The sequence below is a fragment of the Nycticebus coucang genome, chromosome 5, assembly GCF_027406575.1.
Source record: "Nycticebus coucang isolate mNycCou1 chromosome 5, mNycCou1.pri, whole genome shotgun sequence".
NCBI lineage: Eukaryota > Metazoa > Chordata > Mammalia > Primates > Lorisidae > Nycticebus > Nycticebus coucang.
Genome location: NC_069784.1, coordinates 38632855 through 38884390, shown reverse-complemented (window position 1 = coordinate 38884390; position 251536 = coordinate 38632855). Strand labels below are relative to the sequence as shown.

The 251536-nt window shown below is 40.8% G+C and overlaps 5 protein-coding genes across 12 annotated transcripts; 2 read left to right on the top strand and 3 right to left on the bottom strand.

Moving 5' to 3' along the window:
* Positions 1–9993: 9993 nt before the first annotated feature.
* CLCC1 (chloride channel CLIC like 1) lies at positions 9994–48822 on the top strand. 3 transcript variants are annotated; one of them, XM_053592036.1, is made up of 12 exons: positions 9994–10139; positions 27842–27971; positions 28337–28438; positions 31637–31744; positions 35676–35897; positions 36126–36266; positions 37438–37528; positions 38448–38545; positions 38807–38953; positions 43048–43389; positions 46185–46462; positions 48136–48819. In XM_053592036.1, exons 2-11 carry the CDS (start codon positions 27843–27845, stop codon positions 46425–46427), a joined length of 1623 nt encoding a protein of 540 aa, XP_053448011.1. In that variant the 5' UTR covers positions 9994–10139; position 27842; the 3' UTR covers positions 46428–46462; positions 48136–48819. The 3 variants fall into 3 exon arrangements, with proteins under 3 accessions (XP_053448011.1, XP_053448010.1, XP_053448012.1); XM_053592035.1 differs by having other exon boundaries at positions 46185–48821; XM_053592037.1 differs by lacking the exon at positions 31637–31744 and having other exon boundaries at positions 46185–48822.
* A 644-nt stretch (positions 48823–49466) lies between these two features.
* Positions 49467–151803, bottom strand: GPSM2 (G protein signaling modulator 2). Of its 6 annotated transcripts, none has more exons than XM_053592028.1 (15): positions 151717–151780; positions 95850–96155; positions 82864–83085; positions 82379–82514; positions 81519–81658; positions 80885–81008; positions 80660–80775; positions 77223–77378; positions 75768–75876; positions 74751–74880; positions 67445–67515; positions 63360–63536; positions 60986–61145; positions 59480–59697; positions 49467–51164 (listed from the first exon to the last, which is right to left on the bottom strand). In XM_053592028.1, exons 2-15 carry the CDS (start codon positions 95903–95905, stop codon positions 50925–50927), a joined length of 2055 nt encoding a protein of 684 aa, XP_053448003.1. In that variant the 5' UTR covers positions 95906–96155; positions 151717–151780; the 3' UTR covers positions 49467–50924. The 6 variants fall into 6 exon arrangements, with proteins under 6 accessions (XP_053448003.1, XP_053448004.1, XP_053448001.1 ...); XM_053592029.1 differs by lacking the exon at positions 151717–151780 and adding an exon at positions 111755–111774; XM_053592026.1 differs by lacking the exon at positions 151717–151780 and adding an exon at positions 106108–106338.
* Positions 92003–92508, bottom strand: LOC128586324 (transcription and mRNA export factor ENY2-like). The gene has a single exon (XM_053592042.1). It carries the CDS (start codon positions 92473–92475, stop codon positions 92185–92187), a length of 291 nt encoding a protein of 96 aa, XP_053448017.1. The 5' UTR covers positions 92476–92508; the 3' UTR covers positions 92003–92184.
* Positions 130277–167344, top strand: AKNAD1 (AKNA domain containing 1). The gene is made up of 11 exons (XM_053592033.1): positions 130277–131263; positions 134293–134332; positions 135064–135212; positions 135306–135368; positions 141401–141534; positions 158733–158830; positions 161088–161207; positions 161311–161418; positions 163877–163955; positions 166356–166485; positions 167213–167344. The coding sequence occupies exons 1-11, from the start codon at positions 130277–130279 to the stop codon at positions 167342–167344; spliced, it is 2040 nt and encodes a 679-aa protein (XP_053448008.1).
* A 10150-nt stretch (positions 167345–177494) lies between these two features.
* Positions 177495–248552, bottom strand: STXBP3 (syntaxin binding protein 3). Its single transcript, XM_053592034.1, has 19 exons — positions 248425–248552; positions 235295–235344; positions 232941–233022; positions 231495–231571; positions 227282–227360; positions 225889–225989; positions 218961–219115; positions 215868–215958; positions 211940–212064; positions 204700–204795; positions 204392–204449; positions 195159–195224; positions 194301–194381; positions 187267–187405; positions 186314–186420; positions 185582–185674; positions 183723–183808; positions 179087–179235; positions 177495–178194 (listed from the first exon to the last, which is right to left on the bottom strand). Exons 1-19 carry the CDS (start codon positions 248471–248473, stop codon positions 178100–178102), a joined length of 1779 nt encoding a protein of 592 aa, XP_053448009.1. The 5' UTR covers positions 248474–248552; the 3' UTR covers positions 177495–178099.
* Between the last annotated feature and the right edge of the window lie 2984 nt (positions 248553–251536).

Here is a 251536-nt window from a genome sequence, read left to right as displayed (position 1 = left end):
ACGCCCAAGGCAATCCCTTACCTCAGAAGCAGGGAAACTTCCTACAGGGCCAGCCCCTGGCCCCCAAACGGGCACAAACCCCTGGGGCTATCAGGTTTGTTCCCCAAAACCTGCTCCCTCAAGTCCAAGCCTCCTCTCCCTCTCCCGAGCAACTGCCGGCAGCGCAGGACTGGACCTCTGTTCCTCCCCCAGCACAATACTAACACCTGAAATGCGCATCCAAATCCTCCCTACTGGGGTTTATGGTCCCTTGCCCCCCAACACTTTCGGACTTCTTCTTGGCCGTGCCAGTACCACCCTGCAAGGCCTCACTATTCCCCCCGGCATCATTGATAACAATTACGCCGGAGAAATTAAAATACTTGCTTCCGCCTCCCTCGGCCCTATAACCATTCACCCAGGCCAAAGAATAGCTCAGCTAATATTACTTCCCCTCTTACCCTCCAACCATCCTTATTCTCTAAAAACCCGGGGTACTCATAACCTCGGTTCCTCTGACGCTTATTGGGTCAGACAAATCACACAAGAAAAACCCCTCCTTAAACTACAATTAAACGGCAAAACTTTTGAAGGGTTACTTGACACTGGGGCAGACGCCACAGTAATTGCCAGTAAATACTGGCCCCCTTCCTGGCCCCTCACTACTTCCCTAACCCATCTCCGGGGTATTGGCCAAACCTCCAACCCCCAACAGAGTGCTGAAATCCTCAAATGGACAGACGAGGAAGGCAACACTGGTACTGTCCAACCTTATGTTGTGCCTGGCCTCCCAGTCAATCTCTGGGGCAGGGACATCCTTGCCCAACTAAGACTAATTATGTGCAGTCCAAACGAAACCATCACCCACCAAATGTTAAAACAAGGGTTTCGCGCTGGTCAGGGATTAGGGAAATATTCCCAAGGAATAAAAGAGCCCATTCAAATAACCTCAAATCTTAATCGCGCTGGACTAGGCATAGAAAATTTACCCTGACGGCTATTGACCTTCCTGTACCCCACGCTGATAAGATTACTTGGAAATCCAACGAACCGGTGTGGGTCGATCAATGGCCATTAACTACAGAAAAATTAACTGCAGCAGCAACGTTAGTACAGGAACAGCTTGCTGCTGGCCATATTGAACCTACTACTTCCCCTTAGAATACTCCTATTTTTGTCATAAAAAAGAAATCCGGCAAATGGAGACTACTGCAAGATTTAAGAGAAATAAATAAAACAATGCTTTCCATGGGAGCTTTACAACCAGGTCTGCCTACTCCCGTGGCTATCCCTGCTGGATTTTATAAGATTATAATTGACCTCAAAGATTGCTTCTTTACCATTCCCTTACATCCCGAAGACAAGGCACGCTTTGCATTTAGCTTACCAGTAACTAATTTCAAAGGACCCATGCCTCGCTTCCATTGGAAAGTTCTACCTCAAGGCATGGCTAACAGCCCAACACTGTGCCAAAAGTTTATAGCCCAAATTATTGACCCTTTTTGAACATTATGGCCTACTATCTATATAATTCACTACATGGATGACATTCTTTTAGCAGGAGCAGATGCTTCCCAAGTACTCCTATGTAGTCAGCAACTCTCACAGAGATTAATAGACCGAGGCCTCCAAATTGCCCAAGATAAATTCAATTAAAAGACCCCTATTTTTATTTAGGATTTGAGCTCCACCATCAGAAAATCACCACACAAAAACTCCAATTAAGAACCAGCCATTTAAAAACCTTAAATGATTTTCAAAAACTTTTAGGTGATATTAATTGGATTAGACCTTATCTCAAACTTACCACCGGAGACCTCAAGCCCCTCTTCGACATTCTTAAAGGTGATCCTAACCCTTCCTCCCCCCGCTCCTTAACCCCTGCAGCGATAACAGCCCTAAAAACTGTCGAGGTGGCCATCCAGAACCAAGGAGTCACTTTTATCTCTTATGACAAACCCTTCTCATTCATTATCTGTGCCACACCTCATACCCCTACTGGAGTATTTTGGCAACATGGTCCTCTCTTATGGACCCACCTTCCTGCTTCCCCTTCCAAAATTCTCGTCCCTTATGCTACCTTAGTTGCCAACTTCATCCGTTTAGGACGCGAACAAAGTCGTCAGTTCTTTGGCAAAGATCCTGACAGGTTAATATTACCCTATTCAAAAGACCAGCTAAACTGGCTCTTACAAACCACAGATGAGTGGCCAATTACCTGTTTATCTTTTCCTGGTGCAATTGACAATCATTATCCTGCCAACAAATTACTCCAATTCAGCAAAATTCACCCTTTTATTTTTCCAAGAATAACTTCCCCTCAACCACTTCCTGAGGCATGCCTTGTATTTACCGATGGCTCCTCTAATGGTCTTGCTGCCTACACCATAGACAGACAAACCACCACTGTCCAATCTCCTTTTAAATTAGCACAACTTGTAGAACTTTATGCAGTAATTCAAGTCTTCTTAACCTTAACTAATCATCCTTTTAATCTATATACTGATAGTGCTTACATTGCTCATTCAGTTCCTCTCCTTGAGACAATTCCCTATATTAAACCCTCCACCAATGCCACCCCCCTTTTTATCCACCTCCAAAAATTAATCAACTCCAGAAATTACCCCTTTTATCTTGAACACCTTCGCGCCCATTCTGATCTGCCCGGTCCTCTCACCAAAGGAAATGCTTGTGCTGATGTGGCCACACGCCTCACCTTCCCTATTTCTGTAGGCCCTATTGCAGAAGCCCAGCAATGCCATGCCCTACATCATTTAAACGCCCAAACCCTACGGCTAGCTTTTAAAATTACCCGGGAACAAGCACGACAAATTGTTAAACAATGCCCAGCCTGTGTCACCCTACTACCCTCCCCTCATATAGGTGTTAATCCCAGAGGTCTAATTCCTAATGATATATGGCAAATGGATATTACACACATCCCTGAATTCGGCAATCTCAAGTACTTGCATGTAACTATAGACACCTTCAGTGGATTTATATTTGCAACCCTCCATACTGGAGAAGCCTCCAAAAACGTTATCGCCTATGTCCTTAATTGTCTCTCAGTCATGGGCAAACCTAAAATCATCAAAACTGACAACGGCCCTGATACACCGGAAAAAACTTTCAGGAGTTTTGCCACCAAATGCAGATTAAACATATTACTGGCACACCTTATAATCCTCAGGGACAAGACATCGTTGAACGTGCTCATCAAACCCTTAAAAATACCTTTCACAAATTAAAAAAGGGAGAATTATATCCCACGAAAGGATCCCCAAGAAACATTCTTCATCATGCCCTATTTGTCCTTAATTTTTAAAATATGGATGCCCAGGGCAAGTCTGCCGCTGACCGCCTTTGGCACCCAGAAACAAATAACAATTATGCCACAGTCCTGTGGAAGGATCCACTTACCTCAAAATGGAACAGCCCAGACCCAGTTCTCATCTGGGGCCGAGGATCTGTATGCCTATTTGATATGAAAGAAAATGCAGCCAGATGGCTGCCTGAAAGATTAGTAAAACAAATTGATAACAATTCTAAAATCCAGGGAGAAAAACCTCCCTGAGATTATCTTTCTCCTTTCCCCTCCAGAACCACGGATTTCCATCCATGATGCTGCCTTATCTCCTGATCTTCTGCCTCCCGGCACTGGGCCAACCTGTTCCAGCGGTTACCAAGCCCTTCGCTTGGCGCTTTTATTTAACTGAAAACTCGACTGATGAAAACACAGATTGACAAACTTCATAAGCTTAGCTTACATTTACAAAAACAAAAATTTTCTTCTGAGGCAAACGAGTGGTGGAAATCCTCCATGTACTCCTTACCCATGCCCCTTGCAGGTCCCCTTATTAGCTTGCTATTAATAATCACCCTTGGACCCATTATTTTTAACAAAATCATGAATTTTATCAAATCACAGATTGACTCCCTGGCATCAAATCCCATTCAAGTCCATTATCATAGACTCGACCTTGCAGACCGGGGCCTCGCCGAACCTAACAACGAAGATATTCCTCCGGGAACCGCGTAAGCACTCAGAGCTATGCATGTTGACTCACCATCATATGTGAGTACAACCTGGGTACCTTTTTACGGGGTGCAATAAAGACACTGCAGAGGGAAGGCATAAACAGCCTCTCTGAGTCCCTTGGAAGCAAACCTGATTTGCATAGAGGTTAGCGTCGTAAAAATTTCTCCTCTCCTCCCCAAAAGACGCTCAAACTTATCATGCGGTCATTATGCCCGCGGGAGGAATCAGGTCAATACTTCCCCCCAAAAGGTTAATGTCCTCTCTTCTACGCCGACAACTGACAGACCCCAACAATTTAAAAAACTAAAAGGGAGGAGATGCCGGGAGCCAAAACATCTCACAAGAATGCCCCTTGCTATCTTGATTTTACAGGCAAACTGTTCTCAGGAATTCAACCGTAAACAGCAATGGTACTTTCCCCTTGCGTATCTCCTCAAAAATGTACCCCCTGCCTTAGGGTCCTTCTCCTAGTAATTTTCCAGAAACTAGCCCCCTCCCCGCCCTGTTAGGAATAGCCCTTAGTTACTTCCTCGTTTGTGTGCTTATAAGTCCAGCTGAAAAATAAACTCGACAGAGCTTGATCAGACTCTTGACTTGCTCTCATTCTTTCATGTCTCTTGTCCCCTCATTCGACTGACCCCTTTGTTTCCCAGGTCCCCGTTGAATTCCCCGCGGGCCGGGGCAGTGGTGGTTCAAACCGGGTCCCGGCCAAACTGCAACAAAAAATAGCTGGGTGTTGTGGCAGGCGCCTGTAGTCCTAGCTACTCGGAAGGCTGAGGCAGGAGGATCACCTAAGCCCAGGAGCTGGAGGTTGCTGTGAGCTGTGACACTACGGCACTGTATCGAGGGTGACAAAGTGAAACTCTTATCTCCAAAAAAAAAAAAAAAAAATTTCTTGAAACAGCTGGGCATAGTGCGGTGACTCAACACCTATAATCCCAGCACTTGGGAGGCTGAGACATGTGTATTGCCTGAGCTCACAGGTTTGAGACCAGCCTGAGCCAGAGCGAGACCTCATCTTTAAAAATAGCCGAGCATTGTGGTGGGCGCCTGTTGACCCAGCCATCTGGGAGGCTGAGGCAAGAGAATCACTTAAGCCCAGGAGTTTGACGTTGCTGTTAGCTATGACACCGCGGTACTCTATCAGGGGTAGCAAAGTGAGACTCTGTCTCAAAAAAAAAAAAAAGAAAAGATAGTCCATGCTCATGAATCTATATTATTGAAACATCCATATTACCCAAAGCAATCTACAGATTTAAAGCAATCCCCATCAAAATAACACTGATGTTCACGGAAATAGAAAAAAACCCTAAAATATGTAAGGAAAGACAAAACACCCAGAATAGCCAAAGCCATCCTTAACAAAAAGAACAAAACTGAAGGAATCACATTATCTGACTTCAAATTGTACTACAGAGGTGTAGTGACCAAAACTTTCATGGTACTAACATAAAAACAGACACATAGACTAATGGAACATAAGAGAGAATCCAGAAATAAATCCACACATCTTTAGTAAACTTATTTTTGACAAAGGTGCCAAGAACGTATAGTTGGGAAAAGACAGTATCTTCAATAAATGGTGCTGACTAAACTGGATATCTATATGCAGAAGAATGAAAATAGAACCCTATCTCTTGCCATACGCAAAAACTAAATCAAAATAGATTACATCTAAGACCTGAAACTATGAAATTACTAAGAGAAAACACTAGGGAAGCATTCCACAACATTGTTCTGGGCAAGATTTCTTGAGTAATACTTCAGAAGTATAGACAGCCAAAGGAAAATTGGACAAATGGGATCACATCAAGGTAAAAATCATCTGTACAGCATAGATGTACACAACCAACAAAGAGAAGAGACATTCCACAGAATGAGAGAAAATATTTGCCATGTACCCATCTGAAAAGGATCAATAACTAGAACATATAAGGAGTTCAGCATATTAGGGAAAAAATAAAATAATCTGATTAAAAAATGGGCGAAAGATCTGAATAAACGTTTCTTAAAAGAAGACACACCAATGGCCAAGAAGTATATGAAAAATTGATGGCCAGGGGCAGTGGCTCAAGCCTGTAATCCTAGCTCTCTGGGAGGCTAAGGTGGGTAGACTGCTTGAGCTCAGGAGTTTGAGACCAACCTGAGCAAGAGCAAGACCCTGTCTCTACAAACAGCTGGGTGTTGCAGCAGGACCTAGAGTTTTAGCTACTTGGGAGGCTAAGGCAAGAGGATCACTTTCAGCCCAAGAATTTGAGGTTGCTGTGAGCTATGACACTAGGGCATGCTACTCATGGCAACAAAGCCAGACTCTGTCTCAAAAAAAAAGAAAAAGAAAAAATGATTAACATTTTTAGTCATCAGAGAAATGAAAATCAAACCCCACAATGAGATATCTACCATCTCATGGTTTTTATCAAATACACAGGCAATGCTGGTAAGGTTGTGGAGAAAGGAGACCCCTCAGATAGTGATGGTGGGAAGGTAAATAGTATAACCACTATGGAGAATAGTATGGAACTTCCTCAAAAAACTAAAACTAGAACCACCATCTGACCTAGCAATCCTACTCCTAAGTTTATAACCAAAAGAAAGGAAATCAGTATATTGAAAAGATGTCTGCACGCCCATGTTTATTGTAGCACTATTTACAATAACCAATATTTAAAATCAACTTGAATGTCCATCAAAAGATGAATGGATAAAGAAATTGTGGTACGTACACATAATGGAGTATCATTCAGCCATAAAACAGAATGGAATCCTGTCATTGGTAAAAGTATGGACGGAAATGGAGGACATTATGTTAAGTGAAATAAGCCAAGCACAGAAAGACAAATCTCACATCTTCTCACTCATATGTGGGAGCTAAATACTACATCTTAAAATAATTGATCTCATGAAAACAGATAGTAGAATTACAGTTACCAGAGGCTGGGAAGAGTATCAGGGAGCGGGGATAAAGTGGGGATGGTTAATGGATGCAAAAATATAGTTAGATAGAATGAACAGTATTTGATAGCACAACAAAATGACTATAGTCGACAAGTTATAATATACTATGAAATAACTGAAAGGATGGAATCGGAATATTCCTAACACAAATGATAAATGCATAAGATGATGTATGTCCCAATCACCCTGCTTTGATGGTTACACAGTCTATGCCTGTATCAAAACATCGCATGGCCTCTATAAATATATATAACTATTATGTACTTGTACTAATTAAAATGTAAAAAAAAAAAGTAAAGCCCATTATAAAATGGGCAAAGGACCTGAATAGACATTTCTGCAAAGAATATATAAAAATGGCATAGTCAATAAGCATACGAGATGTTCAACATCACTAGTCATTAGGGAAATGCAAATCAGAACCACGAGATACTACCTCAGACTCATAAGGATGGCTACTATCAAAAAGCAGTCAATGCTGGTGAGGATGTGGGGAAATTGAACTCTCCTGTACTGTTCTTGGGCATATAAAATGGTGCAGCCATTATGAAAAACAGTATGGCAGTTCCCCCCAAAATTACAAATATAATAACCATATGATCCAGCAATTCCACTTCTGTGTATATACCGAAATGAATTGAAAGCAGGGAAAAGAAGAGATATTTGTACATGCATGTTCATAGCAGCATTATTTCACAGTAGCCGAAACTGTCCAAACAATCTATGACAGCTGACAGATGAATGAGTCAACAAATTGTGGTCTATATGTACGTGTATACAATGGAATACTACTTAGCCTTTAAAAGGAAATTCTGACACGGATTTACAACATGGATGAACCTTGAAGACATGATGCCAAGTGAAATACATCAGTCACACACAAATACGATATGATTCCATTTGCATTAAGTACGTAGAGACGGAAAGAATGGCAATTGCCAGGAAGGAGGGGAATGGGGCACTCTACCCAGGGCACAGAGTGAGACTGCCCTATTGTTTAATGGGTAAAGAATTTCAGTCCTGGGCGGCGCCTGTGGCTCAGTGAGTAGGGCGCCGGCCCCATATGCCGAGGGTGGCGGGTTCAAACCAGCCCCGGCCAAACTGCAACAAAAAAATAGCCGGGCGTTGTGGCTGGTGCCTGTAGTCCCAGCTGCTCGGGAGGCTGAGGCAAGAGAGTCGCGTAAGCCCAAGAGTTAGAGGTTGCTGTGAGCTGTGTGACGCCATGGCACTCCACCCGAGGGCGGTACAGTGAGACTCTGTCTCTACAAAAAAAGAAAAAAAAATTTCAGTCCTGCAAGATGAAAAGAGTTCTGTAGATGTGTTACCAGCTATTTTTTTTGGGGGGGGAGGGGTTCTGGCCTGATGATTCAAGAATGAAACCCCAGACCATACTAATAAGTGATAGGACAAAGTTTATTTTACAGAGAAGGACTTAGAAGGGTAACAAAGCCTCCAGCAGGAAAGGGGCGAATTCCCAAGTGGACAACCCCGTGGTCTTTTGTCTAGAGCAATGGTTCTCAACCTTCCTAATGCTGCGATCCTTTAATACAGTTCCTCATGAGTAGCAATGTAAATAATTTTATGGTTACCACAACATGAGAAACTGTATTAAAGGGTCAAAACATGAGGAAGTTTGAGAACCATTGCTCTAGAGATTCACATACTTCCTGCCAGCAGGTATCTTGGGAACCGTATGTCACACTTGGCTAGAAAATATCCTGCCTATGTTGATTAGTGATGGAATGTATTAACAAATGAATGTGGTTCTCACAGTTCCGTCCCAGAGAGCAGCAGGGTGTGTATTTTCCACTCCAAGGGGAGTCACCAAGATAGAATACTGGTTAAGCTGCTTTTCTCCTATCCTGCTTGTCCAGAGTGTGGTTTGGAAAAAAAAAAAATCTGTTTGCCCAGGTCTAGAAAACTGGGATCCCTGTCCAGCTCTGAACTGGGGAACCCTGTATCAGACGGTTGATGGTGACGATGGCATTAACAGTGTAGATGTAGTCAATGCCACTGAACTGTACCCCTAAAAAAATGGTTAAGACGGTAAATTTTATGTCACGTGTATTTTATTGTTTTTATTTACTTATTTATTGAGACAGTCTCACTTTGTCACCCTCTGTAGAGTGCTGTGCGAGTCTCTTGACTCTGCCTCCCGAGTAGCAGGGCCTACAGGCGCCGGCCACAACGCCCAGCTATTTTTTTTTGTTGTTGTTGTTGGTTTGTTTAGTAGACCTAGGCTGGGTTCGAACCCAGTCTGGTGTACGTGGCAGGCGCCCTAACCACTGAACTACAGGTATCGAGCCTTTATGCCCTGGGATCCCAGCTCACGGCAACCTCAGACTCGGGCTCAAGCAATCCCCTTGCCTTAGCCTCCCCAGTAACTGGAACTACAGGTACCAGCCACAAAGCCCAGTTAGCTTTTTCTATTTTTAGAGACAGGTTTCCCTTTTGTTCAGGTCTCCTGAGTTCCTGAGCTAGGCGATCCAGCTGCCTCAGCCTCCCAGAATCCTAGGATTAGAGATATGAGCCACCAGGTCTGGCCCTGTATTACCAAATTTTAACACACCTTTTAATTTGTTGCCAATTAACTTACGTTCGTGTAAGTCTCTAGAAAAACTCATTTCCTCTTTGGAAAGCTTCCTAATACTGCAAGTCTAGCAGTTAAAGACAAAGACAAAATAAAACTTACCATTTCCAACTACCCTCAACGCACCGAGTACGCAAACCTCTTCGTCCCGCCCCCAAGTAGGACTTCATTTATCATTATCCCCATTTTAAAACTTAGTCTGAAAATAGATTTCTACTTTTTTATTGCATATGTTCAAACTTATGAAATAAATCAATAAGAAGAATATAGGTTTCGTATCCATTTCATGTGTTTGGATTCCACGTAGGATTTCCTAGGCAGAGAGGGATCCGCAAAAGAAAGTAAAAGAAACCTCCCGGCGTAAAACTCGTCCGCAGGGTCAGCCCCGCCTCCGGGGCGGGGCCAATCAGCGGCGCGCGCGGGAGGGACGTCCAGCCACCTGCCCCGAGAGTCGACAAGGACGCGCGAGAGCCCCGGCGCGCGTTACAACGCTCGGCTGCTGTGGCAGGCGCTCGCCATCTTCTCCCGCCGGCCGGGGCGGGTGCCTTTCTGGAGAGACAGGCTGGCGACCGGGACGTGAGTCTGCGCGGTCGTGTGTGTTTGCGCGGAGGGCAGGGCTGCAGGTTCGGCCCGGCGGGTTCAGGGGCCGGGCGGTGCGGATGCTGGGAGGCCACAGGCGCTACCCCGGGCTGGGGCCGAGCTCGCGCCAGTGGGTGACTTCGCGGCTGTTGGCTTCCCAGGGGCCAAGCCCCGGTTCCTTAGCTCCTTCGCCTGCGGCGGCGGAATGCTGGATGTTACGTGGCTCCAGGAACGGCCTAGGGAAAAGGCACAGCTAATGCAAAGCGAGACCCCAAGGAACTCTGAATGTCGTTGGCTTCAAGGAATCTCTGAAAACGTTTAAGCATCTTTTGAACAAATACTGTCAGCAAAATAGCTTGGATTTAGTACTAATTTTTTTAAAAGTCCAAATCTATGAATTAGCACAGTTAAAATAACCCCAAATCTGAGTGTAAAAAGTTAGAGATGCCATAAGTCTGTATGTTTATAACTGGGAAACGGAAAAAAACTCAGGTTTTCTCCATGTGATTGTGTAAGTGTGGTTCCCAGGTTAGCTGCCTCGTCATCTGGGAACTTCTTAGAAATGCAAATTCTCAGTGCCCAGAAACTACACAAACACGCTACTTAAATTGCAAACGCCTGACTTTTTTTGCTGTGATACTTGTAGACTGTTAGTGAAATTGACTTTTCTATCCAAGTTAGTCTTGCCTTTCCGATTACACTTTGTAAATTTGTTGAAATCAAAAACGTTTCTTTTGTACTAATTTCCACTCAGTCTCCCTGAAGAACTGTATTTTCTGATAGCCCTCTGGTAGCTCCTGTAACAACTCATTCTACCTGTTTCCCGCTGTATGGAGATGTGGATCCAGTAGTCCTCTCCATCCAGAGACCCCCATCCTTTCCGAGAAGCCGCTAGCACTTTTGCCCTGGAGAGGCAATTTAGGTAGTCATTCTGAGTTCTCCCACTTACTAGCCTACTGTCTTGTTTTTCTAATCTATAAAATGAAGATAATAGTACAACTTCCATGATTTTTTTGAGGATTAAATAAATACATGTAACAGTACTTGACATAATAACAAAATATTAGCTATCATAATTATTACTAGTACCAAATCCTTAGGCAGATGAGAAGTAGTTAAAATTGTTAGAAAGTGGGAGAGAGAGTGGTACCCACTAACAAGTATTAGAATGACATAGGTGTCTTCATTAAATTAAACCAATATAGGATGGTCACATTGCCCCTTGAGTGTGGTGTGAGGGCATCTGGTCTGTGGCATCTCTAGGAGTTTGTTAGAAGTGCAAAATCTCAGACCCACCTTAATCAAAATCTGTTTGTTTTTTTTTTGCAGTTTTTGACCAGGGCTAGGTTTGAACCCACCACCTCTGGTATATGGGGCCAGTGCCCTACTCCTTTCCCCATCCCCCTCGTTCCCCTACCCCCTCCACCTGGAATTGATTAGTTTTTCTCTTATGTAGGTGTATATTAGATCATCTACTGGCTTCAGGTTTAATTTTTTTTTTTTTTTTGAGACAGTCTCACTTGCCCAGGCTAGGTGTCAGCCTAGCTCACAGCAACCTCACAGTCCTAGGTTCAAGTGATCCTCCTGCCTCAGCCTTTTGAGTATCTGGACTACTGGTACTGGTGCCCATGACACCTGGCTGATTTTTTTCTATTTTTAGTAGAGATGGAGTCTTGCTCTTGCTGGTGTAAAACTCCTGAGCTTAAGAGATCCTCCCACCTCTTGAGGTGGTAGGATTACAAGTGTTCGCTAGCAAGTAGGTATAGATGTAGCTTTGTTTGGAGCAAGTGTGAAATCAGTTGTAAGATTTCATAAGGAATTCCAATCTTAAGTCAGTGACCACAGGTATCTGGTAGGGAGGCTTGAATTTCCAGCTGATTCTACTGTTCTCTCACCCTCTGGTCTTTAATTTCTACTGGTTAATCTCCAGCTTTGGTTAGGTGTCTGATCATTATTGGAGAAAGGAACAAAGTTGCCAACAGTCTGACTTTGTGAGTGTCACAGGCTTCTCTTTCACTTCTCTTTGTATAATGCCCCCTGTAGTTCTTTTTTCTAAATCCCCATTCTGCCATCTCCATCTCCCCACATACAGTGACATTTCTTTTTTTTTTTTTTTGTAGAGACAGAGTTTCACTTTATTGCCCTCGGTAGAGTGCCGTGGCGTCACACAGCTCACAGCAACCTCCAACTTCTGGGCTTAGGCGATTCTCCTGCCTCAGCCTCCTGAGTACTGGGACTACAGGCGCCCGCCACAACGCCCGGCTATTTTTTTGTTGCGGTTTGGCCGGGGCTAGGTTTGAACCTGTCACCCTCGGTATATGGGGCCGGCACCCTGCTCACTGAGCCACAGGCGCCGCCCATATACAGTGACATTTCTAATGGAGTATTACTCTGTCCACTTGATATCGGAACATGAGTAATGTCAGTTTCTTTTACTTTACTTTCTTTTACTCATCCCTCATTCATTTCCATTAGGAAGAAGTGTATAATCTTGTTGCCTATGAAAAACCTTTCCTGTAGTCTTAATTTCATATACTCCCATCTATTTGGAGCCTCTTTTCAATTTATATATTCCCTTTGTCACCTACCTCCCCCCTGCTCCCCTAGGAAGACTTTAATAGAGGGGAAAAGGAGAATGGAGACTGATCAGGTGTCAGCTCACTTCCACACAGTTGCAAAGGGTTTTTATTAGCCTTATCAGTATAGCTCAGTGGTTCTCAATCTTCCTAATGCTGCGGCGCTTTAATACAGTTCCTGTGGGTCAGGACCCACAGTTTGAGAACTGCTGGTATAGCTGGAATTGTCACCTACTTTTTAACCACTTTGAATTAAGTTTTTCCTTTTCCCTGTTAATTCTGTGAAGGTCAGGTCATAAATGGCCAACTGATTAACCAGTCCAATGGCTTTTTTTTTTTTTTTTGACTTTATTCTTTTTAGCCTCTCTAAGGTATTTAATATGATTATTACCCTTTTTTGAAATTAAGCTCCTCCTTGGTTTCTACACATAGCATTTTTTTGGCTTGTCCTCTATTCTAATTAGTCTTCACTCTCTCCTCCCCTCTCCTACTGTTTTTTCTTTTTTTAAATACAGAAAGGCTCTAACTCTGTTGCCCAGGCTGGAGTGCAGTGGTGTGCTCATAGCTCATTGCAGCTCTGAACTCTTTGGCTTAAGAGATCCTCCTGCCTTAAGCTCCCTCCACCCCCCAGTAGCTAAGAATACAGGTGTGCACAACCACACCCAGCAGATTTTTACGTTTTTTGTAGAGATGGGGTGTCTTTATGTTGTCCAGGCTAGTCTCCAATTCCTGGCCTCTTGTCTCAGCCTCTCAAAGCCAATATTATAAGCATGAGTTACCATACCTGGCTTTTCCATGGTTTATTACTTAGCTGAACTCTAATTTTTCCCACTAGGGTGGCGCCTGTGGCTCAGTGAGTAGGGCACCGGCCCCATATGCCGAGGGTGGCGGGTTCAAACCCAGCCCCGGCCAAACTGCAACAAAAAAAAAAAAAAAAAAATTGGGGCGGCTCCTGTGGCTCAGTGAGTAGGGCGCCGGCCCCATATGCTGCGGGTGGCGGGTTCAAACCCAGCCCCGGCCAAACTGCAACAAAAATATAGCCGGGTGTTGTGGCGGGCGCCTGTAGTCCCAGCTGCTCGGGAGGCTGAGGCAAGAGAATCGCGTAAGCCTAGGAGTTAGAGGTTGCTGTGAGCCATGTGACGCCACGGCACTCTACCAAGGGCGGTACAGTGAGACTCTGTCTCTACAAAAAAAAAAAAAAAAAAAATTTTTTTTTTCCCACTAAAGTATAAAGTTATTGAGTATTTCGGAGTGTCTCCAGAGCATAGCAGGTATCTTAGTATTTTGGTTTTTACATTTTTATGCAAAAATGGGGGGTTGCTTTGTTTCTTACTATCATTAACTTTTTAAAATTTATCACTGTATTGGATTAATTCCAGTGTTCATCCTTTTTCTTCACACATTTCCTCATTGTGGTCATACTTAGCATACGAGGAGTATGGGTTTTAGACTTTAGGTCTGAAGAACTCTGTATTAGTTTGCTAGGGCTGCCATAAGGAAGAATGACAAAATGGATGGCTTAAACAACAAATTTACAGCTCTAGAGGATGGAGTTGCTTTCTTCTGCTTCCCTTGGCTTATAGGTGGCCTGTATCTTCGTGTTGTCTACTTCAGTGTCTAAATTCTCTTCATATAAGGAGACCAGTCATGTTGGATTGGATAGGCCCATCGTAAAGACTACATTTTAACTTAATTATCTTCTTAAAGACCCTGTCTCCAAATATAGTCACATTCTGAGGTACTGAAACTTAGGACTTCAACATGAATTTTAGGCCCCATAACAATATCTCAGTCTGATGCTCATTTAAAACAATCTTTTGTTAAATGTGAAAGATACATAAAGAAAGATTCATAAAACGTAAATGTTCACCTCAGTGGATTACTAAAAAGTGAACACCAATGTGATTACCATTCAGGTTAAGAACGAACGTTGCCAGTATCTTACAAGCTTTCCGATGCTCTTTCCCTTTTCTTATTTTTGATCGCAGAGAAGTTTTCAGTATTTACCACCAAGTATGGTACATGCTATAGTACTTTATATGATATAAAATTTTATTTCTGGTTTACTAAGAGTTTTGTGTTACTCATGAATGGGTTTATTTATTTTTTAATTTCAGATGAATATGAGGGCACAAACCACTAGGTTATATAATTTACACATGACAGGTAAAATTCAAAGTTGTAGTCGTGTCCTCCACCCAGGGAGTGTGCCGTATATCCATGAATTGTACCCATTGGATGGGAAGCTACTACACTCCCTCCCTTCCCCCTTCTTGAATTTAATTGAAATATTTTCTCATGTGGGTCTGTGAGTGTTAATCTCCTAGTTTCAGACTGATAATTGAGTACACGTGATGCTTGTTTTTTCAGAGGTCCTCAAACTTTTTAAACAGGGGGCCAGTTCACTGTCCCTCAGACCGTTGGAGGGCCGGACTATAGTTTAAAAAAAAAACTGAACAAATTCCTATGCACACTGCACATATCTTATTTGGAAGTAAAAAAACAAAACAGGAACAAATACAATCACACTGCTTCATGTGGCCTCCGGGCCGTAGTTTGAGGACCCTCATCCACCCAGGTTGTTACAAAGGATGCAAAATTTCCATCTTTTTTTAAGGGATGAATAGTATTCCATGCTACACATATGCCACAGTTTATTTTTATTTATTTATTTTAGACAGAATCTCACTCTGTCACCCTGGGTAGAGGGCTGTGGCATCATAGCTCAGAGCAACCTCAAACTCCAGGGCTCAAGTGATCCTTTTGCCTCAGCCTCCCAAGTATCTGGGACTACAGGTGCCCACCACAATGCTAGGCTAGTTTTTCTATTTTTATTTATTTTTTTGAGACAGAGTCTCAAGCTGTTGCTCTGGGTAGAGTGCTGTGGCATCACAGCTCACAGCAACCTCAAACTCTTGGGCTCAAGCAATTCTCTTGCCTCAGCCTCCCAAGTGGCTGGGACTACAGGCTCCTGCCACAATGCCGGGCTATATATATATTTTTTTTTTTGTGTTGGTTGTCATTGTTTGGCAGGCCCAGGCTGGATTCGAACCCTCCAGCTCCAGGGGTATATGTGGCTGGCACCCTAGCTGCCAAGCCTAGTTTTTCTATTTTTAGTAGAAACAGGGTCTTGGTCTTGGGTGTTGGTCTTGTTCTTGCTCTTGCTCAAGCTGGTCTGGAACTCCTTAGCTCAAGCAATCCACCTACCTCAGAATCCCAGAGTGTGCGGATTATAGGTATGAGCCTTGCCTTAGTTTATTAATCCATTCACTTGTTAATAGGCACTTGGATTTTTCCCACATCTTTGCAATTGTGAACTGAGTGGCTGTGAACATTATAGTGCAAATGTCCCTGGAGTAAAATATCTTTATTTTCCGTTTGTGTAAATGCCTAGCAGGGTCAAGTGGTAGGTCTACTTGTAGTTCTTTGAAGAATCTCCATACCTTTTTTCCAAAAACGCTGTGCTAGTTTGCGTTCTCACCGACAGTGTGTGAGTGTTCCCTTCCCTCTGCACCCATGCTCGCAACTGTTGTTTTGGGACCTTGTGATTTGGGTTATTCTCAGTGGGGTCAGGTACTATCTCAAAGTTGTTTTGATTTGCATTTCTCTGATAATTAGAGATGATGAACATTTTTTCATCTGATTGGCATTCTTCCATCCTCATAAGTAAACGTTTCTATTCATGTCCCTTGCCCAGTTTTTAATGAGGTTGTTTTTTCTTTACTGATAGGCTGGAATTCATTAGATTCTGGTTATTAGCCCTTTGTAGGATTTGTACCATACACATATCTTTTCCCATTCTGAAGGTTGTCTTTTTGCTTTGGGGATTACATCTTTAGTTGTGCAAAAACTTTTTTTTTTTTAGAGATAGTCTCACTTTATCGCCCTCGGTAGAGCGCTGTGGCGTTACAGCTCACAGCAACCTCTAACTCCTGGGTTTAGGTGATTCTCTTGCCTCAGCCTCCTGAGTAGCTGGGACTACAGGTGCCAGCCACAACATGTGGCTATTTTTTGTTGCAGTTTGGCTGGGGCCGAGTTTGAACCCGCCACCCTCAGTATATGGGGCTAGCACCCTACTCACTGAGCCACCGGTGCCATCCTGTGCAAAAACTTTTTGACTTGATGAGGTCCCATTTATTTTTTTGCTACTGCAATTGCTAGTGGGTCTTCTTCGTAAATTCTTTACCTAGGCTGATCAGAGTTTTTCCCACAGTATCTTCTAGGGTTTTTTATTTTGTGTCTTTTTTTTTTTTTTATTTTATTTGAGACAGTCTTACTATGTTGCCGTCGGTAGAGTGCTATAGCATCACAGCTCACAACAACCTCAAACTCTTGGGTTTAAGTGATACTCTTGCTTAGCCTCCTGAGTAGCTGGGACTACAGGCGCCCACCACAATGCCTGGGTATTTTTTAGTTGCAGTTGTCATTGTTGTTTAGCAGGCCCCGGCCAGTCTCAAACCTGCCAGCCTCTGTGTATTGTGGCCGGTGCCCTACTTGCTACTGGCTGCACTACTGGCGCTGAGCCTGTTTTGTGTCTTAGATTTAGATTGTTTATCCATTTGCTGTAATTTTTTTTTTTTTTTGGCTTTCGTTCATTCTGATTATTAACACATCACATGCTTCTTAAAAAGTATTCAAATAGTACAAAAAGAAAAAAGTCAGCCCCACGGTCAGTCCTACCATCACCCAGAAATAAACGCTGTTAACATTTCATTGTCCATTATTCCAGTTATTTTTCTGGAGTGCTCACAATTTCTTTTCACCATTTTAACCATGGTAAAGTGTACCATTCATTAGCATTTAGTGCATTGATGATATAGTTCAACTATCACCACTATCTAGTTCCAAAACATTTCCATCACCCCGGAAGGAAATTCCATAGCCACTAAGGAGTCACTCCCTGTGCCCGTCTCTCCCCAACCCCTGGCGACCACTGATCTCCTTTCTGTCTTCATGGATTTGCATACTCTGGATATTGCACATAAGTGCAGTCATACACCATGTGGCCTTTTGTGTCTCACTTCCTTCACTCAGCGTAATGTTTTTAAGGCTCGTCTAGGTTTCGGCATGGATCAGTACCGCATTCCTTTTTATATATGGAGATACCATGTTTTGTTTATCCTTTCATCAGCTGAGGGATATTTGAGTTATTTCCCCCTCTCAACTATTGTGAGATTTGCTGTAATTTTTGTAAGTGGTGAGTGTATGGGTTCAGTTTCATTCTTGTATGTGGCTTTCCAGTTCTCCCAGAACCATTTTATAGGGATTCTTTTCCCCAGTAAATGCTTTTGTTTGTTTTATCAAAGATTTGATGGCTATAGAAGACTAGTTTCATCTCTGAATTCTTTATTCTGTTCCAGAGATCTGTATTTCAATTTTTATGTCAATACCATGCTTTTTTTTGTTGTTGTTTGGTTTTTTTTTTGTGGGGGGTTTTTGAGCCAGAGTCTCAACTGTTGCTCTGGGTAGAATGCCGTGGTGTCACAGCTGACAGCAACCTCAAACTCTTGGGCTTAAGTGAATCTTCTACCTCATCTTCCCAAGTAGCTGGGACTACAGGTGCCTGCCACAATGCCTGGCTATTTTTTTGTTGCAGTTGTTGTTTAGCTGGCCTGGGCCGGGTTCAAGCTTGCCAGCCTTGGTGTATGTGGCTGGTGCCATAACCACTCTGCTACAGGCGCTGAGCCACCATGCTGCTTTGATCACTGGCAAGGTGACTGTCTCATGACTTATTCTTATTTCATAGAATTGCATTGCCTAATCGAGATTTTTTTTCCTGTTTCCATACAAAGTATAGAATTATTTTTTCAATTATCTTTTCAAGACATTGGTATTTTAGGCCAGGCACGGTGGCTCACGCCTATAATCCCAGCACTTTGGCAGGCTGAAGAGGGTGGATCGCCTGAGCTCACGAGTTTGAGATCATCCTGGTCTCTAAACATAGCCAGGCGTTGCGGCAGGTGACTGTAGTCCTAGATACTTGGGAGGCTGAGGCAAGAGGATCGCTTGAGCTCAAGAGGTTGCTATGAGCTATGATGCCAGAGCACTCTACTGGAGGCTACAAAGTGAGACTCTTGTCTCAAAAAAAGACATTGGTATTTTATTGGAGATTGATTTAAATCTGTAGTTTTTTTATTTTATTTTTATTATTTTTATTTATTTCTATTTTTTTTAAGAGACAGTCTCACTTTGTCGCCCTCAGTAGAGTGCCGTGGCATTACAGCTCACAGCAGCCTACAGCTCTTGGGCTTAGGCGATTCTCTTGCCTCGGCCTCCCAAGTAGCTGGGACTACAGTCATCTGCCATAACGCCCGGCTATAAATCTGTAGATTGTTTTGAGTAGTATAGGCATTTTAACAATTGTAATTCTTCCGAGCTATGAGCATGATAATGATATGCATTTCCATCTGTAACATCCTCTGCTATTTCTTTTCTCAGCGAATTCTAATTCTCTGTTGAGATTCTTCATATTCCTTGTTAGATTTATTCCAAGGTATTTCATTTTATTTGATGCTACTGTGAAGAGTATTGTGTTTTTTATTCGATGCTCAGCTTGATTATTATTGATGGATATGAAGGCTACTGATATGTGTACATTGATTTTGTAACCTGAAACATTGCCCTATTTTTTGAACACTTGGAGGAGTCTTACAGTTGAGTCTTTGGGGTTTTCTAAATATAGGATCATATCTGTGAAGAGCAGTAATTTGACCACCTCTGCTCCCCTTTGGATATACTTAATATCTTTGTATTGTCTGACTATATTGGCTAGAACTCCCAGAGCTATGTTGAAAAGCAGTGGTGATCATGGGTATCCTTGTTCTAGGGAATGTTTTCAACTTTTTTCTGCTCAGTATGATGGTGGCTGTGGGTTTATTGTAGGTGGCTTCTCTCAGTTTGAAAAATGTCCCATCTATGTCTATATTCTTTTTTGAGGTGGGGAGACAGAGTCTCGTTTTGTCACCCTCAGAGTGCGCTGGGATCATAACTCACAGCAAACTCAAACTCTTGGGCTCAAGCGATTCTCTTGCCTTAGCCTCCAGTGTAGCTGGGACTACAGGTGCAATGCCTGGCTATCTTTTAGAGACAGGGTCTTGCACTTGTGCAGGCTGGTCTCAAACTTGTGAGCTCAGGCAGTCCACCTGCCTCAGTCTCCCAGTGTGCTAGGATGATGCCTATATTTTTGAGTGTTCTCACCACAAAAGGGTGCTGAATTTTGTCAAAAGGTTTCTCTACATCAGCAGTTCTCAACCTGTGGGTCATGACCCCCAGGAACTGTATTAAAGGGCCATGGCATTAGGAAGTTGAGAACCAGTCCTGTACATCTATTGAGAGAATCATATGGTCTTTGTTTTTACTTTTATGTGGTGAATTACGTTTATAATTCACCAGCCTTTCATCCTTGGGACAAAACCCACTTGGTCACGGTGGATAATTTTTTTGATGTATAGCTGACTTCTGTTTGCTAAGATTTTATTGAGTATTTTTGTATTCATGATACTGGTCTGTAGATTTTGTTGTTGTTGTTGTTGTTGTTGTGCCCTTTCCTGGTTTTGGTATCCAATATTTTGGGTGATGTTTGCTTCATAGAAGGAGGTGGGGAGGGTACCTTCCTTCTCAGTGTTTTGGAATAGACTCTGCAGGGTAGGTGCCAGATCTTCTTTGAAGGTTTGGTACAATTCTGCTATGAAACTGTCTGGTTAGAGACTTTTTTTATTGTTTCGATTTTGCAGCTTGAAATTGGTCTATTCGCGAGTTTTATTTCTTGGTTGAATTTAGGGAAGTAGTGTGATTCTAGGGATTTGTCCATTTCCTCCACGTTTCCAAATTTCTGAGTGTAGAGATTTTTTGGTAGTATTCAGTGAAGATCTTTCGTATCTCTGTGGTATTGGTTGTTACTTCTCCTTTTTATTTCTGATTGAGTTTATTAAAGATCTTGCTTTTCTGTTTCTATTTAATCTGGCCAAATGTGTATCCGTTTTGTTCATCTTCTCAAAGAATCAACCTTTTGTTTCATTAATCTTCTGAATGATTCTTTTCTCAATTTCATTTAGCTCTGATCTGATTTTGGTTATTTCTTTTCTTTTCTGTCTTAGATTGCTCTTCCTTTTTTGGCTCCTTGAGATGAGTCATTAGATTGACTTGTGGTGCCTTTTTTTTTTTTTTTTTTTTGAGACAGTCTTGCTCTGTTGCCCTGGGTACAGTGCCTTGGCATTATCATAGCTCACAGCAACCTCAAACTTTTGGGTCTGAGCAGCCCTCTTGCCTCAGCCTCCTGAGTAGCTGGGGCTACAGGCATGCGCTACTACAACCAGCTACTTTTTCTGTTTTTAGTAGAGATGGAGTTTGGCTCTTGCTCAGGCTGGTCTTGAACTCCTGAGCTCAGGCGATCCTCCCACCTTGGCCTCCCAGAGTGCTATGTTTTACAGGCATGAGCCATCACACTCACCCTTTATTTAGTTTCTGCGTGGAGGATCTGTTCAGTTCTGTCAAGTGGGGTGCTGAAGTCTCCGGCTATTATAATATTGTAGGATATCATATTGTTCAGACTGGTTAGGGTTCATTTATATATCTGGGAGCATTTAAATGTAATTTTATTGTATTGTTTCCTTGGCCAATGAATAGTGACCATCTTTATCTTTACTTTTGTTGTTTTAAAGCCCATTGTATCTGTAACTGCAGAGGATCGTAACACCTGCTTTCTTTTGGTTTCCATTTGCCTGAAACAATCGTTTTCCAACCCTTTGCTCTGAGTCTTGATATGGCCCTGGGGGGTAGACATGTTTCCTGAAGATAGCAAATACTTAGTTTGTACTTTTTTTTTTCCTAGTTAGCCAGTCTGTGACTCTTCAGTGAGGAAGGCCATTTACATTTATTGAGAGAATTGATGAGTAGGGTAGAGTTCTGTTTGTCTTGTTATGTGAAGGACTTGCGCCATTATGGAAGTAAGGCTTTGTTCTTTAGTTTCCAGGTGTCTTTATTTTGCTGATGGTTCATTGTGTTGGTCTATGTACAGTACAGGTCTGAGTACTTCCTGTAAGCCTGCTCTTGTAGTGGCAGATTTCCTGAGTGTTTGCTTGTCTGTAAAATATTTGATTTCGCCAATGAAAATGAGACTTAGTTTTGCAGGGTACAGAATTCTAGGTTTGCAATTGTTTTGTTTGAGAGGATTGAAGATAGGAGGAGTCTACTCTCCTCTGGCTGGGACTTTGTTCTTCCCCTTTGGGGATACCTATAATTTGTATGTTGGTATGCTTCGTTTAGTCCCATAGTTCTCTAAGAGATTGCTCTGCTTTTACTCTCTTTTCATGACTGGGTTAACCCAAGAACCTTGTCTTCAAGCTTGAGATTCTTTCTTTTTGATAGTTTAATCTACTGCTACATTTTAAAATTCTCTGAATGACTCCTTCAGTCAGTCTTTTATTTGTTTTTATAGACAGAGTCTCATTTTGTCTCCCTGAGTAGATTGCCAAGGTGTCATAGCTCACAGCAACCTCAAACTCTTGAGCTCAAAATGATTCTCTTGCCTCAGCCTCTCAAGTAGCTTGGACTATAGGCACCTGCCACAAAGCTCAGCTATCTTCTTTTTTTCAGAGATGGGTCTTGCTTGCTCTTGCTTAGTCTGGTCTCGAACTCATGATCTCAAGCAATCCACCTGCCTCACCATCCCAGAGTGCTGGGATTACAGGTGTGAGCCACCAGGCCTGGCCAACTCTTTCAATTCTTTTTAGCTCCTTTATATCATTTCTAATGGTGTCTAAATCCTTGGAGATTTTGTCCTGTCTTTTGTTAAACTCGGGTCAATTTTTGGATTTTGTTTTGCTGGCTTTCCACTTTTCCTTCAATTCCTTTATTTTTATTTTTTGAGACAGTCTCACTCTGTCATCCTAGGTAGAGTGCCATAACATCATAGCTCACAGCAACCTCAAACTCTTGGGCTCAAGTGATCTTCTTACCTCAGCCTCCTGAGTAGCTGGGACTACAGGCACCCACCACAATACCTGGCTATTTTTAGAGACGAGTCTCTTTCTGGCTCAGGCTGGTCTTGAACTGCTGAGCTCAAGCAATCCACCTGCCTCAGCCTCCCAGAGTGCTGGGATTACAGGCGTGAGCCACTGGGCCTGGCCTCCTTCAATTCCCTTTTTTGTTTTTGCCATCCAATAATCTGAATTCCTTTCTGTCATTTCCATAATTTCTTTGTAGTCAGGATCTTCTAAGGTAGCTATTAATACATTGTCTTCCCTTGTAGGAGATGATCTGGTCTGATTCTTCATAATGGCAGTAATTTGTTGTTTTTATGTGTAATTTCTTCTTTGACTGTAGGTTATGTTGTTCTTATTGAATGTGTAAAATGTTTTTTCCTGAGACACTAGGGGGCACTCCAGTATTAAAAAAAAACACAAAAAACTAGCCATTTTTGAATGTGAAACTCCAAGGCTAGAAATTAAATTTCACAACGTGTCTTGTGGCAGGTTGTCAAGGAGATCAGAATTGGTTTTCCTATTCTGGGAATGAACACTGTGCGGGTGGTTAGGGTGCCCAGTCAGCAGTGCCCCGGGCCAGAGAGATACACCCTAAAATCAAGGGGACTGCACTCTAGCTTTGGGAAACTGTGACTCAATCAGTGATGTAGGAGATGTGACCCTGTGATCCAGATTGTGCATAGAGATTGAAAAGTCCATGATGGGGGCACAACCTACTTAATCCGTTTGGCAGAGCTCAGGCTGTACCCAAAGATTATTACCAGTATCTGGAAAGTAGAACCAAATTGGTTGTGCAGCTATCCCTGGAAAACCACATCACTCTGGACCCTCATGTTCTTCAGTGAATTTAGGGTGTCGGGCTAGCAGAGCCCCTCTCTCTAATATTTGATAAGCAGCTAGGTCACTTGCTCCCCAGACTCCGTTCCCAGACCCACCTGTTCTGTGGAAGGGAAGCTCCTAGCTGCAAGTTGGTGGTTCTTTCCCTAAAGAGATCACAGGCCAGACCCTCCTCCCTCCAGCCCTCGCTGTAGGGCTAGCATTTGAGTAGCCAACAATCCTGTGGGTGCCCAGCTCCCATACGTCTTCCTCTGCTCCCTCTGGGTAGGGGAGAGGCCCACCCAGGAATTGAACTGGACACTGGGTCCTGCCTGGTAGGGACAGTGTGGGGTGGTGGTAATCCGCTGGCAGCCCCCCAGCAGCTCCACGTGTAGGCTCTGTCCTGGGTCTCTGTGCTCTCCTGCTGCACCTGCTTTTCTTGCTGGCCTCCTCCAGCTTGTCCCTAGCTTTTAGCTTAGCTTTTTTCCACTACTGGTGTACCACCACTGTCACTCTTGCCTTCCCCAGCTTTTTTTCTGAGCAGGACGATCCAAAATGTGGCACCTGGTCCCTCTTCCCAACCTTCACAAGACAGCAGCTTAGTTGCTTTTAGAGGTGTTTTTTGGTTCTTGGCTTCTGGGGTTGACGCTGCTGCCTCTTGGCTGCCACTGCTGGATAATTCCCTCCTGTTTAATTCTTGATATTTGGTTTGCGGGGCCTTTTCTTTTTCTTCATTGTTCCTATTTACAGGCTTATCAATTCTGTTAGTCTTTACAAAGAACCACCTGTTGGCCTTAGCGTCTCTCTTTTTGTTTTCGTGTGTGTGTGTGTGTGTGTGTGTGTGTGTGTTTGGCCAGGGCTAGGTTTGAACCTGCCACCTCCGGCATATGGGACCGGCGCCCTACTCCTTGAGCCACAGGCGCCGACCTTGTTTTCTAATTTGTTAATTTTTAGTCTTTATTTTTGAATTTTATCTTTTACTGGTTCTTTATCAGGCATCGAGTGGTTTACTTATGTGCATGTACTGATCAGTAATCTTGTTGAATACTCAAGGGAACTGTTTGGACATCAGTTTTCTGACACAAACTAGGTGTCCTGCCATTCATTCAGGTGGACCCTGTCACTATCTGGAGTTAGTTCGTTCCCCAAATTGAGGTTATCCTCCTTCACAAGTTTGTCCCCACTTCAGATGCCAGCTGCAAATATTGGGGGCCACTCACACTTCTGAATGGCTATAAATTTGGAGGTTCCCACAATCCCCTTAGGTTTGATAATTCCCTAATACAGTTCACAGAACTCACTAAAGACACTATGCTTATATAACAAACAAGTTACGTTGTTTGCATTTGTTAGGCAAAGTCCAAGTTGTAATTGAGCCCTTCACCCAGGAAGTATGCCATATACCTCTACATTGTACCTGCTAGGTGGGAGTTTTTCAAATCCTTTCCTTCCTCCCCCTTATAGATTTATTATGGAAGATACAGGTTAGGAACGGCTAAATGGAGGGACACATAGGGCAAGACGTGGGGGGTAAGATACGGAGCTTCTGAATCCTCTCCTGAAGGGATCCAGGTGTGTCACCTTCCCAGTACATCAGTTGTTCATCAACCGGGAAGCAACCGGTAGGTGGGCATGACTGAGTCATTGGCCACATGATTGGACTCAGCCTCCAGCCCCTTTCCTGCCCTTCTCTCCCAGGAAATTGCTGCATCCTCTCTCTAATCACTTGCCTGGTCCTTCGATGACCAGCCCCCATTCTGAACCTGGGGGCCCACCTGGAGTCACACAATTAGCTTAACAACGGTATTCATATAACTCAGGAAATTCTAAGGTTTTTTGAAGGAACCAGATAGTCTTTATTATACTACTGGATGTCCCACCCTGTCACTCTCTGCCTGTCCCACTTTTTCTGAGTGGGATGATCCAAACTATGGCAGCTGGTCCCTCTTCCTCCCGACATTCACAAGAGAGCAGCAGCTCAGTTGCTTTAGAGATGTTCGAATCCCTCTGCAGATTTTCAGAACTGTCTCTGTGCAACTTGCTCCTCAGCTCTGTCTCAGTGCCTCTCGGCCTTCTAACTCTTACCTGAGTGCCCCTTTTCTGTATCCATGGTCTAGGAACTCTCTTTTTCTCTCTGGGTTTTTTTGTTTTTTGTTTGTTTGTTTTTTGTTTTTGAGACCGGATCTTGTTTTGTTGCCCTCAGTAGAGTACCATAGTGTCATAGCTCACAGCACCTCAAACTCTTGGGCTCAAGAGGTGCTCTTCCTTAAGCCTCCTGAATAGCTGGGACTACAAGCACCATCCTCAACACAGGCTATTTTTACAGATGGGGTCTTGCTCTTGGCTCAGGCTGGTCTCGAAGTCCTGAGCTCAAGCAATCCACTGCTTTGGCCTCCCAGAGTGCTAGGATTATGGAAACTCTCTTAAAGGCAGTAAACTGGGGCAATGGAAGAGCTGTCCCTGCTTGTTTACCATATTTTGGGATCGCTATCATTTGTTGCCTGACGTCCAGTGTCTTGAAAACTTGATGTATATACTTTGTGCAGAGTTTCTGGTTGTTTAGTCAAGAGGGTAAATCTGTTCCCTCTAACTCCCATCTTGGTTAGAAGTAGGAGGTAGGGAAGTTCTTTGTAGTTAGTAATCACCCCTTATCCTTGGGGGGTACGTTCTAAGACCCCCTTGGATAGTACTGAAACATATATATATATATATATATTTTTTGTTTTCTTATGTGTAATAGCAATGATAAAGTTTAACTTATCCACTACAAACAGTAAGCAGCGATAACAATAAAAAAATACCAATTATAGGGCGGCGCCTGTGGCTCAAGGAGTAGGGCGCCGGTCCCATATGCTGGAGGTGGCGGGTTCAAACCCAGCCCCGGCCAAAAAAAAAAAAAAAGACCAATTATAACAACATACAGAAATAAAAGTTGTGCCATGTGGCTGGAACTTCTGCAGTTTGAGGTGTGACAGCAAAACTAGCATGAACTTCTTTTTCTGTCTTTACAGTTTCACAGATTTATTCTTATCTTAACCAGCCACTGATCTACTTTCTATCTCTATAGATCTGCCTGTTCTGGACATTTCATGTAAATGGACTCATACAATATGTGCTTTTTTGAGACTGATTTCTTTCCTGTGGCATATTGTTTTCCAGATTCACCCATGTTGTAGCATAGTATTAGTACTTCCTTTTTGTGGCTGAATAATAGTCCATGGTGTCACTATACTGCATTTTATTTATCCATTCATTAATTGATGGAAATTCTGGTTATTTCTGCCTTTTGGGTATTATGAAAAATGTTGCTGTAAACATTCAGTTTTTGTGTAGACATATATTTTTCCTTTTTTTAAGCAAAGTCTCCATCACCCTGGATATAGTGCTGCGGTGTCATTGTAGTTCATTAGCGACCTCAAACTCTTGGGCTTGAGCGATCCTCTTGCCTCCGTCTACCAAGTAGCTAGGACTACAGGTGATTGCCACAATGCCTGGCTAGTTTTCTATTTTTAGTAGAGATGGGGTCTCACTCTTGCTCTGACTGGTCTTGAACTCAAGCAATCTATCTGCCTCGCCCTCCCAGAGGGTTAGGATTACAGGCGTGAGCCACCATGCCTGGCGGGTTTTCTTTTTCTTTCTCTGTCTCTGTCTCTCTCTCTTTCTCTTTCTTGACAGTCTTATTCTGTCACCCCAGGTAGAGTACAGTGGCCTCATTGTAGCTCACTGTAGCCTCAGTCTCTTGGGTCGAGGCTATCCTCCTTTGTCAGACTCCTGAGTAGCTGGGACTATAGGTATACACCATGACACCTAGCTGATTTTTTTCTGTGTTTAGTAGAGATGGGGTCTTGCTCTTGCTCTGGCTGATCTTAAACTACTGATCTCAGCCAATCCTCTCACAGCTGTAATCACAGCTAGGATTACAGGTAGGAGCCATGGTCCCAAGCTGTCGCCGTGGGTAGAATGCTTTTTATTATCATAGCTCACAGCAACCTCCAACTCTTGGGCTCAAGTGATCCTCTTGCCTCAGTTTTTCTATTTTTAGTAGAGATGGGGTCTCACTTTTGCTCATGCTGGTCTCCAGCTCATGAGCTCAAGCAATCCACCTGCCTCGGCCTCCCAGAGTGCTAGGGTTACAGGCATGAGCCACCACACCCAGCCTTGTATATCTATGTGTGTTTTAGTATGTGAATACCAATTTTTACTATTTTTTTAATATTTACTATTCAGATAATGTTTTCTTAACACTAAAAGGAACTAGGTATATTTTTATTACAGAAAAATGACATTTCATTATATGTATTAAACACTTTTTATCCTTATACAGGATGCTGTGTTCTTTGCTCCTTTGTGAATGTCTGTTGCTAGTAACTGGCTATGCTCATGATGATGACTGGATTGACCCCACAGACATGCTTAACTACGATGCTGCTTCAGGAACAATGAGAAAATCTCAGGTATTAAAAAAGGATGCATGTATGTATGTGACGACCTATCAGTCTTACAATGGAAATAGTCTACTTTTGTTGTTATTGACTTACACAGATCTATAAGAGTCTTGTATCCCTGATTAGCAGTTACGTGACACTCATAATCTAAGATTATTTGAAACCCATACTGAATTTGAATGTAAAGCCCATCAAATAGCAAAGTAATTTAAGTTCTTAGCATATATGTGTGTGAATTTCACTTTGTGGTTCACTACAATCAAAAACAATATAACATAACAAAGTCATAAAATGATGAATCGATCTAGTGTTTCATTAAAGGTTATTTTTACAACTGAACAATAAAGAAATAATTTCTCTCTACCTTGTCTTAGGTGAAATATGATACTACAGAGAAAAAAGATGTCAGTCCTGAGTTGTCATACGCTGATGAAATGTCCGAATGTTATCACAGACTTGATTCTTTAACTCATAAGGTTAGATTTTTTATTCATAAATTTTATATCATGTTAAATTGCTGTTTTCTTGTCTTTGTTAATATTGTGTTTCTAGTGTTTCTGTATACTACTGCATGATTTTTATATATAAAATTTTTCTTTAATTAGGTCTACCTTTGGCTTCTCTTTAGTTACTCTAGTCCTGGTTTTTCTAATAGTACCTTTTATTCTTATATTTTTCTATAATAACATTTATCTCACTATGTTATAATTATTTCTTTATCAAACTGTAAACTTCTTGGTGCAAGAAATACATTTTATTCATTTCAACTCTATTACCAATCACAGTACTGGGGCATAATAGAATCTCAACAAATGTAGCAAATCAAAAAATGGGGCTATTACTAGTTTATAAGCGTAAGAGTTACTCTTATAAAGGAATATTATGGCTAGGCACAGTGGCTCACATCTGTAATCCTAACAGTCTAGGAGGCTGAGACAGGTGGATTGCTTGAACTAGGAGTTCCAGACCAGCCTGAGCAGTAACGAACTAAAATAGAAAAATTGAGGCAAAAGTATCACTTCAGCCCAAGAACTTGAAGTTGCTGTGAGCTATAATGCCATGGCACTCTAGTCAGGGCACTGGAGTGAGACTCTGTCTCAAAAACAAAAAAAAAGATCATTAAAATTTAGTGTGTAATAATAGCTTTTCATTCCTTTATCCAATCCTATTTTTTTGGTGACAGTCTCATTCTCTTGCCCTGGTTAGAGTGCCGTGGCATCATAGCTCATAGCATCCTCAAACTTTGGGTCTCCAGTGATCCTCTTGTCTTAGCCTCCAAAGTAGCTGGGACTACCTTTTTTTTTTTTTTTGTAGAGACAGAGTCTCACTTTTATGCCCCTTGGTAGAGTGCCCGTGGCATCACACAGCTCACAGCAACCTCCAGCTCCTGGGCTTAAGCGATTCTCTTGCCTCAGCCTCCCGAGTAGCTGGGAGTAGGTGCCCGCCACAGCACCCGGCTATTTTTTTGTTGCAGTTTGGCCGGGGCTGGGTTTGAACCCGCCACCCTCGGTATATGGGGCTGGCGCCCTACTCACTGAGCCACAGGTGCCGCCCCCTTTTTTTTTTGTTTTTAACGTGGCCGAAGTAGGGTTTATATGAAAGGAAATAAGTCAAAGTTAAGGGATTTCAGTGTATTCATTATTTGCTGTGGGAACAGCCCTCTATTGATTAAGAAGGGTGAACTGGCAGCAGTGTGGAAGGGACCTGGAATGGAGAGTGGGGTGGCAGTGAGATCAATGCAGGTTACAGAAGTCCAGCAATGCTGAAGGCTCAAAATGAGGCAGTGACAGGGGTCGAAGTGTGAAACTCTTACAAGGTAGAATAGAGCAAAGTGGATGACTGAGGGAAGGCAGGGACAAGGGATAGGGAAGAGCTAGAGTGAATGAGTGAGATTCTTAGCTGGAGAGACGCAGAGTTTGTTAATTGAAATCCAGAAGAATCCCCATCAAGATCTATATATCACCACCTGTTCCTGGCTCTTATTAAATTGTTCATGTTGTTTCACCTGTCCAAAGAATTGCTTGGATAAAATTTGCTTCAATTTTAATTGTGTATTGTGATACAGTGAGCTAGTTTGGTTGCACAGTAAGAAATACAGAAATGCCTTTTTACAGGAATTTTTTATTTCATTGTTTTTGTCTTTAGTTTAAATAAACATAATTGGTAAAATGGAGTCTTGAGTTCTTACATTTTAAAAAAGTTGTTTCCAGCTTGGTGCCCATAGCACAGTGGTTACAGCACTGAGAGTGGTGGGTTCGAACCAGGCCCCGGCCAGCTAAACATTGACAACTGCAACAAAAAGTAGCCGGGAGTAGTGGCGGGCGCCTATAGTCTCAGCTGCTTGGGAGGCTGAGGCAAGAGAATCACTTAAGCCCAAGAGTTTGAGGTTGCTGTGAGTTGTGACGCCACGGCACTGTACAAAGGGCGATGTAGTGAGACTCTGTCTCGAAAAAAGAAAAGTTGTTTCCTTAAGGTTTAAAAAATAACTACAAACCTTTTGAGAGCAGAGGAAACTGCTTTGTGACTTTCTGTTTTTTTAATTGTTGGGGATACATCAAGGGTACAAAGAACCAGGTTACATTGATTGCATTTGTTAGGTAAAGTCTCTTATAATTGGGTCCCACCCCCAAAAGTTGTGTCACACACCGTGACCCCCCACTATCCCCGTCCTTCCCTCTCTCTGCTCGCCTCTTTCCCCACCCCCCCACCATGTACTAGGTCATTAATTGTCCTCATATCAGAATTGAGTACATAGGATTCTTGCATCTCCATTTTTGTGATGCTTTACTAAAAGCATGTTCCACTTCCATCCATGTTAATACAAAAGATGTAAAGTCTCTATCTTTGCTAATGGCCTATGTGACTTCTTGAATGTCCTATACGAAGTCTGTGTGCGCTGTTTAATTACTATTATGTTTATCAACTGAAGCTCATCTCAGTGCTCAGCTTAACTCATGGTCCATGCTCAGTTAAAATACAAGTCATTACAAAGTTATTTTAATTTTTGTAAAATATCTACTACCTTCAGTCAGCAACTTGACTGCTATGGTGGTGGTAGAGCTAACTAAGTTCAGAGCAAGTCTGCCTAACGGGTTATACACTGAAGGATTACCGTATGTAGGCTACTCTGGAGAAGTCAGGGTTCTTGCCTTCCTGAACATTCCATATAGTATGGGATGGTAATTGCAGATAAAAAATTAATAAAAGGCCAAAAGTAGTACGCACATTTCAGAAATCTTTGCTGTGTCCCTGGATTTATCCTAACTCTGTTTCTCCATTCGTCTCTCTGTGTATATTTATTCTTTTCTTTTTTTCCCTGTCCCACCCTTCTCCCCTTCCTTCTTTTTCTTATTTAATTGTTGGTTTGGAGTTAGAAAGCAGAAAATGGGTTCAGATGCTCTGTTTGTAATCTCTGCCTCCTTGCTTCACGATCTTAAGCTTTAAAATTGCTGCAGGTAAACAGAAAAACTGCCAGGTCAGGACTAATTACTGGACATTGGGTTCTTTCTTTCTTTCCTACTTGGCCTTTGCAAAGAGAACACACATGGGAAGCAGGCAATCAGTACGCTGCAATGTAGCTGATAAGTGCAAGCTTGGCAAAGGCATCACTAGGCTAGAAATCTAACCCTTTTCCTTTGATGCTAAGTAGTGTTGAATTTATTGTATCATTGCAGATTAATGAGTGTGAAAAGAAAAAGAAGGAAGACTATGAGAGTCAAAGCAATCCTGTTTTTAGGAGATACTTAAATAAGATTTTAATTGAAGCTGGAAAGCTGGGACTTGTGAGTATTCGATAGTGTGTCATTAATCCATATAGTAGGTACATCATTATTTATTTGAAATTATATGAGGCATCCATATGCTTTAACAGAGACTACCTGCCTCAGTTTCCCCCCACTGTCCAAGAGCTGTGCAGGTAGGACTAAAGGTACTGGCCTGTTTGGCAGGGGTTTGGTGGGAGGCCAGCAGTGCAGACTGCTCTTCTTTTTCTTACAGTTGGTGGGGATTTACTTGTTCAGCCCGGTGCACTGCTGTCCCATTTAATTGAGATGAGGAGGTAGAGTGATAATGCTGTCCTGACCCTACTTCTTGTTTCCTACCATTTCCGTACTTTCTTAGTCATATAATGTAAGATCATTGTACATTCGGGAAAAGAAAAATGTGTTGTATGTAGTTTTTCCTCCCTGCTGTTTACTGTGGCAAGTACTGCTTTATACAATTGTGCATCACATGTGTACTGATCATAACTGATGTTAAAATTTCCATTTTTTAGAGTTATTTTACTTTTGGGAATGAAATCTTCGAGGAAATTATAATTTATTAACTTATAACATTTATAAAGCTTATTTAAAAGCTCATAGATGGTTTTTTTTCCCTATTATGTACACTACCAGAATTGATCTAGAGCAGGGGTCCTCAGACTTTTTAAACAGAGGGCTAGTTCACTGTCCCTCGGACCGTTGGAGGGCTGGACTATAGTTTAAAAAAAAAAACCAACTATGAACAAATTCCTGTGCACACAGCACATACCTTATTTTGAAGTAAAAAAACAAAACGGGAACAAATATAATCACACCGCCTCATGTGGCCTGCGGGCCATAGTTTGAGGACCCCTGATCTAGAGAGTCAGAGGCTAGGCTTTTGTTTTGGTCTGGCCATTAGCCCAACCACCAGAAGCTGTCACAGTTAGATCCCTGAAAACGAAAGGCTCTTGCCTCAAAACAAGGCAGGTTGGCCAAACTTAGTAGACTACATCTTCCCAGTAGAGTAGGAAATGACCAAAAGGACAAGGAGTATTAGATGGGTAATTTATTAAACCAGTTTATTCTGTAAATATAAAAGTATATGTTCTCATACGTACATCCTCTGATTTCAGCCTTATAGCTGTGTGCAAGGTAGAAAATAACATAGATTAGGATACAGGTGGAGCCAAAAATACTTTTTTTTTTTTTAAAGATAGTAACTCTGTTGCTCAGGCTAGAGTGCTGTGACATCAGCCTAGCTCATAGCAACCTCAAACTCCTGGATTTAAGTGATCCTCCTGCCTCAGCCTCCTGAGTAACTAGGACTGTAGGCACGTGCCAAATGCCTGGCTAATTCATATATATATATATATATATATATTTTTTTTTTTTTTTTTTTTGAGTAGATACAGGGTCTCCCTTTTGCTCAGGCTGGTCTTGAACTCCTGAACTCAAGGATCCTTCTGCTTTGGACTCTCAGAGTGCTAGAATTACAGGCATTCGCTACTCTGACCAGCCAAGCCTAAAGTACCTGATGGAAATGTTTGAAAATACTAGGTTCCTGATTTTAAAAAGATGTCTATCGGTATTAATCAATGATGCTTACTGACATTGTGTGACATTTTTGTTTTTCTCATTTTATATTTTTTATATCTGTATCTGCTCTTGTAAAAGAAAAAGGAATTTTTTGTTTATATGAACCGATTAATGAATATAAAATGTTGTTTACAGTGATTTTGCTAGGTAAATTCAAATTCACTAATAAAGATACTTATAAGTATCATGTATTCATGGAAACCCATTTTTTTGTTACTTTTTGAAATCACTTTTATTTTTCTTTGTTTGAACTGCATATTGTAGGCTGTCTGAACTGGCAGCAAATAAAAGTCAAAAGCAAATCATAAAATAAAGATAGACAGTTGAGCCTCATTATTTGCAGATTCCAGATTTGTGAATTTATCTGCATATTAAAGTTTATTTGTAACCACACAGTCAAAATACTCAGGGTGTTTTCCTGGTCACTCTGGGACACGTGCCGAGTGTTAAAAATGTGAGTTACCTAGTACAGTAGCTGAGGGTGGAACAAAGCAACAGAAACTCTTGTTTCATCTTTCATACTGCAAAAAAGTGTCTTTTTTGTGGTCTATTTAGTAGTTTATTTTGGGCACTTTTGCAGGGGTGAGGTGTGGATGGTGACTGTTTAAATAGCCCCCAAGAGAAGTGCTGAACTTCCATCTAGTGTTTTTTTTTTTCTCCTCAAAGGACCTAGATTAATATGACACCTAGTGTTTCTAAATGTTAAGAAGGTTGTAATGTACCTTACAAAGAAAATATATTAAAAAATATATATTAATTATAATTAAATGAAAATATATACTTTATAGAGTATAAATATACATATATTTATAGTTACATATATTTATAAATATATATATTTATACTCTATAAAATATAGATCCTTCTCAGACAGAAGGATCACTTAAATGCAAGAGTTTGAGTTTGCTGTGAGTTATGATGCCACAGCACTCTACCCAAAGGAGGACTCTCTCTATATAAAGTCTGTAAGTCTTTAAAATATAAAGACTCTATAAAATATATATATTTTTATATATTTATATTTTATATATTTTATATTCTATATAGAGTCTTGCCTTCAAGACTATATAGAGTCTCAAAAAAAAAGTGTAGAGTGCTGTGCCATCATGGCTCACAGCAACCTTAAACTCTTGTGATCCTTCTGTCAGAGCCTCCCAAGTAATTGGGACTACAGGTGCTCACCACAATGCCCTGGCTAGTTTTTCTTTTCTTTTTTTACCTTTGAGACAGTCTCACTATGTCGCTCTTGGCTCACAGCAACTTCTAACTCTTGGGCTTAAGTGATTCTCTTGCTTCAGCCTCCCAAGTAGCTGGGAATATGGGCGCCTGCCACAATGCCTGGCTTTTTTTTTTGGTTGTAGTTGTCATTGTTGATTGAGAGGCCTGGACTGGGTTCGAACCCTCCAGCTCTGGTGTATATGGCTGGCACCCTAGCCACTGAGCTATAAGCGCAGAGCCCCCGGCTAGTTTTTCTATTTTAGATAGAGAGCAGGGATGGGAGAGGTGTCTGGCTCTTGCTCAGGCTGGTGTTCAACTCCTAATCTCAGGCAGTCTACCTGCCGTGACCTCCCATAGTGCTAGGATTATAGGTGTGAGCCATTGCACCTGGCCAAAAGAAAATATGTTTGTGTTAGATGGGCTTCATTCAGAGATGAGGTAGGGCTGTTGGCCGTGTGGTCATTATTATTGAATCAACAGTAAGGTGTCCTTAAACAGAAACATACAGAACATGCATAAACAAGGTGATGCACTGAGCAACTGAGGAAAGTCTTAGGACCACAGATTTGCAGGGACCAAACCCTGTATTGCCTGTAGGAGGAACAATTTAGTACTTGGTAATTAGTGTCCAAGTGACTTAATAGAATGTAACTACTGCAAATAACAAGAATCAACTATATTTTAGTAAAATTTATAGTCCTTTTTTTTGAGACAGAGTCTCAGTATGTCACCTTCGGTAGAGTGCTGTAGCGTCGCAGCTCACAGCAACCTCAAACTCCTGGGCTTAAGCGATTTTTCTTGCCTCAGCCTCCCAAGTAGCTAGGGCTACAGGCACCCACCACAATGCCTGTCTATTTTTTGGTTGTACTTGTCGTCGTTTGGTAGCCCCAGACTGGATTCGAACCCGCCACCTCTGGTGTATGTGGCGCCCTACCTGCTTGAGCTACAGGCACCGAGCCAATGTACAGCCATTTTTAAATGTTTTTCACATATATCATCTTTGGTTTTCATGTCGGCCAGGGAGACAGACAGGTGGGTATTATTCTTACATGTATGAAATATCGCAAACTAATTATATATTCCAAGTAGATTTTTGTCTTAATATGTTTTCCTGAGTAATCATAAAGTTCTCTTTGTTTGGTTTTGGTAAATTTAGCCTGATGAAGACAAAGGTGATATGCATTATGATGCTGAGATTATCCTTAAAAGACAAACCTTGTTAGAAATACAGAAGTTTCTCAGTGGAGAAGACTGGAAACCAGGTGCCTTGGATGATGTACTAAGTGATATTTTAATTAATTTTAAGTTTCATGATTTTGAAACATGGAAATGGCGATTTGAAGATTTCTTTGGAGTGGATCCATATGATGCGTTCATGGTAAGATGGAATGAGGGTGACATGGTTAAGTTTCCTTTTTAAAACACTTTCAGAACTTCACCATATTATGTTAAAAACCTGTACTAGGTCACTCATACTTTATTGATGAATAAACAGAGAAGTGCAAGTATTTTTGTATATTTGAGGCCAGCTCTTTGAGTGATCACTAGTGTTTTATGGTGAGAGGGCAGCTTGGAGTGACTGATTTCTGCTTTTCTTTTTTTGGAGGTACTTCTGTGTGTGCTCTGCATCGTGGTATTAGTAGCTACTGAGCTGTGGACATACGTACGTTGGTACACCCAGTTGAGACGTGTTTTAATCATCAGTTTTCTCATCAGTTTGGGATGGAATTGGATGTATTTATATAAGGTAGTAAATACATGGAGGGTTTTGACAAGTTAAAGCATTGATTATAATTAAAGAAGACTATAACCCATGTAGAACAATCTTTTTAGTAGACTTTTCCTTTCTCATAATTTCACAAAGAAGGCAATTGTAGTTCTTTTTTTTTTTGGTAGAGACAGAGTCTCACTGTCCGCCCTCGGGTAGAGTGCCATGACGTCACACGGCTCACAGCAACCTCTAACTCTTGGGCTTAGGTGATTTTCTTGCCTCAGCCTCCCAAGCAGCTGGGACTACAGGCGTGCGCCACAACGCCCGGCTATTTTTTTGTTGCAGTTTGGCCGGGGCTGGGTTTGAACCCGCCACCCTCAGCATATGGGGCCGGCGCCCCACTCACTGAACCACAGGCACCGCCCACAATTGTAGTTCTTGTACCTTGTTGCGTTAAGACTATACTTTTCCATGAGCTGAAAATAAATTCCTGGGCTTAAAGATCGTAGTCTTGGGCGGCACCTGTGGCTCAGTGAGTAGGGTGCCGACCCCATATACCGAGGGTGGTGGGTTCTAACCTGGCCCCGGCCAAACTGCAACAAAAAATAGCCGGGCGTTGTGGCGGGCACCTGTGGTCCCAGCTACTGGGGAAGCTGAGGCAAGAGAATCGCCTAAGCCTAGGAGCTGGAGGTTGCTGTGAGCTGTGATGGCACAGCACTCTACCAAGGGCAATAAAGTGAGACTCTGTCTCTACAAAAAAAGAAATTGTAGTCTTTCTCTATTAAAACTTTTTAAACAGGGCAGGGGTGGTGGCTAACGTCTGTAATCCTAGCACACTGGGAGGCCAAGGCACATGGATTGCCTCAGCTCATGGGTTTGAGACCAGACTGAGCCCAGAGCAAGACCTCATCTCAAACGCACTGGGCGTTGTGGTGGGTGCCTGTAGTTCCAGCTTCTTGGGAGGCTGATGCAAGAGAATCACTTAAGCCCAAGAGTTTGAGGTTGCTGTGAGCTGTGATGTCATCGCACTCTACCAAGGACCACAAAGTGAGACTCTATCTAAAAAAAAAAGACATTTAAAAGTAAATAAAAAATTTTAAACACTCTGCTTTAGATGAGTAGTAAAGACACACTGAACCAAGGTTTTGGATGTGTAGGCATAATTTTCATTAACACCCTTTCTTGGTTCCCTTTTGGTGTTTGTCAGCTAGCTTTTGCACAGCATCAGGCCGAAGTTGCCAAGATGGAGCCAAAAAACGTGTGTGCTGAAAAGATAAATTGGACTGGAAGTATTTGGGGTAAGGCGTTTATTTGCTTGGCCTTACTTTAATAGATTTTTTTTGTTTTTTTTTTAATGGAGACAGAATCTTACTTTGTCACCCTTGATAGAGCATAGCAACCTCAAACTCCTGGGCTTAAGTGATTCTCTTGCCTCCGCCTCCCAAGTAGCTGGGACTATAGGCGCCTGTCACAACACCTGGCTATTTTGAGATGCGGTCTTGCTCTGGCTGGTCTTGAACCTGTGAGCTCAGGCAATCCACTCGCCTTGTCTCCCAAGTGCCGGGATTATAGGCGTGAGCCACCACACTCAGCCCTGAATAGAATTTCTAAGAATGAGAGAACATAGTAGTGTTACATAGAACATAAGATGCCAGAAGAGGCTTTCGATGATGGAATCTTTAATATCAGAAGGACATGCAACAAGAGTTTTAATAGGTTTAAAGCCAGTGACTTTTTGTGTTCATGTAAAGTCACAGGGAAGGAATAGAAATTGTATATACGATGGCTCTCATATTATCTGTATTTCTCCCATTAGAAGGATCCTGTGCTCACTTTTGTTCTTCTAGTCCTTAGCCCAGTATCTAGCACATTCTAGGTCCTCAGCAGTGTTTATTAAAGAAGTGGATGAATGTATTAGATACACTATAACCTCTAAGTTGACCAACTAAGGGATGGTAATAAACTGGTCGGCATATGGAGATAGTCGCCATAAGAAACTAGGCCTACTATACTGATACTTAACATGTACGTGTCGCTCTGAGAATTAGGTCAACTTAAAGAGCTGGTCAGTGTAGGAAGGTGGTCAACTATGGAGAATTAATATCCATCTTAGATTAATCTTAAATTAAGGCCAAAACCAAAGCATTGTCTAATTTGGGAGTGAAATGCAACTTTAAAAAAAAAATAATTCAGTGTTCTATCTGTTTCTCTAAATAGAGTGGCTTAGAAGTTCATGGACCTATAAGGATGACCCATGCCAAAAATATTATGAGCTCTTATTAGTCAACCCTATTTGGTTGGTCCCACCAACAAAGGTATATAGCATTTTTTTTTAATTACTTATACAAAGTAAGTCAAAAATTCCTTGTATTTTAAAAAATTGTGCTTTTTAGAGTATAGAACCTTTGTTCTAGGAAAAATACTTCCATTACACAGTGATTCTCACATTCAAAGTGGCATATAACAGCATTTTAATTTGTAATATAATTTTGGCCTCAGCACCAGTAAATTTTAACTCATTTTGTATGCCTCAATCTTTAAGGAAAAAACTAAGTTGCTTTTATCTCTTACTATAGGCACTGGCAGTTACATTCACCAACTTTGTAACAGAGCCGTTGAAGCACATTGGAAAAGGAGCTGGTGAATTTATTAAAGAACTCATGAAGGAGATTCCACTGTTACTTCACATTCCTATGCTGATAATTATGGCATTAGCTGTCTTGGTTAGTATATTGGTACTGTCAATATTTAGCAGGATTTACAGAAAAAAGACGATTCTAAAATTAGGCTTTTTTTTTTTTTTTTTTTTTTTGAGACAGAATCTCATTTTGTCACCCTTGGTAAAGTGCCCTAGCGTCATAGCTCACAGCAACCTAAAACTTTTGGGCTCAAGCAATTCTCTTGCCTCAGCCTCTTGAGCAGCTGGGACTATAGGTGCCTGCCAGATGCCTGGCTATTTTTATTTATTTATTTATTTTTATTATTATTTTTTTTTTTGCCTGGCTATTTTTAGTGGTGGGTCTCACTCTTGCTCAGACTGGTCTTGAACTTGTGAGCTCAGGCAATCCACCCACCTCGGCCTCCCACAGTGCTAGGACTAGAGGCGTGAGCCACTGTGCCCCGCCCACTCTTAGGCTTCTTTGATGTTGGAAGTTAGGCTAAGTCTTGCTTACTAGAATGAGAAGTTTTGTTTTGAGACAGGATCTGTCACCTCAGCTGGAGTGTAGTGGCATGATCATAGATCACTGCAGCCTCAAATTCTTGGGCTCATGAAATCCTCCTGCCTCAGCCTTTCTGTGATTTTTTTTAAGGATACAGAATTTTTTTTTTTTTTTTTTTTTTTTTTTTAAGACAGAGTCTCACTCTATCGCTCTGGCTGGAGTACTCTGGTGTTACAGCTCACAGCAACCTCAAACTCCTGGATTTGAGTGATCCTTTTGCCTCAGCCTCTCAAGTAGCTGAGACTACAGGTGCCCACTGCAATGTCTGGCTAATTTTTCTTTTTCTTTTTTTTTTTTTAGTAGAGATGGGGGTCTCACTCTTGCTAAGGCTAGTCTTGAACTCCTGAGCTTAAGCGATCCACCTACTCCATCTCCCAGAGTGCTAGGAATACAGGTGTAAGCCATTGCACCCAGCCCAATACAGATTTTTTTTTATATACTTACGTGTATGTTATTAGTCTAATCAAGGAAGTGGTTCTCTTGTTTGTAGATGTCATAGTAATTTGGAATTATAACCTCTTTTTAAATTCATTTTTTAAACTTGGTGAATTAATACACAGGAAATAGGAAGTTGAGAAAAGGGGTCTTATTTCAGTGTGAGTTTTTGCAGCGAGAGAGGAAAAACATTGGGTTTAACACAGAATCAGAAAAGGATACGAGAGAAGGTGGATATACTGAGAAACAGTTTGGGGGATCCAATAGCAGACATTTATTAAGAAGAAATACTAGGCTGGGCCAGTGGCTCACACCTATAATCCTAGTACTAGGGAGGCCAAGGTGGGCGGATTGCCTGAGCTCTCGGGTTCAAGACCAGCCTGAGCCAGAGTGAGACCTCATCTCTAAAAATAGCTGGGCATTGTAGGAGGCACCTTTAGTCCCAGCTGCTCAGGAGGCTGAGGCAAGAGAATTGCTTGAGCCTGAGGTTGCTGTGAGCTATGACGCTACAGCACTCTACTGAGGGCAACAAAATGAGACTGTCTTAAAAAAAAAAAAGAAATATTACTTGTCATTTATCCATGGTCTTTTCAGTTTCTTTGTTGTAGATTTTTACCCAAATAAAGCAATTGTTGCCTAAGACAAAAAGAACTCAGATGTGCCATGGAAAATTCTTCTCCTTAAGAATACAGAGTTCAGGGCGGCGCCTGTGGCTCAGTGAGTAGGGCGCCGGCCCCATATGCCGAGGGTGGCGGGTTCAAACCCAGCCCCGGCCAAACTGCAACAAAAAAATAGCCAGGCGTTGTGGCGGGCACCTGTAGTCCCAGCTGCTCGGGAGGCTGAGGCAAGAGAATCGCGTAAGCCCAAGAGTTAGAGGTTGCTGTGAGCCGTGTGACGCCACGGCACTCTACCAAGGGCGGTACAGTGAGACTCCGTCTCTACAAAAAAAAAAAAAAAAAAAAAAAAAGAATACAGAGTTCACTGTGCTGTACTGACTTTGAAATTGTTTCATTTTGATTTTATTTTCTGGCTTGCGATTATAGGATTCAGTGGTTTAAAGGTATGATTTGTCAGGCAACATCAGTTCTATAATGTAGGTTAGTTTCTGAAACTGAAATTATAAACAAAAGCTCCTTTGTTTCTTTTTGTATCTGCCTCTTAAGAAAAGTTATGCTCTTTGACTTTTGCTGCTTCTGTTTTCAAGTAAGGGTATGTCTCTAAAACAGATTTTCAAACTTTTTGTCCTCAGGATCCCTTTGCATTCTTAAAAATTGACGACCATAAAGAGCTTTTGTTTTGGGGGATTGTATATATATACACACAGAGGGTGCCAAAAATGTGTACACATTTTAAAGCAGGAAAAAACTATTAAAATTGCAATATTCAAGTCACATTTGCAAATACTTCTGCAAATACAAGAGATATAAGATATAATATACAAGATAACAAACGGTTATTGTTATATATTGAGTATTACAATTTTAGTACAATTTTCCTTTCTTTTTTTTTTTATTAATTACTTTATTTTTTTTGGCTGGGGCTGGGTTTGAACCCGCCACCTCTGGCATATGGGACCGGCGCCCAACTCCTTGAGCCACAGGTGCCGCCCCAATTTTCCTTTCTTAAAATGTGTCTATGTATTTTTGGCACCCTTTGTGTGTATATATGTATACACACACAGAGGGGTGTGTGTGTATGTTGTTTCTTAATTATTTCTCCATTTGAGACAGTCTTACTCTGTCACCCTGGGCAGAATGCGGTGGTATCATCATAACTTACTGCAACCTCAGACTTCTGAGCTTAGGCAATCCTCCTGCCACAGTTTCCCCAAGGACCACAGGCATATACCATGATGTTTGGGCTAATTTTTCTATTTTTAGTAGAGGTAGGTCTCACTTTTGCTCAAGCTGGTCTCTAGCTCCTGAGTTTAAGCAATCTAGATGCCTCAGCCTCCTAGAGTGCTAGGATTATAGGTGTGAGCCACTATGCCCAGCGGGTTATATTAAGAGGTAGTCGAATGAGATAGGTTATGAATGAGATAGGTTCTGTAGGTTTGTTCTTAAGTTGAATTTGTATGTAAGTTGGAACAGATACATTTACCTGTAACAGCCTCTGTACATAAGTGAGAGTTGTGCCTAAGTTGGATGTTTGTAACTCAGGGACTGCCCATATTGATGTTTGTCCTATTAGGAATTAAAACTGAGAAATTGGCTTGGCGCCCGTAGCACAGTGGTTACAGCGTCAGCCATGTACACTGAAGGTGGCAGGTTCGAACTCAGCCCTGGCCAACTAAGCTGCAACAAAAAAATAGCTGGGCATTGTGGCTGGCGCCTGTAGTCCCTGCTATTTGGGAGGCTGAGGCAAGAGAATCGCTTAAGCCCAAGAGTTTGAGGTTCCTATGAGCTGTGATGCCACAGCACTCTACTGAGGGCAACATAGTGAGACTCTGTCTCAAAAATAAATAATAATAATAAAATAAAACTGAGAAAAAAGATACAGGCACTATATACAGCACACATCCCATGAATCCTTAGGACTGTAGCCTCTGGAGGACTCCACTGTACGCTAAAAGGAGAATGAAGAAGACAGTGTCTTTGTAGTATGAAAAGTCTTGATCTCACAGATCACCCGGCAGTCCTGGGAATCCTGCCCAGGGGGCCTGGGGCCACACTTTGAGAACTGCTGTCTACTTTTTCTCATGGAATAGAATCGAAACCTGTGAATTTTTAGTCGTAGCTTAATCCAACTTTGCATTTGTAAAAAATAAACCTATAGGAAGAATGTTTACATAATAATGTACAACTTTAAATAGTTTTTAGCATTTACCTTATATAATAGGTATGAAAATAGAAACATGAGCAATTATCAGACAACTAGAACCTTCTAATTTAAATTTCTAAGCTTCAGCCTGCCATTGTTATAATTCCATCAAAATGTATCTAGCTGACTAAAGTGTTTACTTAACACTGAATGGTTTGTTCAGTTTTATTGGCCATTCTGGCCCTGTATTAATCCAAAGAGGAGGTCTCTAAGTGAAAAAATTCAAATTAACGTGGACATTAGTTAAATGACACCATTTTGTTAGTACCCTGAAAAAGCACTTAACTTTTAATTATATCAGCCAGTAAGTTCTCAGGAAGGTGTATTTCTTTTCCTCACAGAGTTTCTGCTACGGTGCTGGAAAATCAGTTCATATGCTGAGACATTTAGGTGGTCCTGATAGAGAACCTTCCCAGGCACTTCAATCAGGTGACAGAAGACGGGAGAAGGAAATCGATTATAGACCCCATGGTGGAGCAGGTGATGCAGATTTCTATTATACGGGCCAACGCTGCCCCATTGAGCAAGACCCTTATTACAAAACGTATGAGGATAGAAGAGATGTTTTAAGAGAGAGAAATGTTGACTTGAGATTTCAGACTGGCAGCAAGAGCCCTGAAGTGCTCCGGGCATTTGATTTACCAGACACAGAAGCACAAGAGCATCCTGAGGTGGTCCCCAGTGTAAGTCAGCAACTGTTTATTTTGCTGTCTCTTCATACTAGGCCTAAATGCTTCCTAGAGCTTTTGATAAGTTTTTAATCTTTTACCCTTCACTGTTAATTAAATCGTGAAAATGTAATTAATTTCTCTCTCCACTTTTCTGGCTAAAGGTTAGTCCAGCTTTCTCATAAGAAAGAAGATATATAGGGGCGGCGCCTGTGGCTCAGTGAGCAGGGCGCCGGCCCCATATACCGAGGGTGGCGGGTTCAAACCCAGCCCCGGCCAAACTGCAACAAAAAAATAGCCGGGCATTGTGGCAGGCGCCTGTAGTCCCAGCTACTCTGGAAGCTGAGGCAGGAGAATCGCCTAAGCCCAGGAGTTGGAGGTTGCTGTGAGCTGTGTGATGCCACGGCACTCTACCAAGGTCGATAAAGTGAAACTCTGTCTCTACAAAAAAAAAAAAAAAGAAATAAGATATAATTTTTATGTAAAATACCATTTATGTTAGAACAAATGGTAATTCATGTGAGTTTCATAGGAAGCTGACAAAAGAGCATGACTTTTTTTGGGGGGGGGAGGCAGTGTATTACTTTGTCAGCCTAGGATTGAGTGCTGTGGCATCATCATAACTCACAGCAACATCAAACTCTTGGGCTCAAGCAATCCTCCTACTTCAGCCTCCTGAGTAGCTGAGACCATAGGCACCAACCACAACGTCTGACTAGTTTTTCTATTTTTAGTAGAAATGGGGTCTCATTCTTGCTCAGGGTGGTCTCAAACTCCTGAGCTCAGGCAGTCCATCTGCCTCAGCTTCCTCAAGTGCTAGGATTAAAGGCATGAGCCATTGTGCTCTGCGGACAAATTTCTTTGATGAGGTTGAAGAGAAGACAGATCTCACTGAAGGCCCAGAGCCAGAGGGAACTGGCAATAGAGCTCTAAAGGCTTAGCTGGATGGAAAAGAGGGCTTGGGAGGAATTAAAAACCTTTTCCAAATCTTCTATATCATTGGCTGTCTAGACTATACTTTTAATCTACAGAATGGTTCATTTTTTATCATTATTGGTCTTTTAAAAGGGCCTTTTTATTTCTGTTTGAGAGTGGACATTTGCAAAGTTCAAGTTGCAACTGTAAATCTCTTAGAAACGGTTATGAGCTTAATAGACTCTAATAAATTATAGAATTCCTTCCCATAGAGTTCCTTATAAAAACAAACATATCTACACGTATCTAGAAAATGTTAAGATGCTCCTTCCAGCTTTTATATCTAATAGTTACCAATCACTCATCCCAGAAGTCTTCCAGTGACTTCCTGTCCCACAGGGAAAGTCAGTTATCACAGTCGCTTAGGGGACTCCTTGCTCGGCCCTTTCCCACATACTGGTCATCTCCTGTTCTCCCTCCATGCTCACTCTGCTTCAGCCACAAGAGCTCCTTAAAGTTCCTGGATCCTAGAGCCTTTATATTTGCTGTTCATTCTATGTAGAATACTCTTCAGCCATGTATCATGGTTCCTTTCTTTCAGCCTTTAGTCATGTCACCTTTCAGACCAGCCTCATTTGAACTGCATTCCAACCTGACTGCCCACACCACTTCTAGCACTTCTCTTTTCTCTGCCTTTTCTGCATGGCCTTAGTTCAACAGAGGGCATCATACTTTCTTAATTTGTTTGTTGCCTGATTCTCTCCCGAACAAGGGTAAGTTCTAGTGAGAGCAGTATTTTTTTATTTCTGATGTATCCCTAGCACCCAAAACAGTGTTTTTCAAACTGTATCTGGTGGCACACTTGAACCTATAGTTAAACTTCCCCAGCACGTGTAAATTATGTTGATTAAAAAAAAAAAGTACAATATATATACTTTGTTTTGAACTTTTTTTTTTTTTTTTTTTTTTGAGAGTATCTCCCTTTGTTGCCCCCAGTAGAATGCCATGGCCTCATAGCTCACAGCAACCTCAAACTCTTGGGCTCAAGTGATCCTCTTGCCTCAGCCTCCCAAGTAGCTGGGACTATAGGTGCCTGCTACAACTCCAGGCTAGTTTTTCTATTTTTTTAGTAGACACAGGGGCCTCACTCTTGCTCAGGCTGATCTCGAATTTCTGAGCTTAAGCAGCCCACCTGCTTCAGCCTCCCAGACTGCTAGAATTATAGGTGTGAGCCCCTGTGCCCTGCCTAGTCTTTCTATTTTTAGTAAGAGACAGGGTCTTGCTTCTGCTCAGGCTGGTCTTGAACTTCTGAGCTCAAGCAATCCACTTGCCTCAGCCTCCCAGAGGGACAGGATTACAGGTGTGAGCTACTGAGCCTAGCCTGATCATCTTTTGAAAATAATTTAATTCAGTGGTTCTCAACCTGTGGGTTGTGACCCACAGGAACTGTATCAAGGGGGTGCGGCATTAGGAAGGTTGAGAACCACTGATCTAATCAGTCTTTGAAAATTTTCGTAGCATACCTAAGAGTCTCTCAGGACACCAGGTGGAAATTACTAAACTAGAACTTAGTATGCCATCAGTAAATATTTGTCAAGTGAATTATTTTCACCAATCAAGAGGAATTAGCAATACTGGTCACCAATCCCTTTAACCGCTTCCAAGCTGGGCCACTAAGACCACCTAGTATATCCTAAGTGTTCCCATTCTTCCAGCTATAGCTTTGTGAGGCTTAATAACATTCATGTATTTATAATTATAATCCAGCATTGGAACCAGGATTTCAAAGTTTGGAGCTAGCTACAACTGATTTGGATAGGATCTTGTTAGATATGTTTGATTACGAAAACTTCACATTATGTTAAATAGTTAAAATATAATTCTGTACCTTATAGCATAAATTACCTATTTTGGACACAAAGACTAAAGAAATTGGCGAAATCCCAGGAGAAAGCAGTACTGAAAGCAGCCAGTCGGCTAAGCTTGTCTCTTGCCAAGAAGTATCAGGGAATATGGAAGGGTCACCTGCAGTGGAAAAGGCCCAGCTCCAGACTGAAGCCAAAGGCGGCACATACAGCCCAGCAAGAACGGCTGCAGAGGCGTGTGGAAAGGATCCAGTCGGCAGCCCGTGTGGCTAGAGGAAAAGACAACAGCTCTGAAGTCTTTGGGTTTTGTAAAGTATTCTCTTAACAATTCTATTCACTCTTCTTTAAGAATATTCTGGTATTTACCTCAAAGGTGCCAGCTTAAACATTAACATTTTTACTGATAATCAGAATTAAATGCATGCATGTATATGAAAGCTTTTAATTCCATCTTTGATGTATACATTCTATAATGTTTTGAAGTATTAATTTTAGAACAAGGTCTCATAGTATTTATACTTTAAGATGAACAAGGCAAGCTTCACTGATTCTAGATCATTAAAGGAAGCTGTTTTGAATTAGGGACATTGAAAAGATTTATTGTTTGTAGGCATTTGTGGGAAAGTTTCTGGTGCCCAGTGGAACTAACACCTACTTTAGTTAACAGAATAATTTGTTAGTTCTGCATTGGATTCAAAGTGTTTCCAATGTGATAGGTACTCAAAAACTACTTATAAGAGGAATCTACTATAGTTAAGTTTATTTTCTTTGTGCACTCCAGCAGCTTAATGCAGCCATGGAGTATGCTTTACCAGCATCACTAGGACAGATACCTCTATTTATTTTTCTTTAGGCCCCCCACAGGTAAATGGGCCTTTCTAGTTTCATCTCTCCTGCAGCTATTACTGGGTCTGCTTCCTTATTGTCCCTTTTACTTTCTGTTTCGCTAAGATAGAACTAAAGAGTGCTAGAGGACTTTATACCTCGTAGCTTGTTATATCAGTAATCTCAATTTTACAGTCTGTAGACTTTGAGAATGTTTTTATTCTTTTTTCCACAAATGAAGTGCACAAGCTTTTATAAAACCTGTTTTTCTTGTTCATAATCCTAGTAGTTGAGACTATTAGATATTACCACATTTTATTTATATTATAGTAAACCATATTGTCTGGGCCATACGAAGTTCTAAATTTGAGAGAGCTATACATAAAAAAGAATACCACCACCATGGTAATGCAGACAAGTCATCAACATTTTTTAATCAGTCTTTCCAATTTTAAAAAGCATTGCTCACTTTAAACATTTTTAAAAAGGAATTTATAAATTTTGCACATGTCCCTGGCTATTCTCTACAGATTTCATGTATATCAGGGTTCCATATTCACACTTGAAGTCCTATTCAGCTGCTTACTAAAATGATACCAGTCAGGAATAAATCCTTAAAATTTTCATGCAAGCATTTATTTTGGAAAACAAAGCATTTGCTTTTTGATTTTTTTAAAAATGAAGTGTAGAATATCCATTTTTGGTTCACAGAAGTATTACTTAGATGCTTATAATTTGATTTTACATGTTAATATTCTAGTTTAATACTGCAAACATCTTGAGTATCTCATCAGAAAGGTAATCATTTTTTTCCAAGAAGGACATAAGGATTTTAAGATTTTTTAACACAGCAGGCATGCAACAAGTGAGTTATTGACATGATGTCTGCAATTTAGAATAGATTTGTGAACATGGATGCATATAAAGTAGTCCTCTCTTGGGACTAGAGCTGTTCACACTGATTTGTGAATATGCTCCAAGTGGGAATTGTTCTCTGAGCTGTGATCTGATTCTGAAGAGAAACACATGCCTCAGGTGAGACTGTACTGTGAGAGTAGAATTAATGCAGCTTACACTCCTGACTGCTTTTAATCCAAAAATGAATTATTTTTGGAAAATTTAAATAAAATTTCATCTTTGTATTCTTTCATTACAGATATCCATTTGGGGATGAAATCTACTTTGACAGCTAGCAAGGCAACATTCTGCTGCTGTTGAATGATGACAGCAATTCAGGGAAGACTTTATTAAAGAAAATTGAACATACCAAAGCCAGATTATTACCAGAAAAGAGATAAGGCTTGTTTATTGACTAGCCAGTCTTTGTCTGTAAAATTAAGGCTTATAGGGAGAAGCTTTTAGGAAAATGGGCAAATGATTAAAACAGGGATAGACAGCTGTTAAGAGCACTTTTTAAATGGAATAGATAATGTTGAATGTTTACAGGGAACCACTGTATACACCAAATAAACATTATTGTAATTTGGTATGCTGCCTTTGCTTATTGAATTTTCTTATTAAATACCATGAAACTTAATCTGCAGTTTTTTAAATCTGCTATTTGGGACATTATGCCATATATAAAAGCTTTTAATGCCATCTTTGCTTATATACATTCTGTAATGTTTTTGAAGTGTTAATTTTAGAACAAGGTCTCATAGTATTTATACTTTAAGATGAACATGGCAAGCTTCACTGATTCTAGATAGTTAAAGGAGGCTGGTTTGAGGAGGCTAGATAGTTAAAATGGCCAGTGTGAGACAGAAACAATCTAGAATTACTAAGGGCTCAGCAAAAAACCAAAAACATTATTCTTGGTTTTAAGATCAAAGCATTAAGTTAAAAAGTTAAGTATCAAAAACCTGGATTACATTATGTTTCATATATATGAAATATATATTATACATATATGTTATATAACATATATAATAAATTATATATATAATATATAACATAATATATATTATATGTATGAAACATAATGTAATCCAGATTTTTGATACTTTACTTTTTTTTTTGAGACAGAGCCTCAAGCTGTTGCCCTGGGTGCGGTACAGCTCACAGCAACCTCTAACTCCTGGGCTCAAGCGATTCTCCTGCCTCTGCCTCCCAAGTAGCTGGGACTACAGGCTCCTGCCACAACGCCTGGCTATTTTTTGGTTGCAGCCATCATTGTTGTTTGGCAGGCCCGGGCTGGATTCGAACCCGCCAGCTCAGGTGTATGTGGCTGGCGCCTTAGCAGCTTGAGCCACAGGCGCCAAGCTAATACATTACTTTTTAAGTTAATGCTTTGATCTTAATATCAAGAATAATGTTTTTCGGTTTTTGCTGAGCCCTTAGTAATTCTAGACTGTTTCTCTCTCACAGAGAGGCCATTTTGAGAAGTAGTTCTTACTAACCATCAAAATCACCCGAATGGCTTTTCTGAAGGACAGAGCCCAAGTCGCCTCCCAGCTGTGTTGAATTAGAAGCAACCAGACTTTTTTTTTTTTTTGAGACAGTCTCAGGCTGTCGCCCTGGGTAGAGTGCCATGGAATCATCATAGCTCACAGCAACCTCCAACTCTTGGGCTCAAGTGATCCTCTTGCCTCAGTTTTTCTATTAGAGACAGGGAGTCTTGCTGTGGCTCAGGCTGGTCTTGAACTCGTAGCTCAAGCAATCCATCTGCTTCAGCCTCCCAGAGGGCTAGATTACAGGTGTGAGCCACCGTACCCGGCCCACTGTGTGATACTTAATCGAGGCCTTGGGCTGTCCCACCCTTGTCTTTTGGTACTTTATCATCCTTTCCTGCCATCTCTTTGTAAACTGCCTTCAGTATTTGGAGTAAGGAACGCAAAGCTTAATTAAGACAGCTAAGGTCCTAACCAACATCTTTCATACTTAATTTTTGTGAGTTTTCATCTGTTTTCTATTTATGTGGCCTGGGTTCTTGATATAACCACATAGATTTTTTCTATGTGGAGTTACATTAGGTCGTACAAAATTTTGTTTTGTAATAGTATTGAACAACAGAAGAGACAATTCTAAACCATAATTTTTTTAAACAAATAGTCCAAAACATGCTGAAAGAAGTTTATTTCTTAAAAGTTTCTTTTATACTGGCTTTGGCCTAAAAATATATTGAAAATATATTTTCAGAGAAAAAAAATCTAAATGTTTAGTAAGACTAACGTTTTTACATTGGTCAAGTACATTATTTTTGCTAAACAGCATTAATTTCCCATTATATTCATTGTTAAGTATAAAAACAGCCATTGTCAATTAAGATTTTTAAAAAATACCTCAGCAAGAGGATTAAATCCTGCTTTAGGATTCATTTAATTTCCTACTTTACAAACACTAGGTAAAGGAATCTAGCAAGTTGCCAAAGAACACACCCCAAGCAGTAATCCCAGAAGACAATGAAGCACCTTACAGACACCTGGACCCCGAAACAAGTGAGTGTCCGGAGAAATGTTAAATTCTTTAATACTGTACTGCTGAAAGTTAAATATTTACAAGCTGTATTATAGTGCTATAAATTCTCCTTTTAAGGAAAAAAGTAATAGATTGAGTTTCCCTGCAGTTTCTGAAAGGAAATAAGGTCTTTTCTTAAAAATATCTAGAGTGGTTGGGATCAGTACCTCATGCCTATCATCCCAGCACTCAGGGAGGCTGAGGTGGGAGGAATGCTTGAGGCCAGGAGTTGGACACCAGCCTGGGCAACATAACAACACCCCATCTCTACAAAAAAAAAAAAAAAAAAAATTAACTGGGTGTGGTAGCATGCACTTACAGTCCTAGCTACTCAGAAAGCTGAGGCAGGAAGATCTCTTGAATCTAGGCGTCTGAGGCTGCAGTGAACTGTGACTATACCACTCTGTACCACTGTACTCTAGCCTGGGAGACAGAGCAAGATCTCATCTCCCCCCCGCCTCCCCCCCAAAAAAAATTATCTATAGTTAACTAGTGGTTTGCTGGGTTTTTTCCAGAATTTTTAAATTCCAGCAAAGCATTGCTTTGCAGAAAGTCCTTTAGCCCAAACTCAGTGTCTGTGTTTTGATCTCTTTGTAAAAGAACTCTCTGCTCATCCATTCTTTTCGCCTGAGAGCGTAAAATAAGACTAAAAAAGTCTTCATCCGGTACTGTTGGACCCTTTGTGGCAGCAGGTGGTGGAGCACATCTTTGATCATCTAATCTGGATCCCTAAAAAATTAAGAGAAAGAGATTAAAAATACAAATGCCACAGGGAAGGAAAGCACCAAGATCAGTTGTAACAAGAAAAAGATAAAATAATTCTTTTGCCTCTTCTCAGAAATTTACTTCATCTTTAGACCTTAAATCTAGTCTGATTTTTCTTTAAAAATGACTTAGCTATAATTTCAAGAGTTTAGTAAGTGTACTAATATTGTCATACTATTTTAATAATTGGTCACATGGAATAATCTGGAATATATTAAAATACAAAGTCACTATATCAGTTATGATAATTCAAGGTTATAATCTTACCACAACAGGCGTCACTAAATCTTATATTCAAAAACCCTGAAGCACGGGCGGTGCCGTGGCTCAAGGAGTGGGGTGCCCGTCCCATATGCCAGAGGTGGCAGGTTCAAAAACCCTGAAGCACTATGTTAAAAAATCCTGCCTTAACATTGTACCCCTGATTGCATTAATGTACACAGCTATGATTTAATTAAAAAAAAAAATCCTGTCTTAGGCCAGGGGACAACAAACTGTAACCCAATGGCTCCTTTTGTAAACGAAGTTTCATTTCAACATCGAAACATCTGTGTATGTACCATCTGTGTGGCTGCTTTCCTACTTCAATTGCAGAACTGAGCAGTTGCAACAGAGATGATATGGCCTGCATAAGCCTAAATGTTTTCCATTAGGCCCTTTACAGAAAAACTCCACCTACCTCTGTCTTAGGTGGTTAAATCTATTAAGGATAGAGCCTAAACTGAATTTTTCTTCCAAGTTCTAATATTAGAAGTGCATTAGAAATGTTATTAATCAAATAAAAAGTACAAAGACTTAGAAGTCTGTTTTCATATAGTAGAAACATGATGGCTGATACTTGAGTATACACTACATTGCTAGGGACAGTGCTAAGCATATATATACACCTTAACATTTAACTCCACAACCCTATGAGGGTGCAGCTGTTCACTGCCATATCTACCCTCCACACACACCTGGCTCACTCTTGTCATAATTGATAGGTTAATTGGAAGTCACTGAAATTAACACTTCAGTCTTTCAGTCCTAGGCTTCCTCTTGTTTAGTGTGCTCATCCTTCACTTCTGCCTTACCCATTTGGCTCCCCTGGTTATATGGGTCTCGTTGTCTTTTTTAGAGAAATGTCTGCTGTTATTCTTTGCCTGTTTTTTAAAATTAGATTGATTTTTGTTAAGTTTTAGTTCTCTATATAGTCTAAATATTTTTTATCAGATTATGTAATTTCCAAGTATTTTCTTTTTTACTATTGATAATGTCCTTTGATGCACAGTTTTTAATTTTGAAGAAGTCCAATTGTCTTTTTTTGTTTGTTTTCCTGCTCTTTTGGTTTCATAACCAAGAAATCATTGCCAAACTCAATGCTATGAAACTTTCCCTCTTCTGAGTTTTAGTTCTGATGCTTAGGTCTTTATCTACTTTGAATTAGTTTTATACAAAGTAAGGTATACATGGTAAGGATCCAATTTCATTTTTTTTTTTTTAAGATAAGGAATGTGCATTTAGCTTTAATGTCTGTTGAATAGGTTTCTGGGAAATATTGGTGTGGAAACCAGACTCCTGCAAAGTCAATCCTCTGTACTTAACCTGTGGCCTCATTCCCAGTCAGGAGAGTTCTCCTGGCACATGGGGCTGGGAAGTGTAGGATGGCAGCTGTTTCCTTTGGATTTGGGCTGCATGGAGCAGAAATTGCAACTTCACACTCTTCCTCCCCATGTTGTTGGTGCCCCACAGCTCAAGTCCTGTGTTCTCTCTGCCTGCTCTTGTGGGAAGCCTTTGCTTTTCTGTTGTGTCCCAGCCAGGTGGGTGTGAGGCTGCTGTCCTGCTCCCAGTGGCTCTTCATGCTCAGGACAGCTGGTCTGCAGGGATGTGCCAGGCAGCCCCCCTCAGTGGAGATCGAGCCTGCCTTCTCTTGGCAGATTGCCTCTGAAAAAGACCTCTGGCCTTTCCTGTCCTTAGTCGTCAGGCAATGAATGGTGTTACAGAACCAGTGGCAAGGGCAGCCCACAGCAGGCTGGGGGACAGGCCCTTGAAGAAGCTTAGGCTTCTTGCAGCATGTGCTTGGCACAATCCAGGAGGCTCCTGTAGCTCTACACCTGGCCAAAAGCAGGTCAGGCACAGGCGAAATTCCAACCTGCAGCTGTTTCTTGAAGAAATCCAGGAGATATGTAAAGGTCTTGCTAATGAGTCCAGCTCCACTGCCACAAAGGTTTTTGAAGTTACTGTTTTTCTATCCTCCTTCTGGCTTCAGCTTCAAGGAGCTATAGCGGAACTGGAGGCCAACATAGGGGAAGATGGCAATCGAGGTGGGACTCAAGACTTAATAGAAAACCAGGGTGCCTTCAGTCCTGAACATGGTCACCATGGCATTCCACAGAGTTTTATACACCCTGGGCTCACCCTGACCTGCAAAGTAGGTGTGCAGAACATCAACAGGGTGCATAGTGAGAGTGGCTGTGCCAGCAGACTGCCACATATAGAGTACACCAACAATTCATGGCTGTTGTACACATTGGCTCTGTAGACCACCTCCATCAGCGTTTCAAACAAAAACTGGATACTCCCATGGCCTATGGAGAGAATCTGGGCTGGGATGTGTGTCCTTTCCAGAATGCCCTCCTCTTACAAAGGAGCCCATGGTATTTTTCATTGGGGTCACTGCAAGACAGGTGCTCAACTGAAGCTGGAAACGGATTTTGATGACATCCAAGGGACTAATAAGTGCCCATGTGACACATCCAAAGATCCAGCCTCTGCCACCTCGAACTTGGAGTTATTCTTGCTATCTGCTTTGGGGGTCATAGCTAACCTTTCCTGCCTCTGGTCCTACAATATCTATCAGTATCAAGCTGAGGGTATGTGCTCTCCGGGACCTGCCCCAGAGGGCAAGGGTGCAGGTCCCCGAGAGGTCAGCAAGAAAGGCTGAGGTAGAGATCCCTCACCTGGCTTGGCTGGTGTGACCCAAATCCCAACTTCATTTTCGTATGTGGTTTTCTAGTTTTCCCAGGACCATTTATTGATAAAACTCTTCTTCCCCCAGAAAGGTCTTGATACCCTTGTTGAAAATCATTTGACCATATATGTGAGGATTTATTTCTGGGTTCTCTATTTTATCTACTTTGATTTCTATGCCAGTTGCACATGGTTTTGATCAGAGTAACTCTAATAACTTGAAATTGAGAAGTGTGAAGCCTAAAACTTTGTTCTCAATACTGTTTTAGATATCTGGGGTCCTTTGAGATTCCTTATGGATTTTAGGGTGGCTTTTCTATTTCTGTGGGGGGGGGGGAAGGCCTTTGGAATTTTTATAAGGATTGCATTGAATCTATATATCACTTTGGTTAACACTGAAATTTCAAGTCTTAAAATCCATGAACAGGGAATGAAATCTTTCCATTTCCACTCTTTCCACAATGTTTTGTGATTTTCACTGTACATGTCTTTTGCGTCCTGGGTTAATTCCTAAGTATTTTATTCTTTTTGATGCTATCTTAAATGGAATTTTCTGAATTTCCTTTTCCAATTTGTTAATTGTTAGTGTATAAAACAACGGATTTGTGTTTATTTTGTATCCTACTTTGATAAGCTGTAACAGCTTTTTGTAGAATCTTTAGAATTTTCTACAGGTAAGATTGGATCATTGCAGATATTTTCCAATTTGAATGCTTTTTTTCCCTTAATTGCTCTGGCTAGAACTTCCAGTACTATGTTGAATAGAAGAGGCAAAGTGTGCATTCTTTTCTTGTTCCTGATCTTGGAGAAAGACTGAAAGCTTTCCTCTATTTAATATGTCATCTGCTGTGAATTTTTCATATGTGGCTTTTATTATGTTGTGGTAGTTTCCTTTTTGTTCCTAATTGAACTGTTTCATTGTGAATGAGTAATGAATTTTGTCAGATTTTTTTCTGTAGCATGTGGGTTTTTTCCCTTTATTCGTTATATTGATTTTCATATGTTGAATGATGTGTGCATTCTAAGAATAAACTCCACTTAGTCAGGGTGTATGATCCTTCTAATGTGCTGCTGAATTTGGACTATAGTATTTGTTGATTGTTGCACCTATTCATAAGGAATACGTGTCTGTAGTTTTCTTGTATAGCCTCATAGAGGAAGTGTTCCCTTCTCTTCAATTTTTGGAAGAGTGTGAGAAGTATTTGTTAGCTGGTAAATTCTACCAAACATTTAAAGAACTATCAGGTCTTTTTTTTTATCAAGAAGTTTTTGATGTAGTCTGTTAGTTATAGGTGTATTTTCTATTTCTTGCATGATTTTCTATTTCTTGCATGTTTTTCTATTTCTGGTGATTTGAGCCTTCTCTCTTAGAGGAAATTAATGAAGCCAAAAGTCATTCTTCAGTTTTCCTGTTCCTTATTTTATCTCTGCTTTAATCATTTTTGTTTGTTCCTTCTGCTAGTCTTAGGCTTGGTTTTTCTTTTGAGACAGAGTCTCACTATGGTGCCCTGGGTAGAGTGCTGTGGCATCACAGCTCACAGCAACCTTAAACTCTTGGGCTCAAGTTGATCCTCTTGCCTCAGCCTCCCAAGTAGCTGGGACTACAGGTGCCTGCCACAATGCCCGGCTATTTTCTTGTTGCAGTTGTCATTGCTTTAGCTAGCCTGGGCTGGTTCGAACCCACCATCCTCGGTGTATGTGGCCAGCACCCTACCCACTGGATTACAGGTGCTGTCCTGGTTTTTCTTTTTCCTTGTAAAGTTAGATTGTTACTATTTTTTGTAAAGTAAGCATTTACAGTTATAAATTTTTCCTGACATTGCCTTCACTATGTCCTATCAGTTTTATTGTGTTTTATCTCTATTTTCTAATTTCCATTGTGATTTGACTGGTTGGTTGAGTCTACTGTTTAATTGCCACAATGTTATTGCTTCTAATTTCATTCCATGTGGTGAGAGAAGGTTTTTATATGGTATCTTTGTTTAAACCTATTGACTTAATTTGTGGCCTGACAAAGTCTTGTCTTGAAAAATGTTCCACGGGCACTTAAGAAGAATGGGCATGCTGTTGTTGGGGGGTGCTTTCTATGTGCCTATTAAATCTGGCTGGTTGGTTTTGTTCAAGTCCTCTATTTCCTTATCTTCTGTTTGGTTGTCCTATCCATTATTGAGTGTGAGATACTGAGTTCTCCCAACTATTATTGTCAACTGTTCATTTTCCCCTATTAATTTTTGCTTCTTATATTTTAGTGGTTTGTGTTATTAGGTATTATACCACTGGGAGCAGTGCTACTTTTTACCTTCAGACCTTTCATTTCCTTGGTTCCCCTCTTAGAGCCTAGATTCCAAAGGCCATTATCAAAATTGACTCCTGGCATATAGCCTACATCCCATCCTCCTGGCAAAATACCAGTCTTGATTTAAATTCCTCTCTCTGCCTCAAGCAGCTGGTTATGACAGGAGAAAACACAACTCCACTGACAGTCTTTCTTCCAGCGATCGTGAACTTCGAGTAGGTCTTTAACAAAGCTCATTTACCTTACTACTTTTCCCTGGTTGATTTAGTCTCAGTTTCTCAAAGTCATCTATTTCCCACTTCTTTTCAAGTTTATAATGCTTTTGACCCCTATCTTAGCTAATGACCCTACTTTTTACTTTGCTGAGGAGAGCATCCAGAAAGAATTCCTACTTGCTCTAATCTCCAAATCCGTACTCTGCTTTATAAGAACTGTTCTTCAGTCACTCTATACTCCTGCATCACTGGCTCCTCTCTCTACTTGACCATTTCCATCTTTAGATATGCTACATTATCACCCAAAATTAGACAAAAATCCCCTTTATCTTATAGCAGTGGTTCTCAACCTTCCTAATGCTGTGGCATAAGCCACCATACCTGGCCTTCTATCTTACCCAGTTTCTTAGCAACATTTGCAACAGTTGAACACTGCTTAAGACACTTTCTTCACATGACTTCTACAATACCACACTGAATTTTCATCCAACACTGGCTGTTTCTACTTTGGTGGCTTGGCTTCCTCTAACTAGTATACTTTGAGATTGCTGCTAAGAAGTTTGCCTGATGGGTTTTCTCTTTATAAGTTGTTGCTTTCATTTTGCAGCTTATAGAATTTTCTCCTTCATTGTGACTTCAACAGGTTGATTACTATGTATCCTGGAGATGTTCTGTTTGTTACGAATCTTGCTCTTCAGTGACCATCTTGTATTTGGATGTCTGAATCTCTCATGATACCAGGAGAGTTTTCCTCCATAATTCCCTTGAATACGTTCTCCATGCTTTTTCTTTTTTCTTCTCCCTCAAAGATACCTATAATTTGTATAGTAGTTTGTCATAGTCCCATATTTCTGTGATTGTTCAGTCATCTTTATTCTTGTCTGCATCTCTGAATGACTGGATTAGCTTGAGAGACTTCTCTTCAGGCTCTGAGGGTCTTCTGCTTGGTTTAGTATGTTGAAGCTTTCTGCTGTATTTTGAAATTCCATTAATGACTCTTTAATTTGTTCTATTTGCCATTTCTGTCATTGGGACAGTTTTCTTTTGGAGTCCCCTACTCTAGCTCCATTGTGAGCCCTTGGTGTTGAACTGTTGTGTTTTGTGTTACAGAATTCTATTGCTGATTTATTCTCACCTGAGCCCTCTTCTCCCTGCTCAGGGCTGATAAGTAGTAGTATTTCCAACAGAAGAGAACAGTGGTGCCTGCAAACTTCAGGGGAGATCCCTAGAAGATACTTTTATGTCCTACTGTGGAACACTGACCCAACAGGAGAGAGGTGGGCACAGTGAGCAGCTGTTCTGTTTTTCGGTGATAGTCACAGTTCAAGCTGATGCTGGATGATCTTTGGGTAGAGTGGTGAGTGGTTCTCTAGATTGTTGTTGGGGGATGGGTGAGACCTTCTCTATGGAGGTTGGCACTGTGGGGGTTTGTCTTGCTCAGGATCTCGGCAGTGGTTGTGGGTGTGCAGGCTATGGGTGTTTGCTTGAACCTGGTCCAGGTGTAATGGCAACTGGGATGGGGTCCCTGACAGAGCACTAGACCTCAGGGGCAGCATCACCTGCCTGCTGGGAGCCCCAGGGACAGAGCCACTGTTCCAATAGCAGGAAGATTGGATGCTGAGCTGTGCCAGTGGGTGCAGAGGCAGGCCAGGGCTGCTGGATGGCTGGGGTTCCCATTGAGGCAGTTACCTAAGGCTTCCCACATGGTGGTGCCTGTGCTTAGCTGCTACTCACAGGGCGTGGGGGAGTGTCTGCTCTGTTCCCTCCATGGCAGGGTGATATAAAGGCTACTGCTGCAAAGTGGAATCCCTGGCCTCTATCCTTCTGACCTTCCTCACATGTGTATGCTGCTCCACAGATCCCTTTGATCTTGCTGAATGAACTGTCCCATCACCTTCACTCTGAATGTTCCTGTGGCTTCTCTGAAGCTTTCCAGTGTTCTTTCCAAGGGAAGTAGGCATCTGCCTGCAACTTTAAGTCCTCTCCTTGCACAGCCTGCTCCTAGTCCACCATTTTCCCTCATTAACAGTTACCTTTGAGTAGCTTCTAAACTTGTATCATAGTTGACTTTGGCAAATTCTGATTCTACAACTTCTCAGGCAGAAGGGCAGTATCAGAAATCAGAAGCCATAAAGCACAGGTTCTGTCCCAGCACCAGCTGGAGCCTGCCTGTAGCTGTCAGAGTACCTAATTAATGAGTTTTGAAATGTACAGGGCTTAGTCTTAGACCTCTTTAGGGCTTTAATACCTACTTTGTTGATGGCTCCCAAATTTATTTCTCCTTTGGGCTACAGATTTTATATAAGATTGTCTATATAACATCACTACTTTAGGATAAATGGCGTGGCTCACACCTATAAACCCCCAGCACTTTGGGAGGAGACCAGCCCGGGCAACTGCCCGAGACCTCATTTCATTTTACCACTCACCCTCACACGGTGCCACTCCTTGAACCTGTTAAATCATCCAAGGAGACTTGCTCTGTCTCCCTGGAATGTTCTTTCCCTAGGTTCTTACAGAGCTGTTTTACTTCATTCAGGGCTCTGTTAAGTCTTTTCTAACCACCCGAACTAAAACATTCACTACCCTCTTTCATAGCAAGTATGATTACCTGATGCAAACATATATATCCTGTCTCCTACTAAAAGGATCCTTTAAAAAGCAAATGTAGCCTCAGTGCCTAGAATTATACCTGGAACCCACCCAGTGTTAATTTTTTATTGAATGATGGACAGTAACTCCCTAATCCAGAATGATAATACTGTCAATGTTCTCAGTGGAATCTGAGCTACATACAGAATGAAGAAATGCAGACATACTTGACATTTTACAAGGATGTCAAAGAAGTCTTCATCAGGCTCTTTGTTGTCATTAGTCATTAGGTGGCTAAGTACTGACTGACTGTTCTTTTGTGTTAGACGAAGCCCTGGCAAATTATTGAAACTGGCCCTCTGGTCATCCAGACGGCGGCTCTGGGAGCTGGCAAGAAGATCTAAAAACTCATCCGTGTTGGGGGAAACCACAGAAACAGATGGTGCTATGAATAGAAGAAAAAAAAAGTTAGGAAAATATTTAAGCATACTGGTTATATACAGAGTTCCTTTTTGGCTTGCAAGTCCCACCAACCACCCTGCCCTCCTGCTTCAGGCTGTCACTGATGGGTTTTGGTTAGATGGATTTTATTGATGGGGAGGCGATGAACCCCAGTGATCCACTAGGAGATGAGTGTATTTCCCTTTATCTAATGCTCACCCCAAATAACTATAAGATAGAGGGCTCGGTTTCATAAGTGAATAGGAGGAATGGGACAGTTTTGGTTTTTTTTGAGACAGTCTCACTCTGTCGCCCTCAGTTGAGTACCCTGGTGGCACAGCTCACAGCAACCTCCAACTCCTGGGCTTAAGCAATTCTCTTGCCTCAGCCTCCCAAGTAGCTGGGACTACAGGCGTCTGCCACAAGGCCCAGCTATTATTTTTGGTACGGTTGTCATTGTTGTTTAGTTGGCCCAGGTTGGGTTTGAACCCACCATCCTCGGTGTATGTGGCTGGCGCTATGTCGGGACAGTGTTTTTTATCCAGGGATAGAATCACTAGTACTGCTAGCAAGTCTTGGCCTCTGTATGAGAATCTTTTGGTAGCTTAAATAGAAATTTAAATCACCTACTTTAGACTTTTCTAATTCAGGTTTTAGCTTGAGTCTGTCTTTGCTTTTCTTTTTTAAGCCAGATAAAGTCCTGTTTATTTGTCTAGACCTGGGGACTCGCTGTTTTGCCCATGCTGGAGTGCAGTGACTATTCATTAGCACAATCGGAGCACCCTACAGCCTCACTCATAGCTGCAAGCAATCCTCTTGCCAAGCACACCCCCACATGTGCTTCAAAGTCAGATTTCTCCTATCATGCAGCCTCTGTAGTGGGGAAAAAAATCACACTGGACTAAAAATATAGACATACTTGAACTGTACAAACAGCAGCATTTCAGGTATACCTGGATTTGGGCTCATTTATCATATGTGCTATAATGGGAACGAAAAAGACTATCAAAAAGAACCAGAGGACTTTTTTTTTTTTTTTTTGGAGACAGTTCCACTCAGTTAGTTGCCCTCCATAGAGTGCTGTGGCATCACAGCTCACAGCAACCTCCAGCTCCTGGGCTTAGGCGATTCTCTTGCCTCAGCCTCCCAGCACCTGGGACTACTGGTGCCCACCACAACGCCTGGCTATTTTTTGTTGCAGTTTGGCTGGGGCTGGGTTTGAACCCACCACCCTCAGTTTATGGGGCTGGCGCTCTACTCGCTGAGCCACAGGTGCAGCCCCGAGGACTTACTTTTTAGCATCCTTTTGGGGGGAGTGGAGGAAGTTGCTGTTGAAGCTGTATGGCAGCTCTTTTCTTGTAAGTAACATCTCTGATCATCCATCCTATTGCTTTGAAATCGGCTTAACAGGTCAAAGAATCCTTCATCTCCAATAGTATCTGCACTGATTTTCTAAAATATTGAGAATTTTGTGCACTTAAATATTCAGATTATCCTTAGATCATTAATAAACATGAATAAAAATTGACCATTTATTCTCAATACAAGATGGCAATATCGATAAATTACTTTAATCCATCTAGCAAAAAACTAGAAATAGAAACTAAACTAAGGCTAAAGAAACGCACCTCAGACTTAAAGAGAACCACTACAGATACTGAATAAACTGCAAATATTGGCAATACAGGCATGTACTTCAGGCTCAAAGTTCAGTTCTAAGAGTCTATAACAGAATTTAATCTATTTTCCTAGCATAGTGATTTTGATGATCCTGAAAAAATATAAACTTCAAATAAATTACCATCTGTGGGGACAAAGGGATCCTTTAATACAAGTACTTTTTCATTAAGTATTATAATACAGGCACATATATAAAAATGTTTTGAGCCTGATTAAGATGGAGTAACTCTTAGGGGAAAGAGGGAAAATCTCACAGGATGTGTTGGTGTTACAATGAGTAGGCATTTGCAGGTTAGAGATGTTTCATATGGATTAATATGCAATCCCTCAGGTTTGTAGTATTCAGGAGATAATGAATTGAAGGGTAGGTGAAAAGGAAAGAAACCACCAAAATAACGGCCTTTATTAGAAACTGGTCCCTCCAGTCCACTGGAGGGATAAGAATGAAGGCAGGGAGATCAGTTTAGGTGCCTATTCCCAGAGTCTGGGCAAGAGAATAGTACTAGATTAAGACATGGTAGCAGAGATTTTGAAGGAGGTGCGAGCAAATATGAGGGACACAGAATGAACATGGTTAGTGAAAGAGGGAATCTAGAGTGACACGCAGATTTCCAGTTTGGGGCCAAAGTGCTCTTGGCATCCTTTTAACTGGGATAAGGGAAACAGGAGCACTTGAGAGAATAGTTTTCAAAGCTTTGAATTTGAGGGTTTAGGAAGCTATCGTCAAATATGTTAATCACTAACAAAAGACTTTATGAATTACAGGGGCAAAACAACCTGTAATTCAAAATTCTGAATGTCAAAACTAGTATGGCTCTAAAAACAGGGACATTTTCAGTTGAGCTAAGTAAGCTTAGTTACAAGACCCGAAACCTTAAACAAAGGTGTGCCTTTCTTGAATTCTAGTTCTGCCCTGGATCTATAAAAATATGTCTGAACCATTTATATATACCCCATAATTTTCCCCCATTAGTCATATAGCCCAGAAATGCTGTGAAAGAAATACTAATAAAAGTGGAGGCAAAAGATGCTTACAAGGGTTTAGATATAAGTAGAATGACACGAGAAATATATATTTTGAGACAGGGTCTTGCTCTATTGCCTGGGCTAGAGAGCACGGGGTGGTGTCAGTTTACTGCAACCTCCAACTTCTGGGCTCAAGTGATCCTCCTGCTTAGCCTCCCAAATAGTTGGGACTGCGGGTGCCACCACATGTGCCTAATTTTTCCATTTTTTATAGAGAAAATCTTGCCATGTTGCTGAGGCTGGTTAGAAATCCTAATTTAAAAAAATGCTATCAAGTTTTTTCAAAGGCTCTTCAATGCTTAAAAATAGATTTGATAATATAATGTACCTTTTATAACTTGATCCTTTTATCAAATTACTTTAGTAAAATCCATGGCATTTTTTATTTATAAATAAGTTAAATTTAATAACTGATTGCTGTGCTCGTTTTTCATAGTTTTTAATTGTTATAGAATAATAGTATGATTAACAGAAAGTAGATGTTATCACACACTTCATTTTTACTACTTAAATTCAGATGTTTAAGGATTTTTTTTTTTTTTTTTTGTAGAGACAGAGTCTCACTTTATGGCCCTCGGTAGAGTGCCATGGCATCACACAGCTCACAGCAACCTCCAACACCTAGGCTGAAGCGATTCTTTTGCCTCAGCCTCCTGAGTAGCTGGGACTACAGGCACCCACCACAACGCCCAGCTTGTTTAAGGATTTTTAATTTGTTCTGATTTCTAAGCTGAGTGGGAGGAGACATTGCAGGGAGATAATTGGTAGCATTTTTGAAAACAATAGTAACTCAAAACAATTACTGACCAACATAGGAAACAGTAATTGCTCCTTCATTCATAGTTTAAGAATGAAGAACAAAGATATTTTAAATATCTCAATTACCAAAAACTCAGTATGAATAAAAGAAAACTAAAATGTGCATCAACATACAATGCTCAATATTTATTTTAAACATACCCTCTGAGAATTTGGAATTCGGTGGTCAACAGAGTTACTGGCATCTTGGAGAACTTTAGTGGAAGAATTAGTTTTGTATTTTTTCCCCTTCAGTCTGTTGACAAAGAGTAGCTTTGCAGAAGGTTTGGCAATAAGAGGTTTTTGTTTAGCAAGAATTTCACTGTTCCAGTTCTGTACCTACAAAATTATGAATGGAAAAGCAGGTGAGGAAAAAAACCCAAACCCATCTCTCTTCTGGTTTCCCATAATATTAACCTAACATCGTCACTAATTTATTATTGAGAGAATTTTAGATCGCTTAATCTTTTTCAGTATATTGCACTGTTTAAGAGCTTGTACCAAATGCATACTGTGGATTTCTCATTATCAAAAATTAAGATGGTAGTTTTTTTTTTTATTAAATTATAGCTGTGTACATTGATATGATCATGGGGCATCATTCACTAGCTTCACAGACCGTTTACCAAGTTTCACATATACCCTTGTAAGATGCACCACTGGTGTAATCCCACCAATCCCCTTCCCTCCACCCACCTCCCCCCAAGATGGTAGTTTGGGGTGGCGCCTGTAGCTCAAGCGGCTAAGGTGCCAGCCACATACACCAGAGCTGGTGGGTTTGAATCTGGCCCAGGCCTGCCAAACAATGACAACTACAACCAAAAAATAGCTGGGCGTTGTGGTGAGCACCTGTAGTCCCAGCTACTTGGGAGGCTGAGGCAAGAGAATAGCTTGAGCTCAGGAATTAGAGGTTGCTGGGAGGTGTGGCGCCACAGCACTCTGTCTCAAAAAAAAAAAAAAAAAAAGAAAAAACAAAGTTTGCCAAAACTAAAATCTGAATGGTCAAGAGAAGGAGCCAAAGATATATTCTGGATATAAGTTACTTAAAAATCTGTTAACCAGGGCAGCACCTGTGGCTCAGTGAGTAGAGAACTGGCCCTATATACCAAGGGTGGCAGGTTTGAACCAGCCCCAGACAAACTGCAACAAAAAAAATAGTTGGGCATTGTGGCAGGCGCCTGTAGTCCCAGCTACTCAGGAGGCTGAGGCAAGGGAATCACCTAAGCCCAAGAGCTGGAGGTTGCTGTGACACCACAGCACTCTACCCAGGCAACAGAGTGAGACTATCTCAAAAAAAATCTGTTAACCCCCAAAATTACCATCTAAAACTTACATAGCACTAGTAATTTTTCTGTTGATAGAAACTGTACTATTTTCACTATTATATTAAATTCTCAATAGGCAAACAATTTATATAGGTCTCGAGCTGGTTTAAGTGTACGTGATAAGCTATAATTAATAGACTTAGGAACATTTATTGAATGCAAAGAAAAATACAATACCTCTAATGTTTGCAAATAAACAGCAATGCTATGTAATTAGTTTTGAAGTGCATTTCTTTCTGTAGGTAACAAGTGCAGATTTTAAGTACATAGTTGGAAGCCCTATAACTCCTACTTCAACTGATATAAAAAAACATTTTCATCAGCCCAGAAAAATCTCCCATGAGACACAAAGTGGAGTAACTCCAGCTCGCAAGCTAATGTACAGAGTGAGACATGTAGCTAGTAAGCAGAAGCAGCTATCCCTTTTCACAAATGAAATTATTTGCTAGAATGGATTTCATAGTATAATATGAAAACTTAAAATTGCACCTAAAACCCACGTAGAGGCTCAGCGCCCATAGTACAATCGTTACAGCGCCAGCCACATACACCAAGGTTGGTGGGTTCGAATCCAGCCCAGCTAAACAATGACAACTGCAATTTTAAAAATGGGTGTTGTGGCAGGCGCCTGTAGTTCCAGCTGCTTGGGAGACCTAAGCCTAAGAATTTGAGGCTGCAGTGCCACGGCACTCTACGGAGGGCAACATAGTAATAAGATTGTGTCTCAAAAAAAAAAAAAAAACCAAGTAGATATGAGAAAAATTTTTAATGTTTCCTATATGGTTATTTGAACTTAACAACACTGAAAACAAGACCCAGTGTTCAGCGGTGTCCTGAGAATTATGTTCAACCAACAATTCTATACAAAATTACAATCAAATGTGAGTAGGAAAAACATTTTCAGTCATCCATGTTCCCTCCCACTGATTCACTCCCAGGAAACATCTTAACCCACGAGTATCCTTTTTTCTATATGTATACTTCTTTACTTTGTTGAGAATAAGGAGGGAATCCTTTGGCAACCTTATTCTACGGAAAAGAAACTAACAAAACTATTATTTATAATGTTTGAATGGAAATTTTTTTTTTTTTTTTTGAATGGAAATTTTTATCACTTGGTTCTTGGAGAATTACAAAGTTGAATCTGGTGAGCTTCATCATAGAACTTACTGTTCGTACCACTACAAAGGTAGGCAGAAATAGCAAATTAAGCTTGCTACTCAGTAGTAGGTTCCTGTAAGAAGCAAGCAAGCAAATTGCTGTAAAAAACTTAAAAAATTGTGGATTTAACAGATAGATCTTGTGATGGGTCCCAAATATCAGAGGAGCTGCGTATTTGGGGAAAATCACAAAGTCCTTTAGAAGTCTGACAAAATCTTATGAGACCAAAACAGTTAGATGATCTTTTGAAGATTATTCACACAAAAAGTATCACTAAAAAATCACAGGGCAAAAGAACATGAGAATAAAATGAAATTATTTGCTAGAATGGATTTCATGAAGTGATGTGTTAAAACCAGTAGTAATATTTTAAAAGTTACTTTAACATTTTAACAGGTTGGGCATGGTGGCTCACCCCTGTAATCCTAAGCACTCTGGGAGGCGGGTGAATTGCCCTGAGCTCATAGGTTCAAGACCAGCCTGAGCCAGAGTGAGATTCCCATCTCTACAAAAAAAAAAAAAAAAAAGCTGGGTATTGTGACAAGTGCCTACAGTCGCAGCTACTAGGGAGGCTGAGGCAAGAGAGTAGCTTAAACCCAAGAGTTTGAGGGTGCTGTGAGCTATGATGCCATGGCACTCTACTGAAGGCCGCAAATGAGACTGTCTCAATAAAAGAATAAAAACATTTTAACAGTAGTATATCAATATATTTTTTTTTTTGCAGTTTTTGGCCAAGGCTGGGTTTGAACCTGCCACCTCCAGCATATGCGGCGGGCGCCCTACTCCTTTGAGCCACAGGCACTGCCCCCCTATCAATATATTCTTAATACTATATATTATAGTATCTATGCAGAAATACTGATTGCCAAAATACTGATTGTAATTATCAGGAGGTGGACTGATTGCCAAAATACTGATTGTAATTATCAGGAGGTGGGATTACTGATTAGAAAATTCCAGAAGGAAAATTAAAGTTGCTATAATGAACATATTTTATAAAAAATACTTTTTAAAAATATACCACAAAAGAATGAGAAGGATTTTAATAATCTAAAATTACGGTAAATGGAGGTGGAAGAAAGTAGCCTTGATTTGTTCTCGAGAAACCTTCCAATTATGAAGGCCCTTTCTTTACTGTCACCTCTCTAAAAAAGCATATGATGATGCATCTTGAATATGAAGTACTTTGTCAGTTAAAAAATGCTTTTTAATAATGCAGGTAGAAAAATTATTGCTTTTGATCATAAATTTCATTAATCTTGGCAAACATGTTGCTATATAGTTGGGAAAAAAAGTTCCTGACCCTTTTTTGATCTTCCTGATTTTTTTTTGAAGAAAAAAATATAGGGCAGCGCCTGTGGCTCAAAGGAGTAGGGCGCTGGACCCATATGCCAGAGGTGACGGATTCAAACCCAGCCCCGGCCAAAAACTTCAAAAAAGAAAAAAATATATTTACATGAGAAAATATTTGAACAGTTCAAACTGGCATATAAAGTATTTCTAGTCTACCCCAAACACCCAGGCCTTTTTCCAGAGGCAGTAACTTAGCAAGTTTCTTATTTATTCTTCTCAGAAATGGTTTATGAATCTACAAATAATATGTATCTTTCTTAAACAGATAGCAACATACCGTAAACATTCTTTTTCAGTGTACTTGTTCTGATTTTTAAATTATACCTATATACAAAAAGACTTACTTTTTTAAAAGTTTCTATAATATTTTAACAGTTCATAAAATTTAAAACATTAAAAACTGCCAACCTTTTCTGGTGTTAACTTCATAAGTTCCATATTTTCCATACTGTGTCGGCGTCCCAACTTAGAGCGTGCACCTTTGTAAATTAAAAAGTTCAGATAAGCCAGGGAGCCCTTAAGAATATGAATATTGTCTACATACAATAACTAAGAAAATGCCATGAAGGCTACGTTGAACAGTTTGATGAGAATATTTCAGATTGTATATGAAACCAGCACATTGTACCCCTTGATTGCACTAATGTACACAGCTATGATTTAATAATAAAAAGAAAAAAAAGAATATGAATTAATCATCACTACATTGTTCAATTCTAAAGCCTGGTACACAAACCCATGTGAACGGAGGAAACGTGTATCCTTTTAAGAAAACTAATTTTCTTGCCAGGTATGGTAGCTCATGCCTGCCTCTGGGAGGCCAAGGCAGGTGAATCGCTTAAGCCCAAGAGTTTGAGGTTGCTGCAATCTCAAACTACTCAAATGACACTACGGCACTCTGAGGGTGACAAAGTGAGATTCTGTTTCAAAAAAAAATTTTTTTTCTGTATCAGCTACATGAAAATTGAATATACTATGCCCTTTAGAATGCTTTCATGTAAAGAAATTACATTTTGTTTGGAAACTAACACTGGTTACTAACATCACCCCTTATTTAGAAAAGGCATTTTAAATTAACTGGTTTTATACTATCCAGTCTTAAAAACAACCAAACTGGACAGTGGTTTATATAAGTAAGAACATAAGGAAAAAGGCTTTAAAAATCAAAATAGCATCCCTAGTACTATATGGTTAGTTCTAAGTTACCTCCTTTCCATTTTAAGATGTCATTAGATGATTTACTACCAGTCACGAAACACAAAAAAGTAAATATTTTCAATAGTTATTAAATGTGGAGCATTTCCATATCCATTCATCTTTTAAAAAATTAAGTAGTATTTTTGGTCGGGAGCAGTGGCTTATGCCTGTACTCCTAGCACTTTGGGGGGCAGAGATGGAGGATTGCTTAAGCTCAGGAGTTTCAGACCAGCCTGAGCCACAGCAAGGCTCCGTCTCTACAAAAAAAAAAAAAAAATATATATATATATATATATATATTAGCCGGGCATGGTGGCAGGTACCTATTCTCCCAGCTACTAAGGAGGCTGAGGCAGGCGGATTGCTTGAGCCCAGGAGAAGTTTGAGGTTATAGTGAGCTGTGATGATGCCACGGCATGCTAGTCAGGGTGACAGAGGCTGTCTCAAAACCCCAATATTTTTTTTTGGCAATATACGTTTTTTTTTTTTCCCGTAGAGACAGAGTCTCACTTTATGGCACTCAGCTCACAGCAACCTCCAACTCCTGGGCCTAAGCGATTCTCCTGCCTCAGCCTCCTGAGTAGCTGGGACTACAGGCGCCCGCCACAACGCCCGGCTATTTTTTGGTTGCAGTTTGGCCGGGGCTGGGTTATGAACCCGCCACCCTCGGTATATGGGGCCGGCGCCTTACCGACTGAGCCACAGGCGCCGCCCAAAACCCCAATATTTTTAAAGGCATAATATTAGCAATACCCAGCTTAAAGCATAAAACTACCAACACATTAAATTCCCCTTGTGTAGCCCCTCTCCCATAACCTTTCTCTTCCTCCTGCACTGTTAATGGTACCATACTGTATGTATTCTGCAACTTTGCTTTGAGCAACCTTATCTTTGTGAGATTCACCCAGGTTGATATGCATACTTTATTTTCATTGCCATTTTAGGACTAGGAAATTATCTATTTTATTAGTGAACATATTTAGGTTGCTTCCAATTTTTTGTTATTATAAGCAATACTACAAAAATTCTTGGTAATGTCTCTTGGCAGACATGAGCAAGCATTTCTTCCAGTTTGGATATCAAGGTACATAACTGGGAGTAGAACTAATAATACAGTTGTCACATCTTCAGCTTCACTAGAAATGTAGCCAGGTGCTTCCTCAAAGTCTACCAATTTCTATACCATTAACACTCATAAGAGTTTCCACTGCTCCTTATCATTTCAATATTGGTATTATTGGACTATTTTTGTCTACCTCATAGTTTTTGTAACAGTACTTCACACTGGTTTTTTTGCTGATAAGGTTAAATGTCTTTTCATGTATTTATAGGCTGTTGAGTCTCACTTGGTCGCCCTTGGTAGAGTGCCGCAGCGTCACAGCTCACAGCACCCTCAGACTCTTGGGTTCGTGATGTTCCACAAAGTAATTTATCATTTATTTGGCAGTGCATTGAATTTACATCAGTTAGGGGAGAACTGTTTTTTGTGACAGGTCTCCTTTTAGCTCTGTTACCCAGGCTGGAGTGCAATGGCATGATCACAGCTTACTGGAGCCTCAAACTCTTGGCCTCAAGCTTTCAAGCCAGCCTCCCAAAGTGCTGGGATTATAGATATGAGACACCATACCCAGATAGAACTGACATCTTTTTTTTTTTTATTTTTTTTTTTTTATTTTTGGCCGGGGCTGGGCTTGAACCCGCCACCTCCGGCATATGGGACCGGCTCCCTACCCGTTGAGCCACAGGCGCCGCCCAAGAACTGACATCTTTTATAATATTTTGTCTTTCCACGCAAGCATGGTTTATCGTCTATCAATCACTAAGAGGGATATGTTCAAATTTCCTATTATGTGCTGGTTGCAGTGGCTCACACCTGTAATCCTAGCACTATGGGAGGCCGAGGTGGGTGGATTGCCTGAGCTCACAAGTTCAAGACCAGCCTGAGCCAGAGCATGACCCCGTCTCAAAAAATAGCTGGGCATTGTAGCAGGCTCCTGTATTCCCAGTTACTTGGGAGGCTGAGCAAGAGAATCGCATGAGCCCAAGAGTCTAAGGTTGCTGTGAGCTGTGACGCCAGCACACTCAACTGGGGGAGAGGGGGGAGTGGTGTGTGTGACAAAGTGAGACTGTGTCTCAAAAACAAAAATTTCCCATTATGATTATAATTGTGAATTTTCCCATGTCTTTGGTCATTTTGCTTTGAGGCTTTGTTATTAAGCCTCCTAAGTACCAATTGAACTGTTAATCATCGTGAAACACCACTGTGAAATGACCATCTTCGCTTGGTGCCCATAGTTCGGTGGTTAGGGCACCAGCCACATACACTGGGGCTGGCGAGTTCGAAAATGCCCTGGGCCTGCTAAACAACAATGACAACCACAACAAAAAATTAGCTGGGCATTTTGCCGGGCACCTGTAGCCCGAGCTACTTGGGAGGCTGAGGCAAGAGAATCGCTTAAGCCCAAGAGTTTGAGGTTGCTGTGAGCTATGATGCCACAGCTCTCTACCATGGGCAACATAGTGAGATTCTGTCTCAAAAAAAAAAAAAAAAAAAAAAAAAAGGACCATCTTCACTTTATCTGATATTAACACAGTTACAACAACTTTCTTTGGTTTCGTTTTCATATGGTGTTATCTTTTTTATCCTTTTACTTTTAGGTTTATGCTATCCTTATACCACATATTTCTCTTGAAAGTAGTGTGTAGTCCAGCCCCAGTCAAACTGCAACAACAACAAAAAATAGCCGGGCATTGTGGCGGGCGCCTGTAGTCCCAGCTACTCGGGAGGCTGAGGCAAGAGAATCGCCTAAGCGCAGGAGTTGGAGATTACTGTGAGCTGTGTGATGCTATGGCACTCTACCGAGGGCAATAAAGTGAGACTCTGTCTCAAAAAAAAAAAAAAAAAGCAAGCAGTATGCAGTGAGATTTTATTTTTTCCAGTCTGACACTGTATTTTTTTTTTTTTTTTGAAACAGATTTTGCTCTGTCCCCTAGGGTAGATTGTAGTAGTGTCCTCACCATAGCTCACTGCAACCTCAAATTCCTAGGTTTGAGAGATCTTCCTGCCTCAGCCTCCTAAGTAGGTAGGACTACAGGCCTGTAACCACCATGCCTGGCAACTTTTCATATCTTCCTGCCTTGGCCTCCGCAAAAGTGCTAGGATGACAGGTGTGAGCTGCTGTGCTGAGCCCAATACTGTCTTTTAAAGGATATACCTTCATAATTTTCATTTAATAGCATTACTATTTGGGCAACTTTACAGTTTCTGTTGGTGAATTACATTAATTTATTTTCTGATGTTGAATCTATTTTGTTTTTAATTCTTCTGCTCACTGACTTTTGTCCCCCTGTTTTTAAATACAGTGCTGGATTTAGTTTCCTAAAATTTTGTTTAGGATTTTTGCATCTATGTTCATGAATAAGGCTCACCTGTCGTTTTTTCTTAGCAAGGTTATATATACTATGTATACTTCTCAGACTGATATGGATAATTGAAAAAGTGGGAACACTTTAACATTTTAGGTAAGATGTTACAATCAGTTTTCTTGAATGGTTGGTACATCTCACTTTTTTTTTTTGCAGTTTTAAAACCATCTGAGCCAGGCTTTTTTCCTAGTTCAAAGATTTTAAATTACTGATCTGACTTCTTTATGGTTTAGGGTATTATTATACCATTCATTTAACATTCCACCACTGTATTTTTCTATTTTTATTCAGTTACAGAAAGTTTCCACTTCTTTTGATTTTCAAATATTTTGTCACAAAATTCAGAATCTCTTATCTTTTTACACTCAAGTTTAGTCAACAGGCCAATAAGCAATAGGACCTTCTGTCTTTTAATCTCTGCATCTGTAGTATTATGTCCCCTTCTCTCTTATTTTTGAACCGTTTTGCTGTAGATGTTAGTCTTTTTTTTTTTTTTTCTTTGGCTGGGGCTGGGTTTGAACCTGCCACTTCTGGTACATGGGGCTGACGCCCTACTCCTTGAGCCACAGGCACCACCCGATCTGTTAGTTTTTTTAAGTAATCAAATTTTGGCTTAAAAAAAATACTCTTTATTGAATCTTTGTTTTAATTTTATTAAATTCTCCTTTATTATTGCATGCCTTCTTTTAGCTTATTCCATTTTTGGGGGGGGATTGATTGGCTGTAGGAGAAATATTGCTGGGAAAAACCAAGTAAGCAAACATCTAAAAACTAATCGATGCATTTCGCAAAATGGAGGTCTTGTGGTAACCTTGAAATGTGGTTTCAATATTATGGATTAAGGAGAGAATAGAAGCTAAGAAGTAAAGACAAAAGAACATTGATATCTTTTGAAGTTCTGTTATAAAAGAGAACAAAGGAACAGGTCTATTGGCAAAGGGTTCCGGGAGGACAAGTGACAGTTTTTTTAAAAACATGAGAGCACTTACAGCACAACCTGTTTAAAATTCCAACCCAGGAAATGTTGGCCCATTATTTAATCGCAAAGTACACAGTCACAATTTATTATACAGCTGACAATTAAGAATTTTTCATTGGTCTGGTGCTCATAGCACAGTGGTTATGGCGCCAGCCACATACACCAAGGTTGGCAGGTTCGAACCCAGCCCAGGCCAGCTAAAACAACAGTGACAAATGCAACAAAAAATAGCTGGGCTGGCAGACGCCTGTATTCCCAGCGACTCGGGAGGCCGAGGCAAGAGAATTGCTTAAGCCCAAGAGTTTGAGGTAGCTGTGACATCATGGCACTCTATCGAGGGCAACAGAGTGAGACTGTCTCTAAAAAAAGAAAAAATAGCTGGGCATTGTGGAGGGAGCCTGTGGTCCCAGCTACTTGGGAAGCTGAGGCAAGAGAATTGTTTAGGCCCAAGAGTTTGAGATTGCTGTGAGCTGTGATGCCATAGCACTCTACCAAGGGTTGACATAGTGAGACTATCTCAAAAAAAAAAAAAAAAAGAATTTTCACTAATATTCTTTGACACAGTGGCTCATGCCTATAATTAGCATTCTGGGAGGCAGAGGTGCGTGGATTGCATGAGTTTGAGACCAGCCTGAGCAAGAGTGAGAACTAATCTCCAAAGGAGTAGGGCACCGGTCCCATATACCGAAGGTGGCAGGTTCAAACCCAGCCCTGGCCAAAAACTGCAAAAAAAAAGAAAAATAGCTGGAAATATAAAATTTCCTTTTATACCCAAATAATAACCCTGAACTCAAAACCAAATTGTGGCAGGTACCTATAGTTTCAGCTACTTGGGAGGCTGAGGCAAGAGGATTGTTTAAGCCCAAAAGTTTGAGGTTGCTTAAGCTGTGATGCCATGGCCCTCTGGCAAGGGCAACAAAATAAGACTCTGTATCAAAATAAATAAATGTTCTCTGAAAGTCATAATCAGAGGACTAGCCACTAATTTCTTTTCCTTTTTTTCATAAGGAAATTGGAAAGAGAAAAGCTAGACTGGTTGCTAACTTCAAATTCTAAATGTTTATCTGTCAGTAGTTTTTTTCAGACTGAGAATTTCTAAAGTTTAGGAAATAGGGATCTCACACAGTTACATACAGATGAAATTAAATAATGTGATTCTAATCTTGTCCCTTTTTATTTATTTTTTTGAGACAGAGTTTCAAGCTGTCGCTCTGGGTAGAGTGCCATGGCATTACAGCTCACAGCAACCTGAATCACAGCTTAAGCGAGTCTCTTGCCTCGACCTCCAACTCCTGGGCTTAAGCAATTCTCTTGCCTCAGCCTCCCAACTAACTGGGACTACAGGTGCCCACCACAATACCCAGCTATTTTTTGGTTGTAGTTGTCATTGTTGTTTGGCAGGCCTGGGCTGGATTGAAACCCTCCAGCTCTCATGTATGTGTCTGGTGCCTTAGCCCCTTGAGCTATAGGTGCCGAGCCCCTTTTTATTTCTTTAATCAAAAGTAGATTTTTTTCGCCACTTAGAAAGACATTATAGCATGTTTCTCCCTGCAGAAATGTCAAACCAGCACTAAAGAAATTTCCTAAAAATAGGTTTTGCCATGAAAAAAAGAATCTCCTAGGTTTTCTGAATTTAAAAAACAGAAAACAATCCTAAGAGATTTGAAATGGGGATAAAAAGAGCTAAACAGAAATAAAATAGTAAAACTCTTTAAAAACAGAAAGAATAGAACAGTAACATTTTTTTTTTTTTTTTTGCAGTTTTTGGCCAGGGCTGGGTTTGAACCCACCACCTCCTGCATGTGGGGCCGGCTCCCTACTCCTTTGAGCCACAGGTGCCGCCCAACAGTAACATTTTTTAAATTGTGGCATCTTAACATTTATAAATTTTTGAAAGTGCCTAGAGATAGAGAATTTACATATATTTTTACAAAAGAAAATAATTATACCTTCACCATTCCTAAATTTATGATAAAATATTGACAAAAGAACTGTGTAAAACAAAAAGATGTTGAATGTCCTGTATTATGTATCTTTTCTGGATATGGTAAACGTGTGATAAATGCAAATTTTGAAGATAAAGAAATTGGGTTTTAAAGACCCGTTACTTACCAGGCAAACTGTTGTCAATTTCAATATTTTCAGACATTATGGAATTATTTGTGCTGTAGCTTAGACCAAGAACCATTTGAAGATCTGAGAGATTAAGTCGTGCTGTTAGTTCACCACTCCTATCCCCAACCTACAACCACAAGCATTTATAGTTTAGAGTAGTACTTCAAAACAAAGAATGGCGAAGATTAGTTGAAAATGTGAACCTAAAACTGGAAGAAAATACAGAGAAATGAAAATAGTTATATAAAATTATGAAGACTGTAAATGGATGAAATGGGTTTTTTGATTGTGTTCAAAGAATGTAGAAAGAAAAGGGAAGTTTCTAAAATATCACAATATAGGACAGCTACTGATATTTTATTAATTTTTTAGCGCTCTAAACATAAGAATGCTCTTATACTCTAGGATCATATTAAGTAGTAATGTAGGTTACCCTGGGATGCCTTAACTCGGCATCACATGAATAAAATCTCCTTAAAGAGTTTATTTCGATACTACAATAATAGTTAACATTAAGCCAGCACCAGGCATTATTCTAGGCAGTTTTATAGATATTATCTCTAATTTTGATAACAATTAGCAAGGTAGCTATTATTCCTATTTTGCAAATGAGAGAAATAAGATGCAGTAAAGGTTTCTAAGCCCAAATAGGCAGCAAGTGGCAGAACTGTAATAGGAACCGGTCTTTGATTCTAAAAAACATGCTTTTCCCTCAACACCATATACTATTCCTCCTTGTCGAGATGGGGTAGAGTAGGGGTATATTTTAGTAATGTCTTTCCCTTCTCCCCCGCCCAGCCTTACCTTGTCTTCTGACCTACATCAAGGCCAACACAAAAATAACTGATCTCTATCTCAAACTGCTTTGTGGTGTTCTTATGCCAAGAGATATATAGTCAAATTTATTATTCAGTGATATGAACCATCTAGAGAAACAATAAGGTTCCTTCCCCACACCACTGATCTGTAAATTATAATAAGCACAGATAGCAATTTTTTTTTTAAGTTTCATACCTCTCTTGAAATTTCCAGATGCTTTTCAGCAAAATGCATTGCTTGGTCATGATTTCCCAGAGCTGTGTATGCATTTCCTAAGCTCCAACATGCTCTGCCTTCACCAATTCTAAAACATAATTCAAAGCTAAGATGCAGTTATCTGAAAAGTGGTCTGTGTACAGAATAAAAGTTATGTAGTAGTAATTAATAGTATAAACAATGCTTTGGATTTATTTGGGCTTTCATATGAAGAACATATTATCATGATATTAGAGATCTATTAGAATACCCAGATAAACTCAAAACTAAGTATTAAAACATGGAAAATATTCTTTCTAAAATATGCAATGAATTATAAAATAATAAAATCTCAGAGATAGGTCTTCTAGTCCGACTACCCCGTTTTATTTCCATAACAGCCCTATGACTACTATGAGGTGGTCATTGAGTGTGTGTTGAACAACAGGGAGGGAAAACTCACTACCCCTTAAGGTAGGATATTTCATTTTGAACAACTGTTAATGGAAAGTTCTTTCATAATGGGGTAAAAAAAAAATCTACCTTCTAAAGCAAACATTATGGACTAAAGGCTGGCAAAGATACTGCTATTTTTTCATACAGTAAAAAAAAAATTATTCAAGAGAAGCGGAAAGGACTGAGTTTTATAAACATAATGGACCCTCTTTCCTGCCTGGCAACAATTATCTGGAGTAGGGTAGCAGTTGCCCCCTTTACATTGGTTATTATCTCTTAAGTTTACCACAATTCCCATACTGAGGCATTGAAGTGGACTTCTGCAAAAGCAGTAGTATTTGTGACCTCATCACTGATCTTGGTTCAAGGGCATATGGACCCAGACTAATCCTTTATCACAGGTTAGTCCTTCAAAAAGTAACACACAGGCCGGGTGCAATGGCACACACCTGTAATCCTGGTACTCTGGGAGACCACGGTAGGCAGAATTCAGGAATTCGAGACCAGCCTGAGCTAGAGTGAGACCCCCATATCTAAATATAGCCAGGCATTGAGGTGGGCACCTGTAGTCCCAGCTACTGAGGATGCTGAGACAAGAAGATGGCCTGAGCTCAAGAGTTTGAGGTTGCTGTGAGCTATGATACCATAGCACTCTACCCCAGGGCGACGGAGAGAGACTGTCTCAAACAAAAATAATGTAACACACAGCGTGTCCCAAAAGTTGCCCCTAAAGTCACCATACATAGGGAAAATGGGAAATTATATCTAAATGTAACTTTATTTACAAAATATTCATTATAAAATTTTACGAATATTTACAGAGTATTCTCTACATGTTGGCCACCTCTTTGTAAAATACAACATGCTGTACAAAGGACATTACTGAAACAGGAAATTCTTTACAAAGAGATTAGAAAGAAAAAAGTAAACAAAAAAATTCTAAAGATCAGTAGCATACCCATATATACCTTAGCTATAGTAAAAGAAAGTATAACTTACCTATCATTTAGCTCTTGAGCAATTGCTAAGTGCTTCAGATGATAATCAATGGCCTTTTCATAGTCTTGAAGTAAAGTATATGTGTTTCCAAGACTGTAACAAGACTGTGCTTCTACAGCTCTGTCTTTAAGCTGTCGAGCCAATAGTAGTGTCTTCCTACAAGAAATTGTTACATAATTATTTTTAGTTTGGCCATAATAATCATGAAATAAAACTTCAAAATTTCATTTATTTACTAAACTTTTCCTCTCTGCCTTCTGCTCCCTTTAAATTTGTTTTAGAGTCTACTATCCCATATTTCTTTCATTACTTTTAGACAAAAAGCAGATTTATTTATTTATTTATTTTATTTTTTTTTTTTGAGACAGAATCTCAAGCTATTGTCCTGGGTAGAGTGCCATGGTGTCATAGCAACCTCCAACTTGGGCTCAAGTGATCCTCTTGCCTCAGTTTTTCTATTTTTAATAGAGACGGGGTCTTGCTTTTGCTCAGGCTGGTCTCGAATTCATGAGCTCAAGCAATCCACCCGCCTCGGCCTCCCAGAGTGCTAGGATTACAGGTGTGAGCCACCACACTTGGCCACAAAAAGCAGATTTAAACTTTTAGAATAAATTTGAGAGTCCTAACAATTAACCAAAGTAAAAGAGTACTAAAACATGAGACCAAGTGCTTCTAATGATTAACATTAAAATTTTAATATTTAAAAAACTTTTAAAGAGGGTTTTGTCCACAGAACATAGGTAAAATTCTTATGTATAGACCATTAGTCACCAATTCACGAAAAATACTGAATACTGCACTTACACACTACTCAGATTCTACCTAACACATGTTATTCTGAGGAGCTAGTACAGCAGTTAAGAGCCTGAATCCTGGAGCTAGACCATCTGGGTTCAAATCTCAACTTTGCCAATTATAAGCCATGTGATTTAGGGCAAACTCACCCTCTTTGTGCCTCCTCATATGTAAAATGGGAGAAATAACTCAAAGGATTTTTGTAAGTATTAAATGGATTACTATAAATATAAGGTGCTAATGCAATTTTGTTAATATTATCAGTGCTTAAACCCATAGATTTATTGGGATTTTAGATCCCAATAATTTAAATGACTCCCATAATTTTTGCCACATATTCTTCATGTCATTTATAACTAAATAAGAAATTACTACGAGGTAATGTGATAGTTTTAGCAAACAAATCTGAAGTTTTATCTTTAATGATGATACCACCAAAGGTATCACTTTGGCAGGCTACTGACTTATTTTATTCTAATGTTGCCTATCCTCCCAAACATTTTTTTAAAGAATTTTGGAATTGCCTTCAGATCCTGTGGTACAGCCCATTCTGGCACACCATTATTCTTTGATTTATAAGTGATCAGAAATCTTTCTGGAGCCAATTTCAATTACTAAAGTAGGATTACCAAAGTACTGCTTTGTATTTCAAAGGATATAGATATATGCTATTAGGTTACCCTTCACTGGCCCCGCAAAAAAATTCCAAAGGAAGAGTTCCAAAATATTTCTAACCAATAATTTGGAATATATGTAAAGCTCTGAATTCTAGCCTGCTTATTAGAAGGAAAAGTGGTTTCATTACTCTATATTAATGTTTCTATAGTCTGAGAGCCACCATCCACTTTACAATTGAACTTTTCAGTATTTAATGCAGGTGTATCATTTGATAATTAAGACTTTTCTATATCCTTTGGTTTTATTTAGTTACTTATTTTTTCCCAGCTGAGCAGGCTGGGGAGTTTTAAAATATAATTTTTAAATTTCAAATCAAAATATATACTCACATAGTGATACATTTAATTTGTGAGGATATTTCATATCTAACTTTATCAACTGACAAACATTAACACCTTTAGTCAATGTGTGAAGCAGAGGTTCCAACCTGTGGTCCACTGGCCACATGCTGATTTTGTGAGGATGTTTTGTGTTTATCCGTGGTGTCAGAGAGACACCACGAAAAGTATTTATGGATCTTTTTTTGTTAATCACTTTCGTTAGTATTTGTGTATTTAATGTATGGCCCAAGACAAGTTGGATTATCTAATATTAATAAAATACAAATTGATCACGGTCTTTGGTTCTGTCAAACTTGCTTCTGCCTGAGGACTATTAGGCCTTCGATCTCTACCAATTAGGGACAAGTCTGAACAATCTAGAAAGTAGTGACCAGGCAACTGACAGTAGTCTGAACTTTGCTATCATCTATGTTTCAAATCTACTGACAGGTTAGAAAGATCCTGCCACAGTAGAAGCTGGGTTTGCCAACTTCTCAAGTAAGTGAATAGGGTCTCAGCTTACAGTGATGATCAAAGTTGGGGAGAAAGACGGTGCGAGGAAAATTGCTCAGTAAAAGGGTGAATTGGTAGGGAAAAAATATTCAGTAATCACTGGGTAGAGACTATAAATATTTTTGTTATCGGGCTTTCTTTTGGCCTCTCTTCTAACTCATAATTGACTGAAATAACATACATACACATCACACATGCTAAACAGGTTTAAAACAATTTCATTTGGGCTGGGCGCAGTGGCTCACACCTGTAATCCAAGCACTGCGGAGGCCAAGATGGGTGGATTGCTTGAGCTCACAAGTTTGAGGCCAGCCTGAACAAGAGGGAGACCTTGTCTCTCACAACTAGCTGGGCATTGTGGCAGGTACCTATAATCCCAGCTACTTGGGAGGCTGAGGCAAGAGAATCACTTAACCCAAGAGTTTGAGGTTGCTGTGGGCTACCATGGCACTCCACCAGGGGCAACAAAGTGAGACTCTGTTTCAAACAAACAGTGGCACCCGTAGTTCAGTGGGTAGGGTGCTGGCCACATACACCGAAGCTGGCAGGTTCAAACCTGGTGCAGGCCAGCTAAAACAATGACAACTGCAACAACAACAATAACAAAATAGCCAGGTATTGTGGCAGGCGCCTGTACTCCCAGCTACTTGGGAGGCTGAAGCAAGAGAATCGCTTAAGCCCAGGAGTCCGAGATTGCTGTAAGTTGTGACGCCATGGCACTCTTCTCAGGGTGACAGCTTGAGACTGTCTTCAAAAAATAAACAAGTAAATAAAAACCATTTAAATTATGTTTAAATGAAATTATGTAAAAACAATTAGTTTTAAAGATAAAAACTAATAAAAATAGAAAGGGGTTATATTATTGCTACTAATTCTTAGATACAATAATATTTATTGAGCCCTGTGTGGTAGGTACTATACTAAGGACCTGATATATTCTTTCATTCAATCCTCACAATCATCCTAAAAAGCCAGGTGTTGATACCTTCAGTTACACATAAGGAAACCTGCTTAGAAGCCCAAGGTCCTGATGCTAGTATGATGCAACCAAATTTTAAACACAAAGCCTATTGTTTAAGAGGATTGCATAGCTACTCATTTTACATTTATCTACAAAAATATTAGACTGACTTGTAGTAATCAGAGGCAGTTTCAAATTCGCCAAGAAATATATATGCGTTCCCAAGGTTGCTATATGCTCTTCTTTCAGCTGCTTTATCTCCAAATTCTTTTGCAATAAGGAGACGCTGAAATAGAAAATTATAATTAGATGTAGCTAAAACTGAAGAATGACCGTAATCGATGTTCAGCACTTTGGTGGAGGAAATCATCTGACTCCAAGGCCTTCCACTGTACCTGCTCATGTGCTATCACTGCATCCCTGAAGTTTCCAAGGAGGTAATGTGTGTTTCCAAGATTTCCAAAGGCACGTCCTTGGGCTGCTCGGTCACCCAAAGCAGTCACTAATGATAGGTTTTCCCTAAGTGATAACAGAAAGTGATGGCAAAGTTAGTTTGGAAAAAATGGTTACTTATTTGATTGATAGATGTAATTCTTTTTATCAGAAACATAATTTTAATGAGCTTACAGCCATAATGTGCAACATTTTAAAGACACATCTGTGATGAAGGGCAATTACAGGAAATAGCAGGTAGGTTTCTGCCCAGAGTGAAGAACAAAGTTAACCTTGGAACCCCTATGGCTGAGAAGTTCTATGAAATTCTGTCTGCAAAGACTAATTTACTCTAACTTACAACTGGTTATTTCTTGATTTGGTCACTAAGTGGCACTGGTCTGCAGTTTACACGAAAGCTGCAGATTACTACTAATACACTACTGAAACATTTAAGCAACTGAATTACTGGTTTATTTTGCTGCTAGTCCATAATTTAAAAACCTTTTCCAAACTAAAAACTTACTACTGGATAAGGAACATATAGTAGATCCACGGCTTAGGTGGGCCTGCATGACTGCCTCACTCCCTACTCACTCGTAAAAGTCCACAGCTGCCTGCAGAGCAGTCCGCACTTCCTCTGGCAGTCCTCCATCCTGGGGCCCAGGGCAGCCAAAGCTCTTCCCTTTGGCATGATACACATTTCCAAGATTGTAAAGTGCTCTTGCTTCTCCCACCTAGATAAAGATATCAGCAAAGTTTACATTTTGAAATCAGATGCAAGGCAGTTATAATGCTTATCACATTTATCTGCAATATCCTTAACATTATGGTCAAGAGAAACATTTTTACACTGGCCATCCAGATAGAACAAAAAAAAATGATTACTTATGAAAGAAGGAGCTCTCATGATTTCCTTTTTTTTTTCCTCTGTTTTCTGTTTTACTTCTATTTGTCTATGAACATTTTCTTTTTTGGTATTAATGTTTAGAAAAATGTATAATTAAATAATATTAAAATATGAAGGCCAGGCACGGTGACTCACACTCCTGTAATCCTAGCACTCTGGGAGGTCCAGGAGGGCAGATTGCCTAAGCTCACAGGTTTCAGACCAGCCTAAGCAAGTGCTAGACCCCATCTCTAAAAACTAACCAGGCATTGTGGTGGGCACCTGTAGTCCCAGCTACTTGGGAGGCTGAGGCAAGAGAATCACTTGAGTTCAAGAGTTTGAGGTTGCTGTGAGTTACCACCAAGGCTAACAAAGTAGGACTCTGACTCAAAAATAAAATAAAATACTGGGCGGTGCTGGTGGCTCAGTGAGGAGGGCTCTGGCCCCATATACCAGAGGGGGCGGGTTCAAACACATCCCGGCCAAAAACTGCAAAAATAAAAATAAAATAAAATACAAAGCAAATTCAAGGAAGACATTTAGCAACCATCTATTGTTTCCATATTACCTTGTCATTAAGCTCTCTGGAAATATTTAAGTGTCTCTGGCAACAAACAATAGCTTCATCAAAATTCCCAAGAACTTTTAAGGTGTTTCCCAGATTACCACTAGCTTTGGCTTCCCCCAACTGGTCTCCAATAGTCCTGAGATGAAAAAAAAAGCAACTAGTGTTAAAAATTAAAGCAGAGTACAGTTTTCCTAGAGGACAAACTGACATGCTTAAAGAAAGACCCATTATCCTTGAAACCTACTTTAAATACAAATTTAAAACTTACATTTCTGTAATTAGTTTTCATCCATTTAATTAAACTCTAGTGTCGTTTCTCTTCTATTCAATTAAACTTTGTATTCAGCCTAAAGATTAGTTTTTAAAAGTGATGTTGTATTGACTAGAATTCATTAATGTATTAAGTTAGTTTTTAATTGAATAGAAATACTTTTTAAAGTAACAGGTAATTTAGGAAGGAAGAAATATTAAAAAGTTAAAATTACCTTGCAAGAGTTAAATCATGATGGTGGTATTCTAATGCTTTGGCATAATCATGCAAATAGAAATAAGCATTGCCCAGCTGGCTGTAAATAGCACTAAGTGTTTTTAGGTCTTCAGTTCCGACTTGAACTGCAGCTTCAAAGAATGACACACCAGCGCGGCAGTCTCCTGATTTACACAGACGTTCCCCTTCCAAGGCCAGCTCTAGGCAAGAAGCTTCCATTCTACAAAATTATATAGCACAGACATTTACAACATAACATTACAACTGCGTCACAGTGTTTTTAACTTATGTAATTTAAGTGAGCTATGTGGCTACTCTTGTTCAGAGAAGCTGCCTCTATAATTGAAGTATATATAGATAAAATAGTAAACAGTTATTTGTAGCTCAGATCTGTTATGTAGGACAGCTAAGTATCTTTAAATAGAGCTCATTTTAATTGGCCCATCCAGAGCAACTCACTTTAGTAGTTAAAGAACCTAAAATAGTATATCCCATACTATGCTGAGTTGTGGCAGACCTATGGTCTTTTTCAGAGGAATAAGGAATACTGGGGAAGTGAGATCCTATAATTAATACTGTTCCCTATCCAGGTATCCAGGCAATCTATTCAGCTGTCCATCAACCCCTCCCACCATCCTTCCATCCATCTCTCTCTCCCTTTCTCTGTTTCATACATACAACACACACACACAGTCTCCTTCCTCTTTCCACTACATAACCACCTATACCCTGGAACAGTGGTTCTCAACCTTCCTAATACCACAAACCTTTAATACAGTCCAAAGGGGTCGCGACCCACAGGTTGAGAACTGCTGCCCTAGAAAAATAGATCCTGATCTAGAGGGCACATTTTTTCTTTCTTTTTTTTTTTTTTTTTTTTTTTTTTTTGTAGAGACAGAGTCTCACTGTACTGCCCTGGGGTAGAGTGCCATGACATCACACAGTTCACAGCAACCTCCAACTCCTGGGCCTACGCGATTCTCTTGCCTCAGCCTCCCGAGCAGCTGGGACTACAGGCACCGGCCACAACGCCTGGCTATTTTTCCGCTGCAGTTTGGCCGGGGCCGGCGCCCTAGAGGGCACCTTTTCGAAAGGGGACTGTCAAGAAACTTTAAACAATGACTCAAAGATTTGCAAAAAGAATTCTCAGGGCAGCGCTTGTGGCTCAGTGAGTAGGGCGCCGGCCCCATATGCCAAGGGTGGCGGGTTCAAGCCCAGCCCCGGCCAAACTGCAACAACAAAAAAAATAGCCGGGCGTTGTGGCGGGCGCCTGTAGTCCCAGCTGCTCGGGAGGCTGAGGCAGGAGAATCGTGTAAGCCCAAGAGTTGGAGGTTGCTGTGAGCCGTGTGACGCCGCGGCACTCTACCTGAGGGCAGTACAGTGAGACTCTGTCTCTACAAAAATAAAAAAAATAAAAAAAAGAATTCTCAAAATCTGCCACTGAATTGAAAAAGCCAGAAGAATTAAGTCACTATAAATATATCTGGGAGCTAAGACACTGATACTTCAAGTTTAAATCCTAAACTTTCGGAGGTGCCCTTCCCCAAAGTTGCCATTATGTTTCTTCAGCATCTTCATGATTTCTGCATGTCTATGTATGTTTGCTTATTCATTTAACTTATTTCTATAATTAGGTGTATTTCCTTCAAATTGACACACTAACTTGTCACTAAGAAAAACATCTAGCTTTATCCAAATCAGTATGCATAAAACTGTAAATCTGATGATACTTATAATTTTCTAATACACACTAAACAAATATGTAATTGTCAAAATTTAAAAGTGAGTAAAATTACCTTATGTACCTCCAGTGGTACACATATCACCCTTTGAAAAATTCTGATTACACTCATCAAACATACTAATTTTTGGAATAGCACCAAATTACTCCGTAATAGAATTAGCCCAGGCTAAAGTGCCATGGCCTCAGCCTAGCTCACAGCAACCTCAAACTCTTAGGCTTAAGCAATCCTCCTGCCTCACCTGGCTAATATTTCTATTTTTGGTAGAGACAGAGTCTCACTCATGCTCAGGGTGGTCTTGAATGCCTGACCTCAAGCCATCCTCCTGTCTCAGCCTCCCAAAGTGGTAGGATTACAGGTGTGAGCCACCACACCCAGCCAGAGCAATGGTGCCTCACTAGCTTTATAGTGACAGAGGGTATATGGAGTACTTTTAAAACTCCACACTATGGAATACTATGTAGCCATAAAAAGATGGAGACTTCACATCTTTTATGTTTACCTGGATGCAGCTGGAATGTATTCTTCTTAGTAAAGTATCTCAAGAATGGGGGGGCAGGGGGAGGAAGTATCCAATGTACTCAATACTACTATGAAATCAATATATAACCACCTACACACTCATATGAATGGCAAAATATAACTATAATCTAGAAAGTATAAGGGAAGAGGGAGAGAGGGGAGGGGGAATATGGGAGGAAGGAGGGTATTTGGGGGGACCTCACCTAATGTGCATGATGCAATGGTACATTTCAAAACAATTAAAAAATGAGTATAATTGTGATGGATATATTACTTGGTTCAATGTAAGCATTTCACATTGTATATCAAAGCATAGACTGAACCCCATAAATGCATCAATGTACAAAGTTATGTTTTAAAACAAAGTGTACAGTTCAAAAAAAAAAACTAAAAACCCATAGATGAGTTCAAGTCCCCAAGTAATTTCAACATATAAACTGGGGTTGAGAATCATTGCTTTTATAGGATATGTGAATTAAACCACCACTCACCCTAATATCATTCAAATATGATTATGCTTTGTGTATCTAGTATCAGGTTAATTAATGTTTCCTCAGGTTGTCTCTTTTAGTCTATAAAATGTCAAGATTTCTTAGGGTCAAAAATTAAAATGGGATTGTAAAGTGGAAAATAAATATGATGAGCCTAAAAGAAACATCTGCACTAAGATTAACAGAGCTAACTATAAACAAAGGACAAGCAGACTTACATGGTTAATTCTAACAAGTCATTTTCAAGTTTTATTTCTAGGGTTTTTTTGTTGCTGTTTTTTTTTTTTTTTTTTTTTTTTTTCAGTACAAAGCAATATTTTAATGTTTTTTTTGTATAGGTATATAATTTTTTTTTTGTTTTGCTGTTGTTGTTTTGTAATTCAAGTGATTTAGCCAGTGGCAACTGCTTGTTCACAGTTAAAACTAGTGACTTTACCTTCCCTTTATGGATCTATACAAAATAATGCAAGTAAACCTCTATTTAACATTTTGCTTCAATACATAATATTAAAGCATGCCAAATGGATATAGGAGGGAAGATTATGAAAAAATAGATCAGTTAAATCAGAAACCTTAAATTGCTCTATTTCTTTTTTTTTTTTTTTTTTTTTGGCCGGGGCTGGGTTTGAACCTGCCACCTCCGGCATATGGGACCGGCGCCCTACCCGCTGAGCCACAGGCGCCGCCCAAATTGCTCTTTCTTTATATGTCATTTCACAGTTAAAAAAGCCTATTTTAGGCTCGGCACCTATAGCTCAGCAGTTAAGGGCACCAGTGACATACACCTGGGGTGGCAGACTGGAACCTGGCTCAGGCCTGCTAAACGACGATGACAAATGCAACAAAAAGAAATAGCTGGGCGTTGTGGCGGGCACCTGTAGTCCCAGCTACTTGGGAGGCTGAGGCAAGAGAATCGCATAAGCCCAAGAGCTGGAGGTTGCTGGGAGCTCTGATACCACAGCACTCTGCCACAGGCAACATAGTGAGACTGTCTCAAGGAAAGAAAAAAGCCTATTTTAGTCTTTCACAAGTGAAAACTGCCCTTTGGGTCTATATTTTTGAAAATGAGAGATTTCATAAAAGAAAAAAATTAAGACTTTCTGTTTAAGATATGAGGTTACAATCATAGTCTGTGTGTAAACTAGTCAGCAAAACGGCCAGGCACGGTGGCTAACATCTATAATCCTAGCATTCTGAGAGGCGGAGGTGAGTGGAATGCTTGGGCTCAGGAGTTTGAGATCACCCTGAGCAAGAGCAAGACCCCATCTCTTAAAAAAATATATATACATATATATTTTTTAAATATATTATTTAAAAATAATGTATTTTTTTTAAATACAAAACATAATTTATAAAAAAATATATATCCGGGTGTTGTGGTGGGTGCCTGTAGTCCCAGCTACTTGGAAGGCTGAGGCAAGAGAATCACTTGCACCCAAGAGTTTGAGGTTGCTTGAGCTATGATACCACGGCACTCTACACAGGGCAACAAAGTAAGGCTCTGTCTCAAAAAAGAAGAAGTCTGCATAAGATTGACATGTAAAATGTGGTTTTATTTTTTTAATTTTAAACAAAATTTTTGGTAGAGATGAGTGTCTTGCTGTCTTGTTCAGGCTGGTCTCAAATCCTGGCCTCAAGTGATCCTCCTGCCTTACCCTCCCAAAGTGCTAAGATTATAGGCCTGAGCCACTGTTCCTGGCCAAAATGTGATTTTTTTTTTTCAAGGGCTCTTTTGCTGGACGAGGTAACTAAACTAGTGTCTTTGTCTAAAAACTGAAACCATGGCTCACGCCTATAATCCTAGCACTCTGGGAGGCCGAGGCAGGTGGATTGCCTGACCTCAGGAGTTCAAGACCAGCCTGAACAAAAGCAAGACCCCTGTCTCTATTAAAAACAGAAAACCTGAAGCAAGAAGATCACTTGAGCCCAAGAGTTAGAAGTTGATGTGAGCTATGACACCATGGTACTCTACCCAGGGCTATAGCTTGAGACTCTGTCTCAAAAAAAATAAGATAAAAATAAAAACGAATGAATGAATGAATGAATGAATGAAAAATAAAAACGAATGAATCTAAGAATTGCCATAAAATTTTGTTGGAAAAGATATTTTTTATATATCAGATATATAAGACATTTCCTATTAAAAATTTTTAATTTGGCCAGATGCAGTGGCTCATACCTGTAACCCAACCACTCTGGGAGGCCAAGGCAAAAGGATTGCTTGAGGTCAGGAGTTTTAAAAATAGAAAAAATTAGCTGGGCATGATGGTGTGTACCTGTAGTCCCAGCTACTTGGGAGGCTTAGGCATAAGGATTACTTAGGCCCAGGAATTTGAGGTTGCAATGAGCTACTGATGACATCACCACACTTAGTCCAAGCAACAAAGCAAGACTCTGTGTCCAAAAAAAAAATAAAATAAAATTTAGTTTAAGCCTTATAATTATGTAAAAAATATCAAGCATTTCCACTACTAGGAATTGATCTTAAGGATATACTTAACACAAATTCAAGAAGCTATCTATAAAAGAAAATTCACAATGACAACACAACAAGAAAAAACAAAAAACAAATGTCTATCAACAGAGTACTGGTTAAAAAAATTCCATGTACCATACAATGGAATACTGATACTGGCATGATGTCACTGAAGGAGAGGTAAGGAATAGTCGCACACAGCAGCACGCCATCAGGATGGTCAGGGGTGTGGGCCAGGAAATTAGGGATAAGGCAGAACTGGCTACCCATGTGCATGACATTTAAAAATTGGAAGTTTCTAAGAGTATGCTTATATTTATATAAAGTAGAGAAGTGTTGTCTTCATATAAATATCTTCCCCACAAATATTTGATCTTCTGGATTTAAAATTAACAAAACAACACTTTACTGGGACCTTCAGTCCAAGTGACGTGGCATCCAACACAACTTGGCTATAGGCTGAATGGTGACGTAAATGTTATACGTTTTTAAAGAGGCAGTTTACTTGTCATTAGAAACAGTAATAAATAGCAATCTGGAACTCTGCTGGCTACATGGCAGTCCTCAAAGTCCAAAGAGTGATAGTACTAGGAAGATAGGAAAACGATCTTAGAAAAACTGTTTTATTAACTAATCCCTGAAATACCAAAGTCAAAAACTCTAGTTTATGATTAATTCTGAGATGAAACTCATTTTATAAGAAACAATATTTTGGCAAAATCTCCAACACCTCAATCAAATATATGTAATTGCAAAATAGGGCAGCTTGGTTTATAAATGTTCTATAAGATCATTAAATAGTAACAGAGAAAGTAATTTCATATCCTTTCTCTTGCTCAAAGGGCATACAATTACTTCATTTGTTTACCAGTTGGGTTGAAAACAAAGAATGTGCCCAAATGTTTAAGACAAACTAGGAGAGTATCTCTCCATTGAAATACATCCCGTGTACAAAGTTTGTTTTTATCATCCTAACAGCCTGCCTGTCTAGTTGCATAATCAAAGTGTATTTTTAATAACTGGAAGTAAATACAGTATCACAATCCTTTACTGAAATGTTTTCATTTTTGCTAACACAATAAACATTTTAACTCTAATTCTTTATTTTCTGCACAAAGTCATGCCATTTCAATTTCCTTTAAAAGTTTAAACTATTCTTCTACATTAGTTTTTGACTTTTATTTACTATTACTTTCTTAAGTTTGTGTTCATAGTACATCAGTGAATGCAAAAGATTAAAACCTTGATGCTACATCATTCTAAAAGATTTAATAACACCGATTAGTGTCCATATCTGACTCTCCCTTCAGAGCTTACACACTATTTTAGAATAAATGATGGGGTTTGGGACATAAGATCCAAAACAAGAATACTCTCCATCTTCTGTGGCTGTGCAATCTCCTTTCATAAACTTTCACAAGCCCTACCTCCATCTTCCATGTGCTCTAACTGATGGACCTTTTCCATCACCAGTCCTGGCCCTAACAAACAATTTTTATCCCTTCAGCTTACCACATATATCCAGCTATTCTAGTTTATTTTGTTAAAGAAAAGGCACAAAATTATCTTGATTTAAATTTTATATGGTGACTTGGTTTTAAAAGTGATTTTAAGATTTATCGAATTTAATTCTCAAAATAACCCTAAGATAGTTACTAATACAGAAAGGGAAACTGATGTCAGTTTAATTGACCTGCTTAAAGGTCACGCCTTTGTCTCCAAATCTAGTGCTCTTCTCACTACTCCCATGTTACCTCAAACTCCTCTTCAGGAGGGCACATTACTAACACCAAACTGTAATCCTTACAACTTAATGTAAGGACAATGTTAGACAACAGTCTAACTTTAATAATATTAAAGTATTGAAATTTTTATTACTCATCGAAACAAGTATGACAAAAACATCTCCCAAAGAAATATTCCATTTCAAAATTACAAACTACACGAGAAACCCCTCCAGGTATAAATGAAGACCTCAATAATGAAATAATCAGGTGGATAAAATGCTACATGCCAAGTATGTACTAGAGTAGAACAGTAACTTAGACCAGGCTATGACCTAACATAAAGGGTTCAAATCCTTACCCCCAATTATACAACAATCAATATATAGAATGCTGGTATTAGAGCACTGAAAAGCCAGGAATTTGTTTAGTGTACTCCTACTAAACGCAGTTACAGACTTTTTCAATTTCCCTTGGTGAAGTCCTACAGCAGTGTGTAACCAAGTTTAACCTATGCCGTATCATGGCAGACAGACAAGCCTCTTCTTAGTTTCATACGATGGTTATATACAGTGGAATTCAATGGCCATATATGTATGTGTCAGACAACATGCTAAGCACATGGGCTGCTCTGAGGGGGAGGCAAAGAGGAAGAGGCAGCTATGAATATAGATACACTGAATTTTAATACAGTTGGTGCTAAGAAAGAGATATGCACAGCATGTATTATGAGCACAGAGAAGGCACATGGCCAACACTATGGAGTTTAGAAATGGTTTTCAGAAGGAGATAATCTCTGATCAGCTAGTTCTCTGAGTAGAACTAGCTATACAAGAAAGTAGGAAGGGAACTGAAGTCAGGGTGTAGCATGAGCAAAGGCACTGAGACATGAAATAGCACGACGCGTGCAGGGAACCCAGAGCAAGGTGCAGGCGAAGGAGGACTGGAAGTCAGGTCTCAGGACAGGAAGAAGCCAGACACTGAAGATTATGAGATCATTCAGCTTGGTTCTGCCCTATAGGTAACTAGGAGCCACGGTAGACATTAAGCGGAGAGATTGCGCTAGGTCTTTAGACTGAGCCCTCCAACGGCAAATCAAAAAGATAGATTTCAAGAGGATAAGAATGAAGAATGGAGTCTGGAGGGAACATCCTGGGGATCTCAATTATGGCAGTGGAAAGGAGGATGCAGATGAATCTGAGAAACATTTAGGAGGTGAAACTGATAGTCCTCCATGCTGGAATGGAGAAAGGAAGAAAGTATATAAAAGAACTCTGCAGGCCAGGGGCAGTGGCTCATACCTGTAATCCCAGCACTCTGGGAGGCCCAGGTAGGTGGATTGCCTTAGCTCGCCCGTTGCAGACCAACCTGAGTCAGAGCAAGACCCTGTCTCAAAAAATAGCCGGGCATAGTGGTGGCTGCCTATAGTCCCAGCTACAAGGAAGGCTGAGGCTGTGTCTCTAAAAATATCCGGGTGTTGTGGCAGGTGCCTTAGTCCCAGCTACTTGGGAGGCTGAGAAAACAGGATCCTCGAGCCCAAGAGTTTGAGGTTGCTATGAGCTATGATGCCACAGCACTCTACTGAGGGGGACAAAGTGAGATGCACTCTCTCTCTCTCTCACTGTGTGTGTGTGTATATATACATATTAAACAAAAAATAAGAACTCTGAGGTTTCTGGAAATATGGTCTGGGATAGGGTGAGGGCATCTCATATATTAAAAGTTAATTTTAATTATGCTGAATGTGTTCCATTTTATTTGAAACTTCATTTTTAAAAGAAATGTCCTCATCTTAGCTCTATTAACCTCCTTGGTATGAACCTTCCTAACATGAACGTTCTATTCCAGAGCATGATCCATCTCCTATTTCCTAAATAAGTTAAGACAACTAAAATTTGGTAGAGATTCTGAATTCTATTCATTGCTATAAATTCAGACAAATTTATCTAGTAATTTGTAAAGTTTTGATAAACGTCTATTATTTAACTACCTTACTAAATAATAATATTTAAGTTTATTTCATGGTTTAGTGCAATGACCAGAACTTCCCAAATAAATATTCATAGTGCAATTTCCTGGGGGAAGAACTCATCTGCAACTTGGGCTTTACCTTATAAAATGCAAACAAAGTAACCTAATCATACGTGCCCTCATATTAATCCAAAAAAAAATTTTTTTTTTATTCATGAGATATTTATTAAAATAACACATTTAGGGAAAAAAAATCAATACAATGTATATCATTACTGAAAACTGTATACCATCATACAAAAAAGGATTTTTTTTCTGGGAAGCTGATGTCTAATTTATGGCAAGTTTCACTTTCAGAAATAAAATCACAGAATAACACAATCTAATTCAATCTTAAAGGCTGGCATGCTGAGCAAGGAATGTTCTTATTCTTTGTAGGAGCTCCTTCTTTACACTGTCAGGTACCAGGGCTCTGCCTTTTGGAGTGATTTCAGCCACCAAGTCATCAACAGTAACGTGTTCTAGTCCTTTTTCTTTAATTACCTCTTTACAGTGTGCCTTCAATTGATCCTTCCAGCCACATTCAATTAATTTAGCTCTCAGCAACTCTTTGAGGCGTTCCCTTTCTCCAGTTTCTATCAACTTTTGGTTAATTGCTGCTCTCATCTGCGCATCTTTGTTCATCTTGCTAACCACACTCTTCGGCTGCCCGGACTTACGACCCTCCAATCCAAAATTTTTATAAATATTATTTGATTTAATTGGAAACAGTCTGACTTTGTCACCCTCGGTAGAGTGCCACGGTGCCATAGCTCACAGCAACCTCAGACTATAGGGCTCAAGAGATCCTGTTTTCTCAGCCTCCAAGTAGCTGGGACTACAGGCACCCGCCACAACACCCAGCTATTTTTAGAGATGGGGTCTCACTCTTGCTCAGGCTGGTCTTGAACTCCTGAAGTCAAGCAATCCAGCTGCCTTGGCCTCCCAGAGTGCTAGAATTACAGGCGTGAGCCACCACGCCCAGCCTAAAAATATTTTTAAATACTCAAATGGTACAGATACCTTGCTTTGTTCCTAATTATGTTAGAAATAACATTAATATTTCATCATTAAACATTAAACTGGCTATCATGTTTGGAAAGTACTTTCCCAGCGGCCTAGGTAGTTGTCAGCCAGGGTATGACAGGAAGGTCTGTACTGCAGTACGGAAAGGGAGCCTAGCTTGCAACAGGCAGTGCCCAGGGGCAGCGGAGGCAATGGCAGGTAATGGCATTCTGGCAGTCTAGGCCATCCACGGAACAAAGGGTGAAGTCTGCCAGGTAAACAAAACTGTGAGGTTTAAGGAATAGGACATACATTGTGCAGATGGAGGTGGGCAAGGCCAGGGGATAGGGCTTTGTACTTGGTCTTCTAGGCCTCGAGGTGCAGGAGGGGTAAAGCCTAGGAGTTCCAGGGTAAGCATATTTACATCATAAAGAAAAGCTTTCTAAAAACATTAGGTTCTGCCTTCCCTACCTGGCCCGTGTGGCTTTTAAGGGAGTTGTCGCTAGCAATCTAAATCGGGATCCAGATCAGGCACCAACAGCAAGAAAGGAGCAGCTGGCCAGGAAGCTACAGGAACAGTTCAGCTCAAAGCAACTGTTCTGGGCAGAATGAAGGTTTAAGGGTTTTCCAGGAGAGCACAGAAAATCTTGGATCTTTATGATGAATCTCCAAATTCTGAAACCCTGGCCGGTACTGCATTTTTAAAAAAACTGTGGGTTGAATGGATCCCTTATTCTATGAAGGAGAAAAAGCTCCCCCCTTACACACACATATATAAAAGGTGTCAAATAAGGTGCTGCCCAAGGGAGTGTTGCACTTGTGAAAGATATTTGTGGATGGAGAACAAAACTGCAGATGCTGTTCCCACAATCTGCAGCCTTCCCTCTGGAATGCAGATAGTGCATTTGTGCGTCCAAGGCAACGATGTAAGTCTTCCAGGAGCCAGGCCATTTCACTAAGGCTATGCAAAGCCTGAGAGAGAGAGAGGGACTTGCTTCTCTTTGTCTGACTTGCTTTCAGGAGTGGACAAGGGATCACTAAACCACTGTTTGTGTGAGAATGTGACCTTATTTATTAAGTCCGCAAAACAACACAAAACATGTCATTAGGCACTAAAGCTTAAAAATGACATTTCTTTTGGATGATGCTCTTTTGAACAATCTTAGATTTATACTAATATGAATTAAGTAAATATTTAAAATAGTTATAACAGTCATGAGATAAAATTTCCTTTAAACATAAGAAAATAAAAAGCTGGTGCCATGGCATGCACTTTGTCCCAACTACCTGGGAGGGTGAGGCAGGAGGATCGCTTGAGTCCAGGAGTTCAAGACCAGCCTGGGTAACATACCAAGACCTTGTATGTCTAATATAACACAATTTCTTTTTCTTTCTTTCTTTCTTTTTTTTTTTTTTTTTTTTGAGACAGAGACTTACTTTGGGCCCCTCAGTAGAGTGTTGTGGTGTCACAGCTTACAGCAACCTCAAACTTTTGGGCTTAAGCAATTCTCTTGCCTCAGCCTCCCAAGTAGCTGGGACTACAGGCACTTGCCACAATGCCTGGCTATTTTTTTGTTTTATTTTGTTTGTTTAGCAGGCTGGGACCAGGTACGAACCCACCAGCTCCAGTGCATGTGGCCGGTGCCCTAACCACTGAGCTATGGGTGCCAAGCCATAATATAACACCATCTTTTAAAGATGAAAAAGAAAATTAAAAATACATGTGTATAGAAAAGGAAAGTGAGAAGGGAATCAAAACAACACACTAGGAAAAAACCCCAAAATTAAAAGTTCATTTATAAAAGATCACCATTTAAAAATTATATGCAGATTATAGGCAGTGGCTCATGCGTATAATCCTAGCACTCTGGGAGGCCAAGGCAGGTGAATTGCCAGAGCTCAGGGATATGAGACCAGCCTGAGCTAGAGCAAGACCCCATCTCTACTAAAAATAGAAAAATTAGCAGGCATTGTGGCAGGCACCTGTAGTCCCAGCTACTTGGGAGGCTGAAGCAAGAGAATCACTTGAGCCCAAGAGTTTGAGGTTGCTGTGAGCTGTGATGCCACGGCACTCTACTCAGGGCAATACCTTGAGACTCTGTCTCAAAATAAATAAATGATTAAAAATAAATAAAATTGGGTGGCGCCTGTGGCTCAGTGAGTAGGGCGTCGGCCCCATATGCCGAGGGTGGCGGGTTCAAACCCAGCCCCGGCCAAACTGCAACAAAAAAATAAATAAATAAATAAAATTATAATGAAAAAGTTAGGTCCATCAGCTGACCACATTTAAAAAGCCTATCTTTTACTCCCAAAGATTTTGAAAAACATATTCCATATATACGTGCATTACATGGCTTGGCCCCCATAGCACAGTGGTTACAGTTCTAGCCACATGCACCGGGGCTGGCAGGTTCGAGCCTGGCCCAGGCCAGCTAAACAACAATGACAACTGCAATAAGAAAATAGCTGGGCGTTGTGGCAGGCACCTGTAGTCCCAGCTACTCAGGAGGCTGAGGCAAGAGAATCACGTAAGCACAAGAGCTGGAGGTTGCTGAGAGCTGTGACACCAAAGCACTCTACCGAGGGCAGCATAGTGAGACTCTGTCTCAAAAAAAAAAATGTGCTGGGTGACCCTGTGGCTCAAAGAAGTAGAGTGCCAGCCCCATATGCCGGAGGTGGTGGGTTGAAACCCAGCCCTGACCAAAAACTGCAAAAAAAAAAAAAAAAAAAAAAGAAAAAAGTGCTACATAAAGTTATAAAATATAAAGTAACTATTCATAAACTCAGACTTTAATCAACTCACAATAATAATACATAATTGGTCTTTACTAACAATTTTTCTATAGAAAGAACATAAAACTTAGAACTATAGAACCATAACAAAAAGAAAACATTGTCTATAAGAAATACTAACTATGGCTGGTGTATTTTCAATTGAAATTTGACATGGTCAGAGTTAAATACATTTTAAAATAAGAATTAAAAGTCACTCACTAAGAAAGCAATAGCCTTACCTGTAACGAACATGAAAAGAATGGTCTTCCCTCATGTTTATCAAATTTTCCTCCATCCAGTCATACTATAAGCTGAGTAAAATATGAAATTATTTTATTTTGTCCCAATCCAGGTCTTTACAATGTTGAATTGTTTGCAGAACATTTTCCGGTTAGTATATTAATGAGTTCATGTTAATACATCCTAAGCTCCTGCTTCTTCTTTATTAATAATGAAAGGAGGTCAATGTCAGACAGCTTAAAGGTTCAAAATGTGTCCCAAATCCTTGCATCTCTGGCCCTTTCAGCAGCACTTCAGCAACATTTCTGCAAAAGGAATACAAGATGCTTTGCTTGAAGTCCTATTTTCAAAGAATAACCTACAGTAACCCTGACCTGCACATAATCACAAGCTAACTCCACAGACTGCTGTTACGTCAATCACTACAGAACACTGAGAGGACTTAACTCATCATAAAGCTTCTAAATAAGGATGAATACGTGAGATTTGAGAACTGCATTTAAGTTTATTTATTTATTTATATATATTTTTTGGAGACAGTCTCAATTGTCACCCTCGGTAGAGTGCACTGGTGTGATAGCTCACAGCAACCTCAAACTCTTGGGCTCAAGTGATTCTCTTATCTCAGCCTCCCAAATAGCTGAGACTATAGGTACCCACCACAAATCCTGGCTATTTTTTAGAGATACTCTGGCTCAGGCTGGTCTTGAACCTGTGAGCTCAGGCAATCTACCAGCCCCAACCTCCCAGAGTGCTAGGATTATTACTATTATTTTATTTATTTATTTATTTTTTGAGACAGAGCCTCAAGCTGTTGCCCTGGGTAGAGTGCTGTGGCAAAACAGCTCACAGCAACCTCCAACTCCTGGGCTCAAGCGATTCAATTCTCCTGCCTCTGCCTCCCGAGTAGCTGGGACTACAGGCAGCCGCCACATCACCCAGCTATTTTTAGAGATGCAGTCTTGCTCTGGCTCAGGCTGGTGTCGAACTCCTGAGCTCAGGCAATCCACCTGCCCTGGCCTTCCAGAGTGCTAGGATTACAGGTGTGAGCCGCCGCACCCAACTTTCAATAATTTCTTGAACGAGTCAATTCCAAACTCTGTAAATTTATTTCTCCAAAGAAGATGTAACACTGATATTTAAGGTATACTTATACATTCACTTGCTCCCAAAGTATACACTACTTAAACTCTTTAAAGTCTTTAAAATGTTTTTATTAATACTGAGATAGTACAAAAGAAATTTAGCAAATATGTGTATAGTAAAAAAAGAGACAAAATAAACATGTATATAATACCATCCAGTTTAAGGTAAATAACACTGCCATTACCTTTGAAGATTCCTGGATATCCCAACCTAACTTACCTCCTTCTTTTTCCCTCTAGGGTGATCTCTAAACTGAATTTTGTTCATTATTCTCTTGCTTGTCTTTACAATGTCACCACCAATGTCTGTGTAGTCCTAAATCATGTTAGTTTTGTAAGGTTTTGTTTAACATGTTTCTGAAATTCATGTCAGTTGTCACACATAGATCCAATTAGCCTGTTTTTGTTACTGTATCATAGCGCATGGTATACCAAATGTACTTTTCATTCTGCTGTTATGGACATTTAGATTGTAGCTTTTTGGATTTCTGTTATTAAATGTACTACTATGAACACTCATATTAACTCAATGTACTAGTTAAGCAGCATAGCAGATATAAAGAGAGAATGATGAACAGATAAAAAGACGATAAATATGGGGGCAAGACATGATTGCAAGAGGGACGTTGCCTAACAATTGCAATCAATGTAACCTGGTTTATTGTACCCTCAATGAATCCCCAACAATAAAAAAAAAAGAAGAAGAAAAAGAAAAAAAAAGACGATAAATATCAGCAGTTCAGAGAAAAAAAGGACAATATAAGAAGCTCTGAAATAAATCTAACAGGAGGACCAGAGCCAAAAACACGGGAGTAAAGGCAAAATCTTCAGTAATAAATACTGAGAATTTTTCAGAATTGCAGACATCAAAAAGCAAATTGAAGAAGCACGTTAAGTCTTAAACAGGATAAATACAAATGAATCCATGCTCGGATATATCACAGAGAAACCGCAGCACATCAGATATAAACTATAACCTCTGAAATGGCAGTCAAGAGAGGCAAGTGCAGATGCAGAAATACCAATCTTAGCGTTAAACAGTCCTACAGGTCAATCCAACATTTTACTACAGCATTCCCAGATAGGTTAGAAACCACCTAATCGTAATTTTGAACAGTCCTATTAGAAAGGTGTCCCATACTCTGAGCAATCCTCCCATTTCTATCCATTTGTCCTGCCTCTTCCTTCTGTTGCCATTTATACTAAACCCTAATTCCTTTTCTATATAATATCCTTTTAAGTATTTCAGCTATAATGCAAAACTAAACTCTAAATAATTAACACCCACTACAGTCAGAGGTTACTAGGGAACACAGCAGTTAAGGTGGGAGGAAAGTAGAAAGGACCAGCCTTGGGAATACTGAAAGTTTCCAAGAGGAAATGAAGTTTTCATATTAATAATCAGTTTGGCATGTAAGAATCACAGATGAATCCTCTTATCCTCTCCCTTGGCCAATAAAGGAAGCAGTATCTTGTTTTGTTTTTGTTATTTTGGGTTTTTTTTAGAGATGGGATCTCGCTACGTTGCCCAGGCTGGAGTCACGTTACTATTGTAGCTCATTGCAGCAAACTCGTGGCGTCCAACAATCCTGCCTCAGCCTCCCTACTACCCTGTTTCCCCGAAAATAGACATCCTCCGAAAATAAGACCTACTTACAGGAAAGATAAGACGTCCCCTGAAAATAAGACCTAGTGCATCTTTGGGAACACACCTTAAAATAAGACACTGTCTTATTTTCGGGGAAACAGGGTAAGTGGGAGAAGTGTGCCATCACATCTAGGTAGAAAGCAGTACCTTAAGAAAGAATGAAAAAGGTCAGCGCCTGTGGCTCAAAGGAGTAGGGTGCCGGCCCCATATACCAGAGGTGGCGGGTTCAAACCGGGCCCTAGCCAAAAACAGGAAAAAAATAAAGGAAAAAGAAAAAGATAGGTAGAAGCTATTAATATAGCAAATCTTTTTTTTTCTGTAAAAAGGAATTAGTATAGATATTCATAGCAATAGCCCCAAAGTGCATTTAGATTACACAGCAGCTTAAACTGGCAACCAAATTGTCTCCCATTATCCACTATGAGGTTTAGACTGTTATTTCTAAAATAGGACAGAAGAGGTATTAGAATTCATTTAACTTAGAATTAAATTACTGTAGGTCTTCTATATCTGTGGGTTCTGCATCCATGGATTCAACCAACAGTGGCTCAAAAATATTTGTGGGGAAAAAAGGATGGCTGAGTTGTACTGAACATGTACAGACTTTTTCCCTCTTGTCATTATTCCCATTACAACTATTTACTTTAACATTAACTATTCCCAGAACAACATTACTTTAGGTACTATAATCTAGAGGTGATTTAAAACATGTAGGCGGATATGCATAGACTATATTCCAGGACTATACCATGCTGTATAAGGGACTTGAGCATCTAGGGATTTGGGGGGGGGGGTTTCCTAGAAGGAATCCCCCAGAAATACAGAGGGATAATTAAATATTTAATTTAAATATTTTTCTCATCTATAACATGATAATGAAATTCCAAATTTTACCAATCACAGGCCAGACACAGTGGCTCACACCTGTAATCTTAACATTTGGGAGGCCGAGGAGAGTGGATTGCCTGAGCTCAAGGGTTCAAGACCAGCCTGAGCCAAAGTGAGACCTCATCTCGAAGCTGGGCGTTGTGACAGCACCTGTAGTCCCAGCTGCTGGAGAGGCTGAAGCAAGAGAATCATTTGAGTCCAAAAGTGAGGTTGCTGTAAACTATGACGCCACCTCTCTACTGGATGACAGAGTGAGACTTTGTCACCAAAAAAAAAAAGTTTCTTTTACCAATCACTTAAAAATGTTAATTCTCTTATTAAAATGTAAACATGTGGGCAGCGCCCATGGCTCAGCCCCATATACTGAGGGTGGCGGGTTCAATCCCAGCCCTGGCCAAACCACAATGACAAAAAAAATAGCCGGGCATCGTGGCGGGCACCTGTAGTCCCAGCTACTCGGGAGGCTGAGGCAAGAGAATCACCTAAGCCCAAGAGCTGGAGGTTGCTGTGAGCTGTGACACAACAGCACTCTACCAAGGGTGACAGAATGAGACTCTGTCTCTAAAAAAAAAAAAGAAAGAAATGTAAACATGTATTCATTTACATGTTCAACAAATTAACAAATAAATGAATAAAAATGAAGTTGTTCAGTGCTGCTTCCTGGTTGGTAAAAACGAATAAATTAATATATGAAGTTAAAAAATACCTTTCTTGGCTCGGTGCCCGTAGCACAGTGGTTATGGCATTGGCCACATAGACGAAGGCTGGTGGGTTTGAACCCAGCCAGGGCCAGCTAAGCAGCAATGACAACTGCAATGGAAAAATAGCCAGGTGTTGTGGCAGGTGCCTGTTTTCCCAGCTACTCAGGAGGCTGAGGCAAGAGAATAGCTTGAGCCCAAGAGTTTCAGGTTACTGTGAGCTGTGACACTATGGTTCCCTACTGAGGGCAACATAGTGAGACTCTGTCTCAAAAAAAAAAAAAAAGAAAGAAAAGAAAAAAATACTTTTCTTGATAGATTACAAAGGGAATCATTTTTTTTTTTTTTTTTTTTGTAGAGACAGAGTTTCATTTTATTGCCCTCAGTAGAGTGCCATGGCGTCACACAGCTCACAGCAACCTCCAACTCCTGGGCTTAGGCGATTCTCCTGCCTCAGCCTCCCTAGTAGCTGGGACTACAGGCGCCCGCCACAACGCCCGGCTATTTTTTTTTTGTTGTTGCAGTTTGGCTGGGGCTGGGTTTGAACCCGCCACCCTAGGTATATGGGGCCGGCGCCCTGCTCACTGAGCCACAGGCACCGCCCAAGGGAATCATTTTTAACATAATTAAACAAAAAGATAGAATGCTATGCATTATTTTACTATGGACAGTTTACAATATGGACTTACAATTCTCAAAATACTATCAGAAAGTTACTCTTACAATCTCTGTAACAATTAAGTAGCATTTCATATTTTAAAATTATTTACTGAACAAGCAATTATTGATTCATGTTGCAAGAACTTTGTTACCAATTTAGTAACAATGTGTTCACTTGTACCACATTATCTGGCCTTAACAAACCCACTTCATATTTCACACTATAAACAGTGTGTGTGCATAGTGTAAGACTAGTAAAATTTGTTCATTAGGATAAGAAAAGTTAATGATAGGACCAGGAACTAGAATGGAAATTTTTTTGAAAGAATATTGAGAAGTCATCAAGTTTTTTTGTTGTTGTTGTTGAGACAGGGTCCCACCCTATGCCCCTGAGCAGAGTGCAGTGGCGTGGTAGCTCACCACAACCTCAGACTCGGGCTGCGGGCACCCCGCCGCCTCAGCCTCCGGAAGCCGCTGGGATTACAGGCGCTCCCGCAGCTCCAGGCTGGGTTTTTCCTTTTTTTTTTCATGAGTTGGGGTCTCACAGTCGCTCAGGCGAGTCTCCAACTCCTGAGCTCAAGCGATTCTCCCTCCTCAGCCTCCCACAGTGCTGGGATTACTGGCGTGAGCCACCACGCCCAGGGAGAAGTCATCAAGTTTAACCTACAACGTCCATTAAGACCTAGGACTAGTAATTTGCAAGGAACAAATCCAACCCTTAATAGCATCTCCCAAACAATGCTCCAGAAACCTCACTATAAACAAATGTTAGGTCAGAGCATCTTTGGTCTGATCGTAAAGAAATAAAGATAAACCAATCACCTTTTCCATATTCCAGAAATTGATAGATCAACTTGTACACAGCATTTATTGCCTCATGCCCAGTTATCTGATTAGAAAGTCAAAATAGGCAGATTCTCTTTATACAGCTAAGTGGACTTCTAGACACTGTCCAAGGTATGCACTCAGAGTAGACAAGGCTGGCTCTTTATCAAAGAAATCCCGGCTCTCCTTTACTTCACTGGCAGTAAAAAGTTTGCAAATCTGGTGATGAAGGAAAATGGGTGGAAGACAGATGTCATGCTTCTTTAAACTATCAGCTCCTGATTGCCACTTAAATGCCAATAACTTTTGGTCTGTTTCTTTCATTCAAGAATCTACCTGCTCACATCTGTAATCAGGTGAGACCAAGGTGGGTGGATTGCCTGAGCTCACAGGTTCAAGACCAGCCAGAATCAGACCATGTTTCTAAAAATAGCTGGGCGTTGTGGCAGGCACCTGTATTCCCAGCTACTCAGGAGGCTGAGGCAAGAGAATAGCTTGAGCCCAAGAGTTTGAAGTTGCTGTGAACAATGACGCCACAGCACTTTACTGAGGGGGACAAAGTGAGACTATCTCTGAACAACAACCAAAAGAATCTACCTAAAGACTGGGCTCAGTGGTTCCCACCTGTAATCCTAACACTCTGGGAGGCCAAGGCGGGAGGATCACTTGAGCTCAGGCATTTGAGTTCAGCTTGAGCAAGAGTGAGACCCTATCTTGACTAAAAATTAAAAAAAAAAAAAAATTAGCTGAGTATCATGACAGGCCCCTATTGTCCCAGCTACTCAGGAAGCTGAGGAAAGAAGATCACTTGCATGGAGGATCACCAAGAGTTTGAAATTGCTGTGAACTAGGCTGATGCCACTGCACTCTAGCCTGGGCAACAGAGTGAGACTATCTCAAAGCAAAACAATCTACACAATTTTTCTTGCCTCCAGGTTAGATTCTCTAAATAACATATAAACTTTTTTGGTAAGCACAGCCATTTACTACCATTATTAGCCATCTGCTTCAATCAATTAATACTTATACATGTATTCAATGATTTAAAAACTCAACAGTGAAATAGAAAAGAAATGGTCCTTTCTACTAAGCATTGTTCTTGAGTTAGTAAATGACAAATCAGTTCTCTTAATAGGACTTTAAAAAGGCAAAATCAGTTTCAAACACTTTTTTTTTTTTTTGTAGAGACAGAGTCTCACTGTACCACCCTCGGGTAGAGTGCCGTGGCGTCACACGGCTCACAGCAACCTCTAACTCTTGGGCTTACGCAATTCTCTCGCCTCAGCCTCCTGAGCAATCGGGACTACAGGCACCCGCCACAACGCCCGGCTATTTTTTTGTTGCAGTTTGGCTGGGGCTGGGTTTGAACCTGCCACCCTCGGGATATGGGGCCAGCACCCCACTCACTAAGCCACAGGCGCCGCCCTCAAACACATTTTTTTTTTTAAGCAGAAATAAATTCCAACTATAAAAAAGATTATAAAAAGGGCTGCTAGAGATTTTAAGTTTAGAAGTTTTGTTTTGTTCTGAGACAGAACCTCAAGCTGTCACCCTGGGTAGAGTGCCATGGCATCACAGCTCACTGCAACCTCCAACTCCTGGGTTCAAGTGATTCTCCTGCCTCCGCCTCCCAAGTAGCTGGGACTACAGGTGCCTGCCACAATGCATGGCTGTTTTTTGGTTGCAGCCATCATTGTTGTTTGGCGGGCCCGGGCTAGATTCGAACCCGCCAGCTCAGGAGTATGTGGCTGGTGCCTTAGCCGCTTAAGCCACAGGCGCTGAGCCAAGTTTAGAAGTCTTTATAGGAAAATATATTAAACACGACTCTGTCCTTTCTTCCCAAAAGTTAATCACCATTCTGTGGGAAAATATATGTTTCTATTCAATTCAGTAATGTTATAAGATGGTATGGGAACAAGAATTCTAACTAAAAAAAAGAGCAGGGAAAGCTTTTTGGAAGTCGGGAAATCTGTACTGCACCTTGCAAAATGGGCAGATTGTATTAGGCAAGTGGGGGAAAGACCTTCCAGACAAGGGAAATGGCTCAAGAAAGAGCAAGGAGGTAGGAATGCACAGAGTGTGCTCCAGGATAAGCACATTGGGTTAGGAGCAGTGGAAGAGTCTGAGAAGGCAGAACAGTACCCAATTGTGAGGGACTCTAAATGCATATTTAGACTTGTGTTTACACAACAGGGAAGCTTGCAGTTTTTTTCAACAAAGGAAAAGTGGAATCTGTCCACAAGAGTATTTTTCTCTTCTGTGTTCCCATTCTGCTTTTTCTGTTACTGCTAAAACTCCAAAACCAACTCTTGAATAGGAAGCACTATCTTGTCATCTCACAACACCAAGGACATAGCTTTGCACATAACAGATGTCCAAGGAACTTTTTGATTTCTTGTCTGCAAGAAGAGAGAACTATGAAGCAGCAACGAATCCTGTCATAGTGAGAAAACTGGGCTTTAATACATTTCTGCTCCACAGTAAAGATTATATTCGTCTTCATGTAAATAACTCAGAAAAATTTTAATTTATAAATGTTTTTATAAAGATGATTAAAAGAATATCGAAAATGTTAATGTGATTTGCAAGGCAATGAAAGCAAAATAGTAGTTTTTAAAGGACTGAACAATTTCTGCTTAGTCATAACAAAACACAGCACCTACAGGCATATTTAAAGTAGAATTATGTCCCTACAAATGGAATCCAGAGACACAGCAGAGATTTAAAAAGACACACAAAAGCAATAACACAGCCTGTGCTTTGGGATCAGGCCATGGTTTGAATCCCAGCACAGAGCTCTTAAGCTAAACTCTCAGAACTGGTGTGAGCATAATGATACTTATCTAACAAGTGTTGTGAGGATTGGAGGCATGATTAACAAACACCTAACCCAGTACCTGGCTCTGGTACTAACAAAAGTACTCAATGGATAGCACGAGAGTACTAACAGTAGCTGCTGTTATTATTTCTATTAGAATAAGTTTAGGTCTTCAATTCTAAAATCCCAGAGAATTACAAAACTTACATTTCAGATAAATCTGAGAACTATTTTATGACTAAGATCATTTTTACAACTACTATATCCTATCAATGTTGTAATTAGCCTACTACCAAGTCTTAGATTTATATTAAAATACATTTATAATCCAATGTCTGATTTTAACAATGAAGAAAATACAACTAAAACTCTTATCTTGTCAAAGAGGAGTTGGAGGATATACCTGTGTAACAACTTTTTACTTTGTAACTGCTCCACTCCTTAAACAACAGACTGAGAAATCTCCTGTGGAAACCAGTCAGTGGTAAGGTGTAAAGCCCAGTACACATGAGGTTGCCCCCATTCCAGAGCATCTCCCCCTCCTCACCCACATCAACGACCGCGATCTTCCTCCTCTTTTTTGTTGTCTACTCATCTTCTAAACAATCAACCAAAGCTGGTTTTGAACAGTGAGAACCCAAGAAAAGCGGTATTTATCAGAAGTGATCACACTGGCTATTATCGAGCTGGAAATCCTTGGTACACCCTTCTAAAGTGGCTGTTTCAAAATTCAGCTCGGTTGGTCATGTTAACTCCCAATACACAGCACGAAGCGCTCCATACAAGCCCGACAGAAAGGAAAGCCAAGAACCTACTTCATTTCATTCTAAGGTGGGATTTAATTATGCATTAAGGCAAATAAAATTTCCATCCTTACTCCTTTTCTCAGAGTTCCACTGATACTCATTAAAATGATTTAATAGATCCATTTAAGACATAAGGAAATCTATTTTCTACTTTTAACCCAAGATACGCTATAGATTTCAGAAAAAGGTTTTCTTAACATTTTAAGAAATGTTGCTTAAACTTTTGCAAAAACTAACTTCTATGGTAAATCGACCTCTTAGTTCACGAATTTAAATGTGATTGATCAACGCAGGTATTTGACAAAAACTGCCCGGGTTTAGATAGCAAGCGCGCGAACACAGGTGACTGCAATCTGCCTGGGATTTAATTCCACCGGGATTCGGATTTTTAATCTACTATTTGTTATTCACACTCGGACCACTTAAGGAGTCACTGTATCCTAGTGCATTTACAAAAAAAATTATTAAATGAAACTCTTAAGCTTACTCTCATTTTAACATTTTCCGACGAGACAGCAACTCAGGGCTCTGCCCTGGCGAGCTGCTGCTGCTCAGTCCGAGTTTCTGGCTTCTGGAGCTGACCGCCCTGGACGCCGCGTCTCCACAGCGCCCACGGGCTGGCAAACCCCCTGCCGGGTCCTGCTCAGCCACCCAGACTCCTCCCGCAGCGAACAAAGGACACACTTAAACGCACACACCCCCCTCCACTCCCTGTCACCTCCCTCCGTGCCCCTCAAACGCCTCAGCCCCTGCGCCCCGGCGAACTCACCTCCCGTGGACCAGCTGCTCCGGGGTGCGCGGCAGACTCGGCCAAGCGGCGGCCTCGGGCGACAAGTGGGTGGTCACCTCCCCGCCGGCCGGCGCGCGGAACCAGGCAGGGGCACCAGGGAGGCCGGTGCGGACCCTCCGCCCCCGCCAGGTCACGTGGGCCACAGCTGTGCGCTCCCCTCACCTCCCCCGCAGCGTCCCTCCGCCACCTAGGGGTCCCACGGCCGCCAGCCCTCAACGCCTCCCTCATCTGCGCCTGCGCCCCAGCTGTGGGCGCTCTCATTCAAACCGACCACGCCCCGCGTCTTTCGGACCAGCCAATGAACGGTGGCGGGGCGGGGCGGGCGCTCGACCCTGGCTCCTTTCTACTCCCGCCCGGGACCTGCGTTGTCAGGTTGAGGGGGGCCTCGGGAGCCTTGGTCTAACCCCAGGACTTGTCCTCAAACACCAAACTGAAGTTTCTTTTCTGTCCTCTTGTTTCTTCTTCAGACACAGAAAGGTGGAGCAATAAATATCGTCCCGAGTTCAGATAGGGTCTGGCCTAGACCCCTCTAAAAAGATGGGATCCCCCAAACCAGTGCCTCTTTCCTACCAGGCTCCAAGCTGCCCTATGGGTAGTCCAAACGGCAGATGTAGGGTGTTTAAAAGAAAGAGGCCTCTGTGGAAAGAACAGGGGGACCGTGTGAAAGTCTGAACAAGGCAGCCTCAGTTCCTGAAGCTATATCACAATTCTGGCGTTTCCAGCAGTTGGAAAAGCGAACTTCTGTCGACAGCAGAATCACTGGTTCCCAGGAAAACCGGGTGGCGGTTTTACTTTTTTTTTTTCAGCAGCTACATTCCAAATAGCTGGGAAGAATAAGTTTTATTTCCGTTCACCTCCCCTTCGTACCAAGTTAACCCCCAAATAGGTCTCAAGTTTGTTCTATCACAAAATACCAGGACTGGAGGGAGTCTTTCTGGAGTAGAGAATCTGATGAATTTAGATTATTTCTCAAATATTTCTCCACTGCAATGAAATTTAAATGTTTCTACAGGGTTAAGGATATGTTAAAAATTCCAGTTTCCCTGTCCTTCTGAATGATGCCAGCATTTCTCATTAGGTGAGCGTCTTGGCAAATCGTTTAAAGAGACAGCTCTGGCATCAAACTACACCTGGGTTTGAGTTCCAACTCAGCCACTTACTGGCTGATTGATCTTGACTGAGTTACTTACGCCTTTGACCTTTATTCTTTCACCTGTATTTTATTATCTGTAAAACACATATAATGCATCCTCTTCTAACAAGGGTTGTTATGCTTCAGTGAGGTCAGGTTGTTAAGTGGCTGGCCCTGAGCTTGACACAGTAACTGCTTAATACTTAGCACTTCGTGTCACTATCAAGCACTTCTAATGTCAGGTTCTTATAAACAACTGAATAACTGGCTATATTATTTTAGAGGTAGGTATTATAATTCCTTCTTACTCATAAAAAGTCAAGTATTGATACTACAAAAAGCCACAAAGGAAGCAGAATATGTCAAAGTCAATAGGTCCAAAATGAATCATTATCCCCCCCACCCCGCAAGTCTTCTCTTACACATGACTTTCTACTTCTGATTATTAGCTCCATCTTGCTAATCACCCCAGTTGAATTATCTTTTAAATTACTATTTTTAGAGACAGAGTCTCTTTGTTGCCCTCAGTAGAGTGCCATGGCATCACAGCTCACAGCAACCTTCAGCTCTTGGGCTTAGGCAATTCTCTTGCCTTAGCCTCCTGAGCAGCTGGGACCACATGAGCCCGCCACAACAATAGCCCAGCTATTTTTTTTGTTGCAGTTTGGCCAGGAACAGGTTTGAACATGCCACCCTCTGTATATGGGGCTGGTGCCCTACTCACAACAATAGCCCAGCTATTCTTTTTGTTGCAGTTTGGCCAGGAACAGGTTTGAACATGCCACCCTCTGTATATGGGGCCGGTGCCCTACTCACTGAGCCACAGGCACCGCCCTAAATGATTTTTTAAAGACAAATTATGTCACTTTCCTACTTAAAAACCTTTAGTGACTTCCCATTTGATTTAAAACAAAATCCAAACTCCCTACCATGACCCACAAAGCCCTACTAGGTTTTTTCAACCTTTTTTTATCTCACTTGAACCTATAGTTAAACTTCCATGGCACACTTAAATTATGTTATTTTTTTAAAAAGCCAAAAAAGAAAAACATTTACTGTGCTTTGAATTTTTGAAAATAATTTAAATAATGATCTTTAAAATTTTTCAAGGCCCAGCACACCAGATGAAAATCACTGCCTTAAGCCAGCTTACTCCTGGCCTAATTCCTTCTCGTCCTGCCTCACTTTCCTGCAAATATGCAGTGCCTTCCACAGGTCCTAGAAGGGACCAAACCTCAGGTTTTTCTCAAGACCTCCTCCCTGGCAGTTCCCTCTGCTTAAGACTCAATGGTTCTCAACCTGTGGGTCGCAACCCCTTTGGGTGGTTGAACAACGCTTTCACAGGGGTCACTTAAGACCATCCTGCATATCAGATATTTACATTACGATTCATAACAGTAGCAAAATTACAGCTATGAAGTAGCAACGAAAATAATTTTATGGTTGGGGGTCACCACAACATGAGGAACTGTATTAAAGGGTCACAGTATTAGGAAGGTTGAGAACCACTGGCTTAGGTTTTTCCCCAAGCTCTTTAAATGGCTGCTTCTCTATCCCTCAGCTTTCAGTTTATTCATTACGGCATTCAGCAAGTATTTGAGTTTCTGCTGTGTGTCAGGAACTGTCGTGGGTACTAGAAACACAGTTGTGATCCTAACAGGACACACACAGCCTCTGCTCTCACGGAGCTTAATGAAAATAAATGACAAGAAAAAAAATATCAGTTTATGATAGATAACCATGCAGAGAGTTGAAAGAAGGGCGATGTGGGAGTGAATGACTAGTTTAGACTGTGGGTCAAGGTAAGGAAGGCCTCTCTGAGAAGACATTCAAACCAAGATTTCAATTACAGAAATGGAGCCAGCCTTCAAGCAAACTTCAGGGAAGGGGACATCAGGCAAAGGGAACAGCTAATGCTAAGTCCTCTTTTGTGGACTTGAGAGCGTGGAAGATGACCACAGTGGCTGAAGTGAGAGTGGGGAAAACATAGGAGGTCACTACTTTGTAAGCCAGAGTAGGGAGTTTGGACTTTATTTTTGAAATGTTACCAGAAGCCAGTGGAAAGTTTTAAATATGGGAGTAACTTTATCTCTTTTGTACTTTTAAAAAAGCATTCTGTAATAAATCCAGAATTTGAGACATTCTATAACTAAGCCCAGACTCTTCATAAAAGTCTATATCACGAAAAACAAATTTAAAGCATGTGAATCTTGATGGAGTCCTAGATCAGACAGCGACCTGTTCGATAACATACACTGTCATCTGTTCAATAAAATGCCTATTATGTGCCAAGCACTATGCTGGATGCTGGGAACACAGCACTAAGGTTTTCACTGCACCATTTCTATATGAAACTTCCCACTGCTAACAGTGGTGACAGGCTTCCTTGACTTTCTTCAATGCCTTGAAGTAGGGGGAGTACAGTGAGAATGTGCATAGTCTCATGACATATGGGGTTATTCAGATAGGCCAATCTTAGCTTTTTAAAGACAGAGCTGGGGTGGCTGGACTTCCCTGAGTTGTTAATGACCCCACTGCATCAAGGCAAGTTTGAATAACCAAGCAGATAACATACTGCTTCCCCCAACAAAGTCTATCAGAGAATAACAGGCTCCCTGACTGAAGACAGATGCACTAGGTGTGGAGATTCCTCAGCAAGAATGTGGACTTGCTTTTTAAATGAAAGAAGTATGGAGAGAAGGGAACACTCTCTGCACTGCTGGTGGGACTGCAAACCAGCACAGCCTTTATGGAAAGAAGTATAGAGAATATTCAAAAAACTAAAAGTAGACCTGCCATTGGATCCCGCAATCCGATTACTAGGCACTTACCCTATCATATGTGCTCAATACTAAATTGAAACTAGTAGATTAACAGCAATGAGCTCACTTGACAGAAAAACTCACAGAAAAACTCAGTAAATTCAGGAAGTGGGGGGTGGAGAGGGTTTGGCAAGTTCCCACCCAAAGCGAATGATGCATGGATATAGGGCACACTTCCTGGCCGAAGGAAACTACAACTTGGACTTTACCTTACACATGCCAACAATGTAACCTAATTGCATGTACCCCCATGTTAATTTGAAATTTTAAAAAAATTAAGGAAGGGTGGCGCCTGTGGCTCAAGGAGTAGGGCGCCGGTCCCATATGCCGGAGGTGGAGGGTTCAAACCCAGCCCCGGCCAAAAAAAAAAAAAATTAAGGAAAAGGGGGGGCTAGGGGTAGAAATTTTCCAAAGGAATAGCTAAGAAAGGGAGGATGGGAAGGAGACTTCGAAATGCAGGGACAACAGCCTATTGGGCTTGACCATTCTCCTGTGAAATTCAGAGTGAATCAGTGATAATAGCTACACAATATTGGTGCTGAATTGTGCCAGGCAGTATTCTAAGCATTTTTGTGTTTGAGGATTAGACCTAGATGCCGATGTAAGGACTAAATGAATTAACGTATATAAAGTGCATACAACATAGTGATTGCTAAATAACTTTTACTATTACTCTTATTTTAACTATTATTTCATCCCCACCACAACCCTATGAAGCAGGTTCTAATATCATCCCTTTTTACAGTATATTCCATTGGTTTCCCCAGAAACAGATCCCGAGATGGGAACTGAGATCCATATGATTTACTGAGGGAGCAAAACAGGACAAGGAACTGGTAAGATCCGAGGAAGACCCTAGCAGGAATGGATCTCAGGAAATCCTAGTCTGGTCCAATGTACCAAGGGCAGGCCCTGGAGTCTAGATGCAGAGGTGTCCAACCTTTTTTTCTTCTCTGGCAGATGTTGGAAGAAATGAGTTTTCTTAGGCCACACAGTAAATACACAAACTCCAAGGAAAGCTGATTAGCAAAAAAAAAAATGTCCATGCATACTTTTTGTGATATTTGACACCAAAGTTAAGATCAGCATTTGGGCCAGGGACCTGCAGATTGGACCCCTCCCTCCCCAGTCTAGAGCATAAGCCACCCTTCAAGGCAGCCTTCATTTTACCCAAGGGTGCTGGCTATTGTACCCTTCTATCAGGATGGAGTGGGGATGACTTCCCCAGTTGTGGCTGCTCTCCCTAGTACAGCTGTGAGCTCTAGCAGCCAACCTCACAGGAGCTGGGAGACGGGTGTGCTAAACAGAGTCTCCCACAGCTAGTAAATGGCAGAGCAGACTATGTCTTGGGGCATGCTTGTAACCTGTCTCCATACTGCTTCTTAAGAATTCATAAGGAACAAGAAAAGTGGAGACAAATGGGAATGACAAAGGGTTTGATAGGAAATAGTATTTAAAGAACTCGTACCATGCAACCACCAAAGAAAAAAGGCAGCAATCCAACAAAGGCAAAGGACAAGGGCCGGCACTTGACAAGGGAACTTTGAGTGACCACAGTGAGTCCACATATGAACCTCAGCTTCACTAGTACTTAAATAAATGTAAACTAAAAAAAAAAAAGGGTACTTTTTTTATATTTTTGCTTAGCAGATTACAGATTAAAAAGTCTTACCCACTGCTGGTGAAGATGTGATGAAACTGGCCCTCCCACATGCGGGTGGGGACTGTAACTCGGTATGACCATTTTGAAGGAGGGTTTTGTAATGTCTCAAAAGTCCAGGACCTCTTGACCAAACAATTTAATGTTTTAGGACTTTATCTACATAATCAGACAAGTGAGAAAAAATAAATGTACCCACAATCTTTTTTTTTCTTGAGACAGTCTCAAGCTATCGCCCTGGGTAGAGTGCCGTAGCATCACAGCTCGGAGCAACCTCCAACTCAGGCTCAAGCAATCCTCTTGACTCAGTTTTTCTATTTCCAGAGAGGGGGTCTTGCTTTTTGCTCAGGCTGGTCTCCAACTAGTGAGCTCAAGCAATCTACCACCTGGGCCTCCCAGAGTGCTAGGATTACAGGCATGAGCCACCACACCCTGCCATCCACACTCATTTTTAATACTGAAACATTAGAAATAATTTAGAGGTCCAAAGGATTAGTGAAAACAGTTCTTGGTCGTCTAACCAATAGAATATTGTGCAGTTAAATTTATTTGATAGCTAAGGTATATAATTGGTTCACATAGGTATTCACAATGTATCAGATTGAGTTCTTTCAGGGTTTTTGACACAGAGTCTCACTATGTCGCCCTCAGTAGAGTGCTGCAGCATCACAGCTCACAGCAACCTCAAACACTTTGGCTTAAGCAATCTCTTGCCGAAGCCTCCCAAAGTAGCTGGGACCACAGGCACCCGCCACAACACCCAGCTTTTTTTTTTTTTTTTTTTTTTTTTGCATTGTTGTTTGGCAGGCCTGGGCTGGATTCAAACCTGCCAGCTCCGGTGTATGTGGCTGGTGCCCTAGCTGCTGAGCTACGGGCACTGAGCCTTCTGTAAACATTTTATGGTTTATGATAAACATGCATTGCTTTTTATAATTAAAAAAAACAATCATATTGTAGATAATAGATAAATGAGCAATGGACAAAAATAATTCACAAAGAAATTAAAATAAGCAATAAACATTAAAAATGTCCAATCTTGTTATCAAAGTACTACAAATCAAAATAACATTGAAACACCTTGTTAATAAGGTTAGGAGGGTTGGTTTTTTGTTTTTGTTTTGTTTACTGTTTTGTTTTGGGAGGATTTTGGGGGGGCGAGACTGGGCCTTACTCCGTTGCCCAGGCTGGAGTACAGTGGCATAATTCAACACCCAGGCTCAAGCGATCCTCCTACCTCAGCCTTCCAAAGGGGTGAGATTTTTTTTTTCCTTCTTCTTTATTTCAGATTACTAGGAGAGTATAAACTATTAGGTTACATAATTCACATATGACAGATAAAATCAGAGCTGTAGTTGGGTCCTGCACCTAAGGAGTGCCAAAGGGGTGAGATTGCAAGTGTGAGCCACCACACCCAGTAACAAAGAATTTTTAAAATATTAGTATTCCATGTTGCAGAACATATATATCATTCCCACATTGCTGGTGAGAATATATGCTTATAAACAATTTTGTGTATGTATTAAGAGCACTGAAATCCTTACACTCTGTCCTAATACTTTCACATCTTAGAATCTATCCCAAGGAAATAATTTAAAATATAGGCAAGGATGTTCACACTTATGTTAGATTATATCTAAAAAGAGGCCAATAAGTAGTTTAGGACTTTAACCAGGAGATACCCCCTGCATTCTTTTGCAGCAGATCTAGAGGCTGCCTACTGTCAAAGAAGTCAGGTGATCTTAATTCACATTGTGTCAGGTGCAGAAGTCACAAGTAAGTTGTCCAATGAAACTTTACTACCCTTTGTTCACATACTCAGTGGGTGGACTGCTTAGAAAGGAAGTGAGACTCTTATGATGACTCCAGCAGTCTCCCGCGTGTCTAACTTCCAAGAGTCTGTTTGCCTTTAGGGCAGAATGCTTGCTCAGATGTTCTCTTCTGAAGATAATGCCACTGTTTTATGAGGCTATTATCAGTCCTTAATAATGGGTTCACAACTGTGCACGGTATCGGGCAAATCATACTAATCTGAATCGTCATCATTTAGAATTCTTTCTACTCTAGTGGCTGGATTCCACCTCAGATAGTTATCCCTGACCCTTCCCAAGGTCCCCCAGCAGTAGCACCTTGGTAGAGTCCTGGACTCAGAGACATAAAGAACTAATTAGCTTTCCAAAGCAGTCTCACTTCCAGCTAGGTCAAATTCCTCCAAGAAACCAGGTGTAGGCATCCTGCAGACACTTGCTAGCATGTTGGAGGGATTGTGCCGAAAAGGGTAGATCTTTCAAGAATATCCGGGCAGCACTACCATGTTGGTGTCTTAATTCTATCCATCACCTCCTCTCCAACCAATGGCAACTTCCCACCCAACCTTAGGCCTCTTTTAGACAGGGCCCTGTTCTCAGAGCTTTTCCAACCCATTTAGAAGGTCTGTGATGGGCGGCGCCCATAGCTTAGTGGGTAGGGTGCCGACCACATACACCCAGGCTGGTGGTTCGAACCTAGCCCGGGCCACTTAAACAACAATGACAATTACAACAACAACAGAAAAATAGCCCAGTGTTGTGGCGGGCACCTGTAGTCCCAGCTACTTGGGAGGCTGAGGCAAGAGAATTGCTTAAGCCCAAGAGTTGGAGGTTGCTGTGAGGCCACATAGTGACACTCTTGTCTCAAAAAAAAAAAAAAAAAAAAGTCTGTCTCAATGAATCCCCAACAATAAAAAGAAGAAAAAAAAAAAAATTCTGTAAATGCGCCCTTCTGTGTTTAGTTGGATATAAAGGCTTTTTCAGTCTGCCTTCTCAATTAGATTTCTACCCTTACTTACCTTTCTATTCAGGGAAGAGGAAGGAGAAGAGAAGAAAACTGAGCAAAGCACTTTATACACTCATTCAATCCCTTCAAACACCCTTTATCCCCATTCTGTGAATGAGGACACTGAAATTCAGATCACTTAGATAATTTGTCTAAGGTCCTCAATTAATAAGATGCAGAACTAAGGGCCAAACTCAGTTTTTAAATAGTTTGTGTTTCCACACTGTCCTCCAGCAGCCAGCTGGGCTGTCCTCCCCTCCTCCCTCCCGCCTTTCCCCTGCTCAGTCTCCCCTCTCTCCTCTGCCAATGTTTTATACTCGGGACAAATGCTATTGGAGCGCACAGAATGCTGGGAAGGCTTGTGTCAGGGGATCCTGACGTCCTGTAGGAGACAGGGAAGGTTCTGGAGCAAGTGACGTGCTCAGGGATGGGTAAGAAATAACCAGGTACAGAGCAGGTCGGGCCAGAGACCTCAGGCCCAGTGAACAGTTTAAGGGAAGACCCCAAGGAGGGCAGGACACTGGATTTGGGGGTTTGCAGAACAGGAGGTGGGCAGGGCCAGGGAGTGAGTGCTTCAGAGGGAAGTTCTGGTCCTCATCTCATCTCTGGCTGCTCCTCACGCTCTCCTGGAGTAATAAGGCAGAGGCCATCTGCCATCTTTTCAGAGAAAACACGTTTTAGCTTTAGAATGGTGTTTCTTAACGAGGGCCCTATTGGAACTTTGGATGAAATAGTTCTTTGGAGAGGACTGTTCTGCTCCTTACTTCCACCCCAGCTTCCAGGACCAATGTCAGCTGCATTCCCCCCTCCATTTCTAAAAGCCCCTGGAATGTCCTGCCCTCCTCCTGAGAACCACCTGCTCCAGTTCCAGCTGCGGGAGTGTCACTGCCATCAGCTCCTAGACCGTGCTTTATCCCTGCATCTGGCCACATCCAACTCCACTTTGTGGGATCTTCTTCCCTAACAGCTCTGATGTTTCTCATCATGGCACATGGAAGCATTTCCAGTTCCATGGAATATATGTTGAGCCCCTGTCATATACCTGGAGTCTGGACAGCCGAATGACAAAGATGGATATGAAACAATTAAGTACAAATCAGCGGGGAAAGTATAACTGCAGAAGCTCGTACAGGGGGCGGAGGTGGCGAAGGAGGAATTGATGGCCTCTCCTGGCCAAGGAGGTGGGAGGGGGCAAGGACATTGCAGGCAGAGAGGATAGCAGCATACCCCCAAAGGGACATAAAACAGCAGGTGAACTTGGGGACCTATAAATAGCCTGGCGTGTCAGAGCATGAATTTCAAGGCAGGGGGTGGCAGGAAGAGAGTTTGGAGAGGTGGGCGGCCATGGTTCACAGGCCATGCGTGTGAAGGGCTTAGAGAGTCTACAAAATAAACTCTCACGTGTTGCTCTGAAAATCTCCAATCATCCTGAAATGATAACATCTAAATGAGACATTTAAAAATTTTCTGAAGGGCTTTGTAGATAAGGTTATTGCCTCAAGTGACAGAACTATTGCAAAAAGAATAATAAAAAAAAGTTTACTGCAGTGTGGTACGTATTTCTCCCTGGCTCTGATTTCACTTCTGACATCCATGTGCACTTTGAAAGATGGTAAAGTTTCACAAACCATGTTTTAACAGATTTCTTGAGCTAAAACCAACATACAACAAACAGCACATATTTAAAGGCCATGGTTTTTAAGTTCTGATGACCATTCACCACAATCAACACCTCTAAAAATTTCCCCATGCTCCTTGGTACTCCCCCTTTCCCTTCCCAACCTTCTCGCAAACCCCAGGCAATCATTAGTCTTTCCGTCATGATATATCAGTTTGTATTTTCTAGAATTTTATATAAATGGAGCCATACAATATGTACGCTCTTTATCTAACTTCTTTCAAATAGTGTACTTACAGTCGCGTGCTGAATAACAATGCTTTGGTCAATGATGCAGACCACATACTGTATGTGTACTACAAGATTACAACACCATATACTTTTTTTTTTGTTTGTTTTTTTTTTTTGGCCGGGGCTGGGTTTGAACCCGCCACCTCTGGCATATGGGACTGGCGCCCTACTCCTTGAGCCACAGGCGCCGCCCACAACACCATATTTTTATTGTACCTTTTCTGTATTTAGGTATATTTAAGAATACGAATAATTGCCATTGTGTTACGATTGCCTGCAATATCCAGCATAGTAACGCACTGTACTGGTTTGTAGGCAGGGAGCAATAGACTGTACCACACAGCCGAGGTGTGTAGGCTATCCCGTCTGGGTTAAGTGCACTCCGTGATGTTCACACAGGATGAAATTGCTGAATAGTGCATTTCTCAGAATGTAGCTGTTGGTAAGCAACACATGACTGTATTTGGAGATTCATTCAGGTATAATAGTTGCATATATCTTTTTTCTTTTAAGACAGAGTCTCATTCTGCTGCCCTACGTAGAGTGCTGTAGCATCATCACAGCTCACAGTGACCTCAATCTCTTGGGCTCAAGAAATCCTCCTGACTTAGCCTCCCACATAGCTGGGACTATAAGCATCTACCACAACACCCAGCTAGTTTTTCTATTTTTAGTAGAGATGGGGTCTTGCTCTTGCTCGGGCTGGTCTCAAACTCCTGAGCTCAAGCAATTCTTCACCTACCTTGGCCTCCCAGAGTGTTAGGATTACAGGTGTTGAGCCACTGCACCTAAGTTATCATTTTTAATTTTTTAAACTTTCCACTTTTGAGGTGTGCCTTCCTACAATATTTACTGTATCTCAACAAATTACATTTGTTCCACGGGATGACGAAGCTCTACACTGAGACAGGCTTTACTTAGTAGGTACCCCCTGGAAATACAAGAGAGGCTGCTTGGGGGATGAACTGTTGAGGCCTAGATCCTAGTTTTCTAAGAATCCTCCAAAATATTAAAGAACACTGGGGTAAGCAAAGTAATGGGGCTCCAAAACTGTCCAACTACTAATTTCTGGAATCTGTAAATGGGTTACCCTATATATCAAAAAGGATTTTGCTGGAAGTGCCTGTGGCTCAAAGGAGTAGGGCACCAGCCCCCCATACCAGAGGTGGCGGGTTCAAACCCGGCCCCGGCCAAAAACTGCAAAAAAAAGAAAAAGAAAAGAAAAGGATTTTGCAGATGTGATTAAATTAAAGACCTTGAGAAGCTTATCCTCGACTGGGTGGGCCCCAGACACAATGTCATTGCGAGAGTGACAGGAGGAAGCAGGAGTATCAGAGTCGGGGAGAGTTGAAGATGTAATGTTGCCTTTGAGGACGGAGGATGGGGCCAAGGGCTAAGGAATGCAGATAGTGTCTAGAGAAAAAGCCAGATCCTCCCCTCAAGTCTCCAAAAGGAACACGGCCCTGCCCGCACCTTGATTTTAGTCCAGAAACCATTACAGACTCCAACCTCCAGAACTGAAAGATAATAGACTTGTATCACACCACTAAGCTTGAGGTGATTTTACTAAATAAAATTTGTGAAGGTCATTTTGGACTGAGCTCCTGTGGTAGGCCCCAACAGACCAGACCAAACCAGAAAGTCACAGCATGTGCTAGGTGCCACATAATCAACCAAACGTAGAAACTGGCCAGTTTTCCAAAAGGCAGGAGATTCACGGAAGCAATCCAATGGGGTCCGATTTGCCAGAGCTGGCTTGATGAGGTAGTCCCCTCTGCTTTAACCCTATGAGGAAAGTAACTTTCAAACAACCAATCTGGTTTTTGTTCCTTGTTTCTGTTTACCTGGCCTTTTCTGCCTGTAAAGCTCACCCACTATGCTCAGGGCATTAGAGAGCCTCTCTATTTTGTAGATGAGATGCTGCCCCATTCATGAATCACTAATACAAGCCAATCAAATCTTTATTTTTTTGAGACAATCTCACTTTGTCTCCCTCTGTAGAGTACTGTAGAGTCATAGCTCACAGCAACCTCAAACTCTTGGGCTTAAGCGATTCTCTTGCCTCAGCCTCCCAAGTAGCTGGGACTATAGGTGCCTGCCACAAGGCCATTTTTTTTTTTTTTTGTAGAGACAGAGTCTCACTGTACCGCCCTCGGGTAGAGTGCCGTGGCTTCACACATTTCACAGCAACCTCTAACTCTTGGGCTTACGCGATTCTCTTGCCTCAGCCTCCCGAGCAGCTGGGACTACAGGCACCCGCCACAACGCCCGGCTATTTTTTTGTTGCAGTTTTCCGGGGCCGGGTTTGAACCCACCACCCTCGGCATATGGGGCCGGCACCCTACTCACTGAGCCACAGGCACCGCCCAGGCCCATTTATTTTTAAGAGACAGGGGTCTCAGGGTCTTACACTTGCTCAGGTTGTTCTTGAACTCCTGAGCTCAAGCAATCCACCTGCCTTGGCCTTCCTGAGTACTGGGATTACAGGCATGAGCCACACCCCTAGGCCCCAATTAAATCTGTAAACACAATTTGTTAAAATGCTGTTCTTTAACCATTTATTATAGCAACAATGGGAAACCAACACAAAATCAGTCCTACACGTGATCCTAGCCAAAAGGCTGAGAAGTGATAAAATAACCAATCCTGTTCAAAAAATCAGAACACTGATGAGCCTGACTTCGTCTATTTCTTCTTCCTCTTTGTGACACGTTGTCTAACAGGAGTAAAAGCCAGTTGGCTTTTGCTCTTTCAAGTTCTTTTCTCATCTTAAAGAAGGAATTATATTTACCCTGGAGTAATGTTTTTCAACCTTTTTTATCTCACGCATACTTGAACCTATAATTAATTATATAATTATATAATTAATCAATAAAATTATATTATATTGAACTTAAATTGTATTGACCAAAAAAAAGTTAAAAAAGGATATATTTACTGTATCTTGAATTCTTACAAAAATAATTTAATTACAGCTTGGCACCTATAGCTCAGCAACTAGGGAGCCAGCCACATACACTGGAGCTGGCAGGTTTGAATCCAGCGTGGGCCTGCTAAACAATGGCAACTACAACCAAAAAATAGCTGGGCGTTGTGGTGGGAGCCTGTAGTCCCAGCTACTTGGGAGGCTGAGGCAAGAGAGCCGCTTAAGCCCAAGAGTTGGAGGTTGCCATGAGGCTGTGACTCCACAGCGCCTACCGAGGGCGACATGGTGAAACTCTGTCTCAAAAAAGTAAAAATAAATTAATAGCTATGCATAGTGGCCACATACCTATAGCTCCAGCTATTTGGGAGGCTGATACAGGAGGATTACTTGAGCCCAGAAGTTTGAGGCTGCAGTGCAGAGCTATGATGACCTGGGCAACAGAGCAAGACCTTGTCTCAAAAGCACAGCTGGGCAAGATGGCTCATGCCTGTAACCCTAGCACTCTGGGAGGCCAAGATGGGTGGATTGCCCGGCTCACAGTTTGAGACCAGCCTGAGCCAGAGAGAGACCCCTTCTCTAAAAATAGCTGGGCATTGTGGTAGGTACCTGTAATCCCAGCTACTTGGGAGGCTGAGGCAAGAGAATTGCTTGAGCCTCACTTTGCTGCCCTTGGTAGAGTGCTATGGCATCACAGCAACCTCAAACTCTTGGGCTCAAGCATGGCTATTTTTCTAATTTTTATTCCTTTTAGAGACAGGATCTTGCTTATGCTTCTCAGGCTAGTCTCAAACTCCTGGCCTTAAGTGATTCTCCTGCCTCACCCTCCCAAGGTGCTAGGAATGCAGGTATGAACCTCCATGCCTGGATGATTTGTGCTTTTTACAAGAAAAGAGTTAGAGAAGTATTGATAGCTATTATTTTTCTTCCATGGCATAATTTATAACAGACTTATATTTCCTATCCTTATCTCATTTAAAACCATACAAACTGACTAAAACTGCTAAAATTTTGAAACACTAAAAATTTTTGTGTAATAGTTAATTTATTATTTTATTTATTTTTTTTTTTGTAGAGACAGAGTCTCACTTTATGGCCCTCAGTAGAGTGCCATGGCCTCACACAGCTCACAGCAACCTCCAACTCCTGGGCTTAAGCGATTCTCTTGCCTCAGCCTCCCAAGTAGCTGGGACTACAGGCGCCCACCACAACGCCCGGCTATTTTTTGGTTGCAGTTTGGCCAGGGCCGGGTTTGAACCCACCACCCTCGGTATATGGGGCCGGCGCCTTACTGACTGAGCCACAGGTGCCGCCCATAGTTAATTTTTTAAAGCTACTGTCTATGAGACAGTATGTGCCTGGCACTGTTATAAACCTTATGAATGCATTAAAACTAAAGCGGCATAATGCAACTGTAACACGACATTTTTTGGAGAGCATTGCTATCTGTAGAAATGTTCAAATATATAATACTCATCAGGATTATTCAAACTAGGGTGAGATGAAGGAGGATTTCTACAATATAAAGACTTTGGTTTCATAGTAATGGCTGTCCTTTATTGGACATGACAGATACTGGGTTAAGTAAAAACATTATCTTATTTTACTCCTCTAGCAACTTTTTGAAGTAGGGATGTCATCACCCCTTTACAAAGTAGGAAAATAAGAGTCAGAGAAGTCAGGTAAGTTGCCCAAAGTTGAGAAGCTGGGAAGTGGCAGTCCCAGGATTCAAACTGTTGTCCTGCCATCCCTAGAGCCATGACACATGAGGACCCCCACCCCTTCCAGAAGGATGCTCTTCCTGGGGAAGCCATTCCTTTTTTTTTTTTTTTTTTTTTGTGGTTTTTTTTGGCAGAGGCTGGGTTTGAACCCACCACCTCCGGCATATGGGACCGGCGCCCTACTCCGTTGAGCCACAGGCGCCGCCCGCCATTCCCTTTCTCTACTTCTTAGAGATCACCCACATCAATGTCCTCGTTGATAAGAGTGTTCTAACGTCTTTTGCAATTCAATGGTTTATGAGCTTTTGATTCTCATTTCATTTTCTTTTTTCTATAAAATAAGATTATGTCTAAAAGAAACGTGACTTCCTTAGAAAGGTATTGTGATGAGATGAGCCAATAAGAATCAATCTCATAGGCCAGGTGTGGTGGCTCCCTCCTGTAATACCAGCACTCTGGGAGACCAAGGCGGGTGGATTGCTTGAGCTCAGAAGTTCGAGACCAGCCTGAGTAAGAGCCTGTCTCTAAATATAACTAGGTGTTTGTGGTGGACACCTGTAGTCCCACCTACTTGGGAGGCTAAGGCAAGAGGATGGCTTGAGCCCGAGTTCGAGGTTGCTGTGAGCTACGACACCACAGCACTCTACTAGAGACAACAAAGTAAGACTGTCTCAAAAAAAAAAAAAAAAATCAGTCTTATGTAAACCACCAGATGTGCATTAATGATGCAAAGAGATTGTCAAAGATCACTTTCTCTCTCCTGTGAGCAGGGGAACCCAGCCTTTGCAGCAGAATTGGGAGAAGTAGAAATATAGCCACTGTGCCTGAAGACCAGAAGAGTCCCCTTGTGAGGCTCCCCTGAGGGACACACGTGCACATACATGTGTCCACACCCACACATGCAGACCCCTCCTGAGGTGAGGCGAGAAGCAGGGCTGCACACCAGGCATTTACCGTGCCCAGGAAAGCTTTTCATTTACTAACACCACACGAAGGATTTTTTTCCTACGTAAATAGCACAAAACACTCATGAGAAGACTGAAATTTTGGCCACAGTGCATCTCAGACAAAAATGGTTGTCTTGGCACCCTAATGGAAGCTGTATCTTTATATCTGGTAGAGGAGCACAAATTCTACCCTCTCCTCATGTGATCTGAATGACTCTGTTCTCCTTACTGTTAATCTGGCTTTTCCCTAGATCCAGAGCAGGAGAAGGAACAAGTTCCCACCCACTGTGGTTCGTAAGCGCTCAGTCAAGGCCAGGCAACTGAGTATGTTTAAAACATACAACATCATGCTCTGACAAGAGTCATCAGCTTTTCATATAGTTAGATTGTATTTTCAGATTTTTAAGTACCATGCATATTTCCTTTTCTGCTAATTCATGTCCTTTGATCTTTAGGGTTTTTAAAATTGATTTCAGTGATGTTTATTCTAAAATAGAAAATGCAAGAAAATATGATCAAAGAGTCCTTATGAATTCCTCCTTCGCCCTCATAGGCAAGTTGCCAGGTTCTGATTTTTACTCCAAAATATGTCTTAGGTCTTGAACACATCCAATTTATTTAGTCTCTGCCACCACCATACTAGCTTGTCTCGGCTTCTCCAATGCACAAAGTTCTTTCCCAGCCTCAGGTCTTTGCACACATGTCCCCTCAAGCCCAGAAGGCTGTGCCCCAACCCTCTGGGTGCCTTCAGGCTCCAGCTTGAACTGTTCATCTTCAGAAAGCCCATCGCTGTCCCACCTACTTGGGAGGCAGAGGCAGGAGAATCCCTTGAGTCCAGGAGTTGGAGGTTGCTGTGAGTTGTGATGCTACAGCACTCTACCCAGGGCGACAGCTTAAGGCTCTGTCTCAGAAAAAAAAAAAAAAAAAAAAAATAGTGTTTAAAAAATGGAAGAACAGCTCCAATAAGAAAATAAAATTTAGAGTGGTGCCCGTGGCTCAAAGGAGTAGGGCGCCAGCCCCATTATGCCAGAGGTGGTGGGTTCAAACCCATCCCCCGCCAAAACTGCAAAAAAAAGAAAAAAATTAATATATAAATAAAAAATAAAAAAAACAAAATTTACCCTCAGTAATGCTACCACATAAAGACTTTTGGAATTCATTGTCTAGATTTTTTTCCTAATGCAAGGATAGACTGTTTCTCTTTTTAAAGAGACAGGATCTTGTCTTGCTCTGTTGCCTAGGCTGGAATACAGTGGTGGAATCATAGCTTACTATGGCCTTCAACTCCTGGCCTCAAGCTGTCCTTCCATCTCGGCCTCAAGAATACCTAGATCTACAGGCATGCACCACCATGCCTGGCTAATTTTTTAACATTTTTGTAAAGAGGAGGTCTTGCTATGTTGCCTAGGCTGGTCTCAAACCCTTGTCCTCCCACCTTGGCCTCCCAAAGTGCTGGCATTAAAGGTGTGAGCTGCTGTGCCTGGCCAGGATAGACTTTTTAATCAAAGTCATAACTTCTAGACTTCTTTGACTTTTTAATCAAAGTCATAACTTCTCATCATTTTGAGAAGCATATACAAGTATCAATGTATACATATATTTGAAATTTTATTCATTATTTTTTAAGTCAATGTTCTTCCATTAGGCAGGGGGTAGAAGGCAGAAGAGAAAAGAATAAATATTCAGATAAGAAAGGAAGGGTTTGTTCTTTTTTCTTTTTCTTTCTTTTTTTTTGAGACAGAATCTCACTATGTCACCCTTGGTAGAGTGCCATGGCATCATAGCTCACAGCAACCTCCAACTCTTGGGCTTAAGTGTTTCCCTTGCCTCAGCCTTCCAAGTAGCTGGGACTATAGGCACCCACCACAAAAACAAACAACAACAAAAACAAACAAACAAACAAAAAACCTGGCTATTTTTGTTGTTGTTGCAGTTGTCATTGTTGTTTAGTAGGCCTGGGCCAGGTTTGAACCTGCCACCCCAGGTATATGTGATTGGCGCCCTTAAACCACTCAGCTACAGGTGCCAAGCCAGAAGGGTTTTCCTAAAATAGTTGGGCCCTTCTTTTTTCTAGGTAGAAGATGCCAAACTTAAGCTGGAAAATTTAGAAAAGGGCAAAAGTTTGAGGGGTGAGGTGTTTTTTATTTAAAAGTATGCTGTTTAAAATCAGTATGTTTTGGGCACCGCCACATACACGTCAGGTGGCAGGTTCAAACCTGGCCCAGGCTTGCTAAACAACAATGACAACTGCAACAAAAAAGTAGCCAGGTGTTGTAGCAGGCTATCCCAGCTACTTGGGAGGCTGAGGCAAGAGAATTAATTAACCCCAAGAATTTGAGGTTGCTGTGAGTTGTGATGCCATGGCACTCCACCCAGGGCACTCCACCCAGTGAAGAAAAAAGAAAAAAAAAAAAGGCAGCACCTATGGCTCAAAGGAGTAGGGCGCCAGCCCCATATACCAGAGGTGGTGGGTTCAAACCCGGCCCTGGTCAAAAAAAAAAAATTAAAAATTAAGTAAAATCAGTAAAAAATTAAGTAAAAGACGTTATGTTTTAAAGTTTATCATTAGAATTATTTCAGAAAATCAATTGGCAAGAGTTTTCTAAATGTTTCCAATGCACAGCAAAAGTCCATGGTTTATAGAAGAGGTGAGACGGTCTGTATGATCACGTGGCTGTGTTGATGGGAAAACCAGATAAATGACAGCGCTGACCTCCCAAAGAGCAAGGAAAACCAGCGAGGGCCGCTGGCAAAACACAGAGAGGAAGTTTCTCCACATACTATTTGTTCATGGTTTTAAAGATTTTTTTCCCTTTTAAAATAATTTCAAATAGTTACAAATTTGTAACAGCTGGTCATCAAGTTCACACACACTCACAGGACTCTAGCTCTAAGACTGACTATAAATAATACATCTATCTGGCCCTCACTGGAGTATCAAATTGACTTGTTGCCCCATCAGATGGCTCCTTTCTGCCACTCCACCAGGACAGCATGAAGCCAGACTGCCACATCAAATGGATATGGTTACAAAAAGGGACACTGCCTTGTGGGCACCCCGCAAGTCTGAAATAACGTCAGCCGATAGGGTTACCAGAGCGTAATCGAATGCAGCCATTGTAGAGGAGGCCTGCATCACATTACGTTTGAAAATATTTAAATCTAGAAACACTATAACACTGAATACAAAAATCCACGAATACCTGACCCCTGGGCGTGGCCTAGGACATAGTATTCTGAGTCATCTCATATTTTTCTTTCATGGGTAAAAAGAAATCCTGAGCTAGAAATAGAGGCAGCGAATATGAAAATTAAAACAGAGTCAAACCAAGTGTTTTGAATGCTCTTAAAGAACACAAACAACAAAAGTTTAGATCACATTAGAAGTTCCCCCATGTGGTCTCCAAAGCTGATTTCTTGCAGTTAAGGAACCCACACGAAGCAGGCATGATTCTGAAGCTCCATTCTTGTTCTATTATTCAATCGCAGTCAACTTCCAACTATTGAAAAAAAGATGATTGAGACACAGTTAAAGGATTGCTCATCTGTGCTGCAAGGCCCTTCAACTTGTAGACTCTGCTATCCAGACATCCCAAGATGTTGGTGAGTTTCTACTGTCATTGCCATTGTTTTAGATTTTTACGTTGATTGTGTTGGCTGAAGACTTAGAGCAGCATCCTGCTTTGGGCAGTACAAAATATTGACGGATTGTGCTTTGAAAGCTTTTAACCGTAATCATCATTGCCTCCAAACTCTTACTGTCATTACAAAGTCAGTAGGACTGATCTTAGAAGTGTGGGGTGTTGGACTTGTGAATGTTTTTGGCTATGTTAACTGGTACTTCAGTGGAGGGAGAGAGGAAAGGATGAGTAGAAACCATCACTGCTTTCTCCTCTAAATCTCCATCCTGTACTTCCTCCCCAGTTTGCCTGGCTAGCAGAGATCTAGACACAGAAGATATTGGGGATGAAGTTGAGAGATTTTTGTAGGCACATGGCCCTACCATTGTCCTTTGATGGTGAAACCATCCTCTAACAGGAAAAATTGTATTATCACTGAACAGGCTTACTGAGTAGAAGAAATATCACCTACCAGCCAGAAACCATGATTTATTAACCACCTCTTGTCTCTCATCACTATGGAGTTTTGGTTTTCCCATCTATAGACATTCTTAATTGAGTCCATCGCATTGCCAGTCATCCCAGCCATGGTTATCTTCCTCTCTTAAATAAGCAGATCAGTGGCTCAGGGCAGCACTTCAGCACCAAATTTAGACTTCATGATAAAATAAACCACACAGGGAAGGGCTGTCAGCATGGTGATCACCTTGTTGTTCATCCCTGCTCAAGGCCGGGACTGGTGTATTTTCACTGGCTGGGTCCCTGTGATGTTCTGGACCAGGCTACTCAAAGTGTTCCTGCTCAGAGGGGCTTGTGAGCTGTTGCTGAGCACACAATGGTCAGTGCAGCTATGTGAGCAGTCGTGGGCCCAAATGGACTTGCCTGTTTTCAGTAAATCAAATTGAATTCTACAGAAAGGTTCTGTTGGGTTCCGACCGGAATCTCTTTGGATGCGCCTTTGAATTCCAAGATTGAGTGGGGCATTGATGTGGGAAGATGTTCCAGTTTCTTCCAGCTACCTGTAAGGGGCCCATCATAATGCTAAGGGTAGGGATGTCCTTTTCCAGAAAAACTTCTCTTGATATTTTGCATGCACTAAAAATAGGAACGACAACTAAAGCTGTTCTCCTATATGTAACGAGAGCATTCCTCAGGCTTCTGGCTTATCTGGGTGGTGTCTCATTTTCTTTTTCTTAAGAGTCACAGTAAAAATCAAATTTTATCAGTTTAAACAGAGTAATATTTTAGAAACTATGACCTAGCTGGCAAAGTGTCTTTTCTTGCTTTACAAAAAGGGCTTGGAGGTCAGCAATGAGCTCCTCAAAATACAAAATACAAAGACAACTTTAGGGCTGTAGCTTGGGTCATTAAAGATCCTGCCAAACTATGGCAGCACCCATAGCTCAGTGGGTAGGGCACCGGCCACATACACTGAGGCTGGCAAGTTTGAACCCGCCCCGGGCCAGCTAAACAACAATGACAACTGCAACAAAAAAATAGCCGGGCATTGTGGCGGGCGCCTGTAGTCCCAGCTACTTGGGAGGCTGAGGCAAGAGAATCATTTAAGCTCATGAGTTTGAGGTTGCTGTGAGCTGTGATGCCACTGCACTCTACCCAGGGCCACAGCTTAAGACTATCTAAAAAAAAAAAATCCTGTGAAACTAGAATTTGTCTTCTTTTTCCCTTTTCTATGTAGGCATTTAATGACATTTTCTCTCTTTCATTTTGTTCTCAAAAATTAGACACCACTTTGCTTAAAATTATTCAGCAATATTTTTCACCTTCAAACCATATATTCATTTATGGGTTGATTTTAAGAATAGTTTTAGGGTGGGGCACAGTGGCTCACACCTATAATCCTGGCACTCTGGGTGGTCGAGGCAGGTAGATTACTCAGTTGGAGACCAGCTTGAGCGAGAGTGAGACCCCATCCCTACTAAAAATAGAGGAAAAGATGGGAGGTGATTGGGGATTGTGGTGGGTGCCTATATTCCCACCTACACAGCTGGCTAAGGCAAGAGGATCACTTGAGCCCAAGAGATTGAGGTTGCTGTGAGCCACAATACCAGAGCAACAGAGTGAGACTCCATCTTTAAAAAAAAAAAAAGAAGAAGAAGAATAGTTTTAAGGCTCTTTAAAAGATTATATCTTATATATGCAATTCCTTCCTTGATGCTTTAAATAGGTACCTAGCCTTCTGGAGCTGGGCATTCTCCAGTACCCCAACATTGAGGTTCGTTTTGTTTTTTCATTTTCTCACACTGTGCCAAGCTCTATGCCAAGTGCTTTATATGCATTATATCAAGCATTTCTCTTCCTATTTTTCAGAAAAGGAAACAGAGACTCGGAAAAGTTAAATAACTTTCCACATGACATAAAACAAGTGGAGAAGCTAGAATTACAATCCTGTCCTTTCAACTCTTGCTTTCCCCACTGTGCTTTTTACTTTCTTGGGAAGCATTTTCCCTTGTTCTTCAACTTGGGTCAGAGTAGCCTCTAATTCTGTTCATGAAGACTGTGCCTCAAAAACCTTAGTAAAAACTGCCTTAGTAAAAAGTAATCCTACAGGGATCTCTCTCTTTTTCCCAACAGAGTATCTTTTTGATTTGGGTTTTCTAACATTAGCATGTATCTATAAATTAAGATTTTTGTACAATGTTTCACAGATGCCTTTACCACACTGAGTTAGTACTCCTGTGTTCTTCAAAGAACTTCGCTCGAAAAAATATTTTTGGTCAAACATATTATTTTAGCTTTTGAGGTTACCTAATAAATCCCAAGTTTATAGACTCATAAAATTTTGGTTGAGGAGAGAACCTCAGAGATCTGTTGACTCAACCCTGTAATCGCATGGGCAGAGAAGCCTGGCCAGCAGCTGTGGTTGCCTTGGGCTGGTAAACAGCAGAGCCTGGCCAGTGCCCCAGGCGAGATGGGAACACCAGTTACTCCACCTAAACAGTACTTCTGATGAGTTGTCCCATAAGGTCACAAATCAAGAAGAGATAAATATGTTTGAAATTGTGTTTAAAAAAAAAGAAAGGACTCATATACCCAGGTGGCAGTTGGTTTTGTGCTGACCACTTTCAGGAGTACCCCCAAACTCTCTGCTACCACCAGACGCTGTGTGGGCCCAGATTGCTTGGGAGAAGGTAGCCTTTCTAACTAGGTTCTGCCTGGGTTCTACTTGTAAGAGAGATGTTTAGCCAGAGAGTAACCTCCAGGTATTCAAAAGGCCCATCTGTCCCTTGGTTATATTTCTTTTCTTTTTTTGAGACAGAGCCTCAAGCTATCACCCTGGGTAGAGTGCCGTGGCATCACAGCTCATAGCAAGCTCCAACTCCTGGGCTCAAGCGATTCTCCTGCCTCCGCCTCCCAAGTAGCTGGGACTACAGGCGCCCGCCAAAACACCGGCTATTTTTTGGTTGCAGCTGTCATTGTCGTTTGGCAGGCCCGGGTTGGATTCAAACCCACCAGCTCAGGTGTATGTGGCTGGCGCTTTAGCCACTTGAGCCACAGGCACCGAGCCGCTTGGTCATATTTCTGTCAGTTCTTTTCTGCAAGGGGAAATCAAGGGGATCAGAATGTCTGGAGGGGTAGCTGAAAAAAGCACCAGAACAGGAAAGGTGGAAGTTTGAGCTGAGCCAGCCTCCGCTGCCACTTACAAGCTTGTTAATGACATGTAGATAAGGGACAGCCATGGTACTTTAAAAACAAAAAATTTCTTATACCCTCAATGAAACCCCAACAATAAAAACAAAACAAAACAAAAAACTTTGACTTACATCCCGAGATCCTATTTTTTTTTTTTTTTTTGAGACAGAGTCTCACTGTGTCACCCTGGGTAGAGTGCCGTGGCGTCACAGCTTACAGCAACATCAAAGTCTTGGGCTTAAGCGATTCTCTTTGCCTCAGGCTTCCAAGTAGCCGGGACTACAGGCACCCGCCACAATGCTCAGCTATTTTTTAATTGTTGTTTTTTTTGCAGTTTTGGCTAGGGCCAGACTTAAACCTGACGCCCTCGGTATATGGGGCTGGTGCCCTACTCCTTGAGCCCCAGGCGCCACCCCCAAGATCCTATTTTGAGATGACAAACTCCAAAGAGTGTTTCCTAAGGCAGGATGATAAATATTTGGTCATTAACCGTCCCTCAAATTGTTATAAATGAAAATTTTAACACTCTGTTTTTCCTATTCTTCGCCCCTCCTGATTAGGTTAGCATAGTATTTAGAATGGATTAGCTCTTGGGTGAGCTTTCTGCCTTTGTGTTGCAAACTGAATTTCTTTTTTCTTTTTGGTTTTTGGCCGGGGCTGGGTTTGAACCCGCCACCTCCGTCATATGGGACCGGCTCCCTACTCCTTGAGCCACAGGCGCCACCCACAAACTGAATTTCTTTAAATGAAACATCCATTTCATTCTGGCATAGACACCAGGCTGAGCAGAGTTTCACGCATTCCTCCAACACATTTACCAACGAGGCTGTTCTCATTTCACGCAGAACAGGATGCACAATAAAGACCATCCTCAAAAATCAGAAGATGTATGGTTACGATTAAGAGCGTGAGAGCAGGCAACAGAGGCCAGGAGAGGTCAGGCTGCTCCGGCATGGATGATGTTTCAGAAGATACAACTTACAAGCAACAGGAGGATTTGCCTTACGACGGGAGCCTCTCTCAAAGTAAGATATGCAGTGATGATGATTTTGCCTCAAAAATTGACATCCTTGATAGCTCAAGTCAAATCATTTTAACAGAAAATGACTCTCAAGAGAAGGTTACAGCTCGTGAGATCTGCAGAAATGCAGCAAAGGCCATGCCTCCGGGTAAAATTACTGAAAATCTTGTCAACAAAAAATATGATAAAGGGAAGCAGTTCCCTGGAACCCCCCATATTCCAGCTAACACAGGAGACACTCCAAAGTCAAACACGTCTGACATTTCACTCCAACATCTTTCCAAAGAGCAATTCTTAAAAAGTCAAAGCACTGACTATGAAACTCCCCCACAGATCTCAAATACTGACAGTTTTGAAGAAGCAGCTATTATTAACAATATTACTTCAGGTTATAAGACGAATGCTTGGCCAAAAGAACAAACCTCAGAACTCACTGACCAAGTGAACCCCCTAAAGGATGGTGAAAATAGCGAGCCCAGTTGTTCTCTAAACACAACGGAAGAAAATACCTCTGACACAAAAGCGCTAGCAGCTACTGAAGCTAGCAGTCCTCAAGAATATTCAAATTTTGTAACCGAAGTCAAGGGTCCAAGTGATAAACAAAAATGTTATCAAGGGCAGTGGCCCCAGAAACAGCACTCTGACAGAGCAAGTTCAAGCACCAGGTTCAAATGCGGCCGAGGTCCTGTTCATCACCAGCTCTCTGATTTCTCTAAGGCTGCTCCCAAAGTGAAAATTCCTAAAAATAATGTGATTAATAAGCCATTTACAACAGCTAAACAAGCCAACTTTTCTCCTAAATTGAGAAGTCAGTCAGCTATGGTGCAAAATATTTTAGAAAACACACCTAGGTCCAATTGTGTTGAAAAACATCATCAAGAGAAAGGGAAAATTACTGAAGCTGTGCAACAAATGCAGGTAAATGAACACAGTCTCCTGTAAATACATAAGCAGAGCCACTGCTCATCTATCTTGGTGCAGGGTTTTGGAGGACACATGAGCTTTGGTGCTAGTTCTGTGGTCTCATTCAGCCTCCTGGGTCCCCCTGGGCAAGTACGACTTGACCTCTGAGAAGCCAGGTGGATATTCTTATGAGCAGACTCAGGGGCTAGACTGAGAAAAGCACATGAAAGAATAAAATCCAAATTCTTCAAGCTGGAATTTGGGTCTCTCCATTTTTTTTTAACTCAGCTCCCCTCCCTTATGAGTCACCCTCCATTACCTGGGTGGTCCCGACCCTCCTCTCAGGCCCTAAACTCTCTGAGCTCCTGCCCTGTGGAGTACATCCCATCTCTACTTACTTATCACAGACCTGCTCGTTTTTGTGGCCTCCTTCAGGTCCCCCTTGGGCCACAACAGTTTTCAGATCCCCCAAGTTACAATCTTTTCCATCCTTGTTTAGTACTATCAATTTAACTAAGTCCCATTTATTTATATTTGTTGTTGCAGTTGCCACAAAAGTCATCATAAAATCTTTCCCCAGACCAATATCTTCAAGTGTTTTCCCCACACTTTCTTCAAGGATTTTTATTGTCTCGTGCCTTAGATTTAAATATTTTATCCACCTGGAATTGATTTTTGTAAGTAGTGAAAGGTACAAGTCCTGCTTCATTCTTTCCCATGTGGTTATCCAGCTCTCCTAGCACCATTTATTGAATAGGGATTCCTTTCTCCAGTATGTTTTTGTTTATCAAGGATCAGGTAGCTGGAAGATGTTAGTTTCATCTCATGGTTTTCTGTTCCATTCCGAACGTCTATGTCTCTATTTTTGTGCCAATACCATGCTGTTTTGATCACTATGGTCTTGTAGTACAGCCTGAAGTCTGGTAGGCTGATGCTCCTGACTTTGTTTTCGTTATTAGGAATTTCCTTGGCTTAGCCGGGTGTTGTGGTGGGCGCCTGTAGTCCCAGCTACTCGGGAGGCTGAGGCAAGAGAATCGCTTAAGCCCAGGAGTTGGAGGTTGCTGTAAGCTGTGTGATGCCACGGCACTCTACCTAGGGCCATAAAGTGAGACTCCGTCTCTACAAAAAAAAAAAAAAAAAAAAAAAAGAATTTCCTTGGCTATATGGGGTTTTTTCTTGTTCCATACAAAACGAAGAATTATTTTTTCCAAATCTTAAAAGTATGATGTTCGTATTTTAATGGGGATTGCATTGAGTCTATAGATTGCTTTGGAAAGTACAGACATTTTAACAATGTTGATCATTCCCAGGCATGAGCATGGTACCTTCTTCCATTAATATCTTCTGCTATTTCTCTTCTTAGGGCTTTGTAATTTTCTTTAGAGGTCTTTCACCTCTTTTGTTAGGTATATTCCTAGGTATTTCTTTCTTTTTTGAAACTACTGTGAAGGGAATTATTGGAACATTTATCTCAGCCAGAGTCGCTCCTCATAACTTGGAGATGTCTGCTTTTTTCCACTAGATTTGAAGCCTCTGGAGGACCCAACCTCCTCTTCACATTCCACTGCCTACCTTCCCCCAAGGCCTGGTCTTGTGTCTCCATATATTATGCTCTGGGTTATTGATGCGAAGTTAAGTTGAATTAAGATCTTTAATAACAGATTTCAAATGTGTTATGTTGGTACCATTTAGTCTAAAACTTTGCTGATAATTTATCCTATTCCCCCCTTTCCCTCATCCCATCTTCTCATCCTGCTCCCCAGCTTCCCAACATGCCAAGACTCAGGACCTCATTGATTATTGAGGTTCAGTGGCAAGGTAAATCCACATTGGTAATCAAAACAAACATTTTCATTCTTTGGTACTTTGCCAGGACTGTACACTCTTTCTTTTAAGCTTTATAGGAAGGGTGTCCTGGGCTTAACAATATGATCAAATACCTGCCTGTTTCCAGTTCCATCCCTCATGCTTCAACTCCCTTCTCTTTGAAAGAAATTCCCCTGGGGAGTTTGAGTAGAATCCTCCCCCCACCTCCAGCACACACATATATACACCAGGGGGGATGCTTCTGAGTCTTGGAGAAATCTATACCTCAGTGGCATTTGGAAGCCTTGGGGTTCCTTGTTCTGCCTGTAGGAGAACGTCCCCGTTGTGCCCAGTTGGTTAGAAGCAGCAATGTGGTTGTCAGGCTCATCTCTCTCTGGCAGGGGGACTTTGAGGTCAGGTATCCGACTTTTTCTAGTCCTATCAATTCAAGTTGGAGAACTAGAGTCTACAGGCTTCCTCTGTATCATATACTTGAGATGTGTACAACGATCACAGCCTATTTTTAACCTCTACCACTTAGCTCTCTGGCACTAGCGTGTTTCTGATCTTTATGTGTTATGGGGGAAAGGAAGGACCCCCAAGGTGAATCACTCTGGATTTAACCCTCTAATTAGCCTCTTGCAAGTAGAAAACAATCACTATCTTGACTCACATTTAAATCACTCTGGACTTTAACCCTCTAATTAGCCTCTTGCAAGTAGAAAACAATCACTATCTTGACTCACATTTTGGAACTTAATGCATATTATTCTCCAGGGTGCGACTCCCACATGTTCGGTACTGTGACAGCACCAGCGACCAGACCAGTAATGATTCCTGCCTTCATGAAGCTTATGGTCTAGTTTAAGAGAAACTATTAGGGCAGATATTTAACATTTACTCACCGTAACAACCTTATGAGGTAGGCCACTTACATCCCCATTTGTGTCAAGGCCGCAGCTCTTGACCACAGCACTGGGCTGCCTTTGTGACGACCAGAGCATGTAGGGTCATTCTGATTAATGTTATTGATCAATATCAATATTAATGTTTTCTTTTTTTTTTTTTTTTTTATTGTTGGGGATTCATTGAGGGTACAATAAGCCAGGTTACACTGATTGCAATTGTTAGGTAAAGTCCCTCTTGCAATCATGTCTTGCCCCCATAAAGTGTGACACACACCAAGGCCCCACCCCCCTCCCTCAACATTAATGTTTTCTAACTCTTTAATTGTGCAGAAGGAGCCTACAGAACATATCCACCAAGAACTGCTCACAGGTACTAACATTTTAAAACTTCTTTGATTTAGACATATATTTGAAAACTTAAAAAAAAAAAGCAGGTCGAGGGGTCACAGTGGTTCACGCCTATAATCCTAGCACTCTGGGAGGCCAAGGTGGGGTGGATCCCTTGAGCTCAGGAGGTCAAGACTAGCCTGAGCAAAAGCGAGACCCCCAATCTCTAAAAATAGCTAGGCGCTGTGGCAGGCACCTGTAGTCCCAGCTACTCAGGAGTCTGAGGCAAGAGGATTACTTGAGCCCAAGAGTTTGAGGTTTCTGTGATTTTAGGGCACCATGGCACTCTACCGAGGGCAACAAAGTAAGACTGTCTCTAAAAATAAATAAAATAAATAGCAAGTTGTAATAGGGGGAAGGGGGAAAGGGAGAGGAGGGAGGGGAGAGGTGGGTGGAGGGAAGGGGATTAGTGGGATTACACCTGCGGTGCATCTTCAAGGGTATATATGAAACTTGGTAAATGTGGAATGTAAGTGTCTTGGCACAGTAACTGAGAGAATGCCAGGAAGGCTATGTTAACCAGTGTGAGGAAAGTGTGTCAAACAGTCCGTGAAGCTAGTGTATGATGCCCCATGATCATATCAATGTACACAGCTATGATTTAATAAAAAAAAAAATAGCAAGTTGTAGTAGCTGTCCAGCCTTCTGTTTTCAGTACTTAATAAAACCGTGGTAAGCTGAAATGAATGACAACCAAAATATATTCTTATTTAGGAATAGAATCTGAGACAAGCCTCTCTATGGTGTCATCGACTTCCCAGAAAGACCCTTCCTCAAGCTCTCCTAATATATTTCAGAAGATATACCAAGGAAAACAGATGTGCCAGAAGTTAAATGAACAGACTGACCAACTGAAGACTAAAGTAAGACTTTTAAAGCTTCTTATAAAAGATAGAACTAAATTCAAACCTGAGACTCCATTCCATTAATGAAAGATTACATATTATTCACTGCAGGTACAAGAATTTTCACAAAGAATAAAAAAGGACTCTCTCTGTCATTTGCAAGACAAGAGGATGGTAATTAATTTTATCCTGTTTTTATAATCTGTATTAGGGAATTTGAACTGGGTAAATGTAAATGACTTTATAGCACCCTATTTTCTCTACAGTGATGGGAGTGGAAATGTTTTGCTGAAGATTAAACTATCTTTGTTCATGGGGGCTAACAAAGCTTGGGATGCTAGCTCTGTATGCACCTAGCCTTCTTTCCCTCTAAGTTCTTCCAACTGTTACTCTTCTCCAGTCACCTTATCATGTATCAGAGACCATGGTGTTTTTAAGAGAAGATCATGGAAGTCATTATGAAGGGTGGGCCTTCCATAGCTGATGGCCCTGATGGATTTAGATTACAAAGATTGCTAGCATTTGGCAATGACTCTGAAAACTTTTAAAATCTGTCTTGAAGCAGGACTTTTCAGACCAGAATTTTTCACTTTCACATCCTTGTTTGTTGCTGCATTTAGCCAAATCACTAATTGATGCTGTCACTGTAATAGCCTTGTTATCAGTGTGTGGGAAGCGGGCATGGAGCAACAGGGCAAAGGGCTGAGCCTGGGGGAACCAGGAATGTGCTGATGTGAGGCTGCAGCTAAGGCCACGGGGCCACTAACATGGTAGGTGGACTGGAGTCCCAGTGTAGGAACAAGCAAGGTTCAGCATAGACTATGCTCAGAAACCTAGAGTTATGGACCATACCAGCAGGACCCAAATGCTAAGACACAGTTGATCATTCTCAGCCATCATATTAATTAAATAATTTGGCAAACACTTATGAGGCATCGGTAACTATGTCCCAGACCCTTTACCAGACACTATAGATTTGGAGATGAAGAAACAATTTCTTTTTCAAATGGCTTATAGTCTCTTAGGAAGAGTAGAATGGTAAATAGACAATTAAAATGCAGATTAATTATTGCTACAGATGTATAGAAGAGGGTTACCTTTGCCAGTTAGGAAATACTTTGGAAGGCTTCCTGGAAGTAACTTCTGAGCTGGGTGTTGTGGGGGAGTAGAAGTGAGTTCAGCAGAATAGGGGCAAAGGAGCATTCTAGAAAAAGGAAACAGCAGGTACAGTGGCCCAGGAGACAGTGCTGCCAGTGGGAGGAGCTGCTGGGTGCTGTGATTGACAGGAGGGTGCTTGGGATGCGTGAAGTGGGAGAAGACCAGAGAGGTGGAAGAAGGCCATATCACCAAAGGCCTTAAGCCATGCTAAGGAGGTTAGATTCCGTCCTGAGGCAGAACTGAAGGATTTAAAGCTGATAAATGGGACGCGTCATGGGACGAAGACCGTAGGTACATGGGTTGGTCAGGAAGCCAGAATCCGAGTGACGAAGTACGAGGGCCTGAACCAGGCTGGCAAACCTCAGGATTTAAGGAAATGGTTAATAAAAAGGGGTGAATAAAGGACAGGAGGCGGCTTGGATGAGTTCCAGATTTCTGGCTTAGGTAACCAAGATCAGGAATAAAAGTAGAAGATCCAGTTCAGAATAGGAGTGGAAGGCAGGCAGGAGCCAAGATGTCAAATTTAGTTTGGGACTTTTTGAGTTTGAGGTCCTTATGGAACATTGAGAGGCCCAGTAGGCAGGAGAGCAATGGTCTGGCCCTCAGAGCTGTTTGGGCTGGAAATGCAGATTTGAGCATAGCTGTGGGTTGCAGCTATGGAGTAGATGAGATGGCCCGGGCTGACCATAGATGCATAGGGGACAGCAACCAGGGGGCAGACAAGGAGAGGAAAGACCCAAAAGGTCTGAGGCAGCCCTGGAGGAGCAGCGCCAGAGATGCCAAGAGAAAGGAGGCCCTTAAGAAGGGGAAAAGAGTGGGCCTCACCATCAAATGTTCAAGGATGGGGTCAGGTGCAGTGGCTCACTCCTAAAATCCCAGAATTTTGGGATGCTGAGGCAAGACTATTGCTGGAGGCCAAGAGTTTAAGACCAACATAGGCAATGTAGTAAGACCCCTCTATCTCTAAAAAAAAAAAAAAAAAAAAAAAAAAAAAAAAATTTTTTTTTTTTTTTTTTTTTTTTTTGAGACAGAGTCTCACTCTGTCTCCCTGGGTAGGGTGCCATGATGGCACAGCTCACAGCAACCACAAACTCTTGGGGTCAAATGATCCTCCTACCTCGGCCTCCTGAGTAGCTAGGACTACATGCTACCACCACAATGCCCAGCTAGTTTTTCTATTTTTAGTAGAGACAGAGTCTCTCTCTGGCTCAGGCTGGTCTTAAACTCTTGAGCTGGAGCATCCACCTGCCTCAGCCTCCCAGAGTTCTAGAATTATCAGTGTGAGCCACCACACTTAGCCCATTTTACAAAATAATTGTTAAAAATTAGCCTGTTGTAGTGGCAGGCACCTGTAGTCCCAGTTACTCAGGAGGCTGATGACACAGGAGTATCACTTGAGCCCATGAGTTCACAGCTGCAGTAAGCTATGATCACATCACTGCACTCCCGCCTGGATAACAGAGAAAAAAAAGTTCAAGACTGAAAGGAAAGTAAGAGTGCCTTGGATTTGGCCACAAGAGTCCTTGGCAAGCCTGATTGCAGAGAAGTGGTGGATGTGGAAGTGAGATTGCAGGGGTGGCAGAGGATAAAGATCTCCCCAAAGCAGGGATTTCAGAAACTGGCAGCACACAGAATTTTGAAGGCCTGAGCAAAGCAGAGAGAACTGACTTAAGGCACTAGTCTTCAGAGGCCTTGATTCAGGAAGTTTCTTCCTGACGTTAGTGGGTGAGTGGGGATCCCTGCCGGGACTGAGAGGAAAGAGGCTCCTGACAACATTGGCCTGTGGTCTGGGAGTCCCGGGCCCATTTGGCACAGGGCTGGAGGAAGGCCAGACAGGGCCACAAGGAGCCACCTCGGCCTGGGAACGCAGCTGGTTTGGAGTAGGCCTGCTATTTCTGCTCATTGATTTCACAACCTCAGACAGGCTGCAGCACGCACGTCTTCTATCTCAGGAGCTGTCGTGAGAATTAAACGAGGTACGTCTGTGCCTAGAAAACTGCCTTCTTGTATTCTGAGATAGAACACAATTTAAACTCCAAGATCCCGATTTTTTTTTGGGGGGGGGGGGACACTTACACAAATTATTTTTATTCTGTCTGGTCACCAAATGTAAACTATTGACAAGATAAGATAGCAGTTAGTGTAGAGTTTAGTTATTTGTGGCTAGTGAATATTTACCAATTTTAGACATTCCATTATACAATTTGAAGAATGGCTTCTTCTTGAACACACACACATATACATACATGTGTATGATACAAAGAAATCTTAGCATACGTTGTTTTAGTAAAAATTAACATATATAATGGAAAGTGAGCAAAACAATAATTTTCTAAATATTTGACTTCATTTACAAATTAATGATGAATTTTTCATTTGGGACAAGATCCTGATTCTTAATTAGCTTTCTTCTTATTTCTCTTTATCCTCTTTCCTTTGAGCATCTAATTCCCTCTCATGGCTTTAACTTCTTTCCTTCCTTCCTTCCTTCCTCACCATTCTGAGAATTTAACTGCCATTTTCATGCTGCCCATTCCAACATTACTCATCCTGACCTCTGCTGCCAGACATCCGTGTGGCTCTTCACCTGGGGGCCCCATGCTTGTTGCAAACTCAGCCTGTCAACATTGACATCTTCAAACTTGTTAGATTCCTTGCTTTAGTCAGGTCTGTCACATTCTTCTCATTCCCCAAGCTGGAAACGTGGGCATTGTCTATGGGACTGACAGTGTCAGTGTCAGATGACTCAAATGGGAAAGTGAGGACAGCTTTGTACACACATTATTTTACAGCAGCATGGGCAAGATTAAGGGAAACCGGTAAGGGATGGGAACAGGAAGAGGGGGGCGCTGCTTCAATTAGGCCTAAAGCAGACCAGGGCCTGGAGCCTGAAGAGGCAGCTGATGGTCGCCCCGGCTCTCAGCAGAGGGATGAGCCACCCAGGACGGCACGAGGAGGAAATCAAGGATAAAGGCCCCTTCTCCAACTCCTCTCTCTGCTGTTGCCTTCCATTGGCTGAAAACAACTGAAGCCAGGGCCCAAGGGAGCCCCTTACAGTCACTAAAGTCAGCTCTGAAGATGGAAATGGGTCTGGGGGGAAATGGGAAATACACGACACTTGGCATCTTTATACCCTATAGCCGGTACGTTCCCAGACTCCTATTTATTCATTTTTAATATTAATAAGAATAGCAGCAGCCACCATTGATTATGTACTATGCTCCTGGCACACAAGGCATTATCACATTTAATTTTTATAATATGAGGGCAGGGCTATTATCTTAATTTTATAGGTTGAGAAAATTGAGAAATTTAGAGAGCTCAAGTTGACTAAAATCATACCATGAGTAAATGACAGAGTCTGTACTTGAACCCTGTTGTGCTGGACCCTGTAACCTCACTGTGCTGTATTTCTGCGCTGGGTGCCATCTCTCCACATCGTCCTTCCTCTCCATTTCCATGGAACCTGCCTGGGCCAGGCCCTACCGGGCTTCAGCAAAGCCCGTGTCTCTTCACCTCTGCTGCTTCCTCCTCTCCTCGCTCTGTTTTTCATGCTCCAGCAGCATGGGTCTCCCTGCTGTTCAAAACTGGCCAGGCCTGCTCCCGCCTCTGAGCCTTTGAACTTGACATCCCTCTGCCTGCTATGCTGACCTTCTCTCAGACTTCCATCTGGCTCAGTCCCTCATATTCTCCAAGTCTCTGATCAAGTATCATCCACTTAGTGAAACCTTCCTGGTGTCGCTCCTGCCTGCCTTTTCCTGGAGAGGACATACTCACAGGGCTTTTTTCTTTTGAGACAGTCTATGTCACCCTCGGTAGAGTGCTGTGGTGTCATAGCTCATAAGCAACCTCCAACTCTAGGGCTTAAGCAACTCTCTTGCCTCAGCCTCCCAAGTAGCTGGGACTCTAGGTGCCTGCCACAACGCCTGGCTATTTATTTGTTGCAGTTGTCATTATTGTTTAGCAGGCCCGGGCCGGGTTTGAACTGGCCAGCCTGGGTGTATGTGGCTGGCACCCTACCCACTGAGCTATGGGCGCCATCCTCACAGCGCTTTCTTCAGTCTGACTTAAGTCTCACTCCTTCCAGAGTAGACCAGGGGTCCTCAAATTACGGCCCGCGGCCACATGAGGCGGCGTGATTGTATTTGTTCCCGTTTTGTTTTTTTTACTTCAAAATAAGATATGTGCAGTGTGCATAGGAATATGTTCATAGTTTTGTAAAACTATAGTCTGGCCCTTCAATTGTCTGAGGGACAGTGAATTGGCCTCCTGTTTAAAAAGTGTGAGGACCTCTGGAGTAGACTAATCCACAGTCTCTTTCCTCAGTGGTATAAAATTCCTAAGAGTGGGGACTGTACCTGATACAGATTTTTGTGTCTCACACTTCTGGCTCAGGGCCAGATGTAGGCAGTGCTCAGGGACTGGGGATGTGGGGCTGACGCCTCTGTACATTGTCACGACGTGACCCGTCTATATGTGCAGACTTCTACAAGACCCCTTCATAGCTCTGGCTAAATCTTCCTGCTGTTCCTTCCCCAGCTCACCTCCAACTCCCCGTGGACTTAGACCCAAGCCCCCTAACTTTAGTTCTTTAATATCTATGTGGCTTCAGACATACTTCTGGAAGCTCCAATTTCCTCCTCTGTAAAACTAGGATAATAAAATCTACTTCACAACATTTACAACATTCAGGTGTGGGTTAAATGAGGAATTAGGAAGTGCTTTATAAAACAATCATCTTGCAAATATTCAGGATTACAAACGTCCCACTTAGGGAATTCAAAGGCCTGAGTGGGAAAAGGCCAGAGAGAGAAGTCAGGACTGTGCCTTTCAGCTCCTGCTGTGAGGACACTGTGAACCCTGAGATGGCTCTTGGGTTGTCTGTATTTTAGATGTCAAGCTCTGAAACAAAACAACTGGTGCTGCCAGAAGAAGGCTGGTGGCTTCGTTTTGACACTGCTTTTGGGGGCACCTGTGTTGTATCTTGGGGGAGACGACTACACGCATAGGCTTGCATGTGAGTGATTCCCATGACTTCACCACTACAGGTCCTGGAGAACTTGCGGGGACATCTCGAACCGCTGGAGCAGAAGTTTCTGGCCACCAAGTACAAACACCAGACTTTGCAACAGCATACCCATAAGCACGAGTCTGCAACCATTGGGGACTATGATCCAGAAAGGTCAGGTTTAAATCGACTGTGTAATGGGAGGGGTCAAAGCTGCCCTACTCCAGGTAGGATTCTGAAGTGGCTCCTGGCTTCGTGCTTGGAAAGCTGCCAGTGAACAGTGTCACCTCATGCCACAGGTAGCATGGAGGCTCTGCAGTGTCTAAGGGCCTGTGCTGGGCACTGACCCAGGTGGAGCAGCCACAAGGAACAAGCGTCTCCTGGGGCAGAGGCATGGCGCTGCCATTTGCGTCTTGGTGGATGTCATTATGATTTGTTCTGGGCCCCAGAGAAGCAGAGGAAAGCCCTAGAAAGCGCACATGCCGACCACAGAGGGCCTTCTCTCCCCTCCTGCCTACTGTCCCTGCCCGGTTCTTTCTGTCCCTCTTTTCTCCCCCTTTCTTTCCCACCCCTGACAGTTCTGAGGGGAAGCGGGCAGGAGAGGATCATTGGAAGGTTGATTGGTCTTGGGGCGAGGGACCCACAACCTGACAAAGGGAAACGTTTAAATCTTAAACCTAAATAATTTCTGAGTTAATTCACATTAGAAACTTGGAAGCTGGGCGGTGCCTGTGGCTCAGTGGGTAGGGTACCAGCCCCATAGACCAAGGGTGGCGAGTTCGAACCCAGCCCCGGCCAAACTGCAACAACAACAAAATAGCCTGGTGTTGTGGCGGGGGCCTATAGTCGCAGCTACTCGGGAGGCTGAGGCAAGAGAACTGCTTAAGCCCAAAAGCTAGAGGTTGCAGTGAGCTGTGATGCCACGACACTCTACTGAGGGTGACACAGTGAGACTCTGTCCCAAAAAAAAAAAAAAAAAAAAAAAAGAAAGAAAGAAACTTAGAAGCACACTCCCAGTTTGAAGTTTCCAACTGGTAATTTTTAATGGCATCATACTCGTCTCTCCACCCCAGATATTTCTGACATGTATCCTAGGACTAAAGGATAGGATTGTTTCCATGTATTTTCCTAATGTGAATGAACAGAATCTATTTAGTGGGCTTAATATTTGTAAATTCAGCTCTTTCTATTCACAGCATTTTACCATGGAATCACTGTCGATGCCAAAATATTTTAATTGTTTGTATTTCAGCACTAGCACCCTGTGGCATTTTTTCCCCAGGTTTAATTTAACTTTTTCAAAATGAATGGAACCTCTGTCTACTTGTATTTCAATACTGAGTAATTAGACAGCAGGAGGAGGTTTTAATATTGATTTTTCCCAAAGGCTTATTTTTTTTTCCTGGAAAAAAAAAAAATCTCTACATGCTTCTGCTATTTGTTTTAAAACTAATAGAGGAAGGATATTTATTTTCCAAGGAATATCTTATTTTGGCAGTCATGTTAAAGACAGGCCTTACTACATATTAAGACCAAAGTTATGCAATGTCTTATTTATATCCTAGTTACAACCACACTGTGCCTGGCACGAATATAAATCAAAAGAGTTTGAACTGCAATTATATACCATATACGGGAGAAGTTTTCAACAGTGGGGCAAGGGAGGGACCTGACTTCTCCCAAAATCCAGTTAAAGCCACCTCAGGACAAGCAAAGGCTGATCAGCTCAAGCCTGGTTCTCTTCACTTGGGAGGCTCAGGTGGGTGGATTGCCTGAGCTCAGGAGTTTGAGATCAGCCTGAGCAAGAACAAGACCCCTGTCTCTATTAAAAATGGAAAAATTAGCTGGGTGTCCTGGTGAGTGTTTGTAGTCCCAGCTACTCGGGAGACTGGGGCAAGAGAATCACTTGAGCCCAAGAGTTGGAGGTTGCCGTAAACTATGAGGGCTACCACATTCTACCCAGAGCGACAGAGTGAGACTCTCAAAAAGAAAAAAAACAAAGATCTTGCTCTCAAATGTGCATAATGTAGTAACAAGCAGACTTACAAACTACAACCCCCCCCCACACCCCCACACAAACTTCAACTCTCAGACTCTTGACATGTTGACAACCTTCTAAGCGTTGATCCCAAAGCCAGGTGGATGACTTTCTGTAGGGGCAAGAATTCTGTAAATTCATTCCAGTGACTAGTCACTTGTTCATGTCACCTGTTGAGTTCTTATTCAAACTGCATTATTACCTTTCAAATGTAATTTGCAAAAATACTTCCTTGGGTTTTATACATCGAGTGCATCAGAATATAGTCCAGTAGTCAGTAGATGCCTCCACACCCACTGACAGATGAACCCAAGAAGTCAAGAAATGCGGTGCTACCTCAACCTATCCTTTCTATCCAAGTATTCTCAGCATACAATCTTCTCTCTTGCTTTGCAGAAAAGATCGTGCGTTTCCTCAAAAATGCCTTTTCTCTATCTCCAAATCTCTACATTCCTGCCTCCCTTTCCTTCCCTTGCTCTCCACCTCTTCAGACCTGGTCCTTTTTAATTTATTTATTCTATTTATTTATTTTTTGCAGTTTTGTTTTGGGCGGGGCTGAACCCGCTATCTCCAGTATATGGGGCCGGAGGCGCCCTACTCCTTGAGCCACATGCACCGTCCCCCTGGTCCTCGAGCCCCTCCCTTTTGGCCATTTTAGGTCTGGCTCCATGATTTCACTTCTTTCTCTTAAATTTTTGGTCTCTTCTTGTTCCCTGATTCACTTTCTTCTGCCTATTAGATCACAACGTCTTTTCCTATATTTCATTCGATTATCACTTTGGGTTTTCATACTTAAGTCTTTGCCCCACCAGGTAAGGACAGCCTTCTCCACTGTATGAAAAAGACTTTCTCAGCTACAAAACCTCCACATGTGTAAGGGACCGGCTTACCCTTCCATTCCATTCATCTGTATTTCTATTTCCACATTATCCACACAGCTTGAAACTATCATAGCTTAATCTATATTTTGAAAGATTTCTTCTCTCAAAGAAATTTTGGCTATTCTTGCACACGCCACTTACTAATAAGCTTTATAATCAGTTCACCAAGTTTCCTTAATAAAATTTCATGAGAATTTTCTTTAAGATGCAGGGAACTTACAGATATGATTGGGAAGAGTTAAAAATCTTTGCAGCGAGTATTCCCATCCAGGAGCATGTTTTTTCCACCTAAATCTTACACATTTTTTTGTTAAGTTTAATATAGCTATTTTATGGTTTTTCTGAGTATTAATAGATGTTTTCTCTGATATATAGGAAATAAAGAATTATATGTTTAACTTACATTGGGCTATTTTTGTGCCACTGTTTTCAGTGTTTTGATTTTCAGTGTTTGGCTTTGTTTTTACATCTGTCAGAGCATGTGAAAAAAAATATATATATATACTTTTGCAATTTTTGGCCGGGGCTGGGTTTGAACCCACCACCTCCAGCATATGGGGCTGGCGCCCTACTCCTTTGAGCCACAGGCACCACCCTGAATATTGATAGTTTTTCCCCATAAATGTTTATTCCTTATTTCTTTTCTTCCCTCCAATTCTTCTCTCAATTTAAGTGCTTTATTTGCTAGGTTTTACAGAACAACATAACATGGGATAATTAGTACTAGTGAAAGAGAGAATTCTTGTCGTTTTCTAACAGTAATGAAAATTCTCCCAAATGTGATTGCTGTAGGTTCAAGTAGATAAGCTTCATCTAGAGTTTCCTTTTATTCTTAGCTTTATAGAATGAAAGCTTTTGTCGTTTTATTTAGGAAAATGTTTAATGAAATGGGATTGAGAAACCTAGTTTTTCTTTAATCTATTAATGTAGTGAAATATATTAATAAATATCCTAATGTCAAACTATGGAATGAATTGGGAAATTCTCCCTTTTTAGATTTTGGAGAATCTATAAACAGGAATTGTTTATTAAGGTCTTGGTAGAACTCACCCATAATCTCACCTGGACTTGGTACATTTCGGGGAGAGATTTTTTTTTTTTTTTTTGGTAGCTTTTGGCCGGGCCTGGGTTTGAACCCACCACCTCCGGCATATGGGGCCGGTGCCATACTCCTTTGAGCCACAGGCGCCGCCTGAGGGAGAGATTTTTGACAATCTTTTTCATTTTTCTCTAGTTACTAGTTTTTTTTCATATTCCTTACTTCTTTTATTTTGTTTTGTTTTAAAGTAACTGGATACCATTCTCGGGCTTCTCTTCAGATTGTATAAATCTTTCGCCTTTTACTAAAGTAACTGGATACCTCTTAGGCAATCTTTTGAGCAAATTTTAAGTATATACTTTTGTTGTTGAAACAGAGTCTCACTTTGTGGCCCCCAGTAGAGTACCCTGGTGTCATAGCTCACAGCAACCTCAAACTCTTGAGCTCAAGTGATTCTCCTGCCTCAGCCTCCCAAGTAGCTGGGGTTACAGATGCCTGCCACAACGCTGGCTATATTTAGAGATGGAATCTCCCTCTAGCTCAGGCTGGTGGCGAACTCGTGAGCTCAAGTGATCAGACACCTCAGATCCAAAGTGCTGGGATCACAGGTGTGAGCCACTGTGCCCAGGCTAACAATTTATATTTTTCTAAATTGCCATGGCTTTCTGTAGGGGCAAGAATTCTGCAAATTTTAAACTGTGTCCATATGAAGTTTTTCTAATCCCTTTTGATTTTAAAATCTTCCTATTACTTTTACTTTCTTCTTCTTATTATTTTTTTTGGTAGACAGAGTTTCACTTTATCACCCTCGGTAGAGTGCTGTGGCGTCACACTGTTCACAGCAACCTCCAACTCCCGGGCTTAGGCAATTCCTGGGCTTAGGCAATTCCCTTGCCTCAGCTTCCCGAGTAGTTGGGACCACAGGCGCCCACCACAACGCCCAGCTACTTTTTTATTGCTGTTTGGCTGGGGCCAGGTTTGCACCCGCCACCCTCAGTATATGGGGCAGGCGCCCTACCCACTGAGCCACAGGTGCTGCCCTACTTCTCTTAATCTTATTAGCATTTCTTAGTGGAGCTTCCCAGTGGTTTATTTTATGTGAAGACATTTTATAAGAATATTTTTTATTTTTATCAAATTCCTTTAGATTTCATTTATTTCTGCTTTTGTGAATCACTTCCTTTTCCTGGGTTTATTTTATACTTTTTAAAATCTTCCTGTTTTGAATTCTTACTGATTTTTAAATAATGCTCTTAGGGCTTTAAATTTTCTTCAGAGGCCTGCTTTAATCTCATTACATTTTCACATGTTGCCCTCTCATTTATCATCCACTTGGAAATTATCCCTAATGTTCATTTCTCTTTCCTACTTAATCCAAAGTTATTTAGACGAGTGTTAACATTTCCAATTAAATAGGGTTTAGGGGTTACCCTTTTGTTGATTTCTAGTGATAAGAGAATGAAGGTGGTATATATATTTTTGGAGACAGTCTCACTCTATGCATTGGGTAGAGAGCTATGGTGTCATAGCTCACAGCAACCTCAAACTCTTAGGCTAAAGTGAACCCCTTGCCTCAGCCTCCCCAGTAGCTGGGACTGCAGGTGCCCACCACAATGCCCGGCTACTTTTTCTATCTTTTGAAGAGACCAGGTCTCGCTTTTGCTCAGGCTAGTCTCGAACTCCTAAGCTCAGGCAATCCACCCACCTCAGCCTCCCAGAGTGCTAGGATTATAGGTGTGAGCCACCACACCCAACTGAAGGTAAAATAATTTTTAATGTTTTAGAATTTGAGATTTTTCTTTGTGGACTACAAGGTAAGTTTTTGTAAATGTAGTGGATTTGAAGAAGATGAATTCTCCTTGTTGGTTAAATATACATTATATATACATGGACCTGTAGTAAATCTACTTTAAATCTAATTTAAACTTATTAAATTTCAGATATTTTATGTCCTTCCTTTTTTTACAATTGACATAACCATTTTTTCATAGAATCACTGTTCTCAGAATCCCTTGCAAAGAACCTCAAAAATCACCAAATTCAGCCAATGCAATTCTTCACAAAAACAAAAGCTGGAGGCATCACCCTAGTAGACTTCAGGTTATATTATAAATCCACAGTGACAAAACAGCAGGGTATTGGCACAAAAATAGAGGCAGACACATGGAACAGAATAGAAAACCAAGACATGAAACCAGTCTTTAGTTGTCATCTGATCTTTGATAAACATAAGCCTATGGCGGGGAAAAGAATCCCTATTCAACAAATGGTGCTGGGAGAACTGGATAACCACATGTAAAAGACTGAAACTGGACCCACATCTTTCACCACTCACAAAAAATTGACTCAAGATGGATAAAAGATTGAAATTTAAGACACAATAAAAATCTCAGGGGAAAATATGGGATAAACTCTCAATGATGTCAGACTGGGGAAATATTTTATGATAAAGACTGCAGTGGCCATCATAACAAAAATAAACAAATGGGACTTAATTAAGATGAAAAGCTTCTACATAGCTAAGGACAACAATTAAAGCAAATAGACAACTTTCAGAATGGAAAAAGATATCTGCATGGTATGAATCTGACAAAGCATTGATAACTAGAATCTGTAGAGAACTCTAATCAACAAAAAAAGAGTAAACAATCCCATCTACCACTGGGCAGGAAGTATGAACAAAACTTTCTCTGAGAAGGACAAATGAATAGCTAATATTTGAAAAAAATGCTCATTGTCCCTGAACATCAGAGAAATGTAAATCAAAACCAACCTATCACCTAACCCCAGTGAGAGCAGCCCACATCACAAAGTCTCAAAGCTGCAGATGCTGGTGTGGATGTGGAGAGAAGGGAACACTTTCTCACTGTTGGTGGGACTGCAAACTAGTACTACCTCTTTGGAAGAAGTATGGATAACCCTCCAGGAACTCAAATTACACCTCTCATTTGATCCTGCAATCCCACTACTAGGTATCTACCCAGAAGGAAAAAAATTCTTTTATCATAAGGACATTTGCACTAGATTATTTATCGCAGCTCAGTTTACAATTGCCAAAATGTGAAAACCAACTGCCCACCAACCCAGGAATGGATTAACAAACGGTGGTATATGTTTACCATGGGATACTATTCAGCCATTAAAAAAGGTAGAGACTTTATATCTTTTGTAAAGGAGTTGAAACACATTCTTCTTAGTAAAGTAACGCAAAGCAAGAATCCAATGTACTTAATTCTAACATGAAGCCAGTAGACAATCTAATACAAGCCCACATAGGAGAAAAACTCTAAAACACCACCATCAATTCAAGGTGGAGGGGCAGGAGAATGAGGGAACTGGAAGAGGGGAAGACGGGGGGATGGGTGTGCTCCCACTTAATGGGCACAATGTTAGGGTATATGGCACACCTCTTAGGGATGGGACACAGTTATAAGAGGGTCTCTACCTAACAAATACAAGCATTGAAACCTAATTCTTCGTACCTTCAAATTAACCTAAAACAATTAAAATGAATAAATAAAATCACCAAATCCAGATAAGGAAGGCATAGTATTTTTTTTTTTTTTTTTTGAGACACAGTCTCACTATGTTGCCCTTGGTACAGTGCTGTGGCGTCATAGCTTACAGCAACCTTAAACTCCTGGGCTTAAGCGATTCTCTTGCCTCAGTCTCACAAGTAGCTGGGACTACAGGTGCCCACCAGAACTCCTGGCTATTTTTTTGTTGCATGCCCGGGCTAGGTTCAAACCCACCAGCCTCAGTGTATGTGGCCAGCGCCCTACTCACTGAGCTATGGGCGCCACCCAGAAGGCATAGTATTTTATCCAACATTATAACTGAGACATCAGAGGCCCATAATGATTAAATGATTTACCCCCAGGCGTACACAGTTAATGGGCAGAAAATAAGAATTAGAGCCCAGGCCTTTCCAATGAAACTATAAACAGGATGCCAGTCAAGGTGAGTGTCCATCATCCTTCCTGTTGGAAGACAGGCCGTGTTAATAATATAGATCAATGCTATAATCAAGAACTGTTGTTACTACCTAGAATACTGACCACATAGTCCAGAACATGTCTGTTTATTTTTACTTAGAAAAGTGGAAGGTGAAATCTTCATGTTGGAGATGCTACTTGAAGGTATGAAGGAGAAAACTGATGAAAGCAAATATACTTCAGCTTGCTCTCTTCCTGCGAGTTCCCCAGGCATCCTGGATGACTTGGCATCCACACCCTCTTCACTCTCAAATGAAGTAACACAGAAATCTACAGCCTAATTTTGTGCCAGGAAAAAATGATGCTTATGCATGTGTAGACTCCTAATTCATGGATTCAACAAATTCTCTTTTAATAGCTTATGAAAACTTTCCAGAGTTCTATGAATCATATTATTTAGAATGGAACAAGCTTTTTCAAGTATTAGTATTTTTTATTTATTTGAGATAGGGTCTTACTCTGTCACTCAGACTGGAGGCAGTGGCATTATCTTAGCTAACCGTAGCCTCAAACTCCTGGGTTCAAAGGATCCTCCTGCCTAGGCCTCCTGTGTAGCTAGGACTACAGGCAAACACCACCATGCCTGGCTAGTGTTTTTTTTTTGAGACAGAGCCTCAAGCTGTCACCCTGGGTAGAGTGCCATGGCATAACAGCTCACAGCAACCTCCAACTCCTGGGCTCAAGAGATTCTCCTGCCTCCACCTCCCAAGTATCTGGGATTACAGGCACCCGCCACAACACTGGGTTATTTTTTGGTTGTAGTTGTTTGGTGGGCCTGGGTTGGATTCGAACTGGCCAGCTCAGGTGTATGTGGCTTGCGCCCTAGCTACTTGAGTCACAGGTGCTGAGCCGCCTGGCTATTTTTTAAACATGTTTTATAGAGTAGAAGTCTCATTATGGTACCCGGGCTGGTCTTGAACTCCTGGGCTCAAGCAATCCTCCTGTCTCAGCCTCTCGAAGTGCTAAGATTACAGCCATCAGTTAACTGCACTCAGCTTTTATTAATTTTTTTTTAACATTGTATTAGTTTAGGATGCAACAATGATGTTTAAACTGAGAAGCCACTATTTTTTCTGGGTGAACAGCAAAATTTTTGTGAATCATGCCTGAAAGAAATAATTCTCCATAGTTTAGTACTCCCTCTTCCAAATGACAAATAGCACACTCAGTTAAATATTTCCCATGAGTCGCCTCTGCATTTTCCTCAAGTTAAATTATTTTGGATTGTCTGCGGGTGCCAGATTAGGAATTCAAATCAGTCACCATCTTTTAACAGTTTTTGCTGTTGTAGCCTCAATGATCAGAACATTTCAGATTCTGAATGCTCAGAATTCTCAGAAATTAAAATTCTGAGAACTGAATGATCTACATAACTGCCTTAAATTGACTCTTTAGTTGTAGACAGTATTTGAAGACACATTTGGGACTGATGCTCAAAACTTGAACAAGGTTTTTGTAAATGCTAAGGACAAGATGATTATACAAATGTTAGCCCTTCCAAAGAGGTGTGTTTGCCCCTCAAAACACCTGCCTGGCAATCTCCCTCATTCAAGGCCTCAGAGTCAGGTGGTTTATGCACCGATCCCCCATCCCCCGCCTGGGGCAGCTGCTCTGCTCCGGTCGGCGTTCCCACAGCTCTGCACCTCGCGTCTTTGTGCCTTTGCACTCCTCTTTGTATCCTGAACTTGGACTGAATTCCTGTTACAAACAGAATGCTCAGTGTGGTAAGCCCTGAGCCACTGCAGCTGGAACGACCGGTCGCCACGGTTCACCACAGTCCCCCAAACTCCCAGCTTGTTACACGGCTGGTCCTGGACCCGAACTGGCTTTCAGGGAATGTTGAGGTGCCCTCGGGGATGCTGACCTGATTTCGAGGGGCCTGGGTGGGACCACAGCCATAAGGGAAAGCCCTTCTGTGCGGCTCCCCCCAGATTTCGAAGTTGCAGCCTGGCTGCCCGCCCCCCCCCCCCCCCCCGGGCCAGGACTTGCCTGGGAGTGAGGCGACAGGGACCATGGGGGAGCCCCGCGAGCTGGCCCCACACACCTGAGTCCTCGCCCCGCAGCGCCCCCAGGCAAAGGGCGCGTCGGGAAGGCCCGGGCCCCGCGGAGAAGCGAGTGGCCCCGCCGGGGACTGAGCCCGGGCAGTGACCCCAGGGCAGGGCCGCCGGGCTGGGGAGGAAGGAGGGCCACGCCGCGCCCCGCTGAGGTCGCTCGCTCCCACCGCACCAGGAGCGCTAAATTCCCGATGACTCTTCAACAGCTTGAAGAAAGCCAATGGTCCCCCAAAGTGAGACTCCCAGGTAGCTCAAGAAGAGATTCTAAAATCCAAACTGCCTTTAAAACAAAGAAACAAACAAAAACTAGCTATTCGTCAAAGCAGAGTGGCGGCTGCCCAGGACCAACCTGATCAGAGAGCTGCCTTGGACGGCCGGCCAGGCTCGGTTTGTTTCAGCCCATTCCCTCGCTGGCTAACTGTGTAAGCAGAGCCGCTGACTGGCGCGCTGACACTGGCAGAATTGAGATCACCTGGCTCTTTCCCGGCCTGGCACCCTGGATGTTAGTGCTGGTGACAGCTGCTGCTATTGCTCGAAGTTTCTCACTCTTTCAGCACTGGGGAGGAACCTGGGTGGGGGACCTGGACCTAGACCAGAGTTTCTCCTGCTTCTCTGTGCCCAGGAATCATCTGTGCTAAAATGCACTCTGATTCAGGGGGCAGGGCTGGGCCTGCAATTTTGCAGTTCTAACAAGCTCCCAGGTGACACCAATGGTGCTGTGCTGGTTCAGCTCTGGGGACTGCACTTTGAAGTTGCAAGGGTCTGGCAATTATTTCATTATGAATGAATTGGAAATACTGGGATTAAACCCCCCAGGTCAGGCTCAGCACCTGTAGCTCAGCAGTTAGGGTGCTGGCCACATACACGGGAGCTGGCTGGTTCCAATCCAGCCCAGGCCCGCCAAACAACAATGAGAACTACAACCAAAAAATAGCCGGGCATTGTGGCAGGTGCCTGTAGTCCCAGCTACTTGGGAGGCTAAGGCAAGAGAATCTCTTAAGCCCAAGAGTTTGAGGTTGCTGTGAGTTGTGACACTATAGCACTCCAGAATGACAGCTGAGACAATCTCAAAAAAAAAAAAAATAAATAAAACAAACCCAGGTCTAAAATTATAGCAACATTTTAATAAATGGTAAACAATAATTTTGTTGGTTCAGAACTTTATAGTTTGAAAGACTTTTAGCAGAGAAGTAGTTTAGAAAGGTGAGATCTACCCAGGGCAAAGAGCAAAAGATATTGAAGCCAAGTCTTTCAACTCCCTCCATTCTGCTAATATAAATCTGCCTTAAATGTCAAGGGCAGCGGTAACCCTGTAAGTTTAATAAGGATAAAAGAAAACACAGGGGAAAATGGAGGGAGAAACCCCTTTATTTTTTAAATTATAAAACCAATATATACTTAGTGCAAAAGAAGTCAGGAAATAGAAAAAAAAAGAAAATATCACTAAGGGAAAAAACATTGCTCATATTTTAGGATATATCTTTGTAGTCTTTTTCTTCCTGCATATACATTTTTGCGAAAGTGGGATCTTACTATATGTATCATTGTATGATATGGTTTTTCATTTAACGCTGTTTCGTCTCCACATAACTTAGATAGAATAAGCCTACGCCTTCATTTTTAAAGACTGGGCTATATTTCATTCTATGGACATACCCTGACTCATTTAAACAATCTCGTGTTGATGGACATTTAGTTTCCAGTTCTTTTTTTTTTTTTTTTTTTTTTTTTTGGTTTTTGGCCGGGGCTAGGTTTGAACCCGCCACCTCCAGCATATGGGACGGGCGCCCTACCCCTTGAGCCACAGGCACCGCCCTAGTTTCCAGTTCTTTGATATTATGAACTCTGCTTCATAATATCAGTAACATCATTTTACATGTAAACTTTTGTCCATTGTTGATTATTTCTTTAGGACAGCAGTTAATGGGTCAAATGGTACACACTGAAAATTCTGATAATCACACTTTAGAGGGCTGCGCCTGTGGCTCAGTGGGTAGGGTGCTGGCCACATATACCAAGGGTGGCGGGTTCAAAGCTGGCCACAGCCAAAACTGCAACAACAACAACAAAATAGCCGGCATTGTGGTGGGAGCCTGTAGTCCCAGCTACTCGAGAGGCTGAGGCAAGAGAATCGCCTAAGCCTAGGAGTCAGAGGTTGCTGTGACTTGTGATGCCATGGGACTCTACTAAGGGCAATAAAGTGAGACTCTGTCTCTACAAAAAAAAAAAAAAAAATCACACTTTAGAAAGGTGGGCCCCTGGTTTAGAGGCCGACAGTTGGGCCCGCCCGATATTTTTTCCAACCTTTGCTAAGTGATAAGTGATCATTGGTATTGCATGGTTTTAATCTGTGTTTGACTATTTATGAAATGCAGTGTGTTTTCATGTTTCTTGGCCATTTGCACCACCTTCTCTGTATCCACATTTAAATTCACATTTGCAAAACTGAAACCACCCTCAGTTTTTTTTTTGTTTTTTTTTTTTTTTTTAACAACAGACAAAGGCCAGGCCTGGTGGTTCACACCTATAATCCCAGCACTCTGGGAGGCCGAGGCAGGTGGATTGCTTGAGCTCAGGATTTGGAGACCAGCCAAGGCAGACATGATGGCGGGCACTTGGAGTCCCAGCTACGTTTGGGAGGCTGAGGCCAGAGGATTGCTTGAGTCCAGGAGTTAGAGGTTGCCGTGAGCTGTGATGCCATAGCACTCTAGCCTGGGGCAACAGAGTGAGACTCTGTCTCAAAAAATAAATAAATAGGCAGACACCTGGGAGAATATTGAGAGCAAATAATGTTTACTGTTGAGATCTTTATTACATAAAGTGCTCTGACAAATGCACAAAGGAGAATTGTGGTTAAAGACACAAGCATACATGTCAGGCAAATCCCAGCTGAGCCACTTACTCCTTACATGACCTTGCCAAGTTGCTTAAATTTTCTGAGCCTCAGATTATTCATCATTAAAATGCAGACAATGTGCCAGGATGGTGAGATGGAATGAGACTATAGAAGAAGCACCTGGCACATCGCGCACATGCAACAAATGGCTGTTTCATTAATCAGAAAATGCTGAAGCCCTCCAAAAAACTAATGGACAAAGGATATGAACTAAAAAGTCACAAGTAGGAAATACAATTAATAAATAAGCATATGAAAAAATGTTTTCTCCCTTAATCACAGAGGAAATACGAATCCACACAAGATGCCAATCTTTCCTTAAATTAACAAACACATTTTCGAGGGATAATTCCTGATGCTGAGGAAGGTGTGGTCAAACTGAGTCGTCCACATTGTTGGTGGCTGTGTAATCTGTGCAGCTGTTGTGGAAAGCACATTGGCAATGCATATCATCACACAAACATGTTCGCAACCTTTGGCCCAGTCATCCTCAGGAAGTAATTCAAAATGTGGAGAAAGCTCTGAGTACAATAATGCTTCTGTGGCGCTGTTTATAATGATGAAAAAAGCACATTTATTTTTCTGCTAACATAAAGGGCAAGACCATAAAAAAAAAAAAAATACGCAGTGGATGGTTTTCAGCCCTTTCAGATCAGTAGAGGAATTGTTTTGTGCTAAAAAGGGATCTATAACCAATCATTTAGGCCTCCAGTTAGTCCCCGACCTATTTTAATTCATAGCTGGACACATTTTTCTTTGAAAAAGCTTTTAGAACTCTAACCAGTGATCAGATTAATATATTTAAAAATTATCTTTCTAAATCTGTTCATCCTCTGGTGAAGCTTGGATTAATGTGAAACTAAAGAAAAGGGGAAAAAGGGAAAAGCATTCTCTCATCTGTACACCAGATTTTCAAGTCTGTTTAGAGCAGGAAAGAGGTAAGCCAGGGTGGAAGCTAACTGTTTTCAGCCCCAGGCCTTTAGGGGCACAGACCCTCCTGAGAGAGATGTGGCTCTTCTCTTACTCCTGTTCTGCTAGCTTCCCTTTCCCTGCCTGTAAGAGAGGCTTGGCGAGTTCAGGCGGGTCTGCGCTGCTTGCTGGGCCACCTGCGTGCAGCCAGGGGCATGAGTCACATCCTCTGTCACACCCACAGCTGTGTGTGCTGTGTAGTACAGGAGAGCCTCACTGGCACCTCGGGAAGCCAGGAACTTGGCAGAGACGATGGGATGGCACCCAGTCTGAGCGGTGCCTTCTGCTGCCCACTCCTAGAATGGAGAGGTGACATTCCCAGGGTGGGTGGGAGTCAGTCCTGGGATAATGCCTCCCGGAAGCATGGTTGGCAACCAACTGAAGGCACTGGCTGAGTTACAGAATCACAGATCTCGGGGCTCAGCCCCCAGCCCCGCCTCTCTGCCACCTTGCAATCCTCTAGCAGTGGTTCTCACCTGGGGAGAATGGCAAAATCACCAGGGGAGTATTAAAATAAGGCACAAGTCTCCACCCATCTACAGTATCAATACTGCCAAGGGTAGGAATACAGCTTTTAAATCTCCCCAGGTGGTTCTGATAAGTCCCTTTGCTTCAGAATCAATCACAGCACATGGAGGGTGGACCTGTAGGCTTTGTTTGAACATTGCCTAGATGGGGGATTATTATCCACCACTGTAAACCAGCTCCCACTGTCACTCCCCTCTCTTTCTGATGAGCAAGTCTCCCCTGTTGCCTCTGTGTCCCCTAGTCCCAGGAATAAGCCTCACTGCTCTTCCTTCTCAGGGCCAACTTCTTCCCATTCCTAAGCAAGAAATCTTCTAGAGCTAAAAAGTCATAAATCGTATAAAATCCGAAAGAGAAATCCTCGATGTTTTCAGAAAACTCATTGCATCAAGTGTTAGCCTGTGTGGATCCAGATAATTTATTTGAAGTGCCAAGCTCACTGTGGACTAGGGCCAAGCTTGGCTGATTTACCTTTGGAAGGTCAAGAGTCAAGGAGGGAGGTGCTGTTGAGCAACCACCAATAAACGCACATAATGCTTCTAATAGAAGCAGATGACAAGGGCTAAAGCTTCCTGTTAGCATTCCACACCAGGTGGGCGCTTAAGCATGCTATTGAGTTTCTGCCTCTAAAAAAAGAAACGGGGTGGAGTTTGTGCTAAAAATGACTTTGTGTCGTTTGATGTGGATCATTACTCTAAACCACCATGTCAGCCATCAGCTTTGAGCTGTCCTTAAAGTACTAATACGAGGGACACTAATGAAGCTTACCCAGTGAGTCATCCCAGGCCTACCATTTTTATTTATTGAATTACAGTCTAATTTTGGGTTCTTAAAGGTTTATAAAGTATAATAAAAATATTTTGACAATTGTAAAACATTCTGATTAGCATCAAGATACCAAATGCTTCTCTTCCAAACTCCTACTCTAAACCCTACAGATGTATATAAGAACGAAGACAGGGACCAAGATTCTAAACTGAATGCACTTTTTCTGATGGACAAGGTCGAAGGAAAAGCCCAACCACATGTACAATCAGATCTAGCAGTGACTCCGCTGCTGGGAGTGATGAGAAGATGTATATGACTCACGAGTCAGAATTAATCCTCGAGGAATTATTAATTTAAGGGAGGGCTATATACTTTTCCCTCTGTTAGAAGATTAAATCTTGGCCAGGTGAGATGGCTCACGCCTGTAATCCCAGCACTCTGGGAGGCCGAGGCGGGCGGATCGCCTGCACTCACAGAGCTTGAGACCAGCCTGAGCAGGAGTGAGACCCCGTCTCTAAAAAATAGCCGGGCATTGTGGTGGGTGCCCGTAATCTCAGCTACTCAGGAGGCTGAGGCAAGAGAATCACTTGAGCCCTGGAGTCTGAGGTTGCTGTGAGCTGTGACACTACAGTACTCTACAGAGAGAGACAAAGTGAGACTCTGTCTCAAAAAAAAACAAGATTAAATCTGTGTGATGGAATGTGTTCTTTATGAAGCTTGCTGATGTACATAACTGTTTCGTGATATTTGTAAAATTATACATTTGTATAATTATTTGTAAAATTATTACACATTTCTGGAGAAATTACACATATGTCAAATGCTTATCCCTTTATGTTATTTCAGATGCAAAACTCTGGATTTAAGAATGCCCTTTAGCTACTTTGTCTTATTGAAAAACTGTCTTCTCCAGTAGAATTACGCTTGGCCTGAAGATTGTAGCTCAGAAAGCAGTTTAAAAGCAGAAAAAGTCCTGTGTTGGACGGCAATCACTTGACTGAGAGCCCAGTTTTCCCACTTTGGAGAGCAGATGTTCAAATGCTCCAGAGGAGGAGGGTGGAGACAGAAAATGAGGTGTGAGAAAATATGTGACTCAGAGGGAGCACATGTTTTTCTAGGCAGAGGGAAGGGGCCTGGCTTCTCAGTTCCCACCCCAGGAATCCCCCACAGCAGGCCTAGGCACATCTGGACCAGCGCAGAGCCCGCATTTGCCTTCATAGGTTGTGTCATACCCAAGCCTACTGCTGCAAGGGTATTTTGGGCACAGGGACTTTGACACCAAGAATGATCAGCTTTCTCAAGGGGCTGTTACTGTATCTCAGGGGCTGAGCAAGAGCTATGTTAAGAACTGTTATTAATTAGGATTTCTGTGGAGGGAGACCCAACCTACAGGCAGGTCATGGAAGCCTCCTGGTAAAATGTCCATCTCCGATGCTGCTCACTGATGCCCCCTCGTGGCCGTAGGCAGCTAACTTGACCTGCACGTGCTTTTGTCGCCTTCAGCCCCACAGGCATCGTATTCCATTATATGGATACACCCTAACATTTAATCAGACAAAACTGGACAGACACGGGACAAAAGCCACCTTGCTGTACATTTTGGATACACTCAGCTTGAATTTATAGAGTCAAAGCGACGTGACTTAGTACTGTATAGAACAGCTTCTTCCCTTGAGAAGAACTGATTTCAAGACATAAATATGAGGAAAACTCCAGATTTTATAAATCCATACTTCACATTTCTGTTTTGTATATGTGTGTGATAATTAGATATCTTCTGAAGAACAAAGCATTTATTTTTCATTTCCTGTACATATTCTTATCTGGCCAAACTCAGAGACCTCTGTGCTGAGGAGAGCAGGCCTCTCTTACATCATTCCAGGCTCTGACATAAGAAATTTAATATTTCAGTTTTATTGATACTCTTTTTTTTTTTGTGAGACAGAGTCTTAAGCTGTTGCCCTGAGTAGAGTGCCGTGGCGTCACAGCTCACAACAACCTCAAACTCTTGGGCTTAAGCGATTCTTTTGCCTCAGCCTCCCAAGTAGCTGGGACTACAGGCACCTGCCACAACGCCTGGCTACTTTTTTGGTGCAGTTGTCATGTTGGTTAGCTGGCCTGGGCCGTGTTCGAACCCTCCAGCCTCCACTGTGCTACAGGCACCAAGCCAGCACCAGTTTATGGGATCTTAATGCACTTTTTTTTAGGAAGCAAAGGATGGATAAAAAAGGCCATGGAAGGATGGACCTTGGCGGGTTTTCAGCTGTCATTCCAGAAAAGGCAGTGTGCTCAGATCCAACTCTCAGTAAGTTGAGGGACCTGGGGCTGTGGGAGCTCCATCTTCAGGGTCTGCTCAGGGTAGGCACCAGCTTGCCATCTGCCACTCCAAGAGCATTGCCCTAGCCTAGGGTGTATTTTGGGGGCAAGATATAAAGAATTAATAATTGAATAGATCTCAATAAGATGCGTCAAGTAGGGTCAAATGCCAACACCCGTGTCTAGCTGAGACCGCAGGACTCCATGGACTTAGTCACAAGGGTCCTACAGCCTGTCTGTCCCTGTCCTTTCCACCTGACCCGGAGCTGTACTCGATAAGGCCCCCTGAAAGTTGCTGCCGACTTGGCCAGACGCATTTCATAGAGGCAGAGAAAGTGAGAGCCCGAGGAGCCCTAGAGAGTATCGGTGTATGGAATCAATGATTTCTTTTTAGCTGTAAGATTGCCAAAGATAGTTTTAAGCAGTTTCTCCAAAGATAGTTTAAGCAGAGAAACTGTCCTGGGTGAGGAAACAGTATGGCTGGGGGCGGGGGCTGCCTGCTCGGGCAGCTCCTGGGCTTGACAATCTCAGTTGAGACTGATCTACCCAGCTCAGGCACGGGGGGACTGGGGCCAGAGCTCACATTCACCCTCCTGCTGCCCTTGTCCTGTTCCAGCTCAGCATTTAGTTCTGTGCTCGCCTCTCTGTAGCTGATACATTTCCTAATAATAATAATAGGTTTCACTTTCACACTTACTACATCAGATGCTGTAATTTAGAGTAAGGGTTTTCAAAGTGTGGTCAGAGGGCCCCTGGGGTTCCCTGAAGCCCTTTCAGAAGGCTTTCCCAGCCATGTATCTGTGTAAGGATAACACTGCAACTGATCTGTGGGGATGCTGCCAGGGAATCAGCTGCCTCAAGTAACCAACCCAGATATTCAAGATATTTACCAAAACATAAAACAATGCCACCCTCCTAATAGTCTTCTTTTATTTTGGAAAGTACAGTTATTTTTCATTAAAAATGTTATTTTATTAACATGAAATTGATTATTGTTAAATGACATAATAAATACAAATGTTTTTAAATGTCTCAGTTTAAAATTCTAAAAAAGCCTCTGAGATGCCTTTTTAGTCTTGGAAAAATATGAGTGATTCCCCACAAGCAAAAATGACTGGAATTGGGGTGGCACCTGTGGTTCAGTGGGTAGGACGCCAGCCCCATATATCGAGGGTGGTAGGTTCAAACTCGGCCCCAGGCAAACTGCAACAACAAAAAAATAGGCAGGTGTTGTGGCAGGCACCTGTGATCACAGCTGCTCATGAGGCTGAGGCAAGAGAATCGCTTAAGCCCAGGAGTTGGAGGTTGCTGTGAGCTGTAATGTCATAGCACTCTACCCAGGGCGATATAGTGAGACTCTGTCTCTAAAAAAAAAAAAAAAAATGACTTGCAATTTACGTATCAGTCCCTCTCCACTAATCCATCTATAGATGACTGAATGTTCTATGCCAGCTCTTCTGTAATGCAGGGAGAGATTTCCACCTTAGACAGTATATATTGTGAAACATGGTAGATAAAATGGCGGGTGCCTGTAGTCCCAGCTACTCGGGAGGCTGAGGCAGGAGAATCACCTAAGCCCAGGAGTTGGAGGTTGCTGTGAGCTGTGTGACGCCACGGCACTCTACCGAGGGCAATAAAGTGAAACTCTGTCTCTACAAAAAAAACTCAAAAAAAAAAAAAAAAAAAAAAAAAAAAAACATGGTAGATAAAACCACATAAACAAAAGCTCTTTAGGATCCTCAATTTTAAGTGTCAAAAAGGGTTCGGAAATAAAAAGTTGGAAGACTGTTGACAATGTGTAATCATTTAACAATCATAACTTCTCTATAAGGTAGGAATTAATAGATTTTATAGATGAGGAAATGGAGGCTCAGGGACATTAGTGACTTCTCGGGATCAAAGAGCTAGCTATGGCTGTGTCACAGGTACCCAGAACTTACTGGCACAAAACAACCAGCATTTACCATCTCACAGTTTCTGTGGGTTAGGGATTTGGGAGTACCTTAGCTGGATGGATGGGTCAGGCTCAGCATCTCTCGTGAGGTACAGCCATCTGAAAGCTGGACTGGAGGGTCTGCTTCTAAGATGTTTCACTCGCATGACCGTTGGTGGGGGGGTCTCAGTTCCCTGCCATGCGGGCCTCTCCAGTAGGCTGCCTGAGTGTCACCTGAGCACTACTCTGCACATCACTTTTTGTGACTATAATCGAGACTTACACCTCCTTTGTGTTATTGGGGCTTTTTCAGGTTCCAATATAGGACACAGCTCCTGTTCTGCTCCTGGCATTGGATGGCAGAGTAGCAAATGTGAGGATTGCCGTGTTGAGATTCCCAACTCCAGAATCTGTAGTAAAGATCCGCTTAAAGGTGAGACCTGCTGAGGGTGGCAGGTAAGGTTCAGAAAAGTGGGTGGGGACCGCCACTCTTCCCAGGCACAGTGAAAATTATATTTTTCATCTTTTCTTTTTAGAATTTTGTTATAGATACAACACTCCAGGACAGAATTACTTTAATCACAACGAGAATGGTGCCTTTGTCCAGCCCCGCTCTTTACGTGAAAGTAAAACTTCTTCACTCTGTAAGTGTATCTCCTACAGGATCCCATCTGTCAGCAACCTAGCATTCCAGGCGTGGGAGCCCCCTGACAGTGGCCACTGCTTCTGGCGGGGGAGCCCTGGCCTCTCCAATCTGCTGCCCAGGTCTCCTGCACTCACCTGACATTTCCAAATACAGCCCTGGACTCGCCTGACATTTCCAAATACAACCTGGAAGCAAGAGGCTGAGCGGGGGCTGGGAAATATGAAGTCCCAGTGAGCAAGGACTTTGAAAGTTATTAAGTGCCATCCCAGTGCAAGCTGGTACCCACTTCTGTTTCCTGAAGAAATGACTGACTGGATAATCACCACTATCATTGACACTATTCAGGAGAGGCTAACGCTTTATAAATATATCCCCGCTAAAGTCAGCATGTAGAGAAATAGACTGTTTTTCACTCCTTAGACATCATGTTGCTAATTTCCAAAGCACAATTTTGCTGTCTTTGGAAAAAAATGAAAATCTCACAAATGTTTATTTATAAAGATGAATGACAAGGCTGTTCACACCAGAGAGTTTATAATTTGAGTGATAGGAACTCACACCCAAATAAAGAAAGTTCCAGGCAAAATTTGTAAGTGCTAAAAGCTAGATCATGGTATACTAAGGGAACAGAAAAGAGGAAAGAAAAGACTTCTTATCACAGAACGATAGTTACAAGGGGCTGACACTGCCACATCCTTGGCTTGACACCGCAGAGCTCTTCCTCCCCCTCTCTGGGTCAGGGCGCCAGAGCGTTTGCTCCCCCTCACAATCGCCAATCCCAAGACTAAAGACTTCAGCTGTGCCTCCTCTTCCAGCCCCCAGCTGCCAAATCCTCCTAACAATTACATCTTCCCAAAGTGACAGTCACAAAGACTGCAGAAGCCACGGGGCAGGTTTCTTTTTTTTTTTTGCAGTTTTTGGCCGGGGCTGGGTCTGAACCCGCCACCTCCGGCCTATGGGGCCAGCGCCCTACTCCTTTGAGCCACAGGCACCACCACGGGGCTGATTTCTTTACTCTCTCTTCGGTCTTTTGGTCTATAGCTGTGAGACCTGTCATTCTAATATGTGAATTAGAAGTGCAACTGAGTCATCTAAATGTGATTTTGAACTCCATTAGGAAACATATGCACTAGATCCTCTGTGAGTTGACCCCCCAAGGGACTGTGACAAACTAGGCCAACTGTACTGATACGTACATTAGGTCAACTTACGTAGGGAGCTGGCCAACTGTGGAGGTTCTACTGTAGTGGCTAAGAGGGTAGCGAATTTTAAGAAGGCAGCTTTCTCTCAGTGTTAAAGGAAGACCTTTCCAGCAGCTGGAGCTGAGGAAAATGGTGTGGGCTATTGCAGGAGACTGGGAACCCTGTCTGTGAGACGATGCACTTGTGTCAATGCTATCGACCTGTACATGGGACTAGATGTTGGCCAGATAACCCTGTGGTCCATTCTGACTCTGAGTTTCTGTGTTTACAATAAAACTCAAAATTATACTCGGAGACTACCAGAGAATTAAACCTGAGCTGCTTAGTGCCTCTGCTCATCATGACCAAGTCTGGGTGGTCAGCGTGACTAAATCAGTGGACTTTCTGGCCTCTGCCCTGCCTTCTATGTCCACAGGACAATGGCTCCCACTTTCCCTAGTCCAGTGGGACTCTCTGGAGGGTGAGTGAGACCTTGACATCAGTGAATGAGTCAGGAGACCTGGAGGAAGAAAGAGGGGAAGGAAGGAGAAGGGAGGGAAGGGAGAGGGAACGTGAAGGGAAGGGAGTCTTAGCACCAGGCAGGGCAGATTTTTGCAGATTTTTGGCCACCAATGTGTCTCTCTTTTCCCTGGATGCCTTTTTTTTAACTTTTTTGTCGTTGTTGTTGCAGTTGTCGTTGTTGTTTTAGCTGGCCAGGGCCGGCTTCACACCCGCCAGCCCTGGTGTATGTGGCCGTCACTCTACCCACTGAGCTACGGGCGCCACCACTGGCTGCCTTTTTGTTTTCCATGGTGACTTTCCCACAATTTCTTATTTTCTGTTTAGTCTATATTCTGGAATTGTCTTAGTAACACAATTGTTTGTTTCTGACTTACTCTTAAAGGTGGAAAGGATTTCAGGAGTACATTTGGTTTGACCTCTGGGAGCTATCAGGCCTCCATTTGTCAGGTTTCCAGTTGAGCCCGGAGAAGTTAGACATGATGGAAGTTAGCCCAGGCACACAGCAGCGTGCTGGGAAGCTAAACCCCTGCTCTCTTATCTGCTAGTAAAACCCCTTTTAAAAGTTGAATTTCTTTTCCTTAATTCAGAATATTTGACAGAAAGTTCTTTGTTTTCTATGTTACTTAGTTTTCTTATTTATTCAAATTGCATGAAATATTTCATGCAGACAAGTTCAGGAAATGATGCTCACATAGGCACCATCTGGGATCATTTTTTGATACTCTGAATTTAATCATAGCTAACATTTTCCAGCTCATTCAAAATCAAAATGGATCTATTCCCAAAGAATGAATTCAAAATCTCAAGGTGAACATGAGCCCACACCAGGAAAGTAAGTATTATTATATTAATATTATTACTAATAAAAATAAAAACATCTATCATTGGTTGGGTGCATATAATGAACTTACTAATTGCCTACCCAAGATCACCATAAGTAGTGGAGTCAGGACTCAAACCTAAGCCTAAGTAATACTTAGATCATTCCTTTGTTCGTTCAACAAGTGTTTGAGCATCAAAAGCAGGTCATTGTGCTAGGTGCCGCAGACCCAATGACACAGTCATTCACTGTCCCTGCTTTCATGGAGCTTACGTTTCTAGTAGAGGCGCCAGTCTTTATAAGTGCCAAGAAAACATTGTACAGAGTGCTAGTCAGCTAATCTAGGGTTCAGGGAAGCCAAGCTCCAAAGGGTAGGTATGAATGACCCAGCGAGGGGATATGGGCATAGGAAGAATATTCCAGTCTAAGAAAGCTTCCTGCTGTGGGAAGGCCCGTAGCATGTTCAGGAACAGTGTGGCTGGAGCCAAACATGGGAATGGCAGTGGAGCTAGATGAGGCTACAGAGGGAGGCCGGATGGGTGGGGAGGGCCGAGCTGGCACTGCTTGGCTTGTCAGCTCAAGGAAGGATTTCAGACTCTGGGAACAACGGGACCCCAGTGAAGTTCTTTAGTGTTTTAAAAGATCACTGTAGCTACTGAGGGAGAGGGATGAAATAGAAGAGTCCAGGTTGGATGCAGCACAAAGGCCAAGTAAGGCCAGGCACAGTGGCTCACACCTGTTATCCTAGCACTCTGGGAGGCTGAGGCAGGTGGATCACCTGAGCTCAGGAGTTCGAGACCAGCCTGAGCAAGAGCGAGACCCTGAATCTACTAAAAATCGAAAAACTAGCCAAGTGTTGTGGCAGGTGCCTGTAATCCTAGCTAGTCAGGAGGCTGAGGTAAGAGGATCACTTGAGCCCAAGGGTTTGAGGTTGCTGTGAGCTGTGATGACACCACGGCACTCTACCCAGGTGACAGGGTGAGGCTCTGTCTCAAAAAAAAACAAGAAAACTAAGTAGGATAGTGCAATAACCCAGATGAGATGAGGAGGCTTGGCCAAGGGTGGTGGAGATGGGGCAAGAAGAGCCTGGGTATTCAGGAGGCAGAACCAACAGCCTAGCAGAGTGGCTGGCAGTTCAGGCTGACGGTCAGACTGCTCAGTGTGATCCTACGACCTGCCCCTGTGTGGTGCTTAGGAGTGAGGCCTTTGGAGACATTGTGGGTTTTCATCTTTTGGGCAGGTTATTTAGCCTCTCTGTGCCTGTTTCCCCCACTGTACAGTGGGAATAATAGTGCCAAACTCACTGAGGGTTGAGTGCATACATATGTAGGACTTAGAATGCTAGCTGGCTCATCAGCAGTACTTGGCAAGTGATGGCTATTACTAATATAGTTGATGGCAAAGGCTGGTTGGACGTGGGGACAGAAGACACTGATGTCTGTGCCTTCCCCGCTGCACCACACTGCCATCCCCTGCCCAGAGGTCATCAGTAGGGGCTTGAGGTGCTGGATCACTTCTCAGCTGGAGGATAAACCCAATCTGTCAAACTGATCTGTGGTGGGGGTGGGGAGGCGGCGAGAGCTCTGAGGTCACAAGCGTTTGAAGTGAGACTTTCTGGAGATGGTATAGCTCACAAGTGTTGTATATACCAAAGAAGTAATGCTTAACAGAGGAAACTAGCTGGGGAAAGAGGTGAGGGTAGTTCCAGGACAGACCTGTGGATGGGCAGGTTCTTGTGCCATCCCTTAGGGCCACTGCTCATGGTGAAGAGGGTAACTCCAGGCAGCGCCCTTCAGACTGTATGGCTAATGCTCCTCCTCCCCAGAGTCATGCAGTGCACAGTCTGTGCAACACAGCAGCTCTGCACCTTCACTCAGTGGGGACTCAGGCATCCCTCACACAGAACTGTAATTACAGTGTATCAGTCCAGGAAGGGCCCTTGACTAATTATAGTCTAGCAGTCAAGGGCAGCCTGCTGCCTTAAAGAGGCACTGCTTTGTTTTTCCACTGCTTCTGCTTCCTTGGGGCCAAGGCTCACTGGTGCTGGGATGAACTCAACTCCCAAGGTGCCTGCAATTGGGAATTTAGTGTATTTGTTTTAGAAATATGTAAGGTAGAAAGGATGACCCTAACAGAATGAAAACTGAATAAAAAAATCTCTTTGGAGTCTTGCCTCTTTCTGTGCCCAAGGAAAAGGAGACAAATTCCAGGAGGAAAGACTCTCACAGTCTTAGCAAGCTCAGCTGTGATCAGCCACTTGCAACTATGACGGCTGTGAAAGGCAGGGGGTACCTGACCCCTCCCCCCCAAACCACACAGAGAGCCATCAGCAAACCACAGAGCTGACCCAAACAGGGGAGTGTGCTTGAAGGTGCTGCTTTACACAAGTATCAATGTGTTTTTGCCTTTCAGAAAAAATCTTCAGCCTTTGGTGACTCACAGCCCTGACTCTGCAACACCCTCAACCCATTTCCTCTCCTGCAGGATCTCTGGAAGCAAATCCTCATGTGACTTTGATAGCATCGAAGAAACAAAATCTCAGGTGAGGGCTTGGAAAAAACGCTCTGGAATCCTTTGGGCTTGTAAGTTCATTCTTAGGGACCGAAGAGCTGATGGCTTTTAAGTTACCGTAGTATGGGGTTTCAGAAAAAGCTCTGCTAGAAACAGTCATCTGCTCAGCACTGCCCTAAAAACCCACAGCCTTGACAGCCACATGGTTTGCATTATTCCTAAATTGCTTCCGAGGGAAACTTCCTGAAGAAAGTGTTCTGCGGGTGGTGCCTCTGCTACAGGATTCCCCTGGCTGGGGCTGGAAGGCCCTAGGGCCCAGTGCTCAAGGCTACTAGTAGTTTCCTATTTTCAAGTCAGTCTCTTTAGTTCCAGGCCACTTTCTAACGTTTCTACCTCATGCGCTGTGCCCGGTGCCGTCTCAGTGGTTATGGCCCCAAATCCCCTTTGGCAGCCCCTCTAAGAGCTTTTGCTTTCTTTCTCTGCAGCAGGGAAACAGCCCAGTGCACCACTGACCTCACGCTCTGGTTCATGCTCACCAGTCACACCTTGGCCTTGTGTCTGTCCCTTTCACTAACAAATATATTCCATCTCAGGCTCGTTTCCTAGGAAACCATCCCTCAAAAGCAGAAATAGACTGTGTGGAAAAGTTGACTCCACAAACCCCACCTTGTAATGTTTAATAATGGGAGAATCCCATGAGCAGAGACAATGGTAAGTGTATGTAATTAAAACAAAACGTGTGGACCTTTCCTCTGTAGGGTTTACACTCGGCTTTGGACCATGCCCTAAAGACAGCAACCATTTTGAAGGAAACTACTGATCAAATGATTAAAACCATTGCAGATGATCTTGCCAAAGCACAGAGATGGAAAAATCGACTGAAACACTAGTTCAACCCAAGGCAACCAAAGTTTAAAAGAAAAAAAAAAAGAGGAAAGAAAATTCGATCTTCTCCCAAAATGTTATTTTACTTATGACGCACATTAGGAAGATGACTTTCTAGAGAAAACACCAAGACCATAAGAAATGGGGAGCACACAGTACTTAAATGAAAAAAAAAAAAAGAAAAAAAACAATAAGCAAAAGGACCCCTGATTCTTAAAATCAAAAGCAAACGTATGAGTATTTATTTTAAAATGAATTTGTTCTTCCCAACACACAATAAATCAAAACAGAACACGAGAGTTCCTTTTACCTATTAGTCTGGAAAAAAAAAAGAAAAGTCTGAACAAGCCCCGTGCCAGTGAGGATGAAGAAAAACAAGCATTCTCATACACTGCTGGTAGAAGTAAGGCTATTGGATCATACCTATCAAAGCACTTCTTTTTTTTTTAACTTAGGGTTAACATTAGGGTGTATACACTTAGGTTACATTGTCTGCATTTGTGAGGTAAAGTCCCAGTTATAGTTGAGTCCTTCATCCATTAAGTGGGAATTTACTGAATCCCTTTGCCCCTCCTCCTTTTTTGAACTTAATTGTATTTTTGTCTCACATGGGCCTGAAGTTGTTCATCTACTAGTTTCGAATTAGTATTGAGTACATGAGATGCTGCTTTTCTATTCTTGAGATACTTTACTAAGTAGTTCTTCAACTCTGTCCAGGTAAATACAAAGATGTAAAGCCTCCATCTCTTTCTCTGGCTGAACGGTATTCCATGACATCCGTATACCACAGTTTGTGAATCCATCCATGGGTTGATGGGCACTTGGGTTGTTTCCCATGTTTGCAACTATGAATTGAGCTGCTATAAACATTCGAGTGCAAATGTCCTTATGGTAAAACGATTTTGTTCTTCTGGGTAGATACTTTGTAGTGGGATTGTGGGATCAAATAGGTCTACTTTTAGCTCTTTGAGGATTCTCCATACTTTTTCCAAAAAAAGGCTGTATGAGTTTGCAATCTCACCAACAGTGTGTAAGTGTTCCCTTCTCTCTGAACCCACACCAGCACCTGCGGCTACGGGGCTTTGTGATATGGGCTACTGTCACTGGGGTTAGGTGGTTTTGATTTGCATTTCTCTGATGATTAGGGATGATGAATATTTTTTCATGTGTTTGTTGGCTATTAGTTTGTCTTCTTATCTTTTGCAAGGCAGCTTGATGACTAGGAATTTATTTTTTGGCTAACTTACCATGACATACATACAAAGAGGGCCACTCGACCACTGAATGTTAACTTCTCCTCGTAGTAGCCCCAAATCCCCTCTGGTGGCCCCTCTAAGAGCTTTTGCTGAAAGATGGGAAAAAGCAAGATGGCTTACAACGTGTATAGTGTGACCATATTTGTGTACGTTTGTTTGTTTTTGAGACAGAGTCTCATATGTCACCCTTGGTAGAGTGCCGTGGTGTCACAGCCCACAGCAACCTCAAACTCGTGGGCTTAAGTGATTCTCTTGCCTCAGCTTCCCAAGTAGCTAGGACTACAGGCTCCTGCCACAATGCCTGGCTATTTTTTTGTTGTTGTAGTTGCCATTGTTGTTTGACAGGCCTGGGCTGGGTTTGAACCCACCAGCCCCCGTGTATGTGGCTGGCACCCTAGCCACTGAGCTATAGGCACCAAGCTTTGTGTATGTTTTTTAAAGGGCACACATTTTCTGGAAAGACACACAAAAATCTTAAAAAATAAAACTTGGAGGTTTTGGGGAAAGAATTTTTACTTCCTTTATTTTGTGTACTATATGAAAGTCTTAACAATATGCTTTATTACATATTAAAATTATTTCTTTAGCAATCTCTTGAAGTTAGAAACATGCAAAAATGATTATCCAGCCTTATATTCAGGCTAGAACAAGAAGAAAAAGTATGCAAAAATTATAGCCCTAGATTAATAAAATTTTGGAGAAAGACAATTCATTAAAACTGTACACCAGGGACTAATGTGTAACATTTCATGTACAATTCCAGAGCAAGCTTTTGATTTGGTTAAGATTGATTTATTACCTACCACTACGGGAGATTTCTTGAGCTCAGGAGTTTGAGAGCAGCCTGAGCAAGAGCAAGACCCCATCTCTACTAAAAATAGCCAGGAGTTGTGGCAGGCACCTATGGTTCCAGCTACTCAGGAGGCTGAGGTAAGAGGATCATGTGAGCCAAAGAGTTTGTGGTTGCTGTGAGCTATGATGCCAGGGCACTCTACCCAGGGTGACCACGTGAGACTTTGTCTCAAAAAAAATGGGGGGAGACAGTGGGGAGGCTGATGTGCTCCTACTTAAAGGCACAAGGTAAGTGTGTAGGTCACACCTTTTGGGTGCAGGAAACAACTACAAGAGGGACTCTACCTAACACATTCAAATATTGTGACCTGGTTGTTTGTACCCTGACAATAACCTGAAATTAAAAAAAAAGAGAGATTGCTATATCATCCTCTTGATGACAGAGCAGTAGATTATTAGCTCTTTTCTCCTTTGCCTAGAACTTCCATCTCCTCCATTGACTCCAAATTCAAGAAATCGTTTCCCAAACCTTAGAGTTTGGCTCAGTGGTGAGGAGGGAGTTGAATCTATTCCAATTTTAGATTTCTGTGCCAGCTGAGGCAGCTATTTGTCTAGCTGGCTGGAGACTGGGGTTTGGAAACTGGTTTAGGATACCCCAGAAGACGGAAAGCAGAGACAAGCCTGAAGATACCTCTGACTTTATGGCTAAATTAACTTTAAGCTATGACACTGTAAGGAAGATAGCAAAAACCCATCGCAGTATTCTAAGAGAAAAAAGGGAGCTTAAACTGTGTATGTTCCATTAAATAAAATCTGTGGGAGGCCATTTGTTTTGGACAGAGCTCCTTGCACTAAGCCCCAACAGAACAGACCAAGTGAGAATGGAGTCACTTATGTTGGGTGCCGTGTAATCAAACTGAACTTTAAAATGGAGCAGTTTTCCAAAATAACCAGAAGATTCACAGTAACCAGTGAGAAGGGACCCAGTCATCCAGAGCAGTCATAAGAAGTCTCCTCTGCTTTAACCCACACAAGTATACTAATTTTGAAACCAATTCACTTTCTGTCGCTTGCTTCTGCTTTCTTCAGCCTTTTTCGACCTACAAATTCCTGTGCTCAGCTTGGACAGAGCCTCTCTGTTTTATAGGTGGGATGTTACTTGGTTCATGAATTGCTAAAAAAAAAGTCAATTACATCATTAAACTCAATTTTTTTTTATTGTTAAATCATAGCTGTGTACATTAGTGCAATCAAGGGGTACAATGTGCTGGTTTCATATACAATCTGAAATATTCTCATCAAACTGTTCAACGTAGCCTTCATGGCATTTTCTTAGTTCTTGTATGTAGACATTTGTATTCTGCATGTAGTAAGTTTCACCTGTACCCATTCTAAGACGAACCGTAGGTGTGGCCCCACCCATTACCCTCTCTCCTCCCTCACCTCTCCATTAAACTCAATTTGTTAAAAAATTTTTGGACAGTTCTAAGAAGCTTCCAGCTTCATCAGATACCTAAATTTTACTGTAAGTGATAATCACAACTGAACCTGTTTTGTTTGCAAAGAATCATTTTCCCATCCCTACTTTTAAAATTAACATGCTTCCCTGGCTTGAAATATTCTTAAACAATCTTGGGGGGTTTATTTTTCTTTGAGAATCTGATGAAAGCTATGGAGTCTCCCTTCCCCCCCCCCCAAAAGATCCACACTTACACATAATTTTGCCATTTTTTAAAAAAGTTCACAGACGCCCTGAAACAAACACGTGGAACCCAGGTCAGAAACAACTACCGTTAATGAATATTTCTAACTCCTCAAATTAACCACTATAGAAACTTGTATTCAGTTTTGATTAAAAAATGTGGCCCGTCTCTGCTTTATTAAACCATATTCTGAGTGTAAGTCCACATTTCCTGGATGATTCGGGATCATTATCAACAATTGTTGCAACATGACTAACCCAAGAAACAGAGAAATAGGCAATGCCCTTAAGGAGTTCTGGCAAAGTGCTAGGCTCGCATTTACAAGGATAATTTTATACTTACTGATTTTGAAGCCTTGGCTATCTCCCTCCTGCAGTTCTTGTGTGTCAATTCTTACAGACTTTTCTCCTAATTGTGTTCCAGTCATAAACAAGAAAAACAAGCTTGTTAAGTAACTGGCAGACCAGCATTGCCTGATGGCAGTCAGGCTGCAAAGCACCAGGTGGGGAGTCTGCACAGTGCAGACGCCTCCGGGTGCTCACCCACCCTTAGGTGCTCTAGGCTGCTTGCCCTGCCAGGACTGTTTGCAGGCTTTTTCTTGGGGAAGTGGGAGAGGGAGAGGAGGGAAGGGGGAGGATGGGCGGAGGGAGGGTGATTGGTGGGATTACACCTGCGGTGCATCTTACAAGGGTACTTGTGAAACTTAGTAAATGTAGAATATAAATGTCTTACCACAATAACTAAGAAAATGCCAGGTAGGCTATGTTAACCAGTGTGATGAAAATGTGTCAAACCGTCTATAAAACCAGTGTATGGTGCCCCATGATCGCATTAATGTACACAGCTATGATTTAATAAAAGGAAAAAAAAAAAAGAAGGCTTTTTATCTTTGCTAGAGAAAGTTCTAGCCACCCACTTTAGTTAACTCTTAGGTTATACAAAAGAAAATTCATCTTTTCATTCTTTCTATTATAATCTGTTGTTAAATAATTATATAAAATAGATCTAATTCATACTAAATATATATTTAATATACAAAACATTTTGTTAGTAAAAGTTTTACTGTAAAAACAAGATATTTCTTGCTTCTTTGATTTTAGAAGTAATCTGCTTGTATCCTAGTAGGACTCACCAGGGTAGCAAATGCCTACAGCAGAAATGAGTTATGAAAAGGACATAAATGTCGTCCGTTTTTAAAACTTACAATTAATATGAGGGTACATACAATTAGGCTATATTGTTTGTACTCATAAAGTCTAAATACAACCGCACATTGTTCCTGCTTGGAAGGAACCCGCCAACCTCCCTCCTGCTTCTTCAATTGAATTTTTCTCTCATGTGAGCACACTGTTGTTAATCTACAGATTTCAAATTAGTATTGAGTACATGTGATAACTTTTTTTTCCATTCTCATGATGCTTTACTTACAAGCAAGTTCTCCAAATCCATCCAAATTACAACAAAGGATTCCAAATCTCCATCTTTTTAATGGCTGAATGGTATTCCATGATGTACATATAGCACAGTTTACTAATCCATTCATGTGTTGCAGGGCCCTTGGGTTGTTTCCATATCCTGCCATTTGTAAACTGGGCTGCTATAAATACTCAAGTGCAGGCTGCGCCTGTATCTCAGTGGGTAGGGCGCCAGCCACATACACCCGGGGTGGCGGGTTCAAACCCAGCCCGGGCCAGCTAAAAACAATGGCAACCTCAACAAAAAAATGGCCAGGAGTTGTGGCAGGTGTCTGTAGCCCCAGCTACTTGGGAGGCTGAGGCAAGAGAATCACTTAAGCCAAAGAATTGGAGGTTGCTGTGAGCTGTGATGCCATAGCAACCTCCAATTGCTATGGAGGGTGACACAGTGAAACTCTGTGAGGGTGACACAGTGAAACTGTCTCAAAAAAAAAACCTCAAGTGCAAATGTCCTTATGGTGAAATGACTTTTTCTTTTGGGTAGATACCTAGTAACAGGACTGCAGGATCAAATGGAAGGCCTACTTATAATTCTAAGAGGACTCTCCGTACTTGTTCCATGAAGGCTGTGCAGTGCAGGGGTGTTCCCATCTCTCCACACCTACACCAGCATGTTGCTTTGGGACCTTGTGATGTGGTTCCTTCTCAGAGAGGTTAGGTGATATTTCGAAGTGGTTTGGATTTGCATTTCTCTAATAACTAGAGACGGAGAGCATTTTTTCATAAGATTGTTGGCCATTTGTCTGTCTTCATGAGAATAAACTGCCAGGATTGGGGGCCCTCTGGGGCTCAAATCCAAGAATTTTGTCTTTGTGAACTGCTGCTGTGATCCTAGGACAGCAGAGGCCAAAAGTCTAGGAAAAGGACTAATAAAGATACTTTTTTTTTTATTTTTTGCTAATAGGTTGAACAATATGAATTCATTGTACTTTGGTACAATGTATGTTTCAAGTTCATTTCAGCAGAAATCAAAACTGCTGGTTTCAATTAGTTGCTAAATCAAAAAAGTCTTTTTTAGGGTTTTATTATTAGAACCTGTAGTTGCTAATTCTATGAGTAAAAATCAGCTTGTACTAGTAATTTAAATGAGATGACCTCTCGTATCTTCAAATTCAGTAAGGTATTTAGTAAACACAGGGTCTCTCCAATTCTAAGCTTAAAATACATGTAAAATATAGGATTCAAAGGGTCTGATATCAACCATGAATCAGTGCCTGACACATAGCACTAAGTAAGCATTTGCACATTATAACTTCACTATTTACTTAGTAAAACAGCAAGTTATGAACACATCAAAATACTTTTTTTCTATATAAAAATCTGTTTGAGGGCACCGGCCCCATATACTGAGGGTGGCGGGTTCAAACCCGGCCCTGGCTGAACTGTAACCAAAAAATAGCTGGGCGTTGTGGCGGGCGCCTGTAGTCCCAGCTACTCAGGAGGCTGAGGCAGGAGAATCGCTTAAGCCCAGGAATTGGAGGTTGCTGTGAGCTGTGTGAGGCCACGGCACTCTACCGAGGGCCATAAAGTGAAACTCTGTCTCTACAAAAAAAAAAAAAAAAAATCTATTTGAAAAGAAAAGATCCAATCCACAATGGAACCACAAAAAATACTCTGACAATATGCAGTACTTACACGAAGGCTATAAAGACTTAGATAGGAAAACCTCACTGCACGTAAGCCAGCCGGAGTGGTGGTGAGGGCAGTGGTAGGAGTGCCGCAGCACCAAGAGTGTGACCCAGAGACAGCACGGGGGGATACTGGCTGCAGAGACCCGGCGACAATGTGAGAAGCGCTAGGTTTTGACAAGTGTGCATCATGCTTGACTATAAGCTAGTTGTTCCCAGCTTAGGAGGCCTTGTAAGGTCTTCCCTGCCAGTACAAGTGTTTGGGGAATTTTTCTTGAAAAATGATCCTACCGTAGAAGACTCTTACAGAAAGCAAGTTGAAGAAGGTGTACAACAGTGTAGGCTTGAAATCTGGGATACTGCAGAAACAGGATAATTTACAGCAACGAGGGATCTGCGCAGACATGAAACACGAGTCAGAATTTGTATTAGGTTATTCCATCACATTTAATGACTACAAGACATGAGAGAACAGATTCTTCCGGTTAAACGCACTGATGGTCCAGTGCTTCGGGTCAGTACCAAATGTGACTTAGAAGATAAGAGTTACAGGAAAGGAATACAGTCAGTATCTCATGAGACAATGGAACAATTGTGCTTTCTTGGAGAATCTTTTATGACCTAATGTGGCAAACTAACAGAAAAACTCCAGTGCCTGGGAAGAAGGCTCACCAAGAGTCATCAGGTCGGCTGCCTTAATGTACTAAATGCATTGCAGCTCTGGGCCAGGTCTGAAGAACTATTGCCCAACTCAACAGCTGCCAAGCATTCCAACTTTGTGAAACCTACTAGCATCTTAAACGGACTTTGCTGTAGTAGCACCCTCTAGGAGGCAGATGAAATCTACTATATTAGTTTGTATATCCTGATCATCTTCCAGATTGCAAGAGAGATACGGATGTTTGACCCATGGCCGCAGGCTACATGCCGATAGTGGTGAGGACTTTTTTACATCTCTGTGGTGGCAGATATCATGAAAATTATACATGAACCTTTTCTTTTGCTCATCAGCTTTCATTAGTGTTTGTGTATTTAATGTGTGGCCCAAGACAATTTTTCTTCTTCCAGTGTAGTGCAGAGAATCCAAAAGGTTGGACATCCCTGTAAGAGTGTGCAGCTGGTTAGAACCAGAGGCTATTTCCGGTATTATTGCTAAGAGACATTCTTTATCCACCAATGTTGTACATGTATGAAAACAGTGTGTCCAGTATACTTCAACATGTCCCACACTTTGTATCAGTACAATAATGCAAATCCTAAGAGCACCACGATTTTAGCATAATAAAAGTCCAAAGAGCTCCTAAAAAAAGATTTAGATAGACAATCTACATTCCCAAATACCAAATTTCAATATTATAAAGATGTCACATTAACCTATAAACTCTATGAAAATACTAAAATGTCAATAACCTTTTTGGGAATTCAACAGTGATACTAAAGTTTATCTAGAAAAATCCAATAGGCAGAAAATTTCTGAAAAATAACAGTACTTTAGGTGCGTGGAGTAGGGTTACTTCCATTACATATTAAAACATACCATGAATTAGGAATTGAAATAGATAAGGAAAAAGAAATACAAACTATAGGTCAATAAAAGAGAGTCCAGAAATAGACCACAATGTAAATGGAAATTTAGTCTATGATAAAGGTGGTATTTCAGATTAGTTGGGGAAAAGATCCTAATCCAACCTGGTACAATACCTGACTACTCAGAAAGGCTACTTAAAGCTGGTGCACTGTTAAAACAGGGTTCTGTGGGCGGCGCCTGTGGCTCAGTTGGTAGGGCGCCAGCCCCATATACCGAGGGTGGCGGTTTTGAACCCAGCCCCGGCTGAACTGCAACCAAAAAATAGCTGGGCGTTGTGGCGGACGCCTGTAGTCCCAGCTACTTGGGAGGCTGAGGCAAGAGAATCGCTTAAGCCCAGGAGCTGGAGGTTGCTGTGAGCTGTGTGAGGCCATGGCACTCTACCGAGGGCCATAAAGTGAGACTGTCTCTACAAAAAAAAAAGACAAAAAAACAGGGTTCTGTTCAGGAAACAAACTTCTCCAGATGTTTCAAGCAGAAAGGGATTTGATACAAAGAATTAGATCCTTACAGTATCTGTTGAAAAAGCTGTAGGAGCAAAAAGTGGAGACTCATATCTGTGAAGCATGTGGTAAGACACTAAAATGTGGGAGTCTGGGTGCCAGTGATAACTCCTGTCTGTAGGAGCTTGTCTGTCCACAGGCACAGCCAGGAATAGATGGCACCTGCCTCCTTCCCACCTTCCAAATCTGAACCAAGTGCTCATCATTGGCAGACCCTACTTACCTGAGAGTTGGAAAAACATTTGGTTTTTTAGCCCCTCTTTTTGGGGTGAACAGGCATGGGACATAATGAAAAGTGCTAGGAGACAGTATCTAGCATGCACTCTAACACAAAAACTAATTTTAGATGAATGAAAGTGTCATTGTAAGGAATAAAATGAATCTACCAAAATGTTCTAGAAGAAATCATTAAGTCAATTTATAATCCTGGAATGTGAAGAATATTTTTAAGTAAAGCATGAAATTCAAAAGCCAAGAAGGAAAAGTAATGGGTTTTATCTACATGAAAATTAAAAATGATGTCTTCAGTATTTTAAATGCACAAATCCTTTGATCAGCTGTCTACTGCTAGAAATTTACATTATGAAAATATTCGTGTAAGTTTGCAAAGGTATGTAGCCAAACAATGCAGCATTATTCATAAAAGCAAAAGTCTGAACACAAGGGATATATAAAACCATAGTCCACTATGCAACAGAACACTATGTGGCCCAGCAAAAGGAGAGATTTGAAGACACTCCCTCTATATAACACAAGCACATCTGCAGACAAACGTTATATAATTATAAAATATTACATTATTTTTTAAAACGTCATTAGTTATCTCTGGACTATTACGATACTTTTTCTTCTTTGTAACTCTAATTTACAACTTTCATTTCATTTTATTTTTTGTAGAGACAGAGTCTCACTTTATTGCCCTCAGTAGAGTGCCGTGGTGTCACACTGCTCACAGCAACCTCCAACTCCTGGGCTCAGATGATTCTCTTGCTCCAGCCTCCGGGGTAGTCAGGACTACAGGCACCCACCACAACGCCTGGCTATTTTTTGTTGCAGTTTGGCCAGGGCCGGGTTTGAACCTGCCACCCTCGGTATATGGGGCTGGTGCCCTATCCACTGAGCCACAGGTGCCGCCCTAATTTACAACTTTTAAACCTCCCAAATCCCCCTCCACACCAGAAAAAACAAACTAGGTCAATTTTTGTAATGATATTATTTATTTTTTTCTTAGAATGGTGATGATTATTTTTGGTCTTCTAATTGAAACATAATTTCAAAATTACATAAAATTGTGTTCTTTGAATTATCTAGCAAGATAGTATACACTGTGAAATTACTCTATATTAACTTTATACATGAAATAAATTGTGAATTTCAGTTAAAAAAACTATAGGAAATAATTCTATCATACAATAAACATTTACAGTTTTTACTTTTACAATCTCTTCACTTAAAATCATTCTTTTCCAAAAAACCTATACTTTGTCATGAGACACACAGATACAAGTATCCAATGAATAATTAGTATGTACATATGTGGCTGTGAAAAATTACCCATAATTCTAATACATTCTGCTCCAAAGGTGAAAAAAATTTTTAGAAAGCATTTTAACATTTCTTTTCATCATCTACAAAGCAATAATATTTAAATTATCAAAAATGGCAAATCCAATGAACTCCAATAACTCATAATCAAACAGTCCCTTAAGAAATGTATTTGAAAAGCCATTGTTCCATAAAATATTTACATTGTTTAAATTACATGAAAGCAACATTTTCTTGTTCTATGGCTCTCCAAGCCCTTCAGAAAAAAAAAAGCTATTCATCCTTAATAAAGGAGACTTTATCCTTGGGTTTATTCAGCATCTTTATATCATCCAATAGCTTTTTAGGTGTTAAAATATGTGTAGAACCTGGTGGGAGAAAAGATAACTTTTCAGAGACCAACAGTTACATCAATTTTCCTTGACGTAATATATTGTGTTGTTCAAATAAGCAAGTTCAGTAGCCTAAGGCAATTTAACAATTTCGATGACATTCCCCCCAAATCTGCCTATTCTATAATATCCAATACTTCCTCACAACTGAGCATGCTCAGTAATTCAGAAACACTGCCTGTTTCCAAAGCTTTGTCTACTTTGTGCTATGCATTAGGAGACTGAGGAGCAAAACTGGGGATTACTATATGCTCAGAACTGCAGGAGCTGTCATTCAATGACAGAGACCCACTAAACAGTGCTTCAAACTGAGGCTTGACATACAGATCTAGCACCTTTCTGAGTCAGGAAAATTTATCTGCTAGTGACTTTGACTAAAATTCTAAAAACTCAATTCCAGTGTCGGGTCTACATCCACAAAAAATTCAAGGTGTATTTGAAGTAGAAATGTATTTATGCATCCAAAACTAGTGATGAGACCAAACAAAATCACAGAACATAATAATACAGTAGAAGCATCACAATTGACCACCTCCCCACACCACTTTAAGTTGACCCAATTTTCACAGACCACATGCACATATCAGTATATTAGTTCCTGAAGTTGACCACTTTGTTACAATCCCTTGGGCATCCAACTTACAGAGGTTTTGCTGTATTTTAAAAGAACAAGCTCATTTCCCCAAAGTCAGAATATTTAAAATTATCAAAAAGCCAATAGGAAAAGATTCTAGTATGTCAGATAAAATACTTACTGTGGTTAAAAATAATTTTTTTAGTCTTAAATGTATAACACAAAATAAAGTTTTATGTGCATATTTTTGTATTAGTTTGCTTTAAAAAAAGAAAAGAGAAAATCAAATCTTACCAATAACAACTTCACAGGATTTATATGCCTGAGAAACTTCATAAGCGCAACGCATTTCAGAGTAAGTAATTCCTCCAATTACAAAAACAATCAGCTTTGACCCATTTTTTCGGTCTTCTAAGTAATTAGCTCTGGGTTTCTGGCGAGCACTAAAAAGTAAAAAAAAAAGCAAACATGTTAAAAATATTTACGAAGCCATATGCTTGGAGACTTTTAAAAAAGCCTAACCTAACTCAACCAAACTCAAATTTAGTGTCAACTACATTCGTTTTAAGGAAATGACTTAACTAGACCACCAAGAGCGAGGCAGGAAAGCCCCTTTTCAAAGTGCTGGTATCAGTGCTTAGCTTCCCAAGGGGAGCACTATGGAGGTGACTGAGGGTGACCTTAGTGATATTCAGCAGTGAAGTATGCAGTACTTTTTCCAGGATGAGGATATGAACTTAATTGTCAGACCTTGTAGGTGTAAGACCTGAGATACAAAAATAATGATTAAATCCCTATATCCCGAAAACCTCTAAATAGTACCTAAGAGCACTGGTTAAAATAAGGGCAACCATATTTCTAAAGCACAGCTAAGAGTAAACAAGTCAGAGAAATCCCCAGAAGCCAGGGCTGGTAAACCGAGTTGAGGCTCTCAGTCTGCCTTGCCTTGTAGCATATTTTCAGATCTTAGCGAACAGGCAGGCTGAGCCCTGGGTACTGTGCAAGGGAGAGACTGGCAGCTAAGACCCTGCATGAGGTCAGGATACTGTCAAAAGCCAAGGGAGATACCAAAAAGCTTCTCTAATAACTACACCCACAGGCCTTCTGCATGACGGCTTTAGGTGCTATCACTCTACCTTCAAGGTCTGAAGAACTGCAAGTTGAAAATTAACAAATGTAAGAAAAAAACTCTAATCAGGCAGAAGTATAGGCAAAAACCTCTCCAAAGGGATCCACCTTCAGCTCAGAATTCACAATTACAAAAGAAACAATCATGAGTCTGCAGAAATAAAAGGCAGCAGAATTAGACATCAAAGGAATGTTAAGATATAGAAATTACTAAATACAGATACAAATTATGTTTAAAATTATAAAGGATAATAAAGTAGGTTAGAAAGTATGACAAAATAAGAAATAATTTAAAAATCCTAGTATATTTAAAAAACAAATTAAGTAGAACTTCTATGATGGAAAAATAAAGTCAACAGAAACTGCAAAGACAGCTTACACAGCAGATTAAGAGAGAACTAAAAACTAAATCTGAAGAAAAATTTCCAGAATGAAATACAAACAGCAGAAGAAATGAAAAACCTTGAGAGATTAGGAGACATGAAGACAGAACGATATGTTCCAACATCAGACAACAAAAGTGACAATATTTGAAGAATTTATGTAATAAGAGTCTTGAGATTCAGGAAACATAACTGAATCCCAAGGAAAGAAAGAAAAATAAATCCTCAGGTAGACAGACATACCATAGAGAATGTACAAAGTATCAAAGACAAAAAGCAGCTGGAGGAAAAAAGGCTGATTACCCACAAAGATATGACAAGACTAATAGAAAACATGCCCCCCTAACCTTCTGAAGAGCTAAAATAGAACGCTGGAAAGAGCAGATTATCTTAAAGTATTGAGTGAACATAACCCTGGACCTAGAAATTCATGCTGGCTAAAGCTGTCATGTAAGAACACAGAGTAGGGGGTGGTGCCTGCGGCTCAGTGAGTAGGGCGCCATCCCCATATACCAAGGGTGGTGGGTTCAAACCCAGCCCCGGCCAAACTGCAACAAAAAAATAGCTGGGCGTTGTGGCGGGCGCCTGTAGTCCCAGCTGCTCGGGAGGCTGAGGCAAGTGAATTGTCTAAACCCAGGAGTTGGAAGTTGCTGTGAGCTGCGATCCATAGTACTCTACCAAGGGTAATAAAGTAAGACTCTGTCTCTTAAAAAAAAAAAAAAGAACACAAAGTAAATAAAGCTCCATTGTCATATTTTAAAGATCTTGAAAAAATTATACTTCATTTTATATGGAATCAGAAAAAACCTCGAATAGCCAAAACATTACTCAGCAATAAAAACAAAGCAGGAGGAATCACGCTACTGGACCTCAGACTATACTATAAATCGACAGAGATCAAAACAGCATGGTACTGGCACAAAAGCAGAGAAGTAGATGTCTGGAACAGAATAGAGAACCAAGAGATGAACCCAGCTGCTTACCATTATTTGATCTTTGACAAGCCAATTAAAAACATTCAGTGGGGAAAAGATTCCCTATTTAACAAATGGTGCTGGGTAAACTGGCTGGCAACCTATAGAAGATTGAAACTGGACCCACACCTTTTACCATTAACTAAGATAGACTCTCACTGGATAAAAGATTTAAACTTAAGACATGAAACTATAAAAATACTTGAAGAAAGTGCAGGGAAAACTCTTGAAGGAATCAGCCTGGGTTAATATTTTATGAGGACTCCTCCTCAGGCAATTGAAGCAGTGTCAAAAATACACTACGGCGACCTGATCAAACTAAAAAGCTTCTGCATAGCCAAGAACATAGTAAGTAAAACAAGCAGACAGCCCTCAGAATGGGAGAAAATATTTGCAGGTTATACCTCCGATAAAGGTCTAATAACAAGAATCCACAGAGAACTCAAACGTATTAGCAAGAAAAGAACACACGTGACCCCATCTCAGGGTGGGCAAGGGACTTGAAGAGAAACTTCTCTAAAGAAGACTGACGCACAATCTACAAACACATGAAAAAAAGCTCATCATCCTTAATCATTAGAGAAATGCAAATCAAAACTACTTTGAGATATCACCTAACCCCAGTAAGAGTGGCCCACATAACAAAATCCCCAAACCAGAGATGTTGGCATGGATGTGGAGAAAAGGGAACACTTCTACACTGCTGGTGGGAAGGCACACTAATACATTCCTTCTGGAAGGGTGTTTGGAGAATACTTAGAGACCTAAAAATAGACCTGCCATTCGATCCTATAATTCCTTTACTAGGTTTATACCCAGAAGACTGAAAGTCACAATATAACAAAGACATCTGTACCAGAATGTTTATTGCAGCCCAATTCACAATTGCTAAGTCATGGAAGAAGCCCACGTGTCCATCGACCCACGAATGGACTAGCAAATTGTGGTACATGTATACCATGGAATATTATGCAGCCTTAAAGAAAGATGGAGACTTTACCTCTTTCATGTTTACATGGATGGAGCTGGAACATATTCTTCTTAGCAAAGTATCTCAGGAATGGAAGAAAAAGTATCCAATGTACTCAGCCCTACTATGAAGCTAAATTATAGCTTTCAGATGAAGGCTATAACCCAACTATAGCACAAGACTATGGGGAAAGGGCCAAGGAAGGGGAAGGGAGGGGGGAGGTTAGGGTGAAGGGAGGGTTATGGGTGGGGCCACATCTACAGTGCATCTTAGAATGGGTACAGGCAAAACTTACTAAATACAGAATACAAATGTCTACATACAGTAACTAAGAAAATGCCATGAAGGCTACGTTGAACAGTTTGATGAGAATATATTTCAGATTGTATATGAAACCCGCACATTGTAGCCCTTGATTGGGCTACAATGTACACAATTGTACTAATGTACACAGCTATGATTTAACAATAAAAATAAATTAATTAAAAAAAATAAAAGAATTAAAAAGAAAATGTGAATTATATGTGAATAATAACTAATATAGAACCTCCACAAAAAATGGAAACTAAAAGGAACCAAATGGAAATTCTGAATGTGAAAAGTAAAAAATTCTCTAGAGGTGCTCAAGAGCACATTTGAAATACCAGAAAAATCAGTGAACCTGGAGACAGACCAGTATGTATTACCACATCTGAAAAACATTGAAAAACAAGAAAGATGAAAGAAAAGAGAACCTCAGTGACCCACAGAACAACATCAAACCCCTCAATTTATGTGTAATAGGAGTTTGAGAAGAGGAGGAAGGAGGAAATGTGCAGAAAAAAATCTGAAGAAATAATGCCTGAAAACTTTCCAAATTTGATGAATTTACTTGCAGATCCAAGAAACCCACCACCCCCGGTAGAATAATCAGAAAGAGAACTACATCTACACACAACATAGTTAAACTGCTGAAAGGCACAAGACCACGAGGAAATCCTGCAAAACACGACTCAGAACATTGTTTGGGATACAAATGTGTGTAGAAAAACTATGAAGATATACAGGTGATAAACATCAAATTCAAAATAGAAAAGGGAGAGTGATAAAAATCCTGAATAATATATAGGAAGCTTGAATTGTATTTATAATGATAAGCTGGTTTCTGAGCATGTGTTTTAATATTCTTTGTATCTTTTTGAATGTTTCAAATATGCCATCACAAAAAAAAAATCAAAAAGGATTAAGGCCTTTGCTATGTGAAGAAGACAGACACTGGGGTGGGAGTGGGAGGATTCTTGTCTAGTTTAATGAAATAGTTTTATAATAAAGTACATCTTCGTATTGCTTATCTAGATTCATTTAAACAAGTTACAATTCAGGGAAAATTACGTGACTACATGCTTCAAAGAGAATTGCCAATGTAAGAGTACGTTTAATTATTAGTCTGCAATATCATAATGAAAATTCCATTAACTTTCACTAATAGGCTTTACCTTACAGCTCCTGAGCCATTCCATACTGCTGGGCACTGGGAACAATATGGCCATTCTTTTGAATCTAATCTATTATCGATGGCATCCTAGGGAAGAAAAGAATAGACACCATCAAGAAAATGTTATAAACTTCAGGACTTTTAAGGTTTGATTTGTTTTGATAAACTGCATGTCTTCCTTTCTTTGTCTGGAGGTCCACACACTGGCATGAGGATTCCAGGCACCTCACAAGGGCCTTTAGCTGTGTGCACTGCCGGGGATTTCTGAACATTACCCCGTCCTGATTAAAGCTTTGCTTTTCACAGCAGTGGCTTTAGAAGGGGACGTGCACACCTAGCTTAGGAACACTCAGGGTAATTCAATGGGATGTGAGAAGTTTTCCTTTTCATTTTATTTCTAAAAAATTTTTCATTTTTTCAGTGTTATATTTTATAACATACTTATGTGTATAAATAAACTACACATATATTTTAAATGTTTTATTAGCACAGTAATATATAATTTATAAATAAATAGGTGTATGTTCTTCCTACTTTTTTTTATGGTTGGGTGTGCATGACTCAAACCATTTGGAAACCACTGCTTTATAGCACAGTAGCACAATGGGGTATTAACAAAGGGACAAAAGAAATGAGCACAAAGTACTCAGTGGTCCAAGAATATTTCAGTAAGAATTCAAAAAGGGAAGAAAACCAAGTTTTGGGAGAAAATGTTATCAATCCAAGTGTGTATTTTTGTTTTTTTTTGACAGTCTCTTATACTGCCCCGGGATAGAGTGCAAGTGGTGCAATCACAGCTCACTGCAGCTCCACACTCCTGGGCTCAACCCAGCCTCCTGCCTCAGCCCTGAGAAGATGGGTGTGCCACCACCCTGGCTAATTTTTACATTGTTTTTTTAGAGATGGGGTCTTGCTATGTTACCTAGGCTGGTCTTAATTGCTGCAAGTGATCCTTCCATCTCAGCCTACCAGAGTGCTGAGATTATAGGCGTGAGCCACCACACCTGCCCCAAATGTGTATTTTTTGAATTTAACATGCAAATCCTCCTTAAAGGGTTTGAGAAAGTCAATGCTTACTTTAAAAATACAGGCTATTTAGTTCTATACATCATCATCATGAGAGAGAGAAAAAAACTTTATGTTGCAGAAAATGAAGCCTCAACTCTTCACGTTTTTCATGTACATTTAAACATGTGAATGACATAAAATTAGCCAAGCAAAACAGAAAAATTATAGTACTACATTGTGCCAAATCAGCTTCCAAAGGAAAGTAGAACTTGGGGCTCAAGTTGAAGGAAAACTGGCATAAATGGAATTATATGATTATGATTAAAGAATCAGTATCATGTTTTTATTGAGCTCATATAGCTTTTTTTAATTGTCATTTTGTAATTTCCTATAATTAAATATTATTTTCTAAATGCAAACAGTACTAAAGACATTATTCATCTGTTATAGCAAACTATAACGAGGTTTAGATTTTAATCACAAATACATTTCCGAGAATACTTTCCTATATATGGTACACATATATACAAATGTTATTTTGTTCAATTTTCATTCAATAAACTATAGTACATGTGCTACATATAGTTATTTAAAGCAATAGTAGCGACTGTCATAAAGCTATGTGTGCTTATTATTTATTTATTTTGTGTGTCTGAAGTCTTCAAGAAAATAATCTTCAAGAGATTCTTCTCCTTTGACCTCACATATGGCCTTCCTTTCTGAAGCTTCCAAAACTGTGGAAAATTCCTGCCCCATAGATACGTTGAGACTGACAGATAAACACACTAAGAGTAGAGAAGACTCTACAGATGGCAGAGCACTCTGATATAAGAAAAACAGAATAATTTTTACCTCCATAATATCTTTGATAAAAGGTGTCCATCTAGAGAGCTGAAAAGTTTCTTCTGCAGACCGATCCTTTCGTGTTGGTTTGCCTTGTTGAGACTAATATAATTAGAAGAAAAAATTAAAAACCAGGAATTTTATTCAGCAATACTTGCTTTCCTAACAAAAATGTTTAATTTACCAGCAAGCAAGCACTATATGGGACTTGACTAACACTAAAAGTGAAAATACCTGTTTAAAAAATCCAAATAGGTCTGGTCACATAATATCACAAGTATTCTATGCTTTAGTGTTAAAATTTATAGTTCTGTCAGAGAACAGTTTATTCAAAGAAAACTATCATAAAACTCAATAGGAAAGAGTGAGATTCTAAATAAAGTTCTTTCAAATTTGACTTAAGAAAGAGAATATATAATTATTTTCTATGCCATGTTATACTTAAAGATTAAATGTTTAACTGAAATACGACAATTGCTATAAATGAATCATAAAGAGAAAAGCGTTAAGTAGTAAATTACAACAGAAGCTATCAAATACTAATTCGCCAGAAAAGTGTATTTGCCTAAATTACTCACACATGGAAAAGTCAAGAAAACAAATTTTTTAAATTGCTTACTTAATCAAAATCTATAGAGTGAAGTTAAAAAGACTGTGTGGATTCACACATAAAAAAACATAGTTAAAGCAAACAACCACACATACCTATTTGTAAGTATTTCACAACATAAGATTTCTTACTTGGGGAACGATGGGAATGCCAAGATAACTCCAGTTACGAATCATGTCACTCTCATTTTCTATCTTTACGTTCTGGATCAACCTATCCAAATTTTCTTCTGTAGTTCCTTGGATAAGTAAAAATGAGTGCACAATTACGTAATTGCTATGTCAATAGTTTCTAGGTTTGGGTAGTACCCATGAATACAGATTTTAAATAAAAACTAAATAAAGTATATCCTTTTCAGCCTTCTATTTCATGTTTTTATTTATCTTAACCAACTTCAGCTACTACTTTTGAGTTTTCAAAGATTATCTTGTGATTGATAATAAGACACTTGTTAAAAAGTGATATTTATTTATTAGAGACAGAGACTTAGTTGCCCTGGGTAGAGTGCCATGGCGTTATAGCTCATAGCAACCTCAAACTCTCAGGCTTGATCTATCTTCTTGCCTCAGTCTCCCGAGTAGCTGGGACGATAGGCGCCAGCCACAACGACCAGCTATTTTTATTTATTTATTTGAGACAGTCTCCTTATGTCACCCTGGTAGAAGGTGATGGTGTCACCAGCTTACAGCAATCTCAAACCCTTGGGCTTAAGTGATTCTCTTGCCTCAGCCTCCCAAGAAGCTAGGACTACAGGTGCCCACCACAACGCCTGGCTACTTTTTGGCTGCAGTTGTCGCTGTTTGGCAGGCCCAGGCTGGGTTTGAATCTGCCAGTTTTGGTGTATGTGGCTGGTGCCCTAGCTGCTGAGCAATAGGCGTGGAGCCACGACCAGCTATTTTTAGAGACAAGGATCTTGCTCTTTATCAGGCTGATCTCAAACTCCTGAGCTCAAGCAATCTGCCTGCCTTGGCCTCCCGGAGTGCTACAATTACAGATGTGAGCTACTGCGCTCGGCCCGAAAAGTGATTTTTGGAGCTGAGAACTTTAATGTATTCATGAAGGTAAAAAAAAAAATCCCCCTTACCATTAATACTGAAGATGTAAAGTAGGATTGCTCTTATTTTATCACAATTGTCGTGATTTTTGTTGAGAAGAACTGGAAGGAGTACTCGCATAAAATCTTTCACCCTTTGTCCTTCTGCATCAGTTCCAAGTGCCAGGTCCTTAATGAAAATAACGTATCGTCAGTTGTCTATAATTCAAATTCATTTTTTTGGTTAGAAATATCTATTATTAAGATATTTTAATTTCAGATTTTAATGAAACACTGATGACATTTCAAAGGAAAATGAACACTACCTGTAACTACTGGTTATGTGTAATACAAAAGGTCAAAAAATAAGTTGTAGAAGATGAAAATAATTAATTTAGGCCCGGCACCCATAGCTCAGTGGGTAGGGTGCCAGCCACATACACGGAGGATGGCAAGGTTCGACCCTGACCTGGGCCCTGCTAACCAACAATGACAACTGCAACAAAAAACTATCTGGGTGGGCACTGTGGCAGGTGCCTGTAGTCCCAGCTACTGGGGAGGCTGAGGCAAGAGAATCACTTAAGCCCAAGAGTTTGAGTTTGCTGTGAGCTGTGACACCACAGAACTCTATTGAGGTAACATAGTGAGAGACTGTCTCCAAAAAAAAAAAAAAGAAAGAAAATCATTAATTTATAATAAGATAGTCACCAGCAACATATGGTTATTAAGCACCTGAAATGTGATCAGTCTGAATTAAGACATGCTGTAGGTATAAAATACCAGACTTTTTGAATATAAAAAGAATGTAAATCATCTAATTAATATTTTTTATATTGATTAGATTTTAAAATAATATTTTGAATATACCAGGTTAAGTCAAATTTTTTCTTTTCTAAAGAAACAGGGTCAAGTCTGGAGTGCCCATGGTGGACTTGCATTCCTGGGTTCAAGCAATCCTCTTACCTCAGCCTCTCAAGAAGCTGAGACTACAGGCACACACCACTATATTTCAGATTATTAAAATTAATTGCATATCTTTCTTTTTACCTTTGTAATGTGGCTACCAGAATATTTAAAATTAGATTCAGCTTCTATTTTATGTCTATTAGAAGGCAATGATCTAAACCAGGACTGTCCAACCTTTTGGCTTCCCTGGCCACACATTAAATACATAAAACACGAATGAAAGCTGATGAGCAAAAAAAAAAGAGAGGACTATGCATAATTTTTGTGATATACGCTACCACAGATAAGAAAAAAAATCCTTACATAACAATTCTAATTTGCAGTCTGTCCATTCAGACAGTCTTTTGTTTGTTTTTGAGACAGAGTCTCACTGTGTTACCCTTGGTAGAGTGCCGTGGTGTCACAGCTCACAGCAACCTCTAACTGTTGGGCTTAAGCGATTTTCTTGCCTCAGCCTCCCAAGTAGCTGGGAGGTGCCTGCCCCAACACCCGGCTATTTTTTTGCCGTCATTGCTGCTTAGCTGGCCCGGGTTAGGCTCAAACCCTCCAGCCTCAGTGCATGTGGTTGGTGCTGTAACCACTGTGCTACAGGTGCTAAGCCAGAGAGTCTTTTAAAATCATCAAGTAGGTCCCAAGTTTGCAATCACTAATATAGAACATGTACATACGTCAGTAATAAAACACCTTTGGGGTTTTTTTAATTTTTGTTTTTTATTATGAAAGTGAAAGAAAAGTGGCCAACATAAAACAAGTGGGATATTTGATGTGTATTTAAGAAACTAATGCATTAATATGTGGTTGATGGAAGTTGTTGAAATTCTCAGTGAGTTCTCAAGGTGTTCATCAAATATTTGGGTTCTAATTTCTCTTTATATAATTAAAACATTTGCTTGTAAACATAGGTGTTGCCAAAAAGTGATGACATGAATAAAGCGAATGTGAAGCAAGGGTTATTTGTCTCTGGGAAGATAGGACCTATAAAAATCCAGTAGAGACTTAATCAACTTTTTCTGTAAAGTGAATGTCAGGTTGTAGCACTATGCATTCCATCTGAAAACTGGCAGGTAACATATTTATGTCAACTGAAAAGGAAGTCACAAATGCACCAACATAGTATTTTCCCAGAAATCTTGAAATGTTTTTAAATTCTTCTATCAAATAAAAAAGCAAGGCTACATATTTTTTGCTGCTCACAGAACTGTGGTTAGCCGACATGTTGAAATGCATAAACTTATTTGCCTTAATTTGAGCTCACCATAATTTTAGGTTCATTTGGAATGCGTTGCGGTTTGAAACATTTTATTGATAAGTTGGTTTTCACTTTAAGTCATTTAAATGAGCAGTTAAATCCACTAAAAACACTAAATATGTAAGTCAGTTCTCATTGTCAAGTTCTGGTACAAAATTTGGTCTTTTATAACATGTCACAAATCATAAAATCTTTTCAATATTTGGCCTTAACTTAGCCATGTTACTTTGAAAAAGTAAATGATGTTACCATAATCAAAAATAATATGTTTGAGGAATTTCTGGAATTGTTAACAATTTAATACCTTGTCCCTTACCAAATTCACCATTTTGATGATTTGCATGGCACTATCCATCATTAAAGCTTTTGTGTGTCAATTTTTTTTTTTTTTTGCAGTTTTTGGCCGGGGCTGGGTTTGAACCTGCCACCTCCGGCATATGGGTCTGTAACCCTACTCCTTTCAGCCACAGGCGCTGCCCATGTATCGATTTTCTATGTAATGGTATGTCATGAAACATTGAGTTTGGGGTGGAAATTGCATCATCATCTATTAATTGTACAATGGTAATTGTACCTACCATTGCCACAGCACCGTTAGTATCTATGCCAGATAGGCTGACGATAGATAAAGAAAATCGCTTTAACATGTTTTTTATTACTTCGTATAAATTTGATTTAGTTGTGTCTTTTAATGACACTTCTTTAGTGTCATTCATTAAAGAAGCCATTTCTTTCTTTCTTTCTTTTTTTTTTTTTGTTGAGACACAGTCTCATTATGTCATCCTCGGTAGAGTGCTGTGGTGTCACAGCTCTCAGCAACCTCAAACTCTTGGACTTAAGTGATTCTCTTGCCTCAGCATCCCAAGTAGCTGGGACTACAGGTGTTCGCCACAACGCCCGGCTATTTTTTGTTGCAGTTGTCATTGTTGTTTAGCTGGCCTGGCCGGTTTCAAACCCATCAGCCTCAGTGTATGTGACTGGCACCGTAACCACTGTGCTACGAGTACCAAGTCAAGAAGCCATTTCTTCAATGATATTATATTCGTCATCAATATCTCTAATAAAAATGGCAAGTTGAGCCGGGCGCGGTGGCTCACGCCTGTAATCCCAGCACTGTGGGAGGCTGAGGAGGGAGAATCGCTTGAGCTCAGGAGTTCGAGACTCGCCTGAGCGACAGTGAGACCCCGACTCGTGAAAAAAATGCAAAAACCCAGCCGGGCGCCGCGGCGAGCACCTATAATCCCAGCGGCTTCCAGAGGCTGAGGCAGCGACGTGCCCGCAGCCCGAGTCTGAGGTTGTGGTGAGCTACCACGCCCACTGCACTCTGCTCAGGGGCATAGGGTGGGACCCTGTCTCAACAACAACAACAACAAAAGGCAAGTTGAGCCGTATTTGTAGCATCAGTGCTATCATCCATGACAAAGCATAAAATTTAAAATTAGCAGCTTTATTTTTCAAACTTTTTGTGTGTGTGTTTTTTTTTTTTTAAGAGACAGAGTCTCACTTTATCACCCTTGGTAGAGTGCCGTGCCGTCACAGCTCACAGCAACTTCCAACTCCTGGGTTTAGGCGATTCTCTTGCCTCAGCCTCCCGAGTAGCTGGGACTACAGGCACCTGCCACAACGCCCGGGTATTATTTTGTTGCAGTTTGGCCAGGGCTGGGTTTGAACCCGCCACCCTCAGTATTTGGGGCTGGTAACCTACTCACTGAGCCACATGTGCCGCCGAATTCTTCAAACTTTTGATAGATTTTCCGGTTTCTTCAATTTGGCTAAAGTCTAGTGAGACAAACTGACTTGAAATATTCTCCTTTTGAGGGACTTTACCTAACAATTGCAATCAGTGTAACCTGGCTTATTGTACCCTCAATGAATCCCCAACAATAAAAAAAAAAAAAAGAAATAGTCTCCTTTTGTCCAGGGCAAATTATATCTGCCAAGCATTCTATATATTGCTTAATAAACTCACCATCAGTAAATGGTTTTGATTTTTTTTTGCTACCCTGGTTCCCCGAAAATAAAACATTCTCCGAAAATAAGACCTACTTACAGGAAAGATAAGATGTCCCCCGAAAATAAGAACTAGCACATCTTTGGGAGCACACCTTAAAATAAGACACTGTCTTATTTTTGGGGAAACAGGGTATTAAATATGCTACCACATAATTTTTATAGTAGAAGCCATCTGAGTTATAAATTACAAAAAAAAATTTTGTTGAGGCTCAGCGCTTGTAGCTCAGTGGTCAGGGCGCCAGTCACACGCACTGAGGCTGGTGGGTTCGAACTTGGCCTGGGACTGCTAAACGACAACTGCAACAACAAAAAAGCTGGGTGTCGCAGGTTACAAAAATCAATACTCACCAATCTGTAGCCTTTATATATACCAACAATAATCAAGCTGAAAAAAAAGTCAAGGACTCTATTCCTTTTATATTAGTGCCAAAGAAGATGAAATATTTGGGAGTTTACCTAACAAAGGATGTGAAAGATCTCTATAGAAACTCTAAGAAAAGAAATAGCTGAAGATATAAACAAATGGAAAAACATACCATACTCACGGCTGGGAAGAATCAAAATTGTGAAAATGTCCATACTACCCAAAGCAATATACAATTTTAATGCAATCCCTATTAAAGCACCATTGTCATACTTTAAAGACCTCGAAAAAATAATACTTCATTTTATATGGAATCAGGAAAAAACCTTGATTAGCCAAGACATTACTCAGAAATAAAAACAAAGCATCACGCTACCAGACCTCAGACTATACTATAAATCGGTAGTGATCAAAACACCATGGTCTTGGCACAAAAACAGAGAGGTAGATGTATGGAACAGAATAGAGAACCAAGAAATGAACCCAGCTACTTACTGTCATTTGACCTTCGATAAGCCAATCAAAAACATTTCCGTGGGGGAAAGACTCCCTATTTAACAAATAGTGCTGGGTGAACTGGCTGGCAACCTGTAGAAGACTGAAAGTGGACTCACACCTTTCACCATTAACAAAGATAGACTCTCATTGGATAAAAGATTTAAACTTAAGACATGAAACTATAAAAATACTAGAAGAAAGTGCAGGGAAAACTCTTGAAGAAATTGGCCTGGGAGAATATTTTATGAGAAAGACCCTCCAGGGCAATTGACGCAATACCAAAAATACATTACTGGGATCTGATCAAACTTAAAAGCTTCTGCACAGCCAAGAACACAGTAAATAAAGCAAGCAGACAGCCCTCAGAATGTGAAAAGATATTTGCAGGTTATGTCTCTGACAAAGGTTTGATAACCAGAATCCACAGAGAACTCAAACGTATTAGCAAGAAAAAAACAAGTGATCCCATCTCAGGGTTGGCAAGGGACTTGAAGAGAAACTTCTCTGAAGAAGATAGGCACATGGCCTATAGACATATGAAAAAATGCTCATCATCCTTTTTTTTTTTTTTTTTGTAGAGACAGAGTCTCACTTCATGGCCCTCGGGTAGAGTGCCGTGGCGTCACACAGCTCACAGCAACCTCCAACTCCTGGGCTTAAGCGATTCTCTTGCCTCAGCCTCCCGAGTAGCTGGGACTACAGGCGCCCGCCACAACGCCCGGCTATTTTTTGGTTGCAGTATCAGCCGGGGCTGGGTTTGAACCCGCCACCCTTGGTATATGGGGCCGGTGCCTTACGACTGAGCCACAGGCGCCGCCCAAATGCTCATCATCCTTAATCATCAGGGAAATGCAAATCAAAACCACTTTGAGATATCATCTAACTCTGGTAAGCCCAAATCACAAAATCCCAAAACCAGAGATGCTGGTGTGGATGTGGAGAAAGGCAACAATTTTACACTGCTGGTGGGAATGCAAACGAATACGTTCTTTTTGTTTTTTTGTTTTTTTTTTTTTTTGGCCGGGGCTGGGTTTGAACCCGCCACCTCTGGCATATGGGACCAGCGCCCTATCCCTTTGAGCCACAGGTGCCGCCCCGAATACGTTCTTTTTGGAAAGATGTTTGGAGATCACTTAGATCTTTATAACAAAGATATTTACACCAGAATGTTTACTGCAGTCCAACTCATAACTGCTATGTCATGGAAGAAGCCCAAGTGACCACTGACCCATGAATGGATCAATAAATTGTAGTATATGTATACCATGGAATATTATGCAGCCTTAAAAAAGACAGAAACTACCTCTTTTATGTTTACATGGATGGAGCTGGAACATATTCTTCTTAGCAAAAGTATCTCCAGAATGGAAGAAAAAGTATCCAATGTACTAAGCCATACTATGAAACCAATTTATAAGCACCTAGACTTCCATATGAATGCTATAACCCAACTACAGTCCGAGATGAAGGGGAAAGAGGAGGGGGAGGGGAGGGAAAGGGGGAGGATGGGTAGAGAGAGGGTAATTGGTGGGACCACACCTATGGTGCATTTTACAAGGGTACATGTTAAATCTACTAAGTCTTTTTTTTTTTTTTGTAGAGACAGAGTCTCACTTTATCGCCCTTAGTAGAGTGCCGTGGCATCACACAGCCCACAGCAACCTCCATCGCCTGGGCTTAAGCGATTCTCTTGCCTCAGCCTCCCAAGTAGCTGGTACTACAGGTGCCCACCACAACACCCAGCTATTGAATCTACTAAGTCTTAATTAACACAATAACTAAGAAAATGCGGTGAAGGCTATGTTAACTAGTTTGATGAAAGTATTCCAAATTGTATATAAAACCAGCACATTGTACTCCATAATTGCATTAATGTATATAGCTATGATTTAATAAAAAAAAAAAAATCAGCCACTGTGCCAATCCAAAAGTTAGGTTTTAACTTACAAAGTTCATTCTGGAAATCTATTATGAACACAGGCAGACTTCACGTACCTGTTCAGTTTTGCAGAGCTTTTCTATATTAAGCTTGAACTTATTCATGCAATCTTCTGCTAAGTTAAGATGAACAACTTGCTGAAAAAGAGAAGAAATCAATTGTTTAAAGTATTTTAATTATCTTTTGCACAGCTGGTAATATTAAACTTTTGAGATAACCCTGAAGGAAAGTAGGGGCTCAGGTGAAAGAAGGTAACGTAGGTGCGTAAGGAAGGGAACAGTTTAAGAAAGGAAGTGAGAACATGATCTACAGGGGACAATCAACAGACAGCAAAATTATAATGGAAGGGTTGAATTTGTTTCAAGTTGAGAATAATGAAAAATAAAGTGAGAAAAAAAATAGTGAAGTCTTTGAAGTTTATCATAGAAGTTTCAATTTATATTATTGGTTCCTGCTCCACATATACATATTTTTGCAACATGACAAAAAAAATGTAAAGATTATTTTGATAGTTCAGGAGGAAGACTGGAAAAGCAAAAAAAAAAAAAAAAAATAGTTTACCTGACTAAACAGTTTAAATGCTCTTAAGGCTACTAATATATAACTATCTAAACAAACATGGAGAACAACGATCACCAATCTAGTACTGAATTTTCTTATGATGTTGATAAGTACTTAAGTTATTCCTCAGATTGCTCAAGACAGAGACATAAAAGAGTTTATGGTGGATTTGGATAAATCTAGATATATGTAGAGAAGTTAAAAGGAAGCTTGGCTATTTGAGATATTTCTCAGACCTAGAGTAATGCTTTAGAGGACAACTAACACCACACGTTCCATATAAGTCACTGCTAAACCTAACCATAGAACTGGACAGACCAATAATAATGCATCTCAAACACAATACTGCTTACCTTAGTAATCTGTTTACGGAAATGGGGCATCTTTTTCATCAATTGGGCAAGAGCACTAAGTGATGTCTAGGAGAAATCAAACATTTTTTAGACAAATGTATGATTTAGTTATTCCGTAACTTTTAAATCCTGACATTTTAAATATTATGAAATTTGCCAAATTTAAAGGATAACTTCTGGAGGCTTCTAGTTTTAGTCACAATAAAGTAGCTATTATTAAAATGACTTTCCCTCCACAAACAAAAAATTGAACAAACAAATAAAACGATGGCTTTTAAGCAATGAATAAAAAACAGCTTGTAGCTGAGACCTTTGAGTGAACGAAAGCACAGACCCTTCCTTTTCCTGAGTGTTTTCTAAATCACACGGAACGGAAGTAGTGTTCAAGAGAAAGCAATTATATCTCTGGGCAAAGAAAAAAGGTATCAGAGTTAGGGGCTGCTGAGGTAGTGAGGTAGTGGCTGGAGAGCAGAGTACTAAAGAGAAGGGAGGTGGCAAAAACATAACCCAAAAATGCGTAGAGGGGTTGTTCTTGGACCACTAGACCCACACATACATGGCATAACTCTCAACGTCCTAGTTGAGAACAATTTCTGGGTGGCTAAATGTTGGACAGAGATTTCAGAGAAGTCTTGATGCTATGAAAATGCTAGCATCCTCAGATCTACAGAGAGACCTAAGTGAACATCCCAGACATTGTTATGATAAATGTAGTTTACTTTTGTACAAGGTCCTAGAACTATGCTTTAGAACTAAATACAAAAGTGAAATACATTTACCTAACATGTTGTCTGACAAAGGCCAGGCACAAGTGGCTCACACCTGCAATCCTTGTACTCTGGGATGCCAAGGAGAGTGGATTGCTTGAGCCCAGGAGTTCAAGACCAGCCTGCACAAGAACAAGACCTATTTCAACTAAAAAGAAAAAAACTAGCCAGGCATTGTGGTGGGTGCCTATAATCCCAGCTACTTGGGATGTTGAGATAAGAGGACTGCTCAAGCCCAAGAGCTTGAAGTTGCCATGAGCTATGATGCTACGGCACTGTATTGCTGGTGGGACTGTAAAAGGTACAGCCATTTTGGAAAAGTTTGGAAGTTTCTTGTGAACTTAAACCTATATTCACTATATGACGGAGTAATCCCACTCTTACGTATTTACCCAAGTGAATGAAAACATCTGTTCATAGATGTAAATGTCTGATATGAAAAAGCTGAGTGCTTATAGTAGTTTTATTCATAACTGCCAACAACTTGAAAAAACCCCAAATGTTCTGACACTGGAGAAGAGATAAACATTTGGTACATCTATACAACAAAATACTACTCAGCAATAAAAAGTAATAGAAATACTGTCATATGTTAACCTGAATGAATCTCAAATGCATTAAGCTATATGATAAAAGCTATAGTGTATTATTCCATTTATATGACATTATGGAAAAGGCAGAAGCACAAGGATATAAAATAGATAAATGGTTGCCAGGGTATGGTGGCTGAGTCGAGAAGCTGTCTGCAAAGGGACACAAGGAAATTCGGGGGGCAGAGAGTGATCTATACTTTGACTGTCAAAACTCAGAACTGTACACTTATATACCATACAGGGGGAATTTTATTTTATATTGCAACTTAAAAAATACAATGAATAAATTTAACAGGAGACTAGACACCATAGATTACAAAAATAGGGGACTCAAAATAGAAAATACTCAAAACACAGAGTTTAAAAAATGGGAAAAAAAGACAAAGAAAGTAAGAGCTGTAACTGAATATGGTTACAAGACTTATAGATTGTTGGTGGGACTGCAAACTAGTACAACCTCTATGGAAAGTAGTATGGTGATACCTCAGAGAACTAAAAGCAAACTTACCATTCAATCTAGCAATTCTACTACCAGGTATTTACCCACAAAGGAAAAAAGGACATTTTGTCATAAAAAACATTTCCACTCAAATGTTTATAGCAGAAAAATTCACAACTGCAAGGATGTGCAAACAACACAAATGCCTGCCAATACATGAGTGGATTAATAAAATGTGCTATTTGTCCACCATGAAGTGCTACTCTGCCATAAGAAAATGGTGATCTAGTATTTTAATGGACCTAGAGACCATTCTTTTAAGTGAAGTATGGCAAGAAAGGAAACACAAATACCACATGTACTCAGCACTAAATTGGAACTAGTTGATCAACACAAGCAGACAGAGAAGTAAAACTCAATGGGAATCAAGTAGGTAGGAGGGGGGAGCAGGGGCTGGATTAATTCACACCTTCTGGGTAAATGGCACACTTATAACTGAAATGTATAAAACAATTTATATAACAAAAACAGGTGTACCCCTGTAATATTCTGAAATTAAAAACAAATCTGAAATAGGGCCACCCTGAGCAAGAGCAAGACCCCATCTCTACAAACTAGCCAGGTGCTGTGGTGAACACCTGTAATCCTAGCTTCTTGGGAGGCTGAGGCCAGAGGATTGCTTGTGCCCAACAGTTTGAGGTTGCTGTGAGCTATGATGCTACAGCACTCTACTGAGGGTGACAAAGTGAAACTGTCTCAAAAAAACAAAACAAAACAAAGAAAAACCAAAACTGAAATATATACGGGTTGGGGTCCCAGAAGGAGAAGAGAAAGAATGGAACAAGATTAAGATGTGAGTAAATGGGGGGTGGTGAGTAGAGGGAGGGGGATCGGTGGGATCATACCTGTGGTGCATCTTACAGGGGTATTTGCGAAACTTGGTAAATGTAGAATGTAAATGTTTTGGCACAGTAACTGAGATAACGCCGGAAAGGCTATGTTAACCACTGTGATAAAAATGTGTCAAATGGTCTATGAAGCGAGTGTATGATGCCCCATGATCATATCAATGTATACAGTTATGATTTAATAAAAAAAAAATGAAAAAAAAAGATGTGAGTAAATAATGACCAAGAATTTTATAAATCTAATGAAAAGTTATCAACCCAGGGATTCAAGAAGCTCAGCAAAACCCAAGGAGAATAAATACCAAGAAAACAATATTATTATAGTAAGGTATATCATGGTCAAGTTGCTAAAAACCAAAGGTAAAAAGAAAATATTAATAAAGACAGTTTATCTTCAGGAAAACAGTAATACAGAAGAGTTGACTTCTTTAGCAGAAATATGGCATCCAGAAAATGAGGTGATGAAACCTTTAAATTGCTGAAACAAAAAACCCACCAACCTTGAATTCTAAATCCAACTAAAGTATCTTTGAAAAGATTGAAAAACAAAGATGTCCTCAGACAAAAAAGAAAGTTGAGGGTGGCGCCTATGGCTCAAGGAGTAGGGCACCAGTCCCATATGCCAGAGGTGGCGGGTTCAAACCCAGCCCTGGCCAAAAACCACAAAAAAAAAAAAAAAAAGAAAGTTGAGAGAATTTAATCCAGCCCAGCTGGAAAAACTAAAGAGCAATAAGGAATAAACAGTACCAATCTGGATAAATATGTGGGTAACATGAAAACCTACTGAGTATTTAAAACAAAAATAACATCTTGAATTTATAACACATGTTGAAGTAAAATACATGAAACAATAGCACCAAAGAGGACATGAAGTTAAACTACTATGAGGTTCTGGAATTATTCAGGACATGGCAAAATTATACTCTATGGTAGACTGTAATAAGGATACACAGTCTATTATAACTACAAGAAAGATACTGTAAGGCAAAACAAAAATGTTTATATTGGAGAGAAAATGGAATAGTATTTGATAAAAAAATGATAAAAAAGGCAGGAAGAGAACATAAGAACAGATAAAATAGAAAACAACATACTAGACATAAATTCAAATATATCAATAATTATATAAAATCTATATGAACTAAAACATTCCAATCAAAAGATATATTTTCATACTAAATAAAACAAAACTATAAGCTCTTTGTAAGAAGCATACTTTAAATATAATGAAAGTAAAGTATGGGAAAAGATACTGCACAGATGCGAACCAAAAGAAAGCAAGTATGTTCCTGGTAGTTTAATGGTTGGGGGTGTGTGTGCAAGTATTAACTATTAATATCAAAGTATATTTTAAGGCAAGAAATACTGCAAGTGATAAAAAAGGAACATTTTATGGTAAGATAAATTCAACAGAAAGATAACCGTCTTAAATATATACTGAACTAACACAGCCCTATCAGTTGATAGAGTTTCATATGTTGAAAGCTCAAATATTCACAGCCATAATCACAGATTTTAAATTACCATTCTCAGTAACTGATAAAAAAAAAAAAGCAGATTAAAAAAAACAAAACAGAAAATATGGGCCTGGTGTGATGATTCACACCTATAACACCAGCACTTTGGGAGGCTAAGGCAGGATGATCAATTGAGGCCAGGAATTCAAGACCAGCTCAGGCAATATAGTGAGACACTGTCTCTACAAAAAAAAAAATAGAAAAATCAACTGAGCCTGGTGGTACATGCCTGTAGTCCTACCTATTTAGAGGCTGAGGCAGGAGGATTACTTGAGCCCAAAAGTTCAAGGTTGCAATGAGCTTTAATCTTGCCACTGTGCTACGCCCTGGGCTAGAGAGTAAAACTTTGTTTCTTTTTAAAAAAGTCTTTTAATAGTAAAGAAAGAAGATTTGGACAATATGATTAACCAACTTTATTTAACTGACACATACAGAATCTGTACTCTTTTCTTTTTTTTTTTTTTTGTAGAGACAGAGTCTCACTTTATGGCCCTCGGTAGAGTGCCGTGGCCTCACACAGCTCACAGCAACCTCCAACTCCTGGGCTTAAGCGATTCTCTTGCCTCAGCCTCCCGAGTAGCTGGGACTACAGGCGCCCGCCACAACGCCCGGCTATTTTTTGGTTGCAGTTCGGCCGAGGCCGGGTTTGAACCCGCCACCCTCGGTATATGGGGCCGGCGCCTTACCGACTGAGCCACAGGCGCCGCCCAGAATCTGTACTCTTTTCAAGTACACATAGGACATTTACCATAATATGTCAAGTGCTGGGTCATAAATCAAGTCTTTTAACAAATTTCAGTGGACTGAAATCATACTGTGCACTTTCTCTGACTACTGTATAATTAAAATATAATTCAGTAATAGGAAGATAACTAGAATTTCCAAACACACTGAAATTAAAAAACACATTACCTATACAACATACAAATCAAAGAAGAAATCACAATGAAGGTTAGAAAATATTTTGAGCTAAATGAAAAGCTATTCTGAAACTCCTGGGAAACAGCTAATGTTGAGAAAGAAATAAATTTAAAAATATATACAGGAGGAAAGAAGAAAGGTTGAAAATCGATGTTCTAGCGCAGGCAAGTTGGCTCACGCCTATAATCCCACTACGCTGAAAGGCTGAGGCAGGAGGATGGCTTGAGCTCAGGAGTTTGAGACCAGTCTGAGCAAGAGGGAGACCCTGTATCTACTAAAAAAAAAAAATAATAATAATAGAAAAATTAGTGAGGCATCGCAGCAGGTGCCTACAGTACCAGTTACTCAGGAGGCTGAGGCAGGAGGATCTCCTGCACCCAGGAATTTGAGGTTGCTGTGAGCTAGGCTAATGCCAAGGCCCTTTAGCCTGGGGCAACAGAGTGAGACTCTGTTTCAAAAAAACAAATACAAAACACAACAAAACAAAAACCAATGTCCTAAACACCCAACTCAAAAAACTAAGAAAAAAAAGAGCAAAGAAAGCTGAAGGAAGGAAACAAAACTGAGTAGAAATCAATTAAATATAAAACATACAATCAACAAAGGCAAAAGTTGGCTCTTTGAAATACTGAAAGATTAATAACATATGTAGGGGATAATATATAGGGAAAAATACAAATTAACAATAGGAAGATTAATAAAACCTAAGTACATATTTCACAGATACAGAAAGGATAAGAGGGTATTTCAAAATTTAGATATAATAAAAAAAGTTTTTGAAAAATGTAATATCCCAAAACTGATGCAAGATAAAAAAAATTTAATAGTTCTATATCTATTAAAGAACTTATAATTAATTATAATTAAAGACTTTCCCATAAAGAAGACTCCATGCTCAGATTGCTTCAACAGAGAATCCTTTAGGCTGGGCGCGGTGGCTCACACCTGTAATCCCAGCCCTCTTGAGAGGTTGAAGCAGGTGGATCGCTTGAGCTCAAGAGTTCAAGACCAGCCTGAGCAAGTGGGAGACCTCCCCTCTGAAAAAGAGCTGGGCGTTGTGATGGGTGCCAATAGTCCCAGCTACTCGGGAGGCGGAGGCAAGAGCATCACTTGAGCCCAAGAATTTGAGGTTGCTGTGAGCTATGACACCAAAGCACTCTACCAGGGGCAAGAAAATGAGACTCTGTATCAAAACAAAAAACGAAAAACAAAAACAAAAAGTGAATACTTTCAAGCAGTAATAGAAGAAATAATAACTTTGTATAAACACTTCCAAAATAAAGAGAGTGAGCAATCACAATTCATAAGACCAAAAATATTACAAAAAAGGAATATTACGGGGAAATATTTCTCATAAACATGGAAGCAAACATCCTGAGCAAAATATTAGGAAACAAAATTCAGTGATACAGGAAAAGGATAATGCATCCTGATCACGTGGACTTTATTCCAGAAATGCATGGTGGGATGTAAACAGGCACGTCACAAGACAGACTATCCAAATGGCCAATAAGCTTAAGAACATTAATTAAAAATTAAAAGCATAAAAAGATACCTCACACAATGAAAATTTTAATTAAAAATAAAAATGATATATCAGGTGGCACCTGTGGTTCAGTGAGTAGGGCACCGGCCCCATATACTCACTGGGTGAGTAGTAGGGTGGCGGGTTCAAACCTGGCGTCAGCCAAACTGCAACAACAACAACAACAACAAAAAAGCCGGGCATTGTGGCAGGCATCTGAAGTCCCAGAGGCAAGAGAATCGCCTAAGCCCAAGAGCTGGAGGTTGCTGTGAGCTGTGATGCCACAGCACTCTACCGAGGGTGACAAAGTGAGACTCTGTCTCTAAAAGAAAAAAAGAAAAAATAAAAAAAAAAAAAGTGTTGGGCGGCGCCTGTGGCTCAGTGAGTAAGGCACCGGCCCCATATGCCGAGGGTGGTGGGTTCAAGCCCAGCCCTGGCCAAACTGCAACAAAAAAATAGCCGGGCGTTGTGGCGGGCGCCTGTAGTCCCAGCTGCTCGGGAGGCTGAGGCAAGAGAATCGCCTAAGCCCAAGAGTTAGAGGTTGCTGTGAGCTGTGTGATGCCACGGCACTCTACCGAGGGTGATAAAGTGAGACTCTGTCTCTACAAAAAAAAAAAAAAAGTGATATATCAAATGTTGGTGAGAATATGGAGCAACTGAATGTTCAATTATTGCTTATAAGGGTATAATTTCATTTAAACACATTCAAAACTTTTGGCATTATCTACCAAAGCTAAATATAATCTTACCCTAATCCCAATTCTACTCTTAATATAGCCAAGAGAATAAGTGTGTATATCCACTAAATGACAAATGCAAAAATATCCATAGCAGCTTTGTTCCTAATTAGCCCCAAATAGGAAACAACCTAAACGTACATCAAAGGGAGACTTTGATGAACAAATTATAGTACATTGAAATAATGGTGTTACTACTGTACACAAATGAGAAAATAATGAACAACTGAAACATGAAAAATAGGTAAATCTCAAAAATGTAATTTTGAGTGGAGGAAGCCAGATAAAATATAGCACATATTACATGACTTCATTTATATGAAGTTCACAAACTGGCAAAACTCATCTGTGGTGATAAAAATTAGAATAGAGTTTACCAGGGCAGTGCCTGTGGCCCAGTGAGTAGGGTGCCGGCCCCATATACCAAGGGTGGTGGGTTTGAACCCAGCGCCAGCCAAACTGCAACAAAAAATAGCTGGGTGTTGTGACAGGTGCCTGTAGTCCCAGCTACTCAGGAAGTTAAGGCAAGAGAATCACCTAAGCCCAAGAACTGGAGGTTGCTGTAAACTGTGACACCATTGCACTCTACTGAGGCAACAAAGTAAGACTCTGTCTCTAAAAAAAAAAAAAAGAAGAATAGAAGTTACCTCTGGCAGGGTGGCAAATGACTAGGAAAGGGCAAGAGAGACTATTCTGGAATGATGGAAATGTTCTATATCTTTTTTATTTTATTTTATTTTTTTTTTGTAGAGACAGAATCTCACTTTATCGCCCTGGGTAGAGTGCCATGGCATCACACAGCTCACAGCAACCTCCAACTCCTGGGCTGAAGCGAAATGTTCTGTATCTTGATTAGGTGGTAGTTCCATAGGAGTATACATCAGTAAAAAGTTATCCAGAATGTACATAAGCCTTGTGTGCTTTACTTATGTAAATTATACCTCAATATAAACATCCCAATATATTGAGGAAACTGACTAAATGGCCTTTTTATTTATTTATTTTTTCAGACAGAGTCTTACTATGTTGTTCTAGGTAGAGTGCCATGGCGTCAAATTCTTGTGTTTAAGAGATTTTCTTGCCTCGGCCTCCAGGTAGCTGGGACTATAGGTGCCCGCCTTAACACCCGGCTATTTTTGTTCTTGTTGTTGCAATTGTCACTGTTGCTTTACCTGGCCTGGGCTGGCTTCAAACCTGCCAGCCTTGGTATATGTGGCTGGCACCCTACCCATTGAGCCACGGGTGCCACCTAAATGGCCTTTTAAAAATACACATTTTTGGCTGGGCGTGGTGGTTCACGCCTGTAGTCCCAGCGCTGTGGGAAGCCGAGGCGGGTGGATTGCCTGAGCTCAGAGGTTCCAGACCAGTATGAGCAGCAGTGAGCCAGAGTAAGACCCGGTCTCTACTAACATCAAAAACAGCCGGACGTTGTGGTGGGCGTATGTAATCCCAGCTACTGGGGAGGCAACGGGAAGGAGAAACACCAAAGGAAGAACATTTTAAAAAAGAAGAAAATGAACAACAACAAAAAAAAGGTACTTCAAACGAAGAAGAATGAACAAGGAAACTGAAATAAAAAATAAAAAAAAAATACACATTTTTTTCCTCATCTCAACTTGAAATGGATTAAAAGAAATATTAATGACGTAAAGCAGACAAAATGTTGCTAAATAATGAAACTAGGTAATGGGTAGGGGGAGTTTCTTTTCTCTACTTATTTGTACATTAGAACTTTCCCAAAATAAAATTCAAACAAAAAAATTGTAAACAAACTTTAAAATTCACTTTCACCATTAATTTGAAAGTAAAATAAGACTCTTTCTTACCTTTCCTTCTGTTGCTTTCTTTGTTGATGAAATTTCCTTCATAAGCTTGGGAATTTCCCTGTCAAATTGTGAGAGAATTCTTTAAATTTCTAAGGTGTAATTCTTTTTTTTTTTTTGCAGTTTTTGGCCGGGGCCAGGGTTGAACCTGCCACCTCTGGTATATGTGACTGGCGCCCCACTCCTTTGAACCACAGGCGCTGCCCTAAGGTGTAATTCTTCATAAAGAATTATTTTAAGGTTACAAAATGCACAATCGCATAACCAGTTCTAAAAATTATGGAATAAAAAATTAAAATGAGTTCACATACTCTAACACTACCGCAATATGTCGATGTCGAATTCTGACCCAGAGGTCATCATCTTCTTCCAGGATTGCCTCCTTTTCTTTTCCATCTGTTTTGTATCTGCAAGTAGATAAAAGCAAAAAACTTTAAGATTTTTTTCTTTCAAAAGTAGAAGATTTGCAATTTATATTTCCCACAAAGAACTCAAATTTATTAATTATAAAAAAAAAGTGATCTCATTTCATTGTGGGCAAGAGACCTGAAAAGAAGCTTCTCTGAAGAAGACAGGCGCATGGCCTACAGACACATGAAAAAATGCTCATCATCTTTAATCATCAGAGAAATGCAAACCAAAACTACTCTGAGTTACTATCTAACTCCAGTAAGAGTAGCCCACATCACAAAATCCCAAACCTACAGATGTTGGCATGGATGTGGAGAAAAGAGAACACTTCTGCACTGCTGGTGGGAATGCAAGCTAGTACGTTCCTTTTGGAAGGAAGTTTGGAGAACACTCGGGGATCTAAATGTAGACCTGCCATTTGATCCTGCAATTCCTCTTCTAGGCGTATATCCAAAAGATCAGAAATCATTTGCCAACAAAGATATTTGCAACAGATTGTTCACTGTGGCTCAATTCATAATTGCCAAGTCATGAAAGAAGCCCAAGTGTCCATCGACCCATGAATGGATTAATAAATTATGGTATATGTCTACCATGGAATACTATGCAGCATTAAAAACATGGAGACTTTAACTCTTTTATGTTTACATGGATGGAGCTGGAAAATATTCTTCTTAGTAAAGTATCTCAGGAATTGAAAAATATTATCCAATGTACTCAGTACTACCATGAAACCAATTTATAATCATACTTTCATATGAAAGATGAATCACAACTATAGCCTAAGATAAAGGAGGGAACGGGAGGGAGAGGGGAAGGGAGGGGAGTGAGTCGATCGAAGGAGGGTTAATAGGGGGACCACACCTATGGAGCATATTGCAAAAGTACAAGTTGTATCTATCAGGTATAGAACACAAATGTCTTAACACTGTAATTGGGAAAATGAGGTGAAGGCTATGTTAATTAGTAGATGTAAGCACTCCAATTTGTACAAATAATCAACATTGAATCCCATAATGGCATAAATATATTCATGATCTATGTACAAATGATTTAATTCACAAAAAAAGTAGAAGAAACATTTTTACAAACAGTAATTTCAAAACATATGAGGTCGGACAGTTAAATTCTCAAAGTCATCCTAGAAAAAGTGCTACATTCCTCACTGCTAACTATCAATACAGTCACCAAAAGGCCAAAGGGAATAATTCAGAAGTGACTACAGTGATACTCAGAATGAGGTATGTAGCACTTCTTCTGGGACACATTCGTGAACTTAACTGAGCTCAAAAAACTGAATAGTACATAGAACTCAATCTACTATTTTAGGGGGTTAAAGAACAGCTACTCAAAACTAAAGCATATAGCTATCCTTACATTACAAACCAAAGTGTTCCAGCATGAGTAATACAGCAAGACTCCATTTCTACAAAAAATAGAAAAATTAGCTGGGGGCACCTATAGTCCTAGCTACTCAGGAGGTTTAGGAGGGGAGATGGGAGGGATCTCTTGAGCCTAGGTATTTCAGGTTGCTGTATGCTATGATGACACCACCACACTTCTAGCCCAGGTAACATAACAGAGGAAGACATTATCTTAGAATAGAAAGAAAGAAAGAAAGTGCTATGCCTACCAAGACATTTTTACTTTTTTTTTTTTTTGTAGAGACAGGGTCTCACTTTATGGCCCTCGGTAGATTGCGGTGGCCTCACACAGCTCACAGCAACCTCCAACTCCTGGGCTTAAGCGATTCTCTTGCTTCAGTCTCCCGAGTAGCTGGGACTACAGGCACCCGCCACAACGCCCGGCTATTTTTTGGTTGCAGTTTGGCCGGGGTCGGGCTTGAACCCATAATCCTCAGTATATGGGGCCGGCGCCCTACCGACTGAGCCACAGGCGCCGCCCAAGACATTTTTACTTTTAACTGTAAGGTTTAGCTGTCATTATTATAAAGTTTTAATGGTATCTTATGAAGCAAAAATTCAATGTTCTATAATCAATGTTAAGAACAAGACTGAATTCACTCTGAACTGATAAAAAAAAAGAACAAGACTGAAAACTAACAATTTGTTTTAACTGCTTAAAACACTTTTTTGATGTTAATCAAACATCCATTAAGAAAGAAATATCACTCCCATGTAGCCTATTAAATACTGAAGGTATTTCAAAGTGGTACAAAATTCACAAACACATGTATCTTTTCTGCACCCTATCACAGCATCTCCATTAAAGAATGGAAACTGTCCTCATAAAATCATTTGAAACCAAGAGGTTAACAAAAGCCTAAGTTTTACAGTGCATGCTCTAGCTAAGAATTAACCAGCTACTGCCCCACTTCCTGCTTCCCTATGGTTACTTACTGCTTAGAAGTCACATAGCCAGTGGTTACACGATTTATAACTTCCCTCAATAGCCTCTGTAAGATAACACCTCTACTGTGAAACTTATGATTTTTTAAGGTATTTTCCAGACTTTGCCTTCCAATGGGCCCTCTAAAGCCAACAAGACAAGTGACACATACCGCAGAATGGACTGCAAGAATGCAGTTCCTGTATCACTATGATTTCATTCAAGCAACCACAATCCCAATTCCATTGCCCTCTGCTTGCCAAATTTTCTTTTAACACCCCAGCCTAGAATTCTTCGGGGAGGCAGATTTGAGGAATTTCTCGTCTCCTCATTCAGCTACCCAAAAATTATTAACATCTTTCCCTGCTGCGACATTTGCTGTCTCAGTGTATGGGTTCTTTTCTGCACTTTGTTTTTCTGTGGCAAAACAAACTTGACTGGGTGGTAATAGAATGGAAGGTGAAATAAGAGAAAAACTAACAAGCCATAAAAAAAAAAAAAAAAAAAAAAACTGTGATAGCTTTAATGAGCTCTACTGAAGAGATCAACAATTTAAGGGGTTTATGAAACTACTCAAAATGGACATCCTGGCTGTGGACAGTGGCTCATACTTATAATCCCAGTGCCTTGGGATGGGAGGATCCCGTAAGGCCAGGAGCTTGAGACCAGTGGGAGCAACATATGGAGTTCCTGCCTCTACAAAAAATGAGAAGAATTAGCCAGGTGTGGTGGCTAGCTACTTAAGAGGCTGAGGCAGGAGGATTGCTAGAGCCCAGGAATTTGAGGTTGCAGTGAGCTATGATGCTACCACTGCACTCTATCCTGGGTGGCAGAGAGCGAGCCTGTATCACAAAAAATAAAAAAAAGGCAGGGGATTTCCTGTTGCTTCCCCAAATGTAATCTCTTTCTTCTCTTTTTATTTAGATATCCTTTTCCATTAGTGGAGCCAAGGAAGATACTATCATCCGTGGATCTGCGATTTCCTAAGCCAAGATCAGGAAGGACTACATCGAGTTGCCCTGGGTCCAGACTGCAAATAATGCATGTGGGCTTCTGCTATACCAATACTATCATTTCTACAACCCCTCAAATTATAAAACCATCCACCCGTGCGGTCTTTTTCTTTGTAATCCTGAAATTTACAACTTTTTTTTTTATTGTATCTTTGATTTTTAAGTGATTTGTAAACAAAGATTAAGTAGAAAGCCTAATGGTACTCAAAGATGATGACAATCTGGGCTGAGTGTGGTGGCTCACACCTGTAATCCCAGCACTTGGGAGGCTGAGGTGGGTGGACTGTCTGAGTTCAAGGGTTCGAGATCCCGTCTCTAAAAATAGTCGGGCATTGTGGCGGGTGCCTGTAGTCCCAGCTACTTGGGAGGCTGAGACAAGAGAATCACTTGAGCCGAAGAGTTTGAGGTTGCTGTGAGCTACGACGCCACAGTACTCTACTGAGGGCAACAAAGTGAGACTCTGTCTCAAAAAAAAAAAAAGTCACCAACATTAAAAATTTTATCTGGACACTTAGAATTTCCTGCCTTATATTCTGATTCTGTCAAAAACTGTGGTGGTGCACAAACCACAGGGAGATCATGCGCCCATCCAAGCCCTATCTCTGGACTCTTTTGATCTGTGCTCCCATCTAAATCTTATCTCTGGACTTTTTTGGTTTAGGGCAAAGGGAATATAACTTGCTGGGTTTTTGTTTTTGAGACAGTGTCTCATTATGTTGCCCTCAGAGTGCCCTGGCATCACAGCTCAGAGCAACCTCCAACTCCTGGACTTAGGCAATTCTCTTGCCTCAGCCTCCCAAGTAGCTGTGACTACAGGTACCAGCTATTTTGTTGTTGTAGTTGTCGTTGTTTGGCAGGCCCAGGCTGGATTCGAACCTGCCACCTCCAGTGTATGTGGCTGGCAGCCTAGCTGCTGAGCTATAGGCACCGAGCCTGGATTTGTTTCTGTTATATCTCTTACTCTTAAAAAATTAAAATCTTGTTTTGCTTACCAACAAACATAGGGAGATATATACTTTAAATACTAGGTTAGAAATATCTAAAATTTATATCTATAATCTAAAACCAAATCCTCTGTCAGTTTATGACTTCTTTTCTACATCTCTTGAGCAATGCAGGTTTAGATACCTAAAGGATAATAGAGGCAAATAATATCCCTTCTGAATAAACTGCTTATAACAATTTCTATAATAGAAAAATAGCTATGTTGACTTGTTATTGAACATTGATACAAAAAACAGAAAAACTCTTTACCTAACAAATGCAATCAGTGTAACCTGGCTTATTGTACCCTCAATGAATCCCCAACAATAAAAGAAACAAAAAAAAACCCCAGAGGGTGGGCGCCTGTAGCTCAAGGAGTAGGGCGCCAGTCCCATATGCTGGAGGTGGTGGGTTCAAACCTAGCCCTGGCCAAAAACCAAAAAAAAAAAATAATAATAAATAAATTAAAAAACCCAGAAAAACTCAAATCAAGATTTGTCTAGAATGCCAATAAAATGCAAAATTATTTTAATATATAATTTATGAAAAAAACATTAAATATCAAAATTATCACAAGTGTTTGTATCTTCAGCTAATAAAACTACTAAATTAATTTAAATATACAATTTCAGAAAGTTCAAGACTAGCTTGAACAAGAGCATGACTGTGTCTCTACTAAAAATAGAAAAATTAGCCAGACATGGTAGTAAGTCCGTATAATCCCAGCTACTTGGGAAGCTGAGGCAAGAGGATCACTTGAACCCAGGAATTTGAGGTTGCTGTGAACTATGATGCCACAGCACTCAACCTAGAGCAACAGACTGAGATTCCATCTTAAAAAAAAAAATCCTATCAATTAACATATGTAATATACATATACATACCTGTCAATGAATCATGACGATACAGTGAAATGGTTTCTTTATTAAAAAGCTATTTCGGGGCGGCGCCTGTGGCTCAGTCGGTAAGGCGCCGGCCCCATATACCGAGGGTGGCGGGTTCAAACCCGGCCCCGGCCAAACTGCAACCAAAAAATAGCCGGGCGTTGTGGCGGGCGCCTGTAGTCCCAGCTACTCGGGAGGCTGAGGCAAGAGAATCGCTTAAGCCCAGGAGTTGGAGGTTGCTGTGAGCTGTGTGAGGCCATGGCACTCTACTGAGGGCCATAAAGTGAGACTCTGTCTCTACAAAAAAAAAAAAAAAAAAAAGCTATTTCGGGCGGCACCTGTGGCTCAAGGAGTAGGGCGCCGGTCCCATATGCCGGAGGTGGTGGGTTCAAACCCAGCCCCGGCCAAAAAAAAAAAAAAAAAAAAGCTATTTCATCTTTTTGTTTGACATTATTATTATTCTAAGACAGGGTTTTGCCCTGTTACCCAGGCTGGAGTGCAGTGGTGTCATCATAGCCCACTGCAATTTTGAACCTGGGCTTACATGGGCCTCCTACCTCAGTCTCCCAAGGAGCTAGGACTATAGGTGCTTGCCACTGTAACAGAAGTAAGGGTCTGAAAAGGGGCAAAATAGTCTCTTTAAAATCCTTCACCCTTTCTGAGGAATTAAAACCTGTATTCCTTGAAGCCCCACCTTCATCCTGACAATTCCCCTCTCGTTCTCTGGGTTCTTGGGTTGGCTACAGCAGAACAGCAGTGGTTCTTTGCTATGATGACTTCTGATTGCCATGTACAGTATGTTCAGAGTTAGATAACTCTTCATTGTAAACTGTGTAACTGCCTAGAGCAGCTATTATAAATCAGCCTAACATTTAAACAAAAAACCCCAAACTCAAAAAATCCGCATTTCTTCCCCAGGCCAGTAATTAGAGGGACAGAGGAGTGCTGTTTTCTAGAGGAGATGGCTCAACAAAACTATCAGGACTGAGGTCATGAGATCCTCTTCACTGGACATGCAATAGTTAAACAGCAATAGCCCAAAGCTGAAAGCCCCTTTAAAAAACCCTATTATTTCTCCTTACAGAGGGGAAGATACTTCCTTAAGAGGACAGTCTGCCATTCTCCTCATTTGTGGGCAAATTAATACACTTCTCTTTCCTTTTCCTCCAAACTACTTGTCCTCATTCTTTGTTTGGCTTCAGGGACAAGTACCAAACTTTTAACTTTCAGCAACACCACCATGGGGATCATTTTTTCCATTTTTTGTAGAGATGGGATCTCGCTATTGCCCAAGCTGATCTCAAACTCCTGGCCTCAAATAATCCTCCCACCTCTACCTCTGACATTACTTTTAAAGTAAATATTCTTAAATCAAGATTATGACAGTAATTGGCACCAAAATGGTAAAACCGTGCCTGTTCTTGATAGCTGTCTTTCGTGGTTTTCTAGTGTTCTAGTCTTTTTAAATGTTATTTGATAAGACAAATATACTTTTAAGTATACGATTCAGAATACTTACAACCTATTTTGAATATGGTTTCCACTTTGATAAATATGGTGAGCCTAGTATTTACTTTTAACTTAAGTGAAAAGCCCAAATTCCACTTGTTTAAATGTAGTTCTGCTGGGGATATAGCTAAGGAAGCAAACACACCAAAAAAACTCCAGAGCAATCAAGTTACCCATTAACTTACGTGGTATACGTCAACATGTTGTTTTTCTTTAAGATTAAGATTATGATTATGATTATTTCTTAAAGATTATGATTCTTTAAGAAATAAGAGAAAGATAAAGTCTGAATAAAAAAGGCTACAGAGGTTTCAGATCGCTAGTACCTATATAAATCACTAGATGCTCATACCCTATCCTATTTGTATATGCCCTTTACATGCCCTTCAAGTTATACTTGCTTGTATGTATCGTTCTCAATTGGTAGTAGATCATATGCCATTGCCTGAAAGGTCAGTTCATGCAGGACAGTGGACACAGGATCAAAGCCACGATCAATTATTAAGAGCTGGGAATGAGTTTTACCCTAGAATAAAAAGACAAAATTATTTTAAGAAAGTTCAATTTCTTTACGTGAACATATTATTAATATTTTAGAAAACCAAAATAGACTTTTCCTAAGTCCTGTCCCTTCTCCTACCAAGAACATACAATAAATCATTAATTGCCTTAAGAATATATTAAAACAAAGAAAAACCTGAGTAGCACAAGAGGGAAAAAACCAAGACAATGTAATTAGAAGTTTTTGTAATTAGATTAAGAAGCCATATTTAATAATACAATTGACTCTGGTACAGCATTTTATATATGTTTATATGTATCAAACCAGATGCATATATAAACACATATAGAAATGTATATGTGTTTTAAATATCTGTGTATATATAATATGTATACATATACATATATATATATATATATTTTTTTTTTTTTTTTAAGAGACAAGGTCTCACTCTGTCCCCTAGGCTGGTTTTGAACTCCTGGCCTCAAGTGATCCTCCTGCCTGGGCCTCCTGAAGTGCTAGAATTACAGGCATGAGCCACTGAACTCTTGCCAAAATAGATTTCCATCCAAACATGGGCTGAAAATACAGCATTCTCAGGTTGTGAAATCTAAGTATATGATGGATTGACTTTTCGTATATGTGGTTTTTGCAGGGGTGACCATGGGACTTTAGTAAAGACTTTAGTAAAATAAATTTTGGTACAAAGCAGAAGGTCCTGGAATCAACCCTTAGCATATACCAAAGGATAACTGTGTAATATTCTGAAAATTCCCTTGATAAAAGTAACATCTGGTTTTCAATAAATCTATTTTCTTATGAATTCGGCTCCACAAACACTAAAACTGATATAAATTATGAATAACAGCTACTACTTGAGCTCTTTGTTTTAGACATTTTGCTAAGAAAGAAATATGTGATTTCATTTAATTCTTTTAGTAACCCTGTAAGTTAGACATTATTATCTCTATCTGAACTTTCAGGGAATTAAGCAACTTGTCCAAATTACACCTGTAAGTGGTAAAAAGGAAATTCAAAAACTCAGGTCTTCATTCCAATGCCCGTGCTGTTAACTGTTAGGCTATTTTAAAAGAGATTAATGTCAACTGTGCTGACAAAACACAATAACAATAAAAGCCTGGTTACTATTAATTCACAAATAGCACCAATCACTAAACAGTGAATAGCAACAGTGCTGGGGAAACTTTCTGTTAATATCAATATCTTTCACATTTCATTTTACTTTTTTTAATTTGTTTTTTGAGACAAAGTCTCCCTAGATTGCCCCGGCTTGTCTTGAACTCCTGGTCTTAAGTGATCCTTGTGCCTCAGCCTCCACAGCAGCTGGGCTTACAGTGTGAGCCACTGCACCTGGCTCATAGTTCATTTTATTTTATTTATTTATTATTATGGTTTTTGAGGCAGAGTTTCAGTATGTCACCCTTGATAGAGTGCCGAGGCATCATAGCTCATAGCCACCTCAAAATCTTGGGCTTAAGCCATTCTCTTGCCTCAGTCTCCCAAGTAGCTGGGACTATAGGCGCCCACCACAACGCCCGGCTATTTTTTTTTTTTTTTTTTGCAGTTGTCATTGTTGTTTAGCAGGCGCAGGCTGGATTCTAACCCACCAGCCTCAGTGCATGTGGCTGGCACCACAACCACTGTGCTATGGGGCCTCATACTTCATTTTAAAAAGCAATAAATTCTTTATTATTCAAAGCAATAAGAGTTAACTATAACTCATTAGAAAAACATTTCCTATTTATTTTCATATAGCAAACTGAAGTAAAACCTTTTAAAATTAATCTAATTTATTTAAATAAACTCTGTGACAGTGTGGTATAAGAGCACAGCCCATGAATCATATAGATATGATTTTTAGTCCAGCCTTGACCACTTTCCTGCCATATGTGCTTAGACCAAATGCTAATGTTTATATGACAGTATTCTCTTTGTAAAGCAGAATATAACCATGGTACCTCTGCCTTATAAGATACTTACGAAGATTAAATGTAATAATACCATGAAACACTTAATCATAGGGCCTGTCATTTAGTAAGCCCTCAATAAATGTGAGATGAGTGTTCAGAAACATAAATAGGAAAAAGACCAGTACAATATAAATGCTATAAGCAGGGCTTAGAGCATATGACAGTATGTAGGAGGAAGCATCACTTAGCCTGAAGAGTCAGAAAAGGCGTTAAAAAGGAGTTAACACTTTGTCAGGTGTTCTTGAGTAAAGGAAAGGTAGCAAGCATTTGAAGGATGTATAATTTCCCAGACACAATGGAAAGGACATGTTCATTTTTTGTGAACTTTGCCCTTTTCCCATTGAAAACATGAAGGATCAAAGGGATATTTGCTAATATATTGATTGTGTATCTCTTCCTTAACTCAGCAAGCATTTATTCACTACCCACTATTCATACTAAGCTATTCAGTCTTCAAAATTACAACCAGAATAATAGCCATCACTAGACTTCCAAACCAAAATTGTTAATTTTTAAAGTAATGAATGTAACATCTAAGCTTACACCCTCCATTACAGCCAAGTTTTTTAATAATGGATTATGCCTTTTTCTAACACCTCTACCCAAAAAATCCTGTTATCAATGCAATAAACTCCCTCTTCTATCATGTTACACTCATTCTTCAAGTTCAAAGGCCTCTTTCTCTAGGATGCCTTTCAAGACTCCAGTTTAGGCTTGGTGCCTGTAGTTCAGGGGCTAGGGCACCAGCCACATACACTGGAGCTGGCGGGTTTGAACCCAGCCCTGGCCTACCAAACAACTATGACAACTGCAACCAAAAAATGGCTGGGCGTTGTCCCAGGCGCCTGTAGTCCCAGCTACTTGGGAGGCTGAAGCAAGAAATCACTTAAGCCTAAGAGCTTCAGGTTGCTGTGAGCTGTGATGCCACAGCACTCTACCCTGGGTGACATAGTGAGATTCTGTCTCAAAAAAAAAAAAAAAAGACTTCAGTTTAGAACAAGATAAGCCCCAGTCCATACTCCCATTATACTCTATATATTTCTTCCTCATTCTACTTATTACATAGTATTGTAATTGGTGGTTTCCTGGTCCATTTCCTCTTGGTTGGTAGTTCCTGAAACTACCAACAGGTGTTTTCATTCATTTTCTAGCTACTATGATATGGCTTCCTATTGCCTCTGTCAGTCTCTTTAGGCTCTTCATTCTCTAATTCACACCCAAATGCTGGTATCACTTGGGTTCCAACATTAGTCTTTGATTATGTTATCTTTATAAGGTAACAACAGCTAGCAATTATTAAATTCCTATAGGTGCCAAATAGCTGTGAACTCACATAATCCTCACACCAACCAAGAAAAAATACTAATATATATTATCTCATCCATTTTATAGATCAAAAAAACCCAAGGTCACAGAACTAGTAATAATAGAGATTCCTATATTTATTTAATGTTTACTCAATGGCAAGCATTATTCTAAGGACTTACATATATTAACTCATTTAACCCTCTCGTTAACATATAAAATAGATACTCTTATTATCTCCATTTTATAGAAAAAGAAAACTTAGTTACATATAAGTTACATAATTTGGCCAAACTGAAATTAATAATAAATGGCAGAGTCAGATTAGGACACAGTTCAGCCTTCAAACCCACTAACTTCTCTAAACCACACTGTCTGCTAAGATTTCCACAATGTCTATGTTAATGATTCTGAAATCAGTACTGGAGATCTATATAAATGATTCCCAAATACTAGAAAATGAATAAGTTTTTTTGGCTTGTAAATACAATAGACTTTATGCACAATAACTATTTGCCTTTCATATATTACCTTTATTAGGCTTTTTTCATCAATCTTGTAGTAGTCTTCAAGCTTTTTTTCAACAAGCTGTGCAAGCTTACTGGCATTATCTAGAGGCTTACTAAAAATAGTAAAAATGTTCAAACAATTATCTATCTTTCTTTCAGGACACACTTTACAATATCATATAGTTGAATTCTAAAGTTAAACCATGTTATTTATTTGTAAAAATGTTTACAAAATGAAAAACATTATAAACATGAAAAAGTTCAGATAATATAGCAAATATGTCAACACATTTGGAATTTACAAATATAAACCTTATCATATGTTGCTTTGGATTTTTTATTTCTTTTGTTTTTTTCTTTGCTTCAGATTTTTTAAAATAAATGAAAGAACATATTACCTGAAAAGCTGCAGTTTCCCTTTATTCTTCTATACCCCTAACCTCCCACCCAAGGGAATCACTATCATGAATTTCACATATATTCTTCTGGTCACTTCTGTTTTTGGTTGTTTTTTTTTTTGAGACAGAGCCTCAAGCTGTCACCCTGGGTAGAGTGTCGTGGCGTCACAGCTCACAGCAACCTCCAACTCCTGGGCTTAAGCGATTCTCTTGCCTCAGCCTCCCAAGTAGCTGGGACTACAGGCGCCCGCCACAACACCTGGCTATTTTTTGGTTGTAGTTGTCACTGTTGTTTGGCAAGCCCACGCTGGATATGAACCCGCCAGCTCTGGTGTATGTGGCTGGCGCCTTACCTTCTTGAGCCACAGGCGCAGAGCCACTTCTGTTATTTTTTTATATGTATGTGTTGTGTGCTTGTGATATATCTATGCTGACAATATATCATATTTATTCATTTTACCTCCTATGTAGGATTATATCATATGGTTATGCTGGATTCCATGCAATCATTCTCCTAATGACATTTGAGTGACTTTCAATTTTATGCTATTTCTTAGGTGCCACCTAAAGAATCTTTTAAAAGAGAAATGATGGCTTGGTGCCTGTAGCTCAGTGGTTAGGGTGCCGGCCACATACACCAGTGTTGGTATGTTCGAACCCGGCCTGGGCCTGCTAAAACTACAATGACGACAACAACAAGAGAATAGCTGGGCGTTGTGACGGGCGCCTGTAGCCCCAGCTACTTGGAAGCCTGAGGCAAGAGAATCGCTTATGCCCAAGAGTTTGAGGTTGCTGTGAGCTGTGACACCTGAGCTCTACAGAGGGCAACACAGTGAAACTGTCTCAAATAAATAAATAAAGGTTCTTAAAAAAAAAAGACAGAAGTAATAATACTTAGTACTATGGGCGGCGCCTGTGGCTCAGTCGGTAGGACGCCGGCCCCATATACCGAGGGTGGCGGGTTCAAACCCGGCCCCGGCCAAACTGCAACCAAAAAATAGCCGGGCATTGTGGCGGGCGCCTGTAGTCCCAGCTACTCGGGAGGCTGAGGCAAGAGAATCGCTTAAGCCCAGGAGTTGGAGGTTGCTGTGAGCTGTGTGAGGCCACGGCACTCTACCGAGGATCATAAAGTGAGACTCTGTCTCTACAAAAAAAAAAAAATAATAATAATAATAATACTTAGTACTAGTAGTGCAGAATATTTACTACTACAAGTTTTAGTAGTGCTGTGCACTCTTCAGAGTGCTCTACAGATTAATTCATTTAGTTCTAACAACCACCTTATGAGGTGATGGTACCTATCTCATGTCTATCCTCTTCGTCTTCTGCAGCCAGTACTCAATGTGATGAGGATATAGATCTTTCCAATGATCCACTTCTACTTAATAATGTCTTATGAGATAGGTACCATCATCATTCCCATTTCTCAGGTAAGGACACTGAGGCCAGCGTGTCACACATTGAGTATACAGCAGAGACAGAATTAAAACTCAAGCTATCTGGCCACATGGAACACAGGGATGATTCTCAAAAACTAATGTTGAGCAAAGAAGTAAAAAGCAACAAAAAATCTTATGATTCATTTGTAGCAGTTCAAAATCAGGCAAAACAAAAGCATGTGTTAGAAGTCAGGTGGTAGTCATTTGTGGAGAGGAACCGGGGATGCTGGGAAAGATCACAATCACAAGGGAGGCCTCAGAGCCTTGTCAATGTTCTATTTTTTGAACCTGCTGGAGTCAGATGGGAATGTTCATTTTGGAATGAATCATCAAGCCGTATCTAGCTGGTCCTGGAATAATGTCATTTTGTTCAGTGTTGTGTCATAGCAGTGAGTGGGGAAAAACTGATTCCCAGTCAGGGCCACTGTCTATGTGGAGTTTACATGCTCTCCCCAGGTCTGCTTGTTTTTTTCCTGGTGCTCTGGTTTCTTCCCACATCTCAAAGATGTGCCCGTTCAATTAATTAATGTGTCTAAATTGTCCCAGTCCAAGTAAACGTGGATGTGTGTGAGTGAGTGTGCCTAGTGACAGCATGGCATCTTGTCCAGATTGTGTTCCCACCTGTGTTCAGAGCTGCCAGGATGGGTTCTGGCTACCAGCAACCTAATTACTATTCTAATTAGCGTATGGTAAAATTGGTTTTATTATATATTGTTTCACTTAAACTCAGTTTCCAAAAACCTACTGAAGAGATTAAGTGAGGAATATATATGTACTTTATAGTAAACTTCATTTTTAAAAGATGCACATTAATCAAGCTATGCATTACTAAAGTTCAACTTTACCTCTTTAAAGAAAACACCAAAATTTATTTAGGACAGCCACAGGGATTAGGTATTACACATACTCAAACACTGTAACAAGTATCCAGAGAATGTGGCCATTTAAATTTGATGAAAATTTAATGATTACACATCCATTTTAAGACTGTATTTCATATGTGACAGCAAAGATGTTTCCTTTAAAAATTCCTTAAATTGATAAAAAAAAACTATGTATACAAACTTCCAAATTTAAGTTCTGAAATTCAGTAAGAGAGGCTCCTAGTTAATGTGAAAATTTAAGCCTTAAATTTTAAATCTCCTATATGTAGAGCATGGTAGTTATAAAAGGAAAATAAATTTTGCACACCAATACACAAAAGTACCGAGATATTACTTACCTCTATACTGGACGGCAAATAGAAAGCGTAACATGTACAGACTCTGAGTATCTTACCTTTTATATCTTACTCCAGGGTTTTCATCCAAGGTAGCACAGACCGTAACTATCTGCTCAGCCATTGCTTCCATAATGGCATCTTTTCCATTTGCATTACCAGGATCTGGACTATAGCAGTAATAAAATGCATCTGGTACATCAAGAGTATACACCTAAAGTTAGGCCAAAAAAAGTCACACTGCTAATCTGGAGATTCAATTTAAAAACTGTATCAATAAAAATGCAGTTATTGTTTGGGACATTAAAAAAAATTTGCACTAACCATGCTGTCTTCCTGAAACAACTGTGTCTTAACCTTAATCAAATTTCATTTTCACTGTCACCTTGATTTCATCCTTTCTTTTCTCACTCTCCTTTCCTGTTTTCACTACCTATCTCCTTCAATTCTTGTTTCATATACAGATTACACTGTTTGCTTTTCAGTACCTGTGCAATAGATGAAAGAATCTGAAGTAGTCAAACTAAAATAAAAACCTAACAGGACAAATACAACAAAGCCAAAACTGGTCTATATGTTACACGTAAATTAAAAATCTTTATTTATTTTTTTAGACAGTTTCATTTTGCAGCCCTCAGAGTGCCATGGCATCATGGCTCACAGCATCCTCAAACTCTTGAGCTCAAGCAAACCTCTTGCCTCAGCCTTCAGCGTAGCTGGGACTACAGGTGCCTGCCACAACGCCTGGCTATTTTTAAAGATGGGGTCTTACTCTTGCTCAGGTCTCTTAAACTCCTGAGCTCAAATGATCCACCTGCCTCGGCCTCCCAGAGTGCTAGGATTATAGGCATGAGCCACCGTGCTTGGCCTTAAATTAAAAATCTTAACCCGTTAGAAATTAACCTAGAAATTTCCCATAGTTGATATATATCTTCAACTCTTTAGCTTACACTTTTCATGTCCTTAATATAGAGGTATACTTCCCAAAAAGACATCACATTGTGCCAGAAGTAAGTCTTAACACACGTATAGGGAAACCTCACAGGTGCACTCATTCACTGAACAAAAGAATTTACTTATGTGCAAAGAACTGAATTAGAGGCTTACTGTGTTAGCTGAAGAATACAAAGAAGCAACTCTCTAATTGGTGTTGAGGGTCCCAATTAAACCAAGTTGTTTTGTTGTTTATAACAATGATAGTGATCCCTCTCAGCCTAGGATAATGTATTGCGTGTAAAAGTGGGCAAATAATAAACATTGTAGATTAAGTAATAAATCACGAACAAACTTCCTTGCCTTCCTTCCACGTACATTCATTTCTCTGAACATAACCCATCATCAACAGCAGCAGCCTAAACACGGACTGAGATTCAGTTGTGGCTAATCCACTCACCTCTTTGCTGCTCAAAGGCTAGATTGCTATATTAACTGTCAAAAAGCATTTGATGTGATTTCTCATTCCATCCTACTGCAGCAGATAATATTATCTGCTCAAAAATATTTACTGCCCCTGCCCCACAATAAGGCTTCTCCCTATGAGAGTACACTTTCACTGATGGATTTTAAGCCTGGTTATGGCCACTGGAAAGTGTACAGAAGAGGAACATGCCACTTCCCAACAGAAGCTTTAAAAGCCATTGTGTAGCTCCACCACTTGCTCTTCCCTCTGCTATGTCCCGCACTTCAGCCTTAGTCCCAAAATGTAGAGGATGTACAGCAAAGCACCAGCGAAACCACAATGGACAACAACATGAGTAAGGAATAAGCCTCTGTTGTCATGATGCACTGAGATTTGGGAGGTTCTTACCATAAGTAATCTAAGCCATCTAATACTCCAATGTGTTACAGAGAATCTAGGGGCTGATTCTCATTCTAGAATCAATCTCACCCACCACCATTAAAAGTTCTTTTTAGACTACCACGTATTTTCTTCATCTTTAAGACACACAAGCAACTCCTTAGATACACACCCATTTACCCTTCATGCTATAGCTATTTTGGTTTTATCTCTACCTAGATCCCTTCTAGCATCCTCTCCAATAACTATACCAAACTCTTTGTACTTTCTAAGGTCCACTGTGAACAAACTCCCTCACATTCTTGAAAGCTTTCCATTTTCAGCTGACTCTTGAACAACATGGTGAACTGTACAGGTCCATTTCTATGTGGATTTCTTTCAACAGAAATTATACAAAGTATGCCTCCCTCTCCTGCCTCCCCTTTCACCTGTTACCCCTGAGACAGCAAAACCAATTCCTCTTCTTCTTTCATAGCCAGTACTCAATGTTATGAGGATACAGATCTTTCCAATTATCCAGTTCTACATAATAAATAGTAAATATATTTCTCTGCCTTATGATTTTTTTTTTTTGGAGACAGAGTCTTACTATGTTGCCCTTTGTAGAGTGTTGTGGCATCACAGCTCACAGCAACCTCTAACTCTTAGGCTTAACTCTTGCTTCAGCCTCCTAAGTAGCTGGGACTACAGGCGCCCACTACAACGCCCAGCTATTTTTTTTGTTGCAGTTGTTATTGTTGTTTAGCAGGCCGGTGCTGGGTTCGAACCCGCCGGCTTTGGTGTACATGGCTGGCGCCGTAACCACTGTGCTATAGGTGCCAAACCTGCCTTATGATTTTTTTTTTAATTTTTATTAAATCATAGCTGTGTACATTAACATGATCATGGGGCACCATACACTTGGTTCATAGATCGTTTGACACATTTAGGATTTTCTTAATCACATTTTCTTTTCTCTTGTTTTCTTTATTGTAAGAATACAGTACACAATACATACAATATACAAAATATGTGTTGGTCAACTGTTTTGGGGGAGTCAAGAGTTTTATGTGGACTTTCAATTATGTAGGGGATTGTTGCCACTAACCCCCACATCATTCAAGAGGCAACTGTACTTGCTTTAATGTATATGTGATAGTATTACCTACCTTAAACCCTTTGAAAGGGAAAAAAGATCTTCCTTTAATCACTATGATTCATGGTGAATCACCATGAGGAGTGAGTCAACCTTCTTCTCCATGTAACTTCTTTTTTTTTTTGGTTGCAGTTCAGCCGGGGCTGGGTTTGAACCCGCCACCCTCGGTATATGGGGCCGGCGCCTTACCGACGAGCCACAGGCGCCGCCCTCCATGTAACTTCTAAATGTGCTGAATATCCAACCTTATTTCGTGGAAGCCCTATCACATCTGCCTTTACCAATCTCTTCCCAGTGATCTCCTGACTTCTAGGAATCTACTTTTCCTTAAAAACTTTAGCACAGTCCCTGTTTTCTGTACCAGTTCATTTTCTGCCATTATTCTCAGTAGAACCTGGAGCCTCCTACAATGTAGTCTCAATCTACCTACAGAGCACCATACCTTTCCAACCCTCCTGCTTCCCTGTACTTTTCTTTATCTTTACATTCAAATTATTCTCACCTTTTAGAATGTTCTTTCCCTATTCATTATTATTTTTCCCAGTAAATAGCATTTTGTTTTATGACACTCTGTGATAATACAATAAATATACAAAACTTCCAACCCACCTAAAACATTAGCGGGACAGATGGAGAGTATATAGAACCATGACAGTCACCCCTATTATTAGTGAACATATATTCACTCTTCAAATGTTTTTCCAATCTCCTACTAAGAATTAATCTCTCTTAAATTCACAAACTATCTTGATTAAATCATTAACAGATATTTATCAAAATATCAAATTACACCCCATAAAATATGTATAATATATGAATTTTAAAAATAAATACAAAAGAAAAAAATCTCTCTACTTTTGTGACAGACTACAAGTTGCCTCTCAATAACCATATTTCCTTTACTTTTCAGTAAGTAGGCATCTTTGTGAGGAACAGCCTTATATGCCCAAGTAAAAGAAATTTCTCAGTTTCCCATGCACTTACGATGGCAATGTGACTAAATTTTAGCTGAGGTACAAATGTAAATTATTATTTTATTCTTCCTTTCATCCTGCTACTTCAGATGATGATGTAACAATTGTAGTCATCTTGGATCATGAAGCTCATGCCTAGGAGTCTAGGCCCCTGAAAATTTTGTACAGCCAGCATACCAGTCTTATGTAGTCTATTCCTGACTTCTTTTACATTAGCAAACAATAAATTCCATATTGTTTAAGCCACTGAAAGTTTAGATTTTTCTTTTATATGTAGTTGAACCTAATCCTTATTGATTAAACTGTAAATGATATGGTTTGAAGATGTATAATATCTTTGTATCTTATCTCCTTTACAGTATTCAAGTGAGGGTAGGGCATATACCTTGCTCGTCTTTTCACAGCACACTGGTTTGCACTTAGCAGAAAATGTTCACTGACCATGATTATTGCTGATAGCTCAAAGGACTTAGTAACATTTCATTTGTATGTTCACTTGCAAACAAACAAAAATCCAAAATACTTTCACTGCAATTTCTCCAAAACAATTAAATTTATTAAATAGACCCACTTACAATACTTATCAAGGAATAAATTGAAAAAACTCCACCACAAGGACCACTGTAGTGCAGAAGAAAAAAAAAAAAGAAAAAACTTAGTGGAAAAATCTTAAATGATCACAACATTATGCCTATAATACTAGCACTCTGGGTGGGCAAGGCAGGAAGCTTGCTTACGGTTAGGAGTTCAAGACTAGCCTGAGCAAGAGCAAGACACTGTCTCTACAAAAAATAGAAAAATTAGCCAGGCGTAGTGGTTTGTGTCTGTAGTTTCAGCTACTCACGTGACTGAGATCAGAGGACTGAGAGAGCCCAAGAGTTTGAGGTTGCACTGAATTATGTTCACATCACTGCACTCTAGCCTGGGCAACAGACTAGAGTAAAAGAAAAAGAAACTAGTAAATATAAAATTTTCAAGACAGTTCTCTACACATGTAAAGAGAAGTTATTTCCATCAACCATCAAAATAGTCAGATATCTACACAAATCTCTCCTTCAAATAAACATAGCAATTACAGAATTTGAATTTTGGGACTAAAACTATATCTTCTGTGATGTAAGATGCTATGGAAATGTTTGCATGTTTGTAGTGTTTATCTCACTACTACTTAATTCCACATCAGTTTAGGAAGCTCAATTTCACTGCACACTCAAGTTACATATCATATTAAAGGATTAAGTCTAAAGGTAACTTTTGGAAAACAGCTGAATGCTAAGCAGATAAAATTTCACAATTTGGATTATAATCTTTCTTTGTCAACAACAGCAGTATCCTAAGAGAAATCCCTAATCTGGGAACTTCTATCCCTTACAATACTGACCTCATAGTTACATACAACAGCAAACTAATTCAATTCTCTAAAATGCTAGAATCCAAATACACTGACTAGAGCACAACAAACTTGAACAATTCACTAGTCATGTGAGTTGGGGCAAGTTACTTAACCTCTTTGATGTCCTGATTCTTTTTTTTTTTTTCTGAGACAGAGTCCACTTGGAGAGTGCTGTTGGCCTCATAGCCCCCCATAACCTCAAACTCTTGGGCTGAAGCGATCCTCTTGCTCAGCCAACAACCTACCTCCTCCCCCAGTAGCTGGGACTACAGGCTCTCACCACAATACCTTGCTAGTTTTTCTGTCTCTTGCTCAGTCTGGTCTTGAATTCCTCCCAGAGTGCTAGGATTATAGGGATGAGCCACCACATCTGGCCATGATTTCCTGATCTTTAAAATGGAGAAAGAAGTATCATCTATTCACAAGGCTACTGTGAAGATTAAATGAATGCATTCACGTAAAGCACCCAGAAAATTATCTGGTACAGAGTACTATGTAAATGTTCGCTAGTATCATCATTACAGTTACTAATTAAAGGCTCATTAACTGTTCCAAAGGCAAAGCAAACAAATCAAAAAAACCCTTTCATTGTATAAATTATAAATGATAATTTAATTATATAGTTTATCAACAAACATGTATTTAAATATCACAAATAGTTATTGAAGCTAAATATTTTTTGTAGTTACCTAACAGATTATGCTCAGAAATCTCTTGATTTTGGCCAGGAACGGTGGCTCACGCCTATAATCCTAGCACTGAGAAGCTGAGGTGGGTGGATAGCCTGAGCTCACAGGTTCAAGACCAGCCTGAGCAAAAGTGAGACCAGTCTCTATTAAAAATAGAAAAAAAAAAAAAAAGAAAAACTGAGGTAAGAGGATCGCTTGAGACTGAGTTTGAGGTTGCTGTGAGATATGACACCATGGGACTCAACCCATGGTGACAGACAGACTCTATCTCAAAAAAAATTAAAAAACCTCTTGATTTCATAATCTAACAACCTAACAGCGCTATAATGTGACAAACACAGCACTTAATGGCAGATACTTTTCATTATTAACGTCATATTCTAATTTATTGCTCACGTTCCTCCTTTCCTCATAGGGAATGTTTATTTGTGAATTAAGTTCAAAATTCACCAAATACGTATATAAAACATCTTTATTGTATACTTCATTAACAAATAAGCTCATAGGGCGGCGCCTGTGGCTCAGTCACTAAGGCGCCGGCCCCATATACCAAGGGTGGCGGGTTCAAACCCAGTCCCGGCCAAACTGCAACCAAAAAATAGCTGGGCGTTGTGGCAGGCGCCTGTAGTCCCAGCTACTCGGGAGGCTGAGGCAAGAGAATAGCTTAAGCCCAGGAGTTGAAGGTTGCTGTGAGCTGTGTGAGGCCACGGCACTTTACCGAGGGCCGTAAAGTGAAACTCTGTCTCTACCAAAAAAAAAAAAAAACACAAATAAGCTCATAGCCTGAGCAAGTGTGAGACCCGGTCTCTACTAAAAATAGAAAAACTGAGGCAAGAGTATTGCTTGAGCCCAAGAATTCGAAGTTGCTGGGAGCTATGATGCTATGGCACTCTACCCAGGGCAACAAAGTGAGGTTCTATCTCCAAAAAACAAAAAGCAAATCATAAAACCAAATTTGAAAATCTACTATCAATGAAAATTAAAAATACGGAAAGTACCTGAGATTCACGTGGTATGAAGGAAATATTTATTTCTTTACATCTTCTTATTGACTTGGAGCAAGAAGCCTTAATTTTGTTAAAGAGATTATCGGGACAAACTGAGAGGGGAAGAAAAAAAAAAAATCAAAGCATATGATAACACCCAGGAATTATTTACTTTGCATCGATAATTACTAGCTTCAAAGTAATTTACGGTAAGGACAGAGATAAAATATAAAGATTGTTCTCTGCTTTACAGGAACAGATATATTCTAGTCAAAAGGGCTATAACAGAAATTCCAACTTCCTCATTCAAATACATCATACCCTCAGATACATTTCCATAGAGATCTGCTAACAGAGCAAACTAAAATTGCTAGGAAGGAAAATCATGTTCAAACTCGTGAACTCAAAGAGTAGCACTTTCAGAATGTCTTTAAAATTTAATATACTTTTCCAACTTTGCCACTAAGTAATCTACACTGCAACCTTATCACACAAATTGTTAATTTTTCCTCAAATTACAAGCAGTTTTCTAATGTCAGGGAATTCTAAGACTCTAAAATACTAAGTTTCAGAACTCATAACCCAAGTTGTTTCCCCTTTCACTTCAGAGTTCCTAATAGGTCTAGGTTGGAATATCAGTGTCTTTTATCAAGATGTTCATTACCCTTAAGGTTCCTTAAGTTAGAAGGGGCTTTCTGTTCATTAAATTTTATCAAGTCCAACAGAAATTCTATATAATAAAGTTACTTAAATGACAAATATTTATGATATGGTATTTTTAATATATAAACTACCAGGCATGAGATAACCATTTATAAGGAAACCATATACTACTTAAAGTGAGGAATCTCTAAAGCGTAAACCAAGACAACTCAGATAAATAGTATTTTTATTTTGAAGTATAATTATGTAACATTAAACAGAATTGTCTGTGTCTCCAGACTTCTCTGTGATCCACTAGTGTAGCTGTTTTCTATGTGAGCATATGGCATAGTCAGAGAAATGTGACAGATTTTCTCCCTTAAAATTTGCCAGATGGCTGCTTTCTTCAGTGCCCTCCCAAAAGGTCTTATTTTTGATAATATAATCAAATCTCCAATTGAAATGTTAATTAAAGGTAATTCTGTCACCAGCACAGAATCTGAGAGATAGCCCTCTCCATCAATCTCCTACCAACCATTCCTGTACACCAGCAAAGGTGACCTTTCAAAGTAGTTGGGAATGGTTTAATTTCCTATCACCTTAGCATGAATTAGAATAGATATAATCTCATATTTTTAGAATTCTAGCCTAATTACAATAAATGATAAATAGAAAATAACTAGTACTAAAAAATTACTATAAAAAGTAGGTTAAAACTGATAGAATTTTAAACAATGACGCAATAATTTTTAAAGAGACTTACAGTCAGTGAAGTATAAATATGCTGCTTTGTACTTGTTCTCCGATTTACTTGCAAAATCTCGTAAGAAACAATCTACAGACTTAAAAAAGGTTAGATGTTAATACACATTTTAGTAAATACTAATTTAAATATGCTAGCTTTTGAAATAACTAAGGTTACTTTAAGAATAATTAAAAGCTTACTGGCTAAAAGTTTAATTTATAAACTGATTTCCTGAGATGCTATGTTCTCCAGCCAATGATAATTAATAAGACTACTTTTTAATAATTAATTAGTAAAATAATAAACAATAAAGTAATAAGCATGAGCGGAATGTACTTTCTGGCAATGAAGCAGCCTAGGAAAGCTGAAGCACCATAGAAGACAAGACTATATTAGAAGATAACAGACCAAGGAAATGAGAAGCCAACATTCTGGAAGTATTTACACGGACAGTGAAACCAACCAGACTTGTGACTGGAGAAGTACTGGAGAGAGTGACAGTGAGCTCAGAGCTTAAACTGTCGATTGCTTAGAAAGATCCAGAAACTAGTAGATGACTACAAGGATGAGAAACAAGAGGTAATATAGTCTGGTAGTATATGCCTTGGTGTGGTAGTTTTAGAAAGAAAGGTGGTTAAAATCATCTAGACACAAAAAATCAACAAACAATTCAATTATTATCTCTCTTCCATCTGCTCCTTCTCCTTCTGGAACTCCTAGAACTGTATTTCTGGTAGATCTCATGGTTCTACCCCATAAGTCTCTTATCTTTTCCCTCATGATTTCTATGACTCATTTTTTTCCTTTGAGATATTCCATTTTGATCTTCTAAGCCACTAACTCAAATTTCAAAAGTAATCATCCTCTCCTTCAATTAACCATTTAAGTAAGAAATCACACTTTTAAGCTTCAGAGTTTTTGTACTATAGTAGACTCTCCTCATGGAACTATTTTTCTGTTCAGGTTGACATGCTTCAAGCGGCTGTTTCACTAGATAAAGTGTTTTCTTCATTTTACTGAACTCTTTGGCACCGGATCCACTCACTTAGCTGGGTGGTCACTTTTCCTTGTTAACTCACTTGAGGCTTAGGTTTAGTTGCTAGAATAGGAGGAATCAAAGAAGTTTCTCTTCCCAAGGGCAAAACCACCCAAGTAGACAAACCACCAAGGCCTTTATGAATCATCCACTTGATCTTTCCCCTGAAGTTCATGTATCTCTTATAGCAAAGTCTTCCTGAAATCTGTCACTTCATGATCCTTGCCTGGGAACTGTGATGGGTTTCTAGGTGCTTGCCCAGCCTATGAGAAGCATGGCTCATCCCAGGTTTCTTCACCAGTTCTCCCACAGAGCCCAAGGCCTCACATGATACTCAGAGGTCTGCAGGACCCAGCAAGCGAATGACTGAGTGCAGGAAAGAAATTGGGAGTTGGTTATGGTAGATGAAGAAGTCACTTTCAGATACTATCTTCTCTGAATACTTTGTTTCTTTACTAAATATACAATTTTATATCCTGCTTTTATCACTTAAAATAAACATTTACTTGGGTCATTAAAAATTTCTAGAACCCGGCTCAGCGCCTGTGGCTCAGTGAGTAGGGCAGCAGCCACATACAGACCGAGGAAGTGAGTAGGGCAAGCTGGAGGGTTTGAGCCTGGCCAAGGCTTGCTAAACTGCAACCAAAAAAATAGCTGGACCTCTACCAAGGTCGACACAGTGAGACTCTGTCTCAAGCTATTGCCCTGGGTAGAGTGCCATGGTGACACAGCTCACAGCAACCTCAAACTCCAGCGCTTAAGCGATTCTCTTGCCTAAGCCTCCCGAGTAGCTGGGACTACAGGTGCCTACCACAACGCCTGGCTATTTGTTGTTATTGTTGCAGTTGTCATTGTTTTTTAGTTGGCCTGGGCCGGGTTCGAATCCACCAGCCTGAGTGACTGGTGCCTTACCCACTGAGCTACAGGTACCACCTAGAAACCTTGTTTTTAATGGCCATATAGTCTTTCATGCTATTATCCACTAATATTAAAAATTAATTAGATTTATTTTTTATTGAGACAAAGTCTGGCTCCGATGCCTGAGCCAAAGTGCCAGAGCCTCCAGTCTAGCTCATAGCAACAAACTCTTAGGATCTAGCAATCCTCTTGTCTCAGGCCCACAAGTACCCTGGGACTACAGGCTTCTGCTATCACACCTGACTTATTTTTCTCTTTTTGTAGAGACAGGATCTTGCTTTTGCTCTCTAGCAAAAAGCAAGATTGCTAGGCTGATCTTTTTTTTTTTTTTTTGTAGAGACAGAGTCTCACTTTATGGCCCTTGGTAGAGTGCCGTGGCTTCACACAGCTCACAGAAACCTCCAACTCCTGGGCTTAAGCGATTCTCTTGCCTCAGCCTCCTGAGTAGCTGGGACTACAGGTGCCCGCCATAACGCCCGGCTAGTTTTTGGTTGCAGTTTGGCCGGGGCCAGGTTTGAACCCGTCACCCTCGGTATATGGTGCCGGTGCCTTACCGACTGAGCCACAGGTGCTGCCCTGCTAGGCTGATCTTTAACTCCTGACCTCAAAGGATCCCCCTGCCTCAGCCTCCCTGAGTGCTGAATTACAGGGGTGAGCCACTATGCCCAGCCTACATTTATGGTTTTAATTTGACCATTTACTTGATTATTTCCTTATGATAAACTTCAAAATATAAAACTTTAAGGCTTTTTTTTTTTTTTTTGTAGAGACAGAGTCTCGCTTTATCGCCCTCGGTAGAGTGCCCTGGTGTCACAAGGCTCACAGCAACCTCCAAATCCTGGGCTTAGGTGATTCTCTTGCCTCAGCCTCCCAAGTAGCTGGGGCCACAGGCACCCGCCACAACACCCAGCTATTTCTTTGCTGCAGTTCAGCCGCGGCCATGTTTGAACCCGGCACTCTAGGTATATGGGGCCAGCGCCCTACCCACTGAACCATAGGTGCTGCCCAACTTCAAGGTTCTTGATAAAGAATGGCAAATTATTTTCTAAAAAGGCTGTATCAATTTATACTTCTGCTGGGCGTGGTAGCTCACACCTGTAATCCCAGCACTGTTGGAGACTGAGGCTGGAGGACTGCTTGAACTCAGGAGTTCGAGACTTGTCCGAGCAAGTCTTGGCGAGTGCCTGTAATCCCAGCAGCTTCAAGGAGGCTGAAGCAGCAGGATGCTAATAACCCAAGTCTGAGGTTGCAGTAAGCTATGATGCCATTGCACTCTACTCAGGGCACAGGGTGGGACTCTGCCTCAACAACAACAACAAAAAGAAAACAGAGAGAAAAAAAATTTATACTCCCTACTAATACATGGTAATTTTTGCAACATCATCCACTGATAGATTAGCTAGAATGTGAAGAGAAAGAGAGATATGAAATCCCTCTGACAAAACTGCTAGGTGAAAAGAGGTGCTTTTCACTTGTATCTTTTCTAATCATGAACTTTCTTTTATGAATGTGTATCACTGATAAGATATAAAACATTTTATTAAAAACCAGCAGCAATATGTATGTAGCAACTAAATAGTGACTATCTGGGTTTTTTTCTATTGTCTGTTAGAGTTAGAAGTGAAATGATGCTGAGGTTGCCAGATTAACACCTAGGTGGAACTAAGCAAGAGGTGATATCCAAAACTACATTCTTAGGTATTGAACAGAAATAGAGGAATATGATACTTTAGCTCTAAAAGTTTGGCTTAAAGTATGAATTAAATCACAGAGTAAGATTATAAACTAAAGAAATTTGACATAAAATATACACGTATCTATTCATATGCATTTAAACACATGTGTATGATATACGAAAGTCACTAACAAAGAGAGAATTAATCTAAGACTATTTCTTTTACCTGTATTTCTCTCTCCCCTCAGTTATGGTTTAACAGGAACTGCATGAGTAACAAATTATGCGAAGAAACACTATCACTTTATGCAATTTAATTCTGTTTTCATGTATGAGGAGAAAGGAACTCTTTCATTTGTACATTCTCATGGGGAAAATGCAAATAAAATAATCTTCTAAAATAGAAAAACTTTTTCTAAGCAAATTACTTTATGGCAATATTTTTCCAATAAAGGATATTTTATTACTTTGAGTTTTCCAATGTCAAACCATGAAAATGATGAAAATACTAATAAAACTACTTTTCCTTTCATTTTTTTTTTTTGTTAGCTCACTATTGAAGTTCAAAACAAAGCTACTTTTTAAAGACTCAAAATACTTACTTTTGATGTTGGAGTGATAAAATAAAGAGCTTTCATTTGTCTGACAGGTTCACGATTTTTATAAATATTTTCTACAACTAAAAAAAATAAAGGTTATTTTATATAACCAAATATTTACACATTTGAATTTTTAAATAAACTTTATTATACTTTACATTTACAAAAACAGGGAAACATTTATATACATATTTTATATATACTAGGTTTCTTTCTCCTAACTTTAAAGACAAGTTAGGAGTAACAGAGGGTACATACGCTACATCAAGATGCAAAATATAAATATATATTTGATGTTAAGTCTCAGGTTCCTCACTATAATAGATATTTAATATCTGTCTTTATAGGGTTGTTATGAAGATAAAATTTAAATAAATGAGTTATAGGATCATTAGTTAAGGATAACATGCTTATGAACGTTATAATTGATATATTTTCCCCAAAATGTAATACAGGGTAGTGTCTCAACACAATCCTCCCTCATTGAAGATAACTTCTGGTGGCATGACTTTTTTTCAGAATCTGTTAAGTATTTAAAATTTTCACATTAAAACTAATTTAAACTTATAATTATCTGCCTCATTTCTAGTAAATAAAAAGAAATTTACAAAGTCAGCATCATACATTTATAAATACAAATGTACAACTAGATTTATATGAACTATATAAATATCTATTCATAAATAAACTTTTATTTTATTCTTATAATTTTTTTTGCAGTTTTGGCCGGGGCCGGGCTTGAACCTGCCACCCCCGGTATATGGGGCCGGTGACCTACCCTTGACCCACAGGCACCACCCTTATTTTCTTTTTTTGAGACAGAGTTTTACTAAGTCATCCTTGGTAGAGGGCCGCAGCATCACAGCTCACAGCAACTTCCAACTCCTAGGATCAGGCGATTCTCTTGCCTCAGCCTCCCGAGTAGCTGGGACTACAGGCACCCACCACAACACCTGCTATTTTTTATTGCAGTTTGGCCGGGGTGGGGTTGAACTTGCCACCCTCAGTATATGGGGCCTGTGCCCTATCCTCTGAGCCACAGGCACCACCCATAAATAAACTTTTATACAATAGTTGATTTTATGACATAAACCTAAATATCTACTTAAAGTAATACAAGAAAACTATTAACATTAATCAAAATATTGAAGTAAACCTAGTGTATCATTATATAAAACTATTAAATATATAAAAAAATTAAAGAAAAACCTCAACAAGGCAATTATTTAGTCTTAGTTATGGACACTTAGTTATATGTCTCAGCTGAAGAAAAAAACCTGACATGTTATTTTACAGGGAAAAAAAAAAACTATCCAATCTAATCATTGTGCCTAATGTGTAAAATGAAACACAACTCCTCAGAAACACAACTGTTAATTAAAATTTCTTAATTCTTCAAACCTCTCTAATCACAATAAAGTTTTTAAGATGAAAAGTAGTAACACTTACCAGTTATGCCTTCCTCTAGAAGATCTGTCATTTTGCAACAGGAAGCCAAAAGCTTAGTGGTAAATTCATCTAAAAGCATTATCTTAAAACAAATACAAATTAAGAATAAGCATAAGCATCTGATTACCAAGAATTCACAGAAAGCAGAATTTTATCCATTAAACCCTCCTAACCTTATAAACCTTTTAAAACATAAAATATCAAGACATTAGGTAGAAAAATTGCAACTGCTTGATCTGGAAATTTATTTTTAATATACATACATAGTATTATACATAAGTAAGCTAGAAATATTTCCGATTTGAAGGCAAAGAGCTTGGTAATTTTAAATGTATATTGTGTTTAACATCAAATTTTCTTTTTTTTTTTTTTTGTAGAGACAGAGTCTCACTTTATGGCCCTCGGTAGAGTGCCGTGGCCTCACACAGCTCACAGCAACCTGCAACTCCTGGGCTTAAGCGATTCTCTTGACTCAGCCTCCCGAGCAGCTGGGACTACAGGCGCCCGCCACAACGCCCGGCTATTTTTTGGTTGCAGTTTGGCCAGGGCCGGGTTTGAACCCGCCACCGTCAGTATATGGGGCCGGCGCCCTACCGACTGAGCCACAGGCGCCGCCCAACATCAAATTTTCTTAAAATTATAAATTGCCACTTATATAATACTTATTGTTCCAAGCACTGTTCTAAGCAATTTACATGGTTTAATTCACTTAATATTTAAACACTCATACAAGGTATTATGATCTCTGTTTTATAAACAAGAAAACAGAGGCAGAGAAAGGTCAGGTAACTTCCCCAAGTAGCCATAGCTATCAAGTGGTAAAGTTAGGATTTGAAAGCAAGCAGTGTAGATCAAGACCTCATATTGTTGTCTGTCAGTTCCAGGATCCCCGCAGATAGGAAAATACACAGATGCTCAAGTCCCTTATTCAAAATGACAACGGTATTTGCAACTAAGTGTGAACTAAAGTAAAATCCTAAGGGCTCAACTACAACTTGAACTTCACCTTAGAAATAAAAACAATGTAATCTAATCATTTGTATCCTCATATCAATTGGAAATTAAAAAAAAAAAAATTCCAAACCCTTTGCTGACTGAACGGGACCCCCTCTTAGCCAAAGGAACTCTAGAAAAACCTTACAACTGAGCCATGATGGGATGAAAGGATGAGAGATCAGACATGCTTCCTTATACCCCCTCCCTTGCTAATGGCCATCAGGCTTTTCTCCCAAGGGCTAAACAGAAATCAATTATACCCCCTCCCTTGCTAATGGCCATCAGGCTTTTCTCCTAAGGGTTAAAAAGAAACCAATTTTGTGATCCACACTAGCATTCTTTTCCTGACAAGTGACCTCCAAACAATGGAATGGTTTTCATCAGTCCACCGAGCATGGACAGAGAGTTTTCACGTTCTTGTGTCACCATCTAAGAGAGCTGCCATTTTCTGAACATAGACCCCTTAAAGCAGTGGTTCTCAACCTTCCTAATGCCGCAACCCTTTAATACAGTTCCTCATGTTGTGGTGACCCCCAACCATATAATTATTTTCGTTACTTCGTAACTGTTAGGAATTGCAATGCAAATATCTAATATGCAGGATGGTCTTAGGTGATCCCTGTGAAAGGGTCATTCGAACGCCAAAGGGGTCGTGACCCACAGATTGAGAACCACTGCCTTAAAGGGCTATAAAGCTCAACTGCACATGCACGTTTCTCCTTTCATAAATACTCATGACTCCTCCTACAGCTTGGTAAATATGGAGATCTGCTCATCTTGCTCACTATAAGTTCCTGTCCCATGTTACAGGCTTCTTGGCTGGGCCTTTGCATTCCAGCCTGTGGGAATGGCTACCCATAGGCTGCTACCCTTTATGAGATATTAAAGCTCTCCTTTCCAAATTATGAATCTTGTCATTTTCTTTCTTCTTCTTCTTTTTTTTTTTTTGTTGTTAATGAGGCCCAGGTTCAAACCCACCACCCCTGGTGTGTGGGGCTGGCACTCCAACCACTGAACTACAGCACCCAGCTTGAACCTTGTCATTTTCTTCAGTTAAAATAACCTACAACCATCTTCTATATTATGATACATGTACTTATAATGATCTCTAGATTTTTTATACAATATCTAATACAAGGTAAATGCTACGTAAATAGTCGTTATACTCTATTGTTTTTAAAATCTGTATTATTTTATTGTTGTATTGTTGGTTTTTTTTTCAAATATCTTTGATCTGTGCTTTGGTGAATCCTTGGACAAAGAACTCAGAAATGGAGGGCCAACTGTACTCTTATAGAAGTATCATACGGACACTATATCTAAGTCCTTAATATAAAAGCAAAGTATGCAAATTCTACCTTCCATTCGCCTTCTTTCTTGCAGTCATCAAACACTGTAGTTTTTATCTCTGTTTAAAAAAAAAAAAGGAATTAGGAATCTAAATCAAGAGTGAGAAACATAAACTATTCAAAAGGTCCAAAATGGCTGAGAAAAAAATCCAATCTGAAATTTATTAAACTAAGTAAAAACTATATTTAATCTGTTAAATCCCAAGTAAAAATCCAATTGTATATTGACTACAAGTTTAAATGATAACATTTTGGATATACTGGGTTAAAAAGAATGTATTAATCTCACCTGTTTCTTTTTACTTTTTGTTACTACTGGAAAAGTTAAAATTACATACGTAACTTGTATTACATTTCTAGTGGATAGTACTGCCTTAGAATCTGAAGACATCTAAATAACCATAGTGTTGGCACCTTAAAAACAAATAATAATGAAGAAGCGTTGCGGACAGAGAAATTAAGACATCTATGAAAAGTGATATGGTTATAGTTAGGAATGTTTAGAGAGGAGTTAAAAAGAAATCACATCAACTGATATGTGCAATATAAAACCAAAAAGGTATTTCCTCTAAATACTAGTGAAAATTATGTCCATTTATCTAGTATCCTAAATACGCATATACCCCCAAACTCAATTCTTCCTTTGTTCTGCTTGCTCCACACTCTTCCTCAGAAACCATATTCATCATCAAAGTTTCATCTATCAGATCAATCCTTCAGTTTTCAACAATCTTATAGCCCATCTCTCCTTGAACTTTAATTATACAATACAGATTCAAGTAGCTCCCTGCCTCAAACTGAGATTACAGTGCCCTGAAAACTGTTTTAGACTTCATTTCTCTAAGTTTTACAGTAATTTTCATAGTCATAGTCTTTGGCTATTTCCTCCTTCCCCTACTTCCTCCTTCCCCTACATCCAATCATTAGGCAGTGTTGATTGTTCTTTCTGGCAGCTGGCCATTATCTTTCAATGCCACTGTCACCAGCATTACTTTGATTCTTATCTCTCATTCATGTACCGCAACAGACTCAGATTCCTATCTGGATTTTCTGCTTTCCACCTCCAACCGCTTTACCTTTTCAATCCATTTTCACACTGCAGTCAGTCATGTTGCTAAACCACAACCCTTTGTTTACATTAATACCTGCCTCAAAATTCCCCCAAATGTTCCCTCTTGCCTACAAAATTTAAACTCTACTGTTTAACAACCTCCATTGACTGTTTCTACATAATCTAAATTGATCTTCCACTGGGTCAAATGCTACCCAAATAATAACTTACTAATACCAACAACTCCCTGTCTCTGCTCATTTTGTTTCTCTGAAGGGTAAAAGGAAACATATTTAAAACTGTAATGCCAAAGACAAAGTGACAATACCGAAGGGAGAAATGAGAGTAGAACAAAGTAATGCACGCCAAGAGCAACACTGAAGGTGTATCTGCACAACTATCTTAAATCACAGAGATTAATAAACTGTTTATTAAAACAATGCAATATAGGCTTGGCACCTGTAACTCAAGTGGCTAAGGCGCCAGCCACATACACCAGAGCTGGTGGGTTCAAACCCAGCCCCGGTCTGCCAAACAATGACAATGGCAACCAAAAAAATAGCTGAGCGTTGTGGCGAGCGCCTGTAGTCCCAGCATTTGGGAGACTGAGGCAAGAGAATTGCTTAAGCCCAGGAGTTGGAGGTTGCTGTGAGCTATGATGCCACATTACTCTACCCAGGGCGATAGCTTGAGGCTCTGTCTCAAAACGAACAAACAAACAAACAAACAAAAAAATGCAATATAATTGCATTTTTGGATTGGTCTGGAAAATAGGAAATAATCTATGAGTAACAGGATTTTTAAGGAAAGAAACAAAAACTTTGCAAAGTGGAAATCATATCAAGGAAATACGAGGGAAACAAATTACCTATACTAAAAGATAATCTCAATATGGACCCAGAAAAGGAATCCTATCCTTTTCTCTTCTATCTGCTCTACCACATCTAACTCCATGGCTTCTATGAACACCTATATGCAGTACCCGGATCTAATTTTGCTCCCTCTTCTGAGATTTACACACACACACATATCTCCAACTGCTTACTGGAAACTCAACTTGCACTGAAAACTCAGTGTGTTCTAAACCTATTCTTTCCCTCCAAAGCTGTTCCTTCTCTTTCCCCTTATCAACAAATAGCCATACCACTACCTATTCTCCTAGACTGGTCCCCTGGTCTAGAATGATCCTACCCCAGCTACTGACTCTACCTGCTAAGTCTCTCCTGTTCTCATCCATCTTCCCCCTTTCTATCCCATCTACAATAGTCCAGCCTTCTCTCCTAGTCTCTGCCTCCCACTGTAATTTACCCCTCGAATCCAGGTCTCCTCTCTAGCCTCTACAAGTTTTCCATTTAATAATCAAATTATTACAAAAATGGAATTAGCATATACACATTACTCTTGTCACTTGCTTTTTTTTTACTAAATACAGTATATATCGTGGCTATCCTCCATATAAACATATAGATGTAAAAAGGTACATAATATTAATTGGTATAGGCACACCACAATTTACTGAACTATTTTCCCCATTTAAGGTAGTCTTCTTGTTTCCAATTTTGCCACTATAATGCTGCAACCAAGATCCTTACACATGTATCTTACTTTTCTTTTCTTTTTTGAGATAGAGTCTTACTTTTTGCCCTCAGTAGAGTGCTGTAGCATCACAGCTCACAGCAACCACGAACTCTTGGGCTCAAGTGATACTCAAGTAGTCCCTGCCCGAGTAGCTGGGACTACAGGCACCCGCTACAATGCCTAGCCATTTTTTTTAGAGTCAGGGTCTCCCTCTTGCTCAGGCTGGTCTCAAACCTGTGAGCTCAGGCAATCTACCTGCCTTGGTCTCCCAGAGTGCTAGGATCATAGCAGCAGTTTTCAACCTGTGGGTCGCAACCCCTTTCAGGATCAAACGATCCTTTCACGGGGGTCATCTAATACCATCCTGCGTATCAGATATTTACATTATGATTCGTAACAGTAGCAAAATTACACTTATGAACTAGCAACGAAAATAATTTTATGGTTGGGGGGTCACCACAACATGAGGAACTGTATTAAAGGGTCGCGGCATTAGGAAGGTTGAGGACCACTGGATTATAGGCTTGAGCCACCACACCCAGCCCCATTACTTTTATTTCTGAAAAATCCCTACATTGAGATTGATGGCATCAAAAGGTAGGTGTCTCAAAAGAAAAACAATAGGTCTTTCATTTTACTAAACACTGCCATGCTTTCTCAAAAGGCTGTAACAATTCACATTCCCATCAGCAAGCTTCCCAACTAGTGGGTGACATCATCACTCTAATTCCATCAATCTGAGAGGTTAAAAATGGTAATTGGTCTTGATTTGTATTTCTCTGATTAAGAATCAAAGGCTGGGTGGTGGCTCATGCCTGTAATCCTAGCACTTTGGGGAGTTGAGGTGGGAGGGTCGCTTGTGCCAGGAGTTCAAGACCAGCCTGGACCACATAAAGCATGCTACTACCCTGTTTCCCCGAAAATAAGACAGTGTCTTATTTTAAGGTGTGCTCCCAAAGATGCGCTAGGTCTTATTTTCAGGGGACGTCTTATCTTTCCTGTAAGTAGGTCTTACTTTCAGAGGATGTCTTATTTTTGGGGAAACAGGGTACCTCTGCAAAAAATTTTGAAAATTAAATAGACATGGTGGTACATGCCAGTAGTCTCAACTACCTGGACTCAGAAGTCTGAGGCAAGAGGATTGCTTAAGCCCAGGAGTTTTGAGGATGGAGTGAGCTATGATCATACCATTGTACTCTAGCCTGGGAGATAGAAATATCATCCTGTCTGTAAAAAATAAGAACCAGTCAAAAACTGTTAACTGAACATTCTAATCAGCACCTTACCTGTTTATAATCTTTGCCCATTATTATAAAGGGTCATTATCTTTTCCTAATTAATTTGCAGGCACTATGTATATAAGCCTTTCTTTCACATGTGTGGTCAATATTTTCTTCAAGTCTATATTTAACTCTTTTTTCTTTTTTTTTGAGACAGAGTCTATGTTGCCCTCGGTAGAGTGCCATAGCATCACAGCTCACAGCAACCTCAAACTCTTGGGCTTAAGCGATTCTCTTGCCTCAGCCTCCCAAGTAGCTGGGACTACAACAGATTTTTTTTTTTTTTTTTTTTTTTTTGAGACAGAGTCTCAGGTGCCTGCCACAGTGCCTGGCTATTTTTTTTTTTTTTGTCACCCTCAGTAGAGTGCCATGGTTTCACAGCTCACAGCAACTTTCAACTCTTGGGCTCAAGCGATTCTCTTGCCTTAGCCTCCCAAGTAGCTGGGATTATAGGCACTTGCCACAACTCCAGCTACTTTCTGTTGCAGTTGTCATTGTTGGTTAGCTGGCCCAGGCTGGGTTCGAACCCTCCAACTTTGACGTATGTGGCTGGCGCCGCAACCACTGGGCTAAGGGCCGCCGAGCCAATAAAGCAGACTTTTATAAACTTTGAATAATGGCAATGTTTTAAAAAATTAAACACCATAGCCGGGCGTTGTGGCGGGCGCCTGTAGTCCCAGCTGCTCGGGAGGCTGAGGCAAGAGAATCACGTAAGCCCAAGAGTTAGAGGTTGCTGTGAGCCGTGTGATGCCACGGCACTCTACCCAAGGGCGGTACAGTGAGATTCTGTCTCTACAAAAAAATAAAAAAATAAAATAAAAATAAAACACCAATAGTGAAAAGTAAAAAAAATAAGACCTGTAGGTCATAAAGAAATTTACACTCTTAAAAAACTAAAACATGCTATTAAATTCCTAATTATGATCACAATAGATTCTGCTCATCTCTGCCCTGGTTATTCAGTGAACAGGTAAGAATGTTTATAAAGGCAAACCCAGGGCCTTGGCAGGAAGCAAAGGGAAAAATCATCATGAGCAAACTGAATAAAAACTAAACAAACTGCACATGGGAAAGACCACTCAGGGCTTTCAACATCTAATCTTCAAAAATTATATGAAAGCAGAATATATAAAAACTGAGCACTACTAAATATACAAAAGCAAATAAATATTAAAGCAATTATTTCCAGGTAGAAATGTGGTAAATTCAGTATTTACTGTTAAAGAAAGCACTTTAGTATGGCTCAGTGCCCTTAAGGTCAGTGAGTAGGGCGCTGGCCACATACACCGAGGCTGGCGGGTTCGAGCCCGGCCTGGGCCTGCTAAACAACAATGACAACTGCAACCTAAAAATAGCCAGGCATTGTGGCAGGTGCCTATAGTCCCAGCTACTTGGGAGGCTGAGGCAAGAGAACTGCTTAAGCCCAAGAGTTTGAGGTTGCTGTGAGCTATGACACCACAGTATTCTATCCAGGGCGACATAATGAGACTCTGTCTCAAAAAAAAAAAAAAAAAAAAAAAAAGAAAGCACTTCATTAAAGGCTCAGGAGGATTTATTTCTAAAACAAAACATAAAAATAAAAAGTCACCATTAAGAAATTATTCGATGGTGATGTAAGTCAGAATACTAGTTAATCTGGGGGAAAAGGTATGGTCTGGACCGGAAAAAAACACCAGGTGCTTGGAAATCTTCTGTATCTTGATATAGATGGTAGTCACACAGGTGAAAAATTCATGCAGGGGTACACTAGACATTCGTGCACTCTACACTACCATTACGTGTAATTAAATCTTAGAGTCACTTCCCTTCAAAATAGGAACAAAAAATAGTTTCCTTTCAGCATTGTTTAATAGAACACTATTTGGGAAAGAGGGAGAAAAATCATTTTTAATGGTTCCCACTACCCCTGAACAATGTCTAAACTATTTAACACAGCATTCAGAATATTTCATAACCTGTCTCCAACCTATCTTTTTGGTCTACATCCCTCATCCCTTACAATAAATACTCTGAATTCCATCAAAAGGAATTGTTCCTTCTTTCAGAAACAATCACATACTTTGTCACTTTTGGGGTTTGGGTCCATCTTCCTTCTGCCTGGCAAAATCCTATTACCTTTCAAGAAACATCTTAAATAGCACTTCTTCTTTGGAGTCTTCCCTAATCCACTCCCAGAGAGGAAGTGAGGAAATAATTCCCCTTTTCTCTCTCCTCCCATAACATTTTTTCATACGGTAATACAGCACTTAGTCATTAATGCACTTCTCCTACTTAATTGTGAATTCTAGGAGGTTAAAGAACAGAGCAGATACTCAAGAAACAGAGTTAAATGAATAAATGACTGTGTCAATAACCAAAAGTTAAAAAAGAAAATTTTGCTCAACAAAATAAACTTAAAAGAAGAAGTAACAGAATGAAAAAAAGACAAAAAAAACAAAGATAATTGATTAAAACAAAAACATATGATTCTCTGTATACTTGTATTTGCACATATAAAATCCTTGTAGAAGGATTTATAAGAAATCTAAAAGCAGTTGTCTCTGGAGAGGGAGGCTAGGGGTCTGGGTTAAGAGGAACATTTATTTTATATTCTTTGTATTTTATATTCTTTTCTAGTGTCAACATTTTTGCCACCTCAAGATATTTAAGAAATAATTTTAAATGATAATTACAAAGATTTTGAAGGAACATGGAAAATGGTGAGTCAATATTAGTTGTTTTTTAAAAAAAAGGAAGTTGCTGAATGACAAATGAAAAATACATCTCAATCTATAAAGACCAGAAGGGAAATGAGAAAAAGGGAAAAAGCTTATGTTCTTATATAAAGAATTAGCTCAAATAAATACACTGTGATTACTTTAATTGAAAGTAATTTGTAATCTACCTATATTAATTTTGTCTAAAATTTCCTCTAAAGGAATATTCAATACATATAAATTATAGACATCAGACTACTGCTTATAGAGAAGAGAGGAAATAGACTGTATTGAATAATGTCATAAAGAAGCAAGAGAGGGTGGTGCCTGTAGTTCAGTGGGTAGGGCGCCGGCCACATACACTGAGGCAGCAGGTTCGAACCTGGCCTGGGCCAGCTAAACAACAGTGACAACTGCAACAACAACAACAAAAATAGCCAGGCACTGTGGCAGGCACCTGTAATCCCAGCTAGTGGGGAGGCTGAGGCAAGAGAATCGCTTAAGCCCAAGAGTTTGAGGTTGCTGTAAGCTGTGAGGCCATTGCACTCTACAGAGGGCAACACTGTAAGACTCTGTCTCAAAAAAAAAGAAAAGAAAAAAAGAGAAATGCCATCAGTGGTATGAATTTGCTTTGTAGTTGAATTAGTTGTTTTGTCTTTATTTATTTATTTATTTTCTTGAGACAGAGTCTCAAGCTGTCGCCCAGGGTAGAGTGCCATGGTGTCACAGCTCACAGCAACCTCAAACTCTTGGGCTTAAGCGATTCTCTTGCCTCAGCCTCCCAAGTAGCTGGGAGTACAGGTGCCCATCACAATGCCTGGCTATTTCTTTTGTTGCAGTTGTCATTGTTTTTGTTTTTTTCAGCTGGACCGGGCTGGGCTTGAACCTGCCACCCTCAGTATGTGGCCAGCACCCTGCCAACTGAGCTACAGGTGCTGCCTTGTCTTTATTTTTGAAATAAACTTCATCAAATTTTATTTAAAAGCTTTTATCAGTGATATTTTTGCCACCACTTCCTTGTTGCAAAAACTGACAAATGAGCAATAGAAACCTGCCCTAGTTTTAAATACAGGAATTAGTTTTGTGAATAAACGTAGTCTTTCGCTCTCTTTAAGTTCTGGACTTTTTTAGGCAAGCTTTTGAGATAGTCCCTAAAGGGTGATTCCTTCTCATATTTTAGGTCTCAGCTCTAATATCACATACTCAGAGAAAGCTTTCCTGAAGCCTCTCTCCTTCTGTATCACACACTGAAATCATCTTTATTCTTTGTTTACTTGTTTATTTTTATTACTCCCCACTTGAAAGCAAGACTGAAGAAGGCTGGAAACTTGTCTGCTTTTTTTTTTTTTTGTAGAGACAGAGTCTCACTGTACCGCCCTCGGGTAGAGTGTCGTGGCGTCACACGGCTCACAGCAACCTCTAACTCTTGGGCTTACGCGATTCTCTTGCCTCAGCCTCCCAAGCAGCTGGGACTTGTCTGCTTTCTATTGCTATACTTCTATAGGAATTCAATAATATTTACTGAATAAACGAAGGAATTCAGGTAGCAAGAAATATGGAAAAATTATAAACTGAGTTTTTCTTTCTTTTTTTTTTTTTGTAGAGACAGAGTCTTACTTTATGGCCCTCGGTAGAGTGCCATGGCCTCACACAGCTCACAGCAACCTCCAACTCCTGGGCTTAAGCGATTCTCTTGCCTCAGCCTCCCGAGTAGCTGGGACTACAGGCGCCCACCACAACGCCTGGCTATTTTTTGGTTGCAGTTTTGGCTGGGGCCGGGTTTGAACCCGCCACCCTCGGTATATGGGGCCGGCGCCTTACCGACTTAGCCAAAGGCGCCGCCCTAAACTGAGTTTTTCATTGATGTTAAATAATCATTGGTATCCTCAAATTCTGTTAGGGCCTGTTAAGAATTTAAGCTTTATAAGACAACAGTGCAAATACCTTCGAGAAGCTTATCAAAAGACTCATATTAAGTAGTAGTGAGAAGTGCCACTCAAGAAGGGTAAAACTACATGCTACGGAAACATAAGAGAATGGGTTAAAATGAGAAGCTACTACTATGGAGGTAGTAGCCTATTTGAGCTGAGACTTGAGGGCTGGCTAAAATTTGGACAGGTGAGTAAGGGAAAGGGCAGCATTCTAAACAGAGATATCAGTATCAAGTAAGACACTGAGGTAAAAGATTCCAAAAAGTGTAAACCGTTCCATAGACTACATGGAATGTCAAGAGTATAGGTAGTACAGGTGAAAGTATTTAATAATAACAAGGTAGACTGGGCCAGGTTAAGTGTTTGAAATGAATTTTAGGCAACGGAGGGTCTCTACAGGTCTTCAAGCAAGAGAACAGCATGATCACAGCACAATACTCTAACAGAAAAATTATTCTGGCAGCTATTTTCTGGATGGACTAGATGCGAAAGGACGAACAAGAGCTTGGAGGCTCAGTTAGGAGGCCACTGCAACAGAGTGGTCATAAGGCCCTGAATTAAGCTTTAAACCTTACAGAATGCCATGGACTGGTCATATATTAACTCTATGATTAAGCTTTAAACCTTACAGAATGCCATGGACTGGTCATATATTAACTCTATGGTCAAAAAGCTCTTGCTATAAATCCTAGGACTATATATATATATATATATATATTTTTTTTTTTTGTAGAGACAGAGTTTCACTTTATTGCCCTCAGTAGAGTGCCGTGGTGTCACACAGCTCACAGCAACATCCAACTCCTGGGCTTAGGCGATTCTCCTGCCTCAGCCTCCCGAGTAGCTGGGACTACAGGCACCCACTACAACGCCCAGCTATTTTTTTTTGTTTGTTGCAGTTTGGCCGGGGCTGGGTATGAACCCGCCACCCTCGGTATGTGGGGCCAGCGCCCTGCTCACTGAGCCACAGGCACCGCCCCCTAGGACTATATTTAATAGCTGTGTCAGATTTTTTTCAAAAGCTTTATCGAGATATAATTTGCATACCATACTATGATCAACAGTGTACGATTCAACAGCTTTCAGTACACATTATTCAGAGTTATACATTCATGACATCATTACAGTCCATTTTTGAAAATTTTCATTATTCCAAAAAGAAAGCCTGTTCCCCCAGCCATCATTCTCCAATTGCCCCATTCTCCCATACACAGGCAACCACTAATCTACTTTCCGTCTCAACAGATTTGCCTGTCCTGGACATTCCATATAAATGGAGTCATACGGTATGTGGTCCTTTGTGACTGGCTTTTATTTGGCATGTTTTCAGGATTCATCTGCAACATTACTTTTTATTATTTTTATTTATCCATTCACTAGTGCATAGACATTTCGGTTGCTTCTAATTGTTGGCTATTATGAACACTGCTGTGCTTTTATAGCTGCATCAGTTTTATCACTGTGAAACAGATTATTAATTCTCATGAAGTTTAATACATGTAAAGAATTGTGCCTGGCACAGAGTAAACGTTCAAGAAATATTACTTCTCTCTACTTACTGCACTTACTGGGTAAATTAAAGGTTCTAATGTTATTTAGCTTTCTATCCTCACCTAACTATACTACCTTTAATTTAGCAAAACCTTTTTCTCTGTCAAATGCATAATTCTCCTACCTTTAGGAAATTCCTTCAATACTTCTTTCAGAATCTTTCAGTTTTGCTAAGAAAACTCAAAGGCTCCCTCTTCTCAATATATGCTTTACTTAATAAATGTAATAATCTTCTCTTTTGGATATGTTTTATTTACATGAAGATACAGAGAACTACTTTATTTTTTATTTTTTTGGAGACGAAGTCTATGTCGCCCTCAGTATAGAGTGCTGTGAAGTCACAGCTCACAGCAAACTCCTGGGCTTAAGCAGTTCTCTTGCCTCAGCCTCCCAAGTAGCTGGGACTACAGGCGCCTACCACAACACCAGACTATTTTTTTTTTTTATTGTAGTTGTCATTGTTGTTTGGCAGGCCAGCCCGGGTGTATGTGGCTGGCGCCCTAGCCGCTGAGTGACAGGCACTGAGCCAGAGAACTACTTTAGGCTTTTTCTGTGTAGAGATAAGGGATGCCCATCTGCCAACAGTGAACCTATATTGCTCTATAAACCTGTACCTTGCTCTTACTTTGTAAACCAATCTTTTTCAATAAACTTTTGTTTCATACTTGGCTTACCAAAAAAACCCATGAAACTATAACACTTACACTTTCTTCCTTCTGTTTAGTCTATGTCTTCACCTTACACTCCCCATCTAGACAGCCAATGCCACCTCAAGTTAACAGCACAAGATGGAAATTTTATCTCTATAGTCTCCCTCTTGCCTACTTTCCATGTTATCAAGACTGACATTACTGGGCGGCACCTGTAGCTCAGTGCGTAGGTTGCCAGCCAGGTACACTAAGGCTGGCGGGTTTGAACCTGGCCCAGGCCAGCTGAAAGAACAATGACAATTGCAACAACAACAAAAAAAAAAATTAGCCAGGCGTTGTGGCGGGCACCTATAGTCCCAGCTACTTGGGAGGCTGAGGCAAGAGAATCTCTTAGGCCCAAGAGTTTGAGGCTGCTGTGAGCTGTGACATGTGATGCCATGGCACTCTACCCAGGGTGACAGCTTGAGACTCTGTCTCAAAGAAAAAAAAGACTGATATTACTACCATTATCATTTTTCTGACAAATACTGATGGTAAGCACCATGTATATGGTAGAAATAATTTATACAACACAATTTATTACCTATTTTCACAGAAATGTATTTAAAGGCTGCCTGCAGCTCACACCTATAATCCCAGCACTCTGGGAGGGCCTGAGCTCCCAAGTTGTACACCAGCCTCAGCTACAGTGAGACCTGTCTCTAAAAATAGAAATAGCTGGGTGTTGTGGTGGGCACCTATAATCCCAGCTAATCAGAAGGGTAAGGAAAGAAAATTGCCTGAGCCCAGGAGTCCAAGGTTACTGTGAGCTACAACACCACGGCACTCTACCCAGGGCGACAAAGACACTGTCTCAAAATAAATAAATAAATAAGTAAATGTATTTAAATATCTTTGTTGATTTTAAAGGTTCACCAAAAAAAAAAAAAAATTTTTTTTTTTTTTTTTTTGAGATAGAGTCTCACTCAGTCACCCTGTGTGAGTGCCCATGTCATCACAACTCACAGCACCGTTAAACTCTTGGGCTCAATAGATCCTCTTGCCTCAGCCTCCCAAGTTGCTGTGACTATAGGTGCCCGCCACAACCCCCACTAGTTTTTCTATTTTGGGTAGAGACAGTGTCTAGCTCCTGCTCAAGCTGGTCTCAACTCCTGAATTCAATTGAGCCTCAGCTTTGGAGAGTGCTAGGATTACAGGTGTGAGCCACCTATCCAGGCCAGATCACCACGTCTGGAAAGTCAAGCATGTAAATCTTCAAAACTAAAAATGCTAACCTTAACATTGACCAATTTTAATCTTCTATTTTAAAAAGATTTTACAACCCTGTGTTATTCACGGATAACCAAATTTTAACAAAACAATTTTCTTCTTTATTTTTTCATCTATTTATACAGTTCCTGGTATGTGGTAAGCACTATCCCAGTTACTGATCTAGATTTTTAATTTGAGACAAAGAATTCTGTAATACCCAGAATTCTGCTGACTAAATCACTTCTGTTCTTCACTCAACAAGTTAGAGTGAGCAATACTGATTAGATGTTACTCCCTTTCCACTACTAGACCATAATTACGTTGAACCCAGCGATGCCAAACAATGAGGGTTCTTCCTGTTGTGTGGTTTTCTTCTTTCTCTAACTTGCCAGACCTAGGTTTGGAGTGATTTTTAGTAAAGTCATAGATGATATACAACAGAACATCGGTAACCAATAAGTAGTATAATTCTAAGAGCAGAGAGAGTGGTCCGGAGAGAGTAAAGGAAAAGGTGAAGGCACAGCCTTGCCCTGGCTATACAGGGAGCTGTCACCGGCTACACGCGAATCATTCCAATGGTCCCTTTTCAATAACTTTGTAGAAAGCAGGTTACTCCAGGAATAATAGAAGAAGAAGCTGTTTACAGTGAGGTTTGAAAAGTACGGTTATAAAATCCTCCTTGATACTAACAGGAAAAGGCAATGTATTGTGGAGGGGAGATAGGGGGAGGCAGGATAGAAAAACAGCGCCGGATTGTGTCGGGTGGAGAGACATCCCCGACTGGTGGGGCCCGCGCGAGAGCCGAAAGAGGGGGGCGCGACCGAGGATACGCGCGGGGACCACGGACAAGGGGCAGCCGGCCCGGGGCGCTCACCCAGGGCGGAGCTTTGGGGCCAGAGTCCGGCCGAGGCAAGGGGGCGCCGGACGCCAGCGAAAAGGCCACGTCCTGTCGCATCCCGCCAGTCCCTGGTGCTAGCAAGAAGCAGGGCAGGAAAGGAAAGCAGGAAGAAGTCCTAACAGACGCGGGTCCCCAAAGCAACAAGTGTCCGCGGCAACTCCCCAAGACACTGCCGGGCTGGGGCAGGAAAAAAGGGCGCGGAGCGGCCGCCTCCTGGCCTTCGCTCTCTCAGCCCCTACCCTTCCGCACTCACTCTGCCACACGACGCTCTTCAGCCCCCGCTCGGTCACAGGCGGCGCCATCTTCCCAACACTGCGGGGCCCCGCCGCCGCCTCCCACGCCCAGCCTGCTGCGGCCGTGCCCGCGGCGCTCGCGTGGCCCCGCCCCCTCCCACGGGTCTCGCTCTCCGGCAACGTCACGCGCGTCAGCAAGGGGATTTCCGCCCACCCCTGGACGGCGGCTGCGCAATGCGGGTGGCATCGCCGTAGGCCGTCTGGCGCCCCCTCGCGGGAGGTTGCGTTTACCCAAGGTTCGTCGTCCAGTGATGCGGCAAAGAAAGACGTGCCAAAGGATTATGAGCAAAAAATCCGAACTCACGCAGACGTGAAGAGGGGATCCTTCGCTTTACAAAAGAATTCTTCATTTTGCGAAGGATTCTTAATAGACTTCATTCAGTAGCTAGATCAACTACCGAATGAAAAATTTACTTCCCCTTGGAAGTTGAGTTTATTCATTTTTCTTTTCTTTTTTTTGTAGAGACAGAGTCTCACTTTATTGCCTTGGGTAGAGTGCTGTGCCGTCACAGCTCACAGCAACCTCCAACTCCTGGGCTTAGGTGATTCTCTTGCCTCAGCCTAAGTTTATTCATTTTTCAAGGACACAATAATTGTGTAGAAGTATGGGGTGCCCTCCAGTGTGCCCGGAAGTGTGCTGGACTTTAAGAAAACAAAGAAATGAGAGGCCTACTTCTTCGCTTGAAGAATTTATAGTCAAATGCAACACCACGATTGGCATGCCGTTTGTAGGTAGTTAAAAGTTGGTTGAAAAAATGAATACCTTAATGATACTATATATACATGAACCAATAAAACAGTACTAATGTGGCTCAAGCAGCTAAGGCGTCAGCCACGTACACCTGAGCTGTCGGGTTCGAATCCAGCCCGGGCCTGCCAAACAATGAAGGCTGCAACCAAGAAATAGCTGGGCATTGTGGTGGGCACCGGTAGTCCCAGCTACTTGGGAGGTAGAGGCAGGAGAATCGCTTGAGCCTATGAATTGGAGGTTGCTGTGAGCTGTGATGCCACTGCTCTCTACCCAGGGTGACAGCTTGAGGCTCTGTCTCAAAAAAAAAAAACTCGTATATTGAAAAAATTTGTGCAGCAAGTGTAGGGAGAGGCTGTTAATGCTTAGAATCCAAAATTGTTGAAAGCTGATTCACTGAGGAGGGTATTTGAGCTCAGAGTTAGAAAGTTTAGGCAGGACCAGCCTGGTGGCTCACACCTGTAATCCTATACTTTGGGAGGCTGAGCTGGGTGGATTGCTTGAGTTCAGGAGTTCAAGATCAGCCTGAGCAAGAGCTAGACTGGTCTCTATAACTAGCCTATAGTCCCACCTACTTGGGAGGGTGAGGCAAGAGAATATCTTGAGCCCAATATTTAAGGTTGCTGTGGGCTATGATGCCCTGGCACCCTACCCAGGACGACAAAGTGAGACGGTCTCAAAACAAAACAACAAAAAAAGTTTAGGGGGCATAGCTCAGTGAGTACTGCACTAGCCACATACACCCAGACTGGCAGTTTCAAACCCACCCCGGGCAGCTAAACAATAATGACAGCTGCAAGAAAAAAGTAGCCAGGCATTGTGGTGGGCACCTGTAGTCCCAGCTACATGGGAGGCTGAGGCAAGAGCATCGCTTAAGCCTGAGTTTGAGTTTGCTATGAGCTGTGATGCCAGGGCACTCACCCCGGGGCAACAGTTTGAGATTCTGTCTCAAAAAAAAAAAAGTTTAAGCAGAGATCTGTTTACTGAGATGGTTCTTTGGGGACTTGAAATCAAACTAATCACTCCTGAATTACTGAGAGCCCTGACTGACATATCCATCATGACACTGGCAGAAAATAGGTTTTCCTACCTAGAGGGATTTCCAAAGAGTCCGTGGTTAGTTATAAAGATTTGTGTTAGTCACACAGGAAGTGGAAATGGTTAATTACTACTACTGTCTAATGTCTAATATTTACCAAGGGCTTACTATACATGTATGCCAAACACTCTACTAAGTGCTCATGCTCCTAAAGGCCAGATTCCAGAGTGGCCCGTACAACAGTAGAACAAGCATTGGCTATTGCTCTGCAGATAGGTCTACATCCTGCAAATTCTGGTGCGCTCTCTCTCTTATTAGCATTGTGTAAACAACTCAGTTTCATTGCACTAGTGTGCTGAATATGAGTATATTGTCTCAAACCTCACAACCCAGCAAGATGACTATTGCCATTTTACAGAGGAGAAAACTGAGGCTTAAAGAGATGATATAAATCATGTAAAATCTCAAGATATGATAAGATCTGGATCCATCTGATGCCAAGACCATTGCCCATTCAATGGTATAATATTGCCTGTCCTCCCATGTTCCCTTACTTTTACATAACTTCCCTGAGCTGTATCTCCAAGTCTCCTTTATTTTACTTTTCAACAAATTTCAATCCATAAATGACGTGGATTCTCTAAACATGACACAGCAGAATGGAAGGTAAAATCTACCAAACACCTGCTAGAGACGAAAAGCTGCTTTGTATATTCACAGAGCAAATACTCAAAATAACCGAGGCCTGAATGTGCAAACTCATGAGTTAGGGCAGATCACTTACAATGCTATTCCCAGGTAGCCTCCACTAGTAATTGATGACTTAATGATGGTCTAGGGCAATAATTTCCATAAAGATAACACAGATTAGCAGGTCTAATCAGTGCTACTTACCCAACTCCCTAAAAATTTATGTTTGAACTGGTTAGCTGTGTGAACATGGTAGAGCTACCTGTCCTTTCTGAGTCTTTCCCCCTCATCTTCATACAGGAGATAATATTATTACCTACTTATACTTATAATATTATTACCTACTTCTCTCTCTCTCTTTATTTTTTTCTGAGACAGAGTCTATGTCGCCCTTGGTAGAGTGTTAGGGCATCACAGCTCACAGCAACCTCAGACTCTTGGGCTTAAGTGATTCTCTTGCCTCTGCCTCCCAAGTAGCTGGAACTACAGGTGCCCACCACAATGCCAGCTATTTTTTGTTGTTTTTGCAGTTGTCATTGTTGCTTTAGCTGGCCCAGGCCGGGTTCACACCCACTAGCCTCGGTGTATGTGGCTG

What these genes read in the sequence shown, in the direction of transcription:
- CLCC1 (XM_053592035.1), top strand. Translation starts at nt 27,843, where the DNA reads ATGCTGTGTTCTTTGCTCCTTTGTGAATGTCTGTTGCTAGTAACTGGC. An exon ending in GGTTGGTCCCACCAACAAAG is followed by an intron (nt 38,546 to 38,806) that starts GTATATAGCATT and finishes CTCTTACTATAG; the next exon opens with GCACTGGCAGTTACATTCAC. An exon ending in TTATGGCATTAGCTGTCTTG is followed by an intron (nt 38,954 to 43,047) that starts GTTAGTATATTG and finishes TTTTCCTCACAG; the next exon opens with AGTTTCTGCTACGGTGCTGG.
- LOC128586324 (XM_053592042.1), bottom strand. Translation starts at nt 92,475, where the DNA reads ATGAACAAAGATGCGCAGATGAGAGCAGCAATTAACCAAAAGTTGATA.
- AKNAD1 (XM_053592033.1), top strand. Translation starts at nt 130,277, where the DNA reads ATGGATGATGTTTCAGAAGATACAACTTACAAGCAACAGGAGGATTTG. An exon ending in ATTTGCAAGACAAGAGGATG is followed by an intron (nt 135,369 to 141,400) that starts GTAATTAATTTT and finishes TCACCACTACAG; the next exon opens with GTCCTGGAGAACTTGCGGGG. An exon ending in TAGTAAAGATCCGCTTAAAG is followed by an intron (nt 161,208 to 161,310) that starts GTGAGACCTGCT and finishes TTTTCTTTTTAG; the next exon opens with AATTTTGTTATAGATACAAC.
- STXBP3 (XM_053592034.1), bottom strand. Translation starts at nt 248,473, where the DNA reads ATGGCGCCGCCTGTGACCGAGCGGGGGCTGAAGAGCGTCGTGTGGCAG. An exon ending in TTACATCTTCAGTATTAATG is followed by an intron (nt 186,421 to 187,266) that starts GTAAGGGGGATT and finishes TACTTATCCAAG; the next exon opens with GAACTACAGAAGAAAATTTG. An exon ending in TTATCAAAGATATTATGGAG is followed by an intron (nt 183,809 to 185,581) that starts GTAAAAATTATT and finishes TTTCTTCCCTAG; the next exon opens with GATGCCATCGATAATAGATT.
- GPSM2 (XM_053592028.1), bottom strand. Translation starts at nt 95,905, where the DNA reads ATGGAGGAAAATTTGATAAACATGAGGGAAGACCATTCTTTTCATGTT. An exon ending in GCAGCTGTGGACTTTTACGA is followed by an intron (nt 81,009 to 81,518) that starts GTGAGTAGGGAG and finishes GTTATCACTTAG; the next exon opens with GGAAAACCTATCATTAGTGA. An exon ending in GAATTCCAAATTCTCAGAGG is followed by an intron (nt 61,146 to 63,359) that starts GTATGTTTAAAA and finishes TCAATATTTTAG; the next exon opens with AAAATCAGTGCAGATACTAT.